This window comes from Canis lupus, chromosome 4, assembly GCF_048164855.1.
Source record: "Canis lupus baileyi chromosome 4, mCanLup2.hap1, whole genome shotgun sequence".
NCBI lineage: Eukaryota > Metazoa > Chordata > Mammalia > Carnivora > Canidae > Canis > Canis lupus.
The window spans coordinates 59,111,895-59,352,220 of record NC_132841.1 but is presented as its reverse complement, the minus strand read 5'-3'; the positions used below and the strand labels follow the sequence as shown (position 1 = coordinate 59,352,220).

The window sequence follows — 240,326 nt, the reverse complement described above, 5'->3', positions numbered from 1 at the left end:
GAATGTCTATGTATGCAAGTATATATACATTCTACTGGTTATACATGTGTGTATGTATATACATATGGGTGAGCTGATAAGCTGTTGGTGTAGTTCCAATTCTAGTCCCAAGACCTGAGATCCAGGACAACTAATGTTTCAGTTCAAGTCCAATGACAGGAAAAAGCCAATGTGTCCATCCAAAGGCAGCCAGGCAAAAAGAATTCTCCCTTATACCCAGGGGGATAGCCTTTTTGTTTGTTTGCTTGTTTTAAAGATTTTATTTATTTACTCATGAGAGACAGAGAGAGAGAGAGAGAGAGAGGCAGAGACACAGGCAGAGGGAGAAGCAGGCTCCATGCAGGGAACCCTGATGTGGAACTTGATCTCGGGTCTCCAGGATCATACCTGGGCTGAAGGTAGCACTAAACCGCTGAGGGTAGCCTTTTTGTACTATTAACCCCTTCAACTGCTAGGATGAGGCCCACCCACATTAGAGAGGGAAATCTGCTTTACTCAGTCTACTGATTCAAATGTTAATCTCATTCAAAAACATCCTCAGGGAAATACCCAGAATAATGTTCCACCAGATATCTGGGCATCCTGTGGCCCAGATAAATTGGCATAAAATTAACCATCACATACAGATTTGACTTGCCTAGCCAGCCCCTACTTTGTATAAGCCAGTTCCTTGCAATAAATGTCTTAATGTGTTCTTCCTACTGATTCTGTTTCTCTGGCTGAACCCTGACTAATACATATAGTAAGCTAAAATAAGAATAATGGTCATTATTATTGTCATCTTCTCTGAGAAGTGTCCAGCAGTGGTCCTGGATATAGTAAGCCCTTGGCAAACACCATGGGAACAGAAGTCATGTCAGTTTCTTCCATGACTCAAAGGGATCCAAGCAGCAAGGACAAGTCCCTTCCCAAGACCCCAGCATGGGCAGCCTCATAGCCCCCCACCTCCCTGCTTTCTAGACAGCCAGGCTGGTGTCTAAGGGTGCCAAACACACAGAAGAGGGACCAGTCACACAGCTCCAGTACACACCTCTTCTAAACATTTCACATATTAACTGCTTTGTTTCTCACTACAGCCCACTGAAGTAGCTACTAGAATTCTTCCCATTCTGTGGAAGGGTAAAATAAGTCACAGGGAATCTCACTGTGCACCCAACATCCCACAGCTGGGAAGCAGAGGAACTGAGGCCCAACCTGAATCAGACTCTATCCTGTTGCTTTCGTGACAGCTCTTGAGCCTGCCACTTCTAGAAACTGAAAGAGGTTTTGGTGTGACAATAATGTTTTATGTTTCCCCTTATTATAAGATGACAGTGCAGGTCTCCTTGAACTTTGAGCTCAGTTTGGATTCCAGCTTTTAACCCTTCAGTGTCTGATTCATCTACATATCCTGGGTATCTGGTACATAGTAGGTGCTTAATGTTGTCACACCTTTTTTCTGGGTGTCGGTTTTCTCAGTAGGAATCATGATGTATTCCTTGAGCTTTCAGATATTCAATACATTGACTTCCTTCTTTCTCATTTTATTCTTGTCACTTACCTTGTGTATATTTCTCTCCTAATACCCCCTACTCTCATCCACTGTTTGAGATAGAAGATGAGGACAAGGAAGCATGAGAAAAGACAGAGAGAGATGTAGGACAGGAAAAAGAGAAGGGCCAAGACAAGCATGTCTGCTCTTACTTCTTCTCTCAACATTGTAATGGGGATTCTAGTCAGAATTACAAGACAAGAAAACAAAACAAAACAAAAGGTGTCTAGATTGGAAAGAGAGAAGTAAAAGTAATCTTTATTTACAGGTGATATGACTTTGTACATAGGAAACCCTAAGGAGCCCACTAAAAAATTATGAGACCTAAAAAATGAGTTCATCAGGGTTGCAGGATACAAGAGTAATATACAAAAATCAGTTGTGTTTCTATACATTTGCAGCGAGCAATCCAAAAATGAAATTAAGAATTCTTTCACAGTATCACCAAAAAGAATAAAATACAAATAGATTTATCAAAAAAGGTACAAAATTTATCTCTAAAAACTACAAGATATTGTTGAAATCGACTGGGGAAGATCTAAATAAATAGAAAAGTATCATACATTCATGAACAGAAGACTTCATGAACATTATTAAGATGGCAATATCCCCAAACTGATCTACAGATTCAACACAATCTCCATCAAAACCCCAGCTGACATATTTGTACAAACTGACAAACTGATTCCAAAATTCATATGGAATTTCAAGGAATCCAGAACAGCCGAAACAACCCTGAAAAAGAAGAATAGAGTAGGAGGACTCACATTTCCCAATTTCAAAACTCACTGTAGAGCAACAGTACGCAAGACACTGTGGTACCAGCACAAGGCTAGACATTTAGATCAGTGGAATAAAACAGAGAGTCCAGAATTAAATCCATATCTCTGTGGCCAACCGATTTTCAACAAGGGTGCCTAGATCATTTAATGGAAAAAGAACAATATTTTCAGCAGGAAGAGAAGAGCAAGGAAAGAACTAAGGTCCGGAGCTGAGGCAGCCTCAGCTTGCATGTGATTCTGTGTAAGCGAGTTGACCTCTCTTGAGCATACGTTTTTTTCATTCGTTAACATGAAGATAATGAGAAAGTGCTCATTTCCCAGATCCAGGTACACAAAATCCCTACGTGAAGTGCTTAACTCAGATCTGGCCCCTTGTGCAAACCCACTGGCAGGATGGAAGAGCAGGGTGGGACATACTGGTGAGGGTTAGGGTTTGGTGCTCCTCCCAGATCCCCCATGGGGAACCCCTTTCCTCAGGAAAAGTCAGCGCTGGTGGGATTTGAATCTGCAGACTGAGCTTGGCGGAGCTCGGCGGGTTGGTAATAAATAGACAGGAAAGGAGATTCCATTACGCAGGAATGTCTGGGGAGGGGGCGAGGAAGGAATCAGCTCCCCTCCTAGCACCAGCCAGCCCTGCAGCCTTGATTGATGTGCCTTGCAACCACAGCAGCAGGGCTTGGCGGAAGGAGGCCCCTCCGCCGCCACTCACCCCTCCTGGAATGAGGCCAGCAGCCAGATGTTCCTGGACTTTGGGAAGCTGGGATGGGGGCAGGGAAGGCCGGCAGTGGGCCAGGAGCGGCTGCCCAGATGTTGGACCTCTATGTCCTTTTCCTCCACAGCTGCGCTCAGGTGGCTTGGGTTCTGTTGTTGACCTTTGGCCTGTGGCCATGTCTTCCTGGGTCTTGACTCTGTTCAGAATTGGGGATGGTGGTCCTTAACCACTGTGTCCTGCTGGGTGAGGTGCAGCTGCCCAAGAAACAGCTTCAAGCTCCAAAGAGGAAAATGTCTCACCTACCTCAGGTCCTTGTGTTATTCTGGCAAGAGCCATAGGCAGAGGTATGACCATGGCCTGGGCCCTCCACAGGGTGGAAAGATCCAAGGAGGCCCCTGGATTTGTGGTCTAGGGAATAGAGCTGAAGGCAGATCCTGGGTCAGAAAGTGATGCTCCACAGCAGGTGCTAAAATCCACACAAGGTTTATTGCCTCATATACTCCTCTTAAGAACCATGATTGTAACAAAGAGCAGAACATCATCTCTGGCCTCCTAATGATTTTAGTATTAAATGGATCATAATGGAAAAGAAAACAGGAAAAAAATATATATAAGGAACAACAAAAAGAACTAAGCATTACCCCTAAGATTCACCATGTATGATGATTAACTGCTAACATGGTGTAAATTCATTTTTACTTATGTTCTGAATCTATGGATATAAATATTTATGATGCATATTTTTCAAATAAGTGGGCGCATCATACATGTCTAGCTTTGTAACCTGCCTTCCTCCACTCAGCAGCACGCTGTGAGCATCTGCTCACATTCAGAAATGTAGATCCACACGAACCTTGGTAGTGCCTTTTCATGATACGTCTGGTCCCATGTCGTTGGCTCTTGGGCAGTCAGTTTTCAGAATTTCCCTCAAAAGGACAATGCAGCACTGAGTCTCTCTTGTACCTTTGTACACATGTAGATTATTTCCTTAGGATACCTTCCAAGAAGTAGAATCAGGTGGTTGAAGAGTATGTCATATGGGGGCTTAGAGGGACAGATGACCAAACCGAACTTTAGGAAACCTGAACCAATTTAATTCGCACACGTAAAACCTCATTCCCCCAACTCAGCTCATGTGTTTCACCCTGGAGGCTCCGTCCCATGTCCACCCTGCCCTGGCCTCAGGGAGGAAGGTGGAGAAAGGTGGTTGGTACCCACAGGGTCACCTGGCAGTGACTGCAGGGACACATCTTTCCCCGAGGTTCCCTAGAGGACACCAAGCAGCGGAGAAGTCCTGGATTGGAACTGAGGAGAACCTGGATAAATCCTGTCTGGTCCTCACGTTGCCCTTCTGCAAACTGGGGGAGCCTGCATCACGGTTCTCTCCAGTTCATATGGTCCGTGAATGATTGCACCTCTTCTATGATCCCACCTAGCTGGCAGGCACTTCTGAGACTGGCGACTGGTGTGGGGACTGTGGTAGGCACGTGGGCTGGACATCGCCTCCCGAGCACTTACCACAGGCACAGTTCTGTGCAGTGACAGGCCTACTGACCACTGGATGGACTCAGGAATACTTGGCTGGGGTGAGGGGCACAGCCTGAGAGCCTCAGGGGCCTTGCCTCCTTGGGTCCCTGGGAAGAAGGATGTGTGACAATGCAGCCTGAGTTGTGACCTCTTGGAGAAGTGTCAGGGGAGGGGAACACGCTTGGAGGTGACCTCCCAAGGATTCCTGGAACTTAAGAATCCTGTGAACTTCATGGAACCAGAACCTTTCATGACATTCAGTTGTGCACACTCTCATTCAACTTCACCCGCAAACCCACATGTCAACTGCTCCTGACAACATCCCAGCATCCTCTTTCTTTCCTTCCATACATCCCACCCAAAACACACAAACACAAACCGAAGCCTGCACTTTGCCTCACACACACTTGGTCATACTCAGATACATAGTAATAATAACAGGATAACAAGAATTGTAATAGCACATGTATTGAGCGTTTGCTATGTGCTGGACCCTTCCCATGTACCATTTAATGCTCTCAGGAGCAGGCAAGATCATTAGCTCCATGGCCCAGGGGAGGTGAAGCCACCTGCCTAAGATCACAGAGGTGGTAAGCAGAGGACCCCCGCCCTGGGCACACAGGGGGCCCCTCTCCCACACTCCCACACTCGTTCTCCAACACACCCTGGCCCATTTTGGCTCCTTATGTGCTGCCTTCCTGCCCAGTCTATAGGGGGCCACCGAGTGAGTACTGGCCATCGGAGTCCCTCTGAGCCTCACCCAGACCTTGGTACACAGTTGAACAGACCAGGCTTGTCCAGATTCAGGCATCTGGAGACACAGTAAATCCAGACTGTAAACCACCGTCTTGTAGAACCAGAACATTCCCCAGACCGGTGCTTCTGAACTGGAAGGGGTGGCACCCACCCATCCTTGGTCCCCTCCCCGTCTTCCTTCATCTCCCCTCTTTCTCCTCCTTTTCCCTCTCCAGCCAGCCTTGAGAACCTACTTATGTATGCCTGGCACTGAGGTTAATGCTGGGCTTTGGCAGGGAGGGTAGCCCAGGCTCCCATCCTCGAGGGACTGAGAGCTCAGTCAGTCATATGAGGCCCAGAGGACAAGCTTGCTCAAGGTCATGCAAGGAGTGGGTGGCAGAGCCAGACCTAACAGCCAAGTCTCCTAAGCCAAGGCCAGGGCTTTTCTGGGGGAGACAAGCTCAGACCCACCGTGAGAGCTAATGTTGTGCTGTACCCTGTATACGTGGCTCAGACATGGAATCCTACAGGAGTTCAGAGCAGCATGAAACATTAACTGTAGCGCCAGTGGGCTACAGGGGGTGCTGTGTGCACCACGCATTTTGTATGTCTTCTCTTCTTTACTCCTGACAACCCAATAAGGTAGTTCCTGTTATTACCATCTTTCTCCCATTTTACAGGTAAGGAAACCAAGGCTCACAGCTAGTCAGAACTCAAACCCTGGCCTATTTCTCCAAAACCCAAGCTCTTTCATGAGGCCATACTGCCTTGGTTGAAGAAGGGACTGTGGCACCCAACACATGAAGGCTTTGGCAAGCTGGGATTCGAGCAGGCTTTTAAAAGGATGGGAGGAGAGAGGGGAACATCGTGGGATGTGGATGCAGCTTAACACTAAGGTACCTGGGAGCCCCAGCACCAACAAGGGGACAGACCAATGTGAGGGGAGCTCTCCCCATGTCTCAGATCCTTTCTTGAAGGAGGGACTAATGGGTGAAGCTGGCCCTGCGGCTCTGGTCTGGAGTGCTCTTGAGGACCATGCAGGGCTGGCCCAGAGAAACCACAGGAAACCTTGAACGGGGCAAAGTTCTCCGTGGTGTCATTAATTAGGTGCCATGGAAGGAGGAGCCAAGAGGCCCCTACTGGCGGTGCCATCCTTGAAGAGGGACCCAGCCAGGTCAGGTGCAGGAACCAGACTCTGAAGGTCCTTGGGACCCACTGGCATCAAGCTCCCTGGCGTGTGCGGCGACTACCAACCATTATGCCAGGCTGGCAGAGGTGAGTGCCGGGCGGAGGCTGGCAAGTGGGGGAGGAAGTGCCACGTGCCTCTGTCTAGGGTGGGCAGGGCAGCTGAGACCAGCACTCCGACGTGCTCAGTCAAATCCCCAAATCACGGGGGAGTTAGGATCCAGCACACTGTACAAGAACCAGGGAATAATTATGCCAGGAACCTCCTAACACACAACGCTCCACGTCCCACCCCGATTTCTGGTTCACGAACTCCTCCTCCTTCAGTTCTCAGCTCAAGTGACCCCTCCTGGGGGAAGGCACCCCGATATCTACCTTCCAGTTTCTACCACACACTGGAGGTACAAACTCCTTCAGAATGGCATTTCTAGAACTGGGATTTTTCCTAGCATAGCTTGTAGTTATGTTCTCATTTGTGGGATTATTTGATTGATATTGTGCCCCCTTCTGGCTGTGAGCTCTGAGATGGGAGGAGGTGAGTCATTCATGGTCATCAGTGTCCACAGCCATGGCATATAGTAAAAATCCAAGAGCTATTTGTTGAACAAATGAGTGGGCAGGTAGGTATATATGTGTGCGCGCATGCGTGTGTGTGTATGGACAGATGGATAGGTGATAGAAGGGTGAATGTGTGGAAGGATGTGTTCTTGAATGGGTGCCGGATGGGTTATGAATGGAGGGGTGGAGGGACAGATGCACTCGTGAAAGGATGGGTGAGTAGAACTTTGGAATGTTAGACTATAAGAATATTAATAACCATGAGACTCTAGGTAGCTAAAGTCATACTTTTAAAATTGCATTACACTGTTAGAACAGCTCAGCATCATAATTAGAAGGGGCAATTACAGAGCTCAGCTCCTCCTATAAGATATGAGCAGAGAGACTCAGAAAAGTGAAGAAGATTTATCCATGATCACACAGAAAATTAAGCACTCCCCGCTCCCCATCCCTGTTTTCTAACCATTGTGCAAAACAGCCTCTGGGGAAGGGATCAAAGTCCTGGGTTTCAGTCCCATATCTTCCATGGCTGCTATGTGACCTGGGACAAGTCATTAGGCCTCTATTTCCTCTTTAGAAGAAAATGTTACAAAATCTAGAATTTCCTTTGCATTCTTGGAAAGGCCAGCCTCACTGGGCTTTACCAAATTTGGGTACAGATACCCTCCCCACACCCTTCTCAAAGCCCAGCGGAGCTGTTAGAGTGGACGCTAGGCCTCTGGGGTGGAGGGCAGGGAAGGCTCCAGGTCTGGAGTGGGAAGACCAGCCTCCATCTCCCTCTTGAACTAGCATGGCCTTCAGCTGTATCTCAGGGCATGGTTTTGCAGTCTCAGCTGTGCCCTCAGGAAGGGAGCTGTAGGGCCCCTCTGTGAGTTTCTGGCTCCACCTGCCTTGTCTGGAGCTTCTTCACCTACCTAGACACCTATGATCTCAGCCTCTGAGGCTAGGGAGGGGCATGTTTCCTCGTAGAGAATCCCCTCCGAGTCAGCCTTGGGCTGTTGGTCCCAGCCTCCAAGAGAAGGGGTTCCAAGTGTTGGCAAGGAAGGGGGCTTTGTGGTGACCCTGGAAGAAACTAGGTGCTAAGTGTACACAGAGGCCCCAGACACAGGATTGTGGGAGTCCAAAGAGGAGGCGATTCTGGAGGGTGTGTGTGTGTGTGTGTGTGTGTGTGTGTGTGTGACAGAGACAGAGACAGAGACAGAGACAGAGACAGAGACAGAGATAGGCAACAGCCCCGTGGCAGAGGTATGGGGTGGGGTCCAGGAAGGGGGCAAAGGACAGAAGAGAAGACTGGGGTGGCAGTCACAAGGATTCCTGGGGCCATAAAGTAAGGCTGAGGCCTTTGGACTTTATCCCTAGAAAGCAGGGAAACTTCTTTTGCTTTTTTTTTGACACTAAAGAAACTCATGTTGCATGTTCATTGTAAAAAAAAAAAAAAGGAAGAAAGAAAGAAAAAGAAAAAGCATATAGTACAAGTGAATTCTCAGTAAAATCTAAGTTTCCCTTCCCTTATCCCAAAATCCCTCCCTAGAAGTGACCCTTGGTACTAGATCTTTTCTATCCTTGAAGAGATACTCTTCACTCTATTTATTCAATGTATCCATCCCTCCTTTTAACACAACAGAAGCATATCCAACATACCGTTCAGTTGCAATGTATGCAGTTCAGGTCATTTCTTAGCACGGATTTTGCTGCGGAGTGCTGCTCCCCTGTGTGGACTCTCTGCACTTCATTACCCGGTCCCTGCTAATGAGCAGTGGCATTTTTTTTAAGGCTTTTGGTTCCACAGACAATCCCAGGGTGAATATATTCTTGGGCATCCACCTTTGAGAGCAGGGGCTGGTGCACACCGGATAAATTCCTAGAAGTGGTATTGCTGAGTCTAAGGGGGCCGGTGCTCAGCACTCAGGTGACATCACCAAACTGCCCCCCTGGCAAGTCTGGAACAGGGGGATGACCGGCTTCTGAGCTCTGGTCGATAGTTAGGGAGGGAGGGCGTGGGATGAGCAAGGTATATGATTATGGGTCACAGAGTCTCAAGGTGGAGGGAGGCTAAAAGATCCCCAAAATTCAGAACCCCTGTAAACTCCCTGTTCCAGGGTTCTCTGCGATGCCTCCTGGAGGCTGGGAGGAAGGGGAGCAGTGGACAGGTTCCTTTGCTGTGGGGGAGGCCCCCAGGCCCAGGGCCATGGCCACGCGCAGGACCCGCATCCCCCGCTGGGGCCGCAAGCAGCATAGTGGAGAGAGGACAGGCTGTCGGCAGCTGTGAGGGGCCCGAGTTCAGCCAAAACCCGCGCAGACGGCTGCCAAGAGTTTCTTCTTTTCATTTCTCCAAGTCTCGTGCTTTGGGCTGGGGCACAGTGTCATCCTCATGTTTCCTATTACTTTACAAGACTCCCATCAAAGCGCCAGCCATGCAGGCCCTTTGATGTCTGGGCCGAGCCTGCCCCCGCCTCGGGGAGAAGCATCTTTGCTGAGGATCAAGAGGGGAGTCAAGCTGAGATGGTCCCCAGGCCTTTCCCCACCTGATGTGCTCCCCTGGCTCCCCTCCTGTTGGGCCCACAGGCTCCTGGAGGGGAGTGGAGAGACCATCTCTGCTTGGCCCAGAACCCAGAAGGGAACTCAGAGGCCCAGAGAGGGCAAGGAGCTACCCCTGGCCACACAATGAATTGGTAAAGTGCCCCCTCTCAGATGGTGCCCAGACTTGGGGGGGGGGGGGGGGGAGGCCATGAAGGGGATTTCAACTGTAACTGAACAGAACCTGGCAGCCTCAGTTGGCATCTCAGTTTCCCCCACCTTGTTTCCTAGAACCCTCCTGGTGCTCACACCCTCTAACGGAGGCAGGAGGGGCAGTTCCTCTGAGTTCAAATCCCGGGCTCTTTTAGCTGTGCGACCTTGATCAAGTTACTTAACACCTCTGAGCTTCAACTTTCTCCTCTGTGAAACAGGGTGGAGACATTCCCACCTCAGAGGGCTGTTCTCAGGGGAACTAAGATTCCTGCAAGTACTTAGCATAGTGCCTGATGCAGAGTCTCAAAAAAATAGCTCCTGCCATTGCTGTTGATGATGGTGATAGACAGGGAGTCTCTAAGCAGAGGGGGCTGGTGTGGAGCAGCCCTGTCCAGTCAGGCTCACAGGAGGGGCCAGACCATCACCGCCTCCAGGGAATGAGATCCTTCTATGCTCCTCCCCTAACTCTCCACCTCTGATACCAAGCCTCTTCTTCTGGGCCTCAGCTGGAGGGCGTGGGGGCAGATGGAAACCTGGTACCAGGCATGGGGTGGGGCACCCACGGGGTCTGGGCCAGGAGGCTCAAGAACCAGGGGAGGGGCATCTGGGAGGATGTGGCCCTGCAGCCCTCAGTCCCGGAGGCAGCCAGGGTGGGAAAGGGGGGTTGGTTTCCTGGCAAAGCTGAAAAGCTTTGGATTTGACTTGGAAACACATTGAGAAGTCCCTGGTGGCTGCCTCCTCAGAAACAGCCTCTCTGAAGTTGAGCCCAGGCTGGGGAGGCTGTTTTATATAAAGGGGCTCCGGGGACCTCAGTGATGGAGGACAGGCTGGAGCCTCCCCCCAAGAATTGCAACACATGCCCCCTCCGCCGAGCCTCCTCCGCCTCTCTGTCTCCAAGGGCTTGCCCTGAGGGCTGGAGACTTCTAGGGGACAGGGGACCAAGTCTGAGAGGAAGGGGCCCTGTCCTAGGAGCTCACAGGTGGGGAAGGGGGGAAGCACCTTCTCAGGAAGTCCCTTGGGCTCTGCTTTCTTGGTTTTTTGTCATATCTGTGTTCAGCATGTGATTTTACTTATATAACGTTTTTCTTTAAATTGACTCCTTTTCAAAACATGAATCCATTTCTTTAGAAAGGAACTTCATGGGCAGCCCTGGTGGCTCAGCAGTTTAGCGCCGCCTTTGGCCCAGGGTATGATCCTGGAGTCCCGGGATATCGAGTCCCATGTCAGGCTCCCTGCATGGAGCCTGCTTCTCCCTCACCTATGTCTCTGCCTCTCTCTCTCTCTCTCTGTCTCTCTCTCTCTTTCTGTGTGTGTGTGTCTCCTGGGAGTAGATAAATAGAATCTTTAAAAAAAAAAGAGGAAATTGTTTAAAAAAAGAGAAAGGAACTTCATATTGCTACTGTAAATGGAAGACTTCTGTCACTTCCCATGCAGAACAACCATGTTAAAGAAAATAAAAACAAAACAGTGTTCAACTCTAACTAGCCTGAGACTTGCTCTCTCTTTGATAAAAACAAACGAGATGAGCAAATGTGAGAGAAAGACAGGCTGGCATCCAACTAAGACTGCCTCTTTGATTAGAGCTGTGAGACAAAATCCATGATGCTCAGTTAAACTTAAATTTCCAATAAGCTACGAATAACATTTTAATATAAGTATATCCTAAGTGGGCACCTCGGTGGTTCAGTAGTTGAGCATCTGCTTTGGCTCAGGTTGTGATCCCAGGGTCTTGGGATCGAATCCCGCATCGGGCTCCCTGCAGGGAGCCTGCTTTTCCCTCTGCCTACATCTCTGCTTCTCTCTCCGTGTCTCTCATGAATAGTAATTTAAAAAGTATATCCTAAGTGTTGCATAGGATATCCATATACTGAAAAAAAATTGTTGTTTATCTGAAACTCAAATTTAACTGGGAATTCTGTATTATTATTTACTAAATTTGGCAACTCTCTCCTTGATGAATGAAAGACAATTTTTAAAGGAATAAGTTTCTCACTGCTGGGAGATTAGATGTTTCCATGCAGTATCCCTGTGCCACCAAAAATAATCTTGAGACAAGCTGTTTTGATTCCAGGTAGAATTCTAATTCTACAAGCAACAAGCATGCTGGCATGGGGATTTGGAGGTGGGGAGGAGCAATGCACTTGGGGAAATTCTGAAAGGCTTCATGACGGAGAGGGCGGTGTGGGGTCTGGGTCCCAGTCAGCGACCAGTGAGTGCAGTTCTGCACACCCTTCCCCCGTTGACCCCCAGGCCTGGAGGGACAGAAGACACTCTACAGGGATGCAGTCTTAACCCTGCTCTCAGACTACAGAGGGGCATGTGTTTGAGTAGCTGTGGCTTGTGAGCATGAGAGACTGTGTGTGTTTGCTCAAATCACACCCTCTCAGGACACAAAAGGGCTTTTGAGGGCGTCTCCTCCAACACCTCCCCCAGCCCCTGCCTGCCCTGTGTGGAAACCTGAAACTTACTTGCACTTTGCCAGTTGACGGGGTGCTCACTACCTCCTAAGGCATCTCTTTCCATCATTAGGCAGTGTTGACAGTGAGAAAGCCCCTCCTTGGCCTGAACAGAAATCTGCCTTCCTGCAGAGTCCTTGTAGATTCACTTTGGCCCTCTGAACACAGGGTACCCCTCTGGCCCAGGACAGTCCTTCAGAGATCTATCAATCATGAGGGTAGGCCTTTCACATCTAGTCAGACCCATTTCTTTGAACCTCAGACAGTGTGATTTCTGACGTCCTCTATTGCAGGGAAATGGCTTAGGGAGGGCCTGGGACAGGGACATGGCTTGAGGTGGCCCTGACTGGTATACTGCCCTTAGTCAGAGAGCAGGGAAGAGGCTGCCATGGAGAATGCTGGGAATGGTAGAGAGGATAGGACCGGGATGGGAGGGAAATTTCTTTCTTGCAGATGCTGGCAGGAATTGTAGAAGAGCCTGGGAGACCTGGGGTCTGTCCCTGCTCGGCCTCTAATTCACTGTGTGGCCTCAAGCAAGCCGCCTCTCCCTCCTGGGCCTTAGCTCTGCTCTATGCCCTGTGAGGGACTTGATCTGTTCTTATAGAGGGTAGGGTGAAAACACTTGTGCCTGTTCTGGTTGCTGGGTGTTCTGCCACCCAGGGTTCCACGAGGGCAGGATCTTGGGCAGGGTCTGGGGTCAGAGGGAACTTGGGCAGCACGTGGACAAGACGGTGGCAGTCTGGGAATAAAGTCAGGTATGGGGGAGGCACTCTGCATGGTCAAGCTGGCCCTGGCCGTGGGTTTCTCCAGCCTGCAGACTCGCACACGTGTGTTAGCCCACACCCTGCCACCCAGACGGCCAGAGGACAGAGGTGCTCTGTGGAGTCCTGTGAGCAGGCCAAGACTCAGGGCCTGAGGCTGGTGTAGAAGGCGAAGGCAGAGGTGGGGCAGGGGGGTGGGGGGGCGGCTGGCCGGGCGGGGTTAGGGGTGCAGATGGGCCTTCTCTGCCAGGGGGAAGGTCTTTAGGAAACAAAAACACGAGTCAGAGCTGGGGCCTGGCTGCTACACAAAGGGGCTTTCTCCCCGGCCCTGCCCTTGAGTGAGGGGAAGCTCAGAGGGCTCGTACTCAATCTTCAAGCTGGGCATGGCCTCCAAAACCAGCCAGCCCGCCTTGGGACAGACTGTCCTCACCGAGGACAGATGGTCAGGAAAGGAGGCACTGCCACCTTCCCGGCTCCCTCCGGCCCCTGTTTCTGCTGCTATCTTGTTGTGTGACCTTGGCTCTACCCATCTCTCTGGACCTCAGTTTCCCCCATTGCGTGAGGAAGGACCAGACTAGATGGTCACATTTGCAAATTCTCAACAATAAGAAGCTCTTACAGTTTACAGAGCACTTTCTTATTTCCTGCTTAGTTTATCACCCGACAACCTGGTGGTTAATGAGGTGGGCTTGGTGGGCATTACCCCTCCAATTGTTTTCAGATGACAAAATGGAAGCTCAGAGAAAGGAAAGGGTCTTCCAAGTTCACACAGTGGGATAGTGGCTGAGCCAGGCTCCTGTGGCCCCGTCCAGACCTCCATCCACCGCCCCGGTGGTTTACATACTCCTAGAGTGTGGGGGATGGGGGCATGGGCCAGACAGGCACAATTACTTCGTTTGCCTGTTTTCCACATGGATTTCTATGTAGGAAGCATTTTGTGGGAAAAATATTTGTATCGAAAGAGAATTGAAAGCCTTGTGCTCGCCTTGGACTTCTCAGGTGGGAGCTGAGGAGGACCTCCTTATCAGCTGTACAAGCTCTGGGTTCCATAGCTCTACCTGGGCTTTAGGCAAGAGCTTCAGGTGTCTAATGGAAATGAAGGGGATTTGCACATTTAAAAAAATGTTTTATTTAAATTCAATTACATTAACATATAGTGTATTATTAGTCTCAGAGGTAGAATTTAGAGATTCATCAGTTGCATATAACACCCAGTGCTCATTTCTCTTTTTTTTAATATTTTATTTATTTGTTTATTCATGAAAGAGAGAGAGAGAGAGAGAAGCAGAGACACAGGCAGAGGGAGAAGCAGGCTCCATGCAGGGACCCTGACATGGGACTTGATCCCTGGTCTCTAGGATCATGCCCGGGGCTGAAGGTGGCGCTAAACCGCTGAGCCACCCGGGCTGCCCTTTCTTCTCTCTCTCTCTTTTTTTTTTTTTTTTAATTTATTTATTCATGAGAGACAGAGAGAGAGAGACAGAAAGAGAGACAGAGAGGCAGACCTAGTGCTCATTTCATCTAGTGCCTTCCTTAATGCCCATCACCCAGTTTCCCCATCCCCCCCACCCACCCTGCATGTTTTTTTTCTATCAGAGACATTTAGTATGTGATGGTGTTTGGGTGGAAGTTGGAAATTTTCACAACACATAGAACTACAAAGGATGAACATATTGGTATCACAAAGTGTTCATGATGGAAGGATCTTTAGAAACCATTTGGTCCCATGCCTCCCTGCCCTTTACGGAAGGGAAACTGAGGCCCAGAGAGAGGAAGGTATTTGGCCCAGGTCACACAGCCTCAGTGTGTGACCAGCAGAGACAGCAGAGACAGGACTACAACTCGGGTCTCCTGACTTCCCCCACAGTTTCAGCACAGGCCGCTCTGGGGATGCAGTGGGGTAGAGGGCCAGGGAAGGGGAAGAAGAAGGGGGTAGGAGCCTGGGGATAGTCAGACAAGAGGTATGTGGGGTCCAGCTGCCTGCTGATAAGAGGCCCACAATGCCATTCCAAAAGGATATTTTATCAAGATGTCATTTTTCCCGCTACACACTATTTTCTTTCTTGTGCAGACTCTGCTGGCCTTTGCGATAAGGCGCCTAGACATGTTCACACTAAGGCAGCCAAAACATGAGGCAGGAGGAAAAAAATTCTCTTCTTAATCTGCCCCCCCCCCCGCGCCTCACTCTGTCCAGCCCACTACACCCCCCCTCGTTTCCTCTCATTCTCTGCAAGTTCTCATGCCCCCCCCAACCTAACCCACCCGGCCGTCTGGCCCCTTCCTGCTTTCCAGTAAGCCAGCCCAAAGGAGCCAGGAAGGTATGTGGCCCAGAGGAGGTCAAAGATGAGGATGGAGGGGGCTTCCCCTGGGAAAAGAAGGCCACACCACAGACTCTCCCACTACCAGCAAGGGCCAGGTAGGGTGCAGGGGGCATGTGGTTTCCAGGCTTGTCCTGGGAGCCCTCTCCCTCCCCGCCCCCCAATCCCTGCAAATGGAATACAGAACTCTCTGGTTGGAGGTTTAAGATTGAGGTGATTAGAGTTTCCCCCACCTGCAGATTCTCTACTCTATGACCTCCATTCCTGACCTCCTCATCCAAGGGCTGATGGGAAACTCTGCCTCATTCTATCAAACAAAAAACTCCCAGACTTAAGAAATCTGGCCAGACAGGAGACCTGGGACCAACCAACCACTGTTGATCCAGTCTTTTCTCCTCTATAAGCTCTCCACACCTCAGTTTCTCCATCTATTCCGCTAAGAGAGGGGGTTGGACTCATATCCTGGCACTGAAATCCTACCTCTGGCTTTTTCATAAGACGATGTTCTAGCTCAGGCCTCCTGGGTGCTTGGCAAGTTGGCTGCATTGCCCCCATGTATCAGTGCCCCGCCCCTGCTCTACTCAGGAAGTCTGCCCCGCCCTCCACATCTGGATGGAATTTACCCCCCAAAGCAACTCAATTACCGGTGATCTGATCAGGACGGCTCATGTGTCAGAGGGGGCCCCGGTGAAGGTTGCTCGGCCAGAGATGAGAGCTCCTGGACGTGTGGTCCACCCTTCTCACAGCCCGAGGTGCCCTCCCAGGGCCGCTGGGGGGACAGGCCTGGTGAGCAGTGTCCTGCTGAACAGGGGGTTGAAGACACAGAAGGGACTGGAACCTCCTGTTCTGTCTCAGGCCCCCTGTCCATTCAAGACCTGAATCAGCACCTAGAGGCTGGAAGGTGAAGGAAGATGGTGATTGAATTTTAGACCAACAGGTCTGGCTAAGGCCCAGCATGGAATCTGTGAGGGTAGTAACCCTTACCAATTCCCCTTATATTCCGACCCCTAGCAGGAAGCCTGGATGGTAAAGGCTGGTGCTTCTTGCAAGGCTGCAGTAGTGAGGGTCGGGGATGGAGTGCTGTGTGTTAGGATACCCTCCTTGGGAAATTAAAGTGATCCTTGCTGTCTTTCTGCAGCTTCTCCTAAGCTGGGAAGTGAGGGCAGTGGGCTTTAGGGTTTTCTGTTTCTCCAAGTCTGCATTTAAAACCTCTTATGCTGAGTCCATTGCTAAAGAACTATTTTCCTCGATATCAAGCCTCCCCATCCCTCACCATCCACATTCACAGGAGGGTCACTGAGCCCAAGAGTTCTGGGGTGTAGTGAGCTGTGCCCATCCGTTTAGTAACCTGCCAGGAGTCTGGGGCCACCAGATTGCCCAAAGGACTGGAAACAGAGCGAGTCATGCTTCTCAGCAGTGGAATCATGCCTATGAGTGCCTCCTGTCCTCCAAGTGACCCACCATGGTTATGGGCTCCGTGTGAGTGGAGCTGGGTTTGCCAGGCTGGGGAAGTAGTGCACGCAGGTGCACACACCCTTGCCCTACCTCCTTCCATCACTGAATATCACCAGAATTGCTCCAGTGTTCAATCCAGCAAATATTCACTAATGCCAATTAAGATCAAAGCACTGTTCTCAGTTCTGTGCAGAGAATGAGAAGTCTGAGGCCAAATCTCACTCCCCCAGGGGCTCACACTGTCAATGGGGATAGAAAACACTGACCTGAAAGCCAGTTTTATGAGCATGAGCTGGAGCCGGGCGGGCCACACTTGAATACCAGCTTTGCCATGGATAGGTGTGGGGGCTTCAGGGAAACAACTTAACCTACCTACCAGCCTCAAACAGTTGTAGGTTGTCAGGAACAAGCAGACAATGTATGTTAAATGCCAGCATGGTGGGACCCCTGGGCGGCTCAGTAGTTGAGCATCTACCTTTGGCTCAAGGCGTGATCCCGGGGATCCTGGGATCGAGTCCCGCATCAGGCTCCTTGCAGGGAGCCTGCTTCTCCCTCTGCCTATATCTCTGCCTCTCTCTGTGTCTCTCATGAATAAATAAATAAAATCTTTAAAAATAGATAGATAGATAGATAGATAGATAGATAGATAGATAGATAGATAGATACTAGCAGGGTACCTGACAAAAGACTAAAATGCTCCACAAATGGCTGCTTTATTATCATCTTATGAAATAACTAGCATTAAGACAATAACTTCTCACCCACCTGGAAACCCTCCTACCTTGCAGAGCCCAGCCAAGGACTCATATGAAGCTTCCCTTCTAAAAAGGCCTCTGACAGGCGCCTGGGTGGTTTAGTCGATTGAGCATCTGCCTTCAGCTGGGGTCATGATCTCAGGGTCCTGGGATCGAGGCACAAGTGGTAGGGCTCTCTGCTAAGAGGGGAGTCTGCTTCTCTCTCTTCCTCTGCTGGCGTATACTCCTCTCTCTGTCAAATAAATAAATAAAATCTTTAAAAAAAATTAAAAGTCCTCTGAGCTTTCACCAATAGAGTCGCAAGTTTGTGTACCAAAGCTCACAGGGCCTTTCTCATCAGTAAGTTAGTTCAGATCACTTGGGGACAGAAAGGCTTCCTGAGGCCTGAGGATACCAGACTGACATGGGTAGAGGGTCTGGACTGGGAAAGAGTTGGGAGGCTGAGGTGGGGACCAGGTTCCCAGGAGTCTAACTTGTTGGCTTCCCTGGGGAAGTGGGAAACTGCCATGGGGGGTGGCAAGATGTAAGGCCTTCTTCAGGAAGCTGACTCTGGGGGCTAATGCAGGTTACAGTGAGGGGCATTAACTGGCCAGGAGGCCAGTGAGGGCACGTTGGAACCCAGACAGGATTTAATGCCAGGATCCATCCACAGCATGAAATTCCAGACAGGAAAATCACCACGTATTTGGCAAAGCCCCCTTTCACATCCCTTAGATCACATGATCTTTAGAACTCAGCGAAATGGTTATCTCTACTTTACAGAGATAAAAAGTCACGTCCTGGGATGCCTGGGTGGCTCAGTGGTTTAGTGCCTGCCTTTGGCCCAGGGAGTGATCCTGGAGTCACGGAATCGAGTCCCACGTCTGGCTCCCCGCACGGAGCCTGCCTCTGCCTGTGTCTCTGCCTCTCTCTATCTCCCTCTGTCTCTCAAGAATAAACAAATAAAATCTTTTTTTTTTTTTTTTTTAAAGTCATGTCCCTAGAGAAGGGACCTCTCATAGCTGTCAGTGGTACAGCAAAGCCAAGCACCCAGGCCTCCAGCTCCTGCATCAATGCTCCTTCCTTATGCAGGGTTCGAGGTGGCTCTACCTGCCTATGCTTACTAAATGTAGAGGCTTTCAAGAACAATATAGCCCTGCAGTCTTGGGACCAGGGTGGCGTCCAGGCAATAAAAAAAAGGCAAAAAAAAAAAGTCCTGGGGGGTTACAAGCACTGACTCTGGAGCCAGGGAATCCTGGTTGGAGGCTAAGCCCCATTATTTACCACCAATGTGGCCTGGAGAAGCATCTGAACCTCTCTGGGCCTCAGTTTCTTCTCAATGTGGAGCTGTCTGCCACAGGGGATGCTCTTTCTCTTCCATGAGCCCTGGGAGGAAGCCGACTTGTCTCATAGTAAATGTCACAGCCCCCACGCCTGGTGCAAGGCTCGGTGCACCACAGAAGCTCAGGCAATGTCATGGCAATCGATGGTTCATGTTATGGTCAGTCACCTATGGGCACCTACTAAGTGTCAGTCATTGTGTAAAGTACACAACTAAATGGATGGTGAGACAGCTGGTGAGGAGGGACTGAATTCTAACAGGAGTGGGGAGCAGAGACTGCTGCTGGGGGTGAATAAACATCAGTGGGAGGTACTACAGACCAGGAGATGGGGGCCCTGACTTGGGGAGCTGGGGAATAGCTTGCCAGCAGAGCATGCCAACAAGCACAAGGTCTGAAAACCCCGCTCAATTTCCCACCCGGCCGTCCTCTTGCCATGTGACTCTGGCCAAGGCCCAGCCCCCTCTAGGCCTCCGTTCTTTCCCCAGGAGAACAGATGGAGGGCACAAGGGACTGGAACCGTGCTGTCAGGGAGGGAGTCTCCCTCACCTGGGGCCTCCAGGCCTGTTGGGATCTGCCGGCCTGAAGGGGATTTCCTGGGGCCGGCCCAGTTCCCAGCCCTGCTGACGTCTCCATTGGATGCGTGCCCAGAGTTGGGGGGTGAGGGGTGCCCAGAGCTGCACTCCGGTGGGAAAGGCAGGCGGGTACTCTCCCAGCCCATACCTTAGCCCTCCCTCTGGGGCTCCTCTGGGGAGCTTTGGGGCTCCCCAGAGCCTCCCTCTGGGGCTTTGGGGTCTCCCCATCCCCAGCCCGAGGCAGGGCAGTGAGGGATCCCTTCTACTGAAAGAAGAAGGCACTGCCCCTTGGCTCAAGATCCTGATTTGCTGTGTGACCTCAGGCAAGTCCCTGCCCCTTTCTGGGCCTTGGTACCCTTTCTCTGAAAAGAGGAAGGCAAAGATTTCCAAGCTTTTTTGGGAACTCCGACAGTCTAGGATCTTGCTGGGAGTTGGCTGGGGGAGGGGGCGGGCAGTCCTGGGACAGAGAACTGGGATGGAGGCTGGATTCCAGGGGCTTGCTTCCCTGCTCTGAAGCGGAAGGTAGAGGGCATGCAGGGCGGGGGGTGGGAGAAAAGGAGCCCCAAGGCTTCCAGGTGGCTGTAAGGGGGGCAAGGCGAGCGAGAGGTTTTGGAAACATATTTATTTTAAAGTGTCCGGTGTCACTGGGGGCTTTCTCTTTGGGTTTTGAAATGCTCCAGAAGTCAGCGCTCTGCATGTGCGTGTTTGCTGAGTGGAATATGGGCTGTATTTATTCATCCTTTAGCCGGAGCCCTTAAAAATATAGACGGCTAATGTCTTCAGTATGTATGAAATATCCCATATGCTCGGAAACAAAAGGGGCTCTGTTATTAAAGTTTCATTTCCACACGCCCCCTCCCCTCCCTCCCGCCCGCCCCCTGACACCCTGCCCTCCTTCCATCCCGCTCAGCCTGCTCCGAGACAGCGAGCGAGGAGGCAGGCGGGCAGTCGTGGCCGGAGGCCCGGGCACAGCTGGCCCCTGCGCGAGTGGGTGCGGATTCCGGCTCCAGGTGAGGGGGAGACCATGCGAGAGGAGAGCAGGGTCTTCCAGGGGAGAGAGCCCTCTGGGGTGCCCGAGGTGGCCAGTGGAGGGGCGGGGGGCGAGGTGGCCCTTCTTGCGGGCGCCTGTGGGGCCGGGGCCCTGGCAGGGCCCGGCTGTCTGGGACGGAAATGCCCGCTCTGCTGCTAACTGAAACCACATGTGTCTCCCAGGCAGCGGGACAGAGACGCCGCCAAGCCTGGGGCTGGGGACTGGGGGAAGGAAAGAGGCAGGCTGGCCCCCGCTGTGTGCCCGGGCTGGGTGGCGGGGGCAGGAAGGGTTGGGGTCATTTGCATCTGCACGAATGAGAGCATGTCAGAAAGTGCGTGTGGATGTCTGAGTCCTGCGTGTGTACATGCTGCATGGATGAGTGTGTGCGTGTGAGCGTGTCTGCAGGTCGGTGTGGTCCTGTTCACAGGGTCAGACTGGCCTCCCTCTTGGCCTCCTGTGGCCAGCGTCCTGGGCAGGCTCCTCCCTATCTCCCAGAGCCCGGGAGCTGCTGGCTGCCTCCCGGAAGGGTCCTCTGGGGTGACCCCAGCTGAGTCGGCGCTGGTCCTTCTAGGCAGGGACACCCCCTCCTTCCTTCCTTTTCCTCCAACCCAGTTGAGCCTTCTCACACTAGCAAACCTCTGCCTATTTCCCAGAGAGAAAGGCTGAGGCACAGAGCAAGGCCTTTTCTCCCACGTCTGTTGTCATCTTTTTCAAAGCTCTCACTTCCAGGCATCTTCACTGAAGCCCTGGAAGGTGAGGAAAGCAAGCCCAAGCAAGGGGACAGCTTTCCCACAGCATCAGGGAGACAGCAGTGGGGGCTGGCAGCTCCAGAAGGGGTCAGGCCTCAGGGAAGAGGCTGGAGGCTGCCCTCAGATTCTGGGGCAAGCAGGGGTACCCGGGGGCCCCAGTGACCTGAGTCCTGGGTCTTCTCTCCATAAGGAGTGAGACTTGCTGGGAGCAGGGATCGGGGTTCTGGTGGGCCCCACCACTACCTTCCTGTGGATGTTGGACAGGTCTCTTATGGAAGAGACCCTTCCTCAGCCTCAGTTTCCCCATCCCTACAATGGCAAGTTTGGGCCAAGTCAGTATTTCCCGAAGTGCGGAGTGTGCCGCCCTGGTAGCTCATGAGATGGTGCCACGTGGACTACTAATTTTCATTTTAACAAGGCTTGTGTGTTATTTTTACTGACATTAGGGAAAAATACATAAACATACGTTAGATGAAAGCATAAACTACTCAAATGAATGAAGACAGGGGACTGCTAGCAGGTCCCTGGGGTCCACTCCAGCAAGAGTGTCCAACAGGTGCTCTTGATGCTTCTACCATTTTAAATGCCTAGAAGAATGTTGGTTCTGGCTGTCTAGGACTCAGTGTGATCTACTTGTAAACCATCTTTTGGCCTCCACAAATGAGTAGTTTTATTATTCCGTGATTAGAGTGAAAAGCCCAGTTGTCACACCGTGTGTGAGTGTGCGTGTGTGTGTGTGTGTGTGTGTGTGTGTGTGAAAAGACAGAGGATGGAATTGGCAGAGCCGGGGGGGAAAAAGATCAGCCCGTCCCAAGGTCAGGGCTGGGTGCCCAAGGTCAAAGGCAGGGAATTTGGGAAAAGAGATAGTTCCCTGACTGACATTTTCAAGTGCTTTATCCGGCCTCAGCCTTGCTTTGAATCACTGGGTTGGACGGGTAGGCGAGGGGCCACCCTGGCTTCAGCTTTCCTGCCATTCAGCCTTGGCTCCCTGGCTACTTGGCTGTGTTCTATGTGCCAACCCAGGACCGCCCCTAGGAGGATGCAGGGGGTGTGAGGAGCCCCTGATATAGCCCCTCGGTCCCTTCTCCAGGCTGTGTCGTTAAGGATGTGCCCCCTGCAAATCCCCTCCTTACTAAGAGGCTGGTCAATGCTGTTATTGTTACTCGTGACAATGACAGTTTACCCACGGATCTTTATTTGTGATTTGTCACATCACTGACTGGAGGCGAGCACGACCCTGCCCGGCTGCGGGAGGCATGGCTTCTGAGACAGTCCCTTCTTATCTCATCCTGCAGCAGGCAGAGGGCACCACACGTTGGCTCAAGGATGTGGACAGCATCTTTGGGTGGGGATGGATTCAGGACCCCTTCAGGTGCAGAGGTAGTTGCCCAGGGCAAGATCCCTGCACTCCCAGGACCTCCGCCTCCACACCTCACCAGCCTCAGGAGGCATTGTGCTCAGCAAGGCTACAGTAACTCCCTGGCTCTGTCTGAGGATGGAGCAATATCCATCTGCTTCTAGGGAGTTCTTGTTCCTCTAGGAGGTTGTGAAGTTAGGGGCTGGGCTCCCTGGAGCAGAGGTGGACCAAATGAAGTGTCCACACTCCTTGGCACCAGGTTCCCTTGGGGCCTGGACCAGCTGTTTCAAGTTCTGGAGAAGCAGCTGGCCAGGGTCAGGGGCACAGTCCCTGCTTTCAGTACTTATCACATTCCAGGTGGCCTTCAGTGGCTTTGTGGGTCCTGCGGAACTACCAACAGCTACACCCAAGGCCAAGGGCAAACAGAAGCCTGCTTTATAATGTGCTGGACAGCTGTCTGGGCATCATTCTAGAGAGATCTTCCTGACCAGGGTGCGGGAGGTAGCACTGCTCAGTTGGGAGGAGCGGGCTTCAGAACGCAACCCCTTCCTAAAGTCACATTCCCATTTAGAAGATGCAGCTGTCCGTACAACCAGGGTCCACTTAGCCACGTAACGCTTGCTGTGCTAAGCAGTGGGTCCTGACAGAGGCAGAGGATTCTAGTTGAACCTGGCCACAGTGATGCCCTGGGCACTCCGCTTCCTTAGATTTCACTTGGATTTCCTTTTCCTGGGTTTGCAAAATGTAGAGCGTGGAGCGGCAGCAAGGTACTTTCCCCATAGAGTCACCCCCGGATCTACCAGTGACGATATCAACTTCAGGCCAAGGAAAGCTGGCATTTGCTGTGGGGTTAGGAAAAAAAGAGAGGAAAGAAAAGTGGTGAAGTGGACCCGTGCTCTGCTCCTGCTGCGGCAGAGGGACCTGCCCAGATCGCTGCTCATCTCTCAAGCTCTACTTTCCTGATCTATAAAATGGGTTGTCACAAAGCCCCCTGAGATGATGGTACAGGAGGCCCAGCGCCCCATAAACAGTAGCTCAACAGTACTGGGCCTGTTAGTAACTCTGCTGACGTAAGTGGAGGGTGTCACCACCACCTCACGAAGGTGAGAACAGGATTGTGACTGCTCAGAGATGAGGGGAGAGTACCCACTCTTTCTGAGCCTCGGGCTCCAGGCCCAGCCCTGCTCCTCTCGGGTCTGTAGCTTTAAGCAGCCTACTGACCTCTCTGAGTCTCAGTTTCCTCGTGTATAAAATTGGGGCAGGGATAGCACCTGCCTCGTAGGGTGTCTGTGGGGGTTAAGTGAGCCAACTTGGCAGGTAGTGAGTGCTCAGTGAACAGTGCCCTGAATGAATGGGGACCTGGAGGCCTGAAGCCCCCCTGGCTGGCCTCGGGGGTCCTTGCCCCTCAAAATGCTCCCAAATAATCCCTCTTATCCCCAGGCAGGGCCACAGCCTTTACAGGTAGAAGGCCGGTGGTCAAGAGCTCAGGGAGTCCAGGGGGCTTTTCCTCTGGGGACTGGTTTTGGGTCTAGTCACAGACACTACCAGAACCACCTCCTGGAGGAACACTGCACCCCATCCCGGGCGGTAGGTGGGCATAGCAGCGCTCTTCAGTAGCATTGCCAGCAGGATTGTGGGGCGGCTTCCTCCAGGAGGGAACCAGGAGGACAGAGAACCCCTTCAGAGAGGAAAGGGGCCTGCACGGGGTTGTCGCAGGGAAGCAGGGGCTGAGAAACCTTATGAGGAGGGGAGAAGGGGAGGGCCCTGTACCTACCCTGCCAGGGCCTCCCTCCAGCTCTGCTCCCTGGAAGCAGGAACCAGTTAAAGGGGAACCGGAAAGGAGAGAAAGAAAGCAAACAGAGTCAGAGAAAAGCCTGGAGCTTGGAGCACTGGGGTTGTTTGGTCTGGCGGAGCCACCTCCTGGGCCACTCCCAGCAGTGTTGCACACAGACTCCACAGCCACCCCACACACGTGCGCGCGCACACACAGATACACAGACACACATACACAGCTGCACACAGGCATGCGGATACACACACAGAGGCACAGATAGACACACAGAGACACACACAGGCATATAGTCACATGCAGAGAGACATGCACACATACACACATACAAGACACACATACGCCCACACGCACACACATGGTGCGGCAACTCTGAGCTGGAGGGCAGGTGCTGAGATGGAGGGTTTCTGGAACCCCTGGCTCAGCCCTTCACTGCAACCACAATAACACGTACCGGGTATTTACTGGTGAGCTCTAAGCCCTTTACTTACATGAACTGGTTTAATCCTCATTGCAGCGCAATGAGGTGGGCACTGTAATTAGCCCTGGTTTGCATATGGGAAAATACACTAGAGAGACGAAGTAACTCTGCCAATGTCATGCAGTTTGTCCAGCGCCCCTCACCCCCACCCAGCAGGCCCCCAGAGCACAGAGCCCACTGGCTGAGGGCTGCCCCTCGCTGTCTCTGGGGGTGCCAGGCTCCGGCTCTGTGCTGCCCCCAATGTCTGTGCCCCATGAAGCAGCACCCTGAGGCTGCCTCTGTTTCTCAGGCCTGGGGAAGGGAAGCGCCCTGCCCATGGTCACAGAGAGCAGAGGGAACGGGGCTGGGTGTCCTTGCGTGCGCTGGGCCAAGGCTTCCATGGAGAGGAGAAGCGGGGGTCAGAGTCAGACTCAGCACCTCCGGCCTCCTCCTTCTGCACCTGCTGTTACAACTCCCTTTCCCCCACCTGCCCTGACCCCCAAAACTGTACCTCTATTTCCTACACCTGTGTGTCTGGTGCCACACACCTCACACTTGTTCAGCCAGCCAGCCATTGCCTCGATAAGTCTGTTCAGAGTTTCCTTAATAATAGCTTTGGGTAACTGTTGACAAAACATGTTTCCCTTCCATTATTTTATTTTATCCTGTATGTGTGTGTAAGTGCGGGCAGGGGGCAGGGGGTGTCGGTGGTGATAATTATTTTCTTTTAACTTGACTCCACCACTCACTGGGAATCCTTTCCATAGAGGGTCAAACTAACTAAAATGCAGATCAGAATCTTCCATTGGGTTCGAAATGCCAACAGCACAGATACAGGATGTGAGGGATGTGGCATGAGAGTAGCAATTATACAGCGAGGCCTTTGGGGGACCACACGACCCAGCAGAGACATGGGCATTGAAAGAAATGGGGGGTCCCCAGGGGGCCTTGGGTATGTTCCCTCAGTCAGGTGTCTCCATGCTACACAGCCTCCCCATGCTGCTCCCCCACCCACTGCCCTCCGGGACCAAGACACAGAATCTCAGGTGAGGTAGATCCACAGACTTACCAGAGTTGAAGGAACTCTTGGCAAGCATCTTGTCCAACTTCCTCACTTTATGGAGGGGTAAACTGAGGCAAGAGAGGACAAAGGGCTTGCCTGAAGTCAGTGGCTCGTAGGACATGGCAAATCATAACTCTAGTTTGAACCCAGGTCTCCAACCTGGGTGCCTGCTCCCCTGTCCGACCAGGTCGCTGATGGACTGACAGTCTGATTCCTTCCCATGCCCCACCCCACCCCCTGTCAGAGAAAATTTCCATGTGGAACCAGTCCACTCCTTTTCCACATCCCACAGTGTCTCTCATTTGAGATCTGTGCAGCATGCATTTAGTGAGCTCCTACTAGGTGCCAGGCGTGCGGTCCTAGGGATGATAGCTGCCGCACTAGAGCAGGGTGTGTCTCTTCCCTCTGTCACTTACAGAGTGCTTCTCATGATCTGCATTTACCTGGCTTATTTATTCATCTACTAGTTTATTGTCTGTCTTCCCTGTCCTACTAAGCCCAGCTCTCAACATTACCAGTGCAGGGGAGTGACTTGTCCCAGCGAACTCCCAGCAACCAGAGCAGCCCTGGCTCACAGCACATATTCCAAAACTGCTTGCTGATTCAATGAGTGAGTGAATGAATAAATGAATGAATGAACAAACCATCAGTGAGCAAAACTGACATGATGCTGGCACTTGTGGGACCAGAATGATGACCAGCACTTCCTGAGCTTGGCCGGGTGCCTGGCATGGTGCAGAGTGCTTTTCCCCTGTGATCTCATTTAATCCTCCTCACGAGTCCTAGAAGGTGGTTCTGTCATTGGCCCCATATTACAGGTGGAGAAATCGAGGCTTGGAGAGGTTAGGTAGATGCTCATGGCCCTTGTCACCTTCTGCCTCGTATTATAAATATCTAAGTCGCTGCCTCATGCCCTCTGCCCATGCCAGACTGCTTGCAGGCAGAAACCATATCTGCTTTATCTTTTTTTTTTTGAGATTTTATTTATTTATTCATGAGAGACAGAGAGATAGAGAGTCAGAGACACAGACAGAGGGAGAAGCAAGCTCCCTGTAGGGAACCTGATGTGGGACTCGATCTCAGGACCCCAGGATCATGCCCTGAGCCAAAGGCAGATGCTCAACCACTGAGCCCCCCAGGCGTCCCTACATCTGCTTTATTTTTGTTTTCCCCAAAGGTGTTCTGCAGGATGCTGGCTCCCAGTGGCATCTTTAAGTGTTTATTACATTCAGTTGGGTTGAGTGAAAATCTGGGAGAGGAAAGGAAACAGTGGAGAAGATTCACAGTGAACATTAAGCCAGGGGCAGACAGCAGCACAAGCAGTGTCACCCAGAGCCATCTTCAAAGGCCATCTCATCAATGAGTCCCCCGCCCACATTCAATTTTCTGACTACCTCTAGAGCAGCCTGCCAAGGGGTTCCCCAGGCTCCACTTGTTCACTGCCAGTGACAGGGAGCTCGGCACCTATTGAGGCATGACATAATCCAAGGAAATCACTTAGCGGTGCGCCAGATGGTCCCCCGATGGCTGACTTTTCATGGGTTCTTTCTCTGTGCCAGGACACTAAATCCACACCAGAGCCACAAGAGATAGTTACTATTATTATCCTAATTTAACAGATAAGGAAACCAAGGCACAGAGTTATATAATTTGCCCAAGGTCTCACAGCCAGTAAGTGGCAGAGTGGAGAGTGCAATTCAAAGCCCAGGATCGAGATGCTAGAGAGTATGCCCTCCTGACCTCCATGCCAGCACTGTTTTATATTTTTATTTTTAAAAGATTTTATTCATTTATTCATGAGAGAGGCAGGACATAGGCAGAGGGAGAAGCAGGCTCCCTGAAGGGACCCTGATGCAAGACTCGATCCCAGGACCCCAGGATCATACCCTGAGCCAAAGGTAGATGCTCAACCACTAAGCCACCCCGGTGCTCTGCCAGCAGTGTTTATTGAAATAATGCGAGTACATGTAATTTTAAATTTTCTAGCAACTATGCTGAATAAGTAAAAAGCAAGAGGTGAGGGAAAAAAAAGAATTTAGGGAATTTATTTTAATAATACATTCATTTAAGTCCAAGATAGCATCATTTTAACATGTCATAAATCCTTAAAACATTATCAATGAAACATTTTCCATTTTCCTCTGAGTACAAAATCTTTGAAATCCGGTGGTATCCTTCATTTACAACGCATCTCAGTCTGAACTTGCTGCAGCTCAAGTACTCGGTAGCACAGGCAGCCAGCGGCCACTGGATTGGAGAGTGTGGCTCTATACTAGACTGGCTGCCAAGGTGCTTGTGTGGTATATGCTAGTGCACATGAAGAATCCAATATATATTGGCCACTCTTACACTTATTTTTATCACCAATTTTCATTGGTGGTGGTCCAGTGCAAAGGGGGGCTGAGGCCCCAAACCTTTGGCACAAGCACTGATACCTCTATTCTTAATCTGCGTCTTCCAAGCCGGCAGCTTGCTGTCTCCCAGGCTAAGCCAAACTTTGTGGATCCTTGGCCTGTGGGTTGAGAAGAGCCAGCCTTACTCTCTCTAGGAGGGGAGGGAGAGGCCTGACTAAGGCCTCTTCATCTCCCAGCTGGCCAGCTGAGTACCAATAAGTGAGGCCTCCTTGGGGTGTATAAGCTTGTGCCCATCTGCTCTGGAGCATGTAGGGTGTCCAAGAGTACATCTGGAAGGGAGGGCAAAGACTCCCTTCTGTGGTCCCTGGAAGCAGCATCTCCTGCACACTTTAGGCAGACTGGGTCTTTAAATAGAACAAACAAACAAACAACCCCTCCCACCACTGCCCCCTTCTCTCTCTTCTTCCCTGGACAGCTGCCCAGTGCTTGCAAAGAGGCAGGCAATGTGAGCCAGGGGTTCCCAACCCTGTCTGCATGTTGGAACCACCTGGGAAATCTCCAAAAACTCTGATGCCCAGGCCCTACCTCTACAGGTTGTAATTGAATTGGCCTGGGGTATGGCCAGAGCTTTGGAGGTTGTAGAAAGTCCTCCAGGCATTCTAACATGCAGACAGTAATAAGTAATAAGTTTGGAAACCCCTGTGCTAACCCTTAGGGGTACAAGCTCAGTTAGCCTCACTGCAGCCATGCTGTAGGTATGACTATGGTTCCTACTTTACCAGTGGAAAAATGGAGGCTCACGGAGGTAAAATAACTGGCTCGACTTCAGCGAGCCAGGCAACGGGCATAGTAGGGATTCACTAGCCATGGTCATAAGCAGTGGCGTGCTGATAAATATTTAACAACTGGCTCTCCGGCAGGGGGTGGGGGGGGAGAAACAAAAGCTGGATTTGTAGCATCTGCCCATCTCTACAGTGTAACAAGTCCCACCATGGCCAATTTCGAGCTCTCAGAGTTACGTCACCGAGTGCAGACCTGGGAAGAAAGTCCCACAGTGGGCTGTTGGGTCAGGATGGCAGGCCTCAGCACGCAGCCAGGCCACCCCGCATGGAGGAGAGTCCTATTGAGCGGGAGTTTAGATATGGTTAGTAATTTCCTGACGCTTTAGTCATTAAACTCTTTATCAACTGAAATTTTTGAGAAACCCAATGTATCTTACGGATAAAAAGCAGTCTGTTACTAGTAGAAGCTTATTTTATGAACTTGAATCATAATATGCATTTGTTCAGCCCAGAAGAGCTGTAGGGTTGGGGCGAGGTATTTAGGAGCCTGGTCAGTAGGCAGCGTGAGGAACAGGCTCTATTCAGAGCCAGGGGCCTGGTGCTCCAAGCCCACCTCTGACCCTTACTACCCAAGTGGCCTTGGGCAAGTCCCTGCCCCTGGAGCTTCCATTCTCTTGCTTCTGCAGGAGACTGACCGAGTGCTGGACCCCTGGGGTGTGGTCTTTCCAGGCTGGCCTTGACCCTGCGGGCATCCCCCACTTGACCCCAGACAGCCTTGGCCCTGTATTTATAGCCATGACTTCAGTCTCTCCGATTCTGTCGAAGCTGGTTCCCAGGCCCACATATTTATAAACCCAGCAGGGCAGAAATAGATGTGACGTGCATGGGACTTGGCTGATTTTGTGAGCAGGCTGGATTTGGCGAGTCCGTTTGGAGCAGCTAGAGTCCTCCAGCATCCTGGGTGCAGGGATTCATGGGCAATCCGCGGCAGGAAAGCCACTTGGAGCCCCCAAGCTCAGCCCTGTCATTGTGTGAGCTCCAGGAACAGAGGGCTATGGCCCAGGTCACAGAGAGCATGCAGAGCACCAGCCAGAATGAAGGGTTCTTTGCACTGACCCCCAGGTGGCTAGCTCAGGTCACAGGCACCCTCAAGTCCCGGCTCGTTGTTTTCCTGCTCTGGGGCCCTGGGCAGACTCATGCCCCTGGCCTCCATTCCTCCCTGTCTGTTAAATGGGGAGAGTAGTAGGTACCTGCCTCATAAAGTTATTGTGGAGAATAAACAATATCATATTTGAGAGAATGTATTGATTCAGTGCCTAGTACACAGTCAATATGCAATAAATGGTAGCTTTTGTTCTGGTTATATCCCAATCACCCCTTAACAGAAATAATAATTTTTTCAATAGCTGCATCTTATCAAGTACCTATACATGACCTGGTCTAATCTTCCCAACTATATGACATCAGTATTATTATCCTCAAGTTCACTGTATGGTGTGTGTTTATATTGAGGAGATGGTGTCAATTAAATGAACTTGGAAAAGAATGCTTTCAAAGAGAAAGCATGTTTTTATATCCAGGATTATAAAAATACTCAATCCTGAACAGTAGATGTGTTCATAGTGGAAGATGAAATGAACAAGTGCATAATCAGAATATTAACATAAGAAATAAATCTCCCAGAGGTTTGCAGGGCTTATGTTCCCAAGCTTGCCACCTAATGTTGATTTTATGTATTTGTAATTGCATATGAGAATTTAACACAATTGTGAACTTGAAATACATATGCCATAAAAACACAGGATGGCATCTGTCAAGGTTTTTCATATTAGTATCACTGTTTTTTCTGTCCTAATAATACACAGCAGTCCCTGGTTCCCTTTCCTGCTTAATTATTTTTCCATTGTACTTATCACCATCTGACAGACTTTCTTATTTATTTATCATCCACCCCCCCACACACACACCCTAACTAACATGTGAGCCTCACGTGGGCAGGGCTTTTTTTCTTTTTTGTTCACTGTGTACCACCAGCTTAAAATAGCCAATGGCACATAGCTGGCATTCAGTGAGTACATGTTGAATGAATGAAGGAATAAATGAATGACCGAGTAGCCACTCTACCAAGAAGGCAACTGAAATCCAGTGAGACGATGTGACTGGTGTAGTCATCCAGCTATTGTGAGGCTGAACTGAGGTTCAGCTGACACTCATCTCTCTTGAGTGTGCCCAACTTGGGGAGCTCTTCCCAGCACCTCACTCCTCACCAAGGGATGGTTTCCTGATGCCTCCAGAGCTTCCCCCAGCTTCACATGATGCCCACTTGACACTGGCTCCTTCTGGCCCAGGAAGTGGACAGGGATGGGGGGGGAGGAGAGAAGTAGAGGGAAGGAGGAGGGGTCAGAGCAGGCTGGGCAGCCAGGGCAGTGATGGCTGGAGGCTGAGGCAGGGAGGAAGGAGGCCAGGATTGGTCAGTCTGTCCCGCAGCCCTGGAGGGAGGGGTCAGTAATGTGTGGACACGCTTGCATATCCCTCTGGAACTGACTTCACTCACTGGAAAATGCCAGGACAGGGCAACTCCAGGGAGGATTCAGGGATAGTTTCGTTTCTTTTCTTTTTTTTTTTAAATGTTATTTATTTATTTGACACAGAGAGAGTACAAGTAGGGGGAGCTGCAACAGGAGAGGGAGAAGCAGGCTCTCTGCTGAGCCGGGAGCCCCATATGGATCTCCATCCCAGGACTCTGGGATCATGACCTGACCGACTGAGCCACTCAGGCATCCCGGGAATACTTTCAGTCTTGGCTGCTTCTACCCCCACCAACCATTCTGCCCAAAGCCTTTTGCAGCTGGGGAGACTGAGGCCCACTGTAAGGAAGTGACTCTTCTGAGAACATGTAGCAAGATAATCGTGAATTCTGGGCTTCCTCATATTCACCTGTTCTAGAGGTTGGAGGGACTTGAGATTCCTCCTTTGGAACCATAAGGAAGAAACCCCCCACCTTGGCTCCCATCGCCTCCTTGGAAGAGAAGCACTAAGGCAGGAATATACTCTCAGCTCAGGCTCTTGAGAACAATAGAAGCTCTCTTCCCAGTGACAGGGGGAACTCAGCTCTGAGCAGGCCAGACACCAGCCCCCACCCCACTGATGCTGAGGTGCTGTCAGGGTATGGGGAATCAGGGGTGGGGTGGGCAGATGTATCCTGAACCATCTGGACCAGTTCTGACTTACATCCTTTCTCCACAGGAACTCCATTTTTGCCACTAGGCTATGTATGCAGTTTATGCCTCACTCTGCACTCATTATTCCACTTGATGAATATTTATTGAGTGACTACTATGTGCCAGGCAATGTACCAGGAGTTGGAGATAATCTCCCTTTCTCCTTTCCAAACTTCTTTCCTCCCATCCTTCCTTCTCATTCATTCATTCATTCATTCATCAACTAGTTACACTATTGAGGCAGTATAGCCTTGTGGATAATAGTGCTATTTGGAGCTACACTGTCAGGATATGAACCCTGACTCAGCCACTTACTAGCTGTGTGAGCTTGGCAAGTCACGTAAGCCCGACTTCCCTATCTGTAAAATGGGATAATAATAGCACCTTCCTTGTAGGGTTGTGATGAGGATCAAATGAGTTACTGCACGCTAAGTGTCTGGAACAGCACCTGACATAGTAAACACTTCATAAACATCAGTTATTATCATTGTTATTGTTATTATGTGCCTGGCACTGTGCCAGATGTTGAGGAAATTGCTCCAAAATGTTCCTCTGGAGAGATCCTTGCACGCCAGCTCTTGACATAGCCTCCCACCTTCTCCTTCCAGCCCCACCCCCAAGAACTGAGCCTTGCAGCGGCTCCCCTAGTCCCATAGGGCTGCCCTCTGCATCACCTCTTGAGCCAGAGGAGGGAGTCCAGGTAACTGAAGCCTGCCATGATTTTGTCTTCCAGCCTTACCTCACTGTGCCCTACCACACAGGGCCAGGCCTCAGCCTATACAGGCCCATGTGTTTCTCTCGATTCATCCCCAAATGCTCCTGCCTTCTTGCCTCCACTGGGACTTGTTGGATGGAGTACCTTCCATCCCTCAGAATGCCAAGCACATCCTGTCAAGGTTCTTCAAATCCAACTGAAGCGTCATCATCCCCAGGAAGCCCTCCTTCCTTCCCCTCACCCGAGGATCATGAGATCTGCCTTTGAATCTGCATTTCCCTTTGTTTGCAATTGTTTTTGTTTTATTCTGTGAGGAATGGGGAGCCATGGAGGGTCCTTGAGCAAATAAACAATACATTTAAAGCTGCACTTTAGAAGAATGGAGTAGACCCTGTAGAAAGAGACCGCAGGTGGGGAGGCCAGGTATGGAGTCTTCTGGGGGCAAAAAGGCATTCAGAGGAATGAGGGTCTAGTCTTTCTGGACTGCTTCTCCTCTCTCTGCCCTCTTTAGCTCCCCACTGTAGAATCAGATCCTGTGATTTCCCCAATATGACTCACTAAGTCAGTGGGAGAGTCAAAACCGGGACCCCATGCCCTGACCCCTGCAATGCACCTACTTAAGCTCTATCCTCACCACCCCTCAGTCCCTCTACCTTCCCCTGCAGCCACAAAGCAGGCTGTGGATGGGGAATCAGGGGAGGCCAGACTGAGCTGTACACTCACCTGGCTACACATTCATCCCCAGAGCCCAGCAGGTGAGCGACATACAACAGTGCCCCCTCATTCCCTGCAGGGTGAAGGAATGAGCCTGTGCTTTTCAATTAATCCCTATAACAACACTTTGAAGTGGGCCCTATTTTAACGCATTTTGCAGCTGGGAAAGCTGAAGCTCAGAAATATGAAAAGATTTGCCAAGGGTCAGGCAGCCACGGAATGATAGAGTCAGAATTTGAACCCAGATCTGATTCCAAAGCCAGTGTCCTTCCCCCATCACAAAGGAACAGCAGAAGGAACATGAGGCTCCCAAGGCCATGTTTCCTGCGGCCCACCCAAAGGAGGTCCAGGCAGGCCCTCGAACTGCATGGATAGGGACTCAGAGAGCGTCTGACACTCAGCTCAGCTCCAGGCCCTGTTTGGACTCCTGGAGGTCAAAGGAGGGAGGAGGGAAAGCTGACCCCTTAGGGCTTAGCTGGAAGCAGGTGCCTAGGATACTGGGTCCTAGTGCCAGGCTTGCATCTGACTTGCTGGACAACCTGGACAAGCAGTCCCTGGCTCTGGGCTCAGAGCTGCCCTCTCTGAAAAGAGGACAACAGGTTTGTGCCTTCTGTGTCAGCTGTTCCGGCCGAGGTTCTGTGCCCTTGGAGGCTGCGGCCAGATAAGGGATGTGGATTTGGGGGAACCAGAATTAGAGGGCCCCCCCCTCCTGTTTCTGCAGAGGTCCACTGGCTCTCTCCTGCCCACACTGGAGATGTGCTCACACAGGCAGGCCCCCTGTGGGGGTTTCCAGAGTTAGTCTGCAGCCATCGAGAGCAGAGGTTGAGAGCACAGAGCCCAGCGGCTGGACTCACCTCCTGCTCTACCCCTCAGCACTGGGGCACCTCTGGATTTGAAATTTACCTCGGCTTGCCTCAGCTTCCTCATCGGTAGGCAGCACTCACACACCTGCTGCCCAGGAGTGTTGGGTAAAAGGCTTGGCCGTGCACTAGCAGATGCTCAGTAAGGGGCAGCTATCATTCCTCTTGAGGGTCCTGATCACCTTACCTCTGCCCTGGGCTCCTGAGCTCAGTGGGTGTTCCAGGGCTCAGACCGCAAGGGGCCTGCCCAGGCCCCCCAGCTGGGTTGTGAGTCCTCCCTCCTCCGGAGGGAGACTTGCATTGGAGTGCTCCTGCCAACCCCTCCCTCCTGGCTTGGCAGCGTGAAGACAGAGCCGGCCAAAAATATTTGTGTGGGTGGCGGAAAGTTAACTCTTCCGCCTCTCTCTTCTTTCCTGGAAACCGTGGCCACCGTCAAATACAGCAAAACAGAGGCAGAGATAGAGTGAGGCGAGGCCCCTGTCGGGTGTCAGAGGGAGCCCTGCCCCCCCACGCCCACTCCTGCCTGTTGCCATCTGGCTCTGTGATGGTGTGGGTGGTGGCAGTGGTTGTTGGTGGTGGGTGGTGGGGAGGGAGGCTCCAAGGCCTTAGAATCATGGCATCCTGCAATGCCAGGGTTGGATGGACCCTCCAGCATCATCTGGCTCAACCCCACCATTGTGCCTTTGGGCAAACAGACTCAAGAGTACAGAAGGCACCTGTCCAAGGTCACATGGCTAGTGAGGTCTTTTCAGAATTCTGGTGGCTCTTCATGAGAGTTTAAGATTCTGTGACACTCTGGTGTGGAAATCTGGCAGCAGCTGGTGAGTGAGAAAAAGCACAGGGAGGAGAGAGGCCCCGGAGCCATCTCCTCAGTGTCTCTGTCTCCACCATCACGGTCAAGGTGTCAGAGCTGGGTTCAGGCAGAAGTCATTTTGTCTGTCTGAGCCTCAATTTCCTCACTTCTGAAATGGGATAACAACAGTACCTCTCTCAAAGGGTTGTCGTGAAGATCTATTTCAACAACTTAAGTGAATAAGCCAGTATGGAACAGGTGTTCAGGACTGAGAGTGCCCGTCGTTCTTCTCTGGGCAGAAGGTTGGCTTCTTTGTGCTCATTTCACTGCCACTGAGGCTGCTGTAACAGGTGCCTTTTATCTCTCTGATCCCAACGCTTGTTTGCCTCTCTCTGGTTGGCACTGATTTGCCCCAGGGCCTGGGAAGGCACTTCACTTTCCTCTTGCCTACCACACACTCCTGGCACAGCTCCAACCAGAAGCCAATGCCTTGACCCAGCTTGCTGCGGTGAGGGGGTGGGGGTGCTTGACCCCACCTGGGGGCGGAGGAGTGACCTTCTGGTCAACCACCACAGCAGGTGAGGTCAGTATAAGCCCGGAGGTCACTAGTGTCCACAGACTTTCACACTGTGGATTTTCACTATCCATGGCCAGCCAGTGTGTGTGTGTATGTTTGTGTGTGTGTTTTATGTGTGTGTTGGCGGGGGGGGGGGGGGGTTATCTCTCCCCATTTCCCAATAGGATAAGTGAGATTCAGAGAGTGCATACTTGCCAGAGTTACGCAGCTAAGCGGTGGCCTTATCTGTGAACCAAGATCTATAAATCCCAGGGTTTCCTCCCAGTGTAAATGGCCACTGGCCCTGTCTTAAACTCTATCGGCCCATCCTGGGGCATCTTGTCCACCTCCACCCTGTGGCCCCACCCATGATTTTCAAGCCTTTGTCTCCAGCCAGGAGCTCTCCCTTGCTTTCCAGGCTCCCTGTGTGGAGCTGACCACACTCCTCTCCCTTGGAAGCCCCAAATCAAACTCATCTCCTTGTTCCTCTGGACACCTGCTCCTTCCCATGTACTCCTGATCTCTATTCACAAAATCACCCTGTCACCAGAGCGACAAACCTGGCTGCAGCCTAGACTCCTCCCTCTTCCTCCACACCCACTCTCCATCTGCCTCCCAGCCCAGCCAGTTCTTCCGCCCCACTTCCCCTCCCACGCATCCCCTCTCCGCATCCCGCACACCCTATGGGAAGCCTCGTCCCCTCTCTCCGAAATTCTCATCATTGTTAACGTTTATAAATAATCATACTGTTATTATTGTGGTCCTTGTTATCATTCACAGCTCCCCCCACCAGATTTTAAGACTTCACCAGCCAGAGTACCCATAGCTTCTTCATCCCCATTGTATGCCCAATAGCTTTTATGGTGTTTGCCAAGCAATAAAAGCTCAAGACATTTTTGTGTAATAAAGGAAGAGCCAATGTGTATCAAATTACATCTCAGAAACCCTACGGAGTCCTCTGCATGCATTTTCTCACTTAATCCTCCATGCAACACCACACTGGAGATGTTACAGTTCCTATTTTACAGATGGGGAAACTGAGATTCAGAGAGGCCATGTGACTTGCTGCCAGCTTCACAGGTGGCAGAGCTGGGGTTCTAGCTTAAAGCCTTGGCACAAAAGCACACAGCTGTGCCGTTCCCCTTGGTTCACATCCTCCTGGCAAGGAGTTTGGGGGGGAGGCGTCCTTGACCCCAGTGTTGTGTCCTCCACCCCATTGTTTCTGTGATTCCTGTAGTGTATGTACCTTTGCTGGCATATGAGAGAATTCTTTCTAGGCGGTGCCCAGTTAAGTATTTTTAAATAACTAGATGTTTATTTAATGTGTATTGGGGGGAAACGACTTAGCACAACATACTTGTGGTTTTCCTGCAATTATTGCTTAAGATAAGTCTGAAGTAACAGGAGTAAGTTATTTAAAGTTGATTTATGGAAAAATATTAAGCAAATAGTGCGTCAGGTGGCATAAGGATATGGTGAAAATTTGCGATGTCAAATGGCTGAAGATTGGGGCTTTCCCATGAGCATGTGAGACCTGTACCCCAAACCCTAGCCAGTTCTCAGGGCCACCTCAAGGTGAGCAAGTCTCAGAAATCCAGCCCAGGACACCCAGCAGACTGTCTCATGTGCTGTTTCATTTCTCCCTGTGCAGGTAGATCATCGTAAAGGAGGGCCTCACAGACCAGACACGGGTTGAGAGAAGGGCTTGGGGGCTTGGGGTCTGCCACCCCACCCAGCCCAGGAGGGCCCCACAGTCGGACCTTGCCCCAGCTCTGTGACTTGGCTGAGGAAGACAAAGCTGCAGAGAGCCAGAGGAGACCCCAAGAGGAGCAAAGACCCGGTGCTCACACACACAGGTGGCCGGCCAGGCCCCTCCAGGCCCTGGCTTCTCTGCATCACTAAGGAGAGGCAGCACCATGCTGGGTCCCCACCTCCCACCTCCACCCCATGGACTCAACGAAGACAGGCCTACCCCCTTCCGGATCCCTGATGGGAGCTACAGGTGTCTGGCCCTGGAAGCTGAGGAGAGCAGCAGTGAGGAGGGCCTGCAGGGAGAGTCAGGGCTCATGAATTTGCAGGAGGACAGGGTGGCCAACAGGAACAGGGACAAATCTGCCTGCAGAGCCACCCAAGGGGCACCAGAGCTGCCCAATGCCCTGGGCACCCAGCGACCTGCCTGCTCCAGGGAAGCACGAGAGGGGCCCCAGCGAGATAGCAGGGCCAGCCAGGACTGGGACGCAGCGAAGGCTCAGCAGGCGATGACAGCCAGCCTCAGCCCCCGCACTGGGCCCAGGGTCGCCCAGAAACCAGGTAAGTTCACATCCGTTTTCTGGACTGCCAGAGCCCATTGGGGACCCCCCGGGGCTCCTGACCATACTTCCCCATGATGCATAACAGTCCCCCACAGTCCCACGGACACGCCCCAATTAGCAGCCGTGGGGGGCGAGGCAGGGGAGGCCGGAGTTACGTGCAGTTCCAGCTGCACCGCATCTATGCCCACTCTTTTCTCTGCCAAAGAGGGCAAGTGAGAAGTACGCGAGAGAAAGCCCTGCTATCACGCTTGGTTAAACAGAAGTCCGTCTCTCACTCTTGTCTGCCCTTAATCATTCATGGCAACAAATGGCCTCGGTCCCAGGCAATGACAGGGCAGGGGTGCCTCACTGAACCTGCGGAGTGGCGGCTACTTGAGGGTGCTGGACATCGAGGGTACTGGATATAGCGCCGGGCAGAGCAGATGAGGTTGCTGCCCTCGTGGAGTTTTCAGGGTACAGACTGAATGAAGCCTTTGATCCCATCTGACCTCCTAATTTTACAGATGGAAAAACTGAGGCCCAGAGTGAGGAAGAGACTGCTCCGAGTCTCTTGGCCCATGGGCGGCTGAGTTGGGGCCACATTCCTCACCCAGGCCTCAGTTTCTTATCTGTTCGGGATGACAGGGGCAGCATCTGTATCACCTGGGCTGCAGCGAGGACCCAAGGATGGTGTATAGGGAAGAGCTCAGGGTGCCCGCCTGGCAGGAAAGCCAGGAGGGAGGGAAAGAGGAGGAATGAAGGAAGGGAGGGAGGAAGGAAAGGAGGGAGATCATCCCCCCCAACCCCACCCCGCAGGCTCAGGAGACAGCAGAGCAGAGCAGGACAGGGAAACCCACACTGAATCACCTCCATTGCCCGGGCCCATGGAAACGCTGAAGTGGGTCCAGATGGGGAGGACGTGAGCCCAGCCATGCTCGCTGAGGCAGGAGCCGCCGCCAGCAGATGCTGGGGGCACAGGGCGTGTGGGGGACACAGGCCTGGGAGGGCTAATGCGTCAGGAAACTGGAAGAACACCTCGTGTCTCTGCCGCCCTGGCTGCCATCCCCCGGCCCCCCCACCCACTCTCTCCTCTGAAATAATTCTCACCGGGCTCTGACCACCCCCCACGGCAGGCAGCAACCACCCCCCACCCCGCCCCACTCCCCCACACTCGGGTCACACAGGGAGCTGGGTGGGATCCAGCAGCTGCCTTCAACGCATGAAGGGCCCGGAGAAGGAGGACCCCAAGAGGGCCCAGCAGCCTTGAACTTGAGATGGGCCCTCACACCAGAGTCAGCCCACACTCGGGTCCCGAAAGCCAGGAAGCCCCAGGGCCCACTCCCTTCCCTCTTATAGACCCTGGCTGAGGGTCAGGAGCCGTGGGTGCCGGTCCCAGAGCTGAGAGCAACCGGCCAAACCCCAGCAAATTGCTTTCCCTTGGTGAGATTCCGTTTCATCATTCATGAAAATAAAATTAAAATAGGAGCCCTCTCTACCTCATAGAGCTATTGTGAGGGTGCGATGATCTTAGATCGGGGTAGTGTTCTGGAAATTTTAGAGTGATCATGTGGCGGACATTAATAATTATTAAAACAATCATCACTGACTCAACAGTATGAAAGCTGTTATTCCTTAAGCCCTTCTGTGCCAAACCCACGGTGCTAGGAGCTTTACGTATGTCATTTCACTTAACCTCACAGCAATGTCCATACTATGATTATTTCTGTTATACGGATGAGAAGATTGAGGTCCAAAGAATATAAGTGACTTGTCTAAGACTCCTGACTAGTAAGCTGCTCACTCACTCAAAAGACCAGCCATGGTCTTTTGAACATGGGGCTTTGTTCTAAGCCACCACCGTATTCTGGATTTACAAGGGGAGAGTTCTGTCTGTGACCTCCTGCAGTGGAAGAGACCACGGGTGAAGGGAGGAGAGGGGCCCCTTGAATGAATCATGTTGGCTCCTCACATAGAGCTAGGTCATTTCTCGTCCATCTCACTACATAGCCTTTCGAGGCTCCACATTCCACAGAGACCTCAGTCCCTTGCCCCAAGTCACACAGTCAGTGCTGGAATCGAGACTATGATCACATTCTTCGTCCTGACAATCCGGTTCATTTCTTCCTTTAACGTCCAGCCAGATGGTCTCCAGTTCCATCCTGGACATTTCTAGGGACGGATGGGGCGGGAGTGACCTTAGGAGGATGTCTCTGGGAAGTCTTCCTGGAGGTGGAGGCAGGTAGGAAGCTGGATCTTGTAGGAGAGTAGAAATCCGGGTGGTCTTGGGTCAGAGCCCACACTGGCCTTTCTGCTCCCTCGGGAAAGGGAGGGGCCAGAGTCCTTTCTCTGCCTGGAGATCCGGAGGGAAGAAGCCTGTGGAGTTGCCAGGTTATTAGTGGATTAGGGCTTCCTTTTAAAGCTTCCTCTGAGTACCGCCAAAGGATTATAAGCATCTTCAGACAATTACACCCGTCCTTCCACAATTATATCTGCTTCTCTTGAGTGCCCCCTGGCAGTTTTAAGTATGGGTCATGGCATTTTCTGCCTTGGGCACCCACCACCTGGGGTGGGCAGGTGCTGGTGCCATCTCTCTATAGCCTGAGTACCAGCCAAGCAGGGCAGAGTAGGGTCCTTGGCAGGCTGGGGTCCTTGGTTGGAGGGGCAAGGGGTGCAGAGAGATGAGGTGGGCAGCAGCCTGCAGCTCCAGTGTCCTGCCATCAGGAGAGAATATATACGGGCAGCCAAGTGTTGGGTAGGGCACATGATTGGGCTAGGGGTAGTTGGTCCAGAGCTCACCAACAGAGCCCTGAACCTGAGATTATTGTGGAGATAATCTTGTGGAGACTCTAAAGCCCAGAGGTGGCAGGCAGATGGCAAGCAGCCTGTCCAAGGTCACACAGTATGTTGGTGCAAAGCTAGAGTTGGAGCTTGGGGCTTTTGCACCTCAGTTCAGCTGCCACACATGCTATCCTAATTATCTTGTACGGGTTTCTACATTTCATCCTCTAAACAACCCTATGAAGTTCATACTGTTCTTAGCCCTGCTTCACAGATGAGGAAACTAAGGCACAATGAGTTTAAGTGACTTGTTCACCATCTCAGGCCTGTGGGTGGAGGAGCAGAGATTTGAACCCCAGGAGGTCCGGGCCCAGGCTTTCAACCACCTTCTGTGCTGCCTTGTCTCCATGGAAACTAGGCAGCAGGCTGTGTTCTTCCACCCACCTAGGGCTGGAAAAAGGTTGTTCAAGCTCTGGAGGATGGGAAGGGGGGGTAATTCTGCTAAGCCATATCCCTCCACCCCAATACACTTAAGGAGACTTGGGATCCACTGCTGATCCAGCCCCTCCCGCATCTGTGGCTTTGGGAGAGAGGGTAGACAGAGCAGGAGGCTGGGCAGGATGCCAGCCACACTGCTTCTCACTTCCACACTCCACAGTGACCAGAATAGGAGGGCAATGGTGTGGGGAGCAAGGTTCACGTACACCTCACATGTGCACTCACACACACGCTTGCACTCCCCCCAGATGGGTGCACATATGCGTACATGTTCTTATGCAAACACTCACGTGTACATAATCACATATCTGCACACACGTGCACACTGTGCATGCCCTCAGACATCTACATGTCCATGCATGGGATATGCACTAGTAGCCACACACACACCTGGCACTCATTCATGCCTACGTTTCACATGTGGACACATGTATCAGATTTGCATACATAGCTACATCCCACCTGCACGCATATTCCCTTCCTTAGATACAGGTTAAAAGCATGTTCTTTTCTCCATTTTCTTTTGCTCACATACTTACACTTCAAAATCTCTCCTGCACGCACACATTCTCTCCTACAGGCATATCCACTCTTGCACACCCACTGTCACACACCTACGTACAGACTGAAGCACTTTCTCTGTCCTCTTCCCCATCTCTTTCTCTTTCATACCCACCCACACAGTAATTCTAGCTTCTCTCCTCCCTCTCTCTCTCCTTCTCTCTCTCTCTCACCCACACAGTTTATTTCCTGGTTTCCCACAGGCTGGGCGATAGCCACTTTTCTAGCACATGTACTCCTAAGGCAGGCAGTACCTTACCTGGTGCCAATCCCCAGGACCCCCTCCATGTTTCCCACCTCCCCAGGTGACAGTCCCAGCACAAGAGCAGCCAGAGGGTCAGAGGGATTCTCTGCAGACCCTGAGGCCAACCAGAGGGATGGGAGCGGCCAGGGAGAGTTTGTCCCTCTGTCACCTGACCTCCTGCACTCTGAGCCCACCCACTGGGGACAGGGGATGTCCCAAACCCAGGCCACCTGCAGTTCTGTGTTTCACAGGACCTCTGGTTTGGTGGGCTCACATCAGCACACTTCTAACTTCCTCTAGCAGAAATCTAAACACAGAACCTTGATATGAAAGTGGAACCACCCTGGTTGAAGGGGTGGAGTACTTGGAACCCGGGGAAACTTTGGTGAAAACCCAGGCCAACATTTTTCCAAGTGTAGTTTTGTTTCAAAACTGGTGGGAGTGTGAAGGGTGCTTGTTATCAGTACTGTTTCCAAGCCCACCGCCTCCTCACCACTGGGAGGGTGTGTTAGAATGTGGGCATCTCGACTTCTAACAGCATCCCCACTTGACTCTGATGCACACTGACCACTGCCATGGGGCTCTGCTGAGCTCCATCTAAATGGCGTTAGGTTCACTGAAAAGATGTGGAACTGAAACCCAAGAGCCGCACAACATCCCTGCCGGGCTCTGCTACCCACCAGTTAAATCAGGGGAGGGTCCCAGGCCAGCAGGGAAGCTGCAACCTTCCTCAGTCCCCATTTGTCCGGGTCCTACCAAGGTAGACAGTTATTCTAGTCACCGGGGCTGTAAAGGGGGAGGGAAGATGGGTCTAAGGGGTACCGCATCTGGATCTGAAAGGGAAGGGGCTGCGGAGGGGAGGGTGATGTCAGTTATGGGGACGGAATCACAAGGATTTAAAAGAAGAGGGGTCGGAGGGACAGAGAAAAGCTGGGGAGACAGAAAGAAGTGAGTGAAATGAAAGCAGAAGGATTTGGGGACCGACCTGGAGATACAAAAGAGGAGGAAACAGACACGACGAGGCAGAAGGGTGCGGCGCAGGGGAGGAAAGCGGGAGCGAAGGGGGCCCGCCGGGATCCCGGGCCGAGCCCGCGGGGGAGGGAGTCGCCCCGGGGGGGGGGGGCGGGGCGGGGCGGCGGGCGGGGCGGGGCGGCGCTAGGGCCCCGGGGAGCGGGCGGCAGGAGCGCGGCTCGCCCTCCCGCCCAGCGCTCCCGGCTCCCGGCCCCGGCCCGGTCCCGCGCAGCCCGCTAGGAGGTGGCGGCGGCGGCGGCGCGGAGGGGCGCCCGGGGCGGAGCGGGGGCGGCGGGGGTCGCGGGGCGGGGCGCCCGGACGGACGCGGCCAGGTGAGCCCGGGACCGCGCGCGGCCGAGGTGAGTGGGGGGCGCTGGCGGGGCAGGGGTGCGGGCGCCCGGCGAGCCTCGCCCCTGCCCACCTGCGCTGTTCCCCGCGCCGCCCGGGGGCAGGTGGCGCATCTGGGCTCCGGTCCCCGCGCGCAGGGTGACCTTGGCCGAGTCCCTGCGCCCCCGTGGGCCTCAGTTTCCCCATCTGTACCGTGGCGGGGGGCGGAGGTGCTGGAGAAATCCGGAGTCCGTGGAGCAGCCCCGACGCGGGGAAGCGGCTTCCCGGGGCTGCGCGGGGGCCCGGGCCTCCAGCCCCAGCCCGCAAGCCCATGGGTGGGCACGGGGGGGGGGGTGCTGCGGCCCTGGCCGGCCGGGAGCGGCGGGCTGGGCTCGGCCGGGCTGACCGACAGGGGGGCCGCGGGGCAGCGGAGCGCCGGGTGCTGGCCTCGGGTCCCCCTCCCGCGGGCGGGGCCGGGACGCGGGGACCACTGGCCGAGCCCCCGCCCCCGGGGAAGTCGGGGTCCTGCCTGAGCCCCCGGGGGCAGAGGAGTCACTGTCCCAAGGGCTCTACAGCACATTCTCACGACACCCGGACCACTACCCGGTTTGCCCAGGTGAGAGGCCGTGGAGGTGAAGTGAGTGGAGGGTGGGGCGCCCCCCCCCCCCATCCCTACGCTGCTGCTGCTGCTGCTGCTGCTGCTGCTGCTGAGGAGTCAGGAGCTCCAACCAGACTCTGACCCTCTTTGAGGACTCTGGGGAAAGGGTCTCCCTTGCTCCCTATCCCACCCCAAGTTATGGGCTGACTCTGGATTGGGATAGGGAACCCTCTGTTCCCCGTCTGGGCTGTCTACAAAGAACAAGAGTGAGCAGGGAAGCACCAGACACCCCATTTCCCACCCTCTCCTGGGTGACAAGTGGCACTGGAATCAACCAACTCGCTGTGGGATCTGGAGGCAAGCCCTGTCCTCTCTGGCTCCCAGTGAGAGGGTGGGCAGAGTGACCCCTGAGGGGACAGCTGCATGGGAGACTGCAGTGACCGGGCGGGCAGTCCCAGGGTGCCCCACCCCTGCCCTGATGCACGGTGTAGGATGAGATTAGATGCTGAGCAGAGGAACTAGGGTATGCTGGGATAAGGGACTGGAAGTCTTGCTGGTGCCTGTCAGCCTGTCACCACCCCCCTATCCTGTGTTGGGGGACAGAGCCACATACAAAGCACTGTATTACCCCAAGCAGTGGACTGGGAAAATGCCATTTGAAGTGGGGTCCCCTGCCTCTGTCTCTGTGAGAGAACTTGGTTTGTTTTTTTTCTCCTCTCTGTCCTTAGTTTCCCCATCTAGACAACAAGGGGGGATGGACTAGAATCACTCAGAGTTTGATATTCAGAGAACTTCTCAAAAGCAAGATTTTTGCTGCTGTGCTGCCCTGGCTCCCATTTTTTTCAGAGTGGCCCTCACTTTGCAGGCAGTGGGCTAGCTCCCCCCATCTCCCAAACTAGCACCTAAATTAAGTCGTGGGTGGAATCAGCATTTAATGGTTAAAATAAGGCTTTTAACCCCTTCCCTCTCTTGTTGGCTATTGCCCTTCCCCTAAAGTGAGAAAAAGGACAAAACCCCGTGGCACCCAGGTGCCTGTTTCCCAGCTGATCCCTAACCTCTTTCCATCAGCGTTCTGTTCCATCTCCCCATACTAGAGCTGGGGAGACTGAGGCTGGGGAGGGGATGAGATCTGACCAGGATAGTGCTGTGAGTAGAAGGCAGCGGAGCCCCCTTTCCTTGGAACAGAGGAGCTCCTTGATAAGGGAGGGAGCAAGTGGCAGAGGTGCATCCGGAGAGATGAGAGAAGCATGGGAGGAGCCTTCTTTATCTACATGTCCTTTCCCCGCTGATTGTGCCCTATCTTCACGGTTGGCACATGAGCCTACTTTACAGCTCTAGGGGTGGACCGGGCAGGGGTCAGCACTCTCCCACCACCTGCCAGCGCCCCCATGCCAAGGGGTTGTACACACCTGCAGGTCTAGGGGCCTGGCCTGGGAGGCACCTCTTCCTTCAGGGCAGCTCCCAGGCTTCCAGACATGAGCTCATCAGAGCTGCTGATGCCAGGAAGGGAGGGACCAAGGGGGGAAGCAGGCAGGGCTGCACAGCTCAGGGCACTGCAGGCCCCAGGGAAGTGGAAGGGCGCCTCCATTGTGGAGGATTTGTAGGCTCTAGCCCTCATCGTTGTTTGGAGGCAGAGACAAGATAGGCTAGCAGAGGGTCAACGGGGGTGGGTGTGGGGATGGTCAAGTGCCCTGGGCTGCAGGGCAGGGACCTGTGTGTTAAGCCTATCTCTGTGGCTTGCTTGCTGTGTGATCCCTTGCTCTTTATGGACCTCAGTGTCCCTGGCTAGTGACAGGATGGGTGGGTCCTTAGGTGCTAGGGTTACAATAGTGAACAAAACAGGTGGGTTCCTGCCCTCAGGGAGCTTGCATTTTGATTGGAGAGGTAGATAAGAAAAAGGGTGGCAAAAATAAACAAGATATTTCCAGATAGATTAAAAAGGTATGTATTTAAATAATAAATAAATAAATAAATAAATAAATAAATAAATAAATAAATAAAATGTATATAAAAGCCTTGCTGCTAAGATGGAGAACAATCTGGAGGGGCTACTTTGTATTGGTGGCTGGGGAAGGCCTCTCTCACTCCATTGGAGTGGAGACCTGAATGTTATTTGAAGGGGTGATCATGGCTGGCTTCATGGAGGAGGCATGTCCAGAACTCAGGTCCAGAAGAATGGGAGGGATTCGGCTGTGAGGAAGGGTGTTTCAAAGGACAATAAATAGTTTAAAATAGGAGTTAGGGTGGGGTTATGGGTGGGGGTGGCCATTGGCATAGGTTCTGAAAATGCCTTCGTCCCTCACGGCTACAGGCTGCAAACCCAAAGGAGCCCCAGGCCTGTGATCCAGTCAGAGGAGTGGCTGGGCTCTGCTGAGTTAGGCCTGTGTGTGTGTGAGCTCATAGTCCTTTGTGAACTGTCCCTGGACACTGGGTCTCAGTCGCTACCCAGTGTGGCCAGAGGAGGAATCAATGTGGGGACAGCCTCCAGGCCCTGTAATTCCAGAGGCTTACAAAAGCCCTCTCTCTCCAGAATGAAATCTTTACCAACTGGCCACTGCCTGAAATTCCACCATCCTAGCTTCATCTTTTCCACTCGGTGAGGCGGTGTAGTATAGGACTGTGGCAACCTTCCCCTCCCCGGCCCAGCCTCCCAGGGCCGTGGCAGGTGAAGCAAAACTCAGTCTCCTCCTGTGGGACCTGCTTCCTGTATGGCCAACACTCGGATTCTGTGGCTGGACCCCTGGGTTCTCCTCCTGGCTAGCCGGGAGATCTGAAGCAGATTATATAACCTCTCTGGACTTGTGTTTCCTCCTCTATAAATAGAAATAATAATAAACCCTATCTTTACTGTTGTTTTGAAATCAAATGACGATACATGCTAAAAAAGATAACTATCACTTATTAGATAATATTGTCCTGTTTTGATCTCTGTTAAAATGGCAAGCCTTTGAGAAAGTGGACCCTAGCTCAAGACTCACAGCTCAGTATAAGTTACTTTTTGATGTTTGGCCAGGAGCAGGTTTTGAAGGCAGGAGGATGGGCACAGCATAGTAGAGAGGAGCCTGGACCGCACGTTAGGAACAAATACCTGAACTTTCAGTCTTAGCTAAGTAACTGGTGGTCTTGGACAAATCCTTTGTTTCCTCTGGGGTTTGGGTCCTGGTTCGGAGTTGCGATGAAATGGGGTAGGAAGGATGTGAGGGGATCGTGGCAGTGAAAGAGCTCAGTGAACACCAAAGACACGAGGCCAGCAGGAGGCGCTGGGAAGGGGCAGGCTGGAGGAGCCCCACAGACAGGAGAGTAGGCTGACCTGAGACTCACATATCCAACCTTCTGGAATAATATCTCTTGGAGACTAAAAGTGTTCAATAGATAAATACCAAAGTTCTTGGGAAAAAAGTCAGTATTTATGGTTATTTACTACGTGCCAAGGATATCCTAAGTTCTTTACCTGTCAACAACTCCCCGAAGTAGGTGCTATTATTAGCAACATTTTATATGGGAACCTGAGGCACAGAGAGGTTAAGTGAGCTTTCCAAGGCCACACAGCTGGTAAGTGGCCACATTCAAACCCAGGCAGTTTGGCTCCAAAGCGTGTAAGCTTGACTTCTGTGCGATCTCTCCTACTTTAGATGGCTCGGAGAGCCCAGGCCACCTGCTTAAGAACACACAGCATTCCTCTTCAGTCCTTCTTATCTCTGTTCCTCAGGTCCTGGAAAGAGGAACCCAAGGTCTGGGGACTGGGGCTCTAAGGATGGCCCTTGAGCCAGCTCAGCCTTTTTTCTCCCCACCCCGCCCCCTCCCCTGGGAGTAGGTCAGGGAGGATCAAGTGTACCCTGGAAGTGCTGTGGGCACAGAGACTGCCAGGGCGTGGCGAGTGGGTGTGATTAGTGTCATGGAGCCTGAGAGGATCCCAAGAGCTTGAGTTGTAATGAACTCCTGTGGAGTCTGGCATGCCTCCCCTCACTGTACAGAGGGGAGAAACTGAGGTCAGAGGGTCCGGGGAGCAGCCCAAGGTCACACAGGTTGGAGCTGCTCCTCGCCAGTCCCCCTGTCCTGCCTCCTGGGATGCTTAGTACTTGTGGGCTCCATGAGGCCTTGGGACTTGGGGACCCTCCCCCTGATCCCCAAGGTGGCTCTGGTCTCAGCCAGGACATGATCCCTGATACCCGGCCCTTTGGGGGAGGGTACATGAAGTTGAGGGGAGGGTGCTGATTAAAAAATAGACTGTCACGCGCATGGGGAACAAGCATGCCACCACCCAGCGGGTGCCAGTTGGCTCCCCCAGGCCCAGCTGCTAGGCCCCACTCAGGGCTCCCGCAGGGGGCTCCACCCACCCCACCCTGGCACTGGGCCTGAGGCTGAATGCTCTCCCTCCTCCACCCCTGCCCAGCCTCCAGGCAGATGGCGCTCTCACTGAGCCTGGGTGGGCCTGCAGCTCAGTCGTAGGCTTTAAGCTGTGCCAGTGGGCTCTGGAGTCACCTCACACTGGCTGTGTGGCCTTGAGCGAGGCTCCTTCCCTCTCCGGGCCTCAAACACGCCATTGGTAGCCAAAAATGCTACCAATGAAAGCTCTTTACGGCTTCCAAAGTCTTTGCCAGATTCCATCGCTCATTTCAACACAACAGAGGGTGCTAGAGACCCACATCGGAGAGTTACGTGCCCTGCGAAGCCCACTCGGCTGGAAAGTAACAGAGCAGAGGACTGGAGCCAGAGAATCTTGCAAACCCCAGTCCCGTACACCTTCTCCAGGGTGAGCAGGGCCAGAAACCACAGAGCTGGGAAGCTTTGCGGTAGTGATGTGAGCCACGTTTTTATCCATTTATTCCTTCATTCAATCAACAAATATTTACTGAGCCCCAGCCGTGGCCTCCGCACAGAGGCAAGGACAGAGCAGAGAAATGACAGCCAAGGTCCCTGTTCTTCAGGGCTGCTTACCATTGCCGCAGATTGGCGCTTAAGAAAATATGATGGAATTACAGATCTAATGAAAGTTTGGAGGAGAGGCAGAGGAATGTGACCTCCAAGGGCAGGCAGCCCTCCCTGAGACCCATAAACAGACTTGAAGGGTGAGAAGTGTCAGAAAAGGACAACCCAGGGGGTAAGGAAGAAAGCATTCTAGGCAAAAGCAGCAGCCGATGCCAAGGCCCTGGGGTGAGGAGGTGCCTGGGCCCAGTCTGAGCACTTGAAGGAGGGCCAGCATGGCTGGAGTGTAGGGCAGTAAGACACTCTGGGGGGAGCTGCAGCGGGGGCAGTGGGGCTGGTCATGCAGGGCCTGGAGCCTGGCAAGGGGTTTGAGGCCCATCCTGGGAAGGAGGAGAGGCTCCCAGGGCTGCTCTGGGAGGTTGGTCTTGCCTTATCTCTTCTGTGCCTTGGATCTGTACCCTGAGGGAGCTGCTATGGGGTCCTTCCACACTCCCCTAGCCACCAGATCTTGTTTGCAGTGTAATGGCCACCTGATGCATTATGCCTTCCAGGAGGTTCTGGTGGTCCATCCGGCCTCAAATGCAGGTTGGTGAGGGCACATTCTTAGCTCTTCACTCAGCTGAGTGCCTCTGTTCAGGATAATTCTTATTTCCTTCTATTCCTGGGAGAGCCTGTGGACCCAAGGAGCTTTGGCTGGTGGCCTCCCCCTGGACTGACTGCCACGGCCTGTCACTGCTGCCTGCCCCCTGTCCCCTGTCCCACTCCAAGCACCACCACGAAACTGCAGAGCCCCTCAGGGCCAAACTCTAGGAGAAATGGGGGGGGCCTGTGTTCGGAGCCCGAGTCCGCCGTATGCTCTTGGGCACATCCCTTCTCTCTGGGCCTCGGCTTCTCCATCTGTATTGCAGGGAAACACTCTAGCTTTCTGTGCTCTGTGTGCGGGCCCTCCCCGACGCAATATCAGCATTGCCCTGAAGCTTCTTAAAAACGCAGACTACCACCTCCCCCCTCCTGAATCTGAATCTGCATTTTAATAACATCCCTGAGCAATTACGTTAAGTGTACATTAGAGTTTGAGAGGGACTGTTCTAGGTCGTCACTTTTAAACATTTTCTTAAATTAAAAGCTATAGAATCTTCTTCTCTCTCTGAAGTTTCCCATATGAAACACATAAGAGGGGAACCACCCACTCTATATTTATTCCTTGTATGAATAAGGAGGGCGAGGCGTGTAGAGGGCGGGGGTTGAGGCCGAGCGTATTAGGCTGGGCATCAGAAGGGAGGAGGAAAAGATAACAGGAAGAGGGTGGGGGCTGGGGTTCCCCATCTTCTCAGGCTTCTTCTTCATCCCTGGAGAACTCCTGACCAGGTGCCTCTAAGAGCCTTTTCAGCTCTGCCATCCAGGGTCCTTTCTTTCCCAGGTTTGGAAAGATGGGCTTGGGGGGAGGGTACTTGACCATCCACAGCCTAGCAACCTTGTCCCCATCTTGGTGTCCTGTTCTCTTCCCTGTGGAATTCCTGAAAGGGTAGCCGGTGCTATTCTTAGCGTGACAGGATAGTGAGGAGAGAACATGCTAGTGCATTATTTATGCCTCTGAGTCAACAAGATTACATTCAGAGCCCCAAGAACACCACCCTCCCCGATGGCCATCATTGTCACTGCCTTGGCAGATGGGGGAGGGGGACGCTTCCCATGACCCATAACGCTTCCCTTCTGGCCCTGACCATTCCTGCTCAGAGCCTCACCCCCTAAACTGGGAAATGGGTCATGAAATAGAATGGTAAGCTAGCACTAGGACAGAGTTGCTTTGGAGATACCGGTTCATTTCTGCATTCATTCAGCCCATGTTTATTGAGCACATAGTACACGGGGTAGGTGTGGGTACGCTGGTGAAGGAGATGAATCCCTGCCCTCCAGGAGCTCCCACTTGGAGCCTGTGAGTTCATGGTGCTGTGACCTCACAGGAGCGTCTGTGCCAGGCCTGATGTTGGGTGCTTGGCACCTACGAGACCTAGTTTTCATAATCACGCTGCAGGGTAGGGATGAGGAGACCCCTTACAAAAGGGGAAGCTGGGCATGTATAAGACGCGCTCAAGGTAGGGATCTGCTCAGCTGGCGTTTGAACTCAGGTTGACTAGAACAGAAGGACCACTTCGGATCAAATAGTAGCATGTAATGTTAGGAATTTGGGGGCGCCCCTGCACTGCCCACTGAGAGGGACCCTATTATGGCTAGAAAGAACTTAACTGTTTGTGGTTGTCCTGTTCTCGGTGAACCCTGAGTTATGGGAGAAGTCACACGTGTCCAGAGTCTTTGTAAAGCTGGAGTGGATGACAGGTATGCTGTGGGCCAGAAGTCAGAACCATTTGGGATGAGGCGATAAGGCCCCCGGGCAGCACATGTCATGAAGCTGAGCTGAGGTCTCTGGTTGGCTCTGGCTGCTGAAGACCTGCATTCTGGGAGATCCTGGCCAGGCCCCTTGGTCTTTCTCTGCTTCAGTTGTAAAATAGTGTGGCAATCCCTGCTCTGCTCCTGTCTCTGATGGATACAAAGGTGCTGGTAAAACTTTTATAAGTGCGCATAGCCAAGGGATGTAAATAAACATATTTTCTTAAGTGCATTTTTGGTGAACAGTATGGAGTCTACTATGCACCAAACTATGTTCCAGCACTTGCCCCTAAGTTAATGGGAACACATTTAGAAATTCATGTGCTCTAAAGTCCAGTGGGCCCCCAACTTGGTTGCACTTCAGAACCCCTCAGGGGGACTGTTAAAGTGGATAATCTGTGGTCTGGGTCTGGGGTGGAGCCCAGGAATGTGCATTTGGGACATACTTCCTGAGGGATCCTGGAGCACCTGCAGCTTTCTGATCTGGGCCAGAGACAGGATGGGACTTGCTCAAGGCCTCACGATGAGTTGGGGACCAAACTGAAACTAAAAGCCAGTTCCTCCCGCCCCCTTCTGGCCTGGCTCTTTCCTCCTACTCTTCAGCTCTCCACCCACCCTCCACCCCCACCTGCAGCAACCTAAAGGGATGAAGCCTGGAAGGAGGATTGTGACATCCAGTGATGCTGCTGGCAGCTGGTAACATTTACAGTGCCGTGCTGGGCATTTTACATGGCTTTTCCATTTAATTGCAGTAGAAAAGGGGACATTCTCCACAGGGACACAACCCACTGGCGCATTTGAGGATCAGGCTATAGATTTTAATGTATCCCTAGAAAGAGGAAGCCATGACTGAGGGGCAGAGGGTGCTGGAGAAGCGAATTTGAAGTCATGCCGGGAGTGCACTTAACATTCCACGGTAGCATGTGCCCTCCAGGCGAGGGTTGGCTGGTAGCTCAGTGACCTGGAGACAGGGCAGGCTGGTGGGAGAGAAGTGCACATGCCTTCCCACAAGGTGGGCGTACGCGTGCTGCATGTGCATTGGTGCCAGTGGGCCACCCGAGACCCTGTATGTCACGCTTGCATGCCTGCAGGTACACAGTGCATACACATTCACGTGTGTGGGGTCTGCACACATGATGCTCCGTAGTGCAGGTGTGAAGCAAGCAGAACTTTTCTGTGTTGGTGTACGTGCAGAGGAGGAGGTGCTGCTGCTGCAGGCTGGGCTCTCACCAGCATTAAGAAGCTATTGAGGATGTGTGTATGTTGTCGGGTGTGTATGTGTGTGCACGCCCACATGTGTGCGTATACATGCGTGCACAAATGGCTGCAATGCACGGGATCCCTAAGATCCTGAAGGGCAGCGGTAGAAGGGCCATTAGAGAACTTGGTTCCTTCATCCGTGTCCCACCTCCACATCATGTGCCCCATCCCCAGGCCTGCCAGGTACGAGGCTGCCTCAGGACCTTCACACAGCTGTTCCCTCTGCCTGGTCTCTCTTCCTAGACATGCACGGGCCTCACTCCCTCACCTTCTTCACCTATTTACTCAGGTGTGACTTCTCAGAGACTTTGATTACTGTGTTTACCTTTGCAGACCACCCCCCACACCCCATGCAGTCAGTATATGTCCTGTCCCTGTTTCATCTCTTTTCTATGACATTTACCTTCTGGCCTGCTGGTATAGTTACTCATCTATTTATTATCTTGCTCCCCTGCCAGAATGCAAGCAGGGATCTTTGTTACTCGGTCATGGCTGTGAACAGGCCTGGCTCTTGGTTGGTGTGCAACAAATATCGGGTAAATGAAGGAGTCCGTGCACCACCTATACTTATTTCCTGTCTAACTTTCACTACCGAAATATCTACTTTTACCTCTCCTTAAGCAGTAATATGCCTTTCACAGGTTTGATGTGTTCATCATACTCCTTTGCAAGTACACATGTGAAATTCACCTATTAGGATTTTGGGTATCAGGGTATCACTTAGATCCTTGGGCTTCCACTGGAGGTTTGGGGGCACCATACTCTAGGAATCACTGCTCTGGTCCAGTCCCTTCTTTGAACACACGGACAAACTGAAGCCCAAAGAGGGTCAGGAACTGGTCCAATGTTTCACCCAAATTGTGACAGGACAGGTACTGGGTTCAAATCTCTTGGCCTCTAGTCTTTGGTTCTTGCAGTTTGAGGGACCAGGGATGGGCGGGGCTGGGTGATCCAACTTCTACTCTGGCAGCAGACTCCTCCTTCTGGAGGGGAGCCAGACAGGCCTGGTAATTGGTGAATGGCATAAGGGACTTGGCAGGGTCAGCAGCCTCCAGCACGCCCAGGGCCATGATGTCCTCTTGGCTGCAGGGCTGTGCACCGTGGCTGCACCTTCCCTCCTAGGAGTCTTGGACCTGGGGGCCTCCCCGAGGGGCCTGGGCACTCATATCTAGCAAGGGCCAGACCTGGGATTCAAACCTGCTTCTCTCTGCTATAGCACATTGGCTAGAGATTGACACCGGGGTGCCCTTGCAGAGAGGATGCTGGACGGCGGGGGTACTAAGAATGAGGGGAACTTGGGCTGTGCTCGACTGTGAGCAGAAGAGCCACACCAGCCTCAGAGATGGCCAGAGAAGGGAAGAAGACAGATAAACATCCTGAGCCCAGCAGAGTTATGCAGAGGTGGGTTTGTGCAAACTGCTAAAGTTAAATCCCCCTCAGGCATGTACAGTACTTTATACTGTAGGAATCATTTCTGCATCTCATTTATGCAGCAGTGACTCTGCAAAGCAGATATTATCATCCTTGTGTCACTGATGAGGAAGTCGAGACCCAGAGAGGTGAGGTGCTTTACCAAAGGTAGCCCTCAAGTGGCACAGGATGCCTTGTTGAACAGGGCGTGGGAGGAGAATGGGCCGCGCCTCTGGCTGGACTTGGTAAAGAAAGGCTTTCTGGGAAGGGCAGCCTGGCTGAGCGGATGTGGGAGTGGAGACCGCATACCACTCACTGGCCAGATAACCCTGGCAAATCCCAAAAACCTTGCTGAGCCTGTTTTCTCATCTGTCAAATGGGTATAATGGCCCCCCAGGCCACAGCTTGTGAAGAGAAAATGAAATAACATAATAATGTAATGATAACACTTAAACCAAATGCCTGGAATATAAGAAGTGTCCAATAAACAGCAGTCTGATAAAAGTGGAGTGTGTCTCACCGGACAGGTTTGCCCTCCGCAGTCACCTGCCCTGACCAAGGGACTCCCAGAGCCTTCTTTGGCAGATGTGCATCTAGCCTGAGACCTGAGAGTTGGCATGGCTCAGGGAACTGCCAGGGGAGGCAGGTGAGCAAGCCTCCAGGAACAGGAGGTCCCAGGGTCAGGCGGCCTCCGGGGATAGGCAGCCTCCGGGGACAGGCGGCCTCCGGGGTCAGTGGGCCTCCAGGGACAGGCGGCCTCCGGGGTCAGGTGGCCTCCAGAATCAGGCGGCCTCCGGGGTCAGGCGGCTTCCAAGGACAGGCGGCCTCCGCGGTCAGCGGCCTCCGGGGACAGGCGGCCTCCGGGGTCAGTGGGCCTCCAGGGACAGGCGGCCTCAGGGGACTGGCGGCCTCGGGGTCAGGTGGCCTCTGGGGACAGGTGGCCTCCGGGGACAGGCGGCCTCCAGGGACAGGCGGCCTCCGTGATCAGGCGGCCTGGGGGGGTCAGGCGGCCTGGGGGGACAGGCCACGGGTGCACGGGGTCCACGCTGGTGGCGGCTGCAGGCGCCCAGGCTCCCTGCGCTGTTGCCTTGCCGAGCGGCCCGGAGTGGCCGTCATTATCATTCCTGCTGCGTTCTTTCTCCGGGGCTATTTATTTTTCTGTGAGGAAGGAATGTGGGGAATTTACCGCAGGGCGCTGGCCTTCACTCTCGCTGCAGCGGCCTCTTCTGTAAGAGGGAAGCAGCCCAGACAGCTGAGGAGGCCGAGGCGAGGCCGAGGCGGAGGAGGGTCCCGGCCCAATCCGGGTCGAATCCGGGGCCAGGGCGGTGGGGCGGTTATGTAACCCACCGGAGGCCCCGCGCAGGTACCACGTAATGCACGCAGCTCCCGTGGAACTCTCCCCGGATCACCCCCTTCACTCTCAGACTCTGCACAAGCCCCTCGGCTCTGTTGCTCTCAAAGGTGCCTTTCTCTCCAGCTGGTCTTGATTTGGGGTAGGGGTGGTGGAGGGGCAAGGGGTGGGGATTGTCCTGAGCCTTCCTCTGGCCTCTGCTGGGCTGGCCTTGTGGCTTAGAATGCCTCTATAGGTCCGCCTTTTCAAGACCTAGGGCATATGCCACCTCTTCCGGGAAGCCTTCCAGGATTCCTTTGTCTGAATTAGTCTCTTTTGGGCTCTTTATTCTCTCAGCATTTAATGGAATATTCTGCCTCTTAGGTCTATCACTGCCACTTGAGGCCTCATCTCCCTTGTCACCCACAAACATGTTGCTCCTTCCCTCCTTCCTTCTCTCCACTTCTTCCAGGAAGTACCCTGTAGATGTCTGATCTAGAATCTAGATGAATATGACACCTAGACGAATCCAGAAGTTGTCTCCCGGGACAAATGGCAGGGCAAACTGTGAAGGTGGATTTGGATCATGGGAGGCTCCCTTCAGTCATTTATTTCTTCAACACTTACTGAACTCCCGAGTCACGGCCTCTGCTGAGTGTGGGGGCATTTAGAGAGGATGACACCTGCTCTGGCCCCAGCTTGCTACAGGGCCAAGAGAAAGGGCTGCATCTTTGCGGAGGGCCCAGCGTGCCAGGCCCTAAGCTGGGTGCTGGAGACGCAGAGAGGGACTAGGCCCACGCACACCCCTGGCAGAGGCAGTTTAGGGAAACCGTCTCTCGGCCATGGCTCACCACCTTTTGTCTCCTGGATTAAACATGTCTGGAAGGGCAGGGTGTGGCAGTCCTTTCTGTCCCGAGGCTCCCAGGGCTGGGGTGATGGAGGCTGGTGTGACAGGAGAGGACGGGGCTGGGCAGGCCTGGCTTACCAGGGCTGTTCTGGGAAGTGGGGGCCTGAGGCTGAGCATGGTTCTCCATGAACCAGTCCTTTCCAGTTGGCCATGCACCTGGGACTGAGCCTGCCTCTCTCCGGGTCACCATATTCAAGTCCCTGAAAACGACCATACAGCAGAGGTCTAGCAACGAGCAGTGCTTGTGGCCTAAAGGATAGCTGTCAGCTAAAGCCCCTGCCGACTGGAGAACCCAGAACCCGATCCTTTGGTTTCCCCCCATCCCACCCACCCTGCCCTGCCTGATGCCAGCCCACTTCCAGTAGAGAGATACCAGGAGTTGGGCCAGGTCTGCTTCCCCTCAGGCCTTGGTCCTAAGCTTTCTCAACTTGTCATTTCCTCTGACCCCTTCTGCCCTGAGGCCCCTGGGCCAGCTTGAGCGGGAGTGGAGCACTGATCTTGGGAGTCCAGATGGATTGATGAGGGCTTCCTGGAGGAAGTGGCAGTTGGGCTGGGCCTGGAACAGTGGATGGGGAAAATGAGCTCTTCAGAAGGAGAGAGGCCCAGGCCTGGAATCAGACTCCCAGATCCAGCTCTGCTCTGCCTGCCGCTTGCTGGCTGTGAGGTCTGGGGTGAGCTCTCTAAATCTGTGAGTCTCTTTTTCCTCCACAGAGGTCAGGGAGCCTCTCTCATAAGTTGCGGTGAGGTTTCGATGAGAAAATACATGCTAACCCCTTAGCTCAGCAGTAGCTGGGACTCCTCACATGTTGGCTGCTGTCATCCTCATTGACTTCATTGTTATTCTCCAAGCACGCGTGGAAGGTGTGGGGGACGGGGGGAGGGGGACACAGAGATGAAGCCTTTGAGGCCCCTGCCCTGGAGGCTTCTGTAGTCTGCAGGGAGGTGGGAATGGGGGATAAGACCGAGACTGTGATTGCTGTAGAGCAAGACCTTGGGAGGAGGCAGTGTGGCCGGTGTGATGGGCCCTGGCCTGGGCGCTGGGCCACCCTGTTTGAATTCCAACCCTGCCTCTACCTGGCTGTGCCACATCGAGCAGGTCACCTCACCCCTCTGAGCCCATGGAGACGAAGGTACTGCTGACCTCAAGGGTTGCTATAAATGAAGCAAGGACCTGGCAGGTGGTGAGCACGCCCCGAAGGGTAATTCTCACTCATGTGAATAATATGCAGAGTGATGAGGTTATGATGAAGTGGCGCAGAGAAAACATTGGTGGACCAGGCGAGGCCTTTCGGAGGGAGCGGCGGCATGTGAGCAAGGTGGGAAGGCTGGGGCAGGTAGAAAGGATGTGAGACAGAGAAGGTTCCAGGTAGAGGGGTCGGGTGCAAAGCACACTCGGGAGGCGGGAACTCACAGGGCGCCGATGGGAAGCAAGAGCCATTGGATCTTCTCTGGCCGCTGCTGAGGGAACAGGGAGCAGGTTAGCAAGCTCTCAGGCGAGCCCCGGTGTCAGGGGCCCTGAATGCCAGGATGAGGACTTGCTGTTCGATCCTTCACATCCTGGGGAGGCAGGAGAGAGAAGTGAGCGAAGCCAGGCAGAGGGAGATGAATCTGGCAGCACGGGGCGGGTAGATTGGCGGAGGAGAGACTGGGGGCGGAGAGGCCATTTAAAAAGCTGTTGCAAAATCGCTTTTCCTGATAAAGAGCTGGGCTGAGTCATCTGTGGAGGAGAGAAGTCACATCCAGCTCCTCCGTTGCCTTCGAAGTGGGATTTTCCTCTCTTTGTCAGCGAGGCAATTGGCTGCCTTTCCCCGGAGGCTTTGAGAACCGAGGCCGGCTCAGCATCCAGGGGGAAGCTGGGCTGCAGGAAGGAGCCAGCTGGAGTGAGTAAGATGAGCACTCGGAGGTGCCTTTGTGCTTTGGGGTGTGTGACTTAGGGCCTCTGGCATCCCTCTCTGGTCTCAGTTCCCCTCCGGGCCTCAAGAGAAGAGGCCTGTGGTGGCTTCTGACAGCCTGTTAGCAAGGCTGGAGCTAGGTCTGGGGCTCACCATTTCTGTTCTTAGGCATCTCCCATGTTCTGGCAGTCCTCCTCACCTTAGTATGAATTATTCTCCTCCTGAGAGGAAGGCTGGCAGCCTGCCGAGATTCAGTCAGGTTGCACTCCCTGGGACTTGGCGTGGATGGAGAACTCCCTAGGGAATAGAGGCTGTGTCATTTCCTCCTTTTCCAGCCTAGAGGATGGGGGGCAGGGGCTGGCAAGGCGGCCAGGCCATTACTCAGGCCCAGTTCATCTTCCTGCCTCCAGCCAGGCCAGAGGTTGTGCACCGGGCAGCCATTGGTTCCTTCCTGACCCGGCAGGGGGGCAGTTTACCCAGCCTGTTTACCTGTCCCATTGCCAAGACTCCCGGGCGGCCACAATGGGCTGCCTCCAGCCAGTCTCTATTCCCACCTCTGGCTCCCTGTCCCACTCCACCCTACGTGGGGCCTGGGTACTCCCATTGACGGCAGCCGTGTGAAGAAGCATTTCCTTGAATTCTCTCCCTGTCCTGACCTTCTGCTCTGGCCTCCCTTCCCCTGCCCCACCTCCTTCCTTCAGATCCTCTGTCCAGACTGGCCTGATGGTCTGGCAACTGCCTGCAGAGGTGATAGGGGTGGGAGAAAGGGCTTATCCCTGCCAAAGCACAACTGGAACTTAAGTCTCCTGACTCCCTATACCAGTCTCTGTCCACTCATACCAGTCTCTGTCCACTCAGAGCCTGTTATCGGGAGGTCCTTCATCTCCTAGCAGTCATTTATACCTTAGTAAGAATTAGTTCTAGCAGCCCTTCTCCTGAGAGGAAGAAGGGAGCGTTGCATGAGTTGTCCTAGGCAGCTGGGGACATGGACTATGTGATGAGGAAACAGGCTGTTTTGCAGACCCTCATCCAAAAGCTCTGGAGCCTCCATTGGTGTCCCCTCCCTCCACAGCCTGGGTCTAGAAGGCAGAATGGTTAAGAAATGAGACTCAGCAACTAGACTTTGAGTTTGGAATCCCAGCTCTGCTACTTACAACATGTATGGCCTTGGACAGGTCTCTCTGAGCTCCAGTTTCATCTGCAAACTGGGGAGAATAATAGGGTTGACCTCTTGGAGTTGGGGGGAGAACTGAGTAGAGTGTGCAGCGCAGCCCCTGGGTGGCAGTGGGGGCTGTGTGGTTGCAGCAGCCATTGTAGTCATCATTCTGACAGCTGACAGCTGCACTTGGGGCTTCTCCCCCACACCCCCCTCTGAGGGAGTTAGCCCTGTTGGACCCCTTTCTCCTGACCCCGGGCAGCTCTTCCTTGTGTCTGCCCTCACCCCTTCCTCTGCTGAAGGCCTGTCTTCAGAGCTCCCGACCCATTGTCCAGGGTGGGTCACTCAAGGGCCAGCACCCCACCCCCCTGAGAAGAGGGGGCATCACGGCTTACACAGGCACAGGCTGCAGCCATGCAGGTGGGGGGCTCGGGAGGCACCTGGCCCCTGCGGCCCTCGGCCACCTCCTGCTTCTTTGGCGGCAGGGAGCACCATCCGGCTCCTGGCTGGCCGGGACATGGCCAGAGGCAACCATTCCTGAGTCTGGGGGATGTTGCGTGGAACTGCCGCCCCTGGTGCCCTGCAGTGCGGGACTCTGGGGTGCCTGTGGCCAGCCCGGCCCCCCTTCTCCCAGCTTTGTTTGTGCAGGGTGGCAGAAATCGGCTGGATCGCTGGCAGGGTCTTGTCCAAGCCTCCTGCCGGATTCCTTTTCCGTGGAGTCACTGCAGGCGGGGGGTGGGGGCACAGGAGCTCCCTCAGAGGCAGGGCTCTCTCACCCCTTGGCCTTTTCAGCTGCCCTCCTCTAGTCCCAGAACAGCAGTGGGGGGAAGTTCCAAGCCCGCTGGGGGTCAGCAGACAGGGTACTGGCCCGGGGCCTACTCTGCGATCCTCTCCCTCTCTGAGCCTCCAGGCCTGCTTAACCCAGAGGCCCTTCATGCTTTGACATTTTGAGTATTTTCTAAACCCTTGGCCTTTAGAACCAGTCTGGGGATAGGATGGAAGCAGAGAAGCAAGGGAAAAACAGGCAAGTGCAGGGGACATTGGGAAGTCTGGATTTTTCAAACACTGAAGCACTTTCTGTGAGCCCCACGCTGTGGGGACGCGCTAGCCACAAAGCTTGGTGCTCTCTGGAGTCATGTAGAGCCAGGGACGAGTCAGCTCTGTACTTTCTGGCTCTGTGACCTTGGGCAACTCACTTTACCACTCTGAACCTGGTTTTCTCATCACTGAAAAATAGACAATAGGGACGCCCGGGTGGCTCAGTAGCTGAGCACCTGCCTTTGGCTCAGGGCGTGATCCCGGGGTCCTGGGATCGAGTTCCGCATCAGGCTCCCCACAGGGAACCTGCTTCTCCCTCTGCCTATGTCTCTGCCTCGCTCTCTGTGTCTCTCATGAATAAATAAATAAAATCAATTTTAAAAGTAGATAATAATGGTTCATGCTTCATAGCATTGTTGTGGAAATGAAATAAGAATATGTATAATCGATGTTAGCAGTTGTGTCATAAGAAACACCCGTGAGACTATGGATGTGTATCCTGACCGTGTCCCATGGGGATGTGATTTGTGTCTGTGAATCTCTGCAGGGCTCTCAGGTTGGAAAGAAAAAGAAATTTTTTTCATCTATGTGGCAGTAGAGGTTGGGGGTGAATGTAAGGTGTGACTTTATAGCTAAAGAGCCTTTGTTAGTGGGACGCAGCCTCTTAGGGCACTGAGCTCCCTGTCAGTGGCGTGTGTAAGCAGAGGCTTGTAACTCAGGGGCATGGTCTTAGCGTCACAGGAATTATGTGGGCAGTTGGGCCCAGGGACAGCCATTGTCGAGACTCTAAGGTTCTGGGGCTTGGGGCAGTAATCCCTGCCTCTCCAACAGCACTGACATCCCCTGCTATGTGACCTTAAGAGAATCTCCTTTGCCAGAAGAAGCTCTGACCCCTTCCAAGGAGCAGAGAAGGGTTACCACCGAGCAGCTCCTCCCCTGTCCACTGGGCTTGATGACAATGAGTGCTGCTGACATTCATGACCTCATTACAGCCTCTCAACCCTAACGTCAGTACTTTTATCACTTCTTCTCAGTTAAGGAAACTGGCTCCCAGAGGTGTGGTAACTTGCCAAGGTCACACAAGTAGCAAATGGCAGAGCCCGGATTTGGGCCAGGAGTCCTGGTTTCACAGCAGAGCAGAGGAGGCGAACATTGTATGAGCCCAGCAACCTCTCAGGGGCCCCTGTGTGGCTGGCTTGCCCCTATCTAAGACCCCACCCCAGGGCAGTGGCCTGGCCAAACCCGCAAATCCTTCATCTTTTATAGATGGGGTGATCTAAGTAGCAGAGGAGCCCTACTAAGAGGGAGCAAGTGTCAGGGTGCACAAGGCAGGCTCTTCTGGACAGGTGGGCACGGGTGTGTGTGGGTGGGGAGCCAGATCCTGATGGGAGGCAGGGAGAAGGAGGTGGAGACCAGACAGCTGCTGCTCTGACCCTGGGGTGACTCTCTGGACCTCAGTTTCCTCATCTATACAATGGGGGTGATGATCAAAGAGCTCCTCTGTAAGGACCCTTCTGGTGCTGGGAGTCCATGAATTCTGAGCCTCGCTGGCAGGGTGCCTGGAAAGACTGTCCCTGGAGACCCATTCAGCATGTCATGGCCAGCGCTAATGAGGGCATGGTAGGAGGGAGGGCAGGGTCAGATTCCTCAAGAACTAATTAGCTTCCCACAGTAGGGAGGGGCGGGGGGAGGATGACAGACAGAAGAATTTTTCCAGCCACCGACTGTTAACCATGCCCACAGGCTATCTCATCCATCTGTCCACTGGCCCATTTGTTCATTCATTGTTCAATAAGCATATATTGAGCACCAATGTGTGCCAGCCGGGCGCTGGGGGTATAGAGAGAAATGGTTGCTGACTGTGAACGTAGTGAACGTACAGATGAACAGGGGTCTGACCCCAGCTTGATCACTGATCTCGGGTCCCAGACTCCAGCCTTAGACAGAACCTGCCCCACCCCCCACCCCATGACTGTGTCCCGTACATCCCAAAGGGACCTTCTGGAACAAGCAGGCAGCTTGAGCATGGGTTGTGAACCCAGCGAGAACTGGGTTTGACTCCAGCTTTGCAGCCCTTTGCTGTGTGACTATGGCTGAGCTGAGTTCCTTACAAAGCCTCTGGACCTCATTTTCCACTTCTGTAAAACAGGGGCAAGTAATGTTTGTCTCCTACCAATATCCTTGTGAGGACAAAATAAAGTAATGCCACGTGCTAGTAGAGTCGCTGCAGAAATTAGTCCAATGTCTTACTCTCATGATATTAAAATATGAGGAGTTTAAAAATGATTATTTAAATAAAAGCAAGAAAGTAGTAGTAGTCATAGCAGAAAAAATAAATAAATAAATAAATAAATAAATAAATAAATAAATAAATAAAAGCAAGAAGAAACTGGTCGCAGTTGTTACTGATTTGCAGTGTGGGTTCTCAGGGGTGGAGGGACATTTTTTTACTGAATTCTTTGTGGGTTTTAAATTTTTTTAAAGTTTTAGACCATGTGAATGCATTACCTACTCTAAAAAGAGGAAGTGTTAGTGTCATCAAATGATTGAAAGTGTAAAGGCCCCTAAGACAGGCCCATAGAAAATCTCCTGGGGGGTTTGTTCATGCATTCAGTAATGCCTACTGAGTGCCCACTTTATGCCAGGCACTATTCTAGGGGCCAGAGACAGAATGATGACCAGGTCAAACAAGGTCATTGCCCCCTTAGCGCTTACATTCTAGGTGGGGCGACTGATGATAAACAAGGAAATGATAATCGCAAATTATGGTGAATGTCATGAAGAAAATAAAGCAAAGAGACGGGATAGGAGAGGGGAGGACTGATTATAGAAGAAGACCCCTCCAGAGAGGGAACATTCAAGCGAGTCCCATGTGGCAAGAAGGAACCAACATGGAATACCACCTGGGAAAAGATCATTCCAAGCAGAGAAAAGAGCAAGTGCAAAGGTCCTGGGGCAGGAACAAACTCGGCATTTTCAAGGAATTGAGAGAATGCCAGCAGGGCAGAGCCTAGTGAGTGCAGAAGGGTGGTAGGGGATGAGTCAGGGCTGTAGCGGGTACTGCTAGGGTGAGATGTTCTTGCTGAGTGCAGTATCAACAACCTTCAGAGGGAAGCCAAATGAGGGTCAGGTTCATCCCGAAAGGGTAATCGGGAGGTTTTACACAGGCGGTGGCATTTGAGTTGGGCCACGATTGTTGGGTCAGGGATCTTTATGAGGAGAGGGGATTCCAGGAAACAGTGAGTAAAGATCAACTTCCAGAGGAAAAGATCATCAGTAGGAGGGACACAGTGGCCATCTGTCTGTCTGTCTCTGTACCCCCGTGGCTCTACATTCCCACTCGCTAACTGGACCTCTGTCCTTCTCTACAGCGTTGGGCCAGAGCACTAGCCTCACCGAGAGAGATCTGAAAGAGGCCAAGGCCCGGAGTCAACAGATCGCTGCCCAGCTGACCACCCCTCCCAGCTCCAACTCCCGGGGCGTCCAGCTCTTCAACAGGCGCCGGCAGAGAGTGAACCAGTTCACCTCGGAGAACCAGGGCCTGAGGGGCCCCAAGCCCAGCCAGGAGTCCCTCAGAACGCCCCCTGCCAGCCCTGCAGGCTATGCCTCAGGGCTCTGCTTGAGTCCCCCCTCACTGCCTGAACCAGGCCCTCCAAGCAACCCCGACCTCCGGAGCCCTGACGCGGGGGTCCCTGCTCACAGCATGGAGGGATGCTCAGAGAAAGCCAACTTGCTGCGGCACCTGGAGAAGGTGGCCAGCGAGGAGGAAGAGGTCCCGCTGGTGGTTTATTTGAAGGAGAATGCAGCCCTGCTGACGGCCAATGGGCTGCACCTGTCCCAGAACCGAGAGGTCCAGCAGAGCCAACCAAGCCCGCCCACGACAGAGGCCCACAGCCCAGCTGCAGATGGCAACCAGAACCTGTCCTCACTCAGTGCCACCCTCACCACACCAGCTCCTAACAGCAACCACAGCCTGCCAGCTGCAGACATCAACCAGAACCCACCGGCGACTGTCACCCCGCAGAGCCTGCCGCTCTCAAACAGCCAGCAGCCCTCGGAGGCACAGCTCCCTCCCAATGGCACGGCGTCAGATTGCAAACCCAGCAGCCTGTGTTCCAGCGGGCAGCCCCCAGAGCCAGCTGCGGAGGTGAGATCCAGCACACTTCTGATTGATAAGGTGGCAGCTCCACCTACCACCACCAACACCTTCTCCAGAGAAACTACTCCCATCTCCGACTCTGGGACCCCAGCCCCGGATTTCATGTCCAGCTCCCTGCTCATCGATGTACAGCCCAGTGTCCCAGTGGTGCCAACAGAACAAGAGACGTCTGGGTGGGCAGCCACGCCCACGCCCACCAAGCTATACAGTGAGGTCCACTTCACACTGGCCAAGCCCCCATCAGTGGTCAACAGGACCGCCAGACCCTTCGGCATCCAGGCGCCGGGGAGCACCAGCCAGATGGAGCGGAGCCCCATGGTAGAGAGACGACATCTTGGGGAGAAGGCCTTGGCTTCCCAGCCCCCCATCGTGGCAGACAGGAGCCCTCGGCCACAGAGACACGTGATGTCCCACAGCCCCATGGTGGAAAGGAGGTCCGTGGCACAGCGAAGCCCTGCCTTGGAGAGACGCCCCTTGGGGAACTTCACTCCACCTCCCACCTATGCCGAGACCTTGTCCACGGCCCCCCTGGCTCCCCGGGTTAGGTCTCCCCCCTCCTACTCTGCCCTTTACCCCAGCTCCGACCCCAAGCCTTCTCATCTGAAGAGCCAGGCGGTTCCTGCCAGCAAGACGGGCATTTTGGAGGAGTCAATGGCCCGCAGGGGCAGCCGGAAATCCATGTTCACTTTCGTGGAGAAGCCCAAGGTGACCCCGAATCCAGACCTGCTGGACCTGGTACAGACGGCTGATGAGAAGCGGAGGCAGAGGGACCAGGGGGAGGCAGGCGTGGAGGAGGAGCCCTTCGCGCTGGGGGCTGAGGCCTCCAACTTCCAGCAGGAGTCAGCACCCCGGGACAGGGCCAGCCCCGCGGCGGCCGAGGAGATCCTCCCGGAGTGGGCCTCCTGCCTCAAGTCACCGCGCATCCAGGCCAAGCCGAAGCCCAAGCCCAACCAGAACCTGTCCGAGGCCTCCGGGAAGGGGGCCGAGCTCTATGCCCGCCGCCAGTCCCGGATGGAGAAGTATGTCATCGAGTCCTCGGGCCACACCGAACTGGCCCGCTGCCCTTCACCCACCATGTCCCTGCCTTCATCCTGGAAATATTCCACCAATGCTCCTGGCGGCTTCCGAGTGGCCTCCCGGAGCCCAGCCCGGACCCCGCCCGCCTCCCTCTACCACGGCTACCTGCCTGAGAATGGGGTCCTGCGCCCCGAGCCTACCAAGCAGCCGGCCTACCCGCTGCGGGCCTCGCTCTACGTCCTCTCGCCCATCAAGGAGCCTGTCAAGGCCTCGCCGAGAGCTGCCTCGCCCGCCAAGCCCAGCTCCCTGGACCTGGTGCCCAGCCTGCCCAAGGGGGCCCTCCCGGCGTCGCCCGCCCTGCCTCGGGCCTCCCGCTCCTCACCGGGCCTCTACACCTCTCCTGGCCAGGACGGCCTCCAGCCCACGGCCGTGAGCCCAACCTACAGCAGCGATATCTCCCCCGTGTCGCCCTCCAGGGCGTGGTCTCCCCGAGCCAAGCAGGCCCCCAGGCCTTCCTTCTCCACCCGGAATGCTGGGATCGAGGCTCAGGTGTGGAAGCCTTCCTTCTGCTTCAAGTAAAGGATCCCACAGGAATCCCACTACCTGGCAGGGCGCCCTCTCTGAGGGCGGGATGGAGAGCAGATGTGTCTGGAAGTGGCACAGAGCTGAGGGTCAGGAGTATGGGGACTCGGGGCTCAGAGGCTGATGCTGCCACCAGCTAGCTTTGTGACTTTGGGCAAGTCACCTCCGCTCTCTGGGCTACAGCTGCCACAAGGGTCATTAGACTCCACGTCTGAGGGATCTGCCGTCCGATACTGGGTCGAGGGGGAGGGTCATGGAGAGAGAATTCCCTTGGCAGGCCGAAATGAGGCTGGGGGGGCTTCCTCGGGCCTTGGTGATCTGTAGGGATGCCAGCGTCTTGCTGGGGAATGGCCTAGAAGGGGGCCCCAAGATGGGCTTCTGAAGTCAACAGAGCCGGCCAGTGCCTCTGTGCAACCAGCCAGCCAAGGGTCCGCCTCCTCAGCTGCTCCAGTTCCTGGCATCCTTCTGCCTGTCGCTGGCTTCTTACCTGCACTGGTCTGTCTCCTCCACCTCTGCCTTCTGGACACCGTTTCCTCTCCGCTGCTTCAGAGAGCTTTGCCTCGGCCGCCACGTTCTCTCCTCTCGTGGGCTCTTCTGCTGGATGAGGACTTAGCCCACCACCGCTGTCTGATGCTTTCCTCCCTGCCCCTCTGCTTCCCTGCCTCCATGTCCTCTGCAGACACCTGGCTCCCCTTTAGGGACCAGACCTCCCTCCTGGTTCCACCCGGCTCGCCCTCCGTGTGCTGGGGCGTGCGAGGTCCCAGGGCGTCCCCGAGAGGAGGGGAGCCCTGTAGAAGGATGTGCAGGGTGTGCAGTGAGACGGGCCCCTGGCAGTCCATTGGCTAGCTGGCCTTCAACCTCAGCCAAGATCTGCCCAACTAAGAGCAGCTATCTCTATGCAGTGGAGGGGGCCGCAGGGAGAGAGGCTGGGAGGAGGGTCTGGTCCCATCTCAGCCTCCCCTTGCTGTGTGAGTCTGGCCAAGTCACCTTCCCTCTCTGGACGTGTTTTCTTATTTGTACAGTCAGTGCCCTTCCAGCCGTGACAGTCTGTGAGGATTGGGAGGAGAGGCTGGCGCTCTGGGAGAAAGGCCTTGTAAGTGATAAGACAGTCCCCTGGGAAGAGTGGGGGAGGAAACGGGCTGTTGCCATAGAACCGTTGGAGATGGAGATGTGAGGTCTGTGAGGACCTGGGAGGGTGTGGCTGGAGGCCAGGGGATCGGAAGCCTAGGCTGGTCCCGCGCAGGCTCAGGGTGGCCTGGGGACCGTGGAAGCATAGTAAGGGCTGGGCAGGAGCACAGCAGATTGGTGGGACGGAGGAGGAGCCCTTGAAGCTTTGAGGAGAAGGCCGGGGTTTCAGAGGTCTGGACTCTAACAGATGAATTCCATGTGAATCTTTGGGTTTCAGTGTCCCCTACAGTGAGGGTGCTGAGTCAGGTAGTGTGAGATTCTCACCACCTCTGACACATTTGATGCGATACGGTCCCCAAATCAGGCTTGGTGGGGTGGGGTGGGGGGAGAGAATACGGACGCAAGAGGCAGCATTCAGATGGAAGCCTCCCAAGGCTGGGGGCCGAGCACCACCCACTTTCTCTTCCCCAGCCCTATTTCTGGGCTCCCAGCGGGGCGAGGGGTGGTGGAGGCGGTGCCCATGCTGGGCTGAGCCTGCAGTTTTCGTGAGCTCTGGGCTCGTCTCCATGGGAACAGGGGGTGCCTTCCTAGTGAGTTCATTCTGCCCAGAACTTGGGGGCATGCGTGGGGGAGTCGTAAGTAAGCTCAGCTTCTTCATGCCAGGCCCCTCCCAGGACGGAGTGAAGCCCCTACCCCGACCCCTGATCCCTGATCCCTTCTACCCCTGAGGGCTAGCTAGCAACCGAAGAGCCCACCCTCCATCCTGCAGCTCCTGCGGCCAGGCTGGCCGAGCTCTTCCCCCAACTTTGTTTTCTCTCCTGTTCTCAATACACTCAGCCTCAAATCTGTCTCGCTTCTTTCTTTCTTCCGCGCTCTCTGGCTGGTGGTCTGGGCTCTCCCCTTCCTCCCTGATTCTGGCCCGGGGAGCGGGGTAGGACGACTCAGTTGCCATGTGTGAGCGTGTGGCGTGTCTCTGTGAGCTGTCTGCGACTGCTGTGTGTCCGGATCTGCCGTGGGTACAGAGGTGTGGTGGCTTGGAAGTGGGGGCTCCCCTCTCCTCCTTGGGTCAGCACTTAGGGAACCATAGTCCCATGAAAATCATTCTTCTGTTTTCTCCTTCATGCAGAGTTTGGCCCAAAAGGCTATAGGGTGTGGGGGAAACCCACAGCCCCTTACAGTCCAGGTGTGTTTGAATTCTTTAAAAGTGGAATGTAAATGCCTTTAGGCAGAGCATATACTTTCTGGTTCCCTCCGGCCCCCTCCCCCTCGCCCTGTTATCTAAATCGGGCAATTTCCCCTATTCATCGCCCCCTGGCTCCTGCAAATGGTTTCTGCCCCGGGTGGAGAGGAACAAACTGCCATCAAGAGTCAGAACTGGGTTGTCCCAGATCTGCACCTGACTCCCTGTGTGACCTCAGACAACCCCTTCTCCCCCGGGCCTCAGTTTCCCTTCCGTATGAGGAAGGGCTTGCAGTAGGTAGCCTGGGAGCCAGCTCTGGTCTCTGATAGTTCCTCTCTGACTGCTCAAGGCTTCACCCCACACACGTGCCCTGCAGTGGAACTGGTGCTGGGTTAAGTGGGCGCTGCCTTCTGAATTTTTACCCATGTGCATTTCCAGGGAGTTCTGGCTTACATAATACATCGAGAGCTTTGTCAGAAAGTGAACGGCCCTGACTTCTCACAGCAGTTTTGTATTGTGCACCCCCACCTCCCCCATGCGCACACAGAGGCAGTACCGAGACATGGCAGTTCCGATGAGGTCAGGCTCTGGCCCACCTCCAAATGATGAGGAGCTGCTTACCACTGCCCAATATTGCAACCCCGGCTTGGAAAGTCCATTCTTTTACTCCTTCCCCCTCACGGGCCCTAACCTTCCCCTTGAGGCCACCAAAGGCAGAGGTGACCTGTAGAGATTTCAGACAGGTATCATAACTGCCCCTGCCCCAGCCCTTTTCCTGGCTGCAGAGCCCTGGTCCTTTTGCCCCCATGCTTGTTGGTGGGCTGGGATCGTGAACTCTGGGATCATTTCCCACAGTTGGGCTATCTGAAAGCTTCCTGGGAGGCGTCACAGGCAGAGCAGCTCCCAGTGTCTCTGGCTCACATATACGCAACTCTGACCCTGGGAGCCAAAGCGTTGGATCCTACGCTGAGTTTTAACTTTTCAAATGGATGATTGGGGTCTTGGATGTCCCCAGGAGATCCCCTCAGGGCCCCTCCAGTATTACCACCCCGTGAAAAATCTCCTATCCGGACGACTGCACAACATTCCTTTTTAGGTTTAAGGGACCTCATTTTGAGTCAGCTAATCTAGGAGCTGCTGCATTGTGTGCAGAAAACACACTCTGTGACTTCCTTTTGATTGGGAGGAACCCGATTCTGATTGGATGAGAGGCTGACTGGCTTGGCTGTGGCTGATTACTGATTGGATGAAAGAATGGATCTCATGAATGGCTCTAGATTTTGATTGGGTAGAAGACACTGAATGGACTGGCTAGTTCTGGACTCCGGGGGATTGACTGCTGCTGAATTTGCATTGGATCGAAGGCTGAGTGCACTGGTTTACTGCTGGAATCTGATTGGATGAAGAGGTGGTTTAGCAACTACAAGCAGGGCATGATCTTCAAGTCCTGCACTTTCTTTCATAGCAGTTCTCCCAAGTGCTTTAGCATGGTGTAGCCTTTGAGCAGGAGTAATCTCTCTCTCTCTCTCTCACACACACACACACATTCTGGTGGGGCAGGACACACCAGATAGTCATTTACACCTCTGAACTTCATTTTCATCCTTGTAAAATGGGTGTGATAATGCCAGCTACCTCATCAGCATGTTGTGAGGCTCTAATGAGAGACAAAGGATGACACTGCGACTCGTAGACTGGAAAGTCCCTAAACAGGTAGGAAACGGGTGCAGTAATGTTTAGCAGAGCAGTGCTTTATCACCTCAAAGATGTACAGCAACCTGGCTTCACCAAATCCGCACTCCCTACCCCATGCTGGCAAGAAGTCCAGCCAGGAGAGTGTGCTGCCTAGGGCAGAATGACCCCACTTCCTTTTGTGTTCCCATCTGTCAGTGGGAACTTCCTCTCTGTTCAGGGCATGGGAGGAAAAAAATTAGGAGGTGACCATGGCAACATGGCAAGAGGGTTGGGGCTGAGGGCCCTTCCCTAAGTCCTTGACGATTTTCTGTTAAAACTTTTTTTTTTAAGATGTTATTTATTGGGCAGCCCCGGTGGCTCAGCGGTTTAGCGCTGCCTGCAGCCCTGATTGTGATCCTGGAGACCCAGGATCGAGTCCCACGTCAGGCTCCCTGCATGGAGCCTGCTTCTCCCTCTGCCTCTGTGTGTGTGTGTGTGTGTGTGTGTGTGTGTGTGTGTGTCTCTCATGAATAAATAAATTAAAAAAATTTTTTTAAAGATGTTATTTATTTATTTATTCATGAGACACACACACACACACACAGAGAAGCAGAGATACAGGCAGAGGGAGGAGCAGGCTCCATGCAGGGGGCCTGATGCAGGACTCGATCCCCAGACTCCAGGATCGTGCCCTGGGCCAAAGGCAGACGCTAAACCGCTGAGCCACCCAGGGATCCCCTAAAAATTTTAACATAGATAATACATCCATATGTATAAAAAAACGTAAACTAATATAAAAAGTAGTACCTTAGAGCTTTATTTCCACTCCTGTGACTGCCTACTTTGCCCTGTTTGCCCCATTTCCTTTTTTAAAATAGTTTTAGCTCTTATTGTTTGCCCCATTTCCTAACAGCGTCCCACTTTGCCTAGTTTCATGTGTCGCCTTCCAGCATTTCTTTAAGGTCACTAACATCTACTGAGCATCACTCTCCCCCGGGGACTCTTCCGGTCCCGTGATATTCTTTTACATGAGTTATCTCATTTAGTCCTCAACAGCCCCGTGGAGTAGGTGCTGAAGGCACGGCCCCATGGCCCCATCGTACGGGGGACGAACTGAAGCCCCGAGGGCGCCCAAGTTGGTGCATAGGCACACGGTCGGGCTCCAGAGCGAGCGTCCCTAACCGCTCCCACCTGCGTCCCCGGGAAGCGGCGGCCGGGGCAGGGCGCGGCTGCTCGAGCGAGCGGGCAGAGCGCCCCCCGCCCCGCCCCGGTCCCGGCCCAGACGACCCGGCACTAACGCGGCCGCCCTCTCTGCTCTCTCCGCAGGACCGCCGCGAGAGCCTGCCCACCTCCCCGCCCTGGACGCCCGGCGCCTCCCGGCCCCCCAGCAGCCTGGACGGCTGGGTGAGCCCGGGGCCGTGGGAGCCGGGCCAGGGCGGCAGCAGGAGCAGCCCCCCGCCGCCCCCGCCGCCCCCGCCGCCCCCGCCGCCCAGGTCCCCCTCGTGGAGCGAGCGCTCGCCGTCCCCGCTGCGGCCCGAGGCCGAGGCGCGGCCCCCCAGCCGCCAGCTGCAGGCGCTCCTGGCGCGGAACATCATCAACGCGGCCCGGCGCAAGAGCGCCTCCCCGCGGCCGCCGGGCGCAGACAGCCTGCGGCCCTTCTCGCCGCCCGGGGCGCCCCCGCCCGCGCCCGCGCCCCCGCCCCCGCCGCGCCTGCGCTCGCCGCAGCCCGCCCGGCCCGGCCCCGCCGCCGCCCCCGGCCCCGCCCCCGCCCCCGGCCCCGGCCCCGGCCCCGGCCCCGCCGCCGCGTTCTCCCCGATTCCGCGGAGCCCGCTGTCGGCCGCGCCCTCGCCCTGCGCCAGCCCCCGGAGCCCGCTGCCCGCGCCGCCCCGGCCCTTCCCCTACCGCCGCTCGCCCACGGACTCCGACGTGTCCCTCGACTCCGAGGACTCCGGGGCTAAGTCGCCCGGGATCCTCGGCTACAACATCTGCCCCCGCGGCTGGAACGGCAGTGTGAGGCTCAAGCGCGGCAGCCTCCCCGCCGAGGCCCCCTGCACCACCTAGAGCCGCCCCCGCCCCCGCCCCCGCCCCCGCCCCCGCCCCATCCCCACCCGGGAGGGCTGAGCCAGAGGAAGAGGCCAGGGGCTTGGTGGATCCCAGCACCTCGTCCCGGGGTGCAGTGGAGATGGGGGGCTGGCCTCTTTGGACGAGGGGTCCGGCGAGGAGCGCCCTGGGCTTGGGGCTGGGGTAGTGATCCAAGCCTGGGCCTAGCGCTGCGTCCATCATTCAGGCATTGGGTGACCCTGGGCAAGACCCTTCCTCTTCTCACCTTCAGCTTTCCCATCTGTTTAATGGGACTCTGGCCACGGCAATCTTCGCAGGTCTAAATTCTCCCTCCCCTCCCATCAATACACGTGCACACGCACACGCCTGCCTTGGAGGAGTGGGGGTGTTGTGTATACGGACCCCTAGAGTCACTGCAGTTCAGGGTTCCAGACTCCTCCCTCCCTTCCTGGCTCTGCTCTCTGGAGTCTGGCAGATGAGGGGTGTGTTCAGAAGATCCTAGGCCTGAGTTCCCTGTCCAGGCTCCGGCTTGAGCATCGCCTCCCTGGCACCGAGTCGCAGGCAGAAGCAGCTGTTTTCCACCCCTTCCCAGACAAGCTCTATTTTTACCACCGTGACCTTTAGAGAGATCTCCCAGGCCAGCTCAAGGTGCCCTGCTGGTCCCTCTGGGACAAGAGGTGGAAAGATTCCTCCTCCCAGATCTCTCGTGTTTTTCCCACCCCAGGTCACACTATCAGGGCATCTTATCTGCTGCCAGAGAGGACAGCTGGAAGGTGACAACGTCTGTCCCCAGCCCCAGGACGTGGGCCTCCAGGAATGCTATGGGTGCCTCCGACACATCTATCTTTTCTGGGCCCTTTCATGGCAGGTGCCAGGCTCAAAGCTGAGCTGGGGAGAGAGTTGCTGATATGGAGCTATCTGCCATCCTGTGGCTTTACCTGATGGCCCCGAGTTTGAGGTTGCTTACTTAGAAAAGGGAAGGCAAGAGTTCCTTGTTGTGAGAGGTATTCAAGCAGTAGCCAGGATGCACAGAGGAGATTCTAGTAGGAAAAGGATTGGCTCGGATGACCTCTGAGGGCTCTCCCAGTCCTGAAATACATACATTCCATGCTGTTAGGAAGGGAGCAGATAGATGGTGGTGGAGGATTGGCTGGGCAGCATTCCAGGCAGAGGAGCACGGGTGGGTGAGTGAGAGGTTAGACTAGAGTCTGCCTGTGTTTCTGGTTCCTTAGGAAGTACCCCATGGTTCAGTGTTAGGCCCCAGTATCCACATGATGCCCAGATGAGTGGGCACCATTTTGCCCCATCCCTTTCCCATTACACTGTGGCCTAGCTAGTGCCTGGTGCCCAGTGACCTTGAGGAGCCTGGCTGCAGGCCCTAGCCTGTTCCCTAGACCTGGGTGGTTCCATTCCAATCTCCTGGAGAGGGACAAGGGAGGAATGTGGCTAAATTCTAGTTTCCAGAGTTGGCTGGTGGTGCCCTCTAGAGGTTCAGAATATCACCTTCAGAATACTGAGTGCAGAGGAAAGGTAGGGTTGGGGTATTGCAATTGGCTGAGGATCCAAGCGATGTAGGAGGAAGGATTCCAGGATGTTGCTAACAGTTGAGGGACCCAGTGTGGTCCAGGGTTAGGTGTAGACTTACCTACCCATCAGGTGATGTTAGACCTGGAACCCCTAGGGAAAGCTAGGGAAAGCTGGGGTCAGGGTGGGAGAGAGTTGGATGGGGATGCTTTGGAATTAAGGAGTAATCCCAGAGGGTGCCTAGGGCCTGAGGATTGGGAACACAGGCCCTGACAGTGGGAAGGTAAGAGGGTGCTCCTGCTTGATCCAGGATGAGTGGCCACATTTACTAAAGTCCCCGTCTGCTACAAGTTTCCTTGTAGCTTGGGAGGCTGGGGCTAAGGGCCTCTTTCATAGAAGAGACGCTGTCAGGCCACTGGTCAGTGCAGAGGCATAGAAAAAAACCACTCTGCCTGCATTTCCCCAAAGAACCAGCAGGAGGCAGCCCTGGGAAGCTGCAGTTCCGCAGGGCTGCTCTCCCTGTCACTGCCTTCTCCCCAGATCCTCTCCTCTAGCCCACTAGAGACTGCCTGTGTTCTGCCCCTTGCCTCCTGTAGAATTCATCTCCGGCCCTCAATAAATGCTTCTGCATCCTCCTGTCTCCAGCGTCATTTTCAGCTTCGTCTAAAGCCCCTCCCGTCCCCCCATGGAACAGTCCGAGGGACTCAGTGGGGATGAGAATGTTTGACACAGGAGGGATGGGGGCTTGGGGAGCAGCAACCATGGAGAGAGATGTGGAGCAATGGAAAACACAGAGGAGGTCCCAGGGTTGAAGTCCTGATCCTGTCATCTACGAGGCTGGGAGACCCTGCGTAAGGCCACTCCTTATCCAGCCTCAGCGTCCCTATCTGTGCAGAGCCAGCTGGGCTAGCTGATGTTTCGGGGTGGTATTGCCCAGCTCCTCACAACAAGATGCCATCACTGGAGCTGGGTCAGGGGCCAGGGCAGGTTCCTCATGGCAGGTTAGGGCTCTGTGCAGTAGAAGCCCCTACAAGAGGTCCCATCTGAGTCCAGATAACCCTAGTGAGCTTGGGACCCAGACTGTCAGAAGTGCTCCTCACCTGATGGGGGTGTCCTTTGTCCAGAAAAGGGCATTGTGGCCTCACTCCGAGGAGAAGCCAAGCCTGCCCTGGGAACATCCCTCATCCCTCTAAAAGCTCAGGCCCAGTAGAGGCTGGGAGCAGGAGTCTAAGGGGCAGGACATAGAGTTCCTGGAGTCCACAGAGCTCAGGCTTCCTCCTAAGAGCATGTCAAATACCCCCTCGGACAGTCTGTCCCCGGCACATGGGTACAGGTGCTGCCGGCCCCACCCTTCCCCAGGTGACCCAATCTTTACCTTCAGCCAGCACCCCTCCTGAGCACAGTATCCCCCACCCCTGACACCTCAAATCAAGTTCATCCCAAACTGAGCTGAGAAGCCGCCCCCACCCCAATCTGTTCCCCTTTTACCTTCCTCAGCCTCTCAAGCCAGAGTGGCCTTTCCCTCACTCCCCACATCCGATCTCTGAGCACAACCATGTGACTCCCCAGCTACCCCTCAGGTCCTTCCAGTCTCCATGGCCTCTGCCCCGGTGCAGCCTCCCCATCCTCACCTGACCACAGGATGATCTTCCTGCCTCCAGTCTGCCCCCCTCTAACTCATATGCCACCTGGCAGCCAGAGATATATTTGGAAAATGCCCATCTGACCACTCCATTCCACCGCTTTAAACTCTTAAGCACACTTTGCTTTTGAAAAGCCTGCTGTGATCTGGCCCACCTGTCCCGCCTCATCTCTCAGCTCTGTGGGCAGTTCTGGCTCTGCTCAAGGACCCCCTGACATTGTTACACACCAGGAGGCCTCTGTCTGCGGTGCCTGTGCCCCGCTGCCCACTGAACTCCCACTAGCCTTCCAGGCCCAGATCAAATGTCTCCTCTGGGACTCTCCTTCCCCACCCCCTCTCCCCAGGCAATGCCGGTGGCACCCTCCCCCGGGTACTCCCAGAGCACTTCCCATCATGCATCGCAAAGGCTTATTTACGGGTCTGACTTGGGCCTGACTGAGCTCCTTGAGGACAGAGCCCTGCCTTATTTATCTTCCATAGAGAGACACTCAGTGTGAGAAGGTGGAGGGAGGTGGGGAGGGAGGGAGCAGAAGGAAGAAAGGCAGGAAACAAAAGAGAAAAGAAGAAATGAACAAGTCAAGCAAGGACATCAGGGGAAAACTCATTCATTCACGCATGCATGCATCCATCCATTCATTCAACAAATATCTATTGAATTCCTATCAGGCCCCATTCTAGGCTCTAAGGATACAATCAGGAAGCTCAAGTGACTGGCAACTGACTCAGCATTTCCAGGTGACTCTGGTGTGTGCATATGTGTGTGTGTGTACATGTGTGTGCAAGCCCTTCTGTCTGCAAGGGCCTGCTGCCGGGGCACCTGTCTCCCCTGGGGCCTGGTGCTTTTAGCATCTGTCCCTGGATCCTGTTGCAGCCTGAAATAAGGCTGTGAGCCACGACGAGGCAGGAACGATTCTTGATTCTCATCAGCTGAGGCCAGAGTTGGCTGCAAGGGCACACCGTGCTCACACTGGGCCCAGGAACCACTAGCACCTCCACGACTACTCAGCTCTCAGCTTCCTGACAGAGGTGTTAATCTTGAGGGTCTGACATTCCCTCCTGCACGCTGTGGTCCCATCACTCAGGTACCAGGATCCTAGGGGAGCTCGAGGAGCTATGGGGCCTGGGCAGAGGACATGAGCCGGCTGCCAGAGCCCCAGCCTCCAAGCAGAGGAAGGGCTTTGCGGAGGGTCTGGGGAGCATGGGGTCTCCAGGAAAGGAGGGGAGGGATTCTAAGCTCTAGGTCACTCTAGATTAAGTGGGGAGGGGTGGCTGGGACTCGAGGTGGGCATAGGTAATGGCTTTGTGCAGGACTTCAAGATTTTTGGGCTGTGGAGGGGAGCAGGGCCCCTGTCTGCAGGTGAGAGTCCTTGGCAATGTCTGCATGTGTCTGTCAGGGGAGTGTTTATCAAGAAACAGATCTGTGCACTGTGGGCTCCTGAGTGGTCACAGTCGGAGCACTCTCCGTCGACTTGTAGCCCTAAATGCAGGCAGACACACTCAGGTCAGCTACGGTTTGTGGGGTGAGGGATTGTGGGTGCCCTGAAGCCCATCTGTGGATCCCATGATCTGGCCCAACCACCTTATATTACAGAGGCACATAAGAGGAATTGAGGCCCAAAGCTGAAGAGCCACTTGCTCACAGTTACAGAGGAAGTCAGGGACTTGGATTAGAGTCCAGGCTGCTGCCCTAGAGCCATGTGTGAGTGTGGGGTGTAGCTGGAAGCAGACTTGTTTTTTTGTTTTTTGTTTTTTTTTTTTTCTATAGGAAGGAATGTAGAAAGACCTGGAAGCAACACACAGGAGTAGGCTGGCAGGACTGCCTTCTTTCCTGGGGACAAGTTAGGGAATCTGGACTTGGAACCTACAGGGATTCCATGGGTCTCTGGACCGCATTTTGCTTGTAAATCTCCAAGATTGCTGGAAAGTGCCATGAGATGCCAATGGGGAGTGCAGGGGATGGAGGAGGAGGTAGAGAAGGGGTGAGGGAGAAGAGAGCACCCTGTATGTCCATTGAAAGCTGGAGCATAGGGAAGGAGGTGATGGGTCTCTCAGCTTCCATGGACCAGCCTTGCAGACCCCAGTGTAGCCCCAGCCTAACAACCCATGCATACCCCTCTCTCCTTGACTTAAACTTTCAACCTCTTTCAGCTGCTGATTAGAGCTCATCTGCCTCAGCGGATGACAGTTGCCTGAGGCCCCCACCTCCCCTATCCCTCATGTCCCAGAGATTATCCCCTGAAGAAAGAGTGCCTCCCTGACAACACGGAAAGCAGATCCTTGTGGCCTCCAGCACCTCCCTTGCCTCCCCTGGACCTCTGTATCCTCCCTGTCCAGCTCTGATAGCCCTTCCTTAAGAATAGGGTGGGCCAAGGCAGTTCGGGGCTGAGGCTGGGTGGACCAGGGCCTGGGAGGACATCTGGGGAGGGAAGGAGGGGGCAGGCCAATTTGCAGGCATCTCTCCTCCACAGGATGATCCCTAAGGAGCAGAAGGGGTCAGTGATGGCTGCCATGGGGGACCTCACTGGACCAGGTAAGGTGGACTCAGGTCCTGTGTGTTCCTCAGACTCATCCTTTTCTGATCCTAAAGTGCAGCCACTTGGGCCTGTTGGCCTGAGGCCTGGACAAACAGGTGTGAGTTCCAAGCCAGCCCTGAGGGAGTGCCTGTGGAATCTGCCACTTGGGTTGGGAAGCTTCCCGAAGCATTGGGAGGGGCCTTGCCCTGATGTCCACACCCCCGGAGGCTGGATTTGAATGCCTTAGACTGGGCCCTGGGCCTAAGACCTTACCTCCACTCCAGATTAAGCACTGAGGGGTCTGGTCCCAGTTCAAGCCCTAACTGTGGCCCCCGAGCTCCCCACACACTGTGGGTCTCACCAGGCCCCTGTGGCAAGAGACAATGGTCAGGGGAGAGTGGGGCAGGCTGGAAGAGCAGGCTCCCCAGTGTGGCTCAGATTTTCACTTAAAAGTAGGCTCACCCAATGAATAAATCATCTAAGATACATGTTTATCACCATATAAGTGATAAACTCTCGGCACAATTTTGGAGTCTGTTAATTTGGCCTATTTCAGATCATTTCAAATATTTTAAAAACAAATTCCACTAAGTCAGGCTCTCATCCTGTAGTGTGAATGCTAGTGAGTGATGCTGTTGGTTAAAAATGCAGATTCCCAGCATCTACCCCCAAGGATTCCGATTCAGTGGAGCTGGGGAAGGGGCCAGATGGGCACCTTTTAGACAAGTGCCCACATGATTCTGGTACACATGGACAGTGACCTGAGCACCAACAAACCCTCAAATAAGGATACCACTGAGGTTTTGCCCCTGCAGCTTCTAAGAAGCTCCACATCTAAGATAGTCTTTTGTATGACTTTATAGGTGAGTGGTCCTAATCTATTTTGTGTGTTCTTGCCTCCTTTTGTGAGCATTAAATTTTTTTTTTTAATTGCATGATTTTGGGCTCTAAAATATGCCAACTCTGTGAAGTATTGATGCTCTAGCTAGAAGAGCCAGGCAATGCATTCTCTTTTCCCTTGGCTAAGTAATTAATTAATGATAGTCCCCTAAACATGGACACATCTCATTTATGCCAGACTGGAAATTTATAAATTATTGGCCATTGCTGGGGTATTAACTCAAGACAATTTTGAAACTGAAGAAAAGTAAAAAGAAAAAAAAATTTCATGGTCTTACCATTAAAAGACAATCACTGTCAGGTGTTAACAATACAAACACCATTATTGTGTACTTACTCTGTGTCAGATTCTGGGATTAAGAGCTTCCATGCTTTATGCTGTATACTCCTCATAACAATCTCTAAGTTAGATACTGTTGCCCCCATTTTGCCGATGAGAAAGCTGAGGGACAGGGGAGCTCGGTGGTCACATATCTAGTAGTTGGTAGAGCTGAGATGGGACTCCAGATCTCTTTGTCTTCCGAGCTGCTTCTATACTACATGGTTGTACAAATAATACATCCCTTTTATAAGACATTCAGTCAAAACAGACATGAATGACTTTGAAAGTGAAAGTTCCTCATAATGGGACCATCTGGAGATAACTACTGTTAACATATTTGAGTAAATCCATCTTCTGTTCATATATAAACATATTTATATAAACGCATATACAAGTGGGTTAAGTAGTATACGCTGTGTTTTTCAGCTTACTTGTTTTTTTTTTCACTTAGCAGCATACCACAGACTTCTTTCTAGCCTGGTATGATTGATTTTTCCACCCCCTCCCTTGCTCCCCCAGCATATATTAAGTATATTGATACACACACACCCTACTGGTGGTCATGAAGGCTCATCTCAGGCTGGACCCTCAGGGGCAGAGCTGAGGATTCTCTGGTCCGGGTTCAGTGGAACCCCGTGGGGGCTCCAGGTCACGAATGGCTCCACAGAACTCATCTCATCTTCAGGAAGTGGGCTGTGGGTGCTTCTGCTCAGCCGGGTAGCGCTCTGTAGAAGGGGGCAGGTGTGACCCTGAGCCACTGATGAAGGGCATCTGGACAGCACCCCCACCACTCTGATGCCTGCTTTTCACAATCTGAAACCTCACTGCAATCAACATCCTTGTATGTCTATCTTCAGGCATGTTTATTCAACTTTTCTCCTTAGGAATGAATGCCTAGAAATGGAACTGTTTCATCAAATAGATTTTATCTGTAACTTTTTTTTTTTTTTTTTTAAATATCGAGCTCGATTCTTCTGGTAGTATTTGATAATATGATGCCAGGGGACTTTTTATTATGTATTTAGATATAAATAGTCTTTCATGCTTTTAAGTATGCAGTACCTTTTCTTCTTAAAAAATAGTGCAATTTCCAGCCTTCCTCTTCCTACCTCCTATAAATAGTTACTACTAATATTCGGCATATCTTTTTGCAGATTTTTCAATGTGTACATAAATATATAGTACTTATTCTTTTAAATAAATGAGTGGGATCTTAGAATGCAGATTCTTCTGAAACTTACTTTTTCCCCCTCTTAACCGACATTGGATCTCTTTCTGTTCCTAACATGTAGGAGGTCCTCTCTCCATATTTGCTGAAAGAATAAAAAAAACCCCACCAGCCCCCTTTTTTTAAAAGACTGTTTGGATTCCATTGAATGTGATGAATCACAGCACCTGCAGGGCCCCTGATGCTTCCTGGCAGCCCCACCCCGTCCATCTCTCTGTCCCCTGTCCTGTACTACTCGCTTAGAGGATGTTGGCAACCTCTGTACCCAAACTCCCAATGCCTTCTCCCTGGTCCTCCTTCTCAGCTGCTGACCTTGCTTCCTATTGCACTGAGAAGAATGAAGTAACCAAAAGAGCACCTCTACAAGCTCCCTCCTCCACATCTGGCTTGAGCTTGCATCTGTGTCCACATTCTCAGTTTTCCTTCCCCATGTGGTGGGTGACCTCTCCCTGTCCATGTCTGAAGTCAGCCCTTCCAGTTGAGCTGGGGACACCTCCCCACTCCTCCCCTCCCCTCCTCTCCCGTCCCCTCCCCTCTCCCCTACTCAAGGACATTCTTCCAGTTGGTCTGCCCTCTATCTATCTATTGCATTGTCAAAATTTCCCATCAGCTAAAAAAACATGCTTTTATGTCTCTTAAAAACAAACAACTTCTTGATTCTACTGCTGCCTCTGGTCCTGTAGAGCACAACTCCTCAAAGCTGTGGTCTATACTTTCTCACCTCCTCTCTCTGTAACATTTTATTAAGCTCATTTCCAAACACACAAAAATAGAGAGTGCAAATCCCCATGGCCCTCCTTTCATTCGTGGAGTCCAAAGCAAAATCCAAAGAGCACATCATTTCATCCCCTCAATACTTCAGGATGCACCAAAAATAATAAAGAGGACATTTCCTTACATGCCACAAAGATGTTAGCACACTAAACAAAATTAGCAACTTTGATTTAATACTACCTAATAACCAGTCCCACAGTTAACTTTTTCCAATTTTCTAGTTTGTTTTAATGAGGATCCAAAGAAAGACCACTGTTTATTTGGTGGCCACATATCTTAAATCTCCTTTAATCTATAACCCCCACTCCTATCCCACCCTGTCTTTTTTTCCAGGTCATTCACTCCTTTAAAGAACCCAGGCCAGCTGCCCTATAAAACATCTCACATCCTAGATTTTGTTCACTGCTTCCTTGTGGTGTGGTTAAAATACTCCTCTATCTTAACACTTTCCAATAAGGTTTTCACACCCAAATACTCCATAGAAACTACTTTTGTGAAGATGACCAATAACAACCCCATGACACTAAAGAGGATGGTCAATTTTCGGCTCTGTGATCACTCCATCTTCCTGGAAATGCTTTATCACTTGGTTTCCAGGGCACCACCCTCTGGGTTTCCTCCAGCCTCACTGGGCACCCCTTCCTAGCTCCATGGCTGGTTCTTTACCTCTTTAGTCTGGATGCTGGAGGCCCAGGGCTCAGGCTTCGGATCTCTTTAACCCTCATCTACCTGGTGATCTCATCCAGCCTCCTGGCTCTAAACACCATTTATAGAGCTGGAACTCGAACCTCCATATATCCAATTTTAGAGATGGACAACTCTGGCCATACTGTCCATATGTATCCTTTTCCTACCAGTGTCCTCACCCCTCTGCCACTCCTTTTCTACCAAAGCCTTCCTGTGGTGGGAAGTGCAGAAAAGTGTGTGTTTTGCCAGCGGGGGAAACAGAAAGAATAGGGATGGGTTCCAGAACTCTTAAGGACAGCCATCTTCCCTGGAAACCCTCTACATGGCTATCACAGTGAGTCCTAACTCTGAGAAAAGAAATAAATGTAATGGACTTCATCAAACAGCAACGAATAGCATTTGTAAGCTCGCGATACCCCAATTTTTACTTTCAGGTCAGTTTCTCCCGTGAGCCCTAGACTCACGTACCTGGTTCCCTCCTTGGCTTCTTCACTTCGACATCTGCAAGGCATTTCAAAATTTATATGCCCATTCTGCAGGCAATTAGAGGAATTGGAATATGGATCAGGCATTGTATAAAACAAAAATATGTCCACTTGCACAGGCAGAGATCTTTAATTGATAAATCAAGTTACAAAGCATGTATAACTATGACTTCATTTTAGCTGAAAATTCATATGTGAATATATAGTCTTTAAAAAAAAAAGATTTATTTTAGAGAGAGAGTATGTGAGCAGGGTAGGGGGTTAGGGAGAGGGAGAGAATCCTCAAGCAGATTCTCTGCTGAGTGTGAAGCCCAGGTGGGGCTCAATCTGAGAACTCTTAGATCATGATCTGAGCTGAAATCAGTGGTCACTTAACTGACTGAGCCACCCAAGTGCCCTCCTAAATGAATACATAGTCTTTGAAAAAGATCTGAACAGATATGTACTAAAGTGTTAAAAGTGGCAACCTCTGGGAGATAGAAATGGTATTTTTCTCTTTTTCCCTTATATCTGTATTTTCAAACTTCCTTCAATGCACATATATGCTATTTTTATAACAAAAGGCTATTTTAAAATTGAAAGAACACGTGTCTAACACTGAAGTCCTGATCTCTCCCCATCTCATCCTCCTCTTGCCCTCCCCGTCTCAGTGAGTGGCCGCTCCAAGGATGGAACGGCTCAGGCCAGAAACCTCCCCTCCTCCCTTGGCATAGCTCAGATGCAGCACGGCTTAGTATCAGAAAATTATCTAGAATCCGTTCATTTCTTGCGACTCCCACCACGATGGGCAAAGAACTGCCAAGGAATAAACACAAATGGCCAAAGAACATCTGAAATGGAGTTCAATTTCACTGAGTGTCAAACACATGCAAATGAGACTCTGAGGTGTCACTTCTGCCCACCAGGTAGGCAAAGATTCCACAAAATGGTGACACCCAGTGTCAGCAAATGTGGGGAGAAAGCTGCGTTCTCACACACACTGGAGAGTGCTCGGACAAGGTTGCCTCAGAGGCCGGCAGCCCCAAGTGCCCTGACGGGTTTGGTGGTAGGCCTCACTCTGGCCTCTCTCGGCAGTCCCTTTGCTGGACCTGGGCAAGAAGCTGAGTGTGCCCCAAGACTTGATGATGGAGGAGCTCTCTCTACGCAACAACAGAGGTTCCCTCCTCTTCCAGAAGAGACAGCGCCGGGTGCAGAGATTCACCTTTGAGTTTGCAGCCAGCCCGCAGGCGGTGAGTTAGCTCCCACTGTGCTTACAGGGGAATTGGCCCAGGGAGGGCCAGCAGTTAGCCTCAACTGAGCCAGTTGAGGACCTCTGGCCCCTGGGCCGTCCCTCCAGCTCCAGCTGGAAAGGCTGTGATGTTCCCATCAGATTGAGCCCTTGACTTGCTGTGTGATCCCAGAAAAGTGTGATCTCTTTAGGTATCTCTCCCCAGATACAAAGCATAAAGTGGAATGGGCAGGGCAAGCTGTGGGGTGAAGGGATTCTGGCTCCTACAAAAAGTGCTCTGGGCTACATTTGCAGTGAGCAGGATTTAGATTAGACTTGAGCTCAGCCTAAGGGAGAAAACACAGAACTCTTTCTCTTCTTGCTCCTAGAAGAAGGACAAGGCCAGAAAACAGTCTGCTGGTAGAGACAAGAATGGTTTATCCTCAGGCTTGAAAAACTCAGCAGGAATGAACTCAGGGCCACTCCACTCATACTCCACTCAACGCCTGGACTAAACAGGAGGCAGATGAGAGGGGGTGGTGTGGTAGGATGCAGAATAGTAAAGATGACAAAACACCTACTCTGCTAGCCAAGCACTTCACATCTATCGTCTTATTTAATACTCATAGAGCCCTGTAAATTAGATATGATCATCACTCCTCCCATTTTATAGACAGAGAAACTGAGTGAGACTCAGGAAGGTTATCTGCCCAAGGTCAATAATAGAAACTAACATACCAAGAATATTTCTCTGTCCCAGGCACTGGGATTAGCGCCCTTTGCTATTCATTCATCCCCCCAGTATCCCCAGGATGTGGGCCCTAAGACTATGTATTCCCCATTTTTGGTGGAGGGAGAATCCTGGCCCCTTGCCCCAGAGCCTCCCTGTGATCTGTTTGCCCCCACAGATTGCAGATGGAAGCACCAAGGGGAAGGTGCTGGGAACAGCAGAGCTGGGGACGGTGAGTGTGCAGGGAGCTCCCCCACCCCCACCCGCAGGAGGGGAAGCAAGGGGATGGGGCCAGGCAGCTCCTCCAGTGAGGCAGTCCCAGCCTCTGAGCACCCATCCCTGTGCCCAGGTTGCCAATGGCCCCGAGGGGCAGAACTTCCACTCTGAGCTCCACATCTTCCCAGCTTCATCCCGGGGCCCTGAGGACGCCCAGTCTGCAGCCTTCCCTGCAGAGCGTGCCCGCAGCCCCAGCGCCCTGGCACCAGGTGAGTGCCTCCCTGGGTCTTGGGACCAGAGAAGGGAGTACCTACCGCCATTGGGCAGGAACCAGCACCTAGAAAGTGGCTAGTCCACCTCACCCAGCCCCCTGCACCCCTCCCTAGACCTAACACAAGCCCAGAGAGGTGCAGCAATGCACCCAAGGTCACACAGTGAGCCAGAGTCTGTAAGCCTGCCCCAACCGACTGGGGATTTCCAAGTCTAGTCCTCCTTGCTTCCAGGGATGGGAAAGGATCGGTTCCCTCTGCTGGGGCAACTTTGGTGTTCTATTCCTCCCCTACCCCCATCTCAGCTCTAGGCTTCCCTCCCCTAACTGCGTCTGTGGGGTGGACAGGGTGGGGGCCAAGGGAGAAAAGAGCCCAGGTGCCCCCGCCTGCCAGCTCCACATGCCCTGCTCCCGTGTGCCCTGCTCCATCTCCAGGCTATGCGGAGCCACTGAAGGGCGTCCCGCCAGAGAAGTTCAACCACACGGCCATCCCCAAGGGCTACCGCTGTCCTTGGCAGGAGTTCATCAGCTACCGGGACTACCAGAGCGAGGGCAGAAGTCACACCCCTAGCCTTGCCGAGTACCGAAATTTCAACAAGTAAGGCTGGGGAGAGGGGGGTGCAGCTTGGGGAGAGACTGCTAGGGTGTGCAGGTGTGCAGGTGCCAGTCACAACACAGCAGTGGCTGCAACTTCCTGAGCCCGTTGATGTGCCAAGCTCCCTCTGAACACTTACATGTTGCTTGAGCTCCTGCTAGAACTCAATAGCACTCTTGCCTCAGCACATAGGAGGTGCTCAATAAATGTACAGGGAATGAATGAATGAACGTGCCACACACATCTTGTTGGTTTCGCCACCCAGCAGGGCAGGGAGGTGCTGCAGTTTTTCTTATTGTGACTTACTCAGGAATAGCAGTAACCTGCCCAAAGTCATGAAGCAAGGAAGCAGTGGGACCGGGACAGAGCCCGGTCTCTCGTTCCTCCTCCCTGCCGTGTACCAGCTCTTTGACGCACATTCCTCCCTGGGTGGGGGCCCGACCTCACTAGGCCTAGATCAGCTCAGCCTTTTCCTCACTTTCCTCAAAGGTCTTGAGGTGTATCAAAGTGGGGAGTGTCAGTGAAACATTGGACACCAGAGGTGAGAGCCACAGGGGACTGGCTTGTACTATTCAGAGCATGGGACCTTAGCGCGGGCTTACGTGCAGCCTCCTCGCCTTGCTGTTTGACCTTGGGCCAGTGACTCAACCTCTCTGAGCCTCCATTTCCCCATCTGTAAAATGAGACTATTACAGTATCTACTTCATGAGATTGTTGAGAGGATGGCATGAGAAGCCGTAGGCAAAGTTTCTAGCAAGTAATAAACTCAATACACAGTAGCTATTAGTATGAATATTAGTTACAGGCTGAAATAATGGTTGGAAAAGCTAATTGGATGGGACGCCTGGGTGGCTCAGCAGTTGAGCATCTGCCTTCAGCTCAGGGTGTGATCCTGGGATCCAGGATCGAGTCCCACATCGGGCTCCTAGAAGGAAGGAGCTTCTCCCTCTGCCTGTGTCTCTGTTCTCTCTCTGCCTCTCATGAATAAATAAATAAATAAAATCTTACAAAAAAAAAAAAAAAGGAAAAGCTAATTGGGAGCACTGGAGAGGGATAAACTTAGTGTTCCGGCCTAGGGGCGCAAAGACAAATCATAGGAGTCAAGATAGGAAGGAGCCTGGCACTGGAGGAAGACCTTGGGCTGGGGGAATGCATTTCAACTGCAACTGGCTTCCTCAGTCTGATGCTATCTCTGAAAAATGCTCCTCTGGCTTGGACTTCAGTAAGCGAAAAAGAGGAGGGTCCCCAAGAGCAGGACATGGTCCAACTCTTCTGGCACCTGCTCAGACCACATGCAGAGACTGTCTGACAACTTGAGGGTGATCAGCCTTGAGAAGAGACTGCTCAGAAGGGAGGTGACCTCCCTCAAACAGCTGATAGCCAGGGAGGGCCCAGATGGGAAGAACTGTGCCCAACAGACACCGTGTGAGCCACGAGCCATTGGCAGGCATTCTGGGGTTTCCGCCAGGCGAGACTGTGTTCTCTCCTCCTGGGGGCCCTCAGCCCCCGCCTGCCCAGCTATTTAAAACCCTCAGCAGACATTCAGTCCAGGGCGCTGGCTTCCAGGCTGGCCAACTCAAGTTGTAGCCCCATCTATCTCAGGCCGCAGCTAGGACGGGCGGAAGCACATTCCCATCAGCAGGAGAGCCGTAGGGGGCCGTGAGCCCAGGGCCCAGAAGAACCCACTGAAGCTGACAGGGGGCAACAGTGGTGTTAGTGGCCAAGCTGTGCTAAGGATCCAGGGCTCTGGGCTTCCAGTCAAGGACTGGATTGTGAAGCCTGTGCAGCTTGGAAACTGCCCAGCCTGTTCCCGCCGGGCCTGGCTGTTGCCGCCACAGCCGGGGTGGTCTGGGCAGAACCGCTGTCCTGGCTGGAGTCCAGGCCCTGGCCCAAGGTCTGTCTTTCTGCCCCAGGGGAGAAAGCACTCCCCCATTCTCATTGCTCCCAGGCTTCGAGGAAAACACTATATGAGCAATACTTTTTAAGTCTTCTTAAGATGAAAACACAGTTTAAAAATAACATTTTCTTAAAACACACACACACAAGCAACTACAAATAAAGAGAGGGCCCCTATTCACCAGTCTCCATTTCAGTTCCCTTCCCAAAGGTGACACTGTGGTCGGGTAGGTATATTTTCAGATCATTTTCTCCCAGCAGCTCCATTCCTATAGTGGATGACATTGTTTTACATGCATGTGTGTGTGTTTTAATCCTTTGTATCTCATTCTGTATCTTGCTTGCCTTTTTGACTCAGTATTATGCTTTTGAAATCTATCCTACTTAATACATACGAATCTTTTCATTCCTTTTAAGCCGCTCTATGGTATTCCACCTTGTGAATACACCACGTCTGTCTTGTCCATGGCTCTGCCACTCGACATACGGGCCTTACTGGTTTGTCACCAGTCACTGCTTATACCTGTTTCTTTGTGTGTATGTGCATGTTCTTCTCTAAGCCGTATACTTACAGGTGCAGTTGTTGGTTGACAGTTTGCACATTTTTAGATTAAAAAGATCCTGCCAAGTTGTCCAAGGTAGCAGCACCAGTTTACCTTCCAACCAGCAGTATCTGAGTGAAACTTTGCCCCATTTTCAAATTATTTCTTCTCACTAGTCTTATGGGTGAGAAATGGGGTGTGGTGTCTCTGTTATAACTTGCATTTCCTAATTCTTGGTGCTCCTTCTAACCCTCTCTTCCCTCTCTGGCCTGTGGGTATATTGTTCTAAGGGGAGATGAGCAGAGAAGGATAAACCCCATTCCAGCTCTACTGTCTTCTGGAGCTTTACTTAGGGGAAACCTAGAGTTTTGTTTGGGACAACCCAATTTGAGCTTTGAAAATTTCATTCCTATTCCCAAGCACCAAGCCATCCCTACTAGAGGCAGACTAGGGAATGGACAGAGCTGGGGAAACCTGTTAAGGATAATATAAGGCCTTACCATATAGGTGGGGAAACGGGCCCAGAGGGAGGCAGGGAGGGGGCCTCACATGGTGACCTAAATGTCAGTGCTCTGCCATCCAGTGCTCTCCCACACAGCACACCTGTCCTGCTGCTTTTCTCTCACCAGGACCCCAGTGCCCTTTGGAGGACCCTTAGTGGGGGAGACTCTTCCCAGGGCAGGCACCCCATTCGTCCCAGAGCTCATCAGTGGCTTGGAACTTCTTCGCCTCAGACCTAGCTTCAACAGAGTTGCCCAGGGCTGGGTCCGCAACCTTCCTGAGTCCGAGGAGCTGTAGCCCCAGCCTGAATATTCAATTCCCATCTTCATGTTTGGGAGACATCCTGGAGTCGACTTCTGGACAGCACTTCATGGTTTATGAAGGGTCTTCACACACAAAATCTTACTGCAAATGGCCTCAAAGGCCGCAAGGTTCAGTAGTCCCCAAATGGGGTGTGTTTCAACATTTCCTGGGGATGATGTTTTGCATACAGACTTCTGGCCTGCCCCAGATTTGCAGTATCCAAATCTCCTGAGTTGGGGGTACTTTCTATTAGTAACCAACACTCCTAGCTGATTCCAGTGAAACTTGTTCATGGTTCACATCTTTAGGAATCCAAGCTACCAGTGAATTCACATCCATGCCTCTACTCCCCACTCCCTGCTCTGGTACTCTACTAACACTCCCCTGACAGGGAGATCCCTAGCAGCCCATTTACCCAGTGGATAACTCTGACAATTAGAAAGTTTTTCCTTTTATTGAGAAGCAGTTAGTTAACCTTATTCATGCTCTAAACATTTGCTAAGTACCTACTGTGTGCTAGTTGCCCTGAGGTGAATAAGCCTAGGCCTGGCCTAGAGGAAGAGAAGACTGTAGGAAAGACAGGTTTATAAAGCATAGGTAAATCCTGTTGATTTTCCCTACAGAATCTACCTGACATCAGAGGAAGCAAGCACCATGAGTCAAGAGGAGTGGGTCCCTAACTCCTGGTGGGGATGGGTATAGGAGGGGAATTCCAGGAAGCCCCTCGGAGACTTTGGAGGTGGAGTGAGAGACATCAAGGGAAGAGAGAGTGATGGAGAGGACGTTCCTGCTGAGTGCACCAGCATGTGCAAAGTGTGGAATTGTGAATAGGAGGAGGTGTGTTCTGGAGAAAGGAGGGGGCTGTGTTAGAGGGGTCAGTGAGGGCCAGCACGGAGTGGACTTTCCTGAGGAGATGGGGGCAGCTTTTAAGATGGGAAGTGATGGGTCTTGCTATGTGGGGGCACAGATTGGAGAGGACTAAGGCCAGAAGTCAGGAAACCTGCAGGGAATAAGGTCTAGGCTAGGGCTAGGCTAGGGAGATGGCCATAGGGATGGAAAGAAGGGGCATCTTATTGGACAGGTGCAATGTGGGGCACCTATAAGGTCTCCTCCTGTCTTTTCTCCTTGCACTTACCATCTGGTGCAAGCCTGGGTAAATCTTGTCCTAGTCTTCACCAGGGATAGTTCAGGGCTGTATCCAGCTCCCTAGGAAAAGGAGAGAAAGGAATGCCTCTTAGTTCAACTGATGATGATGAAGACAGTGACAATGATCATGTTGGTGGCTGCTTTTTATTAGGTGCCTCAGTGCTTGGGCTGGTAGTAGATTCTCCACATATCCTATTTCTTATTTTCAGGACAATCCTGAGGGAAAGGTATTGTCCCATTTTACAGATATAGATATCCAGGCTTGAAAGAAGTGGCTTGTTCAGGGCCAGAGCCAAAATGGGAATGTCTAATTCTAGCAGCTGTCCCTTGTCACTGCACTGGGTGGCCAGGCCAATGCCCCCTCACTCTGGAATCATCTAAGCATGGTATCCTGCCTTAGGGCTTAGAGTGAAAAGTGCAGGTGGAGAAGTCAGACTGGATGGGATGGGTTCTAGCTGCTACTGCTAGCTGTGTGAACTTAAGCAAGTCATTTCTCCTGGGTAGGCCTCTGTCTCTCCACCTGTAAGATGAGGACAAGGCCAGAAGCCCCTAGAGTGGGCTGTTGTGGCACAGTGATGGATGCATACCTAAGAAGTCCTTGGTCATTATTAGATTTCCTGCAGCTTCTGCTCTTGACCGGAAAAGACTTTCTTGTTCTTGAGAAGCTGGCTGCAAGATGTCATTAGGGTCTGTAAAGCTGAAGCCTGAAGGAAAGCCTCTGATTACTGTAGGACTCCTTGTGGACATGGAATTATTCCCTTTCCCCCTGCCTCCCTCTGCCTCTTCCCTGCCTTTCTTAGGGAGATGAGAAGGTGAGAGATCCAGCTAGTTCCCAGGGTACATGGGATAGTGGTTGCATTTTCCTTTTGTTCCAGACTTTCACTGCACCCCACACAGTCGTGAGGGGCCAGCAGCCTGTTAGAGTTGCCTGCCATTGATGTGTTGTCTTGAATTGGGGGGCTGCTGTTTAAAGCCATGTTTGCATGAGCTGAAAAACCAACCATTAAAGTGTCTGACACATAGAAGAGAGGATTTGCACTACCTTGGATAGACTCTGCTGTGTTCTGGAGGGTGAAGACCAACACCAGCTACAGGAGAGGAGAGCCTGCTGCACCCAAAAGCAAATCCTCATTCTTTCTTCTGACAATATGACTTTTGCTGATGTTGTTAAAAAAAAAAAAAAAAAAGGAATGCTTGTTATCTAAATAAATAAAATGTAAAAAGACTGGCCCACATAGCTCCTCCTATGCTCAAAGATAGACTTTCCCAGCCTCCTGCATTCTGCTTCATTTCCACATACTGGACGTAACCACTGGTAACAGTTTGGATCTTCTAGGATTCTAGAATTATTTGAATAGATAAATATGTATGTAGTGTAGTACAGGTGCAAAGGTGCAAAAATATGTCTTTGTCTAATGGGATCATACCATATGTATTCTGTATTTTGCAACTTTATTTAACAGTAAGTAAAATTTGGATCCTGAAAGAGCAGGCCATTAACCTTTCACGTAATTTGTGGGCCTTGCAAGCCCTTCATATAAAATCATTTTCTTTGCTTGTTCATATCAAATTCTCTGCTTTTGCCTGTTCTGTTCCTTAAATAAATGAAATCATACGGTGATAAGGAAATGAAAAGGACAAAGAATAGCTAGGATGTTGGGAAAGCAGACATGAGCTATCCCAGCACTAAGCAGAGAGGAGCTGCACTTACATGTAACAGTGTGGGTGTGGCACAGAAACAAAATGGCAAGCAAAGGAAGGGATACAAACATGTATGTGTGCTGTTGCAAGAAAGTGTTAATATAAAAGTCAGGGTGGGGTTAACTTTGTGAGGAAAGGCTGGTGGTTGTGAAGGGATAAAATGCTTCTGGGGAAAGCTAGACAATTTCTGTGGCTGGATTTGGATGACTGTTACATAGGTGCTCACTTTAGAATATTTAACTTAGTGGTACATCTGTGTTTTATGCACTTTCTCTGTACATGTGTTATATTTTACCAAAACAGTCCCTCCTTTTAAAAAATGAATGGACAAATCAATAGTAGATCACATGTACCTGATGAAAGAATTAGTGAACTACAAGTGCCCATAATGTTTCAAAAAGAGGTAAAGAGAATATGAGAGAGAAATTAAAAGATGTGGAAAATAAAATGAAAGTGTCTGACAGTACTGATAGAAATTCCAGAAGATGCTTTAAAATGACTGAGTTTTCTCTAGAGTTAATGAAAGACATAAATTCATACAATCTTTACCCTGTCATGAGAAGGGATATTAAATCTACACTTAAGAACCTCTGTATCTAGATGCAGGTCATGATCCCGGGGTCCTGGGATCAAGCCCTCCATCAGGCCCCCTGCTCAGCAGGGAGCCTGCTTCTCTCTATCCCCCTCCCCACCTCCTCCTCATGCTAGCATACTCACCCTCTTTCTCTCTGTCTCTGTCTCTCAAATAAAGTTTAAAAAAAAAGAATCACTGTACTGAAATCGCAGAACTCCACAAAGTCGCAGAAAAAATTCAAGAAAATTGATATTATCTACAAAGTATCCAATGAAAAAGCTGGATTACCTGCAAAAGAATGACATTTAAAATGACAGCAATAGAAAAATATCTTCAAGAAATGAGAACAAAATAAATTCAGTCTTAGACAAATAAGTAGTATGAGAATTTCCCACTAACCCCTGAAAGAACAAAAGAACATGCTGAAGGACCCAGAAAAAAAGTATTGGATCTAAGAAGCAATGGTGAGCACAGAGATCAATTCGATAGACAGCAGGAAGGATGAAAAAGAAGCAGTTAAAGGGACATGAATTAAAGTATAAATACATTTAAATATATCAGTTATCAAAATAAATGTGAATATATAAAACTCACCACCTTAAAAATACTCACGGTTTAGGTAAAAAAGTAATTCCAGCTGTAAGCTTTTCACAAATAGCACTCCTAAAAATATGACACAGAGGTAAACTAAAGAAATGGAAAAGCATTAAGCAATTAGATACTATCCCAAAGAAATGTGATCTAGTCTATTAATATCAGACTTCCTGGCAAAAAGCATTATTGTGATAAAGAGGATCCTTACATAATGATAAGCCTACAGTCATAGTGAAAGATTTAACACAGTTCTTATTGATCTTTTACCAGACAGAGTAAGGATATAGGAAATTTGTACAACAAAATGAAAATGTGGAATCCTGCACCACCAAATTAGAGTATACTCATTATTTCCAACTACTATGAAACACTTCATAAAATGCACACACAAGATTTAAAACTTTTGTGCATCAAAGGATCCTATCAAGACAGTGAAAAGACAATCTACAGAATAAAAGATTATAACTCAAGGAATAAAATAAATAATTCACAGTGATGTAAATAAATTATGTAATAAATAAATAAATGGGGGAGAAAAGACAAACCTTTCTTCCTCGCAAAAGACATCCAAGTAATGTATGTAGAAACTTCCTCTTCAGGAGGTGAAATGTTAATTCCCATCCTATTGATTATATATAGATTGGCCTTAATGACCTCCTATCAAAAAATAGAACACAGGAAAGGAAAAACAGTAAATTTATGAAGGAGAAACCTGGAAGATATTACCTTAATCAAATGATCGAGGTTAACATTATCAATGATTTCAAATCCCTGACATAACTTCCCCTTGAGATATCTTCCCCCAAATCCATAATCCCAGGCTAATCATGAGAAAACAAATTCAAGTCAAGAGACAGTCTACAAAGCAGCTCATCAGTACTCTTTGGTAATGTGGCCGACTGTGTTGGATTCTGGAACAGAAAAACGGCATAAGAGGAGAACAAAGTGGTGAAATTCAAATAAAGACTTCGTTTAATTAATAGTACTATATGGGGCAGCTCTGGTGGCTCAGCAGTTTAGCGCCGCCTTCATCCCAGGGTGTGATCCTGGAGATCCGGGATGGAGTCTCATGACAGGCTCCCTGCATGAAGCTTGCTTCTCCCTCTGCCTGTGTCTCTGCCTCTGTGTCTCTCAGGAATAAATAAAAATCTTAAAAAAAAAATAGTACTATATGAATGTCAATTTCCTAGTTTTGACAAAAATAACACAGCTATGTTAGATGTTAACATTAGGGGAAGCTGGGTGAAGAGTGACATCTCTCTGTCCATCTTTGCAACTTTTCTGTAATCTCAAGTTATTCCAAAATAAAGGTTTAAAACTGAAGAAAAAAAAATCCCACCAAGAATACAGGCCTAGATGGCTTCACGAGTGAATTGTATCAAATTTTTAAGAAAAAAATAATAGCTATGTTACAAACTCTTTCAGAATATAGAAGAAGAAGCAACATTTCCAGATACTCGATAAGGCCAGAAGAAACCCAAAAAAGATGTTACAGAAATTTCAAGGCCAATACTTCTCATGAACATAAACACAAAAATTCAAGTGATAAATATATATATATATAATATATATATAAAATATATAAATATCATATATGATATATAAATACATATATAAAATACATCATAACTGTTGGGTCATAGGGCTTCAAATGGTGAAGGTGGTCAAAAGCAACAAATTTCTTGTTAAAAGATAAATAAGTTCTAGGGATGTAACATACAGCATGGTGATTATAGTTAACGATTCTGTATGTATATATTGTTATATTTGAAAGTTAAGAGAATAGAACTTAAAGTTCTCATCCCAAGAAAAAAAATGTAACTATGTGAGGTGATGGATATGAACTAGACTTATTTTGGTAATTATTTTGCTATGTATACAAGCATCAAATCACCTTGTATACTTTAAGCTAATACAATGTTATGTGCAAATTATATATCTCAATAAGTGGAAAAATTAAAAATTTTTTTAAGAGTTTATTTTTTTATTCATGAGAGAGAGACAGAGTGAGAGGCAGAGACATAGGTAGAGGGAGAAGCAGGCTCCCTGCAGGGAGCCTGATGTGGGACTCAATCCCACACCCCCAGGATCACGACCTGAGCCAAAGGCAGATGCTCAACCATTGAGCCACCCAGGTGCCCCTAAACATTTTTTTAAAAGAAATAAATTATGGGATGCCTGGGTGGCTCAGCGGTTGAGCATCTGCCTCAGGCTTAGGGTATGATCCTGGGTCAGGGATCGAGTCCCGGATTGGGATCCCTGCAAGAACCTGCTTCTCCCTCTATCTGTGTCTCTGACTTTCTCTATATCTTTCATGAATAAATAAATAAAATATTAAAAAAAGAAAGATATTATGACTAAGTGGGGTGCAAGGATGTTCTGACATTTAAAAACCCTATGTTGGGGCACCTGGGTGGCTCAGACAGTTAAGCAATTAAGCATCTGCCTTTGGCTCAGGTCATGATCTCCAGGTCCTGGGATCAAGCCCCACATTAGGCTTCCTGCTCAGCAGAGAGTCTGCTTCTCTCTCTCTCTAATAAATCTTTTTTAAAAAATCCTATGTTTTTGTAGAAATTGACAAACTGATTTTAAAATGAATATAGAAATGCAAAAGACCTAACAAAGGAAAAGAAAAACTTTTCAAAAAACAAGAAATGAAGTCATTGAGGTGGGCTTGAATCCAACCAGTGTCCTGATATAAAAGGGGAAATTTGAGGCACCTGGGTGGCTCAGTCAGTTAAATGTCTGCCTTTGGCTCAGGTCATGATTTCAGGATCCTGGGATCACGCCCCATGTCAGGCTCCCTGCTCAGTGGGGGGACTGCCTCTCCTTCTTCTCCCTGCTTGAGCTCTCTGTTTCTTTTTCTCTCTCTCTCCAATAAATGAATAAAATCTTTAAAAAAATAAAAGGGGAAATTTGAAAACAGATATATACACAGGGGGAACACCATGTGAAAATGAGGGAGATACAGGGATGATATTTCTGTAAGTCACAGAATGCCAAAGCTTGACAGCAAACACCAGAAGCTAGGAGAGGGCCCTGGAACATATTCTCACAGCCTTAAATAGAATCAACACTACCAACACCTTGATCTTGGATGCCTAACCTCCAGAAAGGTGAGACACTAAATTTGTTGGTTAAGCCACCCAGTTTACGATACCTTGTTACAGCAGCCTTGGCAAACTCATACAAATTTTGGTATGCCAGACAATAAACTGGACTTCATTAAATGAGAACTCTCTGCTCATTATCTGCACATTAGGACATAGGCAGACTTGGATTAAGTATTTGCAAACATGACAGAGGACGAATATCTAAAATATATATAGATCTATGTATATTCTATAAATAAAAAGGCAGCCAAAAAATGGCCTAAATTCTTGAACAGATATTTCACAAAAGAAGAGATATAAATGACCAATAACTACTTGAAAAGGTACTCAACTTCTTTGTCAAAATGGATATGCAAATTGAAACCACAATGAAATACTATGATACACCCACCAGAATGGCTAACAGTCAAAAGAGTTTTTACATCAAATTTTGTTGATGTTGTAGAGCAACTGGAACTTTTGTTGGTGGGAATGTAAAATGGTTCTACCACTTTGGGAAAACGCCTAACAATTTCTTTTAAAACTAAACAGGCATCATCAGCCCTATGATCCAGGATTTCACTCTATTTATTCAAGAGAAATAAAAACATATATTCGCAAAAAAAAAAAAATGTGTACAAGGATGTCCATAGCAGCATTAATTCATGATAGCAAAAAGTTGATAGGTAAGTGATGGTATTATCATACAGTGGAATGCTACTCAACAATAAAAAGGATTTATACACAACATCATGGATGATCCTTCAAAACATCATGTTGTTGGAAAGAAGCCAAGTACAGAGTTTACAATGCATGATTCCATTTATATAAAGTTTTAAAATAAGTAAAACTAATCTACAGTGAAAAAATCAGAACAGTAGTTGCCTCTGGAGATTGGGGGTGGGGGCGGTAGGTATTGACAGGGGGAATTTTTCTGGAATTATGGTAATGTTCTACATCTTGACAGGGATTTGAGTCACATAAGATGGACACCTCATCAAAATTCTTGAATAGCATACTCAAGATCTGTGCATTACAATCTATGTAAATTCTACCTAGAAAAGCTACAAATACTGAACTCTGGCTAATTATATAAATGCGTAAGTGCTTCAAAGAGAAGTATACTGATGTCTTCAATTTACTCTGAAATGCATAAGAAAGATTGACAGATGCATAAAGGAATACAGATATGTGATGAAGCAAATATGGCCAAATGTTAATTGTGGATCTAGTTAGTGGATATATGACTGCTCACAGTAAGATTCATTCAAACTTCCTGTAGGTTAGAAAATTTTTATAATAAAAATGTTAGGGAGAATACAAAGACTAGAGGAACTCTGGGGAAAAACTTATTCTAATCTTAGAAAGCCATTTCATCCTATACCAGTCTTTCTCAGAGGGTTGTCTGCCTCACCAACTTACTTAGATCCACTGAAGGAACTTATCTACTGAGGTTTAAGAACTAATGTTCTAAATCCCTATCCTGCAGGATTTCACTCCACACCCAGAGCATCAAATGCTACTTCATCACCAACGCCCAAATCTTGATCTTTCTTAAGCTCCAATTCCCTTTAGGCTGGGGATTGCCACCGGTCTCCTAGGTAACTTAAACTTACCAAAATCCACATTGGATCATTTTCTTATCCTTACTTCCCAATCTCACTCTCTTCCCCTACCCATCTTTCTGTCAGGAAAAGGCATCCTTCCACCATTTGACCAAACAAGAGACTGGGGGGTCATCCTAGACTCCTCTTTCACTTCCATTTATTTCAGGATACAGTCGTTCACTGACTTGGCTTCTAAAACATGTTACATCACTCTTTGTCCTATGAGCAGTCACTGTCATGAGCAGTTCAGTTGTCATGATGTTGTACTTTCTGGGCCTTCTCCATATGAGGACCTCAAAATACTATAGGCAGTGAGAAGGGTTAGGAGGTGAGGCAATAGGACAAGTAAACAGAGGTTAAGTAATGTGCCCAAGGGCACAACACTGGGAGGTGCTGAAGGGAGGACTGAACACAGTAACCTGGCTCCAGAGTCTGTTTAAACCATGACTCGGAAGAAAAAAAAAAAAAAAAAAAAAAAACCATGACTCGGTATAAATAAAACTGGGGTTTCTCTTTTTTGTGTGACGAGAGTCAACGACATCTCTGTTATAAGTAACACTAGCTGCTGTAACAGATAAACCCCCAGGTCTCAGTAGCTTACTCCAACAAAAATTCCTCCCATCACAGTGCTCTCTTCAGAGCAGTGAAGAGAACCCAGGCTCCTTCCATCTTCCTCCCTCCATGGGAGGGATATTAGCGAGATGGGGAAAGAACTCAGAGGATTAAGCAAGAGGTTTTTACAGACCTGGTCTGGGAATGCAAAGGTTACTTTTCACCAAGTGTGCCCCCAGCTGTGTACCCTGGAGGAAAAGGAAATGGAGTTGGTTAAGTACCAAAGAGTTTTTGTCAGAATCTAATTGCTCTTAATTTTGATTCACTCAAGAAAGATTGAGCAGTTTTTATACTTCAATTTATGCTGGCATATTATGCTTTTCAAAAAAATAAATATCCATAGCCAGGCAGTGCACAAAATTTAGAATCTCCTCCTTCTCAAAAAGGCAAGAATATACAATTGGAGTCATATTTACATATGTATATGTATACATGTACAGGTAAAATCAAACTTGGCAATTATTAAAACATTACATGTTATCCACATCTTATTCACAAATTGGCTAAAAATCTTTTACATATTCAAAAGTATGCCAAAAACAAACCCAACCCTACCCAAAATGGTGTCATAACACTTGGAAGTAACCTCATTAGTTCACATTTGGTACTACTAGAAATTAAATCAAAATTTCTAAGTCCTTCTAAATTAACTTTTAGATCTTAAAAAAAAAACAAACCCTCAAAAAACAAAACAAAAAGATGCTCAAGATGAAGTGCTCTAGAGGAAAAAAAAAGTTCTCCAGAGAGGCTAAAAATGGTTATATGAGTTATGTCCATCCCATAAATATATAGACATTTTAGGTACATGACACGGAATTGGCTTCAGGAAAAGTTGATTTTTAGATAACTTTTGCTTGTTTCCCTTTAAAATGACTTGTATAGTATGGCAATGACTTTTTAAAGTTACCACTTATCAACCACCACATGGCAGGCTCTGCATTGAGTGCCCTCTGTGCATTATCTTATTTCAGCCTCACAACCATAAGTACTTAATAAAAAGGCCTGGGCTTTCTTCCCATTGTAGAATGGATACAGAGATAAAAATCAAAACAGCCTAAAGCCAAAAATGTACTGGTTTCTAACTTCTACTGACCTCCAGGTGAGCTACCAAAGGATACAGAAAACAAAAATCTAGAAATAAGCCTATGACAAGGTTTGGAAAATTGACCCGTTTTAATTTTTTAAAAACAAAAAACACAACACAACATCAAATTATTTTTACCAACTACAATTCAGTTATATCCAAACATTCTAAGACCAAACAGAGTCCCCTGCCCAGAAGCGGGGGCTGAAGACACATGAAGGTGAATGCTGGAGGTGACAGTCCCAGCTGCAGGTCACAAGTCTTCCAACACGCGCCCATGCCTTTTGTCTCACAGTTTGTTCACGTGTTTTACAGGAAGCTCTTTAAAAAGAATTTCATCCCAGACACCAGATTCCTTCAATGATACACAGCTCCATGACATTTGTGTTTCCATCCAATTGACAGGAATAAAAAGCATTTTTTGTTTTTGCCTTGTTTTGGTAGCGCAGAGAGAGAAAACTATCCGCCAGATTCCTTTAGTAATAAATGAGGAAAGGAGAGGTAAGAAAAGATCTGGGCTGTGCTGGGTGCTGGCTTCTACTTGTCTCTTTTTGAGAATGTGACTTCTGAAGTGTTAAATCACACTCATGCCACTACAATGATTAGTACTAGTAATCTTTTTTCAGATGATAAAAAGGAAAAATACCCACTGGACATAAAAATGGTCAAAAAGATTTTACTGCAGGTCAATTCCACCCCCCCCCCCAAAAAAAGATACAAAATGAACATATAATTGGGATGGTAACTCAGTTAGACATTCCAATTCACCCGGTTGCTTGTTCACCAGAGAAATAAGGAGAACAGGCGATAAGTTTTATTAGTATGTTAGAGTAGTAACCAGATGTGTTAATGGCAGCTTATTTGAGGTCCATCAATCCTTGGAATACGTGTAGGAAAGCATGGCTATCCTTCTCCGACTGCCCACATCTGAACACATTCAGCTACCATGGAAACTACAAAGGAAGGAAAAATATATTTATTCCAAGATTCATGTACTGGGATTCTGAAGCGCCCTTTCTTCTGTAAAGCCCCGGAGTGGTGATAATGTGCTAGGGACTGCTGTGTTTCCCAGCATGAGCTCCCATCCTCTGAGGGTCCTGAGAAGGATAGTGGATTGGTCCTGGAGCCCTCATGAAAGGAGGGGGTGGTCCCATTGGGTGGAACATGTGTGGCCCAAAACCTGCAGATGGGAGAGGACAAATTTGTTAGGCTTGCACTTTCCTTGACAACCTTTCAAACCTCTGAATCTTTCTATGGTTAAAAGCACCTACACATGAATCAAAATGAGAAGGGACTTCAAAAAAACATCAGTTCCCAGACTTGCTTAGGAACATCTACCTGTAGTACTTCCTTGGTTTGAGAAACCTGTCCCCTCACACCAGACTACAAGTCCTCACACAGGACTCAAGCAAGGTATCCAATACTGTGTCATCTGAGCCTTTGGTGTTTATGGAACACACAATGCCTACTGGACAGGATTCAATCAGGATTTGGGAGGGGGAAGAAATCACTCTGAGGCAAGACCCTGTCACCACCAATATCAATGCTTTATACTAGAATGGAGGGTGTTCAGAAACCAGGACTTGGTTAGAGAGGATGAGGACTCTGCCACAGGAGAACTAGCTATTTGTCATTTACCTACACTCTTCACATTGTCATGGACAGCTTCTAGAGCAGCATGATACACTGTGCTGATCCCTGAACTGTTTATTACTGCCCCCTACTTGCCCCCAAAGATAAAGCCAAATGTAACTTGAGCCAAAATTTAACTTAATTACGAAACCAAGCACACTGTTTAGTTCATGTGATACATTTTTGGAACAAGATTTTCTTAGTAAATTTACATCCTGGCACAAACCCTGTATCTTATATCCTAGAGCAATGACACTTTAAGACATCATTTAGGATTCAGTTCAGAACAGGGAACAAACTGATGATATAGATCACTATAATATAGTAACTCCCATATCTGAGTATACATAACCTTGGCAGGCCAGGAAAAAAAAATCACAGATCAGGGATCCTAACAAATCAGGTTTACTTGCATACCTCTATGGGGCAAACTCAAAGGATTTAGACACGATAATGAGGTGTGAAGACAGGACTCTCACAAGGATTTTTCTGGGCTAAGTTAGACCTATTTACTGAGAAGAAAGATGCACGTTACCTGGGGGTGGGGGTGGGGCAATACCAGGGGGAGGTGGCAGTGCAATGTTCACCACAGCTGGAGGACCACTCGGGGGCAGGTTGAAGTAGTTGGCAGAGGCTTCTTCTTCTGCTGCAGGAGGAGGAGGAAGAGCTGGAGAACAGAAAACAGCCAACAGTTAGAGGGGAGACAACTGTGCAACACTGTTTCTACCTCCTGTTAGTCCTGGGCTCCTGCTGGGAGAGAAAGGCTGCTGCAGGAACCAGAGACCTAGCTGGTCTCCCTTCATACTGAGGAACATCAGGGCAGTGTGAGCATCCCATGTCAGCAGGCTACTGGGTAGGCAGAAAGTCTGCACTCACCTCCTGGCAGTCCCGGAACGGGCTCTAGCTTGATCCCAGAGTCTGTGGTCCCATCCTTCTCTTTTTCTTTTCCTCTGGCTGCTTGGGACCTAGAAGACACAGACACATACGACATCAACACTTGGTCCCACCTTCTCTCATACCTCTGCTTCTCATATTTCTTAGGGAAGCGGAGATCCTTTGCTCCTTGCCTCCTCTTTGGCAAACACTCTTTCCCCATAAATGCCACAGTGCAGAGTGGATAAAAGCAAATGTTTTGAAGCCATAAAGACCTAGATCCAAAATCTGCTGGAAATGTTGTACAGATGAGAAGCTACCTCTGTGTTGTTTGGCATAGCGCTAATTACTTGGCACACTAGAAGCATGGTCAGGGGCACTGCTGTTCTCAGTGATTTCCTTCCTGCTGGAAACATGTTCTCCCTTTGAACCTTCAGGGCATTTCAACCTGAGTCTCTTATGCAATCATCACTTTCAAACTTAAATAACCTATTCTTCTCCATTGGACAACCTCTAGAGGGCCGAATCTAGGTCTAAGGCATCACATCCACTTTTATACCCCGGTATCACACTTGGCCTACAATACCTAGTCACAAAAAACACAAACCTTCAAAGGAGTAGATTACCACATCAAAATCCTGAATAAACTTTCCAAGTAGGATCTTCCCAATGTCCACAGCACTGAAGTGTTAGAAAATGAAATACTCTTCTTAAAGGTCCTACTGGCTTAAACCTGTTCACCAAAAACATACTAGTCCCCAGATAATGGAACACATTCTTAAAAACCTCAGTAAAGCTATTTTAAAATAGTCTAATTCTCACCTTCCCCATTTCACGTTGAGTCTACGGCCATTGACAATCAACTTATTAAAGGACTTCTCCGCAGCCACCTCTGCAGCCTGCCTCGTGGCAAACTGGATGAACGCACACTGCTGTCTTTGCACAACAGTGATCGTCCGGATTTCTCCAAACTGGTAGAAGTGATTTCTGAAGGGGTAAAAAGGCAGAGAAACAGGAGAGTTAGGGATACTCTCCCAGGAGGTTGCAATGGATGATTAATCACTTTTCCACTGATTTACAAGGCAGGGGGCCCCATGGTTATGTGTCTAATCATCTGCAGGTTAGTCCCTCCAATATCCTGCTGTATCGTGGGTGCTACTTACGGAGATTAAGAAAAATGAGTAAATAATGGTTTACAAACATGTCAGAGGTTTTCCTCATGGAGAAAAAGGGAGCTCCAGGAGGTTCCTTTGGGACCCTAAACCCTATATAAGGATCTGGCAAACCACAGCCCCCCATGGCCCATGAGCCAAGAACATTAAAAAAAAAAAAAATTTAAGGTTGCAAAACGACAATGACAATGATGGCAAAAGGGAGGAGGAGGAGGAGCAGGGAAACACCTGCCAGTCTAGCTCACTTAGACCAGATTTAACGGAGAAGGCTACCAAGGACGTGTTATACACGTATAGGAGATTCTTCATTTTATCTCTTTGCAAGAGGTAATTCCTATCACTATCTGTCCAGATGTCTCATCTAGCCAAGCAAAATACAAGCCAAGGATAATACAAATAACACCAAATACAAATCTCTTTAAAAAGACAACAATTTAAAACATGTTTTATAATTGCCAAGTTCTCTCTCTCTGACATAATCATACTGAGATATATGCCTTATTTTAAAAATTCTAATTAGCTACTAGATCAAATAGAATTTCACACAAGGGATACCTGGGATGCCCACTTAAGCATCCGACTCTTGATTTAGGCTCAGGTCACGATCTCAGGGTTATGAGATTAAGCCATATGTTGGCTCCATGCTCAGCATGGAGCCTGTTTAAGATTTTCTCTCTCCCTCTCTGCCTTGCATTTGCATCTCCTTGCTCCCCGCTGTGTACTCTCTCACTTAAAAAAAAAAAAAAAAGAAGAAGAATCTCATGTAATTATTATCATATGCAAGGACCAAGCAACCACTGTCGATGAACATTACTCTGGCATTGGAAAGGACAATTTTATAAAAATTCTAGTCAGCATGATACTAACTTCAGAGTGGCTAAAGAAAAATGTTTTTTTACACAGAATTATCATGCTTGTCTGTGTTTTTGCCAAGAAAGTATTCCCGGACAGTTAAAAGCAGAAAGAGCTCATAAAATTTTACAAACCTTAGATCGGTCTCAGTAATAGTATCGCCCAGACCACCAACATATAGTGTGGTGATAGTCTTGTCCTCTGGCGGGTCCAGACGAGGCATTGTGGAAGCTCGCTTTAGAAGCTTATCTGCCACAGGGTCATTGATACCATAATATCGGTCTTTAATGTTCTGATCAGCAAGGGGGTCATCTGGATCTGTTGGTTTTTCATGTCTATGGTTCAAGAAAGAACAGCACATGAAGGTGCAACAAAGGAAGATAATTTACAGGTATCACCCAACAGTAGCTATATATACAGGCTCAGAAATGCCTTTTGAACTAGAAATCACCACCCTACCAAAACATATTATCATGACAGAGCTAATACTAAAGGATTCACTATAATCACACAAAGACTTGCCAGCCTCCTAAAAGCCATTTAAATAATGGCCATCCAGAGTAACAGTGTTTCCCTACCAGAGTATACTTTTTGCACAATCCGCTCTAAAACAAAAAGTAACCAAAAACATGGGTACCCTTCTCTAGGTCAATGGTTCTTAATGTATCTGAGGTCTTGCATTACACTGAGAGTCTTATTAAAGCTAGAAACCAGCCCCAGAAAAAAAGTCCCCCGCCCCCTGTGGGTGTGGAGTCAACCAACCCCAAGTCAAGAACTCCTAATCCAGATGCTTGGCAGTCTTGACTAAAACATGCTCATACACCCTTTAGCGGTCTGGCCTTTACTGGACTTCAACTATGCACTGAGATTCAAGCTAGTTATACTATGATAGTGATGACTTACCTCTCAGGTGGAAACTTCTAGAGTCAATATCTATATTATATGGCATAACAAACTTAGTTTCCCAAAGCCTGGTTACAATTAAGTCCCGTTACAAGTAAGAACAACAATTTAAACAAGGTCTTCTAAATGTAATAGCCCTAAGACATGAAATCTACCTCACTAGTTGTATAAACTTGTAGATTTTGAAGCAGAAATAGTTTAAGCTAGCTTCCATTTCTTAGATGACTAATTATCTGAAAGCTAATAATGAAAATGCAATTCAGCTCTTGCCTGTATGGACATTCCTCTCCTCTCTTACATTCTCCTTTTACCCAGAAGGAGCAAATGTGGGGTCGATTCCTCTTGTAGTAGGGTGTGGTCCGGGCCAGCTTGAGCAGCATGTCACTGGTGGATGTAGCTTTCCCCAACATGCCAACTGGTCGCGTTCCATCAGAGTTAGAAATCTATAGAGGGATGACAAGTTCAAAAGATAAATTATGTAGACTGTCAATCCACTAGGATTCTACCAAAAATAAAATTACATCAAGAAAGTGGCAGCATACTTCTCTCTCCATATTCTGTGTGTAGTACTCTTTGTTGACATCTGACTTTGGCATGTCATCCTTAAAAGACAATCCTGCATCACGAACCTGGATGGGCAGGCCTAGTCCAAAAGAAAAGAGGAAAAAACCCTCAAACAAACATTAAAACAAATCCATACTGAACCTGCACATGGAATACAACATCATTATTCCCTTCTCTAGCTTCCTAAGTATTGGAGGCTTTATTTTTCTTCAAAATTTTCATTACCATCAGATCAAAATTACCATAGAGAGTTCTATGAAACTGTCCAAATTCTTGAGCTGTCATGAAATTTGAAATCAGTGTTTTAGAACATATTTTAGATGAACAACATTTGCTTACAGTCAGACTCGACCTGTAATTAATAAAGTACCTAGGTTTTATTAGAACAGATTTAAAATAAATGTAAAAAGTGAGTTATTTTTAGGGGTCTTACAGATCCTCTGGATAGTCACAGGCATGTATGAATCACTGTATTCCAGAACCAGAACACTTCTTTTAACAAACATATAAATAATATTACACAATATGTGATCAGGACTCCAATCAGCAATCTTTCTGACCTTAACATATATATAAATTTATATTTTCCCTTTTATTGTATAGTAGAAACTCTTGTTGAAAAAGTATTTTTCTCGGGATCCCTGGGTGGCGCAGCGGTTTAGTGCCTGCCTTTGGCCCAGGGCGTGATCCTGGAGACCCAGGATCGAATCCCACATCGGGCTCCCGGTGCATGGAGCCTGCTTCTCCCTCTGCCTATGTCTCTGCCTCTCTCTCTCTCTGTGGGACTATCATATAAAAAAAAAAAAAAAAAAAAAAAAAAAAGTATTTTTCTCATGAACAAAATGTCACCTGTAGTTAAAAAAACAAAAAAGATCACCCTCAAAAGGAGTTACTCTTAAGTAGTAGCAGTTATAGTATATCAGTCCTAAAAACACAGTTGAGACAAAAACCTAACACAACTGGCTATGCTTCTGGTAGGGACTGTGGGAAAGAGCTTTGGATCTTGAAAGAAGCCCAAGGAAAAGAAATTACCTATTATATGAACAGTGCTTTGGCTATAGGCATGTAAACGAGAGAGGTTTGGGCCAGTTCTGATGAATTCCCAACTTTTCCTTAAGCTCCTCCTGTTGTTCAGAAGGGCTCTAGAATGGCCTAGTATGATTCTCCTCTTCTAGGAAAAGGAGAGCAGAGTGGACACTCCAAAGTGGGGTCAGAGCAGAGATGGGGTGAGAAATAGGAAACAAAAAGACTGATCTGTCATCCACGGCACCTGCATCTGCATGCTTTCAGATCTGTGAGACAGGGCAAACATACCGTACTCAAGGTCCAAAAGGCAGGTCTGACAGACATTCTTCAATTTACTACAGGTTTGGCACACTTCAGTTTTCTTGAAACGCATGCGGACCCCGGGGCACCAGCGAAACACTGTGAATGGCCTGGCACAGATCTGGAAAACAAAGTAAGAGCCACACAGTGTTAATGGTGCTGACCTGGACAATAAGACAAGAGATTTTATAACAATGAGAGGCTGAAAGAAAAGATCCTTGAATGTAGGGTTTAAAAAAGATCTTAGTGATCAAGTAGTCTAAACACCATCTGGTGTTTCAATCCCATTTATAACACCCTTCCCCAAGAGTTAAAAAAATTCACTAGTACAGAAATGAAATATTCAAAGTCATCCCCACACTAGAGGTAACCACCACTAATATGACCATTCATCTTTTTGGGGGGCAATGAGGAGTTACCATATACTCCTTTAAGAATCTTGTGACAGATATGACCTTCTTCCTCTGCTAAAATCCTTATGTGCATTGTCAGACAACACTCAGTATATCATCTCAAGAGGGTTCAAAGTCCATCCACAGACACTAGGTTAAGAATCTTTATATTACAGAGCTCACTTTCTTATCTCTCACACTAAACAGTTAACAGTCAATGAGTATATAAATAATATATGATAGTCTGTGTAGCGCTGATTTTTATTGGAGAACCTCAAAAGCCCAGCAAGTTGGAAAATGAAATTACATCATTACTCTTTAACAGACACACTTACTTTACATTCTTTCCCATACTTTTCTTTGGTCTGAAACAGAAAAAACAGAAAAGAGCAAGTTACAGAAAGATAAAAACTAGACGTCTGCTCCTTCGTCAAAGATAACCGCCAAGAAATGTGTCCGGAGATCCCTGGCATCCTAACGAGGTGGGGGGACCGCCAACTGGAGGTGGCAGAGAGGAGATATACTGTAACCAGCTACTGTGAATTATAATCTCCTAAGAATATTACAGACCTAATACCAGGTAAATGTGTATCTTTCCACTGCCACAATTATTAGGCTCATTTCTGGCTCCCAAGTTCTCTCCCGAAGAATTTAAATTCCTAACAGTTTCCACAGTCCCCAAATCACGGAGGACGTAGCTATGGCCATCCCGTTGTACAACGGTTAGTCAGAGGTAACTACTATAGACTCATCCTGTGCAGATACTCTGTATAGGGTCAATTAAGACCTCTGGGATCCATCACAACACAGCCCTATTCTAATCATTAGATGTTAATTACTGATTATTTTCCCCTCATCTATAAAGATGTGGTTACCTTACACTATAGAGACTAAAGACACCTGGTTAGGAGTCAGGACACCTACTATCTAGTCCTGGTTCTCCTCCTACCTTGCTAAGGTTCCTGGAGTCAGCATATCTGAATTTAAATCCAAGGTCTACTCCTTACTTGCCATATTGAGGAGACAGAGCTGTCTCTGCCTCTGGTTAACAGACCTAACTGCTAGGTAATGCTCAACAAATATTCGCTGTTCTAGTAGGACTCCTACATCTCAGGGCTGCTGCTGAGTTCCAGGGACAGAATAGTAAGCACGACAGTCCTTTGCAAACCGTCCCTACGCTTTGGGCTAGGTCAGTACAGGAGCAACGCATTGTTCTGGCGTAGCTACGAGAAGCATTTCACTGGACAGCGAGCCAATACATAACACTGACAGAACCTGAGAACTCTCGTTTCACGCGCGATCACTCACCATTCGGATATATGGGTTTTCTCCTAGACACGTCTGGCACAGAATGGGGAAGTCCTGGTGAAAATGGGAAATGTGGTTGAGAGCCAGGCCCCGAAGACCCTACCGTCTCAGCCACACTCGTGGGCACGGGGGGAGGGGAGGCGAGGAGCGGGGCGGGGGTCAGGGCAGGGCAGGAACCCGAGGTCCAGCGCGGGCCCCGCCGCGGGAGGGGGCGCGGCCTGCACTTCCGGCAGGCGGCGCGAGAAGAGACCAGCTCGAAATGAGTGGAGAGGGCGAGGATGGGGAGCGAGCCGGTCCCGGTCCCGGACCCGCGAAGCCCCGTCCCTCCCGGCCGGCGGAGGAGGGCCGCCCTCCAGCCGCCCGCTCCGTGCGAGCTAGGCCGCAGCGCTGGCTCCGTCCCCGCATTCCCTCGGCCGCTCGCCAGCCGCGGCCCAGCCTGCCCGAAGGAGGCCTGGCTCCGCCGCCTCTCTCTGTCCTCCTCGGGCGAGCGTACTCACCGCATCCTCCCAGTTCTGCCTGTTGTAGGTGTTGGAACCCAGAGAGGTCGCCATCTTGAGAGCGTCTGGAGGCAGCGGCGGCTTCCGAGTGGGGAGAGGGGACCGCCACAATCCCGGCAGGCCCCGAGGCTGGCTCCCGGCCCGCTGACGTCTTATTTATGCGTCTCGGGCGCCCTTGGGGGGCGGCGCTTGTGCGTCATGACGTCACCCGGAATTTCTTACCGGTTGGGAGTGCGGGTGGGTGGTACCCTGATGCTTGCTTCGAGTTGGTCGCTGCCTGGGGAGAAGAGCCGCCAGTACAATTGGTTTATTTTAAAGTTGAGCGAAAAAAATAAAGGAACAAGTAAGGAATGAGGGGCTGGGATTAAAACAGACACTTAACTCTGGGAAACGAACAAGGGATGGTGGAAGGGGAGGTGGGCGGGGGGTGGGGGTGACTGGGTGACGGGCACTGGGCGGGATGAGCACTGGGTGTTATGCTGTATGTTGGCAAATTGAACTCCAATAAAACATTTCAAAAATAATAGAACAGCGTTAGCTCCCACGGAGCGCTTACCATGCCCAGCCCTGGGCCCCCGGCTTGCTGTGCCATCTCTTAATTGTCACAAGAACTTCTCGGTGAGGTTGCCAGCTTCACCAAGCAGAAGCACAAACGTCCAGTTGAAGTTCAGATAAACAGCCAACAAATATGTTTGGGACACATTCATACTAAAAACGACTCGGGCATCTGAAAGTCCAGTCTAACTTAACTGGATGTCCTGCATTTTATCTGGCAACCGCTACCCTCTAGGCAAGTATGATTGTCCCTCTTTTATAGAAAAGGAAACCTGGAGTTTAGAGAGATTAAGTAACTAGCGCTTCTGGTGGTGTAGCTAAGGGTGGAACCACAGACCCAAGGACAACAGTACTCTTTTCTGACCTTATGAAATTAAAAAGGGCCTTCTGGATCAACACGTCCGTTGTCACACCATTTTTTGAACGACTCATTACTGCATTGCCAATATTTTTATGAATTCAAGCATTCTGTACCATGTCCATAATTTTAACACGCTGTTATTAAACTACCTAATATGTTTAAGTCATCACATTTTTTAAAAAATCAGTTTTAAGGTATAATTTATGAACAGTAAGTTTACCTTGGTATATAGTTATGAATTTTTACATACATTCACTACAAATCGTGAATGGTTCCATCACCCCCAAAAGTTCCTTTGTGACCAAGTAAATTCCTCTCTCCCCACAACGCAGTCCCGGCAACCACTGATTTGTCCTGTTCCTGTAGTTTTGCTGTTTCCAGAATATCATGAGTGGAATCCTATATAGCTTTTTGAGTCTGGCGTCTTTTCTTCCAATATTGTATTTGAGATTCGTCCATATTGTTACATGTATCAGTAACTTGTTCCTTCCTATTGCTGAGAATTTTTATTTTTAAATTTAAACTCAGTTAATTAACATATAATGTTATTAGTTTCGAGGTAGCAGTGATTCATCAGTCCTATATAACACCCAGTGCTCATTACATCACGTGCCCTCCTTAATGCCCATCACCCAGTTACCCCATTCCTCCCCCAGACCCCTGCACCCCTCACTTTGTTTCCTATGATTAAGAGTCTCTTATGGTTCATCTCCCTGATTTCGTCATGTCTGATTTTTTTTCTCCCTTTCCCTATGATCCTGTTTTCTTAACTTCCACATGATATCGTATAATTCTTTCTCCAATTCTTATTTCACTTAGCGTAACATCTTCTCGTTCCATCCATATGGTTGCAAATGGCAATATTTCATTTTTTGATGGCTTCATTTTTGATGGTGTGGTATGTATACCACACCTTATCTTTTCATCTGTCAATGGACATCTGGGCTCTCTCCATAGTTTGGTTGCTGTGGACTTTGCTGCTATAAACATCGGGATGCAGGTGCCCCTTTGGATCACTACATTTGTGTCTTTGGGGTAAATACCTAGTAGTGCAATTACTGGGTTGTAGGGTAGCTCTATTTTCAACTTTTTGAGGAACTTCCAAACTGTTTTCCAGAGTGGCTGCACCAGACTGTATTCCCACCAAAAATGTACGAGTGTTCCCCTTTCTCCACATCCTCGCCAACATCGGTTTCCTGACATGTTAATTTTATATTGCTGAAAATTTTAATGTTTGGTTGTACCAGGGAGGTTAAAAAATCCATATGCCAGTTGACAAACATTTGAGTTGTTCCAGATTTCAATGATTATAAATAAAGCCATTATAAACATTCACATTCATGCTGTTGTATGGCCATACGTTTCATTTGTAAATACCAAGGAGTGGGATTACTTGATCATATGGTAAGTATATGTTTCCTGTATGAGAAAGTTCTTGGATTTATGTTGCCTTCTTGAATCTATGTTATCTTTTTTAAAACGATTTATTTTTTTCTTAGTAGGAGGACGGGTAGAGGGAGAGAGAATCTTAAGCAGGCTTCATGCCCAGTGGATCCTGATGCAGAGTGCAGTCTCACAACCCTGAGATCAAGACCTGAGCAGAAGAGTCAGATGCTTCAACTGAGCCATCTAGGCACCCCTTTTTCATTTTTTATTTTCAAGTAAACTTTATGCCCAGCCTGGAGTTTGAACCCAGGACCCCAAGATCAAGAGTTGCAGGCGCTGCTGACTGAGCCAGCCAGGTGCCCCTATGGTTTGTTATCTTTTGTTAGGTTTTGCAAATTCTTTTAAGTTTTTAAAATCTTTGAGTAATTTCTGCACCCAACCTGGGGCTCAATTCACGACTCCAAGATCAGGAGTTGCATGCTTTTCTGACTTGAGACACCCAGGAGCCCCTGTTTTGCAAACTTAGACATCATTTCTTTAAATACTCTTCTGTCTAGTTTCTTCTCCATCTGGGACTCCAATTATACATATCAGATATTGTTCCATAGATCTTGAATATGGTGTTGTTTCACTAATTTTGCAGGGTGTTCAGTTTGGATCATTTCTATTGACCTTTCTCTAAGTTTCCTGATTATTTCCTCAGCTATGACAAGCCTACTCATGAGCTCATAGAGGATATTCTTCATCTCTGATCCTGTTTTTTTTTTTCAATTTGTCCCTTTTTTATAGTTTCTGCCTCTCTGCTGAAATGTTCATATATATTATCCCTATTTTCAAGTAGATTTTTCAACATGTTAATAGTTTAAGTCCCTGTCTGATAGTTCCAACATCTAGGTCATATCTGTATATGGTCTTATTGTCTATGAAAAATGAGTTTTTCTGGCTTGTCCGTAACTCAAATTTTTTATTAAATACCAGTCATTGCTTGTGTAACAGTAGACTGAAGCAGATAGTATTAATGCTTGGAAATGCAGAGATCTGTTAGGCTATTTGGGATTTGGTCAATCCAGTTAGAAATTGAGCTGGGTTTGGGTTTTATTGTTGCTAAGGTTGCCTTCAGTGCATTACAGATTTCATTTCCTCTAGCCTTATTTTGTGCTTTAGGATGGGGCTAAAAAACTTTTCTCGAGTGTTCATATTTCATCCTTAGCTTTTAGCTGCCTGGCACACCTGTACCATAGTGGTAAGTCTCTATGGCCTTGCATATCCCCCAGCTGCTGTTGTTATTAGCTCCTTGCTAGGCTGGTAGTTGGGAATAGGTTGGGGGTTCTTTGTTCTGGTTCAACTTCATTCTTTAGTAGGTCCTTTGTGGCCAGGCCTTGGGAATGTTTTTTTTCCCTCAACATTCTTGCCCTCCTGTCTGTGGTAGCCAAACCATGACTTGTGTTTGTGGCTGGCCTTGTAGGGGAGAGTTTCCAGTCCTTCCTGCAGTGGTACAACTTTAATGGTTTTGGTTGGTATAAAATCCTGGAGCTCAGGACTAAATCTTGTTCCTTTCCCCCAAGAGTAGAGGATTTTTCTTACCAGGCCCCTGTGCCCTTGGAAGACACAACTTTCTGTTCCTCCCCTAGTAGTTTAGGCCTTTTTCCTCCTTATGAGGGAAGAGCCTGGGCAGGAGGAGGCAAGCTCCCTGCCTTTGCTTTTTTTTTTTTTTTTTAGAAATTTATTTTTTAATTTTTAGAAATTTAAATTCAATTTGCCAATATATAGTGTAACACCCAGTGCTCATCCCATCAGGTGCCCTCCTCAGTGCCCGTCACCCAGTTACCCCATCTCCCCACCCTCTCCTGGCTTTCCTATAGTAGCAGTAGACCTCTCCTGCATGCCTCCAAACCAAGGACACTCTGAGGAGCTCCAGGATCCTCCCCTCCTTGTAGGTCTTTCTCATGAATACCCGCTGGAGGTTTTGAAAAGAGCTTATGAGTGCATGCAAGCTCCTAATGTCTTAGGCTCCCAGGGATTTTATGCTGTCATGTTAGCCTAAATTTGGCCTTTTTAACCATTCTTTAAGATTTTCGTTGATTTTCTCTTACCTATTCGTATCATGGTCCACACTTCTTCCCGTGCTGTGCTGCTCTGCTACAGGAGAGCGCAGTCTATGTTTCTGTCTCTCCTTGAAATTCAGGCTACTTTGTTGCTTTGCAATATCAGCTCTCTGATCCAATAAAATTTGTGATTTTATCATCTATCCACCTTTTCTTTTTGAGCAGGGGGTGACACTCTTTCCAGATACCTACATCACAGGCAGGAGTCTTGGAACTCCTGAGTGACCTCATTTTGAAATACAGCTTAAGAGGAAAATTTTTGTCACTTCTATAAATGGGAAATTAGTATCACATGTTTAGATGTAGCCTTAAAAACAAGTACAGTGAAAATGAACAGTATTTTTTTAGCAAGTAGCTACTTTGTCTGCCAAAAGCTCTGAACTAGAAACTTAGGTTTCAAAAAGAGTGTTAGATGTTACAAACATGGGTATTGATACTTTTTTTTTTTTTAACAAAGGGGCCATTTTTTATTTTTTCAATAATATGGTATATTCCAGGACGCCTGGGTGGCTCAGCGGTTAAGCATCTGCCTTCGGCTCAGGTCGTGATCCCATGGTCCCTGGATCGAGTCCCACATGGGGCTCCCTGCATGGAGCCTGCTTCTCCTTCTGCCTGTGCCTCTGCCTGCCTCTCTGTGTCTCTTGTGAATGAATAAATAAAATCTTTAAAAAAAATATGGTAGATTCCATATTATTTAATGTTACTTGCATTTCATACTTAAAGTCATTATATATTTCTCTATAAATGTCCCTGATTGCCAGAAAATGAGGATAAAGTATTGCCATTGAGCATCAAGCGACTCAGCTGAGTTTTTTTTAGTTTGTGCTGGCTGCTTTCTCTTTTTTAATATTTTTTATAATTTTTAAAATATTTTATTTATTCATGAGAGACACAGAGACACAGAGAAAGAGGCAGAGGCAGAGACACAGGCAGAGGGAGAAGCAGGCTCCACACAGGGAGCCCGATGTGGGACTCCATCCCGGGACTTCAGGATCAAGCCCTGGTCCAAAGGCAGGCGCTAAACTGCTGAGCCACCCAGGGATTCCCCATGGCTGCTTTTTCAATGGAATAAAGGGGAGGCACATGATAAAGGGGCTCAAATTTATCTCTGAATGAGTCTGCAATCCAGTAACTGGGCTGCACACATACAAAACCCCATAAAGGAAAAGGGAAATGCCCTGGAGAGATAACAGTGCTGTAGATCAAGATCATTTCTAGATGAGAGTAAGGGAAAAATGGGAAGACAGCAGAGAAATAGTTCTGGAGAAGGTGCAGAGAGAAGGAAGAGTATTCTGGGTAGAAAAAACAGTAGAACAAGAAAGCTCAAGGCAAGTGAGATATTTGGCTTATGACAAGAGGCTTATGTGTACTAAAAAAATAAAGCTAAAAGATCAAGAGACATATACATAAGGGAAAGGGTGGCATTATTCAACAAACATTAGGTGCCTACTATTTGTCAGGTATTCTATTCTCTGGAGCTATAGAAACTAAAAAACAACAAAGACAAAATCCCTGCACTATAGAGTTTGTGTTCTAGTGTAATGTGTCAAAAAGTAAAGAATATATTATGCTGGTGTTTAGTGCTATGCAAAAAAAGAATGCAGCCAAGGGGAATAGGGAATGTGCTTAGGGAAGACAGTTTTCACACCATTAAACAAGGTGGTCAGGGAAAGCCTAAGAAGGAAATCTTTCAGCATAAGCCTGATTGTGATGAGGGAGTGAGTTATACAGGTATCTGGGAGAAGAGCTTTCTAAGCAGATGGAACATCCAGTGCAAAGGCCTTGAGAAGATGCCTGCCAAGGAGACTCAGGAACAGCAGGGACTTGTATGGCTGGAGTGGACAAAGCATGGGGAAATAACAGATGAATTCAGGGAGGCAGCGATGGTAGGGGGTGGGTTCATTTCATGTAGGACCTCATTAGCCATTAAAAGGAGTCTGTATTTGTTTTGCTCTTGGGCAAGCTAAAAAGCCTAAGAGTTTGAAGTGGAAAAATGCCTTATTCATTCTGGCTGCTGTGTTGAACACGGAGTAACGGGTGGGGTTAGGTCAGACCAGTCTGGATGCTACTGCAATAACCTCAAGGTCTACAGAGCCTATGGTGATCTGGCCCAGGATAGTAATGGTGGAGTGTGTGAAGTGGTCATAGTTTGAAGATGGAGCTGATACGATTTGCTGACTTACTGCATGTGGCATGTAAAGAGTCAAGGTTGATGCCAAGGTTTTTGTTGTGAGCAACTGAAAGGATACAGTTCCATTTAGTTAGGGATGAATGCAGGAGAAGCAGATGTGGTAAGAGAAAATCCACTGTGGTTTTGAACTTTCAGAGACTATTCTAAAGTTGGTAGATGATAGATAGATAGATAGATAGATAGATAGATAGATAGATAGATAGATGATAGATAGATGAGAGAAAGAGAGCGAGCACGCTCACGGGGAATGGCAGGGGGAGAGGGAGAATCTTAAATAGGCTCTGTGCTAGGCATGACCTCACATGGGGCTTGATCTCAATGATCCTGAGATCATGACCTTAGCTGAAATCAAGAGTCAGATGCTTAACCCACTGAGCCACCCAGGTGCCCCAGTATGTAAATTTAATAGTCTGAAAACAGATCACTAAGAGTGAGCAGAGAGAAAAGAGTAAGAAATACTTGGCACATTCCTTATGGAAGAAAAGCTTGCCAGTAAGGTAGAAGCAAAACCAGGAGGCTTTGTGTTCTGAAACCAAGTCAAGAAAGATTTTCAAGGTGGGTGAGATCAGCTGCCAGACGCTACTGAAAGATTAAGCAGATATGGACTGTGAATCAGCCATGCATTTAACAGTGTGGATTGTTGGAGAACTTGACATAAGCAATTTTGGTGATGTGCTGGGGTGGCAGCCTAAGTGGAAGCAGTTCGGGTAAGAACAGGAGGAGAGGTACTCAAGGTTTTTGAAGGAGTTTTGCTGTAAAGGGAGTAGAGAAATGGAGTAGCAGCTGAAGAGGGGTACGAGGTGAGTTTCTAAGATAAAAGAAATCCTAGCATGGTGATGGAAACAATGCAGGAGAGTGGAGGAAGAATTGCTGAAGTAACATCCTTGAACAGGTGACAGGATGAGACCGACTACACTAAGTGGTGGGTCTGGCTTTAGACAGGGGCATGAACAGTTCATCTACGATAAGAGGGAAAGAAGAGTTACAGGAGTACAGGTGAAGGTGGAGGAGTGGCTACCTATCAGAGGTGGGCCACTATAGATACCTGAAAATATATCTTTGGGAGCAATGACTCAGGATAAAAGCTGATAGAAACCTAACAGAACATTTATATACTAGTTCTGAGAATATAAGGAGCCCAAGTATCATCTCTGTTATAGTGAACTAACTATATGAGGTTTCAGCTTAGTTCATTTAAGAAATGGAAGAGGGAGCATGCCCCACTGACATACTAATTCTCTTCACTCCAAGCCAGTCTTCTGACTCTGAGCCATGCTGTTCCAATCAGCCCTCCTGAATGCAAATGAAAGACACACTCAAGCTTTGTCTGCTTTATTTCACTACATTAAGTTAAGCTATAAGGCAAAACAGGAACCTGTAATTCATAAAGATCAAGGAAGTGCCTCTCATTCTCAAAAGGGACCAAAAAGGATGTTTCTTCACAAATATGCATGACATTTACTTGGCTCATTATACCTATAAGCACTTTGAACAAAACCTTAATGGGCTAATCAAACCACAAATACAAGTTAACTTAGCTTTATGTTTCCAAAACTGTAGTTTCTAGTGCTAATGACATCTCATTCGTCTGCAGTGGTGGGCACTGTCTATGCACTGACAATCTTGCACCTGATCTAATATAAAAAAGCAACAAATAAAATTCCGAATTCACCAGCTGCAGGTGTTGAACCATAATTTATGTATACTAATACACAGAATACTGGTTGCACTGAAAACTATCTTGAGGAAACATTAAAACAATGGCTCTGTTATACTTCAAATTAATTTGGCTTCTGAAGAAAAAAACTTCTATGATCAAAAGTATTTTTGTGTTTCTGTGTCACATGGGGGTGATGAGACTGATTACTTCAACATTATTATTTCTGGGAATGAGTACTAGCTACATGCCATAAATGCACAATATACAACTGTGTGTAGTACGCAAATGTGTAAACACAGGAAGCCATTCTATTCTCTACTTTGACGTTTGAGTCCTCCACCGGCAAATCTGGAGGAATGGCTTCCGAGTAGGCTCTAGCAGGTAGTGAAATAAAAACTGACACTCTGTGGGGTCACAAAAAGTTAAACTATTTCTATAGACTGCAAATTTGTCATTACAATCCCCTACCCCAACTCCTAACAGGCTAAACCTTACTTATTATTGTCATAATATTAGAAATACGTGTATTTTTTTCTTATATTGCAGCATATATATTACTCTGTGGAACATTGTTTCATAAAGTTAGCTTGACCTTTTGAATACAATTTAGTGTCTTTCAAAGGCTTCCTAAATATTTTTACTTTCCAGAGGGAGCTAATGTATTCTAGATTACTATATATCTTAATTTTTTTTTAAATTAAAAGCTTGAACTTAAAAAAAAAAAAAAAAAAAAAAAAACAGGATAAACAGGAAATTTCTCTTTTCCCCAAAAATGTGTTGGCTGCTTGCTAACAATACATTTACGGAAAATGTGGTGCAGCTGGTGGTCTGCTTGGTCAAGTCTCATTTTAGAAAACATCACAGAAATTAAGGTTACAAGCCAACTGCCGGATACCAAAAGGAAACAGCATATGTGCTGTCAGGCAAGTATTCTGGGGGACTAGCGGAACTACTTTATGGTTTACAATCAAAATGGCCTTATTCAACATATCATATGATATAAGTCTTAAACTCAGTAAGGGGAAAGTTTCTTTATCTTAATATCCAATTTGGGATTCAAGACATTGTAATTGCTATTTTCCCCTTCAAATCAATGGAAAGACATTAGTTCGGATCATGCTAAAAATCTAACCTTTAAAATGTTTTTTGCATTCCAGAAGTGAACTTGTCTACCAAGTTTTCTTTGGGCTCTTTCCAGGTGTCAAGTATTTAGAACAACTTATTGAATTAAAGAGGCAGAGCAAAGGGGAGGAGGAGGGAGTAAGACACAAAAAGGCTGCCTCCGGATGTCAGCGTTAACCCCTGGATATTGTGGTAACATTTAAAATGAATGGAATTTTCCACCCCTTTGACATGACATGTGATTGCTTGAATAAGTTCCATACTCTAAAGAGAAAGAAATTTTAAGAGCACCTGATACATAAGCATCCTGTATTCTCTCAGAAGAAAGCAAATGAAAGTGCCTTAAGAATCTCACAGGTTTTTCCAAACACCACAAAATTAAGACAGTATGACAATTCTATTCTGTCAAATGGAAACCTCAGCAAGATGGGAGGCATGGCAGCGAGTGAAGGGATACATTAGGACTGTGAGATTATAACTAAATGGAATGCAGATAGCGGTTGGTACACTGGGACCAATGCTGGCTCATTAAGAGAAGGTCTACCTTTCAGTTATCATTTAACATTTTATCTGTGAGATTGTGATCCTTTTTGAGATCAGACTGGGAGACATGGTCAGAATTTTTCAGGTGGTAAATCCAATGCCACTCCAAAGAACAGCCATCTCCCTTTTTGGGGAGGGAACAATGCTGTTGTTATTTGACGTGCAGGGTTCAGTGAGGGAGACAGATTTACTGGTATTAACAGAAGTCAGAGCAAGAGGAACAGCAGTTAGCTTGTGTTCCCCATGCCTTGCCTATGTCCCCACCCTCCTAGGAATAGGATTCAGTAGTGCATGGGTACATTGTTACAAACAAGGCTTAATGAAGCAGCGGCTTCCACATTTTAACGTGGGCTCGTGGTGATAATGTCCTTTGGGATCTGCCCCACCAGTGGCACCTTTTAAGGAAGAAGCGGACCCAAGCTGAGTTCTACATGCTGGGTGAGCCAGATGACTTCTGTGCCCTGGTCACTTTCTTCAATGGGGCGGATGGGGGCTGCCAGGTTTTTAAAATCATGCTTCATCTTAAAGCACACGGTCACTTCACCCTCCTCACGTTGTGGGGTCACTTTGATGAAAATACCCACTTTGTTGGCCTTTCTGAAGGCTATAATGCTATGGAAAAAAAAAACATATAGTATTAGGCAGGTCACAAGTCAGCCAAGCCACCAGGATTTACATTTTATCTGATGACAAGTTAAGGCCACCATCCCATTTTATAGCAAAGAATTCTTTCAGCAAAATGTCAATCTATCTTTTTAATATTACAAAAGTAAAATATAGTCCTAAAAAATTCAAATGGGAAAAAGTAAGTCTTCCCTTATTTTCCCCTTTAGCACATAGAGAAAAACTACAAATACTTTGGTTCTTAACCTACCAGATATTTTTCTATGAGCTTTTACACTTTTCTGCTTTTTTAACCAACTTAAAAGGGACACACTATTCTATTAACTTGTTTTTTTTCCACTCAGTTTATCACAAACACCTTTTCATACTGGTATATATAGATTGTCTCCATTCTACTTAATGGCCACATAGTACTCTATTATAGATTTACTGTAATTGGTATATACTGATGTTATTGCCAATTTTCCTGTTATAAACAATGGTGCTGTGAATATCCCTTTACATTTATGTTTGTGTGCATGTGGTAATATTTCTAACGGATACAGACTGATATTAACTCAGAGCTTTAAAGGAATTTCTGGAACACCATAAAATTAGTGTTTTTATAAATAAGCTCTGTAAATTAGAAATTTTTAGAATAGGGATGCTTGAGTGGCTCAGTGGTTGAGCATCTGCCTTTGGCTCAGGGCATGATCCTGGGGTCTGGGATCAAGTCCCACATTGGGCTCCTTGCAGGAAGCCTGCTTCTCTGCCTATGTCTCTGTGCTCTGCCCTCCGCCCTGCCCCCCGTGTCTCTCATGAATACATAAATAAAAAAACTTAAAAAAAAAAAGAAATTTTTAGAATAGAAAAATAATCTCTTTATTTAAGATTTCCAATCTGATTATCTCTGGCATGCACTTGAAGTTTGTGCTTTAATAACTTCAAACAAAAAGTCAAAGGGCAATGAAACATAATTTGATCTACTATTCAATGATACTCTAAGTTACTGGATTTAAACATTTACAAAGTATTATATAGTATTAATTTCCAAATATCTGAAAGTCCTAAAAGTGCAATATGAAGTATAATTCAATTTTTTATTAATCTGTCATGTAATCTGACTAGAATTTGATATCTCAGATGATCTTTCCAACAGCTGACTTTGGTTTAACAAATTTATATACTGAATTAATGTCATTTAAGGACACACATAAAGCAAAGATTACAGAGAATGCACTTTGTATTATATTAACTCAATGCATTTTGTGCTCTGGTAAATAAATAAACCCCTAATTTGTCTGATTCATTTAAAAAATAAAAAACTCAGTTAAAAAGAGTGAAAAGGAAAAAATTAGTGTCTTTCTTGCATAATTTCCTAATCACTGTATCTGGGAAGCTTTTTTAAAGAAAAAAATGCAGATTTTGGTGCCCCCCTACCTACATCTGCTAAAAACAATCTTGCTTTGTGACACAGGACTCTGCTGTTCATCTTTCAGCTTTGCAGGCTGGCTCCCTGTCAAATGGAGGGCTCTGAAGGAGACTAGAAACCTGGAGGGGAAAGAGCTTGCTCCTGCCTACAAGCTTCCTATTTGTGTGTGGTTCTCTGGCAGGCATCACTCCAGCAATGCTTCCTCACCCAGGAAGGGGCAGTACCTGCTGCAGTTTTAGACTGGATCCTGACTGATATACTCCTCATCCCAGGAATGGTTTGGTTTTTTACTTCTCAGTTACTAAGTATGAGAGAGTAAAATCTATTCTTGAAGGGCAGGTGGGGAGGGATAAATAGACAAATCCAATGATAAAACTATAGGGAGGGAATACTGTATCCTGTTCGCAACTATTAAAAGTCATGCACTTGAAAATGTTTATTAACAGGGGAAAATATATTTAAATAGGAACAGAGATCAGAAACTGCTTACAGAATGATCCCAATGATGGAAGAAATATATGGAAGGGCAAACAACCAAAATGTTAATGTGCTTATCTCTGGTGGTGGTATTTTATTTTCTTCTTTACTATTTTAGGTGTATTCTGCAAATTTGTCATAATTATTTTTATAAACAGGAAGAAAAAAATCACCTTAAACAATCAAGATAAGAAAATTGGGATCGTTAGGTGAGCCTCCTCTATTAGCCAACTGCAGGTGTGTTGGGGAGTCACTAAGAGAGAACTCACTCAGGATCATCCTGAAAGTCCTGCGGTTCCGCCAACTCGTCATACTCTGCTGCTGCATCCTTGCCAGCTAGAATGAGCTCTTTGGGAGGCACTACCACCTGGAGCAAAAAACAGACAGGGTCACCTCAGAAAGAATCAATGTGTTTTAGGACATTCATTCAACATACAACACAGTAGGACACTGACTTAAACATAGAGAAGTAAGCTTCAAGTTTCAAAAAAAACATATGGTATTACTTCATTCATACAGAGTTTAATAACATACTGTTTAGGAACATAGACATTTCTAGTAAAAGTACAAGAATAAAGAACAGGTCAGCATTCTTCAGACTAAGCCTTATGTCGTGACTAGGCTTTAATTTTGCTACGTTAGAGGTTAGCTGATTGAACAATGTCAACCACGGTTGTAATTATGGATATACAAATGAGGCTGGGGAGGCATGAAGAGAGAGAAAGATAGGAAGTCTGTAAGCTGGGTGTACATTTCTGTCATTTATTTCTGTCTCATGGGAACAAGTTACAAGAACAAGGACAGATGAGTTTCATCTCTCTTTGAAAGTGATGCTAATAAGTGAAATAATTAAAAAGCAGAAAGAAAAAAGAAAAAGGGGATTGAGAAAATTCTCTAGTAAGTATTCTTTGAGTAACAGCTAAGTAAAACACAGGCACCATTTCTATCAATTCTTGCTGTATCATGCAGAATTATAAGTCAGTAACAGATTGCCCATTGAGTAAAGTTCTTGATCTAAAATTCCAAGTATTACATGAATCACCAAGTAGCAAAATGAAGAAAGGCTACATTTTACTCATTCAACTGACATTTACTGAAAATCAAAATCACCTATTTTAATAGTTGGTGCCATGTATACTACATGTAAGCAGAGGGCAGCTAGAAGAGGCATACCAGCTTTTAAAAGGACATGCTGAAAATTTTCTATGGGTCTTGAAAACTGAGTATGGTAAGACTGACAGGTGTGGGCCTGTATGTCAGAGAATGGCACTCTAGGTAGAGAGAGTAGCATCTGTAATTCTCCAGCATGAAAGTGCATAACCATTGCATCTGCTCGGATAACACGCATTAATATGTTTGATTTGGAGAATGCTAGATTTGGAGATCTGGGGAAAGGGCATCCTGGAACAACAGAGGGAGACCGTGGAGGACCTCTCTAGCTATGCCAAAGAATGTGGATTTCCTCCCTAAGTCAGAGGAATGCCAAATGACCAGCATGCCATGATCAGAGATAGATTTTACAAAGGTTGCTCTTGTGGCAAAACAGACAACAGGCTGGAAAGGAAGTAAGGGTGGATTCCAAACAGGTCATCCCGAATGTTACTGGCACAGTCCAGGTAAGAAAGAACAAGATCTGCAGAAGGCAGCGGCAGTGTGATTGCGCATACAGCAAAAAAAACCCTCAAGGGGTGAAATCCAAAGAATTTGATTAGTGCTTGGATGTGGGAACAGAAGACAGTGTGGAGTCCTTTAAGCAGGTCAAAAAGTCCCTCCAGGGAAAGTCAAGGTCCCTCAGGATAAGGCAAAATGCTCCTACCTTAGCAGTGCTATTGACATTATCGGGGTCTCCCTCCTCGCACTCCAGCAGCGTCACATGGGTGAGGTTCTCCACTGGATTTGTAAGTGTCAGGAGGACCTGGCTCTCCTGGGGAATAGGAAAAGCCTGTCTCAGACATGTTCCACTGCTGCCACCTAGGTCCACCTTCTTATTGCTACACCAAGCATTTCAGAAAACCATTACAACCCCAGCCCCCCTTACTCCTAAGCAATAACACCCACCTATACCTCTAAGTCACTACATCATTCTCAGAGGGCTGGCGGATTCCTATTTTATTATTTATATATTGGGCTATGTGTGCTCTGGAGCTACTTAAATTACATGAGGAAATAGGACAGATCCCACAGAAAGAGCCAGGTACTAGATTCAGAAATTCTGAGGAATGTACATTATCTAAGTGATTAAAGTTTACAACTCTTGCTCCAACCAGTCCTCCATGTAAGGACTCCTGAGCATAACTTAGTCTGCTTAGTCTGAAAGTTCTCATAAATAAAATATGGGAGCTGCAGGGTAGCCAGATATTGAAAAAAATCATTCATTAGGACTCTAAAAGACTTTTAAGATTTCTTGACCCATAATTTGCTCGTTTTGTACTTTCTTGAGATTGCCAAAATCTTTCAGATGAACATGGATTACATAAATGTCTTCATAAGCAGCACAAAAGTAAAGAACTAAAGGGGCTGCTAGAGAATATTCTACAACCCCCGGGGCGGGGGGGGGGCAGGAGGGGGCACAGATAAGGAACTCAAAGAAGAAGAGCTGTAGTAAAGAAGAAATCTGGTTGATTCCTGGTATCTGACACACAGAAATGGGATGTGGAGAGTCTTCTGGCTGGAGAAGAGCTAAAGGTGTCTGTGGGGTAAAACATTTTCTCTCCTCACCCATCATTCCATCTTTATATAACGTGCACACTGCTCCTTCAAAATTTATGTTAAAGATGCTGCTGCCAAGAATCTCAGAATAAAGAAATTAAAAATCTCAAAACTTTTATGATTTCAAATTTTTTTATCCCTTGCTCCTGAATTTCATGCTAAATATACCGCCACCCACATACACATACACACACACATCTCTGATCAACCCTTAGTCTTCCTGTTAATAAGCAAAGTACTAACCTTCATGTAGCGAAGGTTGGGAATCGACATGATTCTCACTTCTGGGATATAATTGCTATGTGTGAATAAAAAATACATTAATGTTCATTGAAGTCTCTTAAAATTATCACTTTTTTAAAGCAATTGCAGCAAAGATTTCTTCCAGTTAACTAGAACATGTCACACAAAAAGACTCTTAAAGAATCATACCATCATAATGAGATCTTAAGACATGAAACCAACTGGTAATGAGTTGTCCTGAAATCTTAGGGACTCTATCATTTATTTTTTTTAAAGATTTTATTTATTTATTCATGAGAGACACACAGAGAGGGGCACAGACATAGGAAGAGGGAGGAGAAGCAGGCCCATGCAGAGAGCCCAAAGCGGGACTCGATCCCGGCACTCCCAGGATCACACCCTGAGCCAAAGGCAGATGCTCAACCACTGAGCCACCCAGCCATCCCAGGGACACTTCTATTTAGAGCCTATGTATCTCTGTGCATTATAGTAAATATCTTCCTTATACATTTGCTAGATAATTTTTGAGATTTTATTAATTCATTTCTGTAAATCGAAAAGGCAACTAGTTATAGGGCCCATGACTGACTGGGTCAAAGTACTACTTACCACCTACTTACCACTGTTATATAGCACTATGTGCAAGGTAATGTTTTAAATGCTTTAAATTTAACTTATATAATCTTCACTGTGACTGCATGAGACAGGTGTTATTATTATCACTGCCATTACTGAGATGAAGAAACTAGGCTTGGGAGAAGTAACTTGCTGGTGAGTGGTCAAGTAGCTCTAGGGTCTTTCCCCTTAACCACTTCATGTTTTGCTGCCTCCCTAAGTAAGACAACACAATACCATACTCACATGTGTTTAGTCTGAACTCAAAACCACCCAGAGTCAAATCCCAGTTTAGTGTTTATATACCTATTCTTTCCTCCAAAGTCAACAGATCAGTGTTTCTCAACATTCCTGACTACTGTAAGGACTTATTTTTAATTACTGCGTAATATTCTACAACCTGAGTGTACCTCAATTTAATCAACTATTGTTAATGGCTAACCAGACACTGGAATTTCTAGATTTTTGCCTTTTTAAAATGTTACGATACACATCCTTACATATATATCTTTAGATATTGGTGGTTTTGCTTCAACAGAATAGATTCCTAAGATAGTACTGCGGTTTAGTCTATGTAGTTTTGTCTTGATATTCCAGGCCACTCTCCAAAAAGACTAGCAATCCACAAGCCTACCAACAATGTATGCAAATGTTTCCCCACATTCTCAGGAGTACTAAATGCTATTTATTATAGCATATATTTATAAACTTTTCCTATCAAGTACCAGCATCTATCCCTGTATTCACTAACCATTTGAAATTCCTCTTCTTTTTTTTTTAAGATTTTATTTACCTATGCATGAGAGAGAGAGATTGGCAGAGACACAGGCAGAGGGAGAAGCAGGCTCCATGGGGACTCAGGGAGCCTGACATGGGACTCGATCCCAGGTCTCCAGGATCACGCCCTGGGCCTAAGGCAGGTGCTAAACTGCTGGGCCACCAGGGCTGCCCTGAAATTCCTCTTCTATAAGCTGCCAGTTCAAATCCTTTTGTCCCATTTCCACTTTTATCTTTCCAATTTGTGGGAATTGTCTAGGGACATTAAATTTTTATCTGTCATGGAGTAGGAAATATTCTTTCTTGCTCTATTGTCTGTCTCATGATTCTGTTGTCAATTTTTTTTTTTAACAATTCACATATGTTAGGTTTTTCTGCTAAAGGCCAAGCTATTTTCTTCCTTAGTGGTTTCTGGGTTTGCTGCCTTACTTAGTTTCCTCTAAGCATTTCTTGCCCTGACGTCAAGACAATATTTTCCTAATTTTTCAAAATATTTTTCTTGTTTGATTGATGGTTTTTGCAGCAAAATTCCCTTCTACTGACAAGTCCCAGTAAAATTAATACTAATGATCACTTTAATCTAATTTGATGACTGTTATTAGAACATAAGTAAGATGAGCATTGTTCCAGGATACTCTTTGATTTGCTATACTTGGTTATTTTTTACTTCAATATTTAGGATCATTACCAAAATTAGGTACTTTATAATTTGTAATCAATGAACAGTTACTCTCTGTCCAATAATCAACATAACAATCACTGTCTCACACCACACTATCAGTGTGTTTCTGATGGAAACACTCTTGATTCTAGGTCTATAAGTTGTTTTAAACTTCATGGTACGTAACTCAAAACCTAAACAGAAGAAATAGCAAGATTATTCTGATGCATTTTTTTTTTTTTTTAAGCCCAGAGTAAATACATTTCATGTTGAAAAAAGGCAAAGAACAGTAAACTAAAAACACCAATCCCAAAATACTCACACAGCAACCAGTTGGATTTTGAATTTGATAGATGTTGGATTAAATTCTGGCTTGCTCAAATTATGTTCACATTTCTAAAAATAAAAAATTATAGTATGTATCAGAGGAAATCAAGAATATACTCTGCTGGATCCACAGAGCTGTTAAATTCAGAAGGATAGCATTTACTCAAGTTTGGTTTTATTTTGTTACAAGACCATGCATGTTTTGAAAGAGCATATGCTACTGATCTCCAAAATTTACAAAAGATGTTTTAGACATAAGTAACCACACTATCAAATATTATTATACTTTTGCGGTACTTAACTACTGAAATAAAAACTAACACATACTGAGTACATACTACGTGTGTGGAACAACAATGTGTTCCTTAGTTTAAATGGATTTAAACATCATATTGACTTTATAAGTGTAGGTACCATAACAATTATTATCCCCATTTTACACATGATGAAAACAGGGCACAGAAAGGGTTAAGTAATCCGTACAACTCCACAGAGCCAGTGAGAATTGAAGCTGGGTCAGGGAGTGTGGGTAGCTCAGTCAGTTAAGCATCTGACTCTTGGTTTTGGCTCAGGTCATGATCTCGGAGTGGTGAGATTGAGCCCTGAGTCAGGCTCTGCCCTCAGATGGAAGTGTTTGAGATTCTCTCCTTTGGCCCCTCCTCACACCTAACGCACTCATGCTCTAAAATAAATAAATAAATCTTAAAAAAAAAAAAAAAAAAGGGAAGAAAAGAATAGAATCAAAGCTGGGATTTAAATCCAAGTAATGTGATTTCAGATCCCATGTTTTAAAATACAGTAACAATTTTTTACTTTCTTGAATGGGTACTACATATACCTGGTTAAAAATTTCTTAACAGTACAAAACAGGTTCAGTGTAAAGGTACCCATTACTTGTCCTTTGTCCTTCTCCCCACAGCCCAATCAGTATCTCATGTGTTTTCTTACAAATAGCCTATATATGCACATACAAGTATATACACATATCATTTTTTTACAATAACATAAAAGGGAGCATTTTATATACTCTACTGCCCTTTGCTTTTTTACTTATCTATCTTGGAATTCCATACCAGCACAAAGAGCTACCTCTATATCCCACTATAATCATTTCTGAACTTATTCAACTATACCCAAATTGATGAATATCTGGGATGTTTCCATGATTTTGCAACTATAAATAATACAGCAATGAGTATTCTTATACATCAGACATTTCTCACATGTGTTAACTTTTGCTAATCTGGTAACTATCAAACAGTATCTCACTGTAGTTTTAATGAGACATTTCTCTGATTATTGTAGGAGTATCTTTCATGTTTACTGGCTATTGAGATTCCCTCTGCTGTGACTCGCATGTTACTATTTACTGGGTGCTTTTATACTGGAGTATCTTTTCCTTACTAATTTGCTAAAGTTCTTTACATGTCCTGGACATTAATCCTTTAATTATATATCTTACGAATTACTTTTCTCAGGCCATGGCCTATCTTTTCATTACTTACGGGTCTTCTTTGGAGTGCAGATATACATTTTACTTAATATGTCAAATATATAATAATATTGTCCATTTTACTTAATATGTCAAATATATAATAATATTGTCCTCTATACTTTGTGATTTGTCTTATTTATGGAATATTCCCCTACCCAGAAGTCAAAGATTTTCTTCTGTTTCTAGATGTTTTGCTCTTCATATTTGCTCATTAAAGTTTCTAATGTTCCAGGGTGCCTAAGTGGCTTCAGTTGAAGGGTCTGCCTTCAGCTCAGGTAATGATCTCAGGATCCTGGGATTGAACCGTGCACTGGCTCCCTGCTCAGTGGGAAGTCTGTTTCTCTCTGTCTGCCCTTCCCTCCTGCTCATGCGTTCTTCTCTCAATCTCTCTCAAATAAAAAAAAAAATTTTTTAAATAATCTTAAAAAAAAAAAAGTTTCTAAATTCCTGAAATTGACCTTTGTGTATGGTGTGAGACAGAGACCCAATTTTATTTTCACGTAATTATTTGATCTAGCAAAATTTAATAGGCTATTCTTTTCCCAACAATCTGGAATGCTATATTTGGTAAATACCAAGTTTCCTCATACCCATGAGTCTGTTTATGTTATCTCTATGTTATTTCTAACCTAACATATATATGCATATTGAAAAAACTTTTTATATTTATACGCACAGATTTTCCCTCCCTTCCTTTCCTTACACAAAAAGTTGTGTACTTGTCACAAATCCTGCTTTTTGCACTTAAAAATATACCCCAAATTAGTACCTTCTTTTTTAGAATTATAGTACGCATTGTGTGGATATACCATAATTCATATTTTGGTTTGTATTTGTGGAGGTCTATTCACTATTTCTTTTCTTCTACTTACTGTAGTATAGACTTAATCTGCTCTTTCCAATTTCCTAAGGTAAACACTTAAGATGACTGATTTTTAATCTTTCTTCTTTTTCTAATCTACAAATGTAATACTATAAAGTTCCCTCTAAGCACAGCTTTCACAGCATCCCACATATTTTGCTAAGTTGTTTTCCTTTTTATTCAATTTAAAATATTTTAAAATTTCTCTTGAGGTTTCTTCTTTGACACATGCTATTTAGAAACGTCCTGTTCAATCTCCACATATAATACATGTATTGAGGACTTTCTACTTTTCTCTACTTTCTAGTTTAATCCCATGGTGGTCTGAGAGTAGACATGGTATGGTTTCATTCCTTTTAAATTATAGGGTTTTTTTTTGTGTTGTTTGTTGGCTCAGAACGTAGTCTGCCTTGATGAATGTTCCAGGTAAGCTTGAGAAAGATGTGTATTCTGCTGTTGTTAGATGAAGCAGTCTACAAATGCCAATTATATCTAGTGATTAATGGTGTTGTGTTCGGCTATGTCTTTACTTGTTTTATACTTGTTTTCTACTTGCTGAATCTGCCCATTTCTGAAAAAAGGGGTGATGACACTATGACAGTGGATTCATCTATTTCTCCTTGCAGCTCTCAGTTTTTGCCTCACATAGTCTGACACTATCATTAGGTACATACACACATTAAGAACTATTATGTCTTCCTGGAAAATCAACCTTTTTTTTTTTTTTAAAAGATTTTATTTATCCATTCATAGAGACACAGAGAGAGAGAGAGAGGCAGAGGCACAGGCAGAGGGAGAAGCAGGCTCCACACAGGGAGCCTGACGTGGGACTCGATCCAGTGTCCCCAGATCAAACCCCGGGCTGCAGGCAGCGCCAAACCGCTGTGCCACCAGGGCTACCTGAAAATCAACCTCTTTATCATTATATGATGTCTTTTATCCCTGTTAACTTCCTTTACTTTAAAATCTGCTCTCTCTGAAACTAACATAGCTACTCTTGCTTTCCAGTGACTAGTATTAGTACGGTATATCTGTCTCCATCTATTTACCTTTAATCTATGTGTCTTAAAGTGGGCTTTTCCTTCCTTTTAATTTATTTTTAAAAATTTGTTGAGTATAGTTGACACATAACACTACATTAGTTTCAGGTGTACAACATAGTGATTCAATATTCCCACATATGGTATGCTCACCAGTGTAGCTACCAGCTGTCACCCTACACTATTACAATACCATTGACTATATTCCTATGCTTAGCCTTTTATTCATGTCATTTATTCATTCCATAACTAGAAGTCTGTATCTTTTCCTTCTTTTTTAAAAATTTTTTAGAAAAGATTTTATTTATTTATTCATGAGACACACACACGGAGGGAGGCAGAGACATAGGCAGAGGGAGAAGCAGGCTACATGCAGGAAGCCTGATGTAGGACTCAATCCTGGGACTCCAGGATCACGCCCTGAGCCTCAGGCAGACACTCAACCACTGAGCCACCAGGAGTCCCTTTTTCCTTTTTTTTTTTATAAAGCCTTTTCATTATAGAAATTTTCTAACATATGCAAAATACAGAATAGTATTACAAATTCCTAGGTACAAGTGACCCAGCTTCAACAATTAGCAACTTGTTAGCAACCATGGGCAAACTTGTTTCATCTATACTCTCACCCTTCTACCATGTCTTATTATTCTGAAACATTGGATATCATGTCATTTCACCCATAAATATTTTGGTATACATCTCTAAAAGATAAAGGTATTTTTGAAAATAATAATACTATTATCCCTAAAAACATGAAAAGTTCTCTTAATAGCATAAAAAATCCAGGTAGTGTTTAAATTTCCCCAAAGGTTTCATAAATGTTTTTTCCTATCCCCCCCGCTTCCTTCATTTTCTTCTTAGGTTGTGTTTGAATTGGGATTTAAATGAAGTCTACACGCTGTGTTTGGTTGATATGCCTCTTAAGTCTCTTCTAATCTAGAGTTGTATTGTCAGTAGCCACTAGTCACACGTGATTATTTAATTAACAAAGATGAAAGATCTAGCACCTCAAACACAATGTCACATTCAAGTGCTCAACAGCGACATGTGGCTAGTGTCTACCATGTTGGACTGTACATATACAGAACATTTCCATCATCAGAGAAATTTCTGCTGAATAGCACGGATTTAAAAGTTTTCTTTTTTTTTTTTTTACAATTTATTTATCAAAGAAACTGTTTGTTTCATAAATCTATAGAGGCTGGATTTGCTGATGGTTCCTCTTTCTTCCTCTCTTTTAAATTATTTTATTACTCCTTTTTGTTTCCTCTTTACCAGCCTATAAGTTATATATTCTTTCACTACTCTTTTAGGAGTTAGTGCTATGAATTTATTAACCTTCAGGTACCTCAGTGTCCACATCTGTAGAACAATAACAATAATATCCACACCTCATAGTTGTAAGGATTTTTACCTTGAAAGCAAATTAAATTGGTACCTGGACACCTAGTACATTCTCTAAGTATTTTTTATATTTACTACATTCCAGAAGCTTTGATTGGCCAGGTACAAATGTTTATTTTTGCTTTTCTCTTGTACAAATGGCAATTCTAAAGAATGTAATAATTACCCGACAGCGCAGGGATCGTTTGATCAGAAGATGTTTGTGACGAGGATAGAGCTGTGAAGCACAGACTGGCTGGAAGTCAGGCTGCAAGAGGCGCTGCTGAAGGGTAGTCACTAGCATGAAAAGCAGAAACCAGACTTAGTTTACAATGACTCACTCAAAGTCAGACTTACATGAGATAATCACATGAACCAATACTTCCTTGGTGAATAATTCTTCAAAAAACTCCAATAGAGAAATTTGACATTTTAAAGTTCTTCAAGTGATTATATCTATTTCATTTGTTACTTGATTTATTTTACCACTAACAACTATGATACCATTAAAAATCTCAAACTTGGGGCATATTAGCAACAAAAGCAGAATTAGATGTAAAGTAGAAACAAAGCAAAATAATGTAAAATATTACCCTCTGTTAAATTTACTGGTCTTGTATAGTAATCTTCGGGTAGAGGCTCCACTTCGTCTACAGCCTGAGCTGGCTCAATCTTTATCTCTTTTTGGTCCTCTCCTTCTTTAAGGCTAAAAGATAAAAAGCATTCATTTCTCAAAGGTCCACCTGATATCCTCAAAGCCTATGATATCAATAACTGAAGTATTCTTCTATTGTAGAATTCTTTGTTCAGGTCTTTTCTAAGCATAACAATCTTCTTTTGTCATGTGGCAATTGTTTTATGCCACATTCCTTCAATATTCAGTTCAATACCTGCTTTTCTCCTTAAAGCCATTTAATGTCCAAACTTACGACAGTCCAGCAAGGGTACTGATGGTTGCACCAGCTCGTGGTCGCTGAAGTCTGGTTCCAAGACCATATTTGTCCTAAACAGAGTTAAGAAATTCCAATTACAAATCCCATATTTATATATCCTATTTACCAAAAGAAAGATTTTTTTTGGGGGGGAGGGGGTGGGACAGCATGAGAAGCTCAGGGAAATAAGCAGGAAAAGAAAAAAAAAAAGCTACTTTGAAAGCTCCTTTTAAAGGAAGTAGCCCCAGATCATCTTATTCTTAAAAGTAAAAGCACCAAACATGGAGACTAAAGCTACATTAGTAGAGTAAAACTGAACTAAATGTGATTTTTAGAAAACTGTTAATCTAAAAATATCTAAGCTATGGCTTAGAACAGAACTATGTGGAGTGTGGAGTGATGTTCTTGGAACATCAGTGATCATCTGCTAACTTCTTCAGGGTTAGCAAGAATCATAAAAGAGAACTTACCACTACATGAATAGTGTGTTGCTGTAGGCCCCCAAATAGCAGCAGGTTGCAACAGAGACAAAAAAATGCAGCATAAGACAGAAGCAAACTCATACAGCAGGCAGGTTAAAAGGGAAGCTGGAAGAATAATGCCTTTAATTCAAATTCCTCTCCTAAATATACTAGTGCATATGCCGATCATACCACTGGGCTAGTCCTAAAATTTCATTAAATTCACTAAAGCCTCTGCCAAATCTAGATGTTTTGCACGTTTTAATGTTTTATTAAGTTCTAAACTAAGTATTTTTATATGGACCTCACCAATCCTTAGGGTTTCAATGGTTTAGCTAATTCTCATACGAAGCAGTATGAAGCAGTACAAGTTACATTTCCTCAACTGTCAATCTACCCCACAGGATTATTGTGGGGATTAAATATGTGAAAAGTGCTTATTAGCACAGTGCCTGACACATTACTGTCCTTCAATAAATGTTATTGTCAACCTCCTGGGCCCCAAGCAAGCATATAGAAAAGAGATTATTCTATGAGAGCAAATAAAACCCGAGGGACAATAACAAAAGCTTCAAATGCTAATCTTTGCTTCTGGATTGGTAGTATACAAAATAGCAGAGAATGTCTTCTGTGAAGAATTTCTATCAATTACACTGGCATATAATACTATTTATTTAACCACACAAAATGCACTGTTGTAAAAGTCAGTGTTCTTCACACTGGGGAAATATAGGAGGGTGCCAGAAATAATGTGAGCTGGGAACCCATTACTACAGGATGTCAAAGGTGGCCTACCTGGGTAATATAAATAAAATCTAAAACTTGCCCACCTTCTTCCGACTTTCTGTTTTAAGAGTTCTGTGGTGTCTACAAAATTAAACATTAGCCCTGGGGAATAATCAGAAGAGAGAGGGCAGTGATTCAAAAAGGAACACAAAGGTCCTTAAAACTCAAAAAACTCAAATAGAGTGAATGATACAGCAAAAACCTAACTGCTGGACTTAAATACCTATGATTGGAGAAACCTGTCTTTGCTACCCATCATTCAGGAATCTAAGGTCAGCAGCCACTTTCTGAAATAGTCATTGTTCTCAAGGCACACAGGTCTTGATCAATGAACTGCACATTCCTTTTTGTACCAAGTCCTCACCGAAAAAGCCAAAGGCATATAGTTTCTACGCCGTGCCAGTTTCTTGCGATCTCGCTCAACCTTCTCTTTCTGAGCAAGCTGCTGGTAATATTCAATCAGTTTGTTCATCTGCAAGAAATCAAAGATGTAGTATTTATTTTCATGAAAAAGCTAACAAGAAATATGCAAAATTAATCAATGAAACTACTTGGACACATAATGAACAGAGAAGTCAAATTACTATGGTGGGCAAATTTGCCCTTTTCTTCAAAGAGAACTTTTATTAGATTTCTCTAGGTTATTTGCAGAATTAAAGTGGAAACTTTAAGCTTAAAATGGGAAGAAATGGGCAATGAAAAGGCTTGGAAATTTCATGCCCTCTTTTTACTACTCTTTTACTCCATTACATATTTCCCCTTACAGCTGATCCCTTTTTTTCTAGAATGGCCATAGGCTCATCTATTTCTAAGAATGTGACATCTCATACTCTGCCTTCTCCCCCACTCATACATTTTCATTTTTTAGAATATATTTTAATCCTCAAAGCAATAAATATTGATTGTGAAAAGTTCAAACAATATTAAACATGAAGAATAAAAAGCAACACTTCTCTTTTATCTCTTGTGTCCAAGTTTACCCTTCCCCTTACTAAAGGTATCTGCAATCATCAGCTTACAGATCTTTCTTACACACTTACAGACACAGGTATGTTACATTTTACACACATTAAAACAGAAATCCTGTATAGAGATATATAGCTTTTATATGTCTGAAAATAGGTATTTTTTCATACAGGAGAAAAAACATTATTTTATAACTTACATTCCATGTAGTACTTTTTCCTTTTTCTGAATCATAACCTGACTGCAGAACTGCAGCTACAGCTAGGTTTCTCTACTAATTTAAGCCAGACTAGAACACACAGCCACTGTGATTTAATGTTTTTTTTTGTTTTGTTTTTTTGATTTAATGTTTTATGAGAAGCACTGTCTATGTGTAACAGACACCAAAATACACATCACAGATTTCTAAGTATATGTTCTATCCACTGATAAAATGGAAGATCTTCAGTCTTTTTCTCCCTCTTTTCTTAGTTCATCCTCTCTCCGACGATACTTTACTTACCCGCTGCGTGTGAGGATTTTCAGGTTCCTGCCAACCACCACTAGCTGCAAAACAAAGGAACATTAAACAAATTTCCATAATTTGATATTTTTATTTTCATAGAAACAGGTAGTTCTGGGCAGCCCTGGAGGCTCAGCAGTTTAGCGCCATCTTCAGTTCAGCGCCTGATCCCAGAGACCCAGGATCAAGTCCCATGTCAGGCTCTCTGCATGGAGCCTGCTTCTCCCTCTGCCTGTGTCTCTGCCTCTCTCTCTCTCTCTGTCTCTCATGAATAAATAAATTTAAAAAAATTAAAAACAAGAACAAAAAAGCAGGTAGTTCTGAGTTATATAGACGAGAACATTTAGAATGAATTTTTCATTAAAAATAATAATGGTTATAAAGATAACCACAACCACCACAACTAATACATGCATAGCTTCTGTGCCAGACATCAAAATGTATTACATTTCATTTTCTACAATAATCCTCTAATATGGGGATTCTTATTATTAGTCTCATTTTACAAATGAGAAAATTGAGGCTCAGAGAGGTTAAATAACTTGCCCAAAGTCACACAGATAGTAAGTGTAAAGCTAGGACTCAAACTCAAGCAGTTAGACTCTTAAGACACTGCTCTTATTTATAATACCATGCATTTTCTACATTCTATGACCTTGATTCAGAGAAAAATTTATTAGGTAAGTAACAAACTACAGAAATCATAATGGAAAAGATTATTCTGGAAAGCTAAAAGTAAAACCAAAATGAATACAGCTGACTCTTAACACGGTTTGAACTGTGTGGGTCCACTAAATGCGTATTTTCAATAAATACAATACAGTACTGCAAGTATATTTTTTATTGCTTCTCTGGCCTACTTTACTATAAAACTACATCTATCTATATACACAATACATATAACATAAAAAATATGTGTTAGTCAACTGTTTATGTCATCAGTAAGGCTTCCAGTCAACAGTAAGCTATTAGTAGTTAAGTTTTTGGGGAGTCAAAAGTCACGCACAGATTCTTCACTGCACAGTGGGTCAACACCTCTTTCCTCTGCACTGTTCAAGGGTCAACTGTATATATCTCAATTAGGCTCGCCAAAAAGAGGGGAAAAGTAAATTATAGTGAGATACCATTTTACAACCATCAGTTTGGAAAAATTTGAAAGTTCGATAATACTAGAGCTGCCAAGGATCTGGAGCAATGGGTAGTCTACTCTTATTACCAGTGGGAGCAAAAACTGATAAGTTGTTTTGGAGAGCTAAAGATACAAACAACTTAAAAGAAGCAATTTTACTTTCAGTTATGCAGAGAAACCTTTATTCTTGGATGATTCTGAGAGCACTGTTAACAAAGGTAAAAAAATGAAAGCCTAAATAAATGTCCATCAAGAAGGGACTAAGTAAACTCTGGTAAGTCATGTATAAATCAATTATGTATCAGGAACATAATGCCAACACAGAAAAGTTGTAGCAGGATACATACAGTATGTTTCCACTTGAAAAACACTTGTTAGTGGCTGCATACATACATACATATGTGGAGAAGTATAAAGACATGCATGGATACTGATAAACACTGAATTCAGGAGTAGGATGATTACTTTCTCTCTAGGAGGCTAAGGAAGGGGAATATAGTGGAGATGGGCTACACAAGGGGCTTAAACTGTTTTGGTTATGTTTAATTTCTGAAGTTCACTGATAAAATACATGAATGTGTATTATCTGTATAAGTAAAAATAACCTTTTTTCAAAATAACAAGGACGCTTGTTGACGAGGATACCTCACCTTGCAAGAAACGGCAAAAATATCCTTTACCACAATATTCATATTTTAAAGACTGCCTTACTTAAGGCAATCATGAAAAATAATTATGTGAAACAAATGTTTTAGTTGTAGTAATATTTTGCAAAATCTAAATGTTTTACCTAATTGCTTCTTTAGAACTGGTAATTTACTCTGAAGAGCAATTTGGGAGACATAACAATCTCATTTCTCTGCACATTACAGACATAATGGCTTACTTATAAATAAACAAATAGTTCTAAAGTGGTTTCAGAACTTCTCAGACACAAATGACATCATGAAAGAAAAAATGATCTGTACTCTTTAAGAGCTCCTAGTATTCAATTATCATTGTCAAAATACTCTACAGGAGATAGATTTCTGGAAGTAAACACAGATTTTAAGCTTTGAAATACAAATTCTCCAGTCTTAATGGCTCATAATCTAAAAAGCATAAAACATTCTCTTAAGAGTAACACTGAGAAATCTATTTGGATTTCTGGGCTTTGTTTCTTTAACTTGATAACAAGAGACAAAATACAAACAGAAAAAATACACTTCAAAAAAATACACTTCAATTCAATGAGGCATATATACCGCCATCCATCCATCCTGGATGGATGGATGGATGAATGAATGGACAGATTTGTTTGTTTGTTTGTTTATTTATTTCAGAGAGAGAGAGAGGCAAAGACACAGGCAGAGGGACAAGCAGGCTCCATGCCGGGAGCCCGACGCGGGACTCGATCCTGGGACTCCAGGATCGCACCCTGGGCCAAAGGCAGGTGTTAAACCACTGAGCCACCCAGGGATCCCCCTTTTTTTTTCATATTCAATTTAAATGCATAAGCAAATTCAAACAACTTACTTGCTACATTGACATTAAAACACAAATATTTACTGACAATCTAGAAAGGTGCTACAGAATCTTCCTAATACAAACCACATTTCAGGAAATATCAATCCAGCAACAAAGAGCTCAAGCATTCTAAACCAAACAACAGTATCAAGGATTAAATTTTTAGTAACAGAGTTGAATCTAAAGAAACCTGACCTATACTAACTTCCAAATTATGTAGAGTCCTTCATTTTAGTTATATCAAATGACATAATGAGTTCATTATGGGCGTCCTCATAGACTAGGAAGCTGAAATTTTAATGAAAATCCAAAAAAAAACTAAGTTGTTTCAGAAAATTGAATGACATTTTAGAAATAAAAAAGACAACGGGGAGTTAGCAATACTACTGTTTTATAAAAAAATAAATAGCAACTCAAGACTTTGAACTGACTGTACAGTTTCTCTTACGTTAACCACAAGTACAGGAAATGTAAAAATAAAGGAAGTTTCCTTTATTAAAGGTAAGTGCAATCTCTACTCTGAAACGCTCAAATGATGGAAAGGTAATTAGTGCCTTATGTGCACTTTAGGTCCAAACACAATTTTTCTGTTTCACTGATATTCTACATAAATACATGTATCTTTGAGCACGTGTTTAACGCCTCAGGGTATTTGGATATGAAATTGCTAAGCAGAAGGATAAAGCAAATTATTATTATTATTTTATTTATTCATTTTTTATTAGAGTTCAATTTGCCAACATATAGCAGATCACCCAGTTTTCATCTCATCAAGTGCCCCCCCCCCCCGTGCCTGTCACCCAGTCACCCCATCCCCCTCGCCCACCTCTCTTTCCACCACCCCTTGTTCGTTTCCCAGAGTTAGAGGTCTCTCATTTCTGTCACCCTCACTGATATTTTCACTCCTTTCTCCTTTATTCCCTTTCATGATTTTTTATATTCCCCAAATGAATGAGACAAACATATGTTTGTCTTTCTCCGAATGACTTATTTCACTCAGCTAATACCCTCCAGTTCCATCCACGTCGAAGCAAATGGTGGGTATTTGTCGTTTCTAATGGCTGAGTAATATTCCATTGTATACATAGACCACATCTTCTTTATCTGCAAATTATTTTTAATAAATGGTGAAGGAGTTTAAGAGTATACTATCATGATGAACACGGAGTCATGTACAGAATTGTGTAATCACTATATTGTACACTTGAAATTAATGTAACACTGTATGTTAACTCTACTGGAATTAAAATAAATAAAATGCCATTTATTTTGTTAAAATAAGAACAAATATAGAAAGGGGCACTTTGGAGCACCTGGGTGGCTCAATCAGTTAAGAGTCCAAATCTTGATCTCACTCAATTCTTAAGCTCATGGTCGTGAGTTCAAGCCGGGTGTTGGGCTCCAAGGTGGGGGTGGAGCCTATTTTGGGGAAATAAAAAAAGGAGGGGGCGGTGCATGGGTGGTAGAGTTAGTTAAGTGTCTGACTCTTGGTTTTGGCTCAGGTTGTGATCTCACAGTCATGAGACTGAGCACCAAGTCTGGCTCTGCACCCAGCACAGAGTCTGCTTGAGATTCTTTCTCCCTCTCCCTTTACCCCTTCCACTCGTGCTCTCTCTCAAACAAATATATCTTAAAAAAAAAAAAAAAAAGAATAGAGGAGTGCCTGGCTGGCTCATTTGGAGGAGCATGACTCTCAATTTCGCGATTGTGAGTTCAAGCTCCATGTTGAATATAGAGATCACTCAAATAAATACACTTTAAAAATTAAAGTGTAAAAATAAAATTTAATTTTATTAATTTTATTAATAAATTTAAAAAATAAAAATTTTATAGAAGTTATCAAACTGCTCTCCCAGGTAGTAGCATATAAAATAACTATTTTCCCATATTTTTGCCAACACTTGATATTACCAGATTTAAAAAATTTGCCAAATCAAACAAGTTTTAATTTGCATTAATAGTGTAAGGCAATTTATGATACTCAAAGAAAGAGTTAAGAAATAAAAAGAAAGGGCTAAAAAATGTCAGGGGAGGGAAACACAAACTTGAGTCGTAAATTTATGAGAGGTTAAGGTCTTACTATGGAATTTGCAAGGTTTGGAAGAGTTTGGAGGCCAGATAAAGATCATTTTAACCCTATCATAGGGTCTTCCATGTACACATTTTGGTTATCGATCATTTTTATTTCCATTTTGAGAGCTGCTCTTCTTATCCTTTGCCTGGTCTTTCTCTGGGGCCTCTTTCTTGATTTACAAGGGTTCTTCATTTTCAGTTATTTATCTTTAGTCTGTTACATTGGATCCAAATATTTCTCTTAGTTTGTCATCTTTATCTTTTAGATTTGTTCATGGTGTCTTTCATCATCAGGACTGTCTATCTTTTAGAAAGAGCATCAGTATTTTGATTCTAAGGGGACACCTGGGTGGCTTAGGGATTGAGTCCCACATCAGGCTCCCTGGAGAGAGCCTGCTCCTCCCCTCTGCCTGTGTCTCTGCCTCTCTCTCTGTGTGTCGCTCATGAATAAATAAATAAAATCTTTAAAAAATCTGCAAAAAGTTTTTTTGATTCTAAGAAAGTGTTGGGATTTATCAATGCTATTTTATCAACTCTAAGAAAACTAAATAGTTTATCCAGTCTTAGATGAAACATCATAGTCCATAAATGTGAGAGTTTGGGAACACAGAAGAATTAGATCTGAATTTAGCTCCTGCCTTCCAATAAGTAACAGAAATAATAATCTGCTCCTGCCTTCCAACAAGTAACAGAAATAATAATCTGTGGGCAATTATAACACTGCCAATTTCACAAAATCTCATGTTGAAGTCTGCCTGACTCACCTACAGATTTGTCTGCCATGCCTACATCTCTAGATGTCCAGCGACAAAATCCACAGGCCAGGTAGTAGGCTTTCTTCATGGTGGTCTTGGCAGGGTCGTCTGGAAGCTGTGTGGAGATGCTTGTTGCCCGAGTGGAGAGAGTATGCATACAGCCAGGACAGTCAAAGCAGTTGGCACATCTATAACACAACATAACTGTTCAGTCATTTGACAAATATTGATCAAGCACCTGCCTTGTGCCACACGTTGTTCTAGGTATTAGGAATTCCAGAGGGAACTATAAGAGAGGAGTGTCTCTCAACTAAAAAGAAATTAAATAGTATTAAAATCTTGTTTTAAAAATTAAAAAATATATATGTATATCTATTTTTAGTAAAATACAATCATCACCAAAGTTCCTGAAGAATTAAAGCCTGACTCAACCCTACTCCAGAGAAAATCACTGTTAAACAGTCTGGATTTAAGTATTTCAGACTCTTTTTAGGCTTACACAGACCACGATTCCTGAGGAAGAGAGAGGTCACAGGACAGAGCAGCTATACAAGGAAAACTTGAGAGGCAATAACACAATAAGCTGTGAAATTGGGTTTGGAAAACAACTGCTTATTTGCTGTGTCAGAGAGCTGACACAGAAACCAAACAATGCTATCAAGCTGCAACAGTTCAGGAGCATTGCATTTTCAGGGCTTTCTGTTCTCTCCTTAGGCCCTACTCCTCCCCTTCAGGGGCCCCTGTGCCTTGTTGCTTACAACTTCCTCACTATCTGAAATTATCAAGATTTCACTTCCAGTCCTGGACTTGCTCTGAAGCTCTGTTCCACAACTCTATCTGTGATACTTTGCCATCTGGATAACATCCTCATATGAGGATAATAATGGTATCCACCCACTGTTCACTGATATTTTGAGGATTAAATGATAAAATTAGTGTGTGAACAACATAAAAAAAAAAGTGTCTGGCTTATCAGGAGGTAATTATCAGGTTCAAGAAAGATAAGTCATAGTGGTTCACATCCACAGAGGCTTAAGGGTATGATGGTAGAAAGGACTTCCATGCTAAGCTAAAAATCCAGTGGGTATGAGCACACCTACTACCCAAATCTTGTTTTTTATTAATACCATTTTTCAATAAAAGGAACCAGGGCTACTTGGAGAAATTGCAAGACTGAAGCAGAGTCCTGGGATGAGACTGGAGTATCTTGTAGGACAGAAAAGTAAGGAAATGCTCCAAGAATGAATAACCCCGGCCCCCCCCCATGCAATGATGGCAGTATGTCAAAGGTATACAGGAGTCTACTAAAAGAGCTCCCAATGGCCAAAGCTGGAACAATCTAAGCAAAAAAATAAAGTGGCACTGGATTATATCCTAATGCATAAAATCAATATTCATGCTTTAAATAAATAATTAAACAGGAGAGAAGAGAGAAAAACCTGCCATTCAAAAGAATTCCAAATAACTTATGCAGAGAACCCTCATGGAGGGGGTGCCTAACTCCCAACTATTTAAGTGTCAGCTGTAAGTGTGATTTTTCCCTCCAAAGAGTACAGTATAAAAAAGGAGAAAAAAGAATGACCCTATATCAGAGAAACCTGACAAACAAGAGTTCAAGCCAGGTCATCAAAATTAACATAAACAGCGATAAGTTCTATTAATAGTATGTACCCTCGGTGGATGCAATGAAAGATGTACTTTACCTCTGTTGTCTTCCTCCCCAAAACATATTTCCCCAGCTGATGAGAAAAACATCAGATAAATTCCAATCAAGGGACATTCTACAAAATATCTTACCAGTACTCCTCAGAACTTTTAAGGTCCTCAAAACAAAGGAAAGCTTAAGAAAATGAAACAGCAAGAGAAGCCTAAGGAGACATGACTATTAAATATAAAGTGTGTATCCTAAATAGAATCCTGGAACAGAAAAAGGAAAACAGGGAAAAACTGAGGAAATCTGAATAAAACGAAGTGTTTATTTAATAATAAAGTATCAATGTTGTTCATTAATTGAGGCAAATATACTATACTAATGTAAGACGTTACTAGGAGAGACTGTGTATGAAGTGCACAGAACTCTTTGTACCATCTTCACCTTAATTCTTAAGTTTAAAGCTGTTCTAAAATAGAAAACTAATTTAAAAAATCAAAGGACACTTCATCTTTGGCAAAGGTGATGCTAAAAAGTGAAAACCAGCTAGTTAGAAAAGAGAGTTAATTCCATGTATTTTCTTACTAGCTATTAAAAAAAAAACAGTTGAGAAAACAGAAAAAAATGGATCACAGTCTTACCTATTCTTTTTTATTTATTTTTTATTTTTTAAAGGTGCTTTTTTAAGAATCTTTTTTATTTATTTATTCAGAGAGAGAGAGAGAGAGAGAGAGAAAAGCAGAGGAAGAAGCAGGCTCCATGCAGGAAGCCCGATGTGGGACTCGATCCCAGGTCTCCAGGATCACACCCAGGCTGCTGCAGGCGGCGCTAAACCGCTGCGCCACCGGGGCTGCCCCTTACCTATTCTTTTTTAGTTTGGCTTCAGCTGATGGCATATTTTCTAAGCAGCTGGGACAATAATGGGAGTCCACCTAGAAAGAAACAAGAAACTAAAAATCAGAGGAAAAGGCACTCAGTCTAGCTTGTATATACATTTATGCCAAATAGTGAATTCTAAAATATACTGCAGCAGAAAGTGAGAAACCAATGATATGCCAAAGAACCTAGACTGTTTACAGCTTATTCTTCAACCATGTTTTTTCTTATCCTCTAGATTTTCTAAAACCATTCCATTTTTCCTTTCTGATCTTTCCTGTTCCCTTTCATCAGGGTTTTATGTAATACATGTGTTAAAAGGTGTCTATGGAAAAGAAGAACTCTATGATAATTTAGCGTAACAGAGTAATAAAAAATATAATAACCTACTTTGTGAAGCTGTGATCAAATATCCTTCCATCCTTTTTAGTGTTTAGCTTTAATGGACTGTAAGAACTTGACCACACTTAAATTGTTAAGAGAGACTTAAAAAAGTTATCTTTTTTTTTTTTTAATTTTTATTTATTTATGATAGTCACAGAGAGAGAGAAGCGCAGAGACACAGGCAGAGGGAGAAGCAGGCTCCATGCACCGGGAGCCCGACGTGGGATTCGATCCCGGGTCTCCAGGATCGCGCCCTGGGCCAAAGGCAGGCGCCAAACCGCTGCGCCACCCAGGGATCCCTTAAAAAAGTTATCTTATTACTAAAGTATTACAGGTTCACAAAAGCATAAATTAACATTTACAAAACCAGCTTTAGACAACTGATTAGAGATTTTTAAATGGCAAATTAAACTACTAAACTAGCAAGATAGCCTTATTGTGTTTAACTGAAAAACAGCAGAAAATTAAATTTACTGTATTTTTTAAGATCTGAATAATTATTTTCTTTAATGTAGGTAGATCCTATTGGACAATTCTAGAACTCTAATCACCTACAGATGTAAAGACAGATTTGAATATAAATACTATGATAAAAACAGGCTTCTTTTTTCATCATCTGCTCTACATAAGACCACCTTTGAAAGAATAGTTTCTGCTCAAATTATCTCCAGGAACATAAAATACAGTTTTGGCTAATATGTGCACTCACTCATCATAAAAGGCAAACAATAATTTGTTCCTTCTTGTGGCTCCTTTCAAATTACGGGTGTCCCTTCAAGTGCAGCTCTAATCCCAGGTTCTTGGTTAGAACTTTCTGGACTCCTCCAGCCCTCACTAGTCTCATCCTTCCGGAAACTCTAAATGGCCTCCACTTCATAGGTGGAGGTACCCATGAGTCTGTGAAAGACGCAGTAAGACAGAATGTCCTAGCTCAAGATATCCTTGGAAATCATGGAGGCTGAGCTCTCCCATGACCACCAAGTGGGAATCTAATCCAATAAACTCTGGAGGTGGAGGTGGAGGTGGAGCCTGAACAGGAAAAGCATGTAAAAGACAAAGGACCTGCTAAAGAGATACGGAGAAAGCACAAGTGAAAAAAATACAAGAGATGTCATGTACATGATATGGCATTGATTTTTCTCTTGTATTATTTAACTGCTTTCTGTGACTATTCTTATTTTTTGTGACTATTCTTAATATGATGAAAAATATACCAAATAAAACTATTAATGATAATGTGTAAAATGGCAGATAGCATAGGGCACGTATTCATACGCATTTTTAACAGACTGGGGATCTTCAGTGAAGTTCTCTGAATCATGTTTCAAATCCTGATTTGAAAGGCTGAGGAGTTTCAAATCCTGGTCCTCCCTGTCACCTCCAAATTTTTGGCTGTGATCTAGGTCAAACATTGCATCTGTTACCTTAACTATAAAGTTGTGTGTGTGTGTGTGTGTGTGTGTGTTTAAGGTATCCATTCTGTTGGGCTCTGGGATGATTAAAGGAGTTTACATAAACCCATGGCATATACAAAGTACTGAATAAGCAGTAACTGTTCCCAGCAGCTTTTTCTTAACTAGACTGTGAGTCACTCAACAACAGGATTTATGTCTTCACTCGTCGTTTAATCCCCAAAGCTTACTGAATGAACAAGTTGTACCAAGTGCTGCAGAAGTTTGAGGATTTCGTTATTTGGTACACACACACACACACATATATAATTAAAAAAAAAAATAGGGTGGAGTGCTTTACGAGTCCTGAGCAATCCCACTTCCAACGCCCAGTTGTGCCTGAGGACAGCACCATACCCTCTGGAGAAACGCCATGAGCTTCTTACACGACACACCTTATTCTAAGCACTTTTCGCTCAACTCGCCGCAGCCCAACCTCTTCCCTGCTGCAGGCCTTGGCCTGAGCCGGAAAACAGAGCCCGGAAGGCCCTTTCTGGCCAAAGTAAGGGCAGAACATCCAGGATGGAAGAAGCGTGAATGAGACTGCCTGCGGGCTCCACCCTACAGACAGTCGTGGAAAGACGGTACGTCGCCCCTCAGGTGGGCCCCAGTCAACACCCCCACAGCTTCCTCCCCAACCCACCCAATTACCAGACCCCCACCCCCACCCCCACCCTCCAGGAGACAGCCAGGGCCCCCAACGTCAGGTTTGTCCAATCAGAGGGCGCCCTAGAACCAAAAGATCCGCTCAGCCCCACCCAAGGCCTCTCCTTCTTTCCAAATGACAAATTAGAAGGCAAGTTAAATCGCAAGCAAATCTGAGTGACGGAAGACACAGCCAATCGGCAAGCTAGGAAAATGACTACCCGCCAGTCGCGGTGACTAGGACGAACCCTGCCCCCCTCCCCCCAACACAGACACACTCGGCACGGGACGACCGACCGCATTACCTCGTGAGACACACATTCCAGCGACCGCAGTTCGCTACAATAGCGGCAGAAGTACAGCTGCGACAGCGGGGCCCGGACCTTCTTCTCTCCCTGGACGAGGTAGAGCACCCTCTCTGATTGCAGCAAGGACGCCATCTTGGAGGGGGAGGAGCCGACGACGCGCTCGCCGCGTCACGTGACCCGAGAGCCTGCGTTTCTCTCGCCGCCTTTCCTACGTCTTTCGTCCGACGCTTTGCGTCAAGCTTCCGACCGCGGGGGCGCGGGGCGCGGGGCGGAAGCCGGTGCGCGTGCGCGGCCGGGCATCCGCGGTTTCTCCCCAGCGCTGCGGTGAACTTTTGCTCCCTGGACTGGAAGTCCGACCTTTCTGTGGTTAAGCACGCAGTCAACTGATCGAACACAGACAGGCCGGTGCTCTCCTTTTTCCTTATTTCTCCCCCAAAAGAAAGGCTGCTCTTTTGTTCTATTTACAGCTGCCCCTCCTGCCCTCGCCTTCCAGGCCAACCTTCGGAAGGCGGAGGGAGGGTCTCGGGGACAGAGTCCTCTGGGACTGGAAAGTTAGGAGTCGCGCCAGCAATTTCTCTGGACTGCCTTGTCACTGACCTGTAGGAGGTCTGCACAGGCGTTATCTCGTTTCAGATTTCTTAGACTGTGAGTTCCTGCACATCGAAGCCGTGTCTCATTCATTTCCCGGTTTCGAGTACTTAAAATTAGACTAAGTCTATATTATGAGCGTTGGGTAAGTTATTGATTAACGGAGGAATTAAGTCCATGAGTGAACGATGTTGCTAGGTGTCATTTACCTTTTTTTTTTTTTTCCTAAAGATTTACTTATTCACGAGAGACACAGAGACAGAGAGAGAGGCAGAGGGAGAAGCAGGCTCCACGCAGGGAGCCCGACGTGGGACTCGATCCCGGGTCTCCAGGATCACGGCCTGGGCGGAAGGCGGCGCTAAACCGCTGAGCCACCAGGGCTGCCCCCTTTTATTCGAATGCATACACTTTGGGACGCCTGGGTGGCTCAGCGGTTGAGCATCTTCCTTTGGCTCAGAGCGTGATCCCGCATCTGGCTCCCCGCTCAGTGGGGAGCCTGCTTGTCCCTCAGCCTCTCCCTCTGTGTCTCTCTCTCTGAATCTCTCATGAATAAATAAAATCTTTTTTAAAAAGCTTAAATATGTAAAATGACCACTTAGGACCCGCCTCTCTCGTGAATAAATAAATAAATAAATAATCTTTAGAAAAGGCTTAAATGTGTAAAATGACCCCTCAGGACCCGCCTAGCAGGGGCGGGAGCCTAGCAGGTGCCTGCCACCAGTTCTGTGCTCTTCTCATCCTACTAATGTATTATTTACCTGCCTGATATTGGAGTTGGTGACTGAGAAGAAAATGGAACTGAATGTTAATATTAGCTAACATCTATTGAATACTCATCGAGGGCAATAAGCTGTGACAAAACCTTATGTACATTGTCTCATTTAATTTCAACAAAAAACCCCGAAAGGTAAGTACTGTCATTTCTGTTTTGCAGCCCTGGGAAACTGAGGCTCAGAGAGTTTCAATGACTCATCTAAGATTTCATAAACAGCGGCAGAACACTGTTCTGACTCCAGAGCTTGCTTGCATTATTCCTATGCACGCTGCCTCTAGCATGTTTCCCCTCAGCTTTATTGAGATACAATTGACAACTTAAAATTATATGTATTTAAGGTGTACACCCAGATAATTTGATATACATTGTGAAGTAATGAACTCAAGCTAATTAACATATCCATCACCTCACATGACTCTTTCTTTTTAAGATCTTATTTATCCATGAGAGACTCACAGAGGCAGAGACCTAATGAGAGGAAGAAGCAGGATCCCTGCAGGAAGCCTGATGTAGGACTGGATCCCAGGACCCCAGGATCATGCCCTGTGCTAAAGGCAGAAGCTCAACCACCGAGCCACCCAGGTGCCCCTATTTCTTTCCTTCTTTCTGATGAGAACACTTAAGATCTACCCTCTTAGTAAATTTCAAGAATATACAATATTGTTAACTGTGGTCACATTGTTAAATGTTAAATCCCCAGAAGTTATTCATTTTGCATAACTGAAATTTTGTACCCCTTGATGAACCAGTCTTCATTTCCTCTTCCCGCAGCCCTTGGCAACAACCACTCTCTCCACTTCTATGAGTTTGTCTGCTTTAAAATCCATATATAAATGAAATAATGCAATATTTTATCTTTCTGGGTCTGACTTATTTCACTTAACATAATGTCCTCCAGGTTCATCCATGTTGCTACAAATGGCAGGAGATAATATATTTACGTTTATATTATATTTATATATCAGTTATTATGTATATTTATATATCACATTTTCTTTATTCATCTGTTGACATTTACATTGTTTCCATATCTTGGCTATTGTGAATAATGCTGAAATGATCATGGGAGTGCAGCTATCTCTAAGATTCTGATTTCGTTCTTTTGGCTATATACCTGGAAATGGGACTGCTGGATCATAAGAGTTCTATTTTTAATTTTTTGAGGAACGTCCATAATGCTTTCTGTAGTGGCTATACCAGTTTACATTCCCACAGAAGTGCACAATAGTTCTCTTTTCTCCATCCTCAACAACATTTGTTATCATTTGTCTGATAATGGCCATTCTAACAAGTGTGAGGTGTGAGGTCATTATGGTTTTGATTTGCATTTCTCTGATGATTAGTGATGTTGAGAACCTTTTCATATAGCTGATGGTCATTTGTATGTTTTCTTTAGAGACATACCTATTTAGGTCCTTTGCCCAGTTTTAAGTTGGGGTATTTATATTTATTTAGCCATATATTTTGGATATTAACCCCTTATCAAATATGATTTGTAAATATTTTCTTCCATTCTATAGGTTGTCTTTATATTCTGTTGATTGTTTTCTTTGCTATGCAGAAGGTTTTTTAGTTTGATGGAATCCCACTTGTCTATTTTTGTTCTTTGTTGCCTGTGCTTTTAGGGTCATATCCAAGCAATCATTGCCCAGACCAATGTCAAGAAGTTTTTTCCCTGCGTTTACTTCTGATAGTTTTGATTTCAGTTCTTCTGTTTAAGTCTACAATACATTTTGAGTTAACTTTCTATATGATATGAAATAAGGGTCCAATTCCATTCTGTTGTATGTGGATATCCAATTTTCCAACACCATTTACTTCAGAGACTATCTTTTCTTGTCAAAGATCAGTTGACTGTTGATGTATGGATTTATTTTGTGACTCTATTCTGTTCCATTGGTCTATATGTCTCTTTTTATTCCTGTTTTGATTACTATAGCTTGTAACATATTTTAAAATCAGGATGTATGATGCCTCTAGCTTTGTTCTTTTTGCTTAAGATTGACTTGGTTACTCAGAAGTCTTTTGTGGTTCCATATAAATTTTAGAGTTGTTTTTTCTATTTCTGTAAAGAATGCATTTGTGATTTTGATGGGGATGGCACTGAATCAGTAGATCATAGATCACTTTGGATAGTGTGGACATTTTAGCAATATTAATTCTTCTAATTCATGAACACTTTCCATTTATTATCTTCTTTAATTTCATTCATCAGTGCTTTATAACTTTTAGTGTACAAATCTTTCACCTCTCTGGTTAAGTTTATTCTTAAGTATTTTATTTAATGAATTTATTTTCTATCATAAATGAGATTGTCTTCCTAATTTCCTTCTTAATTTTCCTTTTATGTTTTCAGATAGCTTGTTGTTAGTGTATAGAAACACTACTGGCAAAGGAAACAAGAGCAAAAATGAACTATTGGGGCTTCATCAAGATAATAAGATTTTACACAGCAAAAGAAACAGTCAGCAAAACTAAAAGGTAACCTATACAATGGGAGAAGATATTTGCAAATGGCATATCAGATAAAGGGCTAGTATCCAAGATCTATAAAGAACTTATCAAACTCACCACCCAAAAGTCAGATAATCCAGTCAAGAAATGAGCAGAAGATAGGAACTTGTATAAAGAAGACATACAGACAGCCAACAGACATGAAAAAATGTTCAACATTACTTGGCATCAGGGAAATACAAGTCAAAGCCACAATAAGATACCACCTCACACCAGTTAGAATGGCTAAGATAAATGTCAGGAAATGACAAATGTTGGCAAGGATGCAGAGAAAGGAGAACCCTCTTACACTGTTGGTGGGAATGCAAGATGGTGCAGCCACTCTGGAAAACAGTATGGAGGTTCCTCAAAAAGTTAAAAATAGAGCTATCCTATGACCCAGGAATTTCACTACTAAGTATTTTGCCCAAGGATACAAATGTAGTGATCCAAAGGGGCCTCCACACCCCAATGTTAATAGCAGTAATCCACAATAACCAAGCTATGGAAAGAGCCAAGATGTCTATTGATGGATGAATGGATAAAGAAGATATGGTATATATATAAAATGGAATATTACTCAGCCATCAGAAAGGTTGAAATCTTATCATTTACATCAACATGGTTGGAACTGGAAGGTATTATGCTAAGCAAAATAAGTTAATCAGAGAAATAATTATCATATGGTTTCACTCATAAGAGAAATATAAGAAACAGTACAGAGGATCATAGGGGAAGGGAGGGAAAAACGGAATGGGAGGAAATCAAAGAGGGAGACAAACCATGAGAGACTTTTAACTATGGGAAAGAAACTGAGGGTTGCTGAAGGGGAGATGGGGTAACTGGGTGATGGGCATTAAGGAGGGCATGTAATGTGAGGGCATGTGATGGGTGTTACATGCAACTCATGAATTACCTAACTCTACATCTGAAAATAATGATGTTCTATATGTTGGCTAATTGAATTTAAATTTAAAAAATTAAAAAAAAATTACTGATTTTTACATGTTGATTTTGTACGTAGCAACTTGGCTGATTATTAGTTTCAACAGTTTTTTTGTTGAGTCTTCAGAGTTTTCTATATATATAATAACATCATCTATGAACACAGATAATGTTACTTTTTCCCTTCTGATTTGGATACCTTTTATTTATTTTTCTTGTCTATTTACTCTGGCTAGGACTTCAAGTACTATGTGGAATAGAAGTTATGAAAGTGTGCATCCTTGCCTTGCACCAGATCTGAGAAGAAAAGCTTTTTAGTTTTTCCCAACTGATTATATTAGTTGTGCGCTTTTCATGTATGGCCTTTATCATGTTGAGGTAAGTTCCTTCTATGCTCATTTTGGTGAGATTTTAATCAAGAATGAATTTGAATTTTGTCAAATACCTTTTCTGTGTCTGCTGAGATGATCATGTGGTTTCTTTCATTTTTAAAATATATTATGTCACATTGATTGATTTGTATATTTTGAATCATCCCTTGCATCCCAGGGATAAATCCCAATTGGTCATGATATATGATCCTTTTTAATGTGCTATTGAATTTTGTTTGTTTGAAGATTTTTATATCTATATTAATTAGGGATATTGGCCTGTAGTTTTCTTTTTTTGTGGTTTTTGTCTGGTTTTGGAATCCGGGTGAAGCTGGCTTCCTAAAACGAATTTGGAAGTGGTTCCTCTTCTTCTGTTTTTAAAAGAACGTATAAAGGATTGGTATTAATTTTTTCTGAATGTTTGGTAGAATTCACCAGTGAAGCCATCTGGTCCTGGGCTTTTCTTACTGGAAAGTTGATTACCGATAGTTGCCTCATTTGTTATGGGTCTGTTCAGGCTTTCTATTTCTTCTTGATTCAAATTTTAGTAGGTTGTATATTTCTAGGAATTTGTCCATTTATCTGGGGTATGTGGTTTGTTGGCATAAAATTGTTCACAATAACCTTATATGATCCTTTTGTTTCTCAGGCATCCATTGTAATGTGTTCTCTTTCATTTGTGATTTCACATGAGTCTTTTCAATGATTTTCTTAGTCTATCTAGGGATTTGTCAGTTCTATCTATCTATTTATTTATTAGATTTTTATTTATTTATTTTTAAAGATTTTATTTATTTATTTGATAGAGCACGCACAAGCAGGGGGAGAGGCAGGCAGAAGGGGAGGGAGAAGCAGACTCCCCACTGAGCAGGGAGCCTGATGCTGGGCTGATCCCAGGACCTTGGGATCATGAACAGAACCAAAGGCAGATGCTTAACCAACTGAGCCACCCAGGCGCCCACTATTTGTCTTCTTAAAAAGCCAACTCTTAACTTGTGTTGATTTTTTTCTATTATTTTATTCTCCATTTTTTTTTTTTTTAGTTCAATTCTAATCTTTATTATTTCCTTCATTTTGCTAACTTTGGGCTTAGTTTGTACTTCCTTTTTTTAGTTCTTTGAAGTATAAAGTTAGGTTTCTAAATTTGAGATCTTTTTTAATATAGGCATTTATTGTTATAAACCTAACTTTTGGTACTGCTTTTTCTGCGTCCCATAACTTTTGGTACACAGTGTTTTCATTTTCATTTGTCTTGAGATATTTTAAAAATTCCCCTTTTTAAAAAGATTTATTTATTTATTTGAGAGAGAAAGAGTGGTGGGGGGGGAGAAACTCAGGCAGACTCCCTGCAGCTCGATCCCACCCCCCATGAGATCATGACCTGAGCCAAAATCACAAAATCAGGTACTTAACCAACTGAGCTACCCAGGCGTCCCTCAGATTCTCTTTCGATTTCCTCTCTGACCCAATGGTTGTTCAAGTATGTTGTTTAGTTTCCGTGTATTTCTGAATTTTGCCATTTTCTTGCTGTTACTGATTTCTAGTTTCATTCCATTGTGTTCAGAGAAGATATTTAGAATGATTTTGATCTTCTTAATTTTGAAGTCTGATTTTGTGGCCTAACATGTGATCTATTCTGGAGGAAGATCCGTGTGTGGTTGAGAAGGTGTTTTCTGCTGCTGTTAGGTGGGATATTCTGCTAATGTCTATTAGTCTGTGTGATCTACGGTGTTGTTCAAGTCAACTGTTCCTTTATCGTTTTCTGTCTGGATATTCTATTCATTAATGCAGGTGGCGTACTGAAGTCCCCTTGTTCTACTGTCTTCGGTCTTCAGATCTGTTAATATTTGCTTTATATATCTACATGTTCTGTTGTTGGCATAAAATTTTTGTTATGATGATGTTAGTAATATCTTACATATAATATAGCACTTTTTGATTTATAAGTGCTTTCATATATATTATCTCACAGTTTGTGTCACATTCTAACAATTTAAGCCTAAAAATCAGTAAATTCCATTTACTCTGATCTCTTATTCACCAAGCAATAGTTTCATAGTTGGACTCTGCTCTTAGAAGAAAATGTATTAACAGCCAACTGCTTTGCAGTTGTACCTTATGTTAATGAATTCTTTGGCCTCATGGCTTATAACCTGGTCTCTGCTAAGTGTTAATCACTTTTTACTGGACTGATCTCCTCTGGTAAAATCAAGTCCCAGAGCCTGCAGGTAAAGAGAGAGTACAGACTGGAGCTGACTCCACATGAAATATAGTTTTTGGAACACTGGATTTGAACAGTTTGATTCAATGGACAATTATCTGGTTTCTTTTTTTCTTTTTCTTTTTCTTTTTCTTTTTCTTTTTCTTTTTCTTTTAGATTTTATTTATTTATTCATGACAGAGAGAGACAGAGACAGAGACACAGGCAGAGGGAGAAGCAGGCTACATGCAGGAAGCCTGACGTGGGACTTGATCCAGAGTCTCCAGGATCACACTCCAGGCCAAAGGCGGTGCTACACTGCTGGGCCACCGGGGCTGCCCCAATTATCTGGTTTCTATGTGGCAGGAGGAGGGAGGGAACCAGGGATAAATGAGATAGTTCCTGCCCTCAAAGGTCTCAGAGTCTAGGCCCTAGACCAGTGTTTCTCAAAAGTGGCCCTGGATCAAGAATTACCATTATAAATGTAGTTTCCAGGCCCTTATCAAGACCCAAATTAGAATTTGGGGGGTTCCCAGAAATCTAAATCTCTATTAAGCTTGCAGGTGAATCTCATGTCCACAATATTGGAGAACCACTGTTTTTTGGTAATCATTGGTTTAATTTTCTGCCTTTGGCCCCAGGACTGAGCATGGCTGGCCTTGTCTCTGCTACTTTCTGATCATTGGTAGCACTGCCTTGCAGGATGTCAAATGTTCTCTGTGCACTATGCTATGGAATATGGATAGTCTCCAGTGGCAGAAAATGAAAGCATCCTGCCTATCTCTTGCCAGGCCTCTCTCCCCACTTCAGGGGCTGGCTTCTATTCTCCTTGATTCTGGTTCCACAGAGCCCTACCTGTCAAACTCTGAAAATTAGACCTCACTTTGGAGATCTGTGTTCCAGTGCCAACTTCAGCCCCCAGGCCCAGGTCCCCCCCAAACCTTTTTACTTTTATTTTTTTAAAGATTTATTTACTTATGATAGACATAGAGAGAGAGAGAGAGAGAGAGGCAGAGACACAGGAGGAGGGAGAAGCAGGCTCCATGCTGGGAGGCTGACGTGGGACTCGATCCCCGGACTCCAGGATCGCGCCCTGGGCCAAAGGCAGGCGCTAAACCTCTGAGCCATCCAGGGATCCCCCTTTTTACTTTTTTTTTTTAATAAGATCTTTTTTTTTAAGATTTATTTATTTTTTATTCATGATAGACATAGAGAGGCAGGCAGAGACACAGGCAGAGGGAGAAGCAGGCTCCATGCACCGGGAGCCCGACGCAGGACTCGATCCCGGGACTCCAGGATTGCGCCCTGGGCCAAAGGCAGGCACTAAACCGCTGAGCCACCCAGGGATCCCCCGCCTTTTTACTTTTAACTCTATGATTACTACATGAATACTTTCTTGGGATCCCTCTGGGAATCCATGTGGCAAACCTGGAGGTGTAAAAGAGTGAACATTCTATGGGACAATCATTGACGAATGTAGGGTGGGAACCTGTGAATAAATGCCCCCCTCTTCTTTCTCCTAGATGTCCTCTGCGTGTTTTTAGAGGGTACCAGCAGGATTGAGCCCTAGTTGCATTCAGTGGTGACGAGCTTGATAATGTGCCCCTGTACTGACCTTCCTTCCAACTGGTTGACTTTGCTCTCTGCCTGCAAGTTCCTTTCTCTTGTTTAAGGGGGGGGGGGGGGGGGTTTGAGGCTAAGATAGAGACCCAAAAGTGGAGCTGCCAAATAACTGGTAACCACAGTTAATACTTAATGGAAATGAGCTATTGTGAAAAGACCAGACCAGTTTATACTCTCACCATAAGTATCTGAGACTTCCATTTCCACTTGTTTTGCCAACATGGAATGTTATCAAATATGAGTGAATAATTTTACACTTTCTAGCTGTGTGGTCTTGAAAAAGCTGTTTTCACCTCTGAGTCTTGTTTCATAACCCATAGAATGGAAAGAATAATCCTTGTTTTGGTGTAAATAGAAAATCACCATGTCTGTGAAAGCACTCTGTAAGCTATGTAGTAGTAGGCACTTGTAACAAAGGGTCCCTAATTATACCAAGTATGAAAAACCCAAAGGGTTTTCCTTTCCCTAAGGAACTCTTCAGAGTAAATTCACAATAACGACTAAAAAAAACTGGACTCAGTCACACTGTGGCCAAATGAGATCTTGAGAAGGCCTGAAATTGAGCCCCCATATCAAAGTCTCTGGGTCTTCTGTAGCTTAAGAACCCTAGAGGCTTGGTCTAACCTGTGCTGGCCATCTACCTGCGCCACCCTTCTCATTTTGGTTTCCTGCTAGAAAACTGCATTAATCACAGGTTTCCTGGCATTGAATTTGCACACTCATCTAAAAGTCATGGTAAGTGAACAGAGGGGAAAGAAAAAAAGCCCCCATTTCTTCAAACCCCTCCTGTAGCTTATTTCCCAAGGGTAAATATGGCAGAGGGCTACAACCATGCCTTCATTCTGGGAGAGTGTCCACAGACTCAACTTAGAATTGATTTTTCTAGAGCTTCTTACCTTGACCCATATCCCTGCTTCTCCTGTTATAGCTATACCCTTACTCTCACCTAGCTGCCCCAGCCAAAAACCTAGAGACTTCCTAGGTGGCTCTTACCTTTTGATCCTACCTCCTGAATAGCTCATCCACCTGCCTCTCTTCATTCTCATAGCTATTGCCTTAATTCAGTTTTACTGTTTTTTCTCTTGGGTCTGTTGCAGCATCCTGACTGCTACTTGGTTTGCTCTCCACTTTGAGCTAGAGCAATGTTTCTGAAAGCCGTATTTTGATCTTGATCCTTTTTTGTTGTTCAGCTTTCTCCAGTGGCTCTCCAATACCTACAGGAAACATCCCCAAACTCTTGGGATAGCATATAAGGTTTCTCCAGGCCCTGGGGCCTTCCTACCTCTTCAGCCTCATCTTTCAAACACCTCCTACTTGCACTCAAGGCTGATGTCTCTTGCTGAGCCAACAAGAAGAATGGGCTGTGTCCTTGTATGCCTTCATGCCTCTGTACATGCAGTTCCCTCCTCCAGCTCAAGGTTAATTTCCTCAGTGAAACCTTGTCTGAATCTACAAAAAGGGATTGGACATGCTTGCCTTTGTCCCACAGCTGTGTCCTGTTAGAGCAACTGACATACTTCTTTGTCTTTGTTTTTTTTTTTTTTTTTTTTTTTTTTAGCAAATCTATCTTCCCTTCCAGATCATGGCCTGGCAAAGGGCCTGGCCCAGAATAGGGACTCAATAAATTCGGTTTGATGACATACATCTGGGATTATTTATTATGTGCACAAATTGCTAAGTCTGCTCACATTGCCTAATAGATATTGTTCACAAGTCACCTAACATACATACAACAAGCCTATACGACAGGTGCTATCACTATGAACTCAGTCTTACAGATGAAGAAACAGGTTCAGGGAAACTTAAGGACCTTGCCCAAGGTCACACTAATAGAAAGTGGATGAACCCAGGTTACCTAACTCCACATTCTACCATCTTACAGACTACATAGACCACGGTTTGGCAAACTTGTTCTGTAAAGGGCCAGATCTGTAAAGGGCCAGATTGCAAATATTTTGGGCTTTGAAGGCCAAGGGACAAAATCAAGGATATTATGTAGCTATATAACAAGAGAGAAAACTTCTGTTCCATCTTTCTGGATTGCCATTGCAGGCACATTGCCCCAAGTTGGAGACCTTCCCCCAGCAGAGAGAGAGAGAAAAGGCCAGTGGTAGGGGATGGGGTAAGGGGGACAAGAGAGAGGCTGCCACCATGCTCAGTTTAACTTTCTTCCCCAGTGACCTATATCTGGGTGCTCTTCTCTCCTCCCAAGGGAGTCTGGCCATCTCAACTGGGACAGATTGAGATTCCACTGCTCAGTGACCGGCAGTCACCAGTAGCAGAATCCCCAGTGTAGGCAGCTACCAGCATGGGCCCTAGGCAGCAGCAAAACACAAGTACTGGGGCTGGGAGGCAGGCCCTGGGAGCAGTGAGAGAAAGAGGGACATAGGAGGATGCCTGGCTCAGTTTCCAAGACTTACAGTGCCAGTCTGCTTCGGCAGCCTGCAACTGCAGGCTTCAGAGAAACAGGCAGTAGCCATGGGCTGGAGTTTGCTATCTCTTGCCTATGATAGCATCCTGGTATAGTAGACTGGATGACTTAGAAACATCACAGACTAGAAAGATCCTGCTTTAATCCTTCATTTTTCAATGAAAATGAGGTTGAGAAAGTTAAAGAAATATGCTGCATTTTCTGATTTCTGGTACAGTATTCCATTTTCTCATTTCATAAATGAACTTTCCTGCTTCATGGTACATCAGTTAATTCGTATCCATGACTGAGTAAGAAACCAGTTGCTCCTCTAACAACACTTAAAAAAAAAAAAAAAAAAAGAAGGGGAGCCTGGGTGGCTCAGTCAGTTAGGCATCTGCCTTCAGCTTGGGTCATGATCTCAGGGTCCTGGGATCCAGCCCTGCATCAGGATCCCTGCCCAGTGGGAAGTCTGCTTCCTTCTTTCTTTCTTTCTTTCTTTCTTTCTTTCTTTTTCTTTCTTTCTTTCTTTCTTTCTTTCTTTCTTTCTTTCTTTCTTTCTTTCTTTCTCTTTCTTTCTTTCTTTCTTTCTTTCTTTCTTTCTTTCTCTCTCTCTCTCTCTCTCTCTCTCTTCTCTCTCTCTCTCAAATAAATAGCATCTTTTTTAAAAAATAAGGAAGGAAGAAAGCAAATATAAGAGGAAGTGGGGATCCCTGGGTGGCGCAGCGGTTTGGCGCCTGCCTTTGGCCCAGGGCGCAATCCTGGAGACCCGGGATCGAATCCCACGTCGGGCTCCCGGTGCATGGAGCCTGCTTCTCTCTCTGCCTCTCTCTCTCTCTCTCTCTCTCTCTCTCTCTCTCTGTGACCATCATAAATAAATAAAAATTAAAAAAAAAAGAGGAAGTGGTATGCTAATGGATAGTTTGTTCAATTTTACCTTGGAAGTTTGCTGGGATGGCATCCTTCCCATTTGAGGCATGTGAGTTTTACATCTCTAGAATGCTGTCCCCTTGGCTTCCACGGGACTTTTCCAAGCACACGTCAAGCCAAAGCAAAGCCTGTCCCCTACCCTCTCCCTTCTCTGGGTTTAGTAGACCAATGGAAAGCTGATTTCAGTTCTGTGGCCCATAGAACACTTCCTTTGTGCTCTCCTGAGAATGCAGAGACACGAGCTGGGTGTCATCTTTCAGCTGGAGAGTGCACAGGGTGACCTCCGGCTAACCACTGCAGCAGTACAGCTGTTACCCAACTGTTGCTAGTGCTTGAGGCAGACCTCCGGCCCCCGAAGTGCTGGCTCACAAGGGCCAGACAGCTCATGACCATGCACACCACTCATTTCCTCCTCCCACTTGTTTGCCAACTCACCCCTGGAAACTCACAATTAGTTCTAGAAACTAGCTCTCATGCAATGAGGGTAAAAGCATGGAAGAGTAGAGCTAGAAGTGACCTTAAAGATGAATTAGTCCACACTCCTTACTGTAAAGATGAGCAAAAGCCAGTCCAGCAAAGGGAAGGGACTTGGTAAGATGCCAGAGGAAGTTGGAGGTGAAGCTAGAGTTTGAACACAGGTCTTCATGCCAAGTTCATTGCTTTCTTGACACTCGGTTGGACCTCCATCTCTACACAGTTCACCGCCTAACTCCAAACCTGACTTCTAGAAGACCACCAGTGTATTGATGGTTGATCTGACTGAAATAGAATCAAAGATTGAATTCCTGCCTCAGTGCCTGACACACAGCAGGCAATCAATAAGCATTTGTTGAATGGATGGATACTACCTTCAGCTATCTGGAACTTGCTGGCAAATGGAAGTCAGTGAATTAAAAAATATATTTTCCTTTTGATCTTTGAGCAATTCCTTCTTTTAGAAGGTAAGAAAGAAATGGGGGGAGGGAGGCAAATTGCAATTTTAGATGGTCAGGGTAGCCCTTTAAGAAAATTGGATTTGAGCAGATATTTGAAGGAAATGGGAAGTAGGCTGATGGTTATTTGGGGAAAGGGCCTTCCTTGCAGAGGATAGCAAAGTCTCTAAGGCCTAGCTAAGGAGCATCAAGGAAGTAGAGGGGCTGTTATGGAGTGAGCAAGGGGGAAATAGTTTAGGAAATGAAATCCCAGAAGTAAGGGGGAGGGGGTACAGCTCATGTAGGGTCTTGGAGGGCATTTTAAAGATATTGTATTTTTGCTCTGAAGGCAGTAGGGAGCTATTGCAGGATTTCAAGCAGAGCAGTGACATAATCTAACTTACATTTTACAAGGGTCACTCTGGATGCTATTTTGAGAATGGACTATAGAAAGACAAAGAAGCAAAGAGTCATTTTGGAGATTACTGCAGTAATCCAGGTGGGATATAACAGTGCCATGGACCAGAAATTCTGACTATTTTGAAGGTAGAGTCTACTTGATTGCCTGATGCCCAGCTTGAGCACATCATGCACGCAGCACAGACTGCCATATGAAGGGTGGTTCGGAGTCATGCATCATAGAGGCTCATGTTGGGTTGGGGAATAATCCATTTCATGGTTTGGCTAAACTCAGCCACTGGGAGTTTATATCCTTATCAAGATTATTTGCTTCTTTCTCAGGTCAAAATAAAAACATCATAGAAAGGATCAGATGCTTTTATGTTTAAAAGAAGGGGATGAAACTAACTTGTCCAGTCTCTAATTTACTTTGTTCCAAATCACAAAGCATGATGATTACCACACAGGAAAGCGTATTTCACAAGAGACCCAGAGAAAGAGCCAGTCCATTGCTAAACAGATCTTCAGAGCTCCAGTGCGGGCTGGGAAGGGGATGCTGGTGTGGGAGAGCCCAGCCCATTTGGAATGGTGTCAAGGGCTCTTCCAAATAAGTTTTAACCTTTGCTGTGAAGGTAAAACAAGTGAATAAAAGTTAAAGTGAGTAGAGCATAGAACATATTAAGTTGGTAGTATATGTTATTAGGCTACCAAGTTTAGTCTAATTCCTTCATTTACAAGTGGGAAAACAGGTTCAGACAGAAGAAGTGGTTTGGAGTGAAACTGATCTCTAACTTGCCAGATTGATTTATTTTATTATGTTTAGATGATTTCCAGTCTTGCCCACACTCCCGTCTGTGCATTTTGATTGCCTCTTACAATTCATTTCCGGGGAGCCCTTTTAGATTTTGAGATGTCCATGTTTTATTTGAGAATCTTTCTGCTCTCACAGGGAAGCTCTTTTGTTTTCATTTTTGTTTTTAGGTTCCACCTGTAGGACATCCCAGGACATATCTGTAAGTAAAGAGATCATATGGTAATTGTCTTCCTCTGTCTGACTTATTTCACTTCACAAATGCCCTTGAGGTCCACCCATGTTGTCACAAATGACAAGATTTCATTCATTTTGTGGCTGAATAATATCCATTGTTTACATACCACAATTTACCCATTCATCCATCGATGGACCTTTGGGTTGTTTCCATATTTGGCTATTGTATATAATGCTGTAATGAACATGGTGGTGCATGTATCTTTTTGAGTGTTTTGCTTAAAAGTGTGAGTGGAGTAGAGCATAATCACAAGGAATACTGTAGCACCCCAAGGCTAGTAAAAGCAGGGTGCTGTGTATGACCTGAGGTCTGAAGGGGTAGGGGTGGGGAATACTTACCAGAGCTTGGAGTCAGAGAGGGCAGTGTGAAGAGGGCCCCCTGACAGGAGCCAGGCATTGGCATCCCCAGGGTGGAAGGTAGAATGCAAAATGCCTCAGCTCCTGCTGCCTCTTCCTCTTTAGCTGAACCCAACAGGAAGTCAGATGTCAAAGAAACCTCTCGTAGTTTGGCTTCCCTCCAAAGCTCACTATGAGATGAGAGTTTAAGTGAAATCATCTTAGGTTCAGGGAATACCAGTGGAGGAGTGAGGAACTGATACAAGGAAGAGAAGGTGCCCAGTAAGACTGGGCTGTTAAACCAGCAGTCTGGGTGGGTGCCTGGAGCTTAGTCCCCCAGAGAAACTCTGGGGAACAACATAAACACACCACTCAAAACATCACTGCAGGGTGAAGGAGTCAGGTGTTTATGCCTCTACTAACATCTTTGGCCAAGGGCTGCTCCTGGGGATGTGTGTGAATTCCTGGGTATTTTGAGACTGCCAGGCTGGCAGATGGGGCTTGTGTGGGCAAAGCCCTCAGCCACAAAGGAGCAGGTGCTGGCAGCTGAGAGCCTGAGGAGAAATGAAGTGGAGAGGTCCAAGAGATTCAGCCAGGGGATTGACAGTGTCCCACTGAGAGGGGCTACAGCCTGTACAGATGCACCTCCCATGCACATCGCAGGATGGAGGAGGTTGTGGAGGGTGAATCCAGAGCTACAAATAAAACATACACGCATATTTAAAGTAAACGAGTAAGGGCACCTGGCTGGCTCAGTCCAAAGAGCATATGACTCTTGATCTTAGGGGCATGAGTTTAAGCCCCATGTAGGATGTAGAGATTGCTTAAATGAATAAATAAATAAAAACTTAAAAAAGAATTAAGGAATAAAGACCAAAAAATAAAGTAAATGAGTAGTATTTACTAATACTCTCTAAAATTTAATAGCACTATTTAGGTTTCAAAATCAGGAGGGTTTCCTTCTGATTCTCCCAATTACTGTCCTCCACCCTCTGTCATAGTATGCATCTGATGGTCTGACTGTGCTTGTACATCGCGCATGGCTCATTAGCTAGGGCAGGACTGACTCCTCACGGAGCAGAGAGCAGAGGCACGGCACAGGGAGGGCTGAACTCAGTAGGAGTCAGTTAGCTGAAAGACAAGTAGAGACAGTCCTGCCACTTCCTGTCTGAGGAATCTTAGGCAAGTCAGCATGTCCGCTTTGGGGCTCTGTTTTCCCACATGTAAGATGGAGGTTAATAACATTTGCACCGCAGAATTGCTGCAAGGACTAAGCGGTATGATGCATCTAAAACCCTTGCCACGTGGCAAATGTTCTAAAGAAGTGTGCTTGAAATAATCTTTCTTGGAAAGAAAATAAAGGCAAAGCCTTCTATTTTACATATTTTTTTTCTTAGGATTTTATTTATTTGAGAAAGAGACAGAGTGAGTGCACAGAAGTAGGTGGGGAGAGGGAGAAGCAGGAGCCCCACTGAGCTGGGAGCCTGACGTGTGACTCGACCCCAGGACTCCAGGATCACTACCTGAGCTGAAGGCAGACTCTTAACCAGCTGAGCCACCCAGGCATCCCGATTTTTTTTTTTCTTATGACCACAAAAATTATACTGGCTGGAAGCACCTGGGTGGCACAGTCAGTTAAGTATCCGACTCTTGGTTTCAGCTCAGGTCGTGATCTTAGGGTGGTGAGATGGAGCCCCACATGGAGCTCTGTGCTCAGCAGGGAGTCTCCTTGAGAGTCTCTCTCCCTCTCCCTCTGCCCCTTCTGCTCATTCTCTCTCTCCCTCTCTAAAATAAATAAATAAATCTTTAAAAATTATATTGGCTGGACTGTGATATCTGCCAGTAATAGGCATTCTCTTCTCTCTCATCTACATGACTGTGATAATTGAACACTTTGGAATTAAGCCATGAAAGTGAATGCAGATAATTACAACCATGAGACCATGGGACCATTGCTCCACCTGAAAGCTATAATGTGGAAGCTTTCCATCTCCATTTCTTCCTGTCTGCTCAGCAACTTGTTTTCAGCTCAAATGCCATTGGTTTGAAAAATTCCATAATTTTACTTTCTTGCCTAATCATTAGTTCAATGAAGTCTTTCAGCTACAATAAAAAAAAGTTGTAATTAAAAGATCCTGCATCTAGTTTTTAGGTTGAGGGCGCATTTTTTGAAAGTTAGCAAACCAGCGGGGCTTCCCCAAAGAGTAAGATGGGATTTTGCCCAAGGATCTGTACAGTGGAAATGTTCTTGGGAATTGTTCCAAGGAGAGAGGGGAAGGGAGAGAACAAGTCATCTCAGGAGTCCTGCTTCCCAGTGCCTGACTTTTTGGGAAGAACTGAGCTGTTGAGGGACCTGCAAGCAGGGAGCTGGTGTCTGACTGGACATTTCCATAAATGGAACAAGATGGATCATCCTGCATAGATATGCTAGTAACTCAAAACTGTAGCCATCTTAAGAGGCTGAGTCTACCTTGAAAAGATATTGGAAGTGCAAGAGACTTCAAAGAATATCTAATTCAACTCCCTTCTTTTTACTTTTGGGGTCAAAAGACCTCAAGAGGGATAGGGACTCATCGAAGGTCACATGACAAACTAGTGATAGAGCCAGCACCAGGAGCCACGGTTTAGAGCTGTTTGGTGCCAGTTTAGTGCCCTTTCCATCATGCCCATGGTACACTCACTCCCCCCATCTCACCAGCGATCCACCATTCCAGTGGAGTCCTCTGCAATATCTCTCTGCTTGCATACCTCCACCATTAGGGAGCTCATCTTTCTCTCTCTCTCTCTCTCTCTCTCTCTCTCTCTCTCTCTCACACACACACACACACACACACACACACATAAATGCACCACCCAATTGGTTCTGTTTCTTTGGAGAACCATGACTAACACAATAAGTTTTCAAGCATCCAACTGCCTTTAGGCACAACCTCAGAACTAGAAAGAGAAGTCTTTGTTGACCTCTCTTCTCTGCATCCTGTCATTTATTCACCCCACAGAAAGCAATATTCTGCGTCAGATGCTGGTATTAGGAAAATATCACAACCAATATTGCGATCTGATCTAAGGGCCTTGATAAAATCAGACCCTACTCCAAATCATTAATGCAATGACATAGAATTTCGGCTTTATAGTCAGACAGTCCTGGGCTCATAATCTGGCTTTGACAATGACCAGCTGGTGACCTTGGGAAGCTGTTCAATCTTCCTGAGGCTCAGTTGAGTTTCCCCATATGTAAAAGAGGGGTTTGCTTAAACAATCTTTAATTTTGGATGTGCAGTGTTTTAATTTATTGAAAATGCAGGAAGGGAAGAATTGTAAATACCATCAGTCAACCAATAAGATGGTAAAGAATGCTTAAACAAGACTGATGAAAAAGATGCAAAACTAGTTAATGCTCAATAGGGCAATAAAACATCTACCTCTAGGCCCAGAGAAAACCATAGATTGAATACATGCTCCACACCTATCATGTATACAGATAGGTAATGCTTACCAGTGACAGGCTTTTCCACATTCATGATTTTACTTAAATCCTACTTCATCCTCACTAAAATCCCTTGAGGAAGGCATTGCCATTAACATTTTGTACAAGGGAAAAGTGAGGCTCCATAGACATTAAATACTTGGCCCAAGGTCACACGGTCACTGCCAGAATGAGGATTCAAACTCAATTTTTAAAATTTTAGTTGATTAAGCATCTGCCTTCGGCTCAGGTCATGATCTTGGGGTCCTGGGATCAATCCCCACATCAGGCTCCCTGCTCATTTGAAAATGCTTAAAATAGGGCAGCCCCAATGGCTCAGTGGTTTGGTGTCACCTTCGGCCTAGGGCGTGATCCTGAAGACCTGGGATCGAGTCCCACGTCGGACTCCCTGCATGGTGCCTGTTTCTCCCTCTGCCTGTGTCTCTGCCTCTCTCTCTCTCTCTCTCTCTCTGTGTCTCTCATGAATAAATAAATAAAATCTTTTAAAAAATAAAATGCTTAAAATATAATTTTTATACATACACATAGTGAGCATGCATCAAACTTTTACTTAGGTGGTTAGTGAAGGAAACAGCAGGATGAGAAAGAATGCTGGGATAAGATTGATGAGTTAGATGCAAAATTGGTTAATGCCCTAGAGGGCAATAAAAACACAACTTTGAGGACTATCTTTGCTAATAAATAGAAATCACTTCCACCCCTACTGGGCAAACCAAGCCAAACAAATAAATTTGTACCTTATCAAAACTTTCTGCAGGTTAGCATCTAACTTTACAAAGTTGTTACAATGTCTGGACTGTTCATTAACAATAAACAGTAAGTGAAACAAAGGTACACATGCCTAGAGAGTCAGATGACCTTTATGCAGGCTTGTGAAGCTATGCTCTGGTTTGATGTTAACAAGACATCAGTCATCCTTTTGGTTTGTTTCCACATTGTGGATAATTTTTCTTGTCACTCCACCTCTATGATAATAAACTTCAAAAATTATCTATGATAAAAAAAAATTATCTATGATCATAAAAACGGCTGATTTCATTATATTTGGGTGGTTATTTGATCTGTCTTGCTTGCATAGAAGCCTCATTGTCATGTGGTCAACACATGGTGCTAAACAACTACTATAGCAAGAGAATTAACTTCTGTTTGGAGACTTCACAAAGAACTAGGACTGAATTTTCAATACCCACTATCCTTCCAAAGATAAATTCTCACCTCGATTGAGAGATAAATCACACAGCATACAATTCATTTAAGTATACCATCACTGGCTTTTAGTATGTTCACAGAGTTGTGCAGTGATCATCACAATCAATTTCAGAAGGTTTTCACTACCCCAGAGGGAAATCCCACACTTTTTAAATATTGCCCTCCATCCCTCCTCACAAGCCCAGCCCTAGGATACCACTAATCTTTCCATCTCTACTGATTTGCCTGTTTTTGATATTTCATATAAATGGAATATCTAATAGATAGGTCCTTTGTGCCTTGCTTCCCCTACTTAACATACTGTTTTCTTTCCTTTTTTTTTTTCAATTTTATTTTTTTAGAGGAGGAGAGTGAGAGGGGGGAAGGGTAAAAGAAGAGGAAGAGAGAATCCTAAGCAAGCTCCATGCCCAGCCCAGAGCTAGACATGGAGCTCGATCTTACAACCCTGAGAAAATGACCTGAACCAAAACTGAACTTAACCAACTGAGCCACCCATGTACTCCTAGCATACTGTTTTCAAGGATCATGTTGAAGTGTGCATCAATACTTTTTTTTAAATTGCTGAGTAATATTCCACTGTTTAGTCATAAAGATATAGTCCAAACAGGAGAAAACATCTCCTAAGAGTTTTATAATTTTAACTCTTTCATTTTTTTGTCTTTGATTCATTTTGAATTTATTTTTGTATATGGTGTAATGTATTCTTCATTCTGTGGCAATTGAATATCCAGTTGTCCCAGCATCATTTGTTGGAGAGACTGTCCTTTCCCCACTTAATTGTTCTGGAAATAACACTGAAAATCAATTGGCCATAAATGTGAGGGTTTGTTTCTGGACTCTCAATTATTTTCCCATTGATCTATGTACCTATCATTATTCCAGTACTACACTGTTGATTATTGTAGCTCTGTAAGTTTTGAAATTGGAAAATAAGAATTCTCCAACTTTGTTTTTTTTTGTTGTTGTTGTTTAGGATTTGGGGGCAACTTGTGATCCTGATTAAAGAACATATTTGGTAAGATTTCAGTTGATTTATACTTATTGAAACTTATATTATGGCCTGAAACCTGGTCTAATATTCTTTGTACATGAAGGAGAATGCATATTCTTCTATCATTAGGTAGATCTGCCTTTTAGATCTAGCATGTGTATAATACTGTTTGATTCTTCTATCTTCTTGTTAATCTGTCCAGTTGTTCTATCCAATATTGATAGTGAGGTATGAAAGTCCCTGAAAATTATTATCACATTGTCTATTTCTCCCCTCAATTCTATCAAGCTTTATGGTGTGTGTGTGTTGCTAGGTGCATATATGTTTATAATTGCCTCATGGATTGACTCTTTTATCATTATAATATGTGCTTCCTTGTTTCTAGTAACATTTTGTTTAAAAGTCTATTTTTTTCCTGTTATTAATTAATACATCCACTCCAGCCTCCTTATGGTGGCTGTTTGCTTTGAATCATATAACTTTTCTGTCCTTTTACTTTCAATCTATTCATGTGTTTATTTTTTTTAATTTTTTTATTTATTTATGATAGCCACAGAGAGAGAGAGAGAGAGAGAGGGGCAGAGACACAGAGAGAGAGAGAGAGAGAGAGAGGCAGAGGGAGAAGCAGGCTCCATGCACCGGGAGCCCGACATGGGATTCGATCCCGGGTCTCCAGGATCGCGCCTTGGGCCAAAGGCAGGCGCCAAACCGCTGCGCCACCCAGGGATCCCTCTATTCATGTCTTTAAATCTGAAGTGTGCCTCTTATACATAGGATATAGTTGGATTTTGTTTTTAGATTAGCAAAGATTAGCAAAGATTGATGTCTTTGCTCATCTATTCCAATATCAGAAAACCAAAGCTAAAAAATTAATCTCTAACAAGCTCTGCTTGCAGTCCCTAAGAGTAAGAGACTTCATCTTTTTTCAAGGTCCCCAGCATTTACTAAAGTTGGTGACCTACCAGCAGGTGAACTTCATTACTATCTTGCCAGCATAATGTTGAGACTCTGTGAGCCATGGAATAGGTTTGCCAGACCAGTCTCCTGGGAGGCCACTGTACACACAGGAAGTATAACTCTTGGTCCTTAATGGTTACATGATCGTAGCCAATTAAATGGATTTTTTTCTCAAATATAAAACCCTTTGATGGCTTTGTTTGGTGATAGATTTGTCCAGTTACATCCTTGTAAAGAGGAGGGCAGTTTCTTTCAATCTTTCAATCTTCTTACTTTGCTAGAGACTCAGTAAAAGTGCTCACTCTTGAATTCTGACTGGTCAGTGGAACAAGATATCATTTAAAAAATTTCCTTCTAGTTTGCATTAGCAGAGTTTGCTGAATTGAGCCTTATAGAGAAGAAAGTAGAAAAGAAAAAAAAAGGGAAAAAGGACTTCCTTATAAGCACATCAAATACAAAGCATTGAAAACAATCCAACAATATTCTAAAAACATGTAGCCACAATTATATTTCTCTCATGAACGTATTTGACTCATGTAATTAATTCTTGGCTTGTAAACTTTGGACCAACAGTATACTTCCATGAAGTTGGTTGTTTCTGGACTAAGAGTCCTAGCAATCCTGAGTTGATCTTATGGTTCAGTCTATAGACATCTACCTGCGGTCACAATGGTAGCTTATGGTAAGAAGCCTGGCCCTATAAATCTATTCCAGTTAAGAATACCTGGTACAATATTTCTCAACAATTTGTTGGGACTGTCCTTTGTTGAAGATGCTTTAGCATGCAGGAGAAGACTTCAGATAAACATGTAAGGAAAGCAAAAAGCACTTGTTTGATTAGACTGAAGCCTCTGTTAACTTATTAGACTAAACAACCATATCAGAAGAGGGGGGAATAAATCCTATTGGGTTATGGTTCTTGTCAGTGTTTCGTCAAGTGTAAGAATGTACTGTGGATATGGGTACACAGACAAATCTACTTTTATTTTTTTTTTATTATTTATTTTTTAAAGGGAGGGGAGGGGCAGAGAGAGAAGGAAAGAGAATCCTAAGCAGGCTCTGTGCCTAGCGCAGAGCCCGACATGGGGCTCAATCTTACAACCCTGAGATCACAACCTGAGCTGAAATCGAGGGTTGAGTGTTCAGTCAACTGAGCCCCCCAGGCACCCCCAGAAAAATCTAAAAATCTAAAAATAAACATGGGAATGTTACAATGTACTTTTTTGATTGGATAGCTTATCCCATTTTGTGGGCTTAGTATATAATGCAAATCCTATAGCAGTTAGTGAGCCAGTTAAGGCATATGGAGCATTTCAAACATACCTAACTAATTCTACCCACTATCCCTCCTAATTGTGAATGACATATAAGGTGAGAGGCCAGGCCTTTGGTATTTTAGCTATCTAGAAAGCACCAAAGATGGTTTGATATGTAAAAACGCATTATATTTTTATGAACTATAAAACTGATCTTGGGAAGGTAACGTGAAAAAGAATTTTCAAAGAAGAATCATCCCTAACTTAAGACAGAAGCATAGATGCTTGGGAACAGTGAATGGTTGTAGCTTGGCTGCCTATTAATCAGAGTGACAATATGCTAGTACTAAATAAACATAACCATAGGTACAATTATAAGGAACTTTAGCTATTTAATAAATGAGGAACTTCTCCTGTTTTGTTTTTAAGTAATGAAGGGCATGACAATGCACAGAACACAGAAAGTAACTCTGATCAGATACGTAATACTCCCTATTTGGGCAGATTATAAAGAAATTAAAAATAACTTTCCATATCTCTTATTAAGAAGAAACTGGGAATATAAGTGTAATCTGGCTGCACAATGTCACCCCATTGATCACCGGGGTTAATTTGGCTGATTGGGCTGGCTATGCAGGTGTCCCCTTCCTCCCACATCTCTTCTTGTGCATCCCTCCAGAAGCTAAACACAGTGGAGGAGGATGGATAACCTTCTCCCATAGAGAAGGACCATTCAAGGGTATATGAGAAACTGCACATCTCTGCTAGAACCTCCAAGCAAGTTCTCAAGGTCCATTTCTGGGGGAACATAGGATAATCATGCTTCCAAAACTCCAGGCACATCCAAAGGAGGTGTTACAGCTACGTGTGGCAGTTTGCCTTACTTAAAAAACAAACAAACAAAAAAACCAAACTGAATATTCCAAGACTAGTTTCTCACTTTAACATAGAGAATAACAAAACTAAATTCTACTCTTGCATTAATGTAACAATTGCTAGAAAGACCTTTTTAAAAAGTCTAATGAGTAAGCCCATTAAAACAGAGCCAATTTTGTTAAAATTTTAACATATTTCATTGCTTCCTTATAGACTTATTATTTGCAAGTATTATAAACTAAGGAAACAAAGTTTTCTTTTCATCAAACTTCTACAACTTACCCATTCAAAATGTGTCTTTTGCCAATCTTTCACATTCTAGCATAGTTTTCTTACTTCAAGACGAAATTGCTCATTTTCCCCTTGATAACAAAATTGCACTCATAATCTTATTCTATATTTATATTTCTATACTACTTCAATTCTTAAGATAGTCTCAATGGCCCTTTATATGAATCACATTTTTTAAGTTTTACATTTACCTCAGGAGAATTGGCATTGTTACAGACTAGATGTTTTCTTCTTGAAAAATGATATGTTCATACATTTGTTCATATCTTATTTTGTGTATTTTAAAAAGATTTTTTGTCTTTTATCAGATTGAATAAAATGGGATCCTACTCATTTCTCTTTTTTCCAGCTTTATTGAGATATAATTGACACTTAGCATTGTGTGAGTCTAAGGTGGACAACATGTTGATATGATACATTTATAAATCACAATATGATTACCACCATAGTATTAGCTACCACTGCCATCCCATTGCATAGTTTATCTTTTCTTTTTTGTGGTGAGAACTATTAAGATCTATTCTCTTAGCACATAAATTACATCTTTTAAGCAATGTAACTACCTTCTATTTCCTCAAGTATATAACTGTGGGCAAGTAACTAAGTATGGCTTGAAATATACAAACATTTAGCAGACCAGCAAAGCAAACCTTATAAAACCTCTCCTGGCCTCACACATCCTATTTGCATTTCTTAAAGTGGCAAAATTGAACCTACACATTAATATACCAAAGGTTTAGCCACTCTCAAACATAAAAATAAGAGGCAAAGGAGTGTGTGTATGTGTGTGTGTGTGTGTGATTATATGCATGCTTGGTGATGAATGTTTTTGTGTTCTATCTTCCTTACAAATTATCCAAGCAAAAAAATTTTCCTTACAAAAAAATCCTTACAGGTTTTACTGGCCTCTCACTATAAATTTAAAACAGTTTAAATTATTAAAGTATAGTGAAAGACCCTGGAACTTACATTTAAGTTGATATATTATAAAGTAACATAATCCTTGATAATACAAACAATTCAGGAAATCCAGATTAACTACAATCTTCATGATAAAACATAAAATGTACTCCATCACTCTATTACATCATCTTGTTTTTTATTCACGTTTTCACGACTTGATATCATTTTGCTTATTTACTTATTTACAGTGAACATTTTCTCACTAGGTGTCAAACAATAAAGAGAGAATTTATCTTCCTTGGTACCTAGAACATGTATGAGACTTTCAATTAATAGTTTTGAATAAATACATGAATGAAATCTTTATATACAATAATTGCATCAGATGGAAAGAATAGGTCTCATTTTACTATTTTACAAGTGAGAAAACTGAGGCATTAATGATCTTTCAGCTACTCAGTCAGAATTTTGGTTTCCTGATTTCCAATTCAATATACCACATTATTTCCCAAAACTGACTAAATAAATGTACTTGTGCAAGTGAAAAATATATGAATAAGAAAATTCTTGCATAGGTGTTGTTCACAGAAAGGGTTTCTTTTTTTTTTTTTTTTTAAGGTTTTATTTATTTATTCATGAGAGACAGAGAGGCAGAGACATAGGCAGAGGGAGAAGCAGGCTCCCTGTGGGGAGCCTGATGTGGGACTCCCATCCCAGGACCCTGGGATCAGAACCTGAGCCAAAGGCGGACACTCAACCACTGAGCCACTCAGGTACCCTTTACAGAAAGGGTTTCTGAGATGAATTGTATCCAGTAGGGGCCTCCTTTGGGCAGTATTTTGGTAGAATGTTGTTAGGTTACAACTTCTTTTATTCAAAATCCCCCCCACTATCAGGGGGATCTCCCCATAAGTATTACTTTTTTTTTTTTTTTTTTTAAATTCTTGATGGCTTTTCCTTTGGAGTACTTGTAATTGAGGACCAAGGAAGTGAAATATAAGTTGTTCCCTGGGTTTCACTGTAACAAAGCTTGGTACTGAAACTGTGTTTTTTCCCCCTCCTCCTACTTCAACACAGCATCCATTATTCTTCTCTTCCAAAGCTCTCTTGGCAGCTGAGACAGAGCTAATGGGGTACATTTCCCATAGGGTATTCAATTTTCTCTTTTGGCTCACTTTTTTGGGGCCAGGGCAAATCACTATAAAAGAGATACTGAACAGTACAAACTGGGAAAGGCAGACAGTCTTGCTGGTGCTGGCTCCAGCCCTGGGGTTCTGCATTCTCCCAGATGGGAGTCAGCCTTCACATCCAGCACATGGAGTTATCAGGTGTCCACCCAGAGTAATCCCCCTTCCACTAACCAGGAAACATGTTGTATTAAACATGTTGCATGCTTTTTGGGGTCCCCCCCACTGAGAGTTTTGTATTAAACTGTTAAGAATTATGTGGTACTTGGTTTGTTTGCTTTTCTAAGATTCCACATGTCTCTTTTGATTAAAACATGTTGTTGTGTGATAATTCCTAGAATTTTTGTCACATCATTTCTCCTGTCAATTCCCTCCATCCTCCTCATTGTTTCCCCTCTTTAAAAACTGGCATCTGGTAGTGATGATTTAGATGTCATTTCTGCTGACCTCATCCCCGACTCAGAAAAGCTCGGAGGGGGTAAGTTCAGCCCCCAAACCATATCTGATTTAGGCCTGGGGAGACAGCCTAGTTCTCGCTAAATCTACGGGGCACAGGAAGAAACTGACACACGAACTGGGTTTCAAGAGTCCTCAAGGTCACGCTGACGGTCAAGGCCTGAGCTCCTGCTTTTTTAGAGCAGGACTGAAGAGCGCTGGCTGGACTGCTGGATTAAAAACCGAGGGGACTGAGACAGGACCGGAATCGCTGTCCCTGGTGCATCACAGAAACGGCAGGAGATCGCACAGCTGCACCGCCCTGGGTGGCAGCTGGGCCGGGAACGCGGGGCGTAGGATCAAGCTCTCCCCGGCCCATCGGCATCTCGGCATCTCGGGTCGGGCCGGGTCACTGTTGTCACAGAAGTGAACAGGATGCTCCGAGGCGTGTCACAGCAGACGACCAACCGGCTCCACGCTGGCGTCTAAGTCCGTCCTCGCGGCAGGGCTGGGACGCAGGTTTTACCGGCCCCACTGTGCGAAGCCGCGGTCAAGCATCCTGCGCTCGGTACGCCGCAGAGCCGGAGCCGGGGTCCGCGCCCCTCCGCGCCCCTCCGCGCCCACCCATCGGCCAGCCCTCGCCCGCGGAGGATTTCGGAGCACGGAGGACGCGCTTTCCGCCAGCCCGAGCCTTTCGGTCCGCGGTAAGGAGAGCGGGGCCCCGACGGCCGGAGCGCTGGCGCGGGCCTCCCGGCGGACGCGGGGCCGGGCGGGGCCGGAGGGGGAGGGGGAGGGGGAGCGGGGCCCCGGGGTTCCCCCCCCGGGCCGCGGGGGCGGGGCGGCGGCGGCGGCCGGGGGCGCGGGCTTTCCGGGGGCGGTCCCTGGCGGCCGGGCATTCCGGAGCCGCCGAGCGCCGCGGCCCCGAGCCGAGCCGCGCCGAGACCCCGGGAGCGGGGTGCCCCGAGCCCCCCGCGGGCCGCTGCGGTGGCGGCCGCGGGCTCTTGCCGAGCAGCTCTGCGGATCCCGGGGTGAGTGGGGCCATCGGGCGTCGCGCGTGGGGCTCGGTGCTCGTGGGGTCCCCACCCCGCGCCCTCCCGACTGCCCTCTGCTTCCACCTCTTCTCCCCCATTCCTCCCCCGTCACCACTTCTGCGCCCCCCTTTCCCGCGTCTGTCCGCCGCGAAGTTGCGGCCACCTTCTCCGCGGACCTGGGGCCTCCTGGGGGCCGCAGCCCGGGTGGGGGAGCCCGGCCCCGGAGGCGCGGGGACCCTGGGGGGTGGGGGGTTCCCTTGGTCCGTCACCGGCAGTGTCACCGTCCTGTCTCCCAGCCCTGTTTCTCCATCTGCGAACTGGAGAAATTATCCCTGGCGTCCAGAAATCAATGGGAGAGGGGGTGTGCAGAGTATCGTGGGGAGAAGTCTGCCTTTCAAACTCCCTCCTAACTCCGGACTTGATGGTTCCAGGCGCGGGTTGTCTTGCCCCCTGCTCCCCCCACCCCTCCACGAATTCCTTGAGGGTAGAGACTGCCTCTCCATGCCTCATCTCCGAGGCCTCCTCGGCACTTGGCCCAAGGCCTGGCACATAGGCGCTCAGCACTGTTTACTGAGTGCAGGAACTGAGAGGTGTAAACCATAAAAACCTGCGCAGCTGTGGGAGGTTGTTATTTTGAGAGGCCAGGCAGTCCTCCTATTCCCGCAGCTCCACCCTTTTCTTCCTGACTGGCACGGGTGGGGGGCGGCGGGGGCCCCCTCGGGAGTCTCCCATTTCTCTATAGATTCCTCAAAGCTCTAGACTATCGTAGTGAAAGCTGCTCAGACATTCAAGAATTAAAGATTTCTGGAACATCTGGACGACCTTGGCACCACTGCAGTGGGTAAAGAGGAAGGCTTGCGAATGCCTGAAAGGGGTTTGGGGGTGTGGGGGTAGCGGGGAGGACTGCTCTCTAGAAGTCAGGAGACCCTCTGAGTTACCTTGATGAAGCATTTTCCCCATCTTGACCTCACCTTCCGTGTCTGTAAAACGAAGTGGGGACGGAACAGATGGGCCTCTACCGTTGAGCATGATACAGCTCTTCGGGTTATGTAGGCGGGCGGGCCAGCCATCCGGTGAGCACATGCAAGACAGCCCAGCTGAGCTTCAAGACATCATGTACTTGACCCAGTAATGACCCAAAAAGCCAAAGAGAAGCACTTCTCTAACGCAGCAGGGACCTCCTGTTCCCAGCTGTCCTGGGGTTATGAGTCATGCCATGGAGGTTACAAGTCATGCTCCATCAGTGTTCCAAATAGTGACTTCTCAGGGTGTCAGAACCTTTCACTGCACGAAAGGTCTGGGGGTTCCTTGTCTCTGGCATGGCCACCTAAGAATCACTGAGCAGTGGTGAGGTGTTTGAGACATAAAACAAATTAGAGACTTTGGAGGCCTGATGTGGTTAGGTCACATACTGGGCCCAGAAGTGACAGGCCAAGGAGGTAAAGAGACAGACTTGGTCTCAGGTGTTCTGATCCTTCTTTTAAAAAATATGCTTCTGTTTCTTCTTGGGGGTTTTAAATCTACAAATAAAGGAAATGTCTCCAAGGAAAGAGAACCTTTTTTTTTTTTTTTAAAGATTTATTTATTCATGAGAGAGAGAGAGAGAGAGAGAGAGAGGGGCAGACACAGGCAGAGGGAGAAGCAGGCTCCATGGAGGGAGTCTGATGTGGGACTCCATCCTGAGACTTCAGGATCACATCCTGGGCTGAAGGCGGCGCTAAACCCCTGAGCCACCCAGGCTGCCCGGAAAGAGAATCTTTATCTTGATTGGTCTTACACTGCCACTGTTGGCAGTGGAATCAAAGATAGACACGTGTATTCACACTCACAGTATTAGGAATAGGTGTGACATGCCCTGCAGACACCTGCCCCCATGGGCTGGGCAAGCCAAATGATGTAATAATGATTGGACTTGAGGGGCATCTGGGTAGCTCACTTCGCTAAGCATCAGACTCTTGGTCTCAGTTCAGGTCTTGATCTCAGGGTCTTGAGTTTAAGCCCCACGTTGAGCCTGCTTAAAAAAAAAATCATATTTGACATTTACTGAGCGCTATGAGCCAGGCGTTATTCTAAGCATTTTGCATGCATTAATTCATTTAGTCTTTACCACAATCCTATGAGGTAGGGACCACCATTATATCCATTTTATAGTTGAGGAGACTGAGATCCAAAGAGAGTAGGGAACTTCCCCATGATCACGGGAAGTAGGTGGCACTGCTGCAGTTTGCACCCAGGCAGTATGGTTCCAGGGCCCACACTCTGAACCTCACTGGAACTACAGGGATCTGGGTTCAGATCTTGCTTCTGTCGCTTACTTGTAGGGTGACCTGGGGGACAGTAAGAATTTGACAGCCACTGGGCTAGTGAATCACTAGAGACCCTGGTATCCTGGTATCCTAACTCACCAAGGAAACAGAATGGTGTCCATCCAGTAGAAAAGCTCAGAGGTAGCCAGGCAAGGGGACAGGCCAGAACTACACCTGGCTAGCATAGTGGACAAGAGCAAACCAGCTTTGACAACCACACTGTGTACTTTACATTGCTTAGTGGTGCATAGCTCTAGTTTCCTTATTTTTTTTTTTAAGATTTTATTTATTTATTCATGAGAGACACAGAGAGAGGCAGAGACATAGGCAGAGGGAGAAGCAGGCTCCCTGTGTGGAGCCCAATGAGGGTTCAATCCTAGGACTCCTGGAACATGACTTGAGCCAAAGGCAGATGCTCAACCACTAAGCCATCCAAGTGCCCCAATTTTTCTTATTTTGTTGGTTTGGACTCGGACCAGCTGATTGGGCTTGTGTGAATTGCTGGTAACTGAGTACAGGGGATCAGAGAGAATGAAGTGGAGGAATGAGAAGGAAAGACAGAGGAAAGTAAACTCCAATCAGTTTCAAGTAATGGCAACATGTGTCCCTGGCATACCTGTCACCACTCCTAATCCCTGCCCCAGGCTATAGTTAGTTGATCATCAGGACTTTGCACCTAATCTCTGCAAAGCTAGGGAATCCTTAACTCAGTGCTCTGGACTGCTTCTACCGATTAATCAATCAGGAAGATTTTTTTTTTTTTTGCTCTCCCAGATTTTCCACTTCATTCCTCCGGGGGATGGTTAAGGAAGTAACAAATGGCAAAATGGGAGGCTTTTTTTGACCATCTCAAGTGGCATTTTAGGAAATACCTTGGGGCTTTTCACGAATCATCTTTTCCACCCTTTCCTCCCTCCTATTTTTTCTTTAATGGCCTTTGACCCAAGACCACCTTGGACCTGGCGCAGGGCTCTCAGGGAGGTAGGATGTCAGGGGAGCAGAGTGAGACTTTGAGAGCTGGCTGGATTCTTGGAGATCACCTTGACCACTCTTTCCAATTGACTGACAGGTAAAGGAGGCCCAGTTCAAAGGAGGGACTACTCAGGATCACACTGTGTGGTCCGATTCTAATGCTGGACCAAAGTACCACAAATTTAGTGGCTTAATAAAAATCAGATTTATTGTCAATTCTACAGTCAGAAGTCTGTTATGGGTCTTTCTAGAAGAAAATCAAGGGGTCAGTAGGCTGAGTCTCTTTCTGGAGTCTTCAGGGGAGGATTGGTTCTCTGCTAATTTGAGTTGTTGGCAGAATTCAGTTTCTGTGACTGTAGGACCAAGGTCACCGTTTCCTTGCTGGCTGTCAGCTCGGGCCATTCCCTGCTTCTCCAGGCCACTCCTTGGCTCACAGCTGGCTTCCTCAGCCTTCAGAGTAAGCAACGGTGAGTCAGGGGCTTCTCCTGCCGCATTTCTCTGACCCTTCTGCCTTCTTCACTTTTAAGGACCCATGTGATTAGACTGGGCCCATTTGGTGGTCCAAGATAATCTCCTCATCTCAGAGTCTTTAAATCACATCTGTAAAGTCCCTTTGCCTCTGTTTTCATGACTCTGTCCTCTGAGTCATGCTTCCTTTTTCATATTCACGGTTCCAGAGACCAGGACATGGACATTTTGAGGGGCCCCTTTCCTGCCTGCCGTACACCATGAGGCCTGTCTTAGGAGACTGACTCGTTCCCAGTCACATAGCCTGGCAGGGACTCACAGCCTTCTGGTGCCCTTGCAGCTCTATCACTACCCCCACCCCCCGGCAGCCCACCAGCCCACCACCATGGACAGCCTCCTTTGTCGGCCCAGCACACAACAGGCACTTAGTCACGGGCAGATAACCATGATGGATGGTGGAGACTTAAGCAGGATGCTGTGGATTTGGCCTGGGCTTCTCTGCTGGCTCCCTGTTGGTTTCTAAGACTCTGTGATTGGCTGGGTCAGATGGGTACGTGCAGTCTTGGATAGCTCTGGCTGTTTTCATGTCTCTTTGAAATATCCTGGTGTTTTTCCATTTTTCCAGCCACAGAAGAGCCGATAGAAACTCAGGGAACAAGTCTTTAGACTGTTAAGATTTTTGAGAGAAACCGGAGCCAACTGGGGTAAGATGAGAACAGAGCACTCCTCGGGGACCTTGGGTGATTGGAGAAAGCCCTCTGATTTGATTCTTTTCACATTTTTGATAGTTGTGTGTCCTGCCTGTTCCGTCCTCTGGCCCCTGTCTTTGGAACAGAGGTCCCTAGTGAGATAGTTTGGCTTGGTAAATGCTGGAGGCTATTACAGAAGGGGAGGAGGGTGAGGATGGCCTCACCCTCGAGTAGGCCTGAGAAATCCCCTCCCCTCTTACCAGCACTCCATCCTCTTCTGAGATCATCACAGAGTTCTTTCCTCTTCTGAATCAGAGCAGGAAAGGCTCATACTGTGTCCAGCAGCTCCACCACCCCTGCACTCACCTCTGTGCGCGGCTCTAGAGCACAGGGGATCCAAACTTGAATTTGAGCTCCCCAGCCCAAGAAAGCAAGAGGGATTCTTAGAGAATATCGGTCCTCCTTTCTCCTCTGCCTGGTGTGTACAGGCTGGTCTGGGGAAAGGAGGAGGCCCTCATACTCCTTCCTGAATGTACAGAGAACCCAGAAAATGATCAAATTCGAGGATGCATTTTATTTTAGAGATCGGATTCTGATTTTTAAGATCATGGGGGTGAGAATCCTTTCTGGAAAACTAAGTTCCAACTAAGCTAACTAACTTTCAAATCAAAAGTTCTCCAGTCTGTCCACATTCATGCCTTCACTGATCTTCGATTTATTGGGCACTTACTGTGTACCGCAGGGCCTGTGAGCAGTGCTGGGGGTACAGCAGTGAACAGGAGATGGGGCTTCTGCTGCCCCCGTGCATGCATTTGAGTGGGCAAGGATGGCCAATAAAAACACATACACAAAGAAACAAACAAGCTAATTTCAGGTTGTGAAAAGTGTCTGAAGACCATAAAACACAAGATCTGGTTGCTGGACAAAGGTAGTGATTTAGCAAGGTAGATCTGGAAAGGCTTTTCCAAGGCGACATTTAAGAGGAGATCCTGGACATTGAGACACTGGTTGTTGAAAAGGAAGATCTGCAGGGAGGAGCATCCTAAGAAGACAGAACAGCGAGCACAAAAGTCTTGAAGTGGGATAAAGTCATTAGTGACCCCAGGCTAGTAAGTGGCCAGTGGGGCCTCTTGGCACTTGACTTGCTTTCTCTGCCTGGCCTAGATGCTCCATTCTTCTCAGCTGGTTGTATCAGCTCCTTCTGAGGGTAGAGCCTTAGGAACAGGTCCTATAAGCCGAGTGATGCTGGTAAGCCCCCTGAGTCTACTCCCTGGTGGGGAGGGTCAGCCTCATTCTTCACATTTGGCAGGACCCCTGAAGAGATGGGCCCGGCATCAGTGACTCAGAGCTGGTGCTCTCACCTCCTCTCTGGCCTCTGTGCCCAGAGCTGCTTCTCAGAGCTCTGGCAGTGCTGGCTTAAGGCCACACCTGCAGGAAGCCACCTGCCTCTGTCTGCTTTTTCTCCCACTTTGGGATAATTAAGCTCTCCTGCCAGCAGGAAGTCATTTCTTTTATTGCCTTCTTCCGCAGTGAGCTGCTTGGTGGTGAAACCGGTTGGATAACCACTGGCAATCCCTCAAAAGTTAACTGCTAGCTGCAGCTCAGATGTGACAGGTGTGCTTTTCCTGTGGAGGATCAAAGCTGGGACAGACTATCAAAGGCCCTTTGCGAATGATCGCTGTGGTTTCCTTGATCAGCCTCAGAGCAGTCACGGTGTCCAAACTAATGGTGGGGCCTCTGAATGCTTTGGATTTAGGAGCTACGCTGTGCCCCCCAGCTCAGTTGAACACGCATGAAGCCCTTACTATGCACCAGGCATTGTCCGAAGTAAGTGCTTTGCGTGCATTATCTCATTCCAATCCCGCAGCATCCCAGTGACCCCAGCTACTACCGCTAGTTATTATTACTATTTCCATTTTACGAATGAAACAGCAGCTTTGGGGTTTTGTTGATGTATGTACTCTACTCATCCTGCCTTTCTCTTTATTTCTTCCATTGGAACACATACTTCTCTTCAAAGCCCGTATCAAAGTCCCCTTTCTTTGTAAGGTGTTCTGATTTACTTAGACCAAAACAAAGGAATGAAGATGAACATTTTTTGAGCATATATTATGTTTCAATATGTATACATATTGTCTCGCTTTATCCTCACAAAAGAAGGGGGCAACATAATGCTCTTAGCATTTTAAAGATGAGGAGATCAAGGTTTAAAGATGTTAAGTGACTTCCCCTGAGTCCCATCTCTAATAAAATGCCAAGCAGGATGCAGATCAAGATAGTCTCAACTACAGTCTGTTTCTCTTTCAATGTCCTTCCTCTTCTCCAAGAGCAGGTGGTTTACACCTTCAAGGTAGGAGCGGTCTGCCTTATATTGCAATTAGCAATTATGAGTGATGCCTTTTTCCTGCAGAAGAGAGTGAGCTTCTTATGAGCAAATATCTCCATCTCCACCCCCGCTCCTCGATGCTCGGTGTGATTCACAGCACAATCCATATTTAATGAATTGATAAGCCACCCGTTTCATGCTTGGACTGAAGAAATGTGTCGCGTTAATCAACCATGGTTGATTTTTTTAAAATTGGTTTTTTAGTGGAACCATGGTTTGTTGGTTGATTAAAAAAATTCACTCATATGGACTAAGCCTCTGTCATCTTTGTTGATAAAGTGAAGACATGCACCAAGTCAGGGATGCTAGCAAATTCTAACTGAAAGGGGCAAGGGGAGGCTGTTTGCTTAGGTGAGTCCCTTCAGCCAGGAATCATTAATCGTGGGAATGAACATCTGTCGAGTGTCAGACTACTGCCAGGTGCTGTGTGTGATTCTCTCCTGGAATCCTACGAACACTTCAAGGGAGATACTATTATTTGCCCATTTTTGTTTTTGTTTTCAGCTGAGTAAATGGAAGCATTAGGAAGATTAATAACTTAACCTAAGATAGGTCAGCTAGAGAGTGGTGAAGCCACATTGAAACCCAAGCCAGCTGGCCTCGGAGCCTGGGCTCTTAACACTGTCACATGAGCATAGAGGAGCAAATTCCCTGCGGTTTCCTGGTATTCCCCCCATGGAAGCACTCCCATTGCCCCACCAGCATCCTAGAGCTTGGGCATCTGTTGATTTAAGAAACATGTATTCAGTACCCCTGCCACTGAGTAGAGGGGGGAGGCGTTCTGGAAGGAGAATGAGCTGTGCTGGGTAAAATCAGTGCTGCAGCAGAGCTGGAACCCAGGCAAGTTGTCCAGTCCTTCATCCTGGGTGCACGGGCCTTTTTCCCCCTCGGTGGAATCTTCCATGGCTAGTGAGATTCCAGTATCTCTTCCTCTTTCCTGACAGTCTCATAGCGAGGAATAAAGTTACAGGCTTAGCCATTACCTTTTTCACCAAATTCATCTGCATTCCAACCTTGAATCAAAGGGATGGAATGCAAAGGGTAGAACTACATTCACCAGCAATTCTGACAGGACTTGTTTTTGATTGAGGGGTGTGTGTGTGTGTGTGTGTGGCCTTGGGAAACCATCTCACCTGTCCCACCTACCATGATGTGCCCTAGGGCTCTGGGCCTCAAGGCTCTGGATGGCTTTTACAAGGTAAAAAGATAGAACCAAGAAGTCTGCCTGGCTGTCATTCTTCCTATCGGTTTGCTCCCTACCACTGCTTTCTCCAGCCTGACTCCTTACTTTCTCCCAGCTTCCATCTCAGACAGGATAGAGACAGCTTGAGAAGAGCATGCAGAGCAGGAAGCCTGAGTTCTCCCCTCAGTCCTGCCCTGAACTTGCTATGTGACCTTGGGTAAGTCACTTCCTTCACTTTTAACATGGAAGGTAGGCTATGTGGTTTTAGTTAGATAGTGTCTAAATTCCTTATAGATTTCTAGAATGCCATGTCTTTGTAGAGATTTCTTCTCCCTGGAACAAACTCAATACAACAGAGTATTGCTGGATTAGTTTTCTATTGCTGCCATAACAAGTTAGCACAGATTTGGTGGCTTAAGAATACAATCACAATCTTAGTTTCCATGGGTCAGGAGCCCAAACACAGCCTTGCTGGGTCCTTACAAACTTCAATCAAGGTATCAGCCACGTTGTATTCATGTCTGGAGGATCAATTAGGAAAGACTGCCTGCAACCTCATCCAGGTTGTTGGCAGATTTATTTCTTGCAACTCAAGGCCAGCAGAGGAGTCTCTGACTTCAGGGAAGGCTTCAGCCCTCTATTAAAGGTCTTTCATCTGATTAAGTGAGGCCCACCCAGGATGCCTTTTTTTTTTTTTTTTTACTTTAAAGTCAGGGGATCTGTAACCTTAACTACATCAGCAAAATCCCTTCATCCTTGTTAGGTGACTGAACCTAATCCCAGGGGTAGCACCAGGGAACAGAAGTTATGGGGGCAATATTAGAATTCTACTTACCACAATTGCTTCATAGAAATATCCTCTTTACAGTTTTGACTGGAGCATATTAGAGCCAGCTTTCTGTTTTGTGAATTAGGTCAAATGATTTAACATATGAAATCAGTTCTAAAAATGACTTGTTCTTACATTAAAACTATTCTGCTCTGGGGACATCTGAGTGGCTCAGTGATTGAGCGCCTGCCTTCAGTCCAGGGCGTGATCCTGGAGACCCGAGATCGAGACCCACATCAGGCTTCCTGCATGGAGTCTGCTTCTCCCTCTGCCTATGTCTCTGCCTCTCTCTGCGTCTCTCATGAATAAATAAATAAAGTCTTTAAAAAAAAACTATTCTGCTTTGAACTTGTTTTTTAAATGTGGTATATTATGATTCCCTTTATTCTCACATAATTATCCTCAAAGTTATTTTCTCCCAATATCATTAAATGAATATATATATTACTACATAATTGGGAATTTTATATATATATGAAATATATTATATTATATAATTATATAATATATTGAATATTAAATTTAATATATTAAATACGTTAATATATAAAAATTATTCCCAGAGGAAATAATTTAAATGTTAACTTTTTATATTTAATTAGTTTTGATACTTTCTATTTGAAATCATATATAATAGAAACCTATTAATTTAAGAAGTCTTCTGTATCCTTAGCTGGTTTTAAAAAACTTTTTGGGGCAGCCCGGTTGGCTCAGCGGTTTAGCGCCGCCTTCAGGCCAGGGCCTGATCCTGGAGACCCAGGATTGAGTCCCACGTCAGGCTCCCTGCATGGAGCCTGCTTCTCCCTCTGCCTGTGTCTCTGCCTCTCTCTCTCTCTCTGTGTCTCTCATGAGCAAATAAATAAAATCTTTAAAAATAATAATAATAAAAAACCTTTTTGTTCTATCAGTATTCAAGAGAATTGCATTTAACTCCCACACTGTAACTGTGACTTCATCTATTTCTCCTTATAATTCTGAAGTTAAGTACAGAAAAAGTAAAAATCTACTACCTTTCTATGTGCTATTTGTCCCACACATTCTATTTTTCCCTTTTATCTGGAAGTTATGTACTCTTTTATTTATTTTTAGAGATTTTATTTATGTATTCATGAGAGACAGAGAGAGAGAAAGGCAGAGACATAGGCAGAGGGAGAAGCAGGCTCCACACTGAGCAGAGAGCCTGATGTGGGACTTGATCCCAGACCTTGGGATCATCCCTTGAGCCTAAGGCAGACACTCAACTGCTGAGCCACCCAGGCGTCCCTCTTTTACTACTTTTAAATGGCTACCCTAGAGATTACAATATATATCCTTGATTTAAGAAAGTCTAATATTATTTGGTTCCTCTGCCCTTTCCCAGACAATGCAAAAAAACCCAGAATACTTTAATTCTATTTATTCTACTATTTATTTGCTATTGTTATTGCACATTTTAATTCAGTTTTTGTCTGAAAATGTCATATTTCATCTTTATTCTTGGCAATTATTTTTGTTCAGAGCTTGAAGGATATCATTCTGCTGTTTTCCAGACTCTACTGTTTCTACTGAGAAGTTAGATGTTAGTCTAATTGTTTTTCATTTGAAAATAATCTGCCTTTTTTCCTCCTTATGGTTTTCAGCAGATTTACTATAATGTGCTTTTCTTTCCCTCAGCTTCATTCTAAGTGTTTTTTTTCTTTTTGATCTATCTTCTAGTTCACTAATTCTTCTTTCTTCTATGTCTCACCTGCTGTTAAGCCCATTTGTTCAAATTTTATTTCTAGTATTTATTTTTCAGTTCTAGAATTTCTGTTCAGTTTTTTAAAAAAAACAAATCTGCCATGTTCTTTTTTATAGTTTTCAGTTATCTGTCAAAATTCTCAATCTCCTTGAACATAGTAAGCAAGGTTATTTAAAAGGTGTGTCTAAGGGACAACTACAGTATCTGGAACCCCTGTAGATCTTTTCCTATTGTCTGTTGTTTCTGATGGTTCTGTTCTTGTCATCTTACATTTTTTTCAGCTCTGCTTATTTTTGGTTTTGCATTAGACATTATATGTCAAAAAAAAAATCTGAAGCCTCTTGTGATTGTTATCTCCTCCAGAGAGGATATAGGTTTGCTTCTGCCAGGCACCTGGAGGTACTAGCAATGTGAAACAACCTTAATTCAATTTCAGGGACTGTGATGATTCAAACCTGGGTTGCAGTGTTTGGGATTGATGTATTTCTTGTTCACTCTTAGCACTAAGAGTGCTCTTTTGGGGGTGCCTGGGTGGCTCAATTGGTTAAGTGTCTGCCTTTGGCTCAAGTCATGATTCCAGGGTCCTGGGCTTGAGCCCCATGTCAGGCTCCCTGCTCAGTGGGGAGTCAGCTTCTCTGTCTCCCTTCCTCATTCTCTCTCTCTCAAATAAATAAAATGTTTAAAAAAAAAACAACTGTGCTCTTTGAAGTCCAACCCCAGAATGCAGAGGTTTTATTCTCCTTGTCTTGGGAGATCCCTGAGTCTGTCAGAAACTCTGCTTGGTCTCCATTATCCACTAAGGGAAATGCTGCTTCAAATGCCAGGATCACCTCCCTGGATTTCCTCCGTTCCCAGATCTTACCCTAGTAATTCCTCATTATTTTGTTACTTCTTAGTGCCTTCGGGCAGTTTTATTTTTTTGGCCTGGGGGACAATTTTTCTAGTTGTCATCAGTAGGAGAATTGATCAAAATGATCTAGTTTGCCATCACCAGAAGTGAAAGTCCTGATCTTTGTAGATTGCATATCTTTTCTTAACTCTCTAAATCTAGAATGCCTTTGGCATTAGACTGGGAAGACTGGGAAGGTTGAAACAAGGAGAGCTCCCTGTGCACTTGGATGTCTGGCCATGTTCATGGCCATCCTTAGAGCCCTGGAACAGTGGTAACTCTGAAAAAGCAGTGAGTCTGACCTGGACTTAGGAAAGAGCTATGGATCCGGCATATTCCATCTTCCTTACCCCTGGTTCTGTGTGGAGGCTTTGGAGATGAACATAGGGTCAGAAGACCTGAGTTTGAATGTCTGTTACTTAGCTTTATGACCACTAGCCAGTTAACCTTTCTTGGCTTTCATATCCACATCTGTAAAATAATATATCCAGCACAAGATTATTATGAAGGTTAAGTAAGTTAATGTGTGGGATGAGGCCTAGCACACTACTTAGCACTTGGTATTTGTTAAATGTTGGCTTGTGTATTGCTGTATTTGAGGAAATAAGAGGAGGGACACTTCTCTTTGCTTCTTGGAAATGAGCTATATCTTCAGAATAAATAACAGTAATTCCTAAGAGAGTATCTTGTATATAGCAAGTACTTGATGAATGAATGAATGAATGAATGAACGAATGAACATCCTGGACAGAGTTACTTATTCTAGTGGTGCTCAACCAAAACCAGTATTACTTTGTCAGAGGGTGAGAGCTGCTTGCTAGGGAGTAAGTCTCATGATTGAAAGGTGGATAGATAGAACAGATTAGTCACCTTGAGTCCAGTTATTCTAAAACAATTGACTTGCAGGAAATTTTAATTCCTGAAATTTATATTTTTTTGTTGGAACTAGAAAATTCACCATATGATAGAATTAGCTGGAATAATTATTCTTTTTTTCCCCTAAAAGATTTTCAGTGGCTTATGAAAACTGGCCTCTCGGGCAGCCCAGGTAGCTCAGCGGTTTAGCGCCGCCTTCAGCCCGGGGCATGATCCTGGGGACCCTGGATCAAGTCCCGCATCGGGCTCCCTGCGTGGAGCCTGCTTCTCCCTCTGCCTGTGTCTCTGCCTCTCTCTCTCTCTCTATGTATTCTCATGAATGACTAAATAAAATCTTTAAAAAAAAAAAAGAAAGAAAACTGGGCTCTCACAGAGCTGGTGGTGTAGGGGCCCACGTGGCATCAGTGGCTGGTGATACCAGTGGCTTCTTTGCTTGTCAGCTCAGAGTGGTGTTAACACAGTGCTTAGACAAACTTATATTGAACATATGTCAAAGTTTATTTATTCATTTAATGAGGTAATTAGGAGATAAAGTATGCCGGTTTAAACTGACAGGAGTTTAGGCCTGACTGCTGTTGTACCTCCCATGATCATAAAAACCACAGTTTTATCTGGGATAAGGTTGAGTTTGTGATATGAATGTTCTGGGCCCTAGTCTGACATAACCCATTAATCAGAAATAACAAATAATGTATCTGCAAAGCAAATGATAAGCAGCTTGATCTATGGTTATTAATTAGATGTGCCAAGAAACAGGGTTTTATGCACTCACAAGGAACCATGCACCCGGATGCCAGATAGGGGTCAAACAGAAGTCAGCTAGCAGAAGCTTTGAGTCCTGTTTTTTCTCAAGGAAAACTGTCCAGCGTGCCATTAAAGATGCTGAACATATGGTTTATGTAGTTCTTATTTTGGGGACAAAATTTATCTTTCACAGTGGGGAGAGGTGTTCCATGGGAAGGAACAGCCTATCAGAGGACACATGTTTGAAGACTGGGAAGGTTGAAACAAGGAGAGCTCCCTGTGCACTTGGATGTCTGGCCATGTTCATGGCCATCCTTAGAGCCCTGGAACAGTGGTAACTCTGAAACAGCCCTTGGAGAACATCACAACCTGTGGTTTTCTGACTGTGTTTTGAGGAACCCAAGGGGCCAAGGGAAAGCTGAACAGCTGTGCTGTACCAAGCAAATGGGTTGTGCTAAGCAAGGACACTAGAATAATACCTGGGAAAGCTACTTTAGTTTTCTATGTTATAGTTTAGTATTGTGTTTAGTTTGAATTATATGTGTGAAGGGGGTGGACACCCAAATCTCTAGTGCTTAGGGCCTCTAAGGATATTTATCCAGCCTCACTGGCTGGGACCCCAAAGTTCCTCCTTTGGTTCCTCCCTGGCATGCTAGAGCAGCTCTGCTTTTATGTTCCAGGTTTTAAATAATGCCGTGTGCGAAAGAGTACAATCTAGAGTATGGGTTACAGAAAAAGTTTCATTTATTCCTCTACTTGTTCTGTTTTGTGTTGCTTGGGCAAGTGGCTTGATCGGATTTATGTCTTTGAATGATTATTCTGGAAGAAGGTAGGGTTGAAGGTGGGGAAAGACCTCAGTATCTCAGTTTTGCCATCTGTGAAATAAGGCTGGCTGTGGCTTCTGTGATTCGTGATTATGAATGAGCCTCGGAGCCTGAGTTCCTGTAAATGACAGGTTTTCCATATGAAAGTCGGCCAGGGAAATTATTTCTGGCATTTGGAGTCACGGAAACTGTTTGATGTTAATGGGTTTACCAGAAAGGGCTTTCGTGGGGTTCTTTTGGCGCAGGGCAGGCTAGCTGTTGATGTAATCAGGAGACCACAAAGAATGATTTCTGCTGCCTCTGTCCCTTCCCTAACAGTGTACGTCTCCTGTGACTCATGCTTCTGTGTCTTGGAGTTGGAAGTAAGTGACCACATTTTTAAGGCTGAGGCAGGGCCAGCCTGTGCTTCCCCCTCCTCGGCAGGCCCCAGCCTGATAATCCCGGGTCTCCTAGAGAGCCTAGCCAGAGGCTTCTCCTTCATCCTGGACCTTGCCCGGGTCTGACCAGACTGGCTACAGAGCACGTAGGAGTCAGTTCCTAAATCACAGTGCTGGAGAGAGTCATAGCAGTCTTAGAGATCCATTGGTCCAGGGGCCTCCAAGCCTGGCTGCATATTGGGTCCGTATTGGCCTCCTCCTGTCCCCTATTGAGTCTAATTCAATAAGTCTGTAATAGGACCCAGAAATTAATGGTTTTTTAATATTGTCCTAAGGTGGCCCTCCCCCTTGGCACAGTATAGAACATTTGGTGACCACTGATCTAGGGTCATACTTGAATTTTATTCAACTGTTTCCCCCTCAATCCAGTTGACTTAAGAAAATTAAATGTAGAAACACCTGGGTGTCTCAGTGGTTGAGCGTCTGCCTTCTACTCAGGTGGTGATCCCAGAATCCTGGAATTGAGTTCTGCATCAGGCTCCCTGCAGGGAGACTGCTTCTCCCTCTGCCTGTGTCTCTGCCTCTCTCTGTGTGTCTCTCATGAATAAATAAAATCTTAAAAAAAAAAAGGAAAATTAAATGTAAGACATGCTCATGTTTAGAAAATTCAAGCAGCATAAAGACATGAAGAATGAAAACCAAAAGCTTCTCCCAGTCTGGCCCCCAGGTAATCACTCTTTGACACTTTCTTTGAAAAGATTCTGCTCATAAATGATTTTACATTTATGTATCGCCACCTATCTGTCTACTTAATTCTACAAAATCTGAGCCAGAGGAATAATCCTGTACACATTATTCTGTACTGTACTTTTTTTTTTCCCACTTAAGATATTCAGAACACCACCATAGATCATTATTCTTTTTAATACTTACTATTAAAGAAGTTAATATTTGTAACACGCTTGCAACAATGCATGGTGAGTAGCACGCACTGTATGTTTGTTAAATGAGCAAATGCAGGCTGCTGCATGTTACACCAATATACAGATATACTCTATCTTACTATTATGGACATTTGTTGTGTTGGTTGCTATAACAAATGATGCAGAAATGAATATCTCTGTGTGTACATCCCAAAGGGGACTTTGCCTTGGAAATGGCAATCAGCACCTTCCTTAGCAGGGCAACAGTGGGCACGGAGTCAAAGGCATTGGGAAGAAAAAGTTACTAATTAGGAAAAAGTAAGAAATTGAATTGGGATTGGAAATTTTGTCTGGGACCTAGATCTAGAAATCTAGATCTCAGATCTAGAAGGAACCACAGGAGAGTGTTTGTCCTAGTCTTGTGACCTCTGGGGAGGGAATATATTGTCTATGGGTCCCAAGTTGTACACTGAGCCCTGGGGAGCCTCAGTGAACTCTTTGGGAAAGTGTGTGAATGGGGGCTGCAGGATCTTTAAAATGTTTGACAGGGATGATATTTGACATCCCCCAGACACTGTGCAAACTCCGAGCTCAAGAAAGTTGACAGTTTAATGTTCGCCTTACTACATTCCCTTTGGCGATGTTCTGTTTCACGAAGCCCAGTTTTTGGTGGTTGCCATGATACAGCAAGCAGTGAGCACAAACGGGAGCGTGGGACGGGCGGTGGGTGGTGGTATTGTTGACTCTGACTCCAGAGTCTGAGAAGTCGTACAGTGCCGAACCATTGCCCACACCCCATTGGTAAGTGACTGGTGAGGAGTGAAGGAAAGTGTTTTCTTCTTTCAATTTGTGTGTATGATGTCTCTCCCCCCCCCCCCAACAGCTACTAGTCTGTTAGGACATAAATGCTAATTGAGTTGTTTGAAGCTAACTATGTAATCATTGAAACTGCTAGATATTTCTTTGGGCCCGCAGAGCTGTGAAAAAATTACTGAGACACGAAGGGTGCCGTGAATTGAAAAAGTTAGGGAATAACTGATTTCCATCTTATTCATCAGAACTCTTTTAGCTGTTGAGTGAGAGAAGCCAAACTGACTCAGGCTTAAAAGAAGGAAATTATTCACTTCTGTGTCTGGGGTGGCTGGGATTGCAGATGGCGTCAGACTGCATGGGGTTCGGGTCCTGAAAGCTCCATTTCTCTTTTCATCTCTAAGATGGGCTATCTAAGCGTGGGTGAGACAGCTCCCCTGCCTATCCTTTCCAGACTCACATCCTCTTGGTTTAGCAGAGCCCAGCAGAAGGAATCCTCTTTCCCAATAGCTTGTGCATAAGAGCCCTGGGAGGACTTTGGCTGACCTGGCCTAGGTCACTTGCCCAGCCCTGAATGGAGGCTATGGAGATTTGTGATGGCCAAGCCTAGGTGCCATATCTACCTCTGTGCTCAGGTGAGCACCCTCACTAAACCACATGGTAGGTTCTCCACAGAAAAAGCAGGTTTTGTTACCAGGAGAATGGGAGAAGGGACACAGGACCAAAACCAGTTGATTTTCCATTTTAACAGATGAGGGGCCAGACTGGTAATGTGATAATTTACAAATTAAACATGGTGGCTCTGGAGTCCCACCCACCTGGCTTCACTTCCTTGGGCACATTTACTACATCTACATCTGTGAAGGCTTTAGAGTCTCCATCTATAAAATGGAAATAATTGAAGATAAAATCCAATATATAAAAGAAGGCTGGGGCACCTGAGTGGGTCAGTCAGTACAGCGTCTGCCTTCAGCTCAGGTCATGATCCTGTGGTCCTGGGATCGAGTCCCTCCTAGGCTCTCTGCTCAGCAGAGTCTGCTTCTGCTTCTCCTTCTCCCTCTGCCCTTCCCCCCTGCTTGTGGTCTCTCTCAAATAAATAAATAAAATCTTAAAAAAAAAAGTAATAAAAAAGCTGACAGTCATAGTCTCCACCTCATGGAGCTGGTGGTGGGGCTTAGCACACTACCCCCCTGGGTAAGTGAGCCCATTATTGGTCAGGTAACCTTAAGAGCACCCAGCTGGTAAATGACCCAAGCCTCTGAGTCCGGGAGAGGGTACAGAATAGTGACTTCCTCTCTCCTGTCTGTCACAGAGTGAAGCAGCATGGATGCCGTCAGCCAGGTCCCCATGGAAGCCGCACTCCCCAAGCACATCCTGGATATCTGGGTCATTGTCCTCATCATCCTGGCCACCATTGTCATCATGACCTCCTTGTTGCTGTGCCCAGCCACCGCGGTCATTATCTATCGCATGCGGACTCATCCTGTCCTCAACGGGGCTGTCTGAAATCAGTGTCCCAAGAGGGGCCGGGGAGAAACATGGATAGTATCTCCTCCCCCAGCCTCTTCCTTCTCAGAAAAGCAGCAGGAGGGGCTTTGGAGTGTGGACTCTGGAGCTTGATGTGTGAGAGGAGACCGGAGTTCTTGTTTGGATTTTGCCACCGGCCAGCTGTGTGAGCTGGGTCAAGGGACCTAACTCTGTGGGTTCCAGGTTCCTTATCTTCTAAATGGGGATCATGGTCCTGCCCTTCCTACCTCAGAGGGTTGTAAGAACCAATGCCTTGGGTGGAGGTTAAAGCTGTTTGTGGCTATGAATGGTAAAGCCACCACAGGGTTATAATTGCTGACAATGGCCTTCAGGGTGGTGATGAAGACACTGGGGGCAGAGCAGCCTTTGCCAGTGCCCCTCAGGTTGAACCAAGCAAAGACACCCTGTCTGCATTCCAAGGGGCCAGTAGTGCTTTGGCTCAAAGTCATTTTCTTTGTGGTGCCACTCCCTCAAGTTACCTAATTTGGAGGGAACTGAGTGTGGCAGGAGGAGGGAGATGGGTGGAACTTCCTAGGACCTTCCTGTGCCAGAATGTCTACCCCTGTAACAGTCTAGAGGACGGCACTGCCATGTCTTGGCAAGGCCGAAGGACCTGGGGTGATGGGCTTCTTTCTGCATTGGAGTCTCCTCACTTTGACACTCAAGCTATGTGTCACAACACAGGGTGGCTGAGTTCCCCGGATGGCTTTCAGGATCTCCAGCCCCCACCAACTTGTGTGTCTCACACTCAAGAAGCTGTGTCCCCTCACCCCAGCACCTGCTCTAACCAGCTACGTGGTGTCAAGTGTACGCCCTTCATCCCCTCCCACCAGCACTGCAGCCAGTCTAAGCTACAGATTTTAAGAGATGTTCCCAGGACTTTTGGAACTCACTCAAGACAGCGATGGTTATTTTAGATGCTATGATCTATATTTATAGAGAGATTCCTGGACCACTCAAGCTCTTTGACCAAAATCAGGAACATCTTGGGATTTATTAAATTATGTAAGAAGATATAGCACAGATATCAGAATATTGTGTGGAAGTGATGCTGTTACTTTGGTCTGATTTCATTGATGTATGCGACCAGTTTCCAATAAAGTGCTAGAATGACCATGTCTGAGGTTTTTCTTTAGCGAGCACTTATAATAAGCTCAGGAACTTGGGTAAAAGGATTCCACTGAATTTATGGGCCTTAGAGACAGTTTGAATGTAAGAACTGAAAGGGAAAGAGAGGAATCCAGTTGACTTCCAAGGTTCCAGCTTTGGCAAGTGGGTATTTGTGGTTTACTTAGACATAGGATGCAAGGAGAAAAACAAATTTGGTGGGTAAGTGATGAATTTGGTGGCAGACACATCGTGTTTGAGGTGCTCGTGATCTTCAGGCGGACACTTTCACGATGCAACTGGAAACCTAGGTCTGTTCTTTGGGATAGATTTTATGGCTGGAGTTACGCTTTGGGGGATTATCTGCATATGGTAGCTACGCCACGCAAGGGGACAGGACCACCCAGGCAGAGTACACGGACCGGGGGCAGAGCTAAATGCAGAACTTGGCAGACACTACATAGGAGCGGAAGGGGGGCGGGGGAAAGATAAAGCAAGGAGATTGAAAAGATCATGTGCTTAGAGGTGCTATGAGGGGGATGACATCTTATCGTGTGGGTTGAGGAATGAGTCAGAGGTAAGGAGGTGGAGACAGAATGGACAACTCTCCAGGAATAGGGCTGTACAGAGGTAAGGGAGGAGGGTTTGGGAAGAATGGTCAAGGGGAATAACTTTATGTGATAAGATTTGGATTGGTTTGCTCAGCATCTATCCCAATCTTTGCTTTGCTTTTCCCTTTTCCCTATGCCTTCCTAGGTGACAGAGGCTAGCAAGTGAAAACCTACATTAAACATGAACACTACATTTCCCTAACTAAACTGTAGCCAGAGATTCAGACGTGATTTAGGTTTGCTAACCAGATGCACACATGTGAGGCTTCTGTTTGGGACCTAGTTAGATTAGGACAGACACTGCAGGGTGTGAAGCATCCACGGTCTAGTGGTCGGTCCATAGCTATGGGCATAAGACAGAGCCAAGATTTCTGCGTTTTTAAAGCAGTGCCCTGTCCTTTGAGAAGTGTAGTACTGAAGTATCTGGGAACTTTGTTTCACTGGGACAGCTGTCTAGAACTTAAACCTCCTGATTACTTGCTGGAGGAAAACTTGAGATATTTGTAATTGATAAGCATGACATCAGTCTTGTGCAATTCGAGCCTATGAAAAGCAGTACCCTGAGAATTGCTGGATGTGGGGTGTAGGCTCTGTGTGTGCCACCTAGCCTTTCTGAATCTGATTCCAGGTCTGTAAAGCGGAAGGTATCAGAATTGAGAAAGAGAATGAGAAAATCATTCTAGGATTTTAGGGTGGAGTGTAAAGACTTTTAGGCAGTCCACCAGATGGCGATACAGCTCTTTTTTTTTTCTTTCTCAAGTGAAGTAGCTCACAGTTCCCATCCAATCCTATCATTCCTAGCACTCAACATTTTGTTTTTCCAGTTCTGGTTTCAGCAACTCTGAAGGTAACTTAGGACCATCCAATCCAAGTTCCCCTATAATAAAGGAATCCCCCTCTCTAATGGTAGGGTTGCCATGTGTTGCCTCCTCAGTATTTCCCAGTGTTCTTGACAACCTGCAACAGATTCACCCAGGAGCATTTATTTACAAATGCAGCTCCCAGAGTCCTGGTTCACATTTATGAGAATCCCGTGGAAAAGGTCTTGCATATCTGTTTTGTAAAAAAAAGCTACCTGGGTGATCAGTGAACAAGTTAAACGTGGAGAACCACATGGTTGGTGGAAAGGAATTCACTTCTTGCTGAAACCACTCCTTGACAGCCCTTGTATTAAAATTCTTCCTTGAGAAGGGAGAAGAAATGGGTAGGAAATATCAGAAAGGGAGACAGAACATAAAGACTCCTAACTCTGGGAAACCAACTAGGGGTGGTGGAAGGGGAGGAGGGTGGGAGGTGGGGGTGAATGGGTGATGGGCACTGAGGGGGGCACTTGACGGGATGAGCACTGGGTGTTAATCTGTATGTTGGCAAATTGAACACCAATAAAAAATGAATTTATTATTAAAAAAATAAAAAATAATAATAAAATAAAATTCTTCATTGAGTAAGAGAGAAATCAGGCCTTAAGATGCCCCCTTGGGGGCCACCCTGAAGAGATCAACTTCCTTTTCCTTGGGACTTCTGAGCATTTTTTTAAAAAAGATACATTATTTTAGAGACAGTGGGGCAGGGAAGGGCAGAGGGAGAGAGAGAGAATCTCAAGCAGACTCCTGCTGTGCGTGCAGAGCCTGCCATGGGGCTCAGTCTTACAACTCTGAGATCATGACCTGAGCCAAAATCAAGAGTCAGTCGACCTAGCCACCCAGGCACCCCACTTCTGAGCGTGAAGATCACTATCATGAGTTACCTCATCCCACCATCTTGCCCGAGTGGGAAATTCACACTTTGCATTACATGGTGGCTGTCATCCTCATTCCCTCCTTTGGCAGCAGAGCAAGGGCCCGAACAATCTTGGCTTCACTGTATGTTGGCTTTCTGATTGTGGGCAAGGTAACAAACTCTTTGAGTCTTAATTTCCTCATCTGTAAAATAGACACAGGAGTAACTCTAGCTACCTCACAGAATTGTTACGAGTATTATATGTGGTCACAGCGGCAAGGTAGGTGGTAAAATACAGCAAATGCTCAATACCTATGATCTATTGCTAGTGAGTCCTAGTTTCTTCATCTGTAAAATGGTGATGACAGTTACTTCTGAGTGTGGAGGGGATTAAATGAGATAGAAAAGAATTTGCCCAGTGCTTGGCACATGGAAGTCTCTCAGTAATGGTTAACTATAAGATGGCCAATAATACAAAAATACCAAAGGCCTAATGGGGTTGGATTCTTAAATCATCAAAGTATTGAGATTGGCAGAAAACTTCCCCATTGACATCCAGTAAGATTGGCACTAAATTCACAGAGGGCCTTAAACAAGTGTGAAAATCATACTTCTTCTATATTAATCTCCCTTCAGGAATTATTTCATAATTTATTCACCATTATTTAATAAAACACCAAGTTTTCCACTTCTAAGTTTTAATCCTTCACAGAAGTTGCTTTCTAAATGTCAAAAAAAAATTTTAAGCCTTTTGGTAAGATAAAACTATCATCAGGTCTTTATATGATTCTTGCTAAAGAGAGAATGGAAAGAAGATTGTGATGTGAAGTGGTGATAATAATAAAATGTTAATTAAAAATAGATCTGCCTATGACCCAGCAATTGCACTGCTGGGGATTTACTCCAAAGATACAGATGCAGTGAAACGCCGGGACACCTGCCCTCCCATGTCTATAGTAGCAATGTCCACAATAGCCAAACTGTGGAAGGAGCCTCGGTGTCCATCGAAAGATGAGTGGATAAAGAAGATGTGGTCTATGTATACAATGGAATATTACTCAGCCATTAGAAACGACAAATACCCACCATTTGCTTCGACGTGGATGGAACTGGAGGGTGTTATGCTGAGTGAAATAAGTCAATCGGAGAAGGACAAACATTATATGGTCTCATTCATTTGGGGAATATAAATAATAGTGAAAGGAAATAGAGGGGAAGGGAGAAGAAATGGGTAGGAAATATCAGAAAGGGTGACCGGACATGAGAGACTCCTATCTCTGGGAAACGAACTAGGGGTGGTGGAAGGGGAGGAGGGCGGGGGGTGGGGGTGAATGGGTGACGGGCACTGAGGGGGCACTTGAGGGGATGAGCACTGGGTGTGATTCTGTATGTTGGCAAATTGAACACCAATAAAAAATAAATTTATTATTAAAAAAGGAAAGATAAAAAAATAAATAAAATTTTGGAATCCTTAATTGTCAAAGTTGAAGCAACTTCTAAATTGTTCAAATCACACAAAGAATTTAACTGAAGTGTATGAAAGGCTCTTCAATTCCCATGGAGATTTACATGCTAGGAAAAGGTTTCTCGGGCACCTGGGTGGCTCAGTTAAGCGGCTGCCTTTGGCTCAGGTCATGTTCCCAGGGTCCTGGGATACAGCCCTGTGTGTCAGGCTCCCTGCTGAGTGGGGAGTCTGTTTCTCCCTCTCCCTCTTCCTACCCCCTACTCATGCTTTCTCTCTTGCTCACTCTATCTGAAATAAAATCTTTGAAAAAGAAAAGTTTCTGTGTTAGGTTTCTAATAACATTATTTATCCAAATCCAAAAAGTTATTATATATATTTAAATTTTGACAGCTAGCATTATACAGTGAACTGTTTATATGTACAAATTTCCGGTCAGGCAGACTGAATTCCATCTGGCTCCACCAGCATGTTCTGTTGAAAACAGCTGTCTGAGTCTTGCTGCCCTCATTTGTAAAAGTGGAGATCATGCTTATCTCTGCGGTGCCGCTGAGATTAAGGAAGACACCATATCTAAAATATTTACAGAGACCCTGGTTTGCAGTAAGTACTCAGTGTTTATATGTTACCTAAAAATGGAGGAGGATCATTAGCTCTGTCTTTTTTTTTTAATTATTTTTTTAAAATTTATTTATGATAGTCACACAGAGAGAGAGAGAGAGGCAGAGACATAGGCAGAGGGAGATGCAGGCTCCATGCACCAGGAGCCCGATGTGGGATTCGATCCCAGGTCTCCAGGATTGCGCCCTGGGCCAAAGGCAGGCGCTAAACCACTGCACCACCCAGGGATCCCTAGCTCTGTCTCAATACAGATACGGGTAGGCAAGTCTGCTGGATCTGTCTTGCTGGATTGGTTTCACCCAAATACCTGAGGAAACATTCCCAGGGCCCCTGCAGGAAAGCAGTGAGAGTGAAAGACACCAGCAGGGGGTTTGCGAATTCAGTTCTGACACTATCCACCCAGAGAAAGAGCATCAGATCCCACAGGTAAGGGTTCAGTTCCATAGCACTGCTCTCCACGTCTCAGGCCTGTCCCAAGCCCAGGTTGTTACCTGTGCTTCTGACCTATAGCTACATATTGGAGGCTCCAAAAACCCCTCTCCACCTCAGGGCACAAAGGTCAAGTCCAGGTTGTTGCCTGTGCTTCTGACTGGTCATAAATCAGAGGTTCCCACAACCTCCTCCTTGGCTTCCATTATTTTGCTAGAGCAGCTCACGGAACTCAGAAAAACCTGTTTACCCACTAGATTACTAAATCACTGATTTATTACAAAGGATATTGAAGGATACGAATCAACAGTCAGACAAAGAGACACATAGGGTGAGGTCCTGAACAAAGGAGCTCCTACTCTTGTGGAGTTTGGGGCCTGGCACTGTGGCACATGGAAATTCTCTAAACCCCCTCCTTTTAGGTTTTTACGAAGGCTTCATTACAGAGACATGATTGATTAAGTCCTTGGCCACTGGTGATTGATTCAACCTCCCTGGAAATCAGGGGCGGGGACTGAATGTTCCACCCCTATAGTCACGGTTGGTTTCCCTGGCAACGAGCTCCATTCTTAACATGCCTTCCACCAAGTCACTTCACTAACATAAATCCAGTTGTGATGGAAAGGGGCTGATTATGAATAACAAGACCCTCATTTCACCCTTATGGCTCTGAAGTAATTTCAGGAACTGAAGCCAAGAGACTAATAGGATGACAAAAGGAGCTCCCATTGCTCTTATCACTCAGGAAATTCTGAGGAACTGTGGGCCAGGAACTGTGGGCAAGGGACAAATATACATGAGAAATACACTTTAGTTGTCTGAATGACTAAATATATATATTTCTTATAAATCACAATATCACAACAGCTAAACAGTCTAAGGAGAAATTAAGAAATAACATAAAAAGCTAAGTCAAATAACTATTATCCTCATTTTCTATTTATATATTTTCCTTAAAATTATTTTACTTTAATGATCAAGTTTTTTCCCTCAGATTTGTATCTTAGTGACATTAACAAAAAACCCCAGGGGATCCCTGGGTGGCGCAGCGGTTTAGCGCCTGCCTTTGGCCCAGGGCACGATCCTGGAGACCCGGGATCGAATCCCACGTCGGGCTCTCGGTGCATGGAGCCTGCTTCTCTCCCTGCCTCTCTCTCTCTCTCTCTCTCTCTCTCTCTCGCTCTCTCTCTGTGACTACCATAAATAATTTAAAAAAAAAAACAAACCCCAAATTAATATGACTGTACAATAAAAGTTTAGCAGTGGTTGGAACTCAGTGTTAATGAAATGAAGACACACACACAAAAAAAAAAAAAAAAAAAGAAAAAAAGAAATGAAGACACAGACAAATACAGATAGGAAAGAAAAAAAACAGTTTTCACCAAAAAATAGTTTTCATAATTTTTCATTTTGACAATAAATTTCATAACAGTATGAAGAATATACTTTTTTTTTTTTGAAGAATATAGTCTTTATGAACTTCAGAATTGCTATTAGTGACTAGAATTTCCCCTACTGGAACCCTCTTGCACTGTTGGTGGGAATGTGAACTGGCACAGCCACTCTGGAAAACTGTGTGAAGGTTCCTTAAAGAGTTAAAAATAAATCTGCCCTACTACCCAGCAATTGCACTGCTGGGGACTTACCCCAAAGATATAGATGCAAGGAAAGACTGAGACACCTGCACCCCAATGTTTACAGCAGCAGTGTCCACAATAGCCAAACTATGGAAGTAGCCTCGGTGTTCATCCAAAGATAAATGGCTAAAGATGTGGTCTATGTATACAATGGCATATTACTCAGCCATTAGAAACGACAAATCTCCACCATTTGCTTCAACGTGGATGGAACTGGAGGGTATTATGCTGTGAAGTAAGTCAATCGGAGAAGGACAAACATTATATGGTTTCATTCATTCGGGGAATATAAAAAATAGTCAAAGGGATTTTAAGGGAAAGGAGGGAAAATGAGTGGGAAATATCAGAGAGGGGGACAGAACATGAGAGACTCCTGACTCTGGGAAACGAACAAGGGGTGGTGGAAGGGGAGGAGGGCGGGGGATGGGGTGACTGGCACTGAGTGGGGCACTTGCCAGGAAGAGCACCGGATGTTATACTATATGTTGGCAAATCGAACTCCAATAAAAAAATATACCAAAAAATAAATAAATAAAAGACTTTTCCCTACTGGAGTTCTATATACTTTGCCTTTACTCAAGATTTGGACCTCAAAAAATGTCTTTAAAATTTTTTGTTGTTGTTAGAAAAAAATCCAATATGAATGTTTCTGTTTCATGATACATAGCAAATGTTTATATTGTGTGTAATAAAGAATTGATATTTACTCTAAAAATGAAGATATTTTGTGTTTTAGGAATTGAATGGCAATTGGCTGAAGAATGATTTGTGGACGTTCTGGACACCAGGATGGTAGATCACTTTTTTTTTTCTTTTTTTACACTTAGTGCTAAATTATTTTAAATTTATGGGAAGCTAAGCTAAGTGAACCATAACTTCTCATTTTGTTGCAAGGGGCCTGACACTTAAATCAATGTAATGATTTGAATGCCCCACCCCCCAAAGAAATGCCAAAGATATGCCCACTTCCTAATTCCCAGAACCTGTGAATGTGCATTTATTTGAGGAAAAGGCCTTTAGTAATATCATTAAACTAGGGATTTTGAGATGAGAAAAGATCATCTTGGATTATCTGGATGGACTTTAAATCCAGTGATAAGTGTCTTTTTAAGAGACACACAGGAAGAAAAAGAAGAGGCAGTTTACCCATGGAGGCAGAGACTGAAGTGGCCTCAAGCAAAGAATGCTCAAAGCCACCAGAAGATGAATCTTACAATGGATTGTCCTCCAGAGCCTTTTAGGGAACAGGGCCCTGCTGACACCTGAATTTGAGACTTCTGACATCCAAACTGTGAAGGAATAAATTTTTCTTGGTTTAAACCACTGAATTTGTGGTAATTTGTTCTAGCAGCCCCAGGAAACCAAAACACTTGGTAAGCTGATGTGTGGTGACAAAATTTTTCAACAACTGCATGAATAGACTAAGAATTCTAAAGAGTAAACATTATTAAATGAGGGGAGATAGCCTGAGCCACATTAGAAAAGGAAAGAAAAAGGAGGACAAAGAGAAAGTGGAGTCTGGTAAGCAGAATGTGAGCTAAGCAGGGAGACCTAGGCTTTGTCAGGCAGCCAAGAAGAGTATGAACTAGAAAGAAAAATAATCCATGTACTTTTTTTTCCCAATTTGAGGGAGTTACTTTCTTCTCATATTCTACTTGTGTATCTTTGTGCCTGTGTAATTAAATAAATATTTTATCTCAGAAACATTTTCTCAGAGAAAGTTCTTGGGTAAGGTACAGTCTTTTGATCATATTCCCATCAGAAATAGTAAGTAAGAAGGATGTGAAGGGGAGCAGAATACATGACCCCAAAATATGTCACTTTGGCATGTGGATTATTTTGAGCCAAAGGCAATCAAAAGCCAGCAGACTGAAGAGAAACTTTTACTTCTCCCTTAACCACCTAAAGGAATTTAGATAGGGAGCTTGGCCCAGAAAGAGAGGTATTACCAGGGACAATGTTTATCTGACCTTTCTTTGTGGCTGGGCAAACATCTAGTTACCAAATATCTATTCTTATTGCCCTGTGAATTACCCTTCCTCCCTTTGAAGGAAAGCCCTAGGCCCCTATCCCAATCCTTAGGTCAAGATGGCATAAAAACCTCAACTGTCTGACTTCCTCTTGGATCCATATTTTTATGGGGCTCTGTAAATATGAAATTAAATTTTTCTCCTGTTAATCTGTCTTATGCCAATTTAATTATTAGACCATTCTAAGAACCTAGAAGTGTGGAGGGAAAATTTTCCTCCCATATAGATGGAAGAACCTAAATGAAAACAAGTTATCTTAAGCATGGAGACATGCAGAATTCAGCCAGCATATTGGGAAGATAATGAGATAATGGGAAAGAACAAAGAGTCACTTAGAAAAGAGCCATCGAGGCACCTGGGTGGCTCAGTCAGTTAAGTGGTTAAGCATCTGTCTTTGGCTCAGTCATGATCGGGGTCCTGGGATAGAGCCCCACCTGTGTTGAGCTCCCAGATCAACAGGGAGTCTGCTTCTCCCTCTCCCTTTGTCCCTCCTCACTGCTCAGTGCTCTCTTTCTCTCTCTCAAATAAATAAATTCTGTTTTTTCTTTTAAAGCCCTAGAAAAGTCCTGTGAGTTGGGGTTGTGGAATTGTATAAAACTTCTGGACAAAAGAGACTCCATTTTGAAAAAAAGCTCCATTTTCCTTTCTAAAACAAATGGCTAATGAACTCTTGAACTGGGCAAAAGACCCTTGGACTGAGCCAGAAGCATCAACTGTATTACAAGCAAATTGTTCTTCAAGTCAGGGGCGCATCCTGATGATCAGACTACTGGTTGTGGATCTCCTGAAGACAGAATAGTTAACTAATGCATACCAGGAATAGTTTCATTTGTTAATACCAATAGAATAATCTAACCAAAGCAGCTTAGCCTGCTGGTACCAATTGACATTTTTTCTTTTCTTTTATCCAAGTCATGTAATTGCCCCCTTCCTATTTTTCAGAAAAAAACCTTACTTTCACCCCCAGAATAGGTCATTGTGGTTACTGTTGGAATCTCTCCTCCGAAATTTCAATTCTAAGATTACAAATAAGGGCCTTTGTTCTTCTCCAGTATTGCTTCCTTTTCTTGGTTGGCAGGGTTTTTCCCTGATCCTTAAGAAACGTTAGCCATACACAATAATGGAGGGCTGCAATCTCTTAGCCAAGATTTTTTTTGGTCAAGAGTTTTAAATTCTGAAAATGGAACACTTTCATATATGGTTCTGCAGTGCAGATACCAAACAATAGAGAAAATAGGTATGCATTGTGAAAAACAGTGGAGTTTTTTTGGCAAAGGCTATGTAATTCCTGTCAATCCAAAGGACTCTCTAAACTTTGGGAGAGGGTAGGAAGTAGCTCTGCTCTTTGAGATGTTCTGTTTCATTCTGTTGCAGGATGAATGCGGCAAAAACAGATGTTAATGATCCGAGAGACCGGAGGTATGCAAAGCTATATGTAAAATAGAAGCTTAGGACACCTATGAAAAGAGACAGGATTCAAGTTAAGTGTTCTTACTACAAAAAAAAAAAAAAAAAAAAAAAAAAAAAAAAAAAAGTGTTCTTACTACAATAATAATATTCAAAAAGTAAAACAGTGCTTGAAATGTTATATTTATTTGAAAGTTGTTGCTTTGATACTTTGCTGAATACTTGTAAAAAATTTTTGCAAGTATTTTTTAATATTTAGCTATAATTGGAATAATACAGTTATTATACATTAGAATACAACTAATATACTAAAAAGAGAGGAGGAAGAGAGACAAGAATTAACAAAGTGGCAAATATTATATAATATCCCTGATCCTCATGAAATTATCAGAATTTTAAACTTGCTTGATTTGAATTTTTTTTTAAAGATTTATTTATTTATTCATGAGAGACACACGCAGAGAGAGAGGCAGAGACACAGGCAGAGGGAGAAGCAGGCTCCTCGCAGGAGCCCGATGTGGGACTCGATCCCGAGACTCCAGGATCACGCCCTGGGCCGAAGGCAGATGCTCAACCATGGAGCCACCCAGGCGTCCCTTGATTTGAATATTTTATTTAAAAATTCTTCCAAAAAATCTCCAAGGAAATCTTCATTATTGTTCATAATTAGTTGGAAGGCTCAGTTTAAGGTATTGATCCCCACGGAAATACTTTTTTTTTTAATTTATTTTTTATTGGTGTTCAATTTACTAACATACAGAATAACCCCCAGTGCCCGTCACCCATTCACTCCCACCCCCCGCCCTCCTCCCCTTCTACCACCCCTAGTTCGTTTCCCAGAGTTAGCAGTCTTTACGTTCTGTCTCCCTTTCTGATATTTCCCACACATTTCTTCCCCCTTCCCTTATATTCCCTTTCACTATTATTTATATTCCCCAAATGAATGAGAACATATAATGTTTGTCCTTCTCCGACTGACTTACTTCACTCAGCATAATACCCTCCAGTTCCATCCACGTTGAAGCAAATGGTGGGTATTTGTCATTTCTAATAGCTGAGTAATATTCCATTGTATACATAAACCACATCTTCTTTATCCATTCATCTTTCGTTGGACACCGAGGCTCCTTCCACAGTTTGGCTATAGTGGCCATTGCTGCTAGAAACATCGGGGTGCAGGTGTCCCGGCGTTTCATTGCATCTGTATCTTTGGGGTAAATCCCCAGCAGTGCAATTGCTGGGTCGTAGGGCAGGTATATTTTTAACTGTTTGAGGAACCTCCACACAGTTTTCCAGAGTGGCTGCACCAGTTCACATTCCCACCAACAGTGCATGAGGGTTCCCTTTTCTCCGCATCCTCTCCAACATTTGTGGTTTCCTGCCTTGTTAATTTTCCCCATTCTCACTGGTGTGAGGTGGTATCTCATTGTGGTTTTGATTTGTATTTCCCTGATGGCAAGTGATGCAGCGCATTTTCTCATATGCATGTTGGCCATGTCTATGTCTTCCTCTGTGAGATTTCTGTTCATGTCTTTTGCCCATTTCATGATTGGATTGTTTGTTTCTTTGGTGTTGAGTTTAACAAGTTTTTTTTTTTTTAATTTTTATTTATATTTGATAGTCACAGAGAGAGAGAGAGAGGCAGAGACACAAGCAGAGGGAGAAGCAGGCTCCATGCACCGGGAGCCCGACGTGGGATTCGATCCCGGGTCTCCAGGATCGCGCCCTGGGCCAAAGGCAGGCGCTAAACCGCTGCGCCACCCAGAGATCCCGAGTTTAACAAGTTCTTTATAGATCTTGGAAACTAGCCCTTTATCTGATACGTCATTTGCAAATATCTTCTCCCATTCTGTAGGTTGTCTTTGAGTTTTGTTGACTGTATCCTTTGCTGTGCAAAAGCTTCTTATCTTGATGAAGTCCCAATAGTTCATTTTTGCTTTTGTTTCTTTTGCCTTCGTGGATGTATCTTGCAAGAAGTTACTATGGCCGAGTTCAAAAAGGGTGTTGCCTGTGTTCTTCTCTAGGACCACGGAAATACTTCTAATATAGTTGTAGAAAGTCTATGCTTACAAAGTTTCAGTAAACTTAAAAATAAGTTTTGTAAAAAAGTTATTGTACATCTAAAATCAAAAATGAATTAATTCCTTATTTAAAGGAGAGTCCTGGGCAGCCCCATGGCTCAGCAGTTTAGCGTTGCCTTCAGCCCAGGGTGTGATCCTGGAGACCCGGGATCCAGTCAGGCGTCAGGTTCCCTGCATGGAGCCTGCTTCTCCCTCTGCCTGTGTCTCTGCCTCTCTCTCTCTCTCTCTCTCTCTGTCTTTCATGAATAAATAAAAATAAATAATCTTTAAAAAAAACTTCTATTTAAAAACTAATACGAAACATAGTGAAATACTATTTTGAAACAGGTTGGGAAGAGAATAAAATGATAGGTAGAAGTAACTTTCTTGAAATATGTTGTCATCTTTGAGTATTCTTGATACAAGAACTTCAACACAAGAAAACTGGAGAACATAGGAAAAATAGAATCTCTAATTTAAAATTCTTTCTGTCCCGAGGCGCCTGGGTGGCTCAGTGGTTGAGCGTCTGCCTTTGACTCAGGTTGTGATCCCAGGGTCCTGGGATCAAGTTCCACATCAAGGAGCCTGCTTCTCCCTCTGCCTATGTCTCTGCCTCTTTGTCTCTCATGAATAAATAAAATCTAAAAAAATAAAATAAGATAAAATAAAATTCTTCCTGTCCCAATTAATCACATATACTCTAATTTCAAACATCAATTGTAAGAGTAGGTCGTATTGTCTGCCATAACTTTTTTTTCTTTAAGAAAAGTGGAATACTGATTTTTTTAAAGATTATTTATTGGGATCCCTGGGTGGCGCAGCGGTTTGGTGCCTGCCTTTGGCCCAGGGCACGATCCTGGAGACCCGGGATCGAATCACACGTCAGGCTCCCTGCATGGAGCCTGCTTCTCCCTCTGCCTCTCTCTCTCTCAGTCTGTGACTATGATGAATAAATAAAATTTAAAAAAAAAGATTATTTATTTATTTATTCAGGGGGGTGGGGCAGAGACACAGGCCGAGGGAGAAGCAGGCTCCATGCAGGGAGCCCGACGTGGTGCTCGATCCGGGTCTCTAGGATCACGCCCCAGGCTGCAGGCAGCGCTAAACCACTGCGCCACCGGGGCTGCCTGGAATACTGATTTAATGACTGTGTTTAAATTCTATCAAATCCCTCTATTTGGGGAAGAAGTGATGATTTTTTCCAGTGTTATGTCAAGAAAAAAATGGACGGGAGTCCCTAGCCTGGTCAGGATAGGGGCAGGAGGGTGGGGCTGAGCCTCACCGCCCCTTTGGTCTCATGGAATCAGCTCAGAAAGCATTGTGTGGAAGATGGCCCCACTTATAGGAAACACTAGACCAGATTTAAGAGAGTAACAGTAACCTTACTAAAGTAACATTACTTTATCCATTCACCTGTCCAAGGACATCGAGGCTCTTTCCATAGTTTGGCTATTGTGGACGTTCTGGAGGGTATTATGCTAAGTGAAATAAGTCAATCAGAGAAAGACAAATATCACAAGGTTTCACGCATATGTGGAATTTAGGAAACAAAACAGAAGATCATAGAGGAAGGGAGGGAAAAATAAAATAAGACGAAATCAGAAAGAGAGACAAACCATAGGAGACTCTTAACTACAGGAAACAGAGTTGCAGGAAGGGAGGGTGAGGAGTTGGGGTAATGGGTGATGATCATTAAGGAGAGCACGTGGCATAATGGACACTGGATGTTTTCTGCAACGGATGAATAGCTGAACTCTACATTAGAAACTAATGATATGCTAAACGTTAACTAATTGAAAAATAAAAAAAGTCAAAAGAATAAAGTAACATTACTTCTAAAGAAATCATTTACATGGATCCTGATATAAAATATTAGTGAGGGGCATAGATTTCTGTCCAATAAGAGATTTCCTAAATTATAGCCATTAGAGTGAGATAATTATCTCTGCCTTCAACTTAGGCTAATTCTGAAAAGGCTCAGAGTGTAGGAAATAGCTGATTTAATGATCAGAGGTCTCCAGCTACCCAGCTACAGGTGACAGATTAAAACTCCCCCCCTGAAACTTGAGGAAAAATAGATATTAAATTCTATATTTGAATGAATGAATGAAATACTCCCTTGCTCTTATTCAATGTTTAGATGTTCAAGAGGTTTCACATAAATATTTTCTTTAAAAAACTTTTCCTGTTCAGTAAAAATTGATTTTCCCTCATAAAAATATTCCCTAAACACCTACTACTGGTTTCTTCTTAAAACTTCTTTTTTAAAAAAAAAAGATTTTATTTATTTATTCATGAGAGACACACAGAGAGAGAGGCAGAGATACAGGCAGAGGAAGAAGCAGGCTCCATGCAGGGAGCCCAACGTGATCTCGGGACCCCAGGATCATGCCCTGGGCTGAAGGCGGTGCTAAACTGCTGAGCCACCGGGGCTGCCCATACTGGTTTCTTCTTAAGTGTTTCTAGTAATTCAAAGTTTAGTTAGTCACCAAAGCAATTTTCTACCTAAAATTGGGGAGTAAAAATTGGAAGAGAAAAGTCAACTTTTAAAAAGATTAAAATAAGAAGAAAAAAAAAAGAAAATATATTTTAAAACTTTGACTTCAAACTTACTCAAGAACACACAATTTCTTAGTTATCAAATCATGGAAGAAAGGCTCATTCTTGAAATATGTGAATGCTTCTCAGAGTCCTAAATACCTGCAAAACCCAGTCATTTTGTTTATGCAGTTGTACCAAAACAGTTTCTAACAGAGTTATGTGAAAGAATTGTTTTTTCTCCTGATAGAAAACCAGAAAGGTCAGTAATTTCTGCCAGGAGAAAGGGCAGGGACCATGTTCCTCCCCACATGAATCCTTGGAAACCCAATTGAAAGCATTCCAGAAGTGCATCAGTTCCAGGAGGGTGGGCCATGATAGCTGGAAGCACAAGCTTCAGAGCCAGATCCTCAAAGCTCTGTGCAAAGGCCTGGAAAAGCACTTAAGAAAAATCACAGGAATGCAGCCTTTAACAAGTCTTCCTTGTAAAAACAATTTTGTCCATCTTCTACTTCAGAAAACAGCATTTCTGGATGTTGGAGTGGAAGGAGTCTGGAGAAGGGATATTTTCTTTCCTGTGTTGAATAAAGAAGTCTCCCTGCCTTCTCTCTCCCTCAGAAGCGACATGGTGTCTCCTGACAAAGTTAATTGCATGCTTCATCAGTCGAGATAAGGAGGAGGAAAGCAATAAAAACAATTTCTTAAAGTTCCTTACCAAAAGTCTTTCAAGAAAAATGATTGTGATCAAGAAACCGTCTCAAATATGTATCTCTACAGTTTTCCTGGTCCAGCGGGATTGGCAGTAGCAGGAGGGCTGTAGAAAAATAATACTGCCTCATTTTCTGATTTTCTTCTTCACCTGCAGAAGCTCCGTCTGTTCTACTCTTTCCACAGCAGTGAAAAATGTAGAAGAATCTTCAGAGCCTCTAATTGTTAGCAACAATTCAAATTTATTAGTGGAGACAGTGACTTTGATGTAAAATTCCTTTTCTTTGGTTCATCCCCAAAATCACTGCATGTCTAGGTATTTGCAGGAATGATTAAGACACTTCTCAGGCAAATGGCTCAGGTCAGTATAAAATAAACATAGGAGGCCTTTAATATATTCTGTTGCTTCAGACCAGATCATTTTTAATTTTCTGATTATCCTAAAATGTTTCTCCTTTCACTCCTTTAAACCTTACTTGGTTCTTCGGGTTCTTTCTTCCTTTTGTCTCCCTCTGTTTCTTCCCTTTTTTTTCAACTCGATGATCATGATGTCTCTCCTCCTCAAGGGAAGATGCTTATTTTAAACTTTTGGAAAGTTTTTATGTAATTCTTTTTTTTTTAAGATTTTATTTATTTTAGAGAGAGAGAGAATGCAGGGGGAAGAGGGAGAGGGAGAGAGAGTCTCAGTCTGTGCTAAGCGAGGAGCCCCGTGCAGGGCTCGATCTCATGACCCCAAGATCACTACCCCATCAGAAACCAAAAGTCGAATGCTCAGACAGACTGTGCCACTCAAGCTCCCCTTATGTAATTCTTTTAAAACGTTTTATCAAAGGCTGGTGCCACTAAAATAACAAGCAGAACTGGATTTTTTTTAAAGTGTCAGGCATATTTTTGAGGCTTGACTGTCTAGGAGCTCAGGACTATTCACCCAAGCATTAAAAGTAAATCATTGTGCTGGCTCCTGCTCCAATAATAGGAGCCTTTCTGTTAACAAACTGCCCCTATGTTTCATGCACAAATGACTTTTTATTCCCCTAATAAAGAGCAGTTTTCAATTCCTTAGTCATCATGAGCAAAACAGGGTGGCCAGAGACACACTAGACTATTTTTCTAAAAGAACCTCCCAGGGGCACCTGGGTGGTTCAGTGGTTGGGCATCTGCCTTTAGCTAAGGTCGTGATCCCAGAGTCCTGGAATCCAGTCCTGGATGTAGTCCCGCAGCAGGCTCCCTAGAGGGACTGGAAGCACAGTGCTTCCAGAGGAGAGCCTGCTATTCTTCTGCCTCTCTCTGTGTGTCTCTCTTGAATAAATAAACAAAATCCTAAAAAAAAAAAAAGAAAAGAAAAAAGAAAAAGAGAACCTCCCATGTTCTTTATTGAGGGGAGAGAAATTTTGATGGTGATGGGAAGAAATTTAAAGTACTCTTGCAGTGTGCGAAGTTATGATTCATCATAATAGTAAACATGGTTATTTGAACTCTACAAGGCATACATTTTAAAAGTGTCTGTATGATCTGCTTAAAAGAATTTTGACTTTTTAAAATTTATTCTTTGTTTCATTTTATATCATTCCTTTAATATGTGACCGATCTCACATATCTTTTCCTTCCTTCAAAGTGGATTTACTCTTCCTTTCATTTGTTAACTTTCTGTTTACTTATTTAGAGAAAAGCTCAAATATGCAGAAAGTTACAGGAACAGTAAAAGAACATATATTGTTTTCCTGAAATTTTTTGAGAGTTCAGCTGCCCATGTGATCACCTAATTTACCTGTGTATTTCCTATAGACAAGGACGTTCTCCTATGTAACCATAACATCACCATGGAAGTCAGTAAATTAACACTGATGCATTACTCTCACCTAACTCTCAAACTCTTTCAAGTTTCACCAATTTTCCTAATATTGTCTTTCATAGCAAAATCCTCCAGCTCAGTGTCACATTGTCTTACCTCTTTAGTTTTCTCAATGTGAAGCAACTCCTTCATCTTCCTTGATTTCCATGACTTTAACGTTTTGAAGATTACAGGCCAATTATGTGATAGCATAGCCCTCAATTTGAATTGCTCTGATGTTTTCTCATGATTAGATTTAGATATGCATCTTTGACAGGATTATCACAGACCTGATGCTGTGTTCTTATTGCAGTCTATCAGATGGGTCACAATTTCCAGGTGTCCCATTACTGGCAGTGTTCATTTCAGTCTCTTATTGGTGTCTGCCAGGCTTCTCCCCGGTAAAGTTATTTTTTTCCCCATTGTAATTAATAAGTATTTTGTAAGGAGCTACTTTGAGACTCTGTAAATATCCTGTTCCTCATCAAACTTTCAATTTCTCCATTCATTTATTTATTTCAGTCTGTTACTCATGGATTCCTACTTTATTCAGTGGCTACAACCAATTACTATCATCATTTATTTTGATGCTTAAATTGTTCCAGATTTGGCTGGTCAGAACTCTTTCACGAGTCCTTTTGACTTGTCTCCATAATTCTTTGTGCATTTCTTTACTTCCTGGCATAACATGATGTTCCAGGCTCATCTTATACTTGCCTAGCCCTAGACTTGGTATCAGCCATTTCTCCAAGGAGCCTTGGCTCTTTTTAGGGGAGTGTGATCTTTAGAAGAGATCTGGGAGCTAGGTATTTTCATTGTTATTGGGGTTTTGCTGCTTCCTGTCTTCAATGGACAGAACTAGTTAATAGTTAATATAATTCTATATTATAATATGCATAATATATTATATAATTAATATACATGAGGTTAATATAATTATATATCCTATATACATATATAATTATAATATATGCATTACATAAAAACTCCTATTTATATCTTTATTTCTATATCTATCTATATTGCAAACTATGGATTTATACTAATATCCCCAATTCCAATCTAATACCACAGGGTTCGTTCATTCAACTTTTCTCCTTTTCCATATTTGAAACTCTCAGGAATGAGAAACCTTAATATATTTATTTGATCAATTCTTCTGGGAACTCATCTATCTCTTGTTACCACTGGATCCCACATTCCCTATGCCATGCCTTCCTCACTGACTTGGGCTCCAACACTCCTAACTAGTCCATTGTCCTTAGCTTGGTTGGGCTTTAATACCCTGCCCAGGGCCACCACAGGAGTCTCCTTAACCTCACTGCAGTCATCTACCTTGCTTCAGCTTCACCTAATGCTTTTGTATTGATCCAATCAAGGAAAGGATGAAAGAAGAGTTACCACTTTATTTTCAAGCTAGTATTTGTAAGTACTATTTACCGAGCTCCATATTATCTCATTTTAGTGACATTATGACCCCGAGAAGTAGACATGATTACTTTCTACAAATTGTAGCTGTCAAGATGAAAGAAGTTCTGTCACTTGCCAGCATGCTTAGCCAACAAGTGGCAGATACTGGCCTGAGCCTATCTCTCTGACTATACCCAATATTCAACTTGGAAGGTGTGTATATATTTCATATCTTTTCAAATGCATAGAAAAAGTGGTTCATTTTTAAAGTCGATAATCACTATAGAATTTCTAGTGTATAAATCTTTTGGGGATACGAATTCTCAAAAATCTCAACTATAAGCCCAGAATAGATCACTCCATGCAGTCTTAATTTGCTAATTAGGTGCTTTGAAAATTGTACATAAAGACAATGTTCTCTCTTTAATGATTGCATTAAGGATCTCAAAAGGTATTTTATAATTTATACCATTTCATCTCACAATCTTATATCTCTGTTTTTTTATGGCATTATTTTAGTGGTTAAACTTTTATGTACTGAATCATTCAAAATGCCTTCCCACAATTTAGAAAGAAAAATATGAGAGAATATTTCTCAGCCTGTTTGTCTCTTGTTAAATAATGGTGAACTAGTGTCAGAACTAGTTTCTGAAAGAAAAACATGAAAGATTACTTAGAAGAGGCTGGATTTTTAAACTCAGTTAAAAATCCAATATGATTTCATGGTCAGTTTTACAGAGATTTGTCAAGTTTCCTGTCTAATCTAACTATAATAAATTGTAAGGAAAAAACCTACTCTTTCCTTTTCCCCTGAGTTTTCACACATTTTCACAAATGTGCATGGAGGCCTTTGACATTCCTGTGCTATTGTCTAGTTTATGTAGCACCGACTGTATGCCAGGCACTGTTAGATAATCTACTCACAGTATTTCATTTAATCCTCTTAATCTGTTAGATAAATATCTTCTATGGATGAGAAAGTTGAAGTGTAATAATAAGTATGTATCAAGCATTTCTTGTATGTGAAGTGTTGTGCTATTTGCTTTGTGCGAACAGTCTCAATTGAAGTCTCACAACTACTTTCATATATTGTAGCTCTATAATTATTCCAATCCATGCTTCTGGATGTCACCAATCACTCCACTGCTGCACCCCACACTCTCTGTGTGAATGCCCTCCTCATTGGTTTGGGCTCCAGTAGAACTAGACAAGTTACAAGATAAGGCTAACCAGAGTGGAGAGGAGGAAAAGTCCTATCATTCTTCAGAATGAGGACACTAAGAGTGATTCCTAACACTGGCAAACCCTTATCAATACTTTGTTATTTCTCTGTCATTGCCCTCGTCCTAGCATAGGGCCAGACCCATGTCATTTGTGTTTCTCCAGTTGTGGTTAACAGTCAGTGTCTAGGCAGTGGGGCAGACCAGTGCAGGGAGACATTCTCTTCCAAAGAATTGTCCCTAAGAAGGTGATAAGCTACTTACCTCCCTGCTCCTCTCCCTCCTGCCTGGCTGCAAAGGAGAGGATGGAACTGGAAGCTTCCTCTCTCTGCTCTTCTTCCTGGTTCTTCTAGTGAAGTATGGGATGGGCAAGCCCCTCTGTTTCCAGCAACTGAACGCTGGATTTCACAGAGATGACCTGGTGATTGGGAGCTTTTCCCTTATGTGTCAGTTGAGAGCAGTTTCACTGAACGAAAATTATTTAAGGCAATATCCTTACCAGGCCTGTAATCTTTATTTTTTTAAAAGATTTATTTATTTATTCAGAGAGAGAGAGAGAGAGAGAGAGAGAGAGAGGCAGAGACACAGACAGAGGGAGAAGCAGGCTCCATGTAGGAAGCCCGACGTGGGACTCCATCCCAGGTCTCCAGGATCAGGCCCTAGGCTGCAGGCGGCGCTAAACCGCTGCACCACCGGGGCTGCCCTGTAATCTTTATAAGTAAGTAAATGTCACTGGCATTTGGTCTGAATGGACGGATTTTTTTTTTCATTATGCTCATAGGGAACCCAGAATAAAAATGTTGCTCCCTACCTTGTTATCTCGTAGAGTCCTCAAACTCCAAACTGAAGATACAAACCATCTCATTCCCCTTGGTCCTTTGCCAAAGCTCTCCCATTGCAGCTTGGTGCTCCCTGCCACCCCCACTTCCAAGGAGGCCCAGGGCAGGGAGATATCTTGAGAGCATCTATAAGTACCTGAATCCAGCACTGGGAGGTGTTTGAGGGTAGCCCCTGCCCTGAAGTGTCTCTGGGCCTGAGCACAGTGCGTTTGGAGCGGCGGCTTCTGGAGGTTCTCTGTTCTATACACTAAAGTCCAAGCCACTACTTGTTCTTCCTGGGATGTGGAAGTGGGAGGATTCACTTCTCTTTAAGTTCTTGCTGGATGTGTCCAGTCACTTAGGTCCAGACAAGTAGCCAGGAAGGTGGCTGGTTGTTCAGTATTCTCTGATTCTGTGAGCCAAGCTCAGCAACCTGCATGCCTTCACTTTCCAGAGCCCAGGAACAGCTCTCAGCAGAGGGTCAATGACTCCTGTATGATGACCTAGGAAAAGTAATCTTTAATGTACTGAGCTTTCGGATACTGTATTTTCTGGGGGAGGGTATACTATACTCAGGATCCTTGATCAGCCCCTGAATCAAACAAAAATGGTGGCCGTCAAAGACCTGAAGAAATTATTTCAGCCAGGCCTGTCATTTCTTATAAGCACAAAAGTAATTTTTCTAATTCTGTGAAGTTGAAGTTTCATTACTGTGGATAATAGAATACAAAGATCTTGACTGTAGTGTATTTACTAGGTTTGATCAGATGGTGACTGTCCAGGCACAGATGGGAAGGTGGGAGGGAGGTGGGGGCTCTCAGTCATGCTGACATAGAATTGGTTCTTAAAATACAAGCCGGTTCAACTACAACTGAATTCCCAGAAAGTAGTGGCTGAGAGGAATTGCTATAGTGTTCTGTTCAGCTCAGAGAGAGACTGGGATAAAGCCACATGTCAGTCTTGCTCTGAGTAGTTAAGGGTGTAATAAGTAAACTTGATGGAGCCAAATACGAGTGTTTGGTAAATTCAGCATCCATTCTAAACAAGAAACCAAAAAATAAATTTGAATCATTGGAAATAGAAGAGAACCTCCTTAACCTGAAAATGATATCTACAGAAAATACGATGAATCAACATTATTCAAAATAGGGGAATGATGAAAGTTTTTATTATGAGACATATATAAGGGAAAGTATTTGTACCATTATTTTTCTATTTGACATCTATACTAGAAGTCAAAGCCTGTTCTACTGGAGAAGTAAAGGCAAAGATCAGGAAAATCAAAATTGTAATTGTCTTTATATAGGGATAATATAATGGTCTACAAATGAAACACAAGATAATTTTCATAAAAATTGTTAGAAATATGAAATAAGTATTTTAAAAAGATTTTTTTTTTATTTTAGAGAGAGAGCACACACAAGAGGAGGAGGGGCAAAGAAGGAGGGAGAGGGAGAAGCAGACCCCAAGCTGAGCCAGGAGCCCTATGCTATATGCCAGTTCCATCTTGCCACACCCTGAGCCAAAACCAAGAGTTGTACACTCAACCAATTGAGCCAGCCAGGTGCCCCTTATCTAGCTACTTTTAAAAATCTTTTTCTGTTAACCATGCAGAAAAGGCATATAATAAATGTGCAGTATAATTAACTAAAATAAGAATACTCAGTTGGGTACAAATCAAGTCAAAACACAGATCAATGTCAGCATCCCAGGATTCCCCTCTCAGCCCCATACTTTTCTGAGGAACACTTGATTTAACAAGAATATGGGTGATCATATAGATGAAGAAAAAAACCCTGAAGCAAAATATGAAATTCTGGACTATGTTTCCGATACTGAAGCACTGAGAAAGGTGGGGCAGTTCATCCTGAAAGAATCATTAGGTCAAAAATTTATCATTTGTGATGAGGTGATAGAGTGGCTACTGATTCATAAGAAAAAGGTCAGAATTCATATACATTGCCATAGCAAGAAGAGTGAGAGACAACACCAGTAATACTCAGCTTCATTAGCTAAATCTGCACACCATCTGCATGAGTAAAATTACTTTATTTCAAAGGACACCATTTGCATGAAAAGAAAAAAAGTGTTGAAGTTGTTTAAAATTTTGGGATATGTGGCACTTTATAATATTATAAAACATAAGACCAATATAAACAGGCATCAGAAACTATGTCTATGCATGCCAAGAAGTTAACTCTTTACCTTTTTTTTTTTTTTTTTAAAGATTCTATTTATTTATTCATGAAAGACACAGAGAGGCAGATGGAGAAGCAGGCTGCCCGCAGGGAGCCCGATTAGGAACTCTGATCCCAAGACTCCCGGATCACAACCTGAGCCAAAGGCATACGCTCAAACACTGAGCCACCCAGGTGCCCTTTTACTGTTTGTTATAAAAATCACAATATATGTATTAACTTTTTTTAAGGTTTTTAATTTTTTTAAGTAATCTCTATACCCAACATTCAGCTTGAATTTACAACCCTGAGATCAAGAGTTGGATGCTCCACTGACTGAGCCAGCAAGATGTTCCCATACTAACTTTTATATTACTAAATCTAATTCACTGTGATGTAATTGAGCATTTACTTTTGGCACAATATTTAGATTTTTAGACCCTTCCATATATGTACTCAACATTTGGTCACTCTGTCTTAGGTTCCCTTTTTACCAACAATATTCACTGTCTGTAATGTATTCTTAATTTCTGTGAACATGTTAACTTTTTTTTCCATCAGCTTTATTGAGATATGATTGACATATAACAATGTGTAAGTTTAGGGGCACAATGTGATGATTTGATGCATGTATATAAGGAGAAATGATTACCACAATAAGGTTTAGTTAACACTTCCCTTACCTTACATACTTACCATTTTTGCTGTTATTGTTATAGCAAGAACATTGAAGATCTACTCTCAGCAACTTTCAAGTATACAACACAGTATTGTGAACTATAATCACCATGCTGTACATTAGATCTCCAGAGCTTATTTCTCTTATGACTGGAAGTTTGTACCCTTTGATCAAAGTCTCCTAGTTTCCCATAGTCCCAAGCCCTTGGCAATCACCAATCTACTTTTTGTTTCTATGAGTTTGGCTTTTTTAGACTCCACATATAAGTGAGAGCATATTTTCCTTTTTCTGTCTGACTTATTTCACTTGGCATAATGCCCTTAGGGTCCATCCATGTTGTTGAATATAGCAGGATTTTCTTTTTGTTTTAATGACTGAATAATATTCCATTGTATCTGTGTGTGTGTGTGTGTGTGTGTGTACACATGTGTGTATATAATCCCATTTTCTTTATCCGTTCATATATTGAAACACTTAGGTTGTTTCCAGGTCTTGGTTGTTGTGAATAATATTGCATGAATACGAAAGTTGCAGATATAAGACAGTGATTTCATTTCCTTCATATAAATGCTCAGAAGTGGAATTACTGGTAGTTCTGTTTTTCATTTTTAAAATAGTTTTTAAATTTCTTGAGGAACCTTTACACTGTTTTCCACAGTGGCTGCACTAATTTGCATTCTCACCAACAGTGAACAAGGATTTCCTTTGTCCCCATGCCAGCACTTGTTATTTTTTTGTCCTTTTGATGACAACCATTCTGACAGGTGTGAGGTAGTATTTCATTGTGGTTTTGATTTGCATTTCCCTGATGATGAATGATGCAGAGCAACTTTTCATGTATCTGTTGGCTGTTTGTATATTTTCTTTGGAAAGATGTCTTTTCAGTTCCTTTGCCATTTTTAAATCAAATTGTCTAACTTTCTGCCTTTGAGTTCTAGGAGTTCCTTAAATATTTTGTGTGGGGTTTTTTTGTAATTTATTTATTGGCGTTCGATTTGCCAACATAGAGTATACCACTCAGTGCTCATTCTTCTATATTTTGAAAATTAACTCCTTATCAGATACATGATTTGCAAATATTGCCCCATTCCATAGGTTGCCTTTTCACTTTGTTGAATGTGGTAACTTTTTTCAAACTGTATTGTATACAGTTTCACATTTTTTCTATTCCATTCTTTCCCCCCCACCTGAAATTAATATTCAGATCCTTCCTAAACCTAATTCTCCAATTTCTGTTCAGACTCCTATCTCTGAATGTTCTCAGAGCTGTGGTCCTGGGTTCAGAAAAACTGCTCCAGAGGGGGAGCCCTTCTACTGTTTTGATTGTGTCCCATATCCACTGGGGAGTTCTCCAATGAGACAAGTAAGGTTCTAGAGGAATCTGATCCTTTGGCCACCAATAAAATAGAACTAGAGTGGATGAAGAGCTATCTTTATTGGTTCAGCTTCAGCTTTCTGTGGCATATAGAACATTTCTGGAGAGAGTGACAACCTGGGATATTGAACTTGAGAAATATAATGTAAGATCTGTGAGATGAGTAGGTAGGACTTAAGTCTTGTGTTTTGGCATTATTTATACCAGGACAATCTTAAAATGTGGGGAAGTTGTTGGAACACCTGGGTGGCTCAGTCAGTTGAGCATCCGACTCTATTTCGGCTCAGGTCATGATCTCACGGTTGTGAGATATAGCCCCATAGGGCTGCGTGCTGAGCATGTAGCCTGCCTAAGATTCTCTCTCACCCTCTCCTTCTGCCTCTCCCCCCACTTGTGGTCTCTCACTTTCTCTCTCTCCCCCCCCCCTAAAAAATCTTTAAAAATGTGGGAAAGTTGTTTTATTTTACCAAGTCAGTTAAATAAATCTTGTGTTGAAGGGATAACGTTATAAAAGATTAGGAATCTCTCTCGTGACAATTACCCTAAAAATTATTACATATGAAAGGACTGTAAATGAATTGATTGGAAGATCTAAGTGTGGGCTTAGATAGGGAACTGGGGAGAGAATATAAGGTAACAACTCCCTGAAAATGGAAGGCAGTCTCCGATGGCTATGAAGTAGAAAAAGTGCATAACACCAAAAACTGTAGCCTGGGGATACCAAAGACCAATTTCTTTTGGCTCAACTTTTTTGGTGGGATGAACTCTCCTGGTGGCTTTGGGTTATACCCAAAGTATATCTAGTTGAGGGTGGGAGTGGGGTAGAAGAGGTAATCATTCGATGTCAGCTCATTAGGTGAAACAAATGTATCCCACTGGCAGGGAATGTTGAAAATGGGGGAGGCTATGCATATGTGGGAGCAGGGAGGAACCTTCCCCTAGATTTTGCTTTGAATATAGAACTACTCTAAAAAAATAGTCTCACAAAAGACAAACAAACAAAACACCAAACTACCACTCTTTCCCTACTTTATGTGTTCAGAAGTCTGGAGACACTGAGGCCTTAGGCACCCCTGCACAGTGGCTCACCTATGTAATGTATAGTAAGCATGAGGCACCATGGGAGCCAGTTTACTGACATTCTGATTAGATTCCCACAATGACTTACAAGCAGAATATTATTTTACAGAAAACAGAAGTTTAGAGCTAGCCTACACAAGTGGAATACCTCTTATGTGCCAGGCGTGGTGCCATTTACTTTTCATACTTATTCAATCCTCATTACCACTTATGAGGTCATAGAGTCTACTATTTCCCCCATTTGCTGTTGAAAAATTTGAAACTCAGAGTGTTTAAGTAACGTGCTGAAGTCCATGTAACTATGAAGTGGTGGTATCTGGATTGCAAAGCCCCAGGCTCCAAGTACTAGCTACATAGTAGCTTGGAAAATGTGGGAATGGCAGCAAAATATAGAGAGAACCAAAACAAAGCACAAGAAGAGAAAACTGGGGAATTTTTCCACCTGGAGAAGATTGTAAGATTAAATATGGAAAAGAGTGCTAGTTATCTTTACCTATTTTTGAGTTCTGTGGAGAGAGGAGACATGCTCTATGTGGCACCAGAGAGCAGTGAGCTAGGGTACTGGGAGTAAATTTTTGTTTAAAGAACTTTTTTTTAAATAAAGATTTTGTTTTTAAGTAATTTCTATACCCAATGTGGGGGTCACAAGCTCAAAAGCTCAAGATCAAGAGGCATATGCTCCACTGACCAGGCCAACCAGGCACCCGTACAGAGTTCCCTAACATCTCCAAGGGCAGCTTTGGTAGGAGGTGTTTTAATATGCCCAGGTGCATAATACTCTAGTCAGGCATGGAAAGGATATGAGGAGTCCTTAAGACTCTCAGTTTTGACTCCAGGACTCTGATAATAGAAACCTGAATGAATTTGCTAAGAAAGTTGTGAACTTCTACAGTGCAAACCTGGAGCAAATGGGAAAATATTTGAAAAAAAAGAACCACATTGCCATCTGGTGATCACAACAATTATTTCCTTTTACTGACTGGGTTTTGAAATAAAACCACTAATACCTATCAGTAATTAAGATATAGCTTCCTTAACCTGTTGACAACATTTTTTCTCCAATGCATTTATATTTATTTATATAAATAACAACTTTTTGTTATCTACATCCCCATAAATTTATCTGGTAATTTCTTTGCAATAATTTCCTAAGAAAGGAGATGTCGTGTCAGGACCATTGTTTAATTTTAAAGCTTTTGATATGCATTTCCCAGTTGTCCTTCCCAGAAACGTGGTACCAAAGTGCCATTCTACCAGTATTTAATAATGGCATCTTATTTTCTGAACCCTCACCAGTTCTGCATAAAATCCTTAAGCCATTTCTTTTTTTTTTTTTAAAGATTTTATTTATTCATGAGAGACAGAGAGAGAGAGAGAGAGAGAGAGAGAAAGGCAGAGACACAGGCAGAGGGAGAAGCAGGCTCCATGCAAGGAGCCCTATATGGGACTCCATCCTGGGACTCCAGGATCACGCCGTGGGCTGAAGGCAGGCGCTAAACCACTGAGCCACCCAGGGATCCCCCAAGCTATTTCTTTTCCTATTTGAGTTTATTTGTATGTGCGTTAGAATATCCTCTTCTGTAATTTTGTAGTTTTTGAATAGTAATGTTGAATATTCAAATATGCATTTTGTAAATTTGATTTTTCTTTTCTGCCTGTCTTTTAGCCTGCTCATCTTTACTTATTGATGTGTATGTGCTCTTTATAAAATAAAAAGTAATACCTTATTTTACAAACATTGAACATCCTTATAGGCCAGGCATAGTGTTAGCATAACATCTTTGTGAAAATAGTTCAGATCCCATAGGGGAGTTTTGTTCTCTTCTACCTCTCCTCTACATGCAATCACTAAAAAATATTAGCTACCTATGTGTCAGGTGCTGTACTTAGAACTGGTAATACATTTGTGCCTCGTCAGGAAGTAACTATTACCTTTATCAAACCGTAAAAATTTGTAGTGTTTCCAGGAATCTAAGGGACAAGATTTGTATTGGAAGATCAGGACTTCAACTGAGACTCGCAAACAAAAAAATACCTATTTTGGATCTATTATGTGCCAGTTATTGACCACAGTGAGAGATTTACATAGGTGAATAAAAAGTTGCCCATCTCATTATGGGCTGCTATCCTACTGTGCACATTGGTGGGTCAAGCATAGAAAGCAATGTTGGTAGCTACCGCGTATGGTACAACTGTGAATCAAGTACTGTGCTTATTACTTCTGATGCATTATGTCTAACCTCTACTACAACTCTGAGTTGTGATTTTTGTCCCCATTGAAGTAATGTAAGGCTGGAGTAGTTCCCGGTAAACTAGGACGGTTTTTGCTGGTAGTGGAGGGGTTCAACCTGGACATATCAGGGAGGTTTGGTGAATGTAATAGGAGGAAAATTAAGCCAGATATAAGCCTGGATCTAAAAAAGAGTCTGCATGTGACTCTCTCCCATGCAAGATGGAGGGGAGGGGGAAGTATGGAATGAGAGCTTCAGAAAACTTCACTTCAAAAACCATCCCAGGTCATTTTATATCCTTCATGAAAGACAATATCTTTAAGAAAATTCTCAATTTTTTTCTGCCCAGAGAATTTTTTATTTTTTTTAAAGTTTTTTTTTTTTTTAATTTATTCGAGAGAGAGAGAGAGGCAGAGACACAGGCAGAGGGAGAAGCAGGCTCCATGCCAGGAGTCCGAGGCGGGACTCGATCCCGGGACTCCAGGATCACATCCTGAGCCAAAGGCAGGCGCCAAACCGCTGAGCCACCCAGGGATCCCCAGAGTATTTTTTAAATTGAATTTATGATTAAACAGGGCACAATCAGCTAATATTAATCTCTTTTCATGTTCAAAATACTACTGATATGAAATAAGAAATTTAAAAATGGGAATAAATCTTTAGAAAGGTAAGAAAACAGAAAAAGTATTTCATAGATACTATAAAGTTCATATATAGAAATTAAGAACTACTTTATTTTCTTTAAGATTTTATTTATTTATTCATGAGAGACACAGAGAGAGAGAGAGGCAGAGACACAGGCAGAGGGAGAAGCAGGCTCCATGTAGGGAGCCCGACGTGGGACTCAATCCTGGGTCTCCAGGACCACGCCCTGGGCCAAAGGCAGGAGCTAAACCGCTGAGCCACACAGGGATCCCCAAGAACTACTTTATGACACTATATTTGACAACTTAGATGAAATCTATTAATACATAGAAAACACAACTTGCCAAAAATGATCCATAAAGAACAGAAAAATCTGAGCACATCTATTTATTAATTTAATAAAAATTAAAAGCTATCTCATAAGGAAAGTTACAGGTCCAGAATGACTTTCATGAAGAATTCTTCTACACATTGAAGAAAGAACTAAAAATTCTCACAAATTTTTCCAGAGAATAGAAAAAGATGGTATACTTCCCACCCCATTGTGTAAGGGCTGCATAACTTTGATGCCCAAACCTCATAGGAAATAGGAAATGAAATGTATAGTATACATGTTCTATCTATCTATCTATCTATCTATCTATCTATCTATCTATCCATCCATCTTTCTATCCAATGGTATACCACAACTGGGTTAACTTTATTTTCAGGATGCAACGTTGATTAACATTTGAAAACAAATTATTGAAAACCACCACACTGTAACACAAAGGAGAAAAAGCATATGCTAATCTCAGTATGTATAGAAAGGGCACTTGAGAAGAACTTTGGGTGCACTTATTTATTTGGAAAAAGAGTCCAGGAAACACACATGAGAAAAGTGGGCCAGTGAGACGACGGCAGAAGAAGTGCACTAGTGAGTGGGTTGCTGTGCAAAACTGGACAAACTCATTAGGGAGAAAAATGCCTCAGATTGGGAGAAAAATGCTTCAGAATCAAACTAGCAGAGGACAGGGGTGTTAGGCCATTTATCCACTGACTGTCATTCCCTGCACTTATGGGATGCTCCTCTGAGTAGCTGAGCAAGCTCCCTGAGAAAGCTCTCAGGCAGAAGAGAGAGATCCAGGCTCTTGATGTGGAAAACTTCCAGGGAAAATATATATTGTGGTTACTGTTAAACTCACGAGGGCCAAGAGGGAACAGGGAATCAATCACCCATGCTACAGAATCCAAGAAAATAATGTAAGAGACAAGAATTTGGTTAAAAATTTAAGTTTAAAAAAATGTTAAGAGTTAACTAATTTTGTCTTGTCAAAAACACATACAAATGTGAATTTAAATTATCAGAAAAAATTTATTTCAAAGGTGGCAAGGAGTAGCAGATACAGCTCCTACCTTTTTGGTCAGACATGGAAATAAATTTGCTTTAGAAATCATGTTTATTGTTTTTTTGTTAAAGATTTTATTTATTCATGAGACACACACACACACACACACACACACACACAGATGCAGAGACACAGGCAGGGGGAGAAGCAGGCTCCATGCAGGGGGCCCAATGTGGTACTCAATCCCCGGATTCTGGGATCACACCCTGAGCTAAAGTCAGATGCTCAACCACTGAGCCACCTAGGCATTCCATGTTTATTGTTAATAAAATAGTGGTTAAGATGGATACAAAGCATACTGTATAAAATAGTACTACTGTGTTTTACCTACAATTTTTAAAAACTATTTCTCACAACAGCCCAATTAAATTGTTATGATTGCTATTATCTTCCCATTTTACAGTTAAGGAAATGAAACTTATGAGGTTCAGAAACATGCCTAGGTCACTCCTAGTAAGTGGTGGAACTGGGGAATGCTCCCACACAGCCTGACTCCAGAACCAGTGCTTTTATCCACAATACTATATTATGGTTTGGTGTTAAAAATTAAAACTACACAACAGCTAAGTGAAATAGAAAACAAGTATTAAAAAATAGAGCTAAACCAAAATACACCATTGATTCCACTGAGTGCGAACAGATATTCTAATTAGAAGTCAAGAATATTAGGGGTACCTGTGTGGCTCGGTTGATTAAGTGTCTGACTTTTGATTTTGGCTCAGATCATGATCTTATAGGTCTGATCTTAGGGTCATAAAATTGAGTCCCAAGTTGGGCTCCACGCTGGGTATGGAGCCTGCTTAAGATGTCTGCTCTCTGCCTCTCCCTCTGCCCTGCCCTCTTGTTTAGGCTTTCTCTCTTTCTCTCTCTCTCTCTTAAAAAAAAAAAAAAGAAGTCGAGAGTGTTTGTACTCGAGTCAGAGTACTGAACTACATGCATTTTCTTTATATGAGACACAACTTAATTACAAAGCCAACTAAAGGTTGAAATTAAAAGGTTGGGGGTAGATGGAGCACCATATAATACCTAACAAAAGGAAAATTTGGATAGCTATGATGAAATTAGTCGAAGTAGACTTTATAGAATAAAAAATTACTAGACATAGAATCTTTAGAATTATAAGAAGCTTAATTCACCAGGAATATATAATACTATTTCAGTCTGAATATCAGCAACCAATACACAGTGGCATGCTTCTCTGTTGTGTAACAATACCCTTTTTTCATTTCTAAATGAATATTGTAGATAAAATATATCTGGATATATTGGATATATCTGGATATATTGGAGATAAAATATATCCCCTGATCAGGAAGAGATTCTTTATGTCTTGAAGTAAAGGCAAGGCATTCTAATACATGAACTCTGTTCCCCAGCTTAAGTTCTATGGCTCTGTGGTTCTGAGTTTCAGTGGTAGACAGGCTCTAATGTGGCTCCCCATGATCACTACCTCCTGCTATTCACAGATTACATAATCCCATCCTTTTGAGTAACTTGCTTCTAAACATTAGAAGCAATGATGAGAGGCTATCACTTCCATGACTTTTATCTTGCTGGAAAACTCCCTCTCTCTCTGGCTTTGATGAAGAGAGTTGACATGTTGGAGAGGCTCATGTGGCCAGTAAATGAGGGTGGCAACCAGCCAACAGCCAGCAAGGGACAGAGGCCCATAGTCCAACAGCCCTTAGGGAACTGAATCCAACAACCACATGGTCTCTTGTCCCAATTTCCTTAGTACATTTGTAAGGGTCTATAAGCACCAGAGCTGGTAGGCACAGTCAATCCATATATAGAGCCCTTATAGACTAAGGGACCCTCTGGGCAGACACATCTGGCTAGTTGACAGGTATCCATTCTTGCAGGCAGAGGCAAGCCAACACCAGGATGATTGCATGGCTTGGTGAAAGGAATGAAGGCTGGATTGTAGAATCTTACTTACCTCACCTCCCAGCCAGGTGCCCTTGTGCAGTGAACAGCCTGCATAACATTATGGGACAGACTTGGTGACTCCAGACTGTCTCATAGACCTCAGACTTAAATTTCCCCCACCCTTCCCTGCCCCAGGCCTATTGCAGTTCACTTTTTCATCCCTCTGAGCAGCTTTTATCTGTAGACCCTTATAGACCCTTATGAAAGTACTAAGGAAAATGGGACAAGAAATCATGTCTTTCCAGCTATCTTGATAAAAGACAGTCTTAAGCAGCAAATCTATGTTAACACGTGACCGTCTTCAAACATCACAAGCCTATAAAGACCTTAGAGCTGGCTAGGGGAGTCCAGGAGTTTTCATCCCTTCCTCTAAGACACATACAGCAGTAACAAGACAATGGTACAAATAATGCACTCCAACATGACACCTGAGCTGATAGGGGCCTCCTAGGCAGGGCTTCCAAAGACAGCACAGATTCAAAGGAAGGAGAGAGCTGACAGGACTGGAGGTTCCCAAACGCTTGGTGGAGGTGGCCTTTGATTAAGTATGTAAAGGATTAAGGGAGTTAAGACCAGACTGGGGGTGTGAGGGGAGAGGGTGGGTGGGTGGGTGGAGGGCACCGGGGGATGGGGGAAGCCTTGTGTGCCCCAGTGAGGAGGGAGGGATCTGTCCATCCTTTTATGGGGGAGGGTAGCAGGGGGCCATTAAGGGTGTTTGCACCGAGGTGTGATGAGGTCAGTGATGGACTTTATTAATGTGAATTCGTGCTGGGGCTGTCAAGAAAGGAGGTGGATATGAGTTAAGGTAGAATGGGCAGGACTCGGTAACTTTCCTAACAGAAGGAGTGGAATCTGGCTGGGCCAAGGGGCTAACAGCCTGCTCCCTTCCTTTTTGTCTCTGTTAATCTATTAATAGAAGCCCTATCTATATGTGTCTGTTAATTCTCTGAACCTAATAAAGATATCAATCCACCATCATGGAAAAACAACATCTCTATCTGAAGCTGGCCACTAGCTGCTCTTAGCTTCAGCTCTATTACCCTTTACCTAAAGCCAGAGATCTTTTTTGGTAATTGGGAAAATGTCATTCACCCCCTAAGTCCCATCAGGGGAGAGTTCTAGCAGGACTAAGGCCATCTCAGTTGGGACACTAGACATAGCTGTCTTTGGGGCAAAGGACAAGAAGACCCCAGGCCAAGGTGTCTTGGTTCTCGCAAAAGTAGTTGGTGCTTTGAGGCTCACTTGAAAAATGAACTGCATTTGGAAGGGCTCAGTGCCAAACAAACCACCATCTGGAGGCCTTGTCACAAGATTCCTAGTGCTTATCTGAAGTGTTTCGTAAAGGTGAATTTCCAAGATCCCTTAGGTATTACCTCTTATTCTTACATCCAATGTTGCAACACCTTCTAAAGCATACTGACCATCCAATCTATTGTCGAACACTTACAATCCCAATCCGGGCAGTCTGATCTATTGTGGGATATTCTTTTTTTAAAGATTTCATTTACGAGAAAGAGAGAGAGAAAGAGAGAGAGAGAGAGAGAGAGAGAATGAGCACAAGCAGGGGGAACAGCAGAAGGAGCGGAGAAGCAGACCTCCTGCTGAGGGACCCTAGCCTTTGACCTGAGTCAAAGGCAGACGCTTAACTGACTAAGCCACTCAGACTCTCTATTGTGGGACATTCTTAACTAACAGAGTCAAAAGTCTGCCTGATAGTCATGCACTGATTTTTGTAGACATCAAAGAGTGCAAACAGGCTATGTACACGTGCGCAAGTTGTCAGTAACTATCAAAATCTCAAATGTACATAATCCTTGGTGAGCAGTCTCACTTCTAGGAATCTATTCTGCAGATATATGAATAAAAATGTTTAAAATGAAGGTGTATGTGGATGTTCACTGGTGAATCGGGGTAGTGCTCTCTCAGACACTGGAACTGTTCAAGCAAAACTGGTACTAGCCAGGGGATTCCTGCATTAAACCATGAGACTGGACTTGATGACTTCAGAGGTTCTTCTAATCATAAGCCCTTAATTTATTCATCTACAGGAAGAGGGGGAGCAGGCGTTACTGGAATCATTCATTTTCTTCTCTGTTTGTTCCTCCTCTCCCTCAGCACAGGTCATGAAGATCCATGGGGAAGAGTATCAAGACCAGGTCAGAGTCAGACTTCACATCATTCCTGAGATATTTAAGGTCTCCTCTTCCAGTAATGCTTAGAGTGCCTGGCAAAGGGGCAGCAGCAGAGCAGGGATAGCAGTGACAACAAGAGCCATGGCAGGTGCTGTGGACATGGAATCCACCATGTCCTGATTTAAGACAGATCAATTTTGTGCTGGCAGGAGCAGGCTTCATGGATCCAGGAGGCAGCAGAGCCTACGTGGCCAGAGCAGGTGCTTCCAACACGTCCCCACCTAGGAAGTAAGGTCTTAATATTGTAACAGTGTTCTAAGAGGGCAATTCTAGCTTGTCAACAGGAGCTGCCAGTCTCTCCCCAGAGGACAGCATGAGTGTGGTGATTGTAGAGCACAGGCGACCAGCAAGCCTTTGTCAGAAACAACTAGAGTCCCACTAGTGGGATCCCTCATCTCAAGCTTGCAGAAGGAAGGCTACATGATTAAATAGGATGGAAGCTAAAAGGTCTCCCAAACCAAGCCTAGAGGGAGAGAAAGGAAAATGACAGAACTCCCACTAGAAAGCATTCCCACACCATAGGCTGGAGAGGACAAATCAACCCCAATTATCATCTTTCTGCTGGTCCTTAGCCTGCCATGAAACTTCTAGGGGTGAAGAAGAAAGAAAAAGGCCACAGCAGCTCAGGGGTAGAGGACACAGCTCCCCCTTCCATGAAAAACAAACAAACAAACAAACAAACAAACAAACCATAAACCTCAGCCTCCCCACAAAGGATTCTGGGTGGATGGTCAGGTTTCTCTCCCCTTTTTACTATCTATTGACTTTGATACAATCGCAAAAGGTCCTGTGCTCAGGTCTGGGTGGTGAATCAAGAGAAGTAAGAAACACAGACCCTCAAAGAGCTTGGAGTGTGGTTGAGTGGATTGCAAACTTTTCTCTTTTTCTCTTCCCCTGCTCATGGAAATCACATATGCTAAATCATAGATAATGCATATAGATTTGCAAGTGCCATAGGAAAAGAATTGAGTAAAATAGAAATGATCTAAATGTTTTCCTCTCTGGACTATGGTCTCCATAAGGATAAGGACATGACATAGGTCAACTCAATCATGCCATGAATTGAATGGTTTGTTTGGGAAGAAAAACTTAGTCTTCCAGCTTACCTACTCCATGCCAGGCATTATACTTGGCACTTTACCTACATACCTAATTCTCCCAGCGATTTTATAATTAAGGCTTCATCTCAGTTTTACAGATTAAGAAAATAGAGGTTCAGAGGACTTAAATAACTTATACAAGGTCACACAAGGCAGTAAATGGTAAAGCTAGGTTTGCAACCTATGTCATTTTGGCTATATAACCTATATTTTTGCCAACAACTGGCAAAAGCTATTTAATAGGCAAAAATTGGTATACATTTCTTTAAAACCTTATTTCAGACCTATAGTAAAGTTGCAAAACTAGTAGAGAGGTTCCATATATTCCTCGCCCAGCCTCCCCTACTGTTAATAACTTATACACCATAGTGCAATGATTAGAACCAGGAAATTCACAATGATAACAACATTACTACCTAAATTAAGTATGTCACTGGAATTTCATCAGCTTTCCCACAAATGTCCTTTTTCTATTCCAGGATTACATCTAGGATCCCACTCATGATTTTTTTTCACAATAGGTAATGCTAATAAGGACTCAAGTAAGGTACATTCCTTGTATTTTGCTGAAATGTAATTTTATGACACAGGATGTGGTCTATCTGTGTAAATGGTCTGTGTGACCTTGAGAAAAATTTGCATTTTGTTGTTTTGTGTATTTTGTTATTTTTGTGTCCTGTGGCAGTGAGGTGAAGTTGGTTGAGAGTCATCTTTAAGTCTACTGTATCCTCACTGATTTTCCTTCTACATGTTCTACCAATTACTGAGATATTGTTATTGAAATTTCTGAATATATTGTAAATTTGTCAATTTCTTCTTGTAGATCCATCAGTTTTGTGGCTTCAAGTATTTTAAAAATTTTATTTATTTATTCATGAGAGACACAGAGGGAGAGAGAGAGAGAAGCAGAGACATAGGTAGAGGGAGAAGCAGGTTTCATGCAGAGAGCCCAATGTGGGACTCAATCCCAGGACTCCAGGATCATAACCTGAGCTCAACTACTGAGTCACGCAGGCGTCCCAGGGTTCAAGTATTTTTAAACTCGGTTATTTGGTGCACAAATAACTAGGATTTCTTTATCTTCCTGATAAAATTGACCCTTAATCATTACTAAATGGCCTTTTACTTTGGTAATATTCTATACTCTGATTTCTAATTGGTTGATATTAACATAACCACTTCCACTTACTTTGGATTGCTGTTAGCATAAGTATATTATTTGTCATCTTTTTACTTTTCAGCAATGTTTATGTTTTATTGAATGTCTTATTGGCAGCATATAGTTGTGTCTTTTTTTTTTTAAATCCAATCTGACAATCTCTGACATTTAATTGGGTGTTTTGGGCCATTTATATTTAATGCTGCTATTGATATGTTTGTGTTTAACACCTTTCTCTTTCTTTTCTATTTGCTTATCTGTTTGTATTCTTTTCCCTCTGATTATACTTTCTTTCATTATGTTTATGATTTTATTTTAGATCCTGATGGGTTCTTGGCTAAACATTTATAATACATATCTTTAACATACCACAGTTATTATTATATTATACTAATGCCAATTTAAGAGCCATACAAAAATATAATACACTTCCATTTACCCCATCCTTGCTTTGGTACCTGTCTTGTCACCCATTTTACCTCTACATAGGTTATAAAACCCACAAATATATTCTTATATTTGCTTTAAGCAATCATCTGAAGATATTTAAATATTAAGGGATAAAAATCTTACATTTGTCCCTATTTTTATCATTTTCCAGATTACCATCTGTTATAGCTTTCTGTGATTACAGGACTTCCTTGAACATTTGTGGTGCAGCTCTATTAGTAGTGAATTCCTTCACCTTTGGTAGGTGATAGTAATAGGTGAATAAGGTGAATAAGTATTTTACTTTTGCTTCTAAAATTTACTTCTGATGAGTAAATTGTAGATTGACAGTTTAAAAAATTTAATGCTTTAAAAAAGTTACTCTCAGGGATCCCTGGGTGGCGCAGCGGTTTGGCGCCTGCCTTTGGCCCACGGCGCGATCCTGGAGACCCGGGATCGAATCCCACGTCGGGCTCCCGGTGCATGGAGCCTGCTTCTCCCTCTGCCTATGTCTCTGCCTCTCTCTCTCTCTCACTGTGTGCCTATCATAAATAAATAAAAATTAAAAAAAGTTACTCTCTTCTATTGTGTTTCCTTCTGACAAGTCTGCTGTAATTCTTATTACAGAAGAATATGTCTTTTTTTCTTTTGCTTTTTGTATTTTCCCTTTATCACTGGATTTAAGCAATTTGATTATGGTGATACTTGTATAGTTTTATTCATGATTATTATACTGTGGGTTTCAGCCAGAATTTTTTCACAAATAAATTTACCACTATCTTGATGCAGTGTATCATAGTTAATCTACAAGAAAGTCAAAGGTATATGGGCAATGGTCATGAGTACATGTGCAATTAATTTGCACACTTAAGACTGATGCAGCAATGGGTGATTTATTACTATGAACTATAAATTGTGATTACTAATATCAGGGCTCAGAGGTAAAACAGTGGCAGTAACTAAAGAAGGTAGATAATCTATGCTGAGTTCATTTGATATTAAAATAAGTTCTTTCAGACCTATTTTTGAGGGCTGCTATGCTGGTTTTAGAATTTTCCTCCAACATTCTGCACCCATTACAGAAAACTGAGAGTTTTTGTATCACGAAAAGGGGTTCCCTGAGACACATAAATTTCATTACTAAAATGGTCTAGTCCCAGACAAACCTGGATGATTTATGACCCTAGGGTCAACATGGTTGGAACTCATTGTACCAAAAGGTCTGTAATTTTCCTTTATTTATTTATTTATTTATTTATTTATTTATTTATTTATTTTAACATTTTTTTAAATTTATTTATGATAGTCATACAGAGAGACAGAGAGAGAGGCAGAGACACAACAGGCAGAGGGAGAAGCAGGCTCCATGCACCGGGAGCCTGATGTGGGATTCGATCCCGGGTCTCCAGGATCGCGCCCTGGGCCAAAGGCAGGCGCCAAACCGCTGCGCCACCCAGGGATCCCCTGTAATTTTCCTTTAGTTAAAATTTTAAAAAGCACATTACACAGATTGATGAAGAATAAGAAGACAAAGTGCCTGATCTTCAAACCACGGTCAACTGTGATGAAAATAGTTTTAGTAAAGACTATGGACTTCAGAAGACAGAGAGAAGGAAGCGATAGAAAAATATTTGGTACAAAAGTATGAATAGTTACTATATGTCTGCCACTAGGATTACCAAAGAAAATGGAGCATACTCTGTGAATTCTAGGAAGTGGTCCCAGCAAATTCCATGGAGAAATTTATTTTGACCATGTCTTAAGTTATGAGATTGTTAATGCAAGTCAAAATGGTGACACTGTTCATGAGGAACGGATGGTTAGGTCATAAATTGTATGTGATGTGTATCCAACTGGATATGAAGTTAGCTTTTTTATACAGACCCAGGCTGTGATACTGGAGATGGCTATAGATCAGAGTAGATGAGAGGAGGAAAGACAGAGGGTGGGAGGGAAGGATGGATGTTGAATTTAAGCTGGCCTTGTGACTTGTTTTAATAGTAAAATACTGCAGAAATAAGTTTGTGCTAATTCCTATCCTAAGCCTTAAAAAAGGCTTGAGAGCTTCCAATTCTGTACTCTGAGAATCCAGCCACCCTAGAAAAGAGAGTGATTATCCTGAAACTACAATACTTTTAAGGAAGCCTAAAGTGAGCCACCTGGAGAGGCCAGATGGAGGAAAATCAAAGTGCTCCAGATGATAGCCCCACATGAGATCCCCACCTTCCACAAAGGCCCAACTGCCACCATCTTGGACATTCCAAGCTAGTTGAACCTCCAGTGAATGAACCATCTTGGACATTCCAAACCAGTTGAACCTCCAGCAAGCCATCTTGGACATTCCAAATCAGCTGAATGACTGCAGCCACAGTTCATACCATTTAGAGAAGAACTACCCAGGTAAGCCTACCTATCCCACAGACTATAAGCAGTGATAATTGTTGCTGATTGAAACCAGTAAGCAAGGCAGGTGACACAGGCCCTGAGCAGTTGGCCTCATAGCTGTGTCTGTATGTGCAAATGGATCACTAACATGGGAGAGCAAGAGCAATAGTGGTGATAACAGTGGGTACAGCCCCAAGAGAGAAGAGGGGCTCCACATGGGACAGCACAGGGACCTGGGTGGGAGGCTGCCTTGCTAACCAGTCCTGGATCCCACCCCTCTAGTGACTGTAATTATTAACTCTCTTGCCTAAGTACCAGAACAGGTACTGTAGATGCCCAGGCAGTAATCTTTGTCAGCAAATTCTTATAAAATAACAGCATATCCATGGACATTGCAATAAAGCATATCAAGAAGCTATTAGAATTCTTCAAAGAGTTCAGAGTCTCCAAAAATTTGAAAATTGCTGGGTCAATGTAAATACCCACAGGCTTAGAAATACAAATTACATTTCAAGGTCACCTAATTCAACAGAAAAAAACTCCATTTTTGTACATAAAGCTTTGCATAAACCAATTATTAACAAGACAATTTGAAAATTATTTTTTCCTTTTAATTGAACATATAGACAATGCATAAACAGGTGGTGTGTGTTATTTCATGAAGGCACTTTTGGTTCCTTGCATGACCTCCACAAGTTACAGGAAATGTTATAGGAAACATTAAATTGCCATTGCATAACCTTTAAAGTTAAATTCAGACAGGAAACTCAGCTGTATGAAAATCTAAATCATTTCAGAAAAAGTGTTGTGAAACTCATCAATTGTAAATGTACTGTAATTTATACTTCAAGATAATTTATCAGAAATATTTCCCAGTGTTGTTACAGTCTATAAAAATACTCTTAACAGTTCCAGGAATGGTTGCATTAGTGGAAATAGTCTTCTCAAAATTGAAAATTATGAAAAATTAGTTGCAATCTTGGTTTTGCCAAGAGCAACTCACTTTACTTTCAATTATATCAATTTGAAAATAAAGTTACTAAAGGCATAAATTTTGAAGACATAATAAATTAGCATAAAGGCAAGCTAAAAATATCTAAATCAAGATACTACAATAATATAGTACTTTGTTCATTATTTTATATAAATTTTGACACCAAAATAATATTTTTTCACAATTAAAAAATTTATATTCTTATATATCACTATTACCTCTATTATATTTTATAAGTAACAAAATATTTTTAGAGGTAAAATCTTAATATTTTAGTATTCTTAGTAGTCCTTTCTTTTGAATTTTTGAACAAGTGTCCCCATATATTCATTTTGCAGTGGGCCCTAACATAATACAATAGGTCACACACACTCCTATTTACTCAATTATTTTTGCTTTATGATTAGGATTTTTCATTTGCAGGCCATATACAATTTGCTTTAATATTCTTTCAGTTAGTTTATATGTTGATACATTTAAAAATTATAATACCTTTAAGAATATTTTAATATTTAGCATGATGCTCAGAGTGCACTGCAGTTGTATTTCATCTGTATTTGAAAGAACACAAATAGTGGTTTGTATTATTTGAAGGAAAAGTAACAGGAGTACCAACTACACCCTAGTTTTGATTTCACAGCTCCAGGTACTCTGGCCTCATTGCTCTTCCTGGAAATGTCCCTAAAGTTTAGAACAATGCCTGTTACAGAGTAGGTATCCAGTAAATATCTGCCAAATGAATAAAAAATTTCTTGATTCTGTGCATGGGAAAATAGAGGTTTAAGTAACTGCAGCTCTTCAACTTTAAGTGTTATTTAATATATATTTTTTAGGGATAGAGAATGTATGACCTAGGATTGCCGTCAGTTGAAAACACGATTGTTGGAAGAAGGGCAGGCCTGGGAGTTTAGAGATGATAATGTAAGAGTCAGTGAACATCAGTTGAGATCGGGAGAAAGGAGGTAGAGTCTATGATAAGCTAGCAGCAATTGGATAAGGACTAAGTCACCCAGTAGTTATGACAGGTTACTTCGTATGTAGTATGACTTCTTTGTGTTCATGGTACCTACACCCCTTACTGACCAGAAAGGTCCATGAATTAGGCCTACTGTTTCTGGCCTGAGTGTGGTAGCTCTTACGACATTGGCAGCAATATTTTTTTGGCATCTGATTCAAGTGACAGAGTCTGTAGAAAAAAATCCAGATAAGTTCTTAAGTTGACATTGCCATAATTAAGACATTGGGCTGAATGTTTTGAAAAACAAAGAAACGTCGAAGCTCTCAAAATCTTCCCTTAAACCATGTGGCTAAAGGTTAAAGACTGGCAGGAAAAATTTAAATAATAGTATAGGTGACCTACTTGACAACCCTTCTACATTTGAGTTAATTTTTTGGATATTAGTTGCTTCATGTTATTTTTAAACAATTTACATAGGATAGAAATTTAAAATGCATTTATCTAAAATGCTGACAAACTCACTATAATTATGTATACTATATATATAGATATAGATGATTCATTCTAATTGAATTATTCTCTTTATCCCAAATATTTTTCTTTCTAATGCTGAATCCCCTTAGACTCTAAATTCAAAATCGGAACAATATCACAGGATATCTGATACGTAAGTTAGATCCCCATGTAAAATTAAGCCAAGTATCATGGGCTCCATGATAAAATATCTAGTTCATAAAAAAGAACCAAATTAATCATAATATGGAGTAATTTTTGTTTTCTATTTATTGTGAAGTTGAGGTTATTCATCAGACATATAGTTTAGTGTTCAAGGTTTAGTGTTCATTATAATTACTAGGTTTTACTCCAGTCCAGCTGAATGTTTAGAGCTGTGTAAACATGGATTCAAAACCCCAAAATGGGGGCACCTGAATGGCGCAGTCAGTTGAGTCTCCGACTCTTGGTTTTGGCTCAGGTCATGGTCTCGTGGTCCTGAGATGAGGCCAGGCCTGGGGCTCTGCACCCCGCCTTAGCGTGGAGTCTGCTTAGGACTGTCTTTCCCTCTCCCTCTACTCCTCTGCCATGCTCATGTGTGTGCATGTGCTCCCTCTAAAAAATAAATCTTAAAAAATAACGTTTTCTAACTCTAGCTACTGGAAAAGAAGCTTGACATATGGTAATATGGAAATGTTTTCTGGAAATATCAAGTTGATACTCTTTCCAGTTATACTGGATTCAGCAAGTACCAAGAGTTTTGACTCCATCTTTCCCAGGCTCTGTTAGAACACCACACAGACACTGAGAATAGTATGTACATATGCTGTTCAGATTTTGAGTGTTGGGTAAATAGAATTCCCTGAAATAAACAGAAGAGAAAAAGAAGGCTCATAATTACTTTTTGGTTTTTGGCCCAATCTAACTGGAGTGATGGCATTGCCATTCATAGAGTCTGGGTAACTGCTGGTGAAACAGAGGGAAAGTAATAGTTCCATATATGCTTATCTTTTTATCAATATGTGAGAGCTCCTTAATGGTAGGGAAATACAGCTTTCACTTGACCTAAGTTGCCATTTTTATTGTTTTATGGGTTATTTCTTAACATTACTAATTGTAAATTTTTGATACTTACTTATATTTTATTGTGGGTACATTTTTCATCAGACTTTTTTTTTTAATTTATTTATTTACGATAGTCACATAGAGAGAGAGAGAGAAGAGGCAGAGACACAGGCAGAGGGAGAAGCAGGCTCCACGCACCGGGAGCCTGACGCAGAACTCAATCCCGGGTCTCCAGGATCACGTCCTGAGCCAAAGGCAGGCGCTAAACCACTGCACCACCCAGGGATCCCCTTCATCAGACTTTTAAGTGCCTTTCTCACACAAAAAATTTTAAATAACCCTTAATCTTCTTAAATACATTTTAATTTAATCTTAACACTTAGAGCTTTGATCCATTTGAAGTTATTCTACAGTAAAGTATGCAATATAAGTGGAAATTTATTTTTCCTCCTAGGGCTGTCCAGTAGCCTCAAGTATTAAGTCTAATTATTGAATATTTCATCTTTTCTAGGCTGATATTAATCACCAACTTCATAATATAAAATTTAGTATGAGCTTATTGTTTTGTTCTTTTGAGAAGATAATATACAAAATCCAAGTTTCGAAATTTGAATCTCAAGAGCCATTGGAACATCTGTGTATCTCTGGATCCTTCCTCTAACTCACGTCTATTGTTCATGCTTTTCTGCCTCTCTGAAGTCTATTGTGCTGCATATATTGAAACATTCTTGAACTTCATCAGAAACAAACTGATCAATGTACCATTTCTATTTCTAATTTACTCTAAATATATTCATTCCATCTATCATGCCTGCTGCATTTAGTCTTGCTCCCTGCTTTGCATTCCATGCCCCATCTATCCTCACTGTAGACAGAGATGGAAAGCTGGAAAGTATATAAAAAGAAGTTCTAGACTATGAAGAATTATGGGCCCAGAGGATGGCTAAGAGAGGTGAGGGTCAGAAATATTCCCATGGAAGCCAATGTCCCTTTCATGCATGCTCAGAAATGTGTCCTTGTCTTCCACCAGGTACCTTAAGAGAAGCCATATTTGGGATGCCTGGGTGGCTCAGAGGTTGAGCATCTGCCTTCAGCTCAGGTCGGATCCCAGGATTCTGGGATCAAGTTCCTCATAGAGCTTCCCGCAGGGAGCCTGCTTCTCCCTGTCTCTGCCTCTCTCTCTGTATCTCTCATGAATAAATAAATAAAATCTTAAAAGAGACAGAGAGAGAGAGAGAGAGAGAGAGAGAGAGAGAAGCCATGTTTCACAATGCACAGTATGGTGTCTGGGGAGCACAGGATGATCTGGCATATGCTAATTCACTCTCAATACTCCCTGCCGCTCTCTATACTGTAATTCATGCAGGTCCCTGCAAAAAAAAAAAAAAAAAAAAGGAATTAACAACAGCTCTAACTCTCTCCTCCATGTAAACACTGATGGAATTTACAAGTAGGAAGATAACCAAAGAAGTTCTCATCAGTAGAATTTTTGTATTGCTTATGGATGAGGGAGCATAATTTAGAGAACAGAAGTTAGTCATGTAGGTTCTCTGTGTAACTGATAGAATGTCAAAACTAAGAAGCTCTGAACTTAAGTAGTTTCTTCGGGCAACCTATGCAACACATGTACAACACACACAGTGAACACTCATCTCTTCGCATGAAAACCAAATACATCCCAGTGCAAAAATCTTTTTTTTTTGGAGGTACAGAAGATAGTTAGGACCCTTCCAGAGATAGATGTTGCTTTCTTTATGCTTGCATTTTGCTTGTATCCTTCACTAATCGTTAGTAAAATTTGCTATTAAGTAAAGTACAATGTTCACTTTGGCAGCACATATACTAAAATTGGAACAATACAGAGAAGATTAGCATGGCCTCTGCACAAGGATGACACACTATTAAGTAAAGTGCATAATTTCTAGGGCCCTGCTTTGACAATTTGAGCTCTGTGGATAGACTGTAAAGGACTTTTAATCAGAGCTATGCCATTCAACCAGATTTTAGTGTTTCTGAAATTGCTATGCTTATGCTCAGCTTCTCATTATTATCTTATTTCTTAAAATTTTCAATTATTTCAAGTTTTTAAATTTTCTTGTTCTTGTTTTTTCAGCTAATTTGATTGCTTGGAGTAATCATTAATTTTGATAAAATTATTCATAAAATCATTGTTTTCTTTCCAAGTTGTAGAGGAGATTACAGTCCTCCTGTTCGGTTCATCATATTCAAAATGCTCAAACTAGAACCAAAACACTTGATTTCTTAGTTGAGCTGCTTGTTCCCTTCTCATTTCACAGGAATAGAAAGTTCCTCACATGTTCTCATCAAGACCAGTAATGCCAAAGCGGTCCATCTGGTATGTAAAGCTGCAAGGTGTTATCTGGAGCCTAAGGCAATCTGGAAACCTCTAAGCACATAATTAAAAGCCACATTCTGAAAATGACAGAACACATGAGAAAAGTCTATTCTCCAATAAATCTTCAGTCCTGGAAACTGAACTCAAAAAGACTGTGCTCTGTTCCATCCTCAACTCCAGGCTCAACCAGAAAAAGGGGACAACTATTTCTGTTTCAGGTTAGTTTGTCTATAATTATGTCTCATTGCCTGAAGAAGTGTTTTAAAACTGAATGCATATTGTTGAATTTCTAACAGAAAGGAAAATGATTCTGAATTCCTGTACTATACATTTTAGGCAACCTAACCAAATATTATCATTCTCTTCTCTGATCTTTATTATTTTCTTCTTTCTGCTAGCTTTGAGTTTACATTGTTCTTTTTCTAATTCTTTAAGGTATATAAGATGTTGAACTGAAATCTTTTTAACATAAGCATTTACAGCTATAAATTGTCTCTTTAATACTGCTTTTATCATATTCTATAAGTTTTAGCATGTGTCTTGTTTTCATTTGTCTCAAAATATTTTCTAATATCTCTTGCAATTTCTTTGACCTGTTAGTTGCTTAAAAGTGTGGTGTTTAATTTCCACATACGTGTGAATATTTTGGTTTTCTTTCTGCTATTAATTTTTTATTTACATTCCATTGCGATTGGAAAGGTACTTTGTGTGATTTTAGTCTCTTAAAATTTATTAATGATTGTTTTGTGGTCTAATAACATATTGTCTATCCTGAAGAATGCTCATGTGCACTTAAGAAAAATATTTTCTGTTGTTGGGAAGAATGGTTTGTATGTGACTGTAAGGTGTATTTGGTACTTTGGTGGTGTTCAAGTCCTCTGTTTCCTTATTGATATCTTGTCTGGTTGTTTCGTACATTATTGAAAATGAGGTATTGAAGTTTCCCACTGTTGTTATAGATCTGTCTATTTCTGTCTCCAATTCTAAAAATATTTACTTCATACAGTTTAGAGCTATGTTTATATATGTATAGTTGTTTTATCTTCTTGGTGAATTGATCCTTTTATCATTATATAATGTCCTTCTTGTCTCTTATAACAGTTTTTAACTTAAAGTCTATTTTATCTGATATTAGTATAGACACCCTGTTCTCTTTTAGCTACTATTTGCATGGATATCTTTTTCCCATCCTTTCATTTACACATTATGGTATCCTTAGATCTAAAGTGAGTCTCTGTAGATAGTATATAGTTGGATCATTTATTTTAATTTTTATTTATCTTTATTTTTTAAAGATTTTATTTATTTGTGATAGAAAGCAAGTGAGAGAGAGAGCATGAGAAGAGGGGAGGGGAGGAGGAGAGGGAGAAGCAGGCTCTCCACCAAGCAGAGAGCCCAATTCAGGGCTAGATCCCTAAACCCTGGGATCATGACCTGAGCTGAAGTCAGCCACCTAACCAATTGAACCACCCAGGTGCCCCTAGTTGGATCATTTTTAATCCATTTTGTCAATTTCTACCTTTTGATTGTGGATTTTAATCCATTGACATTTAAAGTCTTTGCTGATAAGATAGGACTTACTTCTGCCATCTTGTCATTGGTTTTTTTGTCTTATAGTTTTTGTCCCTCACTTCCTTCATGACTACTTTTCTTTGTATTTAGTTAATTTTTTCTACTCACATATTTTTATTCCCTTCTTATTTCCTTTTGGTGTATATTTTATAAATACTTTTTGTGGGATCCCTGGGTGGCTCAGCGGTTTGGTGCCTGCCTTTGGCCCAGGGCGCGATCCTGGAGTCCCGGGATCGTGTCCCGCGTCAGGCTCCTGGCATGGAGCCTGCTTCTCCCTCTGCCTATGTCTCTGCCTCTCTCTCGCTCTATGTCTATCGTGAATAAATAAGTAAAATCTTTTAAAAAATACTTTTTGTGATTACCATGGGGATTACATATAACATCCTAAAGTTATAACAGTCTATTTTTAATTGATACCAATTTACTTTCAGTCATATCCAAAAATTCTACTTCTTTACAACTCTACCTCTCCTTTTTAATTGATGCTATAAATGAAACTTTATATATTATGAACCTATTAATGTAGATTTATTATTTTCTATGCATTTGTCTTTTAAATCCTATAGAAAATAAAAAGTGGAGTTACAGGCCAAAAGCAGTACAAGCATACCTCAGAGATACTGCAGGTTTAGTTCCAGACCACTGCAATAAAACAAATATTGCAATAAAGCAAGTCAAATGAAGTTTTTGGTATCCTAGTACATAAAAAAGTTAGTTTTTAAACAATTAAATCAAGACGAGGGGACTAAGTAAGAGGAACACCAGGAGGAATTGTCCATTAGTAACCATCAATGTAAGACATTACCACAGTCTCCCATCTTTCCCTTTCCAAATGGTAATGTTCATTGTGATTATCCTGTCTCTGTTCGTTCATTGACTCTTAGGTATGGAGACAGATAAATTGTGATTTTTTAGTTCACAAGACTCTGAAGTAAGAGAAGAGTACATCTGAAACCTACATAGAAACTAACATGAGATCCTGGACTTTGAACCCCGGCATGAAATGATAGAAATTTTTGTCTCCTTTTGGGAGGGGGTGAGGATATTTTGCATGCTAAGTATAAGGGGGTGGATATATATGACCAGAAAAGTGGACTACTGTAGCATATTGAATTATCTTTCTATCCTTTCCTATCAAGCCCCTCAAATATGGGCATATTAGTTAACTATTGCTGCATAGCAAATTACCACAAACTAGTAACTTAATATTTGTGTATTATTTTATAGACTTGGTAAATCAGGGTTCCAGGCACAATTTATTTTTTTTAATTTATTTTTTAAATTTTTTTATTGGAGTTCAATTTGCCAACATATAGCATAACACCCAGTGCTCATCCCATCAAGTGCCCCCCTCAGTGCCTGTCGCCCAGTTCCAGGAACAATTTAATTGTGTCTTTTGCTTCAGTGTCTCTCACAGCCTATAAAGGAGTTGTCAGTCAGGGCTGGGCTCTCATTTGAATGTTCACCTGGAAAAGGATATGCTTCCAAGCTCATGTAGCTAATTGACAGAATTCCTTATTCCATGGATTTTTTTTTTCTTGTTGGTTGTCAGTTTAAGCCACCCTGTCATGTGGCGCTCTCTCCATATCACTGCTCTCAACATGGACAGAACGCTTCATCAAAATTAGCAAGGAAGGACATTCACTAGTAAGACATTTTCATCTTTCATCACATAATAACAGAAGTGGCACTCCCTCACCTTTGCCATAGTGTGTAGGTTAGAGATAAGTCACAGGTCTTGTCCACATACAAAGGAATTATGCCAGGGGTGAATATCCAGATGTGGGTATAATTAGAGTCTATCTTAGAGTCTGCCTGCCACACCAGGCCCCTCACTGAGGGGAT

General features: G+C 45.1%; 6 protein-coding genes, 5 long non-coding RNA genes and 1 other non-coding gene across 83 annotated transcripts in view; 6 read left to right on the top strand and 6 right to left on the bottom strand.

The window, feature by feature from the left end:
* The first annotated feature begins 19,515 nt into the window (after positions 1 to 19,515).
* SYNPO (synaptopodin) lies at positions 19,516 to 74,415 on the top strand. 6 transcript variants are annotated; one of them, XM_072824508.1, is made up of 4 exons: positions 19,516 to 19,722; positions 37,494 to 38,152; positions 63,829 to 66,182; positions 71,524 to 74,415. In XM_072824508.1, exons 2-4 carry the CDS (start codon positions 37,759 to 37,761, stop codon positions 72,256 to 72,258), a joined length of 3,483 nt encoding a protein of 1,160 aa, XP_072680609.1. In that variant the 5' UTR covers positions 19,516 to 19,722; positions 37,494 to 37,758; the 3' UTR covers positions 72,259 to 74,415. The 6 variants fall into 6 exon arrangements, with proteins under 6 accessions (XP_072680609.1, XP_072680613.1, XP_072680611.1 ...); XM_072824512.1 differs by lacking the exons at positions 19,516 to 19,722; positions 37,494 to 38,152 and adding an exon at positions 43,431 to 43,557; XM_072824510.1 differs by lacking the exons at positions 19,516 to 19,722; positions 37,494 to 38,152 and adding an exon at positions 43,471 to 43,584.
* Positions 22,351 to 24,384, bottom strand: LOC140631595 (uncharacterized). Its single transcript, XR_012029129.1, has 2 exons — positions 24,310 to 24,384; positions 22,351 to 23,377 (listed from the first exon to the last, which is right to left on the bottom strand). It is a non-coding gene; the product is annotated as an uncharacterized lncRNA (long non-coding RNA).
* LOC140632468 (uncharacterized) lies at positions 56,319 to 63,863 on the bottom strand. The gene is made up of 2 exons (XR_012030068.1): positions 56,745 to 63,863; positions 56,319 to 56,571 (listed from the first exon to the last, which is right to left on the bottom strand). It is a non-coding gene; the product is annotated as an uncharacterized lncRNA (long non-coding RNA).
* Positions 74,416 to 75,853: 1,438 nt separating the features above from the next.
* Positions 75,854 to 91,307, top strand: MYOZ3 (myozenin 3). 10 transcript variants are annotated; one of them, XM_072824496.1, is made up of 9 exons: positions 75,854 to 76,159; positions 76,352 to 76,506; positions 77,190 to 77,324; positions 77,893 to 77,954; positions 83,408 to 83,562; positions 84,449 to 84,502; positions 84,620 to 84,755; positions 85,190 to 85,352; positions 89,215 to 91,307. In XM_072824496.1, the coding sequence occupies exons 3-9, from the start codon at positions 77,299 to 77,301 to the stop codon at positions 89,291 to 89,293; spliced, it is 675 nt and encodes a 224-aa protein (XP_072680597.1). In that variant the 5' UTR covers positions 75,854 to 76,159; positions 76,352 to 76,506; positions 77,190 to 77,298; the 3' UTR covers positions 89,294 to 91,307. The 10 variants fall into 10 exon arrangements, with proteins under 10 accessions (XP_072680597.1, XP_072680588.1, XP_072680593.1 ...); XM_072824487.1 differs by having other exon boundaries at positions 88,417 to 90,967; XM_072824492.1 differs by lacking the exon at positions 77,190 to 77,324 and adding an exon at positions 77,016 to 77,123 and having other exon boundaries at positions 88,417 to 90,967.
* LOC140632464 (uncharacterized) lies at positions 82,445 to 92,139 on the bottom strand. The gene is made up of 3 exons (XR_012030065.1): positions 90,780 to 92,139; positions 90,325 to 90,441; positions 82,445 to 89,797 (listed from the first exon to the last, which is right to left on the bottom strand). It is a non-coding gene; the product is annotated as an uncharacterized lncRNA (long non-coding RNA).
* A 6,932-nt stretch (positions 92,140 to 99,071) lies between these two features.
* Positions 99,072 to 108,918, bottom strand: RBM22 (RNA binding motif protein 22). Of its 2 annotated transcripts, XM_072824485.1 has the most exons (11): positions 108,521 to 108,918; positions 108,024 to 108,077; positions 107,051 to 107,080; positions 106,312 to 106,444; positions 104,976 to 105,076; positions 104,704 to 104,876; positions 103,665 to 103,865; positions 102,329 to 102,493; positions 101,510 to 101,598; positions 101,169 to 101,300; positions 99,072 to 100,181 (listed from the first exon to the last, which is right to left on the bottom strand). In XM_072824485.1, exons 1-11 carry the CDS (start codon positions 108,572 to 108,574, stop codon positions 100,051 to 100,053), a joined length of 1,263 nt encoding a protein of 420 aa, XP_072680586.1. In that variant the 5' UTR covers positions 108,575 to 108,918; the 3' UTR covers positions 99,072 to 100,050. The 2 variants fall into 2 exon arrangements, with proteins under 2 accessions (XP_072680586.1, XP_072680587.1); XM_072824486.1 differs by lacking the exon at positions 108,024 to 108,077 and having other exon boundaries at positions 108,521 to 108,682.
* Positions 108,437 to 120,750, top strand: LOC140632466 (uncharacterized). The gene is made up of 2 exons (XR_012030067.1): positions 108,437 to 108,863; positions 120,546 to 120,750. It is a non-coding gene; the product is annotated as an uncharacterized lncRNA (long non-coding RNA).
* DCTN4 (dynactin subunit 4) lies at positions 116,435 to 145,681 on the bottom strand. 3 transcript variants are annotated; one of them, XM_072824481.1, is made up of 14 exons: positions 145,490 to 145,681; positions 142,690 to 142,760; positions 140,187 to 140,365; positions 134,715 to 134,758; positions 133,611 to 133,718; positions 132,470 to 132,490; positions 131,997 to 132,070; positions 131,661 to 131,773; positions 131,255 to 131,364; positions 126,283 to 126,356; positions 123,908 to 123,962; positions 122,772 to 122,879; positions 121,225 to 121,322; positions 116,435 to 119,055 (listed from the first exon to the last, which is right to left on the bottom strand). In XM_072824481.1, the coding sequence occupies exons 1-14, from the start codon at positions 145,622 to 145,624 to the stop codon at positions 118,842 to 118,844; spliced, it is 1,404 nt and encodes a 467-aa protein (XP_072680582.1). In that variant the 5' UTR covers positions 145,625 to 145,681; the 3' UTR covers positions 116,435 to 118,841. The 3 variants fall into 3 exon arrangements, with proteins under 3 accessions (XP_072680582.1, XP_072680584.1, XP_072680583.1); XM_072824483.1 differs by lacking the exon at positions 145,490 to 145,681 and adding an exon at positions 144,935 to 145,100; XM_072824482.1 differs by lacking the exon at positions 132,470 to 132,490.
* Positions 145,682 to 145,689: 8 nt separating this feature from the next.
* Positions 145,690 to 191,781, top strand: SMIM3 (small integral membrane protein 3). 30 transcript variants are annotated; one of them, XR_012030051.1, is made up of 10 exons: positions 145,695 to 146,225; positions 147,286 to 147,437; positions 149,212 to 149,336; positions 150,530 to 150,671; positions 158,525 to 158,768; positions 159,153 to 159,284; positions 160,119 to 160,150; positions 166,191 to 166,232; positions 169,101 to 172,817; positions 190,453 to 191,781. XR_012030051.1 is itself a non-coding variant. In XM_072824499.1 (8 exons), the coding sequence occupies exon 8, from the start codon at positions 190,464 to 190,466 to the stop codon at positions 190,644 to 190,646; it is 183 nt and encodes a 60-aa protein (XP_072680600.1). In that variant the 5' UTR covers positions 145,717 to 147,437; positions 149,212 to 149,336; positions 150,530 to 150,671; positions 158,525 to 158,768; positions 159,153 to 159,237; positions 160,119 to 160,150; positions 166,191 to 166,232; positions 190,453 to 190,463; the 3' UTR covers positions 190,647 to 191,781. The 30 variants fall into 30 exon arrangements, 7 of the variants coding, with proteins under 7 accessions (XP_072680600.1, XP_072680601.1, XP_072680602.1 ...); XR_012030050.1 differs by having other exon boundaries at positions 145,695 to 146,987; XR_012030043.1 differs by having other exon boundaries at positions 145,694 to 147,437; positions 159,153 to 159,237.
* LOC140632465 (uncharacterized) lies at positions 159,926 to 161,471 on the bottom strand. The gene is made up of 2 exons (XR_012030066.1): positions 160,525 to 161,471; positions 159,926 to 160,148 (listed from the first exon to the last, which is right to left on the bottom strand). It is a non-coding gene; the product is annotated as an uncharacterized lncRNA (long non-coding RNA).
* A 38,927-nt stretch (positions 191,782 to 230,708) lies between the features above and the next one.
* LOC140632457 (zinc finger protein 300-like) overlaps positions 230,709 to 240,326 on the top strand; it is a 187,255-nt gene continuing 177,637 nt past the window's right edge. For 4 of the 26 annotated variants that reach the window (XR_012030019.1, XR_012030018.1, XR_012030017.1 and 1 more), the window contains exons 1-2: positions 230,722 to 231,059; positions 236,851 to 237,127. The gene's annotated coding sequence lies outside the window, so the exon portion shown is untranslated. Of the gene's footprint in view, positions 231,060 to 236,850; positions 237,128 to 240,326 lie in introns of all 26 variants that reach the window. The other 22 variants (XR_012030034.1, XR_012030038.1, XR_012030037.1 and 19 more) reach the window with 16 other exon arrangements.
* Positions 236,374 to 236,476, top strand: LOC140632849 (U6 spliceosomal RNA). Its single transcript, XR_012030516.1, has one exon. It is a non-coding gene; the product is annotated as a U6 spliceosomal RNA (small nuclear RNA).

Bases quoted from the DNA above. Each gene is read 5' to 3' on its own strand.
- RBM22 (XM_072824485.1), bottom strand. From the start codon at position 108,574: ATGGCGACCTCTCTGGGTTCCAACACCTACAACAGGCAGAACTGGGAG. The intron at 102,494-103,664 runs GTTTGTAAAATT...TTACCCCTTCAG, and splicing joins ATTACTGAGACCGATCTAAG to AAATCACTTCTACCAGTTTG. The intron at 101,301-101,509 runs GTGAGTGCAGAC...TCTGTTCTCCAG, and splicing joins CGTTCCGGGACTGCCAGGAG to CTCTTCCTCCTCCTCCTGCA.
- SYNPO (XM_072824508.1), top strand. From the start codon at position 37,759: ATGCTGGGTCCCCACCTCCCACCTCCACCCCATGGACTCAACGAAGAC. The intron at 38,153-63,828 runs GTAAGTTCACAT...CCTTCTCTACAG, and splicing joins CAGGGTCGCCCAGAAACCAG to CGTTGGGCCAGAGCACTAGC. The intron at 66,183-71,523 runs GTGTGGAAGCCT...CTCTCTCCGCAG, and splicing joins ATGCTGGGATCGAGGCTCAG to GACCGCCGCGAGAGCCTGCC.
- MYOZ3 (XM_072824488.1), top strand. From the start codon at position 77,299: ATGGGTCTCTGGACCGCATTTTGCTT. The intron at 83,563-84,448 runs GTGAGTTAGCTC...TTGCCCCCACAG, and splicing joins TTGCAGCCAGCCCGCAGGCG to ATTGCAGATGGAAGCACCAA. The intron at 85,353-88,416 runs GTAAGGCTGGGG...TTCTCTCACCAG, and splicing joins GAGTACCGAAATTTCAACAA to GACCCCAGTGCCCTTTGGAG.
- SMIM3 (XM_072824501.1), top strand. From the start codon at position 190,464: ATGGATGCCGTCAGCCAGGTCCCCATGGAAGCCGCACTCCCCAAGCAC.
- DCTN4 (XM_072824481.1), bottom strand. From the start codon at position 145,624: ATGGCGTCCTTGCTGCAATCAGAGAGGGTGCTCTACCTCGTCCAGGGA. The intron at 132,491-133,610 runs GTGAGGACTTGG...GGGGGCCTACAG, and splicing joins ATATGCCTTTGGCTTTTTCG to CAACACACTATTCATGTAGT. The intron at 131,365-131,660 runs GTAATATTTTAC...TTTTCATGCTAG, and splicing joins ACCAGTAAATTTAACAGAGG to TGACTACCCTTCAGCAGCGC.